The sequence below is a fragment of the Poecile atricapillus genome, chromosome 2 (assembly GCF_030490865.1).
Source record: "Poecile atricapillus isolate bPoeAtr1 chromosome 2, bPoeAtr1.hap1, whole genome shotgun sequence".
NCBI classification, from domain to species: Eukaryota; Metazoa; Chordata; class Aves; order Passeriformes; family Paridae; genus Poecile; species Poecile atricapillus.
This window is the reverse complement of record NC_081250.1, coordinates 77,589,929-77,800,641: the sequence shown is the minus strand read 5'-3', so window position 1 is coordinate 77,800,641 and position 210,713 is coordinate 77,589,929. Positions and strand designations below refer to the sequence as shown.

Sequence of the window (210,713 nt, the reverse complement as noted above, 5' to 3'; positions counted from 1 at the left end):
TTTCCCATGTATTCATAAGTAATGACAGCAGTCCTTTTTTCATACAACAGGTGTGTTGTTCCCTTTGCATGATTACTTGCTTATCAGGATGCATTGTTCTTGAGCTGGAGGAAGTGATCCTTGAATATTGACCAGCTCTCTTGAACCCCTTCTTCCCTGCAAAGCCTGTTTCTATGGGATTTTTCCAAGAAGATCCCTGAAGTGGCTAAAGTTAGCTCTTCTGAAGCCCATGGCTGTAATCTTACTTGCTGCCTCGCTTCCTCCTCACCTGTTACTGAACCCCACGATCTCATGGGCAGTACAGGCAAGGCTGCACCCAACCTTCACATTGCCGGCAAGGCTTTCCCTGTTTGCTTATGAATCGAGTAGCACACCATTCCTTGTGGGATTCTCCACTATCTGTGGCAGGAAGTTGTCATCAGTGCTTTCCAGGACCCCCCTGGCTTGTTCATGCCTTGCTGTGTAGCTTTCCAGCAGATGTCAGGGTGGTTGAAGTCCCCCACATGAATGCGCCTGTGACTTTGAGACTGCTCTAATTGCCTGTGGAAGACCTAACCCACTTCATCCTCCTGGTCAGGCACCTTGGAGCATCAGCCTTATTTGCCTGCCCTTTTATCCTGACTTGCTCATAATCCACCCCAAGCTCCAAGCATTGCCTCACAGAGAGAGCAACTCCACCACCATGCCTTCCTGGTCTGTCTCTCCTAAACAGTTGTGAAGCCCTTCATGGCAACATTCTGCTGTGGGAACTCTCCCTCCACATCTCTGTAATTGCAGTGAGGTTGGTTGTCAAGTGGTTGTGGCTTTGTCAGCTTATGCTTAATTCAGGTGTCCCCTCTTAAGCCTCCTTTTACTACTAGATTGGTTACTATAGTTCGCAACTTTCCTAAACCTCTGGCAAGTCTTGGTCTGTCCCTGTTCTTGTCACATTTATTGTTGGTCAGCTGGTAATTATCAGGAGTGTGATTCCTGTCTGCCCAAGGAGATACGTGTGGGTGTCAGGGAGCAAAGGAAAAATGAATTTTTATGCAAGAAAAAGGAAATAACACCTGGGCTAATCTCCTCTTGAGCTCATCAGAAACACTGTTCCCATTAACTTGGGCTGTCTGATGGGCTCTTGCTTTTTAACAAACACCCTTAGAAATTTTTTTTTCTTCCCTGAATAACAACCCAAGTGGAACAATGTTTTTGTTAAGAAACTTTCAAAGAAATTACTGACCTGAATTGCTGCCAGGATGAAAAATGACTATGACTTGAGCCAGCTCTCTTGCAACCCTATAAACATCAGTCCTAAGTGAGACCCCGTGAACTCTCCAGGACCAGAGTGGGCTGCAATCATCAGCCTCCTTCTGAGGAGGATGAGGAGGGAGGAGGAGGCCCCTTCTGAGTGAGGACTCTCAGGGCCAGTGGACTCTAAAATTTGCAATACTTGGAGCCACTGAAAGACCTTGAGTGATACCCCCAGTGGTTGAGGTTCAACCCTTCTCCCCTTGAAAGGATGCAAAGGCATCCAACATGAGCTGAACTCAAGGGGAATTTTTCACAGGTACATACTCCTTTAGGTCTGTGTGGGTGCAAGTGTGAACATACCATAGAAAATTTACTATGAATATTGGTCCTTTAGATTCTTAAATATGTTAGATTAACAAGTTAGGCCCATGAGTTACTGTCATTCTTGTAGTAAATTCTGTAGACTCTTTTGTTAAAGAACTAGGCTATCAATTAAGTGCTGTTAAGTTTAAGTGTGGTTTAAACCTTTAGGCTAAACCACTGGTCATTTCTGGGACTAAGTTTGGCAATGGGGTCCACCCTGAACCTTGTAACTCAATAGGTGGGTCTCCCTCATTCCTTTTTATTCTTAACCTTTCCCATTCTTCCTCTTTTTCCATCCCCAGACTCCATGTAAGTTACTTTTGGTAGATTTTAGATTTAGATTGATTGATTTTATATTTTAGTCCAATTTTTCTGTGTGCTTTAACCCTCTAGTAAACAGTAGGGCAAACCTTTGAACAAATTTTGTCATGCTTTCACTTTAGTATCAAACCTGCTTTTGCTGGTTTTTAGCTGGTGATTCTTTGAGCGACCTGAGACAGTTGTTTGTGACAGGTGGAGAACAAAAAAATGAGAAGACTCCCTCCCTGTTCCCTCTCCTACCCCAGCTTCTTGATAAAGACCAGGTAAATCCATACTACAGGTGGAACGACTCGGTATATAGTTCACTTCCTTGGATCGCTGCTGCCCTCTTCTGCTGTCTTCCCATGGCTGTCGTGGCACGGGGAGTTTTTGTATTGCACCAGAGGCCTTGTGTCTGTTGTGATGTAATGAGAGGTTGTGGAGTGAAATGCAGTGACTTTCTAGGGCTAAGCTGCACAAAGAATAAGTTTTATTCAGGGCAGTGCTGTCATATGTGGTTGGTACGCTTTTGTACTTACTTCACAGAGTCGTAAATGATGTCGAGGGCATGTGCTGTGAGGAAGAGTCTGTCAGCATTGAAAAAGCAGACACTGTTCTGGCCGTGTTTCTGTAAAATGGTCTTGGGCCAACATGACTGGCAGCACTGTAGTGTGCCTGTGTTGGGCATTTGAGCTGCTGCAGACCTGTGAGTACATGTAATGCCTCAGAAATGTGGGACTTGAAACCTTGCTTTCTGATGCAGCACTTCTGGGGTGAAGCAATTTCCTCTGCATAGCTTCTGTAATTAAGTTTATTAAGAATTCTGGCACCCTGACAAATGGTCGTATTGTATTTTGAGGCACAGGGCAAGTGCTAGACAGAAGCCTGAAGATGTAGGAGGGATTGAGGCATGGCCAGCTAAGTCCAGGGGAGAGCCACAAAGATGATTAAAGGGATGGAGCACCTCTTTTATGAAGACAGGCTGGGAGAGTTATGGTTGTTCTACCTGGTAAAGGTCCCAGGGAGGCTTTAGAGCAGCCTTCCAGTACCTAAAGGGGACTACAAGAGAGCTGGATCAGGAGTTTTTCTAAAGGCATGTAGAGCAATGGGGAATTTCTTTGAGAGAGGATAGGTTTACATTAGATATTAGAAATTCTTTACTGTGGTAAGGCTCTGGCACAGGCTGCCCAGAGAAGTGGTGCATGCCCCATATTTGGAAATGGCCAAAGCCAGACAGGATGGAGCCCTGGGCAACCTGGGCTAGTGGAAGGTGTCCCTGCCCACAGCAAAGGGACTGGAATTAAATGATCTTTAAGGTCCCTCCCAACACAAACCATTCTGCAATTTTGTGATTTAAGGGCATACTAAGATGAAGCTATACAATTTTGTTTCCATTGCAGCTGACACTATTCGCAGGCCTGACTGCATGGTTTCTGCCCAGCCTTGTGCTCTTGCAGGGCACCTGGCTGGTAGGTTCCTGGGCTCTCCTCAGTGTGGCTGTATTCCACCAGGTGCAGTCCAAGGCTGTGGGAACCCAATGTGTGCTCCCAGAGGGTTTTTGACAGTGTTGGTGTAATCACCTGGGGTAACCACCATCTTACAGAGGGGAATAAGTGGCAGTTCCATAACTGGGGTCAATTCCAAGTGCATGGACCGTCATTCCACTTCCAGACTCAGGTGTGTCTATTATGCTATGTTTATTTTGAAAATACGTGCATTTGTTGAGTATTGATAATTATGAATTTTTTCTCTTTGCCTCAGTAACAGTTATTGGACTAAGATAAGCATGGCAGATTGATCGACTTGGCATGAATGAAGAGAAACTCTTAATTACAGTGATGTAGTGACAGCAATTCTGTGTACTGACCAAGAGCAAACATCCCACCCAATGGCTGAGAGAATCCAGAAGCCAGTCAGCAGGCAAATGAATCAGGTAGTGGTGTCTGCTTCTCAAGACTGTGATGCTGTGTACAAGAGTATCATCTTGTGTATTCCTGGGTTGTTAACCAATTACTGGTTATGATGATGTACAGGGACTTCTCTGAGCATGTTTACACACAGGCAAAATTGAACTTTTTTTGCTGTGCTGGCTGAAATGTATAAATTATGCCATTCCAAGGATGCCTTTCTAGGAGCAGCTGAATTCTTTCTAAATAACTTTCATATGGGAAAAATTTTTAAAAAAATAAAAAAAATAAAGTCAGTCTCAGATACTCTGTGTATGTATACTGAAGTTATAGTTTCTTTCATTCTTCTTGTCTTCCTTAAATTAACTTCACCTTTTCTGGGAGGGTGAGGATATGAAATTAGTAGTGTGATTTAGCAAGCCTTTAGGGACTGAGGGGTGGTGTCACAAATGGAGTGACTAGAAGTATCTGGCAGTGGGAAGAAGGTGGAGGATTTCTCAGATCAAGCCTTGTAGTCTACAAAGGCTGTGTACAGTTTGAGGGCAGTGCATGCTGCACTGCCATGATGTGGCTGGCTAATAAAAACAAGCCATCTTTCATCAGGGCTACATAAACAGCAAAAGCTTCACTTGCACATTCCCTGTGGCATGGAATTGCTCAGCAGTCCTTCCCTCTATGTTGTGTAAAGACACTTGGCGTGGACAAGGGTACCTGTCCTAGAACAACACACAGCACAGGCACCTTTCCAAGCAAAAGCGCACACAGACATGTGTAGCTTGTGCTGTAGGCTTGTCTCCTGAGAAGACAGGAAATTAGGCTTTTGTTGCAAGTCTGACTCAGTAGGAAATAGAAACAGAGCACATTAGACATATTTTCTTTATTGCTGGACTTTTTTTTCCCCAGTAAGTAGGCATGATTCCTTAAAGGCTGAGGTTTTTAAAAACAGTAAGGTTTTTCAGGTTTCTTTTTTTTCTTTTTTCTTTTTTTTTTTTTTTTTTTGCTGTGGACAAAAAGATACCTTTGAACAAAGTTTTGCCTTATATTACAGTATTTCTGTACAAAAATAAAAGTCCAAAATCAAATTATTATTAGCTGATATTCCCCAATTTATTTACAGGGTACTGTCAAGAACCTTCATCAGGCAACCAGGTAAAATAAAGAACTCTGTATTAAAGCAGTTGCATTGTATAACGTTGCCTTCTCTAGTCAACCCTGAAGGGCTCTGGCCTTTGGCAGTTGGTCTGGGTTGAAGAGTCCAGCCAGAAGTATAAAACAGTGATATCTTTCAAAGAAAAAATTAATATTAAAAACTTCAGCTGACATTATGGAGAATTGAACTGATAACTGTATTTCCATATTAAGGTAATCTATAAATATTCTCAGCTACATCTCTCTTTATCATACAGCAGATACAGAATGCAGACTTCTGCTACTTATATGGTAATACATATTTGCAAAAGTAAAATCAATGTATGAAAATTTTGGAATTTACTTGTTAATAAAACTGCTTATAAAGTAACCATACAATTGTAACAACTATAACTCTGAACTATTAAAATGTACAGAAAGACTGTTTACACCATTGCACATACTTATTCCCTTTGCTTCAAAAGACTTGTGAAATACAGAATAAAATTTGTCAAATTTTACTGACAGCTCACATATGCATGCACAATGTGCACATCCATGGAAGCAAGGGGAAACAAAGTGTTGGCATCCATCAGGAAAGCTGCCAGCAGCGCTCCAAAAAAATATACCTTGCTCTTCTTCCCTCCCCCTTCCCACCTGTGTACAGGCCAGTAGATTAGTGCAGAATGGATGAATATAACTTTGTTTTCAGTGTTCTGAAAGGACAAAGGAAATCCTCTTGACTTTTATCAGCAATTTTAGGTCAATACAAGTTAGGCTTAATATTGTAAGGCACTTATTACTGCTTGTATTGCAGTGGATCGAGTCTTAAGGCATTTGTTACATCAACTGAAGGTAATAATGCTTTCAAAAGTTTTGAATGAGCCAGCAGTTCTGGTATATGACTATTTCAGCTGATCTTCCCCTGCCTCCCTGTGGTCTTTCTAAAACATTGTTTGAAGATATTTTCTGTTGAAACTCTGGTTCTTGGTTAGCTTGTCAACAAAGGTGATCAATGTCCCCAGGTTGTTCTGAGGCCAAGGAGTGATATATTCCATTTAGGGCACAGTAGAAGTGGTTTTGTTTTCACCTGGAGCTGCCCTGACTTCCATGACTACTCACGGATCGAGAGGTGCTGTAGCGTTTTTTCACGATCATGCTGATGTAAGCTTTCATCAGCTTTGCAATGTCGACCACCTGCCAAGAGTATGAACAGCACAGTTCTTAGTAAGATACAGTATTGAATGAACTTCTTTGGACACAAACAATAGAAAACTGTCAAGCTTTCAACAAAACCCTTTTGCAGCTAAACTAATAAAATTACTCAGCGCTTCTATCCATGTTATTCTGTCTTTCCTTTAGCTTCACAGGGATCTTGAACAAATCTCTAACATTTGCAGCCATTACTTGAATTACTAAGTGGCCTGGCTATCAGAACAGGAAGACCACAATAACGGAACTACCTTGCACTTACCTCGCTAGTTTCAAAAAGCAGTTCTCTTTCATCCACCACGATCTTGTAGGTGTTGGCAAGCGGAGCACCAAATGACAAGATATGTTCATACTGGAACACCTCCAGAGGCCTGCCTTCCCCACGCTTGTAGACAGAAACTGCGTCAGCACTGACTCCAAGCCACAGCTCCTGTGGGAATCCCCCTTCTTTACACTAGAGAAAAAAATGTAAATTAACAGCAAGGGGAACAGTGGGAGACACACAACTTACTGTTGATGTTTTTGTCTGATGTCTGATGTTTTAACCATTTGTTAAAAAGCATATTGCTTGTCCCTCTTTAAATGTAGCTTTTTATACGTCTTATACTTGTTTGCAACCTGTCAGAATAGCATTCTGTCCCTCTACAGTTAACTGGTGGATTTAAATAGCCACAGTGCTTGCCAGTGGGAGCAAGCTTTTAATAGCTCAAAGTTTATTACATCAGCTTTCTGAGCATTGTGATACTGTATTTATGGTTTCACTGCTCTGGAAGGAAATCATCACCTATACAGTGTAAGCTGTAGTTTGAATGTTCATATGGTCTTACCTCAACATCAAAGAGTGTTGAACCATAGCCAGGCCATTCCTTAATCAAAGCCATGTACTTTGCCATGGCCTGCTCCTGATTCATCCTCTGAAGTTTTTTCCATTTGTCAATAATACTTGTCCTGGAAGCTGAGATTTCCTCTTTGACCCACATGTCTAACATCTGATCCTCCTCAACCTTCTGTTTGCTGACAGAGCCACTGCGGAAACTTCTCCGCAGTGTTCCTTCAAGAAAGCTGGCTCGTTTCTTCTCGGCCTTCTCTGATGCAGTAAATGTTTTGGTCGACTGTGTAATCCTAGACTTCAGCTTTTGCAAGGGATAGACTTCCTCCAGTTCTGGTATGGTAGTGTGCACAGTGTAATCTCCCTGAAGGTACTGAAGACGCAAAGCTGCAAGGACCTGGAGGGTTTCCTCAGGAGCAGGATAATGTCCTTTAATCACTGCTTCATGAGCCTATCAAGGGGAAAAAGGGTACTTTTTTATAAAGCAGCATTTGAAAGAAGTATGAGAAACAAGGGGAGTAGATTTACTTCCAGGCAAACTTAAGTGGGATAAGACTCAGTTTACCAGAAGAATGGCAAAGCAACTGAGGAACCTGCTAAATGGGAATTACTTTTACCAGGACAGCTTTTAGTGAGCTCCCATATCTAAGAGTAACTGAACTATGAAAAAAGAAAATAAGATTTAAAGGGAAAAAAACCCAGGATTTGAACATCTGATTGAGGAAAAGCCATCTATGTTCAAGGGCATTAGGAAGAAACGGCTCTCCAGTTTTGTTTACTGCTTTCAATAACCTGGCTGTGAAAACTGATGCTTCCAACTAAGCAAGCCAAGCTCTACAACAGCTTTGTAATTTTGCTAAGGGGAAACAGTACATCCTATTGCCCAGAGCCTTTAGCCAACAATAAACAGTTCTGGACTGAACTACAGTAGTAGACTCTGGAAGGAGACTTTTGGTAGACTTGTGATGTAATATGGTCCCTTAAAACATAAACTGAACAAAGAAGAAATATTCTATTACAGGGAAGATGTAGACGGGGAAAACCCTTTATATGTATGAAAATTGCGGTATGTCAATTCATTATCACATCCATCATCTTGCTCATCAACAGAATGTCAGTGTCTTGGTGTTGAAAAGAGAAATCTTAACCCTACACAGAGATCTTTATCTGTGTTGAGTGCTCACTGAAAGAAGCTGACTACTGGAACAATTTTTAATCATTTGCAATATAGTAGAAGTATAAGAGAAGATCAATCAACAGTAATAAATGCCATCTGTGAATTTCTGAGTAACTACAGGGACTGATATAACATTTAATTTTCATTAGAAATCAATTTAACTTATTTTATGTTTTGCAGTGTAGCCTCATTCTGAGATCAGCATGTTCACTAAGTGGGTTTGTGTTCATCATAGCTGTCTTTCTGTTACTGCTGAGACTGGACTATTATACTATGAACCAATCAGTACCTATGAAACAATCAGTTTTTTAAAAGATAAAAGGCTATTGCTCAATTATTTCTGTACAGCTGCCAGCAGGAGTCTCTTAATAATTAATTTCTTGCCAGTTACACTTTTTTCCACTTTATTTCTTACAATTTCTTCAGAAAATTATTTAAGAAGACGAAAATTAAAAGCAAGTATTACTCTTTTTATGCAGATTAAATCCAGTTATCCATTTTTTTACCACTATACAGAAAGCAACTGACAAGTAATGCAGAAGTAAGAAACATAACACTAGAGAAATCATATGTGCTTCATTTATGTCAGATTAGGCCTATTTTGACCAATGAAACACTTCCTTTGCTTTTGGTGCTTGAGTAGTCATGCATTTAGTTGAACAGAAGCAAAATCAAAGCTCTCTCTGTGCTGCCTAGATGTCTTGCTTTTTTTTCCTCCTCTTAAAAGTGCCTCAAAACAGAAACTTTGTTCTTTACCTGCTCAAACATAAAGGCAAATTCCACACTATCTTTTGGGACGTTTTCGGTGTCCAGGAAGCAGTAGAGCTTGAAGTAGAACTTCCAGTGCATCTCCCCAGCTTCAGCAGTGGCAGCAAGCCTGCATCATTGTGTTAAGAGGGAGAGAGATCAGATATGTGAAATTAAACTCTTTCCTAAATTGCCACCTGTGGAATCAAAGCAAGGCATCAGCTGAACTTAGCTTTATGTGTGTCTGTTGTTAGAGTCTGCAACCAAATCAAGGACAAATGTTGACTCAATTCTCAAGTCAACAGTTTCTAACCATATTCTCTTAATAAATGTTGATTTTTAGGTATGTCTAAAGGTGTTAATAAAAGCAACATTATTAAGTCCTGTTATAGAACTGCACAACACTTAAAACATTTCTTTTTCCCCTGTTTTTATGTGAATAAAGAGGGCTGATTGCTATGCATTAAAAGTAAAGATGACAAATGTATTTAGGCTTGTATTACGTTTTCTTACTACAGTGCTATGGGTGGTTTCAATTTTACTGCTAAGAGAAATTTTGTGAGCTATACTGTGGTGACTTCCATGTGAAGTTAGATAACAGTCAGAATGGCAGTGACTGCCTTGAGGTCAGTTGTCACAGCCACATTGACAGTAATGGTGGAAAAATTTGTAGTAGTGGAAAAGAAAATGTGGAAATAGTGATGAGAAATATTACTTAACTGGTGTCAGGACAAAGGAAAACCAACACAAGTGGATAGGTGGTTGTTAAGTCTTTTAAGAAAACTAAAAAAGAAATCCTTTTGTTCTAGACATGGCCAATGTGTAGTTCAGCTGCATCATTGCAAACAAGCAAGTCAAAGAGAAAATTCAGCATTACTGACATTGGAAATTTATTTAATTGCTATTTATTATAGTGAAGAGAGAAGGAGAGGTACACTCACTTTTCAAACTTTGCCAAGACATCAGCTACAATGGTTCTGCTTTCAATTGCTTTATCAGTAGTTCCATTGTACTCAAACAAAGCAAACATATTTCTGCTATCCTCCATGGCCAAGCCACGAATTAACTTTTCAACCACCTAATGAAAAACAGCACATGAAAAAAACACAGCATGGAAAAACAGTACCACAGAGTAAGACACTTGGAAAAAAATTAGAGCTAGGTTTTACATTAGGCTAAAAATGTTATTAACTTATCCTCCTCAGCATTATTAATTATCAAATTCCACTGTAATTTTTACTCTTTCAGAATAGATATGTGCTATCTCTTGGCCACATATAGCCCTCTATATTTCACCAATTCAGCAAGAGTCTTCCAGTTTTGTGAAGAAGCTTGTCTACTAAATGTCTACTAAAGTTTCTCCAGTAATGCTCTCTGCCTAATTGTTTAGTCTTCCTGTAAGAAGGAACTACAGTTGGGTAATCCTCTGCAGCACAAAGTCAGTTTTTATGGCAGGGATTTCTCCAGAACATACTGTAGGGAGGGACAGCACTGTAAGCCTTTCCTTCCTGGAGACTGGCAGAGACCCCAGTGCTTCCGAAGTGTAACACTGCCTGGGACTGGCATGTAAAGGGACACACTGATTTTGTTCCAAAGACATTCTGTCACCACTTCTCACCTCTCCAGCTGTAGTGTGTGAGTTGATTGTAATCTTACAGGAGCCCCCACCATGGCAATAAACTGTGGATGTCATCTCCTGCCTGCCAATCAATGCTTCTATTTCATCTCGTGATGGCACAAACTCTCTGCATTTGGTTTTCCTCAGAGATTCGTAAGTAAAAAGTGCGTATTTCTCCATTTCAGTTCCTGGAAACTGGTCACGAACCCTGTGAGACAAAGCTTATTACTTTAAGCTGCCAGGCCGTGAAGTTTGCTTATTTGAGAATTTTTTCCCACTGAGAGTATTTCTGTATCCAGAAATCCACTATTTAATTCACATGCTCCAAGTACAGACAAAGCTTTTAAATTATTGAGTTTGTTAGTGGACTAACTTTCCTAATAACACACTCTGCATTCCTTCATTGCATCACAACAAGAGGAACTCCACATTCTGGTTAATGTGGAACTGTCAACAGCGATTTATTATTATTTAATGTTCACTAATACTTTAAAATCAGATTTGCAATCATAGGTTTGTACCACAAATACATCTTTAATTATGACACTGTTCTTTTACATGCATGATGCATATCTTATAAAATTAAGGTAAACAGATGAAGAATTTTTAACAGGTTGGTTTGGACAGTTGAGAATGGCACATGGGGATATGGGCTGAAAGTCATTTAAGTTTATACAGTTACCAGAAGTGGCCCTATTGCCAACATTAACAAACTGTGGATTCAACTCTGTGGCATTTTGCTTGATTCTTCAAGAGTGTGTAATTCCATCCAGACCAACTCACACACGTTTCCTATAACATTTTCTTTTTAGATTCACTGTTTGGCATGTCACATAGGCTAAGTGAATACATCTTTAAGTCTCACTTCTCGATATCTAAACACTGTTACAAGATGTGGTGCTTTAGTAGATCAAAGGTTCTCACCTTTTGAGATGAAACTTGAGATATTTGAGGATGCTGCGACTGGGCAGAAATGTGCAACTCATGCAGGTAAGTATTTGCCAACTATAGAGGTTCCCCACGCTCCCAGGGTTAGGCACTTTATTGGTTTGCTTGATGAGCTGACAGTAGAGCTCATCTCGGAGAGGTCGTAAATCATGTCCTGTTTGGAGGATACCTTGGATTATAGGGATGGGATCAGACATAGACTCCAGCTGCTGTAAAGAATTAAATATCTTGATGGCTTCATCCTGAAGAGTTGTGTAGCCTTTGTCTTTCAACACTATGAAAGAAATATTAGGAGAAATGTGCGTAGACTGAGATATGAAAGAAACAGCATTTAATGTGGAAATTGCTTAATGCTACTCTATGACCCTTGTTATGCAGGATACTAGAATCTATATTTTCCATTTCAAATGTATGATTCAAACTCATTTTATGAGCTAATTTTCTATTGAGATTTGTTCCAAATTTAATAACTGAAAAGGTGTATTTTGATTGATTGTTTTTTGTGATGGAGAGTTTTTCTCTCAGAGCAAGTCACACTGCTGAAGTTCCATATCACACTCCACAGTAACCTTCTATCCTCCTCCCAAGGATGAACCTTGTGTAATATCTTGTTTAATATGCAGTTGCAAACTAAGATAACCAAATCCTTTTTAAGGACACCAAGTTCACAATCATCAATAGCTCTGAACCATTCATTCAAAAGAGACTTCTAAATTAGTGTTTGAATCAAGAAGATTAAAAGAGATGATTACACTAATTTCAGGACTAAACAAAGCATTACTTTTTAAAACCATGTACCATCATAAATGTTATTTCCCATAAATAAGGCTTCCTATCCCATCTGATAAAACATACACCTGTCAATTGGAAGCTGTGGCTGTTGCACCTTCCCACATGGGGTAGGAAGCAACAATAATATGAGGAGAATATGATTCAAGGAGACTGAGTGAATCAGGTTAAGTTGCTTACTTCAGTGCAAGACTTTCCAAACTCAGTCTTCTTAGCTGTATTGCTGACAGCAATAGCAACCTTCCCTTCTGTAACACTCTTGCAGGAACACCGCAAGCATGTGGCTCTATGCAAGGCAAACTGCTATTCTCAAGAGAGAACAGGGAAACTTGTCTATTTGTATTAACAACATGTATTTTGCCACCATTACTTCATTTTAGACTTAAAAATTCCATCCTCTGGTTTAGTCTTTCATAAGGAAAAGTAGCTCTATTATTGGAAAACTTACAGTTTAGATTGATGTCCCCATATGGCAGTGGTAGTAAAGGTGAGTGCAATGGATGATGAGTGTAACGGAGAATAGGATTCCTCTTATAAATCTGTTCAACGACATCAGCATTTAGGCAGTTTTCCTATTGGGGTAAGAAAAAAACAGGATTTGGGGTCCAGCTTTAAAAATAATGTAATGCTTTGTGCCCTTAGGTTGGTTGTAATAACTGAGCAATCAGTGTTACCAACAGTATTTGGTGCGAAATCCAGTTGTGAATGCTGTGGCTGCCATGGCATGCTGTGGGTTATGAATGCTCAGTACCTGCTAACCTCAGGCCTTGGATAGGCTCACTTTATTTGTGCAGTAAAAAAACCAAACTACAGCAGAGCTGCAGGACACCAAAATGAAGTATCATAACAATTTTTGAAGTGTGTTTTCATTTTATATTAATTTTACTCCAATAATTCATAATGGGAAATATGACATCTGTATTCAGGTTTAATTTAAAAGTATTTCTCCAGCATAACTAATTGGCCTTTCAGTTAAAAACTGCACCAGCTACCAAACAAAATAGTCCAAAGTGCTGCTGTAAAGCTGGTGCACCCACTCTGACATCCAAATACTGCTCTTACTGTTCTTCTTAGGCCAAATTTGACAGATACACGTCTGACAACTGTCTTCTATCAGTCCTGAATTCCATATATTTCTCCTGCTACGAAGAATACCATTCATAATCTTGGAACCGAGAACTTAATGCCTCTTTTCCATGAGGGAAGAGGTGTTTTCTCTAAGGGAAAAGATCAGTAGCAGTTCTCCCCTCTTGCCTATTTCTTTGGTCTCTTGTGAAATCATCATCCTCTCTCATAAATGCACATTAGCAAAAATCTCCAGAAGGACATTCTCTGGCTGTGCATGCACTGTCTCCAATGAGATTATAAAACAGTAAGCAAAAATTAAACATTTTTCTCATCACACAGAGATATGAGATGCTTAGCCCATGCTACCATAAAAAATGAAAAGGACCATAATGACAAAAAAAAAAAAGTCAGAAGAACAGTTTAGTCCAAATCCTGGTGTGTTGCTCACTGTGGACTGAGCCAAACATGTCAGCTAACTCATGAATCTGCACAATGCGCTCTATTGCCAGGTGTAGCCACGTCTGTCAAGTTACACAAACCAGTAAAACTTGTTACTGTTTTAATGGAAAAAAGTTATCCCTCTTGCCCTCCAAGCTGCACTTCAAAGTTTGCTCTTCTGCTATTTAGACAGAAATTCCTTTATCAGGTCAGAGAATACATTCAGATTTCACAATTTTAGTCCATGTCACTGTATAATTAAAACATAATTTTCTGCCTTATTACCCAATATAACAAAGCCAATAAAGATTTAAGGAACCATTCTTTCTCACCCCATGCCATCCTACTTGTGCCTACCTTAATATCCTGAATAAGCTGCTGAGTTGGAGTATCAATGGGTGCCTTTGTGTCAATCACATTCTGGATGGCACTTGACCAGCGGGTTGCCTCATTAAGCAATTTCGTATAGAGACGGTAACAGTGCTTGCGTCCATACACGGTCACATTCCAGTAACCTGGCACAACAGCAAAACTGGTCATCAGACAAGCAGACACCCACTGCTGCATCCCGGACCATGCTGGCAGCCTTTCAGCAACTAAAGTTGTGCGAGTTACTAAATATCATAATAAACATACTGTGGTATTAAAGGGGATTTTCTCCTGTAAAGAAACCTAGGAGTACCCTCAGACTACAACTATGCATCATACAGCCCCCTGTTTTACCCAGTAATCTTAGTAAAAATCACTGTAAGACAACACTGTTAAATATTGTGAAATACTCTTAGGTCCTTGTAGCTTGGGGGTCCTACTTCTTCAGTCCTGTCTGTAACAGGAAAATCTGAGACAGATTTGCTTTGTACACGAGAGTCTTTCATAGTCCGTGGCACATGTACAAACAGGCATAAAGCACAAACTACCTCCTCTGTCTTTAATTTTCCATCAGTGAAGTGGAAACTAGGAAAGGAAGAGCATTTCAGTTCAAATTCTCTCTCTGCATCATTGTATAAGCTTTTTCTGAAACACATTCAGTAAAAGGAAATGTGTTTCATCTTTCTCTAGTGAAAGCCTCTTTGAAGTGTCAGTGACCCTGATGAGATGACAGGACTGTCAACAGTTGCTTCTCATTTGCAAACAGACGCTTCCGAGTTGAAAACCAGTTCTGAAAGTGCACAGTGGAGCTGACTCAGGTGTAGTATTTGTAGGTTACCACAAACTGGACTCCAGCTCTGCATCTCCCTATACCTGCTCCAATACTGGCCCTCATAGTTCCTCAGCACATAAAATAATGTACAAGGAGAGTGCTACCCATGTCTTTCCCCAGGTCTTTGACGTGTAAGCACAAGTGTTCACACTAACTTGGCAGCAGTGTCAGTCTGTGAAAATTTGAATGTTGGTGAGAAAAAATTTTACTCCTCCATACATCACCTTTGTTTTTCATCCAGTAATTCCCTGTAGAACACTTCAGTGACATGGGAACTGATTTGTTCATGGAACTGCACCCATAATAATCCATTTAAATATTCTTATGCATTGTTTTAAATATAATAGTATGTCATTACTAGCTAGAAAGACAGAAGGCATACTTGAACAAGAGCAAACAATTACCCGTCTCTTTGAAGATTTTTTCATCAGGTGGGACCACTGAGCAGAGGCTGTTCAGGACCAGTGTACCCAATTTCAAAGCATTTTTCTCTGAACTCTTGTAGTAGTCCAAAGAATTGTGTGTCAAAACAAACCAACGTTTCTTTAGTTTTAATGAGGACATCTTTGGGTTGTTCTTTACTTCCTTGTGTAGCCACCCTATTAAGGACACAATTTGAATCACATTTCTTTTTCTTGAGCAGAGTTAGAAAAAGGTAGGTTGCAAAAAGTTAGATGTATATTTTCAACAACAACAAAAATATTGTGTGAATTGATAAGTTCATGTATGAAACAACATCAAGTAAAATTCTCAAACAATGAAATTATAAAGAATATGAATACCTTTCAATTTTGATGTTTCACTAGAAGAATTAACTCATCAACTTACGAAAACACTTTTGTCATCATTCCAATGTTTTCTTACATAGCACAGCAAGAATATAATTTCAGAATATAATTAATTTTAATGTATTAATTTGTGAGTAAAGTCCTCCACACAAAGATGAGGCTGCAACACTAATCATGTTGGCATATTACCCACATTGTATTGTGGGAACAATCTCTTCAAAGCATAACAGATGTTATTTTCTTTTTACTGCCCCACTCAGTTCTTACCCCTCACAATGAATTCTTGTCCCTCCACTCTAGTGTCCCCCTTTGACCTCTGGAGCAGGGTTATCCAGTGATGCATCTCTTCAGGAGTGTCAGCATTACAGTGAAGAACACGATTAGCAGTGATGATCACAAATGAATTTGGTCTATGAAAATAAACATTGAAACAGCCTTTATAACCAGCATACATACTGTTTATCTCACCCCCCCATAACCATAAAAACTGTTTATTGTTCACATTTTCTATCCAGACAAATACCATCCACCTTTAATGCATTATTAGTTATCACTTAAAGAAAAAAATACTAAGCATTTGAAAAGACTCAGTTATGTTACACTCACACCAAAATGCAAGGGGGATGGTGGGGAAGTTTACATTAGAGTGCCATATCTCAAAACAAATCTGTGGTGAGAAAAACTTCCAAACTTTAATCAGCTTTGCATGTGAATCAGAACTGTTTCAGGGTCAGATCTATTCAGAGTGTCTGCTTCAGTTGGTAGCTACATTAGCTAAAACAAGCAACAGTATACAAAGGTCTATAGTAGAGCAGCCTGTGAACATGGATTCTTTTATTTTTAATGCAGTGCAACCCAATTCACAGAGAATACAATCTATTTTTAATGAGAGCCTGGCTTCTACCCAATCCAGGATTCACTGAAGCATGAAGAACAAGCCAAGAGAAGTGTGCTGATGCTCTCTGGATCCTTAGCCTACAATGCTTGCTTCAACCCTTTACCATTCCTTTTTTCATCTGGAACAAACTCCCAAAACATAACATAGATTCCCCCAAAAAGAGAAAAAAATCTATGTGAAAAATGGTAACAAGACAAATGCTTAAATTATTGCATTAATTTAATGCAGGAGAAACAATAATTTAAAACTGTGAAAGCTCTGGACATTTGTGTTGTATTGTTTAGGAAGCCTGGGCTTGTAAACTCACTGTTACTTCTGGTATCAGTGTTTTGGCAGGCCACTAATTTAGCACCAGTTGTTTTACACATGTACACAAAGAAGAGAAACTGGAGTGAGCCCCTACAGTTCAAGTAACACCTCACATCCTGTAACTCTACAAACCAGTCATAGTCTGAACCCAGATTACTTTTTATTTCCCTAAACACCATTAGTTCTTCAAGAACTAAGAACAACCTGACATTTTTGTGGTTTTTATGCTGCACTGTATTCTTTGTTATAAGACATTTTTATTCTGGGGAAATAACTTTCATTCCTGAAGAATACAACACTCATGAAGGAGAATCTGAACAGAAAAACAAATTAAATTTTCTGCCTAGTACATTACTAAGGAACTGAAAATCAGCTGGTTGTTTTTTTTTTTCAGGAGCATTAGTTGTGTAAATGAAAGAAATGTCTAATCTTCCAGTTTTGGATCAGTTTAGGAGCTGAAGAGTTCAGGCATGAAGCAGTGTCATGAAAATTATTGAAGCCCCCCCAAAATACACGATCATTCCTATTCCAAGTTTTAACATGTGGTGTTTAGTGCTATGAAAAGGGAGGCAATAATGAAATCATTTTAATACATGGTTGGCCAGTAAAATATAAAGACTAAAGCATAAAGTGTCTGATTTTGGCTAGAGATAGGAGAAAAAGAAAGTCACCAGGCATGGTTCTGACTTACCTGTCTGGATTGTCAGCAGCACAGACAGAATCAATTAGTCCTACGTCGAGTGTTCCCTATAAACAAATAGCCAACCAGAAAATGAGGAAGACATTCACTATTACATTACTCACAGTACTCTTCTGAGCAACAGGAGAAAGAAGCAGCAGCTTTGATCAAACAAAATGAACTGCAGGTTTGGGCATCAGTTTTTCATAACCATTAAAACTGCTCAGGGGAAAACTAAGAGACTTGGATGAATAGATCCAGTAAAAGATCATTTGTAGTTAGGATGGAGGCAGCTCAAAAACTGCTCTTTTCTATGCTTCCAAACATGCTTGAATTTTTCACTGAAAACTGCCATCCCAATAAAAAGGCATCCACTCAAAACAAACTTCTAAAGCCATTAAGCAGAAGTTTTTGTTTTCTTTGCTTGATACTAGGTTCCAAATGTATTCTACTAATTATCAGTGGATGTTGTACAGAATGGTAAATGCAGGATCAGAGAAATCTCAAATTTTTAAACTTGGGGTTTTTAATTTACTCATTAAGAGTATCTTTGCAAAATTTCAAAATCAAGCATACACTGTGATGTGACAGGGAAGTGGATCACAAAAAAAAACCACCCCCAAAACCAGCAGTCATTTTTCATCAAGGTGAATGATGGGAGAGGAATCACAAGTTACACTCCTTGTACAGCTACAGGACCAAGGACATGGAAGTTCTAGCCAGTGTCACAGCTACCACCAGAGTAGGTTGTGACTCTCAGAAGTTGTGGCCACCACAATGCCCCTGTTTCTAAAAAAATTTGGTTTGAAAAGTTCCTCAGATTTACTTACCACAGCATTCTGTGGATTTGCCTGCTCATCATGCATCTCCCGGATCTCCTGCTCTGTGGATGCATGGACTTGACTCAGTACACTGAACCACTGGCTGGGGAGAGAAAGGCAGCAGTGTAAGTAAAATTTTGGCTCTGCACAAGCCTTCTGTCACCTTTGTTCTGCAGAGATCTAGCAGGTTCTGCAGGTTTCTGAAATTGCTTAAGATTCCTTTTGTCAACAGGCATAAAAGTAGCAAGGCTTTATGTCAGTTCAAGTAACACTGGGTGCAAGCAAGCCCCTCCAGATCTCCCATCCAAGCTTGTGTCATACCCTTCCTCATGACAAAAAGTACCTTGTACACTAAGTGGCATCTCTGCCTTAAGCCCACTGAAACATCTGAGTGCTTGGAGAGTCTTTGTAACAGATTCCACATGCTTCGTCTGGAATAAAATACATTGCCAGCTACACACAAAGCCTTTAATGGGAACCCCAAACTTCAGATTATAAATTGTGCTGCACTGATAGCGTGACTGGTAGTAATTTCTTACAGTGATACTTCTGCAGAGACCACCCAAGTCCATTGAGTTCTCTGCAGAAGCACAACTGTGTAGAAGCACAAAAACCCCCAAGAAAATACCTCTACAATTTTTGTTCCCTATGGAGCACTGAAAAATCCAGCTGCTGGAAGTATGAGCAAATTTGTGCCACTCCACTGGCGCTGTATAGATCCACAACAGGAAAAGTGGCAGGGAGGTTTCCAGTGGTTCAGGCCCTAGTCCTGAGCAGCAATTGCAGATGGATTTTATTCCAACCACACCTTCGGCTTCTGGGAAACCTCTATCCTTCTGGCACTTGTATATGATAAAGCTCAACTGCTCTAAGGAATCCCACTGAAATCTAAGGGCAGAGCTTGGCCTGTTCAACAGGTTCCTGAATGCCATTCTTTAAGATATGAATTTGCCATTCTAATGAAAACCACCTGGGGCCAAGTTTTCAAAGGGCTAAAAAGTCCAGCCTTTAAAACAGACTCCTCACTTTCCTGCAGAGACTCCCCTGCCACCATGGAGTTGAGGAAACACTCAACCTACTGCAAAATTATTGGACTTAAATATGAAGTTATCTTTTCTGTAATCACTTTTAGTCACAGAATTTTTGCCCAGGACACTGAAGAGCTGCCTCATTAACTCCAGCATTCAGAAACCAACTGTTCCCTCAAAATGTATAATTCTGGAAACTGAACTGCTAAAATAGCTTGAGAAAAACTGTGTAGGCTGTCAAACAGTACTATCACTGCCATATCCTAAATTCTTTTTATTGGCTCATGCTTTTATTAGAAACAGTGCTAGCAATGAAGAAAAACAAAGACTGAGAGTGCCAGACCATAAAGCAGATGAGAACATATTTAGTTCTGATTTGGTTTTTAAGACTCAGAGACACCCACAGAGAAGTTCTATTTAACACTTTGCTGGATGTAAGGCAATGCCACAAAAAACAGCAGAGAAGCTGTCATCTAGAGAGGAGGAACCACCAGCAGAAGAAAAGCTGAAACTGAAGTAAAGAAACTGAAGAAAACTAAGCCCCACCTACCAAAATATTCCTACAAATTAAATTCAGCTTCCCTTTCTGGGCTCAGGAATTGCAAATGTATTTAAAGTGAAACTTCTATTTCAATACAAAAGACTTCATAGCACTGTATATACATCTAGTGATAATTTATGGGTGGATTTTAAAGAACAATTCAGAGTTTTCCTGATTTCATTTAATCTTTGTGTAAACAGTGAAAAAGAAATGAATCATGGCGCTTTGCAAAAGACAAAGGCAGACTTTATTTTTGCTTTCTTCCCTCTCAGGACCTCCTTTGTTTTTCAGCTAAGTCCCAGAGCACAGAAATGGGGAAAAAGGTTAGGGATTTGAAAGGAACAAGCCCTCAGCAGTGGCTGCCCACTGAAGCATTACTTCTTCAATAATAGTAATTCCTCTTCTGGAGACTTGTGCCATGTTTTTCTTAGTTTTGTACTTAATTTGAACAAAGAGCAACCTCAGATCCTGATCTAGTCCAGGTACAAAATATTTTTTCAATAGCAGATGTGGACCAAACACAGCCTGATGTTCACTTTTCACAATGTTTGACTTATGCCCATCTGCAATCCTTACACATCTTCCTCATTTAGTCTTCTGGGATGAGTGAGAAAAAAGAAACAGGAAATACACTGATAAAAGGTAATTCAATCTGGATGGTTGTTGTTCCTATTGTACACAGCAAGAGTGTATAGTGTCTTCTCCATCTTTAAGAATGAAATGAAGGAGATGCATGGCAACAGACAAGTCTGTGTGCTGGTAATTGCTTATTGGCCCCTAGGGCACATACACAAGTCAGGTAGAAGAAACTTTAGCTAAGCCTTCATTTTAAAATATGCTTACATCCCAAAATAATCTTAACAGTAACTGCTAGAAAGCTCCTAAATTATTTCAAGAATAACTTTAAGGATACCTAAAAAAATGAGGATGGATTTTGCATTGCTACATCTACATCTGTACTCAGGGTCCTGTGATATAGGAAGGCATTCTACTTTTGCAAAGAACAGAATATGGAAGAACTTTTGAGGCTTCTGCACAAAGTAGCTCAAGTGATGTTGACAAAGGCACGCTGTATTCTGGCCTTGGGGCAGCAAGGCAATGGCTAATAAGCTCTGATTACTAAGTTAACTTTATTTAAATGCTTGATTTTTATAGGCAAGCATATTATTATCTTGCATGAACTGTAGCATGGGTTGTTTTTTTTTTTTAAATGCTCTACAACTGATCTGACAAGTCAGACTTGCTTCTCACCTACCTGCCTCCCCCATGGTTAGATATGGATCCTTTAGCAACAAAAGTAAGACCCTTTTAAAATATGCAGAAAGGGAAGCACTCTCTTACACACTCCTCTTACATGAACACACTTTTGCTCTAAAATACAATGCATTATAACTTCTATCTGAAAAAATTTCAGGTTCTGCTTAAACATACAGATCCCACCCTTAAGAACAAAGTGCTTCATTTCAGGCAGACAGACTACAGGGTCTCAAATAGTAATTTGATCAATGCATCTAAACACAGCAGGCTAATCCACAAGCCAGCATCAGTGGCTAATGACTGCTTGTCTACAGACAAATTGTATTTCAGAAAGTTCCTAGTAACACAAGGGTAGCAGCCAAATTCCAGGCAAATTTTTATTGGCCATCTGACTCTTCCCAGTAATTGTCTGCCACAAAGTTTTCTCCTTAGCAAGCCCTTCAAAAAGTGTGTTAAATGCAATGTGTTTAACAGAGCCTGATTACTTTGTGACGGTGGTCAAACAAATTAGTGACAAGCCAAAGTCAGAATGGCATAGAAGTTAAAAAGGAAATGAAAAGGAAAAGAAGATAGGCCTGATGATTTTCATACCTTGCATCCTCAGGAGATTCAGCAATTAAGTGGTAGGTTCTATCACTCATTATTAGATCAATACCATTTTCTTTGCCTGTATTATCAACAATCTCTCTGAAAAAAAGGGAAACATCAAGATTGAGCATTACAGATTAACAACATTTTGAAAATTCTGTTCTGCTGAGAAGCTCACAAACTACTGATACTGAAAACAACAGCAGTCAGTCTTCATCAGGTCCATTTGCAAAACTCACAAAATGATTTATCAGATCCAGTATTAGTTTGCCAAACGACAGCTGTGTTTTCTGCCTACATAGTACAAATATTCAAACTACTATGAATGTCACTATACCAAAGTGACCATTGTGTTACCATTTTACCAAGATCTAAAGAAAAAGCAAAGCATTATCAAACTCCAAGAGAGGAAAAGATAACTGAGTTAAGAAATGGATGTATTTCTGAACTGACTGCATAACCAAATGATGTTTGGAATCCTAAAAAGAAAGCTGTTGAAGATTGAAAACTGAAAACAAACAAAACCTGGATTAGTGATTCTGTGTGGTTGTGAGTCAGCATAAAGACAATTCCAAGCAAGACTTCTGGAAAAAGCTGAGCACTCATCTGCTGAAAAATTACATATTTTTAATTTTTAGCTTGGACATCTAAGTACTGATAAAAAAACAACTGTGAAGATTTTAGCAATAATTAAAGTATGACATTAGATTTCACTGTAACTTAAGAAATGAACTTATTTTACTTTTTGCTGTTTTGCTGTATTTCTCTGAAGCTTAAGTGGCTATATTTCCTTATCAGCTATACTATTCTTATAAATCTCAGTCCTATAAATAATGTATACAAGCTCTGCATATCTGACTCATGAGGATGATCTATCTGTTATCAATACAAAAAGCTATAATTTTGTACTGTTTGATTCCTTCATTCTCGGTAACAGTGTCTAATAGAATACCTCCCTGTTCTGTATTTTGAGTGAATCAGCCTGAGATTTTTTCAATTGAACAGGTTCCCTAATAGAGAGTGGTGAAATATGTGGGTTGCACTATAGATTAGGAATGCACTTGGTAAATATTAACATTATCTAGAAAAGCTATTGTTTATTTCTTATGAAACACAGTTCTTTAAATGCATGTACCCTTTCTTTTAGCTAATTTATACACAAACAGTCATTGATTGAACCTACAGTGCAATCGAGGTTCAGTAACTTTTGTCTGACAATTTTAAAGGTACGTGCTGCAGAGAACGTCTATAGGGCACAACCAATGAAACACTGAGGTAACAACAACAAAAAAGAATGATTTATTGACTATATTAGAAAATTATGCTAAATAAATGCTCTGGTACATGAGACAGAGTCAAATCTAGTTTTAACAAAAAAAATATGGTAGGTTCTTCAGCTTCTATTCAGAGATTTACTTGACTGCCAACAGCCCATTGGTTTTTTAGAAGCAAGTCAGGATTCTCACTGAAACTCTTTTCTGTCCTACTTGAAATCAGGCTTAAGCCAGGACGGCCAAAGAAAAGATTAATCATAGATTTCAATTTAGTTTAAGGTCTCTGTTAAAGTAACAAACAAATTGGATAGCTGCAGATTACAAGACACAGAGTGGAACTGAGTGTTACTAACCATTTCTGGTTCTCTCTACTTTGGATGAAAGCTTAGGTACACTTTATAGAGAAAAGAGAAAACTAATGTTAGCACACTAATTTTTAAATTAGGTAGATAATCCTAAATTGTTTAGAATGAAAAATACCATCCAGTAGAAAATTTCTTTTCTGCATGCTTCAGGAAGTGTAAAATTCTTAGGCTTAAGGAACTTCAGTTAACAAGGCATAAGTTATTAGGTTTAGTATTATTTGTTGTTTTTTTTTTTAATGAATATATGCATTTTAAAGACTTTTCTACACTACCACAATTATTTAAAGCATGAAAAAGAAAATCTAAATACATACAGAAGATTCAGCTTTGACCCATGCAAACTTCAATATACTCGGGGACTATTAATTCCACCTCCTTCATTCTGGGTTTGCCTGCAGCTACAGACTTGGCAACATGCCCCAAATTGCCTTGGAAATCATTACAGACAAAGTAGGGGCTCTAGTCTGGGAGAAAGCATAGATGGGTTCATTACAGCAGCATTTTTCTGAAGTATTTGGCACTGGCTTAGCTCTGGAGCACTCTCTAGACTTAAGAGAGAGCCAACTAAGGACAACACTTGCTTTCACTAACTTCACCACACACCCTCCTGCTTGCATTCACACAGTTTGTAGGCAGGGCACTCTGCTTTCCCAGACTGAGCTCCAAGTACTACTTAGAAGGAACCATGGCTAACATAAAACCATGTAAACCTACTTGGCAGTTCGGACATCCATGGCACCCTTCAGCTTTTCTTCACTGTCATTTTCAAAGTACATCAACCTGGACTGTCTGAGAACAAACCATCTTTTCTTCCAGTTCCTTCTGGAAAGTGTAGATGATCCACCCCCCTTTTTGTGAAGCCAACCCTGCTTAAGTGCTTCCTGTTTAGAACGAAACCACAGGAAGGTCTCATCTTTCAGGACACACCAGCGTCGCTTCCATGTGTTGATTAAGCCACCTGGCAAGAGAGACAAATGTGGGTTTATATGCAGTTAAAACAAACAACTATATCATAAAATAGATGCTGTGAACAGTACCAAAATTGGAAGGTGCTGATGAACAACACTGCAGTTAAACTGAGTGTCTGCTGTAAGCCACAAAGGCCACCAATATTATTGTCAATCTAAATTATAAATTACCAATTATAAATTTTAGTAAGTCTCTGTATTACAAAAATATAAGTAACGTACATATAATTTCATGTACATATACATAACATACCTATAATTATAAATTACTGAAAAGTCTTGCTGCACATGAGAATCTGATCTTTAAGACAGGTTTCAATGTATTTCAATGATAATCTAAAAAAAAATAGTGTTAAGCTCTTTCTTCTTTCCAGGTTATTAGGTAACATTGTTTAATACAAAACCACAAAACTCGACTGTGTTTAGAGTAGGAAATAAACCAGTGTGAGCTCAGTCACACCAAAGTGTGGCCACAGAGCAGGCAATGCACCCTGCACTGGAGTTACATCACAGTCATAAAAACCTTAACCAAACCAACATGCTCTTGTCATCCCACAAAAACTGACTGCTAGCTCTGTCAGAAAGTAAAAGCCATGCTACTGTCAACTGCATTATTTTCCACACAAACGTTGTGGTGTGTACACTCATCACTGCTCCTATACCTAAATATGGTATACTACAGTCATGAAATCATACAAGGATTCAGCTAGATAACAATTTGCTAAAAGTTATCAGAAGATAAACCCAAGAATTTTAATCAGAGAACTCCTGTGTATATTCTTTCAGAGTCTCTCACATCCCTTTGCTACATGTAACCTTCTTCATGTCTTCCAGATCCAAGGTGAAATTTGACTAAGGTCAGTAATATTGGTCTGCAATGTAGAATGTTGTCTATGCTACAAGGTTTTGAGAGCAGGAATCAGCTTTCCTCAAAATTTGGTATAATTTATTGGTGAGTTATTTTACTGTACACTGAATATTTCATTGTTTGCGAGCCAGCAAACATGTAAGATGAAACAGAGGCAACCCAAAATATTGATCTTTTTCTGCAGAGGGAAACACGTTGCTAGATGTAAGCCACTGCACGTAACTTAACTTGAGAACAGCTCAAATTAAATAAAATCACCCTTTGTAAAGTAAGAAAATAGCTTAACTCTACAGGAATTGGAGTGTAATAAACAACAAATATTTCTGGTTATTTTATGTATTTAGAAAATTGATTCATCCAGTACCTTTCATGTACAGAAAACTGTGAAAGTAGGGCAGGCTGACACAGCTATAGACTGAATCCCTCCGGTAGGAAAGTTCATCATCTGTATCAAACCTGGAATCAAAATCTTCTTCACTGTCTTCAAACTACACAAGAAAGGAAAGAAAGGTCATAATATCTCATGAAAGAGTTTTGATCAAGTCATTTTAGAGGACTCTAGCTAAAGCATTTTGTCATGTATTGGAAGGACATGATTCCTCATTGGTTTTCATCCAGCTAACAAAGGAAGGAGTACATCGTAGTAAATTGCAGCTTAAACTGATTACACAACAAATCTGTGTAGAAGCTTTGTAGGTGCTCAGGAAGAGCAAGCTCCCTTTGCAAGAGTATGGTCAGGGTAATTACCTTGTTCTACTTGCCCCTGTCACTGAAGTGCTGTGGGGAAGAGTTTAAAAAAGTACTGAGAAAGAAACATTGCACAAGGTGTTGCACTAGCTGTCCCTCACCCTAGAAAGTCAGAATTTCTGTTCTGTGTCTGACACACATCCAGAGTCATGCACCAGAGGAAGGCATCCTCAACAGAGACACTGAAAGTGTTTTTTTCTCAGGCAAGAACTGTCAACTTATACCAACAACAGCTCTTGGACTGCTTATCACTGCCTCAAATGTAGATATTATATCATTAAAGTTTTCATTCTAAACAAGTGAGTGTTCCTGAAATACCTTTTGACTTTCCCAATCAGACAGTCTCACAGAAACACTGGGTGGTAGAGGAAATTATGTTCTTTCAAAAGTATTTGTAGAAGGATATCCCACAGTATACTCAGTAAACAGCACTGAAAATTTTCTCTGCAGAATGTGTCTGCCTCAAAAATTTAAACATTTTCCATTGCGTGAACTTTACTCTTCAAATAACCTCAGATTATACCCAGTATGTCAGGGACTTCTGCAAGCATTTATTCTTCAATACTCTTGCAATTTGCACACATAACAAAATTTGGCTTTCCTGAAATCAATTCCCCAACATGCTACCCGGTATCCCAACTCCAAACACACGCACAGAGAACTTCACTGTGCACTGAGCTCCTCACCAAGTAACACACAGTGCTGCATTAAAGTGCTTAAAACCATATCTCTGCAGATAGCAAACAGCATCTGAGCTGCCTCTGACTCTAATGCACTCAACTCAGTAACATCTAGATGGCAACAGACCACTATTTCCATAGGTGCCCTGAGCAAATCAAGCTACACAATGTTTTCTAAAAACAGCTACAGTGAGTCTACAGCTGCACAGCAGGGAAAAAAAATAATCAGAAAGCATCTATCACTTATTAGACAATAAAAACATTGCTACTTACGGAAGACTGAGCTCCCTCAGAGCTGAACCGGTATGCTCCAGAGCTATTGTACGTCCCCACTGAACACCGGTAGTCTGGTGACCACTGGCTACTGTGCGAGTTAGAGAAGGTCACACTGCTGCCAGAAGTGATAGCACCGTCTTCATAATCGTCCTGGTCGTAATCATAGTCTCCGTCGGGAGAAATGACTTCCCCAGAATCTGGGGGTCTGCAGGATACATTTTCTGGCATGCAGTACGTGGATTCGCCGCTTGAAGAGTTGTGGAGACTCACTGTGTCATGGCCAGGAGGTAAGACCATGGTGTCACTGGCAGCAGGAATTGTCGGCACCACGGTATCATTCATGTAAGGATCTTCTTCTGAGGAATCATCGCTTGTTCTGATGCCACTGGTCCTTTGATCAGAATGGCCATGCTCACTTGGGTTGGGTGAATCTTTAAATGCATCATCATCGGCTTCAAAGCCCTCATCTACCTCCTCCTCAGGATATGGCTGGCTGAAGTTAAAATTGGGCTTTTCACTGCAGGCATTTCCAGTCTGTTCAGCCAGCTCAGCAGGATACCCACTGCCCACAGAGAGAGACCTCTCAATGTTTCGGACACATTCATCAATCTCATCGAAGTTCAGAGATTCCAGGAACTCCTGGGCTGCTCGACAGGCTTCATCCTCAAGCCGCCGGAGCTCCTCATCTCGACGCTGCTGCAGCCTCTGTAATGAAGCCTCTGTCAAGGACAGCTCCTGCTGCTTCTTCACACGCTGCAGGTCTTCGATTTCTTTTTCCAGACGCAGGATTTCTTCCACCTGCCTGCTTTCTTTCTGCTTCTCCACCTCCTGCTTCAGCTCTGCCTCCTTCTGAGCTTTCTGAATGGCAGCCAGTTCCTGCTTCTTTCTCTCTTCTTCGGCCTGTATATAAGTAAAATAAAACAAAATAAAATCAAGTTAGGCCCCTAAATGGAAGCTTCTTTTTTAAAATTTATTTCTAAAGCTCCGCCATGCTTATTCATTTAAAAAGAGCCCTATCTTCATATCAGCAAGAAATGCAAAGGAAAGAAAAAGATAAAAATTAAAGCATTATTACATTTGCTCAGAGACAGCTGAGCAGAGGAAGTCCAAGTATGTGCACAAAATTCAGTCTTTGCCGGAAATTAAATGAAGCATCAGGTGAAATAAATTTCCATGCAAACTATATTGAGTTTCCTTTGGCTTTATCTGCCAGCTCCTGTAATTAGTTTAGTTTTAATGCTACAGGTACCTTTTATTTTTTTAATTGCTGGGTTGAGATACTCAAATAAACAGATGGCTGAAAGCATTAAGAATATAATTTACCTGCTGGGCAAGACGCTCTGCTTCTTGCCTTTGTCTTTCCCTAAAAGTGAGTGAAGAAAAAAAGTTGGTCAATCAAGCTCCACATAAGCTCATCACATTCCTTTGCTATGGCAATAGCTCAGGTTACAGAGATCATCTGCCACCTGGAAAGGACAGCCAAAAATAAGATCACAACAAATGTTTGTGAATATGAAACTACCATGATAGCTGTATGAGTCTTTTAGCAAAAGCAGCAAAGGTTTCCAAAGTCAATTGTTCAAGAATAGCCTGAAATAAAGGTTTTCAGACCAACACCTAATATGGCACAGGCAGGAGAGTGATGTAAGCCAGAGACTGCACCTTTCTTCCTCCTCTTTTCTTCTTTCCTCCTCTTGTCTTCGCTTCTCCTCCAGTCGCTCCTTGTAAAGACGCCGAGCAAGCTGGCCTCGCCGCTGCTTCTGAAGGACTGTGGCTGCTTTCTTCAGGCACAAGAACTTCTTCCTCCCACTGAATGCTCTGTAGTTCTTCTGTATCACAACCACATAGTAGAGAACCTTCCTGTACCGCTTTCTGGGCAGAGAAAAAAAGAAGAAAATTTGTAATGAAACAGTTGTGAGGGATCTTGCCGTGGTGACCTGCAATAGTGAGCTCATGATAGTTCTAGCTCTGTGATAGCTCCCCCACTGTTTGCATTCTTCTCCCTTTGAGAAGCAAGATTCTCTCATTTCTTGACAGCACCATGTGTGTCTTCACTAAGGAAATACACATGTTCTTACATGTTCTTATGTCCCTGCCAAGGAGATGCTTAAAAAGACAGTTCTGTGTGTGTGCACACATGCAGAGAAAGAATATATACAGTCATCCCACAGCTCTGAAAAGAAAGACCATGCATAGCAGGATAGCTGGCATTAAAAAGGAGTTATTGTTTTTAAGTAACACACTGGTCAGAATATAAGAACAGGACTAATAAGCACATGAAAAGAAATTGCCTAATTATGCAAACAAGCTTCCTTAAACTGTCCTCAACTGACTTGTAGAAAAAGCAGAGAAATAAATAGATGGCATGAACAACTCCACCTAACACATAATGCATGAAGCCAGGTAAACAAGTCAAACATTAATCAGTAACATAATGTCTTGGTTCTCCATGAACCAGGTGGATTAGTTTTATTTTCCTTCTGTTTTCTTACCATGAAGAAGCAAAGATAAAACAGGATTTCAGCTGGGAGACTGGGGCAGCCCCATTAGTTGCCACTCAACTAGAGCTCCTACCACGGCTCCAATGCCATGATACAATCATATGGATACTGGCTGACCTTCGAATTTCTGTATTGTCCTATTTGTTATATTAAAACAATTCAAACTTGGCTTTATTCATGGGTATTTTCAGCTGCTTTTTTCAAAAGCTACTTACAGGATTTGAATGCCTGGCCCCTAGGGAAAGTTGAGAATTGTGCCAGAAGGATTTAACTTGAAAACTCATCCATTTATTTCAAATCCGTACTACTAATGTTCTCATGTAGTCACTTACCGGGCTGCATAACCTAAGATGTGCGCTCGGATGATCATTGCTGCCTTGGTGACTTCCACTTCTCGCTGTTTCTCCAACTTGTGTTCTAAGGACTCCCGGAGAAACACCTACATAAGAAAACTTCTGGCTTAAGAAATTTTGGTGAACATCCTATTTAAGAGAGAGCCAGACCAGTCCAAGTAGCAAGCCTCAGCTTTGAATTCAGAGAAGAGTACTATTTCCTCAGTAGAAAAGAGAAAAACAAAATGTAGTCCCCTTAAATGAAAACACCTGCAGATGATCCTCTAACTTTGGATTTCAGTGGGAAGGGTCAGATTACTCTATTGTATCTTTTAACTAGGAGCAGTTTTTTTCCAAATGTAATGTAATTACTGGATTCATCCAATAGCCTTTCCTACAGGCCAAAGAAGCTGCAGGACTTTGCATGAACTTTCTAATCAGAGGGGCAGAAATACCACCCCAATAATTTACTTTTTTCACAGGCACATCAGGCTCCACAACCCCTTACAAGGCTTGCTGCTTCCAAAGACATTGCTACAGGACAGCAGAAGTAGGCACAAAATGAAAGGGCCTTCATGTTCACATCGACTCAACTGTGTTTTCCTGCTGTTACATGGAGAGAGCCGCTGGGGCCAGACAGCCCACCACAGCCAGCCACCCTCCCACACACACAACACTTCCCAGGCTCTCTTCCAAGCACTAACCTGGATCATTCACCTGCGTGCCTAGTGTCTCAGAGGCAGCTGACACATGGCTTTGACATAAACTGTGCTAACAGACTATTTTGCCTTAAATAAAGAAAACTGCTTCTCCAGTCAAGCAGGGGCATGGGGGAGGCAGCTTCCCTCTTGCACCTGCCTTGACATCTGCTCTTTACCACACACTCACACAGTGGTGAGCTATCTGCTGTCAGCGCTTTTTCCAGCTCTTCTCAACTTTTCTTTTTTAAAGGCCAAGTATCCTGGTGTCAGCTATAGGTGACAACAGCCTGGCATGCTGCTGCCTAACACATGGGCAGCTGGAAATAGCAAGTTCAGTGACACTTTGATTATGTGGGATGAGAGCCAGGATGCACACCACAACGTGGGGATGAGGAAAGCTCCTGGACAGGGTGGGCTCTTCTAAATGAGGATGGCTGCAAAAACATCTAAAAGCAGGAATGCATCTTTGATGTGCTGGGTGTTTTCTCTTGATGTGAAAAAAACCCCAAAAACCCAACCCAAAAATCCCTCACTCCCTCCCCCCAGAAAAACCAAACCCAAAACCCAATGGACTTTTGGGGGTGTTCACATGCAAAAGCAGCTGTTTTTATCTCTGCAGTTTTGTGAAAAAAGTCATCATCAAAGCCAAAGCAGGACTCTCAAGGAGAGGCACAGTTCTGAGTTTTGAACAAAACTATAAAGGGACTTTCTAGTACAAATTACCCAAGAAACAGGAATGGAAAGTCCCAAAGAAAGTCTTGAAGTCCCAACATCAGAGCTGCACTGGACAGCTCTTTCTGTATGAAGTTTTCCCTCACAGAAAAAGCCTTTTCTTTCACTCAGTGCCCAGTCTTTCTTTGCTCTACACACAGCCTTTCAAAAACACAACAAAATTCTTCTGAAAAGCATTCAGCTACTTCTGGAACAAAAATGGATGGTAAGCAGATGTTTAGCTCAGGCTAATGCCTTTTCCTGACCAGGTGCATTGCAACTTGAGATGTAAATGACAAGGAAAAAAATCACACTGAAGCCAAATCATCACAATATCATTACTATCCCTTTAAAATAACATAGGGGCAGGATAGTGCCTCATGCCATGTTCAGTCTGAAAGCAGTGTCCTCTTGTGCTCTGCTCCTGTTTATGCCGTCTTACAAATGCACAGGCAGCTCCTGGGGGAGGATGAGCCCTGGCCACCGAAAGGGAAGTTACAACAGAGCTCTGGCTCCTGCCAAGGTCCTGATGAGCAGCTGATGAAAACAATTTCTGATAAACATGTGTCTCTAAGACACCAAAGCACTCTCCAGGATCCATGCATAAATACTGTTAACATCTGAAATAGGATGGGATGCACAGCCCAGGTCTGCAGCCGAATGCTACCACTGTGCTATTTGTAAGCCATTGGCTACAAAAATAGGATGGAAGATGATATTAAGGGCCATCAGAGTATTTCAGATTATTTCTTCTTTCTTACAGTAACTGTAAGATGATTAAAACAACTCTCAGAATGCAAATCTAGGAGTCCTTAAGCATACAGAGGAAGAGAAGAAACCCTTCCAAACCATTCCAAACCAGTTGTGGGGAGAAGAGGGGGAAGGAAAGAGTATTTCCTACAGAAATTAATCAGATTTTACAAAATATATTTGCTACATTATGGCACTGAAAAGGATTTTTAAAAATTTTTAATATTTAGGAAATCTCAAATGCTGAAATGGGGAATCTTCTCCTGAGTCTGCAATGCTTTCACATCACGTGCTGAAATCCAAGAGCACAAATCACAAGCTGTTGTCTACAATCAAATTTGCAAAATGAGCACATACAAACACCTGGATTGTTATATTTCTCAAATTAAAATTGATTCATTAATTTATTCTAAAATAATTTGACATTTTTTCTTTCAAGAAAAAGAATGTGGGCAAAGTTCAGGTTGTCTGGTAGAAGACATATCAAGGTCTAATGTACTGCTAGAAAAGACGCAGACTAGGATGGCAAACACACTTGGAACTCAGTTCTGCCATGTGAGCACTGGCTAAAACTCTCCTCCTGATTTCTGCCACTGAAGAGGTATTGGTTAGGTTGGTTTACTAGTATTAGTGGGGCTCCCTGCAGAACAAAAGTGTTACCCCACATGTTCCATACTTCTAAAAATGAAAAAATCTAAATTTTAAGTTCTGACCCTCACCAGTGCTACCACCTGTGAGAAGTGACAGAGAATTGAGGCGGACTCTTTCTCCATGACTGAAATCATAGAGTTCCTAAGTGCCTTAGCAAATTCCTCAGCACAACCATTAATTGCTGGTTTAAGAGTTTCAAGAGCACCAACAAGCATGTGCAACTTCTTTAAAGGCCAGAAGTAATTACCATTAGAACTACATCTCTGCAGCTGTGCAGTCTAAATCCTGTCCCCTCAGTTTTGTACATGGACCAGCACCACAATATGCACAGTCAGCTTATTTTACCTTATTTTTCCCAAGCTGCCATTCAGTACTTGTGTTGTCATACAGACGAAGTAAGACGGCACATTTCTCATTTAAATCTTCAGGGAGAGTTAAGTTTCTCATGAGGACTTTATACCTGGCAACCAAAAAGTATTTATTGCTTCATTTAAGAGATAAAGTTCTATTTTGGCCATATGATTCTTTTTACTTTTGTTCCTCAACATGGTACCCGTGACTTACACTTGCAGTCCACAAGTCAGTGTGTTTACCTTTTATAAAAGTCTTGAAAGGGCCTCCGGACTGGGAAACCAGCCCTCCGAATCCTGACCGTCTCCAACATCCCAGAATAGCGCAGCTGGTTAAGCACCACTGTCTGATCAAACTGGTCTGGCATCTGAAATGAGCAGGTTCAAAACAAAAATTTTAATAGCAATGGTTAGAGATGTGGGGGAAATAAAGAAGGGCAAATTGTATGAATCTGGAATGCACAAAGCCTAATAACTGGCTACACAATGTCTTAAAGGATATTAGCAGTTCTGAGCATATAAAAATATTTACAGAATGGAAATCACAGTGTAATGACAGAATATAATTTCCATAGACAGAGCATTTACAGCCATTTAATCTAATCAACTGTCTCTTTCCATTTCATGTGTATTTGTAGGCTATTGCTGTGTAGGCAGAAACAAAAGAGAGAAGCACAGGCAGCTAATAGGTCAACAGCTATAAGCTTGACTATTTTGCTTCTTCAGCAATTGAATTTAAAGTCCCTGTAGAGGATCCCAACTGTTGAAGACACACAAATACAAGCCATATGGATTTAATAAAAAACAAAACCAGAAGGATGTAAAATATTCAATTTTTAGTGTATTGACAATTATTTGCTATGGATAGGAAGAAAAGTTTCCCAGTGGTACCTCATGTCTTAAATAAGATGTATTTGAAAGACTTTCTATTTATTGCTATTCTGAACAGTAGAAATATTCTCTTATGTAAACAGACCACCCCCTACACCTGCTTATGTGAAGTAAGCTTCCCTTAGTTTGCTTGCAGTTCTTTCAGAATTGTTTTCCCGTCAGAAAACAGATAACCCCACAGCCATTCAGTTATGAAAACCTGTGAATACTGATCAGTATGGTTCTGCCACTGGGAGCCTCAGGAATGTTCTCATCCCATCTGAGAACCCCCGAGTCACCTGTGTTTTCATCATGGTTTGAGGTAACCCAGACAGAGCCATGCAAAGCTGCTCAAGACAGCACTAATTGCTGCCTTGCAAAACATGGCCAACCCCCATAAGGAAATGCCACCACATGTAAACACATCATTTAATTCATCAGCGTGAATTATCACCATCCACTTTAATCTATCCGCTGACCCTCCTCCACAGCCACTTGCAGAGCTGGAGCACTGTGTTCAGTATTTTGCAAGTTCAGGAGGTGGGATCTCACAGATAGAGTCAATGGTTCACATAAAGACCTGAAGTTCTTCAGCTGACAGAAATGATAGCAAGATCAAGCCCTGGGAAGCAGTTAATCAGACGACTGTCTTGGTATTTATTAACTGGCTTTAATAATGTCTTTTGTTCAACCTAACAAACAAATCACTCCCACAGATTTTAACTTGACAAATAAATTAAAATTAACAAATAAATTACACCCCCAAACTTTAACTTTTTATACAAAGTATCTTCAGGAAAGCACAGGCTCAAAAGTTCATTTTAACTATCTACTATAACCCTTTCCATCAGTGCCTTTATTCATGAACAAAATGCTGTGTGCTAGTGGGAGCACCAGAGGGAGAAAACTTCTCTGTGAAAGATGAGAACAAACTCATCTTCCTCAACAGTATATTTCATTTGGATTTTGCCACCACGAGTAAAATCTCTGTATTTCAGTGAACACGCAGCATGAGTGCTTTCAGTGAGGGTATTCATACTGTTGTGGCTGGTATTGCCAGCAGGGCTTCCTGTATGTGCCCACTGTATGGCATCCAAGTGTCAGGGAACCAGCCTGGCAAAGCTCCCCCTGTATGTCCACGGCTGCCTCTTTCTGTGCAGGTGGCTGATGATGCCTGATGGGAAAGGCAGGGAATGGACACAGATGTACACACAGAAATTGTAAAGGAAAAGCTTTCACCCTGTGTAACTCAAGGCTGATGGTTGACACAAACAGACACAGCTTTTTTTTCTTTAATGCTAGAACCACTTTTAGTCATTTTATACTACCCAAACTTGGTGGCTCAAAAGGTGACATTTTTCTCAAGACTTGCAAACACAACAGTATTTTCCGTGTGCTGAAGTGGGCAGGAAGATGCCTGGATGGGAGTGGGGATACACCACAGCAAGGCAAAACGCTGATGACATGACAGATGTCTCTATCCCCGGGCAGCCTCTCCCTCTGCAAGGGAGCAGCTCCTGCTTTGAGAGACAGATGGCTGCTGTACAACCTAACCCTTTTGTTGCCACCTCCAGGCACTTAGCAAGCCAAAAGTCAGCACCACACCTGGCTTGAAAGCTCATGTTACTGTTTAAAAAAAACAACTTGTGTCACAAAGGAAGAAGAAACATTTTGGCAACATTTTCCCTACAACTGCAGAAGTTTGAAACGGCCCTGCTCTGTCACCAGAAGGTGGAAATGTCACACAGATACCTAACTTCAAACGCCTGCATTCTTTAAAAAAAGCATTAAACATTGCAAGAGATGTTAGCATGCTATAAACATAGGACAACATGGAGACCATTGCAACTTTCATCAACCACTTTAAATGCCTACTCCATCACTTTACATTACTCGCTATTTTTAATTACCCAGACACATGAGACATTAAATTTAAGGGTCAAATCCTCCTGGCATATCATTGGAATTGCATCTGCAGCAAGGTGCTTTGAGTAAACTGAGGGTTGGTGATAAGAGATACGCGTGACTCATCTCTTATGCTTTTCAATATGAAATACTAAAAGATTACCACCATGCCCCCCCCCTCCCTCCCCCCCCACTGCAGGGATAACCCTAAGCATAACTTCCAGCAGGACTCCTCACAATTAAAGAAATAAATTGTGTGTGCCTTTATTGAACCAGAGTGCAAGGACTGCACATATCCCACTACTGAACTGCAGACACTCCCCAGACAGAGTGACAGCCATCTCCACTTGAACACGGCTTGGTGCACCAATGAGTTAAACTTGCAATAGTATCAAATCTCCATTCAAAGGGTTACCTGTGCAGCTGATGATCAGCTTTCCCTCTTTACTGCTGTTCCTTCAGACTTCCTATTGTAGGTAAGCAAGCTAACTTTCCAATTGATACCAAAGTAATACATGACAGGACTCAGCTCTGGGGTCTGCTGAGTTTCTAGCAGTATTGCTGTTAAAAGCTTGACTCACAAATGAAAACTTTGGAAGCAATTGTATTCTCTAGGAAAACTTCATATAGACAATAGAGTCATGACTGACTTTAAAATAGTACATCTTCCACAGTAAAAATTTGAGGTCATTCCTAAAACTCAGACTCCAGCAAAGTAAGATAAAATTTACAAAAGAGAAGGCAACAGAAAAGGAAGTCAACAGATAGCTTCCAAAATTGTTTCTGAGATGCAATCAACCAAATTTTCAATAGATTTTTCACTTTTATCATGGAATGGCAGCGCTGAACCACTCCAGCACACAAAATCATCGGACAATAGCTAGAATCACATCAGTCAAGTCATATTAAGGCACTGAGCAATATCAATGTGAAATTAATAACTACAAGCCAAGTCTGTTCCACATGATAAGGGTGCTTTTATTTTGTGGGGCAGACACAACTTGTAATTCACGATTTCTTGGATCCAAAAGTCTCCACTGAATTTGCACCAGACAGCACCAAAGCCAAGACTTGAATATGACCTGGAGTCTCAACTGGCGAGACTTTGGTTCCTTAAGCTGCTAAATGCTTGCTCTGATCTGTAGTGAATCTCCCAAAGGGCAAAGCTTCTGCCTGAAATCACAATTAGAAGCAGCCATTAGGACAGACATCTAACACCTACGCAGAATTTTAATTATATATTTTTTCAGATTACAGCCTGACTGAGCATTAAGAAAAAACACCAATCCCTTGCTTTGGACAGTACTCTTAGTGAAGACCCTAAGGTGTGAATAACAGAGAGAACACAACACTTTCGTTCGTTCTGTGCATCATTTGCACAGAAATCAATCATCTGCTGAAACACAGAGCATACCTGACTTCCCCCTGTGGAAATCCTTCTTCCTCCCTGAACTCCTGGCTGCCTCACCAGAGCACAGACACAATAATGGCGAATGACAGCAGCATCACGGACTTTAGGTAGGCAGGAGGGAGCTCATGGAGAGACTGGCAAGAGGGATAGGGGTGAGAGGAGAGAGGGAAAAGATCCCACTCCCTTGGTTCTAGATTTCTCTGTAAGAACTCGAGCAGAATTATGTCAGCTTTACTACTGTGTCTTAAAATTGTTGATTTTCCCGATTTAAGGAAGTCTTTTGTGGAAGATACACCCAGAGAAAGATGAAACAGATAAGATGTAAAAAAGTAATTTTAAAAATTTAAACACCAATAACTTTTTTTAATATCTTAGTTTCTTTAAATCTGCTCTTTTACTCCTAAAATGAAATCCTGGCAGTTTTACTCTATAGAAAACCATCAGAAATTTAAAAGAGGTCACTCTTTCTCTGCTTTATAGGGGTTTTGGAACTAGTTTTCACATACAAACGTGTATATTTTGTCAGAACTAGCAAGACTTACAAAGGCAGATGTTTCTGAAATGGTCCCCATCATCTTCTGATTTCATTTAACAGCTCCATGAGTCAAAGCAAACACCAGGCTTTCCTTACAAACAAGTTTGAAAAATATGACTGACTTAATTTCTAATATTTATAATCTAGCTGAACTGATATGAAGAATCCTGCATGCCCATTGCTTGCCTTTTTTAAACCAAATGATGCTCAGTGATTCTCATCCAAATGTACTGCTTGGCAGCCTTTATTGGTGTCAAGGATTAAAGCCAATAACCTGAAAGAAGTGAAATGGAAATGCCCTCCCCTGCAATAGGAAAATGCTCTGTGACGTCAGGACAGGCAGGGATAAAGCCTGTCAAACCTGGAGATTGCAGCTGCACTGCTGTGTGTGTCATCCCCCTATCTCCAACAAATCATTTCACCCTCCTGCTTTTCTAGCCATCATTTCTTCAGTCATTTGCACTACTAGCTTTGATGACAACATATTATTCAACAGATTTTCAACCTCAGAATGTATGTGTTTCCAGCACAAGGAGCAGTAAAACCTGAGCATGTCCTGCCCAAGGACCTGGAGCATCAGGCTCCCCTCATCTAAAAGCCTGTTCCAAAGGAAGAAACCCTCCATGTTTTTCTCTAGCATGCTATCAGCTCTAACTGGAACAGATTTGAGTTGAAACACAGAAAAGTCTGATGCCTGCTTTGTTTTGGAAGGCATTCTCTTACTGTCCCAGAGTACTTGTGTCCAGATAAACACCATAAAAATATAGGACAATAGAAACAAAGAACACGCCACAGCTATTATTTATTTAGGATTTCTACTGTACGGCACTGGCAAGTCAAGGAAGATTTGAATAAACCTGACATAACAGTAAGTGTTTTACATGTCCAAAGTTGTTCTGGCCTTTTTCCACACACCCACCCCAAAAATCCATAAAAAGCCTTTTAAAATTACTAACACTGGTTAGTGTTAGTGCTGGTGGCAACTTGCTAGAAAAAGAACATGAGTATATTGCAACAATCCTTGTGCCTCATAAAAGTTCCACTGTGAACTCCACGCCAGATTTCACTGTAAGCTCAGTAATGACATGTTGGCTCTTTTTACAGTCTCTACAGGTCTGAACGTGACAGCACTGCATTTACCAGCAGCAATCATTTACACCATTAGCTGATCACTTCAACTCCTACTACTGCATCTGACCTGCATCACTCATCTTCCAGCCCTAAGTATTTCAGATAAGAGACAGACTGCAAAATTAGCCACTCTCATGCCACAGGTTAGAGTTTCCTGTGCTAAAAATAGAACTGCATAGAAGGAACACTGTAATCCTAGAGGTCTTCTACTCTACCAAAACAGTCAAAGCAGGAGACTCAATAAATGAATGTGAAAATGCCTTTGTATTTATATTCAGCCTGTCACCCAGCTTACTTTACAAGCAAGGGTATCCCAAGGACATTTTTAAGACTGCAGCCCATTTAAGGGCTATGAGGCTCTAAAATGCTACATTTGCTACATTGGTACACTGACTATTTGCACTGGTGTTTAAAGATTTCAGCTAGGTCAAGACACTATTGAATTAGATCCATCCACAAAGATGCTGTGGTCATTTTTCAGGTCCTGCCTGACTATATTTAGCAAAGAGAAGAGCTGAAAGTAGCTGCTTTGTTGGGGAAAAGATGCTTAAGTGATTCTGACTGGCTTGCTGAGATTTCCATGCTTTCATCAACAACAATAAAATCACAATTGCAGGGCTATTTAATATACTTTTTATTAGTAATTGTCCCTGTACTCTTGCATTTCAATCTTTCTGTTTGGTTTGTATGGACTAAAAGCTACCCTTCAGTACAACAGCCTCCTTGTGAACCTTCCTTTTTAAAGGTATCCATAATTTCTTCTAAGGAAGCCAGGATTTTCTACCTTTCTCATATAGGCCCAGAGGAATGCTAGCTGCTCAGAATGACTTATTTCTTACACACCAGTTACAATTTCATGGAATAGTAATGGATTGTTAAAGGCACAGGCTTAAACAATAGAGATACCAAAGTTTTCTAAGGGCATATTTAGAGCTCTGTAAGCGATTGCCTAAACTTTCAGCTGAAGGGAGCCCTTGTTGTTTGAATACATTATTCAGGGCCTCCATTGAAATGCACAGCGTGTCCCACGGGCTGTTTGTCCCAGAACTGCAGGACCATCCATGTGAGACAGGCAATTAAAAGCATTTGGGAAACAGGGATTTAAGGTTTGAGACTTGCTGGCAGGGTCTCAGCACACTGACAGAAGGTGTGACTCGCAGCACGGACCCCAGCTGGAACTTTTCATGGACCCTCCTTTCCACCTGTGTGCAATCCATTGCCATTTCATCTGAGGTCATCCTTACTAAAGCCTCCAGTCCCTACAGACTAAACCCCAATCTGGCCTCATTCTCCCCACATTGTGAGTAGTCAGCAGGCTTCTTCTGAAGAAAATCAATCAGACTGCCTGAGCCACAGACCAACCATGAGGAAACATGCTGTGAGGTACTAATTGCAGGGACAGCTATCCTTCCTTACCAACCCCATGTCAAAACAACAAGCACCAACATCTCCACTGTTCATTACAGGTTAAGAACTCTTGCACACACCTCTCCACATCTGCTGAGGCCGCATACAGACCAGCTGCAGGGAGAAACCCTGACCCTCCATATCACCAAATAACTTCTACAGACTGAGACCTCACCCTTTTTCTTTTGGGTGGGTTTGTTTTGGGTTTTGTTTATTTGTGTTTGTTTGTTTTTGTTTTAATTTTTCCACTATACTGTCACTCTTCCATGACAGACTTTTTATCAATACAGGGCTTTTTTTGTTATTTGACAATTTACTGGCATGTTGGGATCTAAATACATTACTAAATGCTTAAAAGCAGTAAAATACGTTTTACCATGGTCCCTTTAACATTATTTCTTCAGATAATGGTGCTTGGTATCAAGCATTTATTCCCAAAAGATACAAAGTTTCATTGCGGAATAGAACACTAGGGTGAAAATGCTTGAGAGAACATGCTCAAGATGAATTTCCTCTTGCACAGCCAAAGCCTGACATGGCTGTAAAACCTTGTAGCAATCTGTGTAAGAAACTAATCCAGTGTGTTTCTAGTACCTGGCATACTGGTTACAACAAGTCATCTTGAAACCCTCCAACAAGCCAGTTCTCACTGATATGCTAACACAAGATCACTTCAGCACTACATCCTCAAAAGGTATTGCAGATGACTTTGATCCACATTATCACAATTTTCTTTGCTTTCCCTAGTGACACAAACCTCTTTGCAGACTACAGCTGCATGCAGGGGAAGAGAGGATAAAGCATTATCACCTCCTTTACTGCAGGTTAAGTGAAAGGGAGGAGGTGGAAGAACCTCACTTCCACCTTGTGGGTGGAGGGCACTAACAATTCCATTCCACAGGGGGACATAACTCACATAGAGCACAAGAAGAGTAGAAGAGCATTCTGAATTCAAATCTGACTTTATTCCTAGCTTCAGTCCTGGGCATCCAACTTCTGCTTCTGTAGATCTCATCATATGCTATCTTCTTTAGGAGCTCATGCCCAAATGCCATTTACATCTTGATAGTCTTCTATTTTGAGACATTGCTTTAAAGAGAATACTTAAAATTCGCTGCTATTTCAATTCAGTGATTTATGAGCAAACCTGTGCTGCTCAGCTGTGTGACACAACAATCATGAATCACGCCTCTGTAAACTACAAGATTTAGAATAATAAAAGTGTTGGTTGGTTTTAGTTGATTTAAATGTGGAGTGTTCCTGCCTGTTGTAAGGCCCCAAGGACCAGCAACTTCATTGCTATAAAAATTAAAATCAAATTCAAGAAACGTTAACCAGCACTTGATCATGTCTCTTTTCAATACTGAGGGCACCAGCAGTTTCTCCAGTGCATTTAGCCCCTGCACACACTTCACTCTCTCCATATAAGATGCCTACAAAGCACAAGGCTGACGTAATGCTCAGACTTGCTGCTCCGTGCTTTCTCAAGCAAGGAAGCATTTCAGAGCCATTCCTCTTCTGAAAGAAAAAGTATGTAATTTTATAAAATTTTCTCTTAAGTAGCCCTTTCTCTTCCCCTTCCTATACCGAGCCTGTTGTTCGAAAGCCTTAATGGGAAATCAGCCAGGCAAATGAGGAGTGCCACAAAATATTCAGCCGAGCAGCTTTGTGTTGCTAGGACACGGGAGGTCGGGCAGCACTGAAAGGGCAGATTATTCCCACCCCAGCACAGGGCGCCATTCACAGTGGGCTCTGGACTCTGCTGCCCAGCCCTCCCGGAGCATCCCTGCCTCCCAGCTCCCTGCCCTGGCCCTCACCACAGTGCCCAGCACACAAGTCCCTCTGCACAGAGGGCTGCACATGGCTCTGGCTGATTTGGATCATTTCCAAAGTCTCGTTTCAACCTGAAGGAGCCCAGAGTACTGGGGTGGCTGCTCCAGAGCTGGGCTCCAGCAGACTTGCAGTGTAAACTACACTCCAGTGGTCTGGAGCTCTCCTTTAAGTATCAGGAGCCGGTAACACTGCATTTAAGACCACTTTTAAGTCTACAGAGGGGAAATTCAAATTTACAGAAGAGATGGAGATCCCTGTAACCAGCACAGATGCCTACCTAGCTGACAGCAAGTATTTTGTGATGGCTCACATGAATGGCCCAGCTCAATCCCATGTAACTGGTGTGTTAATTACTACTACATCTTGTATCTCAGTACATCTCAGAAAGTGTCAGTCTAATTTTGGCATTTTTCTTATAATTTGGTCCTCTGAGCTGCTATTCTCGTATTCCTATACATTTTTACATTATATACTCAGGAATTGCTTTGCAGATCTGCAACTGATTAGACAAAAGACAAGATTAGTGAAATGCTTGTGTGTGTGTGAGTGTGTGTGTGTATGCATTTGCAGGGCAGGAGCAGAAAAAGAAGGCAGTTGTTCATTCTTGTGTAAATTAATTTCACAGAAAAAGGCAATAAATATGTTCTCCTTGGAAAGCTTTGTTAAAACACAACAGTCCTATCCCATCCCTCTCACTGAGAGCTGGAGAGTCTCCTCCTTCAGTTGTTTGATGTTTCTGAGAACTACATCAAAATCAAATTAGGTATTTCTGGTAATTCTGAAATTTCCAGCGCAAGTCAAACAAAAAGCCCCTTTACTGATTTCTTCATATTTTATATAAACATGAAATGGAGGAGCTGTGTGGATCACAGCTCTCTGTGCTCCCCAGAGGCCACACATAGGTGTCAATACCACCTTGGGCCAGAACAGCAAGAAGCTTCTCTGTCTTCTACATTGACAGTAATTGCATTCAGTAGAGAAAAAAAAACCCACCACTGTCACCACATTGCAACAGGTTATGCATTGACAAGCATCAATATGACTTTTTTTGTTCCAATTCCTGTACAACTGTGAAGTAAGAGTTAACTATAGAGTAACTCTAAACTTTGCTTTATTAGCATGGTCCAGGATTTTCCAAAATGAATAGTAATAAACCTCCTTAACATCAATATGGTTATCAAAGTAACTATTAACTGATTTATCTACACATACATATCTAAAGAGTGAAAGAATGAATTATAATAAATGGTAACAGTATATCAAGATCTAACTAATTTAACATTTAACTGCCTCTGAGCGACTTAATTGTGATGCCATTGCTCATCTCCTCCAAGGCTGCAGAATTCACAGCCATAGATGCTGGTCAACAGCCCTTTGTTTCAGCAAGGTTTAGTTCCATCGTTATTTAGTTACAGGAACCACACATTTGGTTGACTCTATCCATTTTTAAGATGATTATGTGGAGAAAACTCCTGCCCTTACTTATGGCCTTACAATCTGTTGTGTCATGTTCAATATGCCTCTTCTTACCCTAGAAGTGGACTTTTTTCTATCCCTCTTCTGTATCTTCTTATGGTGCAAACAGACTGTTGAGACCCCACGACTGGTTAAGTGCATTTTCACTGCTGCCTTATCAGAACTCTTTCTCCAGAAACTGGCCAGCTGCATGGAACACACACGACTGGAAGCAAGGGATGTAACAAGTCTTGTCTTCTCTGTGCAGGTGATTTGTGACTTTAGGCTGGGCACGCATGTAAGGGCGCTGCACAAAAGTCTCTCCCCTTCACAACCGCGTGACAAGAGGCATTGTGGCTCCAGGTGCTCTGTTACATGCTGGCCAAAGCAGCATCAAACCAGTAATAACTTAAGCAAAGCATTTACATGTGTGCTTAGAGCTCATTGAGGCCAATGAGATGTACATGCCCTGTAAGAACCAGGCTGATTTGAGATGTGCTATGTTGTGCATGCCAGGAGTCACAGGGAAATGCAATTTTAGATGGCTGAACAGCCATTTCTTCCCTGAGAAATTCCTAGGCTGGCTTAAGTATAGAACCCAATATAACCCTTAATGTTTGACTCAGAAGGGGACACTTAAGATAAAATCAGCTTTCCTAAAAGCAATTTTGCTTGACATGTGAATAGTTTGCCTACATTAAAAAGTTCCTTGAAGCTAATTTAAGTGCTACACCCCTTGAAATAAAAATCCTCATTTCTCCCTTTGAAATACTACTTTTAATTGATGAAGCTGGTCACTATTTCTTTTTGGCTAAATAGGAAGCATGCACAAATGGTGTGTTTGGCAAGCTGCAGATGGACATACTCATCTTCATCATGCTGAATCTGGGACAGCCCTTCATTTTAGAAAGCCAGTATCACAGATGATTTGGCATTTATCTGTCTTTCTAAAAGTGGATGTCTATCCTCAACCCATCTTCATTATCACTTTTTCACTAATAAATGTTTGGAAACCCCTCCAAAGCACCTATTTGCCACACACTTAGGAGATTTCTAGACCTATAGAGAGTGAGTTTCAAAAATGCCATGATTGATTACATCATGTAAACAGTGGAAACAGAATATAGCACTATGAGTTTGGTGACAAACTTGCCTTCTCTATACTAGGTATTGTATAATGCTCACGGGTGTGTGCCATAATCCAAGGTGGCTGCCAAAGCAAAAAACCTGCCAGTGTCCCAAATTATTTACATGGTGCAATGGGCTTCCTGCCAACCAGCAACTTCACAGACCTGAACTGTGTGTGCTCACCTGGTGCTTGGGACCAAGCAACAAAACAAATACAGCCCACAAAGCCTGAGGAATCATGCTGCTATCAGCTCCCCAGAAAAGCTCCTTTAAGCAGCACCAGCTGCCCAGCTCTGTGTTGCCTGAATAGGTAATACACATCAGGAATGTGGAGAGGAGACAAACCAATGAGAGCAACCTCAAACCTCATCATGCATCTGTCAAAAACTTCCTGTAGGTTAGACTGACCACCCTTGCAGCTCTGATGATGTCCTGAAACACAGACTTTACAGCTACTACATTCCACTTCATACAACTGAAACCACAACCTGACTTCTAATAACTGTTAAGAATGGACCTGCCTTGCTACTGAGGTTTATAAGCTGCCTAAACCCACCAGAAATGGTAAATTCTGAGTGTAAGACAACAAAGATTAAATGCTTTGATGTGCTTTCAGTAAGCATTTTGTGTTTAATGTTTCATCTGATGAGGTGGCACCAGATGTTCTGAAGTGTACTTAGTCCTTACAAATGCATCATAGAAAGCTTTCCCCTGAAGTCTTTGCTGCATCCTGTGACTAAATGAAGAAAACTCATATATGTATGTACATAGACAGATACAGTCAAAGAGAAAAAGGCTTAGTAACTGATCCAAGTTCTACTCCTAAACATTAACTTCTGCTCTTCACACAGAATTTGTGTTCTGAGGGTAGCTTTGACAAAGATCCGTGAATAGCTGGGACAGCAATATAACTTTCAGTAATCTGCTTGTTGTGCTATAACTACTGTTGTTAAGCTTCCATTTATGTTACAGGTTGTAAATATATATTTTTTTAATATATATTTGCCAACAAATGAGAAACCAAATAAATCTTATCTTTTTTGAAACTAAGATTTAGAAAAGAAATACTAAATACATATCATCAACGTGTATACAACAAAACCAGATACATTTTGATCTACTACCACTGCTACCACTTGTGGTTTAAAAGGACATATTTTAACATCAGTGAGAGAAGAACAACTACAAGTTATGGCAACACTGTTTCCTGGTCCCAAAGGCACTTTATCAGATCATATACCCTCCATCTAGATTTGCAAGGCAAATCTAGGGCTGCACTTCTTGAGACCAGAATAAAACTCCCATAGACTTCAATGATGCAGGATCAAACCCATTCCTTTCATAACAGGTTCTCTCAAGCAATTTTATCCTAATTTTCTACCCTGTGGCTGAATTCTAATGTTTGCAGAGACAAGCACTTTAAATGGGAAAGCAAGGCACAAAGTGCAGATCCCAGAAGCAAAGGCAAGCAGTGGGGAACAGCATTATTTTACCTGCTGTGTTAGAGGGTTATTTCATTGGGGGTAGAAGGAAGAGCTGGCACAGCAAAGAAGGTCAAAATATATCAACTGCTATGCTGTCTTTTCCATTACTACAGCAAATTTTTTTTTTTTTTCCCCAGGTATATTCCCTTTCCTGCACTTCTATGGCAAAAAATTACTGTTTCAAGTGTGCCCCATCAAAGTTTCTCCAGTAAAACTACAAAATTAAATTAGACTTCTGGGTCCTGAAGATACCTTGCTTGACTCCCCCCACCCCGAACACACTAGTTCCCAGTATTGCTTTCTTATCATGCAGTCAATGCAAAAATACATGCCTTATGCCTTAATAAATGGCAGGAATACCATAATCCTTAACTTACATAGCTGTTTTTCCTGAATCTACACTTATAGACTGATCAACAGAAAAGATCTTTCTCCAGAAAGTAGCCCATCACAACACAGTTCTTCCCCTCTCTGCACACACAGCTCTACTTCTGTCGACTTTTTCCCAGCTCTGCAAACAATCACCCCTTTAACTTCCAAACAAAGTGTGATTTATTAAAGCAGACTGCTTGGCAACAAAGCTCTCCTGGTGTTTGAAAATATGATTAGACCAGTAAATTTAGTTCTTTTTTCATAAACTTGATTCTGCGTGCATTTACCCTCTTTAAAAGAAAATACAAGCACAGAAACATTTCCACTACAGTTTGCTCAGGCAAACTCCAATCACTTTCTATTCTTTTTCGACAAGTTCACTGCAGCATCAAGTATGCAAGATTAAAATAATTTCAAAACCTGCATGAATTAAACCCCTTACCTTTTAGGACGTTTTTCCCCTTCAGCGTTCGTCCATTGTGAAAAACTGAACCTTTAGCATTTGCAGCTATGCACACACACAGAACAGAGCTTTCTTCAGCTCACTGGTATTTCAAGTCTTTCATGTGATATCTTTGGCTGTACTTGCTTAATTCATTCCTGCTGCTACTCAAAGGAAGTCAAGCCTAGCGAGGGCTGGCTCTACAGCAATCACTGAAGATATTCCTGACTAACAGGACACGAGAGCTAATCTCACCTTATAGGCAGCAAGAATGTAAATATGTTTCACAGCCAACAAATTCCTAAACCTTAAGAGATAAAATGCACAATATGCCGTAAGACACAGCTTAGAAATGAAGAGACTTGTGAACTTTAGATTTTTTGCCTAAGAACAATGCTCTGTACCCCAGCGATGCTTTTGGAACTCTAGGGATGTCTTTTTATCATGGACTGTGCATGCTCCCTTGGAGTAGTTACCATGAGAACATAGCAAACAGGACTTGAATGTAAATTGCCATTTAGAGATGGGGGGACTTTTGTTTTTTTTTGTAGTAGTTAAAGAAAAAAACTTCCAGAGCTTGATGAAGTACACAGTTTTTCAATGCATACATTTGCATGACAATGTTTGCAATTCAAATGCTTGGGAGTTCGCACAAGAAGGAAGAAAAGCCAAGTTCTTTGCCGGTATTTATAAAAAGCGAACACTTCAGGCTTGGGATCAGTAGTTGCAGTTCCACTATTGCCTATTTATGCCACATACAAAGGAATTCATAATCCACAAAAAAAGCCATCAGGTGGCACAACATGTAAGAATTATTGTAGTGCCTGAAGTAGGCAGTAAGATCCTATGCTGCTGGCAGATCAATTGCTGAAGCAGTCAAAATCTTTCTCACTTCTAGGTATTGCACTGAACTACACAGCAAGCATTGCACATTAAAAATACCCCATGCCTGGGCATTTGATTTTTCCACAGGACTGTTCTGGTACTTTGCCATCTGGGCCACCCTCACCCAAGTCCCTCCGGAAGTAGCAATTGCTCCCCACGTGTCCCTCCATCCTGCTCACATACTGCCACGGTTTCTATCCAAGATCCAGAAATTGCTTGTGGACAGAGTCCTACCAAATGGTACGTGCTGCAAAACATGCAAAACTCTTGTTTGCCTGCTCTGCCTGGAGTTGTGTGCAACCTTTACAGCAGAGTGTCTGCTCCCTTGCCTGCAGCAGCCCATCTCAGCTCTCTGTCCCTAGCCTTAAACAGTTCAGTTTCAAACACCTTAACCACAGTCACTGAAAGACAAACCCTAATAGACTTAGAAAAGGAATACCTCATCAGTCCTGCTTAGCAAACAACAAACCTTGATGAAGAAGAAGAACATGCCTTGTCTGGGTGACTGCCTGGAAAGTGGAATGACCTACTTCAGCCAAGCAATCTGGGACACTCTGAGATGGGGACAAAGGAACAACCAAGTGGCTCGCAGGCAGCATAACCAGGAGGCTGCACTACAGCAGTGATGGGAGTGATCTTTCAGAGAGGACACTGAAAAGAGGAAAGCCTTACAGTTAGCATGAAACACCTTCTTCTTTCAGACAGGGATTCAGCTTCACATGTAACATTACTGCCAGCACTCTTAGAGCAGGAGTGAGTGCTTTCCTCACACCCACTCTCCTTATCACTTTTACCTAAGGAATGAGTCTTCCAGCGCCTGACCTAATTACTCAAATGATGTGTCAGAAAATGATGCAGCTGGGGCACACTCCACAAGTCTTGATTTGAAGCTATGTAATTCTGCAAATCCCAAGGCGACAAGATCCAGGTAGCTGAATTAAGTTGGCCAGGCATGACAGCACATCTTCCGACTGCGCCTTCCTGGTTATGAATAATAAAGCCTTATGAACTGGTTGAATGGTAAGGAGGATAAACAGTTTGCAATCAGCCCCATGCACTTGTTGACCTGTGAGATCAGGCTAACATGCTACATTTTTGGGAAACGGTTGCTCCCCTCCCAAATGATGAGCCTGAGCAGCAGATCCCTGAGTCTGACCCAAGCTGCCTGAGATGAGCAGTGTGTGCTCAGAGCTGGTGGCTCTGCTGCCTCCAGAAGCAATGAGAGCAGTAATTGGCAGCCAGAAAGCCTTCTTAAACCAAGTATTTATTGAGAACAACTGAGATTAAAGAGAGATTTAAAAAAAAAAATCAGTAAGGATCTCTAATATATGAGCTGCTTATACATCTCTAACATATGAGCTGTAAATTAATACTGCTAGACCTTAACTTTCTGCAGATAGCCCCACACACATCCAGCAGCTCCACCTGGGCTATATTATCTATTTCCTCTACTTTCAAAGTATGACAGAGTAACTATTAATGTGATCAGGCTATCTATTACCTTTTTCTTATGGACAGCAAGTCAAATTTACCCTGTAATCTGCTAAGCTCTCAGTACCAGACACCACTGCAGCTTTGCTGCAGAAGAGCTACCCCAGGGCTTGGCAACTGACTAAACCATAGAGACACTTCCATTTAGGGCCTAATACTTTTTAGCTTTTTTAGATGCTGGGCTCAGCATCTTTAAAAACCCACAAAGGCATCTGCTCCCCTGTAAGGAGACCCAGAGTCTGCTGAATGTTACTGTATAAAGAAAATGCTTGGTACACAACTCCAGTAGGATGGACATAGAAGTTTGGAACTAAACCACCTTATTAAGGATAATTCTTTTAAAATAAAGACTTCTGAAATTAAAGTTATCCAGATGCTCAGAAATCCTGTGCTTCAGGTACAGTAGAATACCCTTGAAGCTCAGAGTTTCTCTCCCTGAATCTTTCAAGGTTATGTGTTTGTGCTCTTCCCAATGCAGTACCATTAGACTTGCAGTCCTGTTATGCATATTTCTAAAAAAAAACCACAAAAAAACTCCCTAGAAGGCAAACTGAGTAATTCATACAGTCATGTCTCAATATGACAATACTGCAATTCCAGCTTGACAACCAGCTCACCTACTGCATTCCCTGCACTTGTACCTGCTCCACACCCTGCATATAATCACCCTTGCAGATGGGGTCAAGCTTTGCTATCACTGTTCCTTTCCACTGCATTCCTGAGCTGTACTTCTACCTGGTGTTTAGGCTGGTATCATGCTATACTTATATTTGAAATGATTCAGGGCTATTTTAAGAACACAACTTTCATTCAGGCGCCAAGCAAAATAGGTTTGTATCTTATTTCATATTAGAGGACAAACTGCTTGCTATTCCAGGGTGTCTCATGGCCATTAATGACCTATGCCTCAAAGTACACTGCAGGTGCCAACAGCCATACCTTGATCCCTTCAAATGGCTCTGTCCCAGAAGCAATGTTAACAAACTTATTGCCTTGATACTAATTTTCCCAGAATGTATATGGAGCACGATAGGAATCTAAGAAGAAGTAGATCTCACAGAATTTATTACAGACTTTTTTCTACCAGTCTTCCTTTGAACTGCTAAGGTATTACCAGCCTAATTTTTCCTGATGCTCCCTGTAACCCCTACCCCCCAGTAGGTTTACAATACAGGTTTAATTTTGTCTCACTTATTTACCTGACCTAATTAAATTTTAAGATTAAAAGAAAGTTAATGTAGAAATCTGAAGAGGAACAGAATTGTCCCTTTAGAGACGACAAGGTCTGACAGAAGACAGCTTTTATCTTGATAGTGACAAGACCATCACTGCAACAGAGGAATGAGACAGACAATAAATGAGCAGACAAGGACATGAGTAGAGACCCTGCAATCCTGTTGCCTTGTGGCACACACCAACACAAGTTTCCTGTAAAAACAATTTAAAAAATGAATTTTTTGTGTACATCAAATACTTCATGTGAACTATAATTGAGGATTTTGTCTATCAGGACCAAACTGGCCTTAGATCTGTAATGAAAGAGAAGTACATGCAACTATCTATGTGCAAGAGAGAACAGCCACGTCTGAACCTGCTGAAGTCTCAAGAACAGGGGATAATAAAAACAAGGTGTAATAACTGAAGTTTTGAGAGACCAGCACAGCTGAGAGAGACAGCACATCTGCTCCTGCAGATGCTGGAGGTGGGGCCACTCACTATGATTATACCAGCATAGTGCCACTGGAGATTATGCCAATATATTTTCAAGAAATAGCCTAAATGGAAAAGGGAAAAGCACTTTGAAAGCACTTGAACCAAGCTGCCCAAGGCTGGCTGCTTCTGGGCAACAGGAAAACTTCTGCCTCTGAAACAGCCTGAATAGGAAGTTTAGATCTTAAATTTACTCTGATCGGTCTCTTGAATAGCACCAAGGCTTAGCAACTTTATTAATAGCAGCAAGCTGGAAGAAACATTCAGCTGATGATTGTAGCAATGGCTGCAGCTTCTTCTAAAAAGACAGTCCTTTTTTTGTTGTTGGTTTGGTTTTGTTGTTGGGTTTTTTTTGTGGTGATGTTTGCTTTTTAATTTGAGGTACATGAAGAAAAGGAGACAGAGATCAGAAAAGGCAAGGTTACAGGGAGAAATCATTATCAAACAGAACAGGAGACAGAAAAAGAAATATGAAACCAAGAAACAGAAAGATGTGCTAAAGTTCAAAGGGATGAAATGATACATAGTTCTGCCAGCTGCAGTGAAGATAAGGGGAGCTGAGGAGAAAGACACTTCATTAGCAGAAAACACTCATTAAACATACCAAGTGGAAAAGTTTCCATGTTATGGATAGTTCAGAACAGACTGGAAATTGTGAAAACAGACACCCTGATTGTTCTGGGGTCTCCCAAAGATTAATGGGTCCACTGTCCTTCTGTCTGAGGCCTGCCTGCCGAAATGTCTTGTGACAAAAGGTCATACTCCATGCGCTCCCTTTAGGAAATTGCACTAATGAGTGTAGAACCTGCTTTCATATGTAAATGTTCAGTGGTTTACTGCTTATGCTGGATTGTTTTTGCTTGCCAGTGCAACATATTTAAAAATGGAACTTTTGAAAAATTAAAACAATGAAATAATGACTGTAAATTATCACATCTGCTACCAAAATGAATATGCTTCAATATCTAGAACAGCAGAGAAATCTGCTTTCCAAAGGCTTGAATTTGACTTGTATTTGCTTAACTTCATTCACCTACAGAATTCAAACACACTCCTTGAGTTCCCCCAGCCCTGCCCCTCCAGTTACAAAGGATGTTCATCAATAGGTGTGTCCCCTATTTGTACCCAGTTACAGAGAGGAGCAAGTAGATGGAGAGGCTTTGCTCCCAATAACACAATTTCAGCTCTCCTTGACAAATCTCTCTGGTCCAGCTCCCCTTTAATGCTGTGTATTTCAAAAAAGCAGTAAAACACCCCTTTCTTCCACATAGGTATTTGGCAAGCACAGTTTCTGTACCTTCCGAGTGACATCATTCCATATCACTGTGACTGCAGATGAAAAACACAGAGGAAAATTATCAGTGAAGACCTTTACTTTCTTTTGATCCAAGTTTACTCCACTTCAGTAGCTCATCTGAATCTTTCAAGCAGTTTTTTTCTAACCAGCCCTGCACTGTGAGTCACCACTGTGGTGATCCCTGGAAGTCCAATCACAGCTCCTGTGTCTCTGAGCCATGCTGGTTCACAGCTGTGCAAACTGAGTCACCTTATTTTCCTTTGTCTAACTGAAAAGAAGCAACATGTTGTATGGGAGGATAAACTACAAACCACTCAATGGGATTGGCATCTACAGAACCCAACAAAGGTACAGAGCAGGCAAACACTGTTTTTGTCCCTGCTCCAGTACCTGCATTGATGCAGAAGGAGAGACGCCAACAATGTCACAAGGTCAGCACTAAAAATCACTGTGTTTGTTCAACATGGAGTGGGGGACAGAGAGCAGAGTACAGCAGGCAAAACTTCCAACAGTGAATCCCAAAACTGCATTTTGGTAACACTTGCCTGAATGAAGAATGCCATCGACAAACATTATATATGGCTTTCCTTCTCATTTTCATTCTTTTACTGAGTCAGCTACAATAGTGAAGCTCTGTGATATCTGACTCTCGTTCTTCAAACAGTATTTCTTATTTGGTAAAGCCATTGATTCAAGTTAAACTTGCAATCAAAAAAAAGGCAAGTGGAAAACAAGTACAATCATTTTTGCATAAGATTTCAGTAAGATTTTATATGTACATTGAAATGGATTGTCTATAAAAAATTCCCAATCTGTTCCTGCATGCAATCCTGCAGTTAGAGGTGGTTCCCAGCGACTGTCTCAAGCTTCTTCTCCTTGCACAGCTGCTAATTCTGTGAGAACTGTGTTTTAGTTGTAGTAAAATATATGCACAGTAAAATATATAATGCACACCAAACTTCTCAGGGATGAAGCTTTTTAGTGTGAAAAGACTGGAAGAACAAGGAACATAGGAGTGGGAACTCAGTGTTTTCCTTGCTATGGAAATGCAACAAGTGCCTGGTTCTTGCATTAATCACAGCAAATCCTTGTTACTTTGCTGCTGTGGGGATGAGCCTTATTAGTCAGGTATGGAAGGACAGATAAGGAAAACCTGTGAGTTTGCTTCCAAAATCCTTCTATATAAGGGTCATGGGACTTCTAGACAGAAACAGGATCAGGGAAGCAAACATGCTTTTCAAAACTGCCTTCCTTCTGTGATCAAGGATTTGGCTAAAGACACAAGCTCAGAAATCCCAGCTACTCTCCAGGGCTCTGTCATCCTCATGGGCTCAGTTGCCTGGTGGCTTCACACCTCAGAGCACCAAACACCTCAGGACACAAAAAGTTGTTCTTATTTGCTTCCAGGCTGCTCCCTCTTGCTAAGGTGCCCAAAATCTGCATGTCATTTGGCACATCACAAATCGCAGCACAAAAGCAGAGCAAACAGTCAGCAGCTGAAAACATGTAAAGTCAAGGATATACTGTCCAGATAGCACTAAAACCTACAATGAAATCCACACATTTGTTATGTTAGTATCCTGATTAACTAGACAGTCCAGAAAGCTGGACCATGTAAATAAGGATTTATAGTAAAGTCACCAGTCTCTGAGTTGCCATGTGAAAACCATAAATCAGATTCACTAGCACCTCTGCCTGTTGTATTTTTGACAAAAGCAGACCATGCCTGAATAACAGCCTATCATGCCCAAAACAGAACCAGGCTAACAATATTAATTTCAATGACTACTGTACCATTACCACTTCATTTCTAGAGAGCCCTCCAACTTATTTAGGCAAATTTTGACACTGCCTTTCATTATCCATAACTCAAAAGACAAATTTATATAATAAGTCTTAGTCTCCAAACTTGTTTTAAGGACAAAACTCTGAAACAAAACAAAACATCCAGCACATACAGTTTTAGGTATTTTCATAAATTGAAAGACTAAGAGTCTGCTAAGAGTCTGAAAATAGTCATTCACACCAGTTTTTCTATACACATTTGAATCACTGCCTCTAGTGAATTAAAACAAACTTTGTGATTTTGATATTTTCTCCCTAAAAAGGCTCTCTCGGAGTTGCCACACAGGAAGTGCAACCTTCTACCTTCTGTTTATAACCTTTCTTAGAGCCAGTCATTTATCAGAGTTGTGAGAAATGACTATTAAATAGGTGCATAGGCCATGTGCAAAAAAAAAAATCAAAAAATAAAAAGCCCTTCCCAGTGCCTTCCCCTTGCAGAGCTTTCTACAAAATCAGTGAAGAATTCTACCCTCTGCTTCACACAGTGGTAAATAACTGTCAGGAAGCAAAAGATTAGGCCTGAGATGTACAGAAAAGATGGATATCGTTTAAAATCTTACCTTCTGCACGTTGGGTTTGATGCACCGAACAAAGAAAGGGTTTGAAGAACTCAGTGTTGCCATTAAAGAATGAAGGGATTCCTGGAACACAGGCAGAGAGAAGACAGTACTTCACAAGCTGGATTTTTGTACAAGCAACATAACCCCGGACAAGAGTCCTGAAGCTCAGCACTGCAGACAGCATCTAACTGCAACACCTAGTGGTGCACATCAGAAGTTACTGCACCGTGGAAGCTCTTGCTTCCAAACAGACAGGGACAATATGTGTGTGTGCACTTCTTCCACTGGCTCTTCTGATCACTAGCATCACCATTTTACAATGAACAAGATTCACAGATTGATATGAAGAAAACTGTTCATAAGGAAACACCAAATTGTTGCTTCAGGGATCTTTCAAATGACTGCTTAAGACTTAGGATCCACATTCCCAAACAAGATAAACTTGAGCAAGTTAAAATGAAGGATAAAGGGTCTTTGGCAAAATCCACCAACTCAGATTTACTCTATTTATTTCAACCACCCCAAACCCACTCATTTTCCATTTTCCCTGAAGAAAACAGGTTTTTTACTAGCTTTGGAACTCTGAATGATCCAATGCACATTAGATTATCAGTTGTCTGAACCTCAGCCTGGAGATAAAAATCACAAAATCCCTCAGTCCTTTTATGATTATTACTTTAATTACACATCCGCCCCTTTCCTGCCTGAGCCATCATTCCATATCTTATTCCAACTTGCCTCATTCTGTATCATTAAGTATGATGAACCTTTTTAAACTGAAGTCTTGCATTTACTTTGCAGAGATACAAATGATTGTACAAGAGAGGTGCTCAGGCTCTGAAGAGCCCACGAAGTTAGCAATGGTAAACTTACACCCCTCAAAGGTGGCACTTTGTGCCAGGCAGCAGAGAGAATACAGAGCAGGCTGCCAAGGAGGCAGAAAGCGCACATTTTAAAGGAGCAACACTGTGTGTCATGCCATATGTCTTGGAGCAAAACTGTCAATGTCAGTCTGTTATAACAAATTCTTGCTTTAATCTGCAGACCAAGCACTTACTTGGTGATTGAACATGCAGTGATAAAGGCAGCAGGCAGAGTTATGGCTGTGCACGAGAGCTGGACCAAGGCAAAGTGAGCAAACAGCAAAATAACTGGGAACATAAATGGTAGTTCTTGGTTTGCTTGCCTTTGCCAGCCTATGGACCATGGAGTTGGGCAGCAAATATTAAACAGAACATACAAAGATGAAAATCTTTGTGTAAAGACAAATATTTACAGCTTTAAAAAGTAAAGGCTTCACTCATATTAAACCCGTGTGAACATTGCATCTGTGGACAATTCATCCTGGGCTCCCACTTAAAGATTGGAAAAGATGGTCAGTCTGAACAAAAATTATCTAAACTGTTTTCACTTTCACCTGTGGTTCAGCACAGCGCTGCAAGCCTCTAAGTTGCTGTCAGGTGATGAGCTAATCTGGAGCTTGCCCTGCTGTTGTCGAAGTCAACAGGCTGAAACAGATGGTATCTAAACTCTGCTATTCTGCATGCACCCCCAAGGCCTGCATTAGGCAGGTCATCAAATGAAAAGAGTCAACCAATTTATCATGGGAATAAAACTGTGAAGGCAAAGTTCTTATCTTCGGCTGAAATAAGATGAAGTAATCCCTGTAAGGCTTTAAAATGTGTGAAAACCACCTAATTCTAACCAACCTAATTCTATTCCAACCTAATTCTCTGGGGAAGGCATGGTGTGAAGGTCAACCTCTTTTGAAGTAGCCCAGCTGGTTAATGGTCAGTTACTGCAGAATTAGATAAGAGGCAATAATGTTTTGATTTCATGTTTTATCACCCTTATGTTTTCCAGGGTCCCTGAGAGAGAACAGAAGGAATACTACACATTGTTCTGCCTTGTCAAATGGGTGAAAAAATATGGTCTGCTTTTGTAAGGTTAACATCTAAAAGGTCTACTTCGCACATATACAAATGACCAAGTGGAAACAGTACCTTCTGCTACCCCACAGAACCAGCAAGTAACACCATCTCATAACAAAAAATGGATACTTCTAAGATGAGTTATGGCAGCACAAAGCAAGCTGTCCCAAAAATACAACATCAGCTGTACTCAGTGTTTTTTTATAAAAGACACTGTGTGTGCCCCAGCATACACTCCTTGCTGTTCTGTCCAACACTTAGCAAAAGTTTATTAGGATAAAATCTGCCCTTAAGGGGTTTGAGTCTGCTCTTTTTAAAAAAAAAGTGAATGAACTCTGCAAATGTATATTAATTCAAATAAAATGAAAGGCAACTAATCCAGACTTGTACTCATGCAATTTAGGAGATGTTTCATGCCAATCTTTCCCTTTTAAATAATTTGCAGATAGACTTTATGCTAGATTTCAATTTGATGCCATTTTTGATGAGAGGCTATAAAGCCTCATAAAAAGGTGTTTAACAAAAATGCATTCCAAACTTTAGGTTAAAGTAAGGCAACACCTTAATAAGGTATTTATTCAGCACTTATTTTTCTAACCATATAGGCACTGCTGTAAGGCTTTGTGGAATTTTGTGGCTGGACTTAGATTATAAAGACAAACCAGGACAAGAGAGACCAACTTCACAGATAAGCTTTAAGATAAGAACAAGCAAGTGGGGAATGCAACGGGAGTTTTGTGGGGCTGGTGTGATGGGAAGGTCAGTGTCTACTTGAAGCTAGCCAGGACAGTCAATCGATTAACTAGCAAGGGCAGTGTCATAGAAGAGGCAGCAATGTTTTCATCCTCAGGTTTTGCCTTTTTCAATCTGCACCTGTTCTTTATGGACCAGGGTCTGTCTATCACTGATTAGCTACAGAGCAGAGATGACACATTAACTAACCTTGAACTGGAGACTGACAGTGGGTTTTCTGTGCTTGCTTCCACATTTCAGAGTGTCCTGATTGTTGCGACTTGAAACATGTTCAAATAGGTCATAGATGAAATCAAGACTGAAATAGAAAAGGAAAACAGTGTTTCTATAGTGTATCTTAACAGACTGTGAGGTTCACCACTGTAGAATGCAAAGAAAGCACTGTGTCTTAGCAAGAAGCTCCTCCATCAAAAACATACTTATTGATTTTCTCCACAATCTTTAATAAACAATAGATTTTGCCTTTGCAGAATTTATCCAGGGGAGAAAAAAGCAAAAAAACAAAACAAAACAAGGGGGTTCTTTCTTCTCCACTCCAAACACATCATTATGGAAATGAAGTGTGAAGTCCTAGAGGCTTTACTGCATTTTACTCCACTCATTCAACCAAAACTCCAGCTGACTGCAACTGGAATTGTACCTAACAAAGACTAAAAAACAAGACTTCCAGCTTGGTTATGCATGTAATACAAAACAGCCATTCATGCATGCCTCACTTTCAGATAACAACTGTGCATGCTGTTTTCTACCCTATTGGTTGAGTACTCTCCTTTTAGCATTTCTACAGAAACACAGACATTTTAATTCAAGCTCCACACAAATGATGGTGCAAAACCAAAACCAGGCCCAGACAAGTTTAACTCATTTGTTCTTTTCACCTAGATACTTTAACTGACAGATGTCATATCAGAAATGTCATAAATCCAGAACAAATAACGTAATTGCTTAATAACCGTTTCCCCAGCACAGAAGGACTTATGGGATTCACGAACAAGCAACTTGCACAGCAAGGCAGGATGACTGGATGGGATAGGGGAGGGCAGCAGATGAGACAGCAATACCCAGGCTCAGCTCCCTCCTCTTCTGCCATTCCTCTGTGTGTCCTGGAGTCTCAACCAAACACCTAGGAAAAGGGATGTGGTACCACCACAGCTCACAAGGGTACCATTATAAGGACCCTAAGACCTTACACAGCAGAATGACATCAGACATGCAGGTACCAGAGGCATCCAAGCTCAGACTTTCAGTCAGATCAATCTTAACAGAATTTCTCCCTTTGAAGCAATTACTATACAGTAATTGCTTCAAAGGAAGAACTTCCATTAGATTTGCACTGCGGTAGTCTCCGACAGCAAGTGTCCAACCAATTAGGGAATGCCAGAAATACAAACATGAAGTAAAAAAACACATGCGTGCTGCCTATAAAGCACTCTGAAACAGTCAAAAACCACAACCACCTTCTAGCATCCTTACTCATTACAGAGCAGCAAGTTAGTTCTCTAGGAACCCCCTGGACTGAACAGCAACAATAGTACAATGTGGGTAAAGCCAACTTTGTCAGAAGCGATTACCAGCAACTTACAGACAACTTGCTTACAGACAACTCTGATATGCTCATTTCTGTGATACGATATGCTCATCTCTGTTTCATCTATACTCATTTCAGGTCTGCTGCTATGCAACATCTAAATCTACTCAAACCCCAGCAGGATTAGGTGTTCAGTCCTGGCAGAATTAGTTTATACTAATTAGTTTATAATTTTTTTTTGTCCTTTACAAAAATCACAGAAACTTACCTGCTTTCACGCAACAAGTTCAGGAGATCATCTCTAAAAGTATCTCTGTTCTTCTCCAAGATCCCCCTGACATCATACTGGACCTAGAAGGAAACAGAGCTGGTTCAAACAACAAGCCAAACAGGCACCTCTCACAAGAGTTGTGCTGTAAAAAGTGCTGAGGGAACAGAGTGCTTTAGTTAATTTTGAGCAGCCTTGGGGGAAAATTAAGCTAATGAAAGTTCTGCTTGGAATAATTTCAGCAAATAAAGAAATTACCTCCCCAGCGTAGTGCTTCACTCCAAAGTTGTGAACAGCAACCCTTGGTTTTACATAAAAAGGATTGTTCTAATTGGATGGGGAAAAAAAAGAGAAAAATATTTAGAGGGGGTTGTCACATTATCCTCTCAACCCATACCTAAACAGACCATTGTCTTTCAGTAAACTCCCTGGAAGATTAGTGCTCCAAAAGCAAACAAGCAACTCATGGTAATAGGATTTGTTAGTCTGGGCTGCTTCAAATGCAGTAATAACATATTTATAGCACATAAAAAGGCATTATACTAAACCTGAACCCCATCTGGCAGAATCATCTACAAAAGGCACTTTGAGAGAGAAGGCTCTGTCTCAAACTGGCAGTTATGAAGATTGGTGTATATGCTTGCATCCCAGAAATTGTGTAAAATAATTCCAGTATCACAAATAAAGGTAACACTAATTTGGACAGAGGAAACAGCAAGCTTTCAGTAAATGACATGAAGGTGAATGCTTTATTACATCAAGGGAAATGGAAGATCAGAATAATCTGAGCTACTGCAGGTTGACAGAGCTCTCATTAAGAGTAGAATTTGACTTATTCACCACAACAGAAACCTTTAAGTCAACAGCACCAAGGATATGTTCTTCCAGTAACCAACTCAGCCTTGACAGCAAAGTATATAGATTGCCATGGAAGTAGGATCACCTCCAAAAAAAAGCCTCTAGAACTATGCACCCATATGTTTGAACCATTAATTTCTACCAAAGCAAAGAGATTCTACATAATTTGCACAGAAAATATCAGCAAAACATCACATACAGCATGCTGGGCATTCAACTTCTCCAGTAAGGTGGAGTCAGTAGCTTGAGGAAAATGGCTCTCCTCATTGATGAGTGCCAATAGTCCCAGTTTCTAGAACAGCAAGAGGCAGAAGATGCATTAGTGCACGGATAGACACAGCTGTTGTCCCCAGTTTGGAAAAATCACAAAGTGGGCAAAATAAAGAAAAACAACCTACTGGAAGATTCAGTTCTTCTGATGTGGGCAGTTTTTAGATATATACAGTGACATTGCCGCAGAGTACAACCCCAGCCTCCAAGATGTCAAATGATCAGGAGTCCAAGGAGTTTTTGTAAAACAGCCTTGCAAAAAAGTTTCTTCCATATAATTATCCACCCCAGCTGTTGAACCAATGCAAACTTTTAGCACCCACAGTGCCCAGGGGCAGAGCAAAAGATACAGTTTAACTTCACCCTGCATGAAGCACAACCTCCCTTTCCTTTACATATGCCTCTGTGTAATTTCCTTTGATGTTTCCTACTTCTCATGCTAGAAGAGGTGGTAAACAAAGCAAGCTACCCCTCAGCTAATTAACATGTCCAGCAAACTCCAGGTTGATACAGCCTCTCAGAAAAACATGGTTCCCCAGGTGCACATCTTAATAAGCCACTTTCCAAGGTCTCAGAGCAGCTCCTGAAAAGCCACAGTGCCCTGACTGCAGTCACGTCCTGCCAGCTGGATCCCCTGCCCGCTGCCACTCGCTTCCGTGCTTGTCTGAACTCTTGCAGGCACACACCACCCTGCCACGGAGATAAGCTCACACAGCCTGCCTGTACTGATGGCAAGAGTGAGCAAGAATCAAATGATTCTTTTTAATCATCGCCAAATATTGCTTTTGTGTGTAATCAATCACACATGGAGAAAAGTTGCTGCAAGGAAAAGAGCTCACAGTACAATCCTTAATACAGCCATACATAAAAATAATCTGATTAAAAGTTTAGACATGCAAGATCCACCATGTTCTTTTTATTGACAAATGTTTCAAAGACATATTACCACAGAATAAAAAACTAAAAATAGGTAACAGTATCAAATTCTTTCTTACCTTTTCAATAAGATCCAAACACTCTCCATTGTCTGTCCAGTCAATATCCTCCCAAATTAGTCCTTCCCTAAGGAAAATAAAGTGGGCATTTTTACTGAAATTATTTTAGTTCTCGAAACAGGAGAAGCTGCTGTATTTATCTTGAAAACTACAGCAAAATCAGCTTGCTTTTATAAAATACACAGCTCCAGATAGAGACTTTCAAGGGAAAGTAAGTTAGCTGTGAACTGACTTCAAGTGAATATGATATCGTAAAATTACTTCAAATTTCTCCTCTCTCTCTTACCTGCTGTATTCCAATTGCTCCAAGGAAAAGATGTGCTTGTTGAAATACTCCTGAAGCTTTTCATTTGCATAGTTAATATTAAACTGCTCAAAACGGTTTACCTAAAGAGACAAGACATTTTCAAAAATGCAAACACTTGAAATATTTTACTTTGCAAACAAGGGAATGGGTTAGGTAACAACGTGATTAAAAATCAAGTTCCAGAGAAGATGACAAAAACATGTAAAGCAATAAAGCATAAATATAAGACAATCCATTTGAATAAGCCTTTGAAACCTACCTCAAAATTTTCAAATCCAAATATGTCCAAAATTCCAATAGTCTTGAAGTCTTCCTTGCTCCTGATTCTGCTATTGATTTTCTTAATGACCCATGCAAAACACTGAGAATAAAGTGCCATTGCCATAGAATCTCTGCTGTCTATTGCCTGTGTTAAAGAGGGAATACACAAGACATCAACCACCCTGTGACAGAACTGACCAGACACTGCTGATCAGTGTCCTTAGCACAGCACAAAACAATGTATAATGCAAGCAGCTTCATTCCTATGTAGTTTGGCAGCAACTGGATTAACATTTACAAGGCACCATGATTCAAGCTTTAACAGTTTAACTTAAAACAGCTATATACCTATATGGCTTTAAAATTACATTTCAGGGCTAAAGCATTCAAAAAACTAGGAAATTATAAACTTCAGGTGTGGAGGAAGGAAAGAGAAGTGTAGGAAACAATACCTTAATTCCCCCTTTTCCAGAGGGAAACATAATTTTATACATACCTATTTCTAATTCTCTTCTTGTAAATTATTGTTGGAGTCTGAAATACAGACTGTGTGCCCTTGTTTTTAATGTTTAGTGCTGAGATCCAAGAAAACACTGAATTTCATATAACATGAAATTCATGAGCATGTTTTCATAGTGATACATGAAAACAAATTATAAAGTTAGATAAGAAAGGTAGGTGTGTAGATTAAAAAGTTTCTTAAATCACTGGGTGAAAAAGTAGTTTAGAGAACAGGAGACAAGATGGAGGATTTAGGGTGTTGTCCCTTGTCCCTCCTTCTTTCCTCTTCATGTTCTTCTCCTAGAGGTTTTTGGGTAATAGTTAGCAATTGGATAGAAAATGCCGCAGTGCATCACAGAGGTGATGGGTCATTGGGTCATTAAGAAAAATAATATACGTGTCTAATGTTAATTGGATAAAAATAAGTATAAAGATAAAAGAACTGCGTAGTTCAGGGCCATTTTGTGTATCAGACATGAAGTGTGCCACAAGGCCTTGTTTGTACCATCAGAAGAAAGAAATGTACCAAATTGCAAAGATTAACCTTGTAACCAGCCTGGAGAGACCTGTTAAGTTTTGTAAGGATCCTTCAATAAACACAAGAAACAAGATTCTAACGAGCTCGAGAGTTTACTTCAAATAATGAGAATTGAGATAAGTGGAACTCCCCACGAGGGAGGATCCCAGAAGAATTCAGCCCAGAGAAGGCTGGGAGACTAGAGAAAACCTGTATGTACAGGGAATTCAGCCCAGAGGAGGCTGGGGGATTATAGAAAGCTGTATTTACAGAGAATTGAGCCCAAAGAAGGCCGGGAGACTAAAGAAAAGATATATCCACAGAGAATTGAGCCCAAAGGAGGCAAAGAAAAGAGAGACAGAGGTAACAATTATAAATATATTTCTCCTGAAAATTTTGAAAAAACACCCCCCTGACACAAGTGTCCATAGTGAAAAAAATATCAGCCTACATGTTTAAAATTTGAAAAAAATGGGAAGTAATCAGGATTCATAAGAATAACAAGAGACAAGCTATAAGCCCTGGCCAGAATAATAGAATGGGATCTAAAGAGATTATACCCTTCCCAAAAAAACTAGGTAGTACTTTTGATTACAAAATTCTGATGCATGAGCTAAGCTTCTGTTCTTGAGTGATCAGTGATTTCTCTGGACTTGAAGACTAAGACATCTTTCAAAGACCCTAAAAATATGTCAAAATTGAGGCGCCTTTACCTGTTGTATACTAAGAGGTGTTAGGATTTCTTCTCCCCTGAGTATCATTGACCTCTGAGTCAATGCTTCTGTTAGCTGTGTGGAGTCCAAGCCCAGTAACTCAGCAGATCTACCCAGGGCTGGCAAAGGAGAAAGACAAATACAAATATGTCCTTAAATATATGAAACCAGGAGACCAATTCAGTTTTCTACCATTATTATTATTATTTCTACTACTACTACCACCACAATTTAAGATGCTCCTAAAATGACAGGGATTAGAGATGAAAACACAACTAAAAATTCAAGGATACTGTTTTGCTGCTCATTAAATGGCATAATTATTACAACTGAAGGAAATTAGCCGTAGAAATACATCACAAGTAAGTCACAAATATTTATTTTCCTCTTAATATTCACATGTCAAGAATTCAATCTACTGCTTGCCCTAACACATTTTTCCAGATACAAACAGTAATTGACTCTTTGTCCACATGAATGTAGACATGAATGTTTCTGCTTTGCTTGGGATAATGAGGATAAACCAGTGAAATTTTTCTTCCATGCATACTTTAATTTTCAGTTTTTCTTCAATGTGGTATATAAAGCAGTACATAATGCTACTCTCTAATGCCACATTTAAACAAACATTTAAAATGCCCATCAGCTCAATCTTTAGATACACCAGCACATTCTTTCAGATATGTAATTGAAACATTGAAAGCTCTGAAAAAAAGATACTTTCAGTGGAATTCTTGGTTAGGGAATGTATTTGAGCACTTATGTTTTATCAACTTGAGAATTCTTTGAAGAAAGAACTGGATTCAAATAAATTTCACTACTGTTAATGGAACAAATATGTGCCCAAGATCTTCCCATATTAAGACCTAGCATCCAGCAGCAGATTACTTTGCTTTATCTGTCAAACCCCATCCTTCCAAAGTAACATTTTAATAAACATTTACAGATGTTAAAAAGCAGTAAAACCCCTTCATTGCTTGTCCTTGCTATGTTGAGATATACTAACAATGAATAAGGCTTTCAGAACCCCAAGAAACATTCAGACTCAGATGCACAGCCTTCTCACCTGTTTTAAAGGACACCTGTGCCCCACCAGCAGTGATGAACTCAACGTTTCCCAGATGCAAGATGCCAGCCAAAAGTCTCAGAACTTCTCGTACTTCCTCCCTGCTGAACTCCATCACTTCCATTGCAGTCTGGAATGACAGGTGAACTTCTTCCGTAACGCGCACACAAACTCAAAACTGGGAGGCCTTAGTAAAGCAACTCAGGACTAAAAGACTCGAGTCCATTCCTTTGGGTTTCATCCCAAACTGAATACACTCTAAGGCATCACTGGGACATCTTGGAATATGTAGCATCATTCTGCCCTTAAGAAATTTCATTTTGATGCTGTAATGATGCTGTACTTTGCTTTCAGATTCATCATTAAAATTGTATAAATATTGGAATGACCCACTGAGTTGTGCACCAGATACAATTATTCTTATTTGAATTATTAACTGATTACCTCCTGAATTTTTTTACCAAAATTTTCCTATTGGCCATGTAGGTAACAAGGCATGGGGTAGGAAACATAGCAGCATCTAAGATTTGATCATTTTTGTGCCCAAACATGCACCTTACCAGTGTGGTCTGACAACTTCCAGTAAAACTGAGTAAGAAAGGTATCTATATAAAAAGTGCCAAATTTATGAATAAACAATATGGCAACAATCAAGGCTCAACTACATAAACAAGGAGAAGACCAAATAGCAAATATTAAAAGAAACACTAAAACAAGAGGCACATATGCTTCCCTTCAACACAGAAGGGGTAATTGTATGCCTCTTGAAATGATAGAACTTCCCAAATTCTGGTGTAATATGAGCCTGTCTGATCTGAACCAGATCACAGTTTTGTATCCTTACAGTCAGACTCATCATGTTATAGTCACTGCAGGTGTTCGACAGATGACACATTTTATCTTTTATAAGTCATCCCTTACAAATGGGAAAGCCTCAGACTCATCCCCCAGTTCAAAGCAGGTTGGAAATAATGGTTGAAGGTTTAATTTGTAAAGAACTTTCACAGCAAAAGGGCAGCAGCACTACAAGTTCATCTCCATGCTCAATGTGCTGCCCCTCTCTGTCTCCTACAAAAAAGTTCCCCTTAAGTAACATTTCCAAGACTTACACTGCAGTAAAAACAGGCAAAGGACATGACTGTAACGGGAAAAGACAGGTGAGGATGAGCTGAGGGGGTTTCTGCTCACTTCCTGCTCTGGGAATGCAGTCTGGCAGCCCCTTCTCCTAGCCTGCCCATGCTGCAGGCAGCAGGCAAACATCACCTGCCCAGCTGATTTCATGGGCTGCCTATCCTGGGACAACTAGCATAAATTAAACGTCATGGTAATCAGCTTCAGCATGTGGCTATAATATAGGTAAATTACCAACGTTTCCAACACTTCCTTCTGCCATGCAAGATGAGGGATTTTTACACAGAAAAAAAATCTGCTGAATCCACTACACATTAGTTCATCAGTTTGGAAAAAAGATTAAGATAGCTAAGCAAGAACAGTTTGGTGAAGGGCATAAAGCCAAATGTTTCATCTGATTTTTAAAATCTAGCACACATCACCTCAGTGCTACAATACTCAATTAGCGTGGTCAGTATGGACTAACTGCTGTAGATGTAAGATATAAAGCCATTCAGAGATTCCATCTGGACCCATTTTTTTAATCTGTGCTTATGTTTTCATAACTCTTTTGTGTAAGTTACTCCACACAACAAGTGGATTTCCCAGCTGCAACTTAAAGAGTCACAGGTGCTCTGCTCCCTGTGTGCTGCACTGCAGACTCCACTCAGTAGATGCCACATGATTTGGGCAAAGCTTTCAGACTGAAAAACAGTGAGATACATATATATAATATAAAACAATGCAGGGAAAAGCAAAGGCATGTAAAAATCTTACTGACTTCCCAACAAGTATTCTTTTCATTTCAAAACATTAAGCATTTTACTAAATTACAGAACACTTTGAAACAAAAGTGTAAAAATTAAATACTGGGAGAAAGATAAAGGCATGCTCAAAATGACAGTGAAGCATTTTGAGAAAATTTAAGTCCCTTTAAGATTAATTCCAAAATGAGAGAGCTGCACATGGAGGAAAGCACAAGAAGGCTTTGTACCCTGCTCTGTCAATGGGCCCCACGCACCTGAACTTCCAGCAATTTTTAAGGCAAAAGAACAAGGGAAGCAACTCACAATGACTTCCTTGAAAGAATCTTTGTCACTGATTGTCTTATCCACTATACATCCAGACTGGTTCAGGTAGTGGTAGTTCTCAGGTACAGATAAGTAAAAAGCATCTAATGAGAGAAAAGAGGGTAAGTGAAAAAGAAATACCTAAACAAAAGTACTCCACAAGTTACTACGTTGGAGTTAAACTGTTCGCAATTAATTTGCTCAGAAATTATGACAATGCACAAGACAAGGTTTTATATTAAAATCAGACTGGGGGTTATTTTGCTGGCTTTTGTTTTATTTAGCTGCATAATAGAGTTAACTCTACTTTTTACCATGCAAAGACAGCAGGCCCACAGGGAGATGCTGAGGCAATTTTAGGCAATTTTGCACATATACAATTGGCATTTCTTTTGTTCAGTGGATTTATTCTTTATGGGAAAGGATTAGAACAACCAGAATTATTTATCTTTGTTGCTGTGGAGTTCTTTAGTACCAGCAAAAATATTCAGTTTGAACACAATGAGGCATGTTTGTCCCCAAGTAATTTTCCCATGGCCACAGCAGAAGCAGGGAGGAACACTACTGTCAGCTCAGTGACATACTTCAGCTAAGCATGTTCCTTTATCAACTTGAGCTCAAATTCACACTCCCTGAATCACAACTGAATAAATAACCTATTTCTCAGCTTGGGTTAGTGGGTTTCTGCAGTTAAATTCTCCACTGCTGTCACCACTGCTGACTGCTAGCAGAAAACCACTACAGTTGTGTGACTTGTTCTTTGCCACTCACCTTTCTCTCTCTCTTCTATCCCTGCCAGCAGAGCATAGAATATATGATAATTTCTTTCCCCAGGGTTTTGTCTTACTACACGATTCTGTCAAAGTAAAAAATAGTTTCCACTTAAGTGATCATTTTTAAAGACAATTTTTTTTATCCACAGTTTCAGACAAAAGTTAAATCAAACACAATTAACTGAGCAAAAGCAAACATCAACTTACTTTTTCCAATAAATCTGGAGCCAGCAAGAAAAGCTTCAGTCAAGGAATAAAGTAAAAATCAATTAATGAATCAGCTTTTGATAATCTTCCTTCTTTTATTTGAGGCAATAGGAAGACTATCATGGTCTTGTTTTACAAGCTAAGCCAGTTTCATACAATACACCTACAATAACATAAACAAAGTAGCAATAATGATAATATTGTAGCAGTTCTAGTATCATTGTATCAGCATCTCTTCCATCCCATTAAAACTGGACTTGGCAGATGCTGCATTTTAAATGACTTCTGTTTTCCTTTGCATTTTCCCCCCTAAAGCTTGGAAACAAGCTCAAAAATTATTTTTTTTCCACTGAAAAAGCAGTTTATGTTTAAAACAGCAGGTAGGATCCCCTTGGAATATACCTCATCCCCAGGCCTCTGGTGGAGCTGGATTATAGCCTGATTTTGTCAAATGCAGGACAAATCTGAGGATTTAACCCACCAAGACTCACACTACAGAAATTGAGTACCTCTGCTCTTTCAAGTACTTGTCCAGAGAAGTAAGCAGCTTATCTTTGGATACAGTAATGAGGGAACTGGCTGACAACTCAAGATGTTCCCGAGGACTCCTGAGGCTGTTTTAGCTCATTACATGGGAAATGCACACAAGCCATGTCACGCTAGCGGAAGCAATACAAAGTGCTGCTCCTCCAAGAGTACATACACCCCACACTGCCACAAATACATGTGTGCATGAATTTGGTGTTGCTGCTTCCCCTTCCAACCTACATCAGCTCAGTTTAACTGCATAAATTTCAGGACGAGGTGAAAGGACAAACAAAGGCAAGCCAGTTCTCCCTCAGTCCTCCATCAAGGAGGTACATGGGTGCTTCCCACAAACAGGGGTCAAATCACCAAACGAGGATACAATCCATAATTCTTCCTCCCTGAATGTTTCCTTTCTGACAGATGTTCAGCTGAATAAACTTCCCAAAGCGACTTGAGTTGTTGTTGTAAACAGTCTTTGCATTGCCAAAAGCTTCCATAATTGGACTGTGAAGACAGAGAACGACAGGAGTGTTAACATGTGACCAGCATGCCAACAGCTTCACATGAGGCTGGTGAAAGGAACAGCAGTTTGACAAGCTCCCCTCTGACACTCCCCTCAGCAGCAGCCTACATCCCAGCATTACCATCCATTTAGCAATGGGCATCTCGGTTGCCTAGCAGAAGATGCAAGTATTCATGCAACAGGAAGATAAATTATACTGAACTGCTCTGCATCTGCAGAGTAGTAGCTGCTACTTGCTACTTCCTTTGTAATCACTCAAAAGATGCACACAATTCTCACTGCAGTACTCAAATGACAGAAATAAGAAATCTCAGCACATGCAAATTGCTAGACAGATGTAAGGAGTCCTTGTCCTATGGAAATTAAAAAAAACCAAACTACATCAAGATACAGCGCATACAGCAGAGATGAAGTTAGATAAACTAAAGTAATAGCATCTCAAATTGCCTTTGTTTTTAAATAGTTTAGAACTGTGTCATTTCATGTGAACACCAAGATTTATTTTTTGCTTGCATAGATTGTGTCCAATTTATCTGATGCATTCACTCATCTGTCTTATCAGTTCTCCTTATCCTCCCTTCCCTCAGCATGCTTTTACCACTTGAGTGCTCTATCCTCACCATGCTGTATCTTGTTCTACTGTATCCTCAGGCTACACAAACTGAACCAAAGGTTTCTCCCTCCTATCACCCATTTCCCTTACTCCGATTATCTGAATTCAGCTGCAAATGCAAGCTACCATTAAAGCTTCATCCATTTCAAAACTCTGCATATTTTTGCTTCACTAAGAGATACCACTGTGCTCACAACTCTCTAGAGCAGCCAGGTAATTTTGTTTAATGGAGTATTTCCCTTTGTCCAGTATACATTTTACTGTTCAGTAAACATACACACATTTGATTACATTGCAGGCTCTTATTTCAATGTCCAAGGTTATGTCTTCTGAAAAAATTACCCATATACTGAAAGATCCAATACCTGCTCTCAAGAATAGCTTGCTCCACACAGGAGCTCTTCTCTCTGGAGGACATCTCCAGTGAATGTTGGCTCATTGCAGACAAGAACTTGAGAATCAGCTTAGTGCTCTCCGTCTTACCAGCACCACTTTCGCCACTGAAAGAAGAGAAGGAAATGGTTTGCACAGTCCCAGTGGCCAGTGAAGAAGCCCTCTGGCTGGCCACCCACCCAAACTCTACATTCCTGGAGGTCAGGAGGACTGGGGTGATTAGAAGTGATGGTCAAATGGAGCCAGAACACCCCATTAAACTTCCTGAATATGACATCCAGGGAAAAAAACAAGCTGTCCTTAAGCTTCATACCACTGCTCAGATAGCATTTCAAGGCACTGACTTCATATGTATATACACCTAGGAGGCAATGAAGAGCTCTCTGAAGGCAAACAATTATCCAACACTTCCCATCATCATGTTAAAACAAAGTCACAACAAAGGAATGGCAATGGACCAAACTAAGAATTAAGATGGGAAAGTTTGGGATACATTGCAGCAATCTAGTTAATGAAGGAGCCCTGCTGTGAGGAGGAGGAAGTTAGAGACACCAATGCACATTCTAACACATAAAGGCTACTCGTACAATTAATACTAAAATTCTTAGCAAGCTACATACTCTTTAAACAAACTTTTTATATACCTATTGAAACAAACCAGAAGCATGTGAGTTCAAAATATACAATTTCCATCTCTCATTACCACTGGAGGTATAAAACCTCTCATCACCACCCACAGGAGAACAAAGCTATTTGATAATACTAAATTGATATTTTAAAAACAAACTGTTAACAAGCAGCCCTGCTGATACAAACAGAAGGCAAAATACTCAGTTTCTCTTCAAAACTAACACTCTAAAAATGGGAAAGTTTAGCTTTGGCTCATTTCCCCAGTACCCTTTCCCTCCAATTATATAGCCTAAATACACACTGTGAGCCATTAAAAAATATAACTTGTGTGTAAAATTTGTCTCATTTGCTCACTCTTCATCTACAGTCATAGATTGTATCCTAAGATGTGGCCTAGCTCCTAATTAAACTGTACCTCATTCCAGTTTATTCCCGAAGAAAGAGGGTACATTTTGGTCTTACTTCACCTTTTCCATTGTAGCAAGCAGGAATTCTGCCAGTGACTTTGATGGAGCACAACTGTGGAGCAAGCTTAGATAAATTGACAGTCTTTTGTTGTGCCATTGCAGAGTAATGACCCCACTGATTTTAGCTTACAACATAGTATAATGATGCTTTCTAGTAAAAAATAAAGAAGAAAGGTACACCCAAAAAACCAGCATGACATTTTCCTGCAAATGAATATCAACAATAAAATTAGGGAAGAGACATTCAGAAAACATAATGAGACATCTTCATAACTGCCAATATGTTCCAGTAAGTGTGATTCATCCATTATATTTATACCACATCAAAGAAATTCTGTAGTGTTTTTAATGTAATTTTACCCTTGATGTCTGGCCTTTTCAGATTTTGTCCTGGGGTGACTTTATGATGTTTGTGCCCCAAACTGTCTGCTCTGTTTATGCTGAATATTGAGTTCTGCACCCTTAAGACTGGCTCGGAGAGCAAGGGGAGGAAAGAAGAAGCCTCAGTTTGTGTTCAGAAAGAGCCCTCACTGCCCCACATCCTGCTCCTGGACTGTGTTGTCTGCAGCATGGACAGACAGCAGGACAGAGATCTCCTCTGCTTTTAGTTAGTTCTTAGCTGGCTGAGGCAGAGAAGTTCCCTGGACTGTTTTTTTCCTTTTTTCTTGGAACTGGTCAGCCCTGCTCTGGACTGAACACCCAGCCAAACCCCGGGAGCTCACGCCTGTGGCCCACTGGGGCCTGGGCCTTGGCACTATCCAGTGCAGGAGGGACTGATAAGAGACTGAGTGAGCTGAGCTACACCCCATGAAAAGGACTTTCTGGATTTGCTATCTCTTCAGAACAGCAAGAAGTTTTATTTTTTAATATTATTAATTTTTATGCTTGAAAATAATTTTTTTTTTAAACTTTGCTTGTTAGATGAACAGGTTTTTTCCATTTTTCTCCAAGGAAATACTTTCCCAAACCAGTTGGGGAAATGGCCATTTGAATCTCCTTTCTAGAGGAACCCCTTTGGAAGTTTCCTCCAAAATTTGCCCTAAACCAGGACAGTACTCCTTCCCTTTCTCTTTGCAGGCCCTCACTCACTCATCTCTTCTGCCCAAGAAGCAAATACTTGGTATTCCTGCATTCAATACTCACCATAAAAAAAAACATTTCTACTGGTAGTTTTGAGAGCTTCACAAACCCTTGCATTATTCTTGTCTAGTGCAATAAATCATCATGTGATACATACCTCTTCCTGCCTAATTCTCTCCCTCTGAGCCATGCATATAGCTCAATAGCAGGCACAAGGTGACATCACCACTTTCACTGATACCATCCTTCCTCTGCCCCCACTCACTGTCCCTTGATCTGGAGAATCCGCAGTTCTGTGGAAGCTGAAAGTTACCCCACCGTAACTGAGAGCCATTCTACAAGTGAGATATTCTAAGCCAATGGAAAAATATCTCCTGCACCTCTCTCTGGTATAGCAGGTGTTATGCAAAATTACATGCTCTTGTTTTTTTCTTAGAAGAGGAGAGACTCAGAACTGGTTCGGTTCTGAACCTGCCCAGTGTCCTATTCTGATAGTTGCCAGTTGGAGATGCCCGCGGAAGATATATGATTATATCCCTTCTGTGTTCTTCCAGCTTCCAGTTATTTGCTGTTCAGAGGTTTCCTGATCTAAACCTGGCTTTTATGTCTTGTAACCCTCAGTGTACTTATCTTCTTTGAGTTTCTAGCCATACTCCCTTAAAAAGCAAATGGTCTTGTTGTTTTCAGATTGACCTCCTATTAGCTTGATACCTCTCAGGTCTCATGGTGGAAGGAGAAACCAATAATTCATCCTGGTGCTCTTTCTGCTGTGCATGACTTGATGGTTAGTGCCCCAACTTCAAGGTGCCTGTCTCCATTAGCTATTTCCCATGTTATACTTTTTTATTACTTTTTAAAATTTTCCTCTTGGAAACACCTTCAGCTCCACAAAATCTAAAGGATGCGTTGACACAATGTTCTCTACGCATTTAGTAGTAACCACTCCATTCTATTCACTTTTACCATTACATGAGATCAGTCTTTCAGAGTCCTTAAAAAGTTTGTGCCTACAAGGTCAATAAAGGGGTGAATTATTTAGAGCAACCTTTCCAGAACCTTTCCAGCCCATGAGTTTAAGTGCTCAGCTTGTTCCACATCACTACATTCAGGACTGTGAACATATTAAGTCTGACAGCAGACCAGAAGGCCTCCACTCAGAAGATTTTTAGACTTTCTCCATGTCTCTCACTTGTTCTATGCAGGGCTGAGGGCACAGCAGCCTGGACTTGTGACCACCACAGTGTAAAAAGGGGTCACTGAGAGTGACTCCTCATTCTGAAGGACATAACACTAAATCATTTCCCTGTTCTGTCTGGGAAAGAGACAGAACAGTCTGCAATAGGTGCTAATTGCTGGCACACCAAGGCACTGCTCCATGAGCACCTCTGGAACCCCTAACCCAGCTCCCAAGGGCCAAATGACCAGAAGCCCCACATGGGGAAAGAGTCCAGGAAGGTCAAAGGGTGAGACATGAACTGAGACATGTAGCCAGCACATGCCTTGACCCTACCTCCTCTTGGAATTTCTATCAGCGGAACACTGCTGGAACCAGGAGTGGTAGCTACACTTGTCCTTTTCTGTGTCTTTTCTGCCTTCTTATCTTTCTCTTTCTTCCTCTAATTCCCTCTTCTCAGAGCTCTGAGTAACTTAAAATTGGATGAGCTTAGAGTTTGCAAAGTTAAAGGGTGAGGTTAATGCTTTGAGAAGTGTTTTATGTTGATGGAATGCTGCTCTAAACCTTTGAAAAAGTTCTCTGATTTTCTAAAGTTGCCAGTCTTTTGTTGTTTTGACCCCTTGAGAATATCTTGTCAGTATTTCTCCCATGCGTCTGAGTGTGAACAACCGTAAATCCTTTTGAGAGTCTCGTCAAGTGAGGTTTTTGGGGCCCTACAGTCTGCTGCCTTTATAACCCCAAGACAGACAAAAACAGGTCCCTTCAGCAAATATACTTCATCAAATGCACATCTGAACTTTGGTGTGCCAGTCTCACAAGGACATCACACCCATCACAGGTCTGGGTCTCATATAAAGGGTTTGGTTTGTATTGATTTTCAAGCTGAAAAACAACAACACGAAGTTTCAGGCCATCAGATAATAACAGAGAGAACAAATTATTAGCAAACAGTGATTTCCCACTCATGGCACTGACTTGATTGTCATACAGAGCAATGTTTTGGGAGTGCTCTGATCAACTGCGATTTTCTTTGAGGAAAGAGCATGCGTTTGCTTCTGCACAGACTAGATCACCTTACACAGAGCAGCAAAGAAACCCCAAACCAAACCAAACCTAAAGATATTTTCCTATTCTTGTAATAAAGGCATGGAGGTTTGAACTTGGTCTCAATTTGTGAACTTCTTTTAATCATGAGGAAGCTCAGCCCCTTTCCTACACCAGAACAAGCTGTTTGGCTATTGCTCAAATTAGATGGACTTCCTTCATGTTCCTGAGGCACCCAGCTGAAAAATCAGAAGATAGAAGACATTTTTAACAAAGTGGACTTTTTCCCCTCCTGTTTTAAATGAAACTGGGCCCTGCAGTAATGGTTCAGACCAACAACAAACTGAGAATTCATTGATGCAGATGTTTATGTCTACAGAAAAACTCTAGCTTTTTAGCCCGTGAGAGTTAAAACACCATTTCACAACTATGTAAACACACCAGTCGTGTACAGCTTCTTCAGTGTGCCATTCTGTTGACATTTTAGGCTGCAAAGTCCTTTTTAAGCAGCATTATCGTGAATTAATGACTGTTACACACACCAGTAAATAAGCATTTTGGGTGATCCGATTTATCATCTCTTCTGTATTTCCTTCCTGTTCACGTCTGACCTGGATGGTCATATTGGAAAAAATGGTCGCACGTTTAAATTATATTCTGATTTTTTCTAATTTGTGTTCTGCAATTCACCCTCTCACCCTACCCCAGCAAGAAAAATATCCCAATATTAATATTTCAAACCACTATAAGCTTTTTCACAGGTTTTTGAACCCAAAGCATGAAGAAAGCAGCTCCAAACCAAAGCTGAGCTAACTCTGGGGGCCAGCAGAGGGCACTTCAAGTCCAGAGGATCATCAGCATTCCCAGCCCCTTCCTTTGTGGGGCTGTTACAATTTGCTGCTGAGGCCAGGAGCAGCTCAAACTGCCTATCAGAAATGTGAGACCTACCCGAGTAATTCCCTCATTTTAACTACTGTGTTTTCAAGATACAAGAGAATTTATCTCTTTATCATCTCTCACATTAAATGCAAGATCAGAATATTTGTCTGAATTCAAACACTAAAGAGCCTCACTTGGCTACTTTCTTTTTCAAATGCTAGTAGTAACCAAGAAAGTTACAGTGACAGTACAGTGACTTAATGCAACATCTAATTCCAAGCCGGTAAAAGATGCAGAAATGACCAGGATGCTGAATTTGCCAAGCACACTCTTCTACCTCCACTTCCTATGCTCTAAACTAGGTATGTGACAACAGGGACTTTCCTAAACTGTAGGAAGGCCATGGAAACCTTCAGTAATTTTATAAAATCCTATTCCAAGTCCTTCACAGAGCAGATAATGCTCTTTTAGGAAAGCAGATTGGGCATTCAATTTTTTTTTTTAATCTGAATTGCATGTTTCCTCAATTTCTGTAGTAACAAGATACCCTTATACCATCTGAAACACAGAACTTACACAAATCACTATTTCAATCCATGACCACAGCAAACACTTTTAAAAGGGATTCCTAATACAAAACTTCTCCATATTATGGCTTATCTGTACCAAAGCACATGGTTTACAGAGCACAGAGTGCTGAAGGCTCCCCTGGAACATCACAGACTTCTGCTTATGTCCATTTTAGGACATAACCTCCCTTCCTCTTGGCAGCTTGTGAGGAACTGGAATGAAAGGTAAAATACTGAGGCTAGTACAAAATGACAAAAATACCAATGGCCACCAGAAATTGTTTTGGTCCCTAAATTTGTGTAAACAGGCTGTTCACAAGTAACTGCCTGGCAATAAAAAACAAACTCATGACTTGAGGCTACCTATCATCACATGACAAAGATCTCCATAAATTTAATTTTTGCTTGGACTCTTACCTGAACTCATCTTTATATGTACAGAAGTATGTATTAAGCAATAAGAAGGATAAATACAGTTAATGAAAGCTAAAAAAACACATTTCAGCTTTGTGTCATTGCAAAGCAGAACCTGCCTAGAGGCAAAGGCAGGTAGGCACTGTGACCTGAGAGCCTGCAGAAAGTTGCAAGCAGGCCTGGCTATGATGCAGCTAATCCACATTTCTAACAGCAGCTTGGGTGCTGAACTACATACACCAAATCCCCCTCTTATCCATGAAGCCTTGCAACCTGGGCCATAATCTGAAATGTCAGTAGAAACTGCCTATTGCAAAAGGCGCTGCTCTCACTCTGTCCCACCATCTGCCCCATGCTCTAGTCAGTCCCAGCACCACAAGGGCTCCTTGGGAGGTCAGGAGACAGCCAAAATCATGTCAGCTTGTGCCTGAAGAGCTCTACACATGTAACCTCATGGTGCAGGAAGGTGACAGCAAGTAGGCCTAATCACACAAATGTTGTGAAGGCAAGGGAGGAGAGGGAGGGGAAACACAAGGTCTCTTACCCCCCTGAGCATCACCCCCTGCCCGGAGCCCGGTAGCTGATGTGATGCTGCAGTGACCTGCTCCTCCCTATCTGGTGGGCCAGACTTTGGTTTCCCTGCCTGTGTGTGAGCCAACACAGCTGAGCTGTCAGGCTGGGGAATGGGAAAAGAGCTGGCTGCATTTTCAGCTCTTCTGGAGCCAGAAGGAAGGAGGAGCTGAAAGCAGTGAAAAGCTATTGAAATGCCAACTGCTCCATAACGCACACTCGGCCAGAGCCAGATCCTGAATACCAGCGACACAGTGGTTCAAACGGGAAGCTATTAAATCACCATTAAATTAAAGCACAACAAGATTAAGTAAGGAAGATTAATCAGGCAGAATTAAGTGGCTGAAATGTGGAGGGGTTTCTCTTTTGCTATTCTTATTTACTGCATATCTCAAGAACTGGTAGGTTAACTTTTTCTTTTTCTCTCCATACAGAATCAGGGTCTAGTAGTGACAAACTACTGCACAGAGATGTTTAAACTGGTGGAAAAACACTTAGGGTAACATTTGATGTGTGAAGACCAAAAAAATGCACAAAAATAGAGTATATTCTTTTTACTAAATATAATTGTAAGATGCATTAAAAAAACTAATGTTTTGTTAGAGGTGCACAGAATGACACAAAACAATTTCAGAACTCTCTTGAAACTGTGCTGTTTTATAAGTCTGCTTTCTTTCAGAGTTCTCCTCATGTGGCCAGCAGCCATGCTCCCACATCCCCTTGAAGGGCTCCCCATCAGGGGTACCCAAAGCAGCAGCAGCAGCAGCAGCCAGCACTCACCTGATGAGGATACACTGGTTGTCGTGGCGCTTCCAGAGGCAGCGGTAGCACTCGTTGGCCACAGCGAAGATGTGGGGCGTGATCTCTCCCATGTGGTGCTTGCTGTATCGCTCCATAGCGGCGCAGTCATACAGTCCCGGGATGCTCTTGTAGGGGTTCACGGAGGCAACTATCGAACCAATGTAGGTCTGCAAGCACACAGCACCCCCCAGAGCTGTTACCATGTATGGGGTGGAACAGATTAACGCTCTTCTCAAATGATAGAAAAAAAATACATGTTTGCAAAACCGTAACAATCCTTTGGATAAAAGTGGCCACTAATTTTCCCTGATTTCTTCCTTTCAAGAAAAGCAACAAAAGGGTGAAAGTTGTTCCCACCTCTGTCATGTTCTTAGGCTTACCCCACCTATAACACTGAGCTTATTGACTACAAATCCCTGCCTTAATGCTGCTTACAGCTGCATGGTAATGCCTATCAGCACTGGCCTACAGCTGCCTCTCATGTGTCCTTAGAGACTTGCTGAAACCCAAGTAACTCAGCCCAAAGTAACAGTGGAAAAGTCTGTATTTCCATGTAGAGAATCCAAGTCCTTCTCTGCCACTCACTTTTAAAACAGAAGTATCAGGCATTATGGTAGACACTAGAACCATTATATTTAGAATAGCAGGCTCTAAGAAAAATGTGTGAAGCGGCAGATGCTCCAAAAACACTGACTTTCTGCCACATTTTTAATATTAGTTGGATGCAGAACAGCAGCTGGCAAGTCATTAATTTCTATCCCACTGCAATTAGAGAGCACATCAGTTAAAACCACCCAGGTAGCAGCTTATGCCCATTCCCATTGCCTTAACTCATTAGGCTGTGGTAACCTGATCATCTGCAACAGTCTGTTCACAATGCTGTTCAATTTCTCTCTCACCCTCTATCCACTTCAATATATTTTTCTAATAAAATCACATTAAATGAGGTAGGAGATAACATTAAGCATGCTATCTCCAGAGTTTCTGGGGCATGTGAAATTAATTAACACAGTGTATGGCATGTGCAGTGTTACTGCTGCAATACCAATTTCATTTTGTTAAACACCCTTCATGCGGTGAAGCTGACACCTGGCTTCAACAGCCCAGCTCTGGACTGGTGAAGACCCAGGCTGGGCAGCCTCCAGCCCTGTAACACAGCCCCGCGTACAGATGCCTCACCAGCAGTCAACCCTCTCATCGCTGACAGGAACCAGCTGTGGAGCTGACAGCAGGACTGGGGCTCTCTTCATCTCCACAGCACCCTAACCAGAGGTGGATGGATAAGGGGAGCAGCATCTTGCAAACCACCGAAAGGCAGCCCCACGTGCTCCTCCTGCAGCCTCCTTCTCCAAGACAGGGCATTCACTAAGACAAAGGGACCATCAGTTCCCAAATACTTTCCTTTCCCCTCTGTCTCTTTTGCAGCGTTTGCAGCCCGCAGCATCTACCTGCCTCCCTCTTTTTCTCCTTAATTAACATGCAATTATCGCTGTGTATCAGCTCTCCTTTCTCACTGTTACCCTGCTGCTAAAGTCCCCATTATCCACCTGTTCACCCTCCATCAGGCCCGACACAAATTGCAGCTTTGAGCTCTTGCTAAGGGAACTGCAGTGGTGTCCTTGAAATCATGACAATTGTATTAGAAGTAAGGAGAATATCCCTCCGCACTGTATCTCTAGTACCTTTTACAGAGAGGTGAATTTTCAATGTGTTTTATAACACCACCCCTCCCACTCCCACCCCATGCTGTGCAAGAGCTCAGAAGATTTCATCTAGAGGAGAGATACCATTTCAACATGAGATCGTATCGCAGGGCAATTACAGCATAGAGACAACAGCTTAATTTCCTAGGATCATCCCCTCTTGGATTTTTAAATAAGTAATAAGTAACAAGGAAGGCTCTGAAAACAAACTTCCTCTGTTTGATACATATTTTAGCACAAATTGCACATGGAAAAAATTTAAGAGACTTCTTTTTCTAATTACATGACTGCAGTACAAGTATGACAAATAAAAGAGGCTACTACAGATCTTCCTCTTTCCCTTATTAAAGTCTGGCTGAAGTCTTTGGAAAAGAGTAACTTGAGGCATGCCATCACAACAGATGCCATGGCAAAGATGAAGATACAAAAATCCCCATGAAACATGATACCATCTAACTTCATAAGTAAATAATCACTCTATAGCTTCTGCAAGATTCAGTACCTGACAGAAAAATAACCCCACAATAAAGCACTGGCAAAACTGCATCACCACAGTCTACACATTGTGACTTTTCTTGCTTCTGTGCTAAACAGTAAATACTAGAAGAAGTGACAGCAGTTCACTTCTGCATACACTCATTTAAAATGGGGCAGTCTTTCACATGACTTAAGCGCAGTTTTTTTTTTTAAAGTGACAGAAAGACTTCCAGAATATTAGTCATAACTGTGAATTATAAAAGTTTATTAAATAAAGTGAGCTGGATTCATTGCCTTGTAATTCAATAAGCTATAATAGAAAAATGGGTGGTGTATTATGGCAATAAAAGAAACCCAGTGAACTGCAGAAACGATACTGATGAAAACAATTTCTAAATCACCTCATGGAGTAATGCTTAGGACATGTCACTGTTTAAAAAAATTCCTTCTCTCTTTTTCTTTCATCAAAAACGTGAAGAACCACAACCTCTACTGATAAAGGTTCCAGTCTTCTGGTGCTTTACGTATGTACTACCTGCAAAGTCAGGACAAGTTAAATGCATGCACAAACTGCCACCGAATTATAATGGCATGTGACAGAACAAACTCAGGACTTCAAAATACGATTTCCTCATCCCAAGGCACAATCAGGAAAAAAGTATCTTCTTCACAGACACAGTGTATCACATTTATCACCTACCAGATGTCACAGTCCAACCCAGGGGTAGCTACAACCAGCTTAGTCTGCACAGACTAAGATGTTGGCTGGCACAAGCAAAACTTCTGCCTTTACCCAAGGTAGTTCAGCAAACTATCAATGGGCTGAAGCAGCACTGTTATTAAAAAATATTCAATTATTTTAGAAGTTCACACTGAAAGACAAATCTTCCAGAAGTCTTTGTAAATTGCCTCTGGGATACTCAACTGCAGCAAGATCTGCTGCTGCAAGCATCATGTCCTACATCACTTCCAGGCTTATTACTTATCCCATCCAGTACCTATCATAAGGTCTTACTAGTAGCAGTATTTTATAAGCAGTAGATAATAGACTCTACCCTGGCAGCTCTAAGAGCCACAAAATTAGGGATCTGGGGGAGGGGGATACATGTAGTCCCATGAAGAATGCTCCCAATTTCACAGAATCACAGAATGGCCTGGGTTGGAAGGAGAGCAAAGATCATGTAGTTCCAACACCTCTGTCATGGGCAGGAACACCTTCCACTAGAGCAGATTTCTCAATGTCCCATCCAATGTGGCCTTTAACACTTCCAGAGATGGGGCATCCACAGCTTCTCCAAGCAGACAGTTCCAGTGTCCCCACCCTCATAACAACAATGAATTTCTTCCTAATATCTAGCATAAACATACTCTCCTTCAGTGTGAAGCCATTCCCTCTTGTCCTGTCAGTACATGCCCCTGTAAAAAGTCCCTCTCAATCTTTCTTGTAGGCTCCTCCACTTGCCCTTCCTTGGGGATGCTGAGCAGCCACACAACACAACCCCTTTCCCGCAGGGCAGACCTTCTGGTTTGGCAAATACAAGCATCTTAGCAGCAGGTTAAACCAGTGCAAAAATACACAAAAAATGAAGGACTGCTCAGTGGATGTGTGTTTTCTCCTGAACACAATTTCTGCACCAGCCATCATCATATAACAAATTAAGTGGGTTAGCAGTCAAAAGCAGGATCTCTAAATACTGTATTATGGCAACATCACAAAGCAGGTGAAATTTCAGAAAAGGTATTTTCACACAAGAATTACACTTCCACTTTTCTCGTAAGACAGTTATCTAAATTTTTGTTTTGTTCTTTGTAGTTTCTAATCTTATTCTAGAAGACAATAATTATTTATTTTAATGAAAGCAATCCAAAGAAATTATGAATAGGATAAATACTGCCAGAGCACTAGCAAGCAGACAGGAGAGTTCTGAAGATTTCCAGTTGAAATAGTTTGAGAGTTTTTTCAGTGATATACTGTGAGAACTTGCGTTAGAAGTGACCCCTCAAATCCATGGCAATGAACAGGACAGTTTACCATTCTCTGTTATATGACTGACTCAACGCTCCAGACAGAACCAGACACAAACTCCTGAACTACTTTGGTACAGACTAATCCAGCAACAACATGTTATCAGATCACTGCTGATGTATTTATTTAAACCAAAGAATAAATTAAGGTTGGGTTACTCAGCCTGAATCCCAGTGCAGCACTTTGATTACTGTATTAGAGGTTGGGTTCCTTTTGCACTTTCAAACTTTTCCTGGAATTTTACATTGTTAATTCATCTCCTAAAACAATTTCACTCACAAGCCACAGACGCTTCTGCTCGCCCTTTCAGCAAAAAGGAAAAACAAGATTGTTTGCTGATCCTCTACAAGGACTTTAAAAATTAGAAGTTCCAATCCTATCTTCTCAGCTAGACATTGAGTAAGGCTAGACAAAATGAAAGATGTACAGCTCACAAAGACTGCTGATACCCACAGAAATACTCTAGCAAAACTATATTTAGTCAGAGTAGTCCTGTCCATCATGAGACTGTGTTTGTTGTTTTTTTAATAGACACAATCAATTTATTATAGTTTGATGCCAAAAAATCTAAATGACATACAAGATTTTATTGATCCAAATACACTTTAGTGTATTTTACACTTAGAATTACAAGGAAAAAGTTTGCAGTGTATGAACAAAATACAGTTTGAAATGTCTTACTTTCCCATGTAGGAAAGGCTTTCAGACTAAAAGACAAAAAAGTAGAGTAAGGAATTTCCCCCTCAATTATTTTTTCAGATTCTCTATGATGAAAAAGCAATGAAAAAGAAAACTGTCCTAATGGAAGACCATTATAAAACATGGGCTATAAAACAAACATACTGAATACACCAGAGCCACCCTGCTTTTCATCTTTTGCCCTTCACTGATGCTTTTTAGAATTTTGGGGTATATCTTTTCAGGTTTGTTCCATATCCAGCAACCATACAACTTCTGCTTCTTCCCTTTTACGTCAAAACTTCTCCAGAATAACTTTTCTGTTTCTGAGGATCCTTGATGATATCTGTGTTCTACCCAAGTTTGTTTTTCCCATGTAAGGTCATTAAATTTATTCTACACTGCTTCTCTCATGACCTTTCACCCTCTACCCCAAGATGTCCCTCTGTACTTCACATCTGACACATCCCACATCTGTACTTCTAGCATCTGAGACATCCCAGTCTTCCTGCTTTCATAAATAAATAAATAAAAAGGAAGCAGGAAAGGACACACACTTCTTTGAGGCTTTCCATATCTCATGCTACAGGGAAAGTGGGAAAGAGAAGGCAAAAGCAGACTGGAGGGGTCTGCTGAAGCACATCATGCACTACTCCTGAACTAAATCTTTGATCAACAATCTCAACAGAAATGAAAACGGCTTGCGCTATAAAAACAGGCATGAGAAGACTGCATTACTCTATTTCTTTCTATCATTGTGTTTCTTTACTACCTCCAAAAATCAAAATATTCTTCACAGTTTGGAAGAGACGCTGGAATAGATCAAATACAGATGTTAAGATGTTTTGTTACAGATACATACATTAATATTGAGAAAAAGGACTTTGTCCAACTCTCTTAAGAGCACTTTTGAGACTCTGTTTTAGAACATGAAAAATATATGTTATTACAGAAAGAACAGCATGTTTACTGATGCCTCAAAAAATATGTTTCTGAATAATTTTTGAACAACTCCTGATTTTCCTGGAGTCCCTTAAGGATCTGATTCTTTGTCTGAAAAGTAATTTTTTTTTTTTTATGGGGTATTGGTATCAACCTGCCAATTTTTTCCACAAGTATTACTTTCTGGGCTTACCCTTAATATACAGGAAACTTCAAATTAAACTGCAGTACAACTGGGTCACCACAAAGCTACTTCTATGTTACTTTTATAAAAAGCATGGGAAAAGATTTTTATCACCATACAACCTCTGCATCACACTTTTAAATCATCACAGCTACAAGAATATTACCAAATAACAAAACCAGTGCTTTCACAGAACATGCAGTGGCAGGCAACTTTTAAAAGACCACAAAATAGCCATCAAACTTCATTACGTTTTCAACACCAAATTTTAAGGTGTCAGGATGAAAAATCTGGGAACAGAAGAGTTTGCTCCATAATGCAGATATGGCCTTTGTGGTTCAGAGCTCTCAGGTGAAAGGATTGATGGTAATCAGTGATGAGTTTATTCTGTGGCAAAGACACCCAAACATCTACCACATACACATCAGCAGAAAAAGGAGAAAGATGGCTGGGACACATTTTGGTGTGCTTTTTAGGGGAGGCAGAAGAAGGGGTGAAGGTATGCCATAAAGAGGATGTAATTAACGCCCTCATTCATGGCAGGACCTCAATTTATCCTCACTGTGGTAAGTATACCCTGTCTTTTAGCTAGTCCCATGCTAATTTCAGTGGGACAGAATCCAGTTGTCTCATATCTGAAGCAAAGCTTCTTTCTTAAAAACCATAATTAAAGTGAAGTACTAAACTACAATTTTAATTTTTTTTAAAACTACATGTTTTAGATGTTTTTAACCAATCAAACAATTTCTAAGATGGAAATGCCATACTCTATAATCATCTTTACATGCTCGGGCTCCTGCAGTCCTCACCATGGTGACTCATGGTGAACTTCGAACAGCCCAAATTCACATCAGCTTTGCTTTTCTGTGTATCTGTGTTCCTAGTCAATGCACTCAACATTATGACCCCTAAACTGTCCTTTTTTCTTCTTAAGGTCGGTTGTAGGACTGATTGCAGAATGAGCTGTTTGTAAATACACAGGTCACACTACAAATAAAAGAGTTAGCACCCATAGGAGGGGACCTTTAGAAGGGAACCAGAACATGACATGGAATGTCACTAGAAAGATCAGCTACCTATAGCCAAGATGCACCTTCTACATGTTCTCCTTGTAGCTGTTTTTGGAAAGTGTTTTCTCACACAGCTCAACAGCACTTTCCAATGATGTCCTCCAGTCCATGATGGAAACTGCAGCAGCCTCTCCTACCAACCACTTCCCGATGGCCTTTTCTCCTTCTGTGCTGAGCACAGATTGGATCTAAGGCATAACAGACCAAGGCCTTTTCAAAGCCAGGCTTTATGCTTGATTCCACCAGAACAGTTCCCATGCAGATTTTGGAATAGTTTTGGATTATTTTACAATGTAATTTCAGATGATCACAGCCAACTGTTGGGCAACAGGACACCCTCTTAGATGACTGGATTGACCCTTCAATCCAGCTAATGTGATTTAAGCTTCCCTTGGTGCAACAGTATTAAGCAATGTCCTGTTCCCAAGCCTCTCCAAGGGCAAAGGCTGCGCTATCTCTTCAGCAAAAAAGTTGGACTTTGTAACCCAGCTACCTTAACTTCTACACTAAAAAATCCTTCCAGTCCCTACAGCTTCAATCTCGCACATTCATTGTGCCTCTGTCCTAGGACAGTTAAATTTAACTGTCTAGGTCTGTTTCTTAAGGGTTAAAAACTGGGTTTGGTTGCCTTAGTTGCCAATGTAAATATCCAAAACTGCCTGGAGACAGACACCTTTCTGCTTCCACAGAAGGCTCAGACATGGTGAAGACCTCTCCACCTGGTTAAGAGATACATTCAATGCTTAATCTCATCTTCTTTTTCTCTTAATTTTCTCCTACTGGACAGATTATTCCATTACTCCAGGAAACACTACAAGTGTTATCCTCAATCCACAAAAAAATCCAATCCAGTTAGGAAGTATGAAACCAGTATAAAGAAAGGTTGATAAAAGAGCACTGTTACAGCCAAAGGTAAAAACCCATCAGCAGATAATAACACATATCAGACAGATATTTTTCCTTCTTAAAGATATTCACAGGTTCCTGGCACGTTTTCTCCTATATAAAAAGCACCGACTCTCCTTGTTTTTACTGTACTTTTTTGCTGACTAATACAATGCAATCTCTGCCATGCAGCAGTCCTATCTACTGGGTCAGAATAATGGTCTTTTGTACAGTTTTCATATAAACAGTTACTGAAGAATTTATCTTTTCACCATTGCCAAGCAGATAGAGGCAGTGACCTCCTGAACACAAACACGATTGATCAGAACAAGACATTGATTTTTGTTATTTTCATGGGCTGCAATACATGTGAAGTTAAGTTTGCACATGAGACTGTAGCAATCTGTGTGCACAATTTTAACCAGGCGAGCTCTAGCTCAAATCAGAAAAGGCCTCACAAAAAGCAGAGAAACCATGGCTTATCACTCCATTTCAAATGGCCTGTGGCCACATGCTAGTTCTTCCTCCTGCTTTGTTATTGCACAACGCTCCAATGAGTCTTTCAAAACTGTCTGAAGGTCTAATTTACCCTCCAGCAAGGAAAAGAAAAAAATGGTCTTCTTCCTTCCTATACATTTGTATTGGAGAGATAAAGGGGCTTTTCAGAGAAAATAGAGACAAAGGAAACCAAAATGCTGGTAAAATGATGAACCAAAGAGCAATGTCTCTCAAACATTGGTGAAATATTTTTACATAAAGCTTTGTAGATCTGTTTAATTCTGCCTGCAAGAATATCCAGATTCACATAACTTCTGTAGCTCTTTAATATTTGAAGATATCTTCTATAGAAAGAGCTTTTTTAGAAGGAAAGCAGGAAGAGCAGGAATTACTCTTTAACAGAGGATGAAAAGAGAAAGCATAGCTGAAATCTAACTCTATGCCAGATAGTTAGCTGGATGGCACCGAACTGCTGCCAAATAGCCGTCATTTGAGAAATCAGGACTGAGATGGCAAATGGAATTAACTGTCAAAAATCTGCTAAATGGAACTTTTGGATTCCATCTGCTTTTAAAAGGAGAGACTGACAAACATCAAAGGGAAAAAACCTGAAACTGTTTGTGAGAAAGGGACCATTTCTCTTCAAATAAAAATAACAGCCTGGCTATGAATCAATAATCCATTTACACAGATAAACAATAGCTACAAAAGTAAGTTAATTCACTCCCAACTTAAATGGGTTGTTTGCAGCCTTTCTAGTATCAAACTGCTGGAATATGTGTATAAGAGAGTTGGACAGTGCAGCACAAGCAGTAATTTTTGTGCAGCTCACTTTACAGTAAAAGTCTATCTCATATAAAGAAAACATGCTGCGACAGGTAATCACCCTAAATTGTGGAACCCAAATTCCTGTCTTCCGTTCAATAACTTTGCTGGACTAGGAACAACAGACCTTACAGAAAGGAGCCATAGCTTACCTCCAAGTGAGGCAACAGCATGTGCAGAAGCATTCACCAAAATTTTGCAAAAGCTCTGACTAAACAGCAGTAAGCTGCTGTTGGCATTTGTGCAAATGGTAGATAATTTTTTCTTTTGATTCTGCATGTTGGTCTGCTTTCTGTTCTTGGCTCATAGAGTTAGCAGTGACATGCAATAAAGGTATGGAGAAAACAACATGAATATTTGCCTTCAAATCTGGGATGACATTAGCAATATATACCATCACCAATGACAAAATCTGCACATCATGACAGATTTCTACTTTACAGTTTTCTATATGAAATTACCAAATATATCAAATATAGCTCAGAAGTTTAGAAGTTATCAAATATAGCTTAGAGCTTTTGTATTACAAATAGAAAACTCATGGAAGTCAACAGAAATTGACCTTGTTGCCAGTCCATCTATTATTCCCCAATCAACCAACTAACCAACAGAGAAAAAAAATACTGCTACAGAGCAGAATAGAAAGAGCAAGCTTTCATGTTTTAATGAACCATTGACCTCTTCACCCTCTGCATCTCACTAAAGCAGCACACTGATGCTAGCAGGTAAGCTCCTTCTCACTGCAGTGTTTACACCCAGCAGGTTACCAGCAACACCTAATGTGCTGCAAACCGTAATATAAATTTATGTGTTGGCATAGGCACTGTGCACGTGTAGCCACTGCACACACCACGAAGTGTTTGTGTAGCTGTGGCATACACAGCAGTGTACTCAGTGACACACACCTTTCATTTCTTTTAATGGTATCACATTGATCACACCACCTCAGGCTGAAACACTTCCAGAGATCTGAAAATATGCACCTTTAAAATCCCCAGTATTTTCAGTTGAGGACTTTGGAGGACAAAGTTTAGACAAGTACTCTTTATTGTTGTTGTTATTATAACTATTAGCTGTTCCACAAGTCATGCAGAATGGAGAAAGTCAGAAGCAAGGTCGGTTAACCAACTGATGGCATTTGTTTACTTCTCATATCATTACAGATATGTTTCTCCATTAACACATACCAAAAAAAACCTCCAACAAATAAAAAATAATGATAATTTGCCTGTGGTAGACAATTGTTGATCTATATAACTGACCAGCCTTTAGAAATAACAATTGCTGGTAATAAATTTCACTAGATTTCCAATTAAAAGCCTGCTGTGTTTTTATAGATCTTTGTCTGCTGCTCTCTAGTAACAGATGTGAAGTGGAAGCTGTAATTAATGCTTGGAGACAGGAACTCACTTTGAAACGCATTTTGAAAACATTATCTGATGTGTGCAAGCATAACATTCTAATTATGGAGGTGAGCAGCTATGTATAGACATTTGTCATGCATTCTTAGCAACAGCATTCTCCGCTCTCCAAACTTCCATGGAAAGAGCTGGTGGCAAGAATTTTCCCCATCTTCTCAGTAGCACAGGAAGGCATGAAAAACACTGATTGATCAGCACACTTTTAAGATTTCTTTACTGTAAAAGCAGAGCAATTAAATAAACAGCAGTTTCCTCAGTGACCACAGAGCAGAACCTGCAAAGTGGTTACCTGGGACTGCTCTACAGCACTGGATGCCTCTGGAGAGGAACCGTACAACCACAGCTGGATTGCAGATGACACCAGGATAAATGTAGTTCTAGGGGCTAGTGATATTGTCCTAGGGACATGTACTCTATTTATATATACATCTTATGGTACTAATTAATGACACAGTTTCTGTGTACCATTGTCTGGGTTTTTTAAGTCTACGGCCCACATTTATAACAAGGCACACATCAGGCCAAAGACCAAGGCTGTTGAGCTGTCCAGGATGTTGTAGGGGTCCATGATATACATTCTTTTTAGGTTCATTTTCTGCATGGAGTGTGTCCAACTTTTTCCATTTAAGAAACCAGTCATGAGGTTTTGTCTTTATTAGTAAACACTTTAAGACTATGGTTTAGTGGTATTTATCAAAGGCGGGCCTTGAAGACATTGGAGGTCCCTTCTAACCTCAGTGATTCTATGATTCTATTAGCTTCTACAGATCTTCCTTTGCTCCTTTGCCTTCACCTACAACTCGTGTCCGTGTTAGAGGACATCTGAGCAGGAGTGCTATCAAAGTGCATGAATTATGTCTGTCTGCATTACATCAACCATGACTTTAGTATGCCCTGCTATTTTCTCACTGTTGCATGCAGCAATATCCATTTCCTGCTGACCATCATAGAACAGTACAGAGCAACTGCACTGGATCCAAAAGGAGTTTTACTGTACTTGGAAAAAAACTCAAATATGCAAAAATCCCGAAAAACAAGTCACAGAGAGCAACTGACCTAGATACTAAAGTGTCTGTGTCTGCAAACTGAATTTGAAAAAAGCCCTGTGGTGATTATTGATTAATACTGCACAAACATCAACTAGTTGCCTCTGGGAGCCCTGATGACTTCGAGGGAGATAAATTATCTAATTACAGCAAGCTTAACAAACTACAAGTGAACATGCTGCTTAAGTAAATAAACACTAATAGATATAAAAATCAATGCATAAATAACTGAAAATACCTTTTAAGAATGGACAGAACTGAGCACTCTGTACAACGCAGTGGCTAGGAGCTCTACAACAACCTTGTCAGGGAAGAGACAACTTTTCTAAAAAAAAAAAAAAATTCTATTTTTTTAGTTTTCTTCTTTTTTAGTTTTCTAAACTAAAAAAGTTTAACACCTTTTTAAAAAAGCAGATAAATGTTGCTTTTTCATCCAAGTTATTCTGTGTTTGTTGCTTCAGCTGAAGAGAGAAGGAAAGCTAGCCATGAAAACTGAGCTCCTAATTACCATCATCCTCCCTCTGATGTGGATGTGGCTGGTACAGCACTACATGTCGACGTGGCTGGTACAGAACTTTTCATACATATGCACACAAACATAACAGATGGTTATAATTATATGGCGGGCAAGCTGCAGTCCTAATTTGAGAGTGAGTAAAAATAGGTTGTGTTGTCCCTCACCCTTCCTGGCCACCACACCCAACTGTTGGACACTCTGGAGGTCACTCTCCCCACCACTGGGGGAGGGTGACTGAGGTACCACCACACTGCAGCCCAAGCAGAATGCTGCTCAGGGCATGGTGCACATCCTTCACCTAAACAAGACAGGCACACGGTAAATCATCACCACTTCAAAAAGGAATGTGCCAACCCAGCATTTCTTAATTTAATTCAAAAGGAAAAAGCTAATCAAAAGTGTTCTGAAACTTGTTTATTTCTCGGACTCGTGCAAATGAGGGTGGATATGACACTGAAAGCCTCTGCACTGACCTGCAAAATATATACTGCAGTTATTTCCAACCTGTCTCTCCCCTCAGGAAAAGCTGTTCTCTCATCCTCTGCTCTACTCTTCCAAAATTTGCTCATCTGCATCAATAACCAACCACTGGCAGAGATAAGACAATTACAACTCATCCCAGAGCCAGCCCAAACACCATAATTTGTGCAATTCGTAGCATAATCCATGCCATGGAGTTTATGGCATTCTCTCCAAGGCTGAGCCAGTCTGCCCCGTAGTGTGTACTTAACTAAAAGTAAACCAGAATCAACAGCTTGGGAACAATTTGCCTTTGAATGTCCACAAGAGCGGCTGCTATGGCATTTTGGGCCTCTCCATGTGCCCTGTGACGGCCTCGCTTCAGAGGTGACCAAAAACCCCAAGTGCCTTCATAAAAGGCTCTGTTTTCAAACATGGGTACCTTCCATTTTTAGTACTAGTGTTTATCTTTTCATATTTTGCCACATACCAGTCTAGGATGCAAGCTAATCTAAGTATTCAAAGATGAGCATTAAACCTTGTACGCTTATGTCCACAGCTGGATCACCTATTGTTGTTCCCAATAGGAACAAAATGGGATATGAAGTAGCAATGAAAACCCATGCACTATATGATCACTGCCATCCTAAATTTTGTCCTTTCCTGGACAACAAACGTGGTGATAGTACAGAACCAAACTTTCAGATAAATGCAGTATTAATAACAAAGCCTGAAAAAAAATACCAGACAGTACCAGCCTGCCTGGAAGAATCAAGAAAGGACTTGTATATTCTATGTTTCTCACAGGCCAAAAAGGGAAAGCACACACTCTTTTATGGAAATTCACATGAAACGTATCACAAGATATTAACAGACTTGACACTGATACAAAAAGATGGTTGCACATAGAAAAGAACATTTTGTCATTCAGCTTCTCACAAACAGCACAGATTCAGCTGAGAGCCTCAACTCATTATGATCAGAGACAGGCATCATTCACACTGTGAACATTATCTGTAATCTAAGTCAATATTCTTCCCTCCCCAGGAGATACCAGGAAATATAGAAAATCCTCTGCTGACCCTTTATAGCTGCAGTTGTTGGCAGCAGCAAATAAAGTCACTGACATGTTTAACAAAACTTGGCATCCATAGCAAATAACTTTGTAGTATGAATTAGGAAGCAGTGAAAAGTTAAGGAACATGGGTATGAGTATGTGAGACAAAAATGTTAAGAAGTAACGGAAGATTAAACTGAGCTCAAATACCTGAAGATATTTAAATGCTCATTGATGGAGAAACAGCTCTTCAAATACAGAAAAACACAGAAGTTAACAATGGAAGATCTGCATAAATGTCTTTCTGAGAAAGAAACGGTTTAATTTTCCCTTTAATTGTTTCTTCTGTACTTTAGAAATTATATATACTTTACACTACAATTAAGTATATTGCACTTGATATATTTTTTATGTGTGTGTGAACAAGCAAGCCCCAAAACTTTAATCCCAACTAAGTGTATTCTTTGTTAAGGTAAAAAGGTGCTTCCTGGTCTCAATGCCATTGAGAAAACTAACAAAAAAGCTGGCATACTCAAGAACCACACTAATATATTTGTAATACTACAAGCATAGAACTCTAAAAATTACAGCATACACCTTTGCATATCTCTTCCCCCTACTCAGGATGTGGACAAAGAGGTGCATGGAACTGAGGTAAAAAGGGATCTGTAAGCTAAAAACCAGAACACAGCAACTATATGGTGGTTTTTTTCCAGGGATGGCAGGAAATCTTTCCATGGCATGTTCAGCCCCTAAAAGCCCCCAGGGGAGAATGGTACATGCCTTCTCAGTTTATCCCTAATCCACCAGGGGCAGATACAGCCAAGGTGATGAGGCAGACACAAGAGACAATGGGTGAACTACAATGATGAAGCAATTCCTGGTCAAGGAAGAAAGCAAATGTGTAATCTGGAAAGTTTTGATTGCTCCTGGCATAAACTCTAATGGCTTTTACTGTCCTGTACTAGAACTAGTTTTGTCCCAGAGCAGAATGACTGAGCAAGTTTGAATGAGCAGCTGCAAAGTAACCTTCAACAAAGATAAGCTTAATGCATCTTCAGGTTTTTTATTTGTTTGTTTTAACATTAAATATTAAAATATCATTGAATTGCTCAATACAGTGAAGAAATTTTGCCTTAAAATGACAGACCTCCTTTTGCAATGACAGCACCCCCTTCTAAAATATATGCTCCTATGTTTATGAACTTTCATGAAAATACTCAAGATATTCGATCAGCTTTTTGGGATACTTTTGTTCCTGAAGACCTTTCCTGCTAAACCACTACTATTGCTGCAGTAGGAGTGGGGTACCAATGAGGTTGGAGAAAAGAAGCTGCCTCTATAGTCAGGTCCTGGTTCCACATACACAGAGAGGCTTTCATATGTATTTCAGAACACAATTATTTTTTTTTCCAAACACCTTTTCAATCATTTCTCAGACGGATTCAAAAGAATAAGCAGTTAAATTAGCAAAACTGAAGGAACAATGCACAGTCAGTAGCAACTGCAGATCTGTCATCATTAACGGCACACAAACCTGTTTGTCTGGAAACGTACACCGCACTAAGCACTAAGGATCAGAACACACTAAACTTGCCTTGACAAGCTAAGAAAGAAGCTAGGACATGTCTCTTCAGAACAAGGCTGTTCTATGTCTCATCCAAAGAATCATACTCATACCCTCATGGTTTTCTAGAAGGGGGCATATTCTCTGTGTGAGTGCACATCATGAAACAATTTTTTTAAAATTTTGACTCAAGCTGAGTACCATATGCTAACCTAACAATACTGAAGGAAAACTAAACTTTCATCAAGTACATGTTTTTTCCTCGCAGATGCAGGACTGTTCATTTATGCTACTCAGGTTTTTTTGCTGATTTTTCTGAAAGATAAAACAGTACATTTGTTTTGAGAAAAAAAATATACATAAAGACTCATGCAAAGAGAATTGTCTCAGTATTGAGGATTCCCCATGCTAGCCACTTTTAAGGTAATTTGTAATATTACTTTTATTGTGCCCTTATTGAATATTACTTTATTGTGCCCTTTTTTGCTTTTTATCACATCTTAAATGCAGGGAAACTTTATTTTTTCATGTAGATATGTTAATATTTAAAAATAAGAACCCAAACTCAGTAGATGAAGTTTGAAATAAAGCATATATATGGTCAAATCAAGAGCCCAGACATGTGATGAAACAAAGATTGTGTTCTGCAATTATTAGTAAAAAAACCCAAACCAAAATGGCCAACCACTGAAAAACCAAAAAGTGTAATTTTGCCCTGTAGCAGCTGCTAATATTCCTTTTTATTTGCTAATATTTGCTAATATGCTAATATTCCTTTCCCTTTGTATCTTTTTCATGATTAGTGCAGTTCCAGACTCAGGAAAGATTTGTACCTAGTTAGTTCAAGAGTAATGAAAATATTGAAGGAGCAGGTAAATCTAATCATAAAAATCTTCATTACGTAGTTAAGAAAAGGAATTCTGTGCAGACTAATTCCTAGTTTGGGAAACTGATAAACAGCTGTCTGTTCTCATAGACCCCAAACTCCAACTATCTTTAACAGCACAAATGCTCAGCTTGACAATAATATGCTTCTTTCATAATAGCCTTTCTACTACAATACAAGAGGGGAAGCTGATCAGAATTGGATCTTGGCCTAACAGGATCTCAAATGGCAGTGAAAAAGTTCCACCACATCCTCTCTGGTGACATACACAGCACGTGTTGCTGGGGCAGAGAGTCTAATGGAGAAGAGGAAAATGAGAGTCCTTTACACAACCCTGTCACTGAAAGTGCAGAAGTGAAGATGTGGCATCCCGCTTCTCCAGATTTCCAAGGGATTGTGTGTCCAGCCTGAGCTACCTTCTCCTTCCCTCATCGTGGGTGAGAAGTCACTATATGAGGCATGCTTCAGCTCTATGTGGATACACAAGGAACTGGAAAGCATTTGGAGAGGAGATAGCACAGAACAGCAAAACACACACAGAACTGAAACATTCAAAAACATTCCCTCTGGATATTTTTCTTAATTTTTAGTAAAAACTTACATAGATTTTATCTTGCTGATATCGCTGGAATAAGTTGTGCATAATGGAGCCTTCATGGAGATCTACAAGTGCTGCCATGTCTTCCACGCTCTCTGTACTTGTATGATGCATAGGCGTTACTTTTTGGTGTGTGATCGTGCTTTGTTTATAAGTGAATACCTGAAAGAGGGGAAACAAAAACAATATTAATCAGAGCACGTATTCAGAAACTCTTGTCTGAGAATGGAGCTTTCATACCCGTTCATATCCGCTATCCAGGTTATCAGTGTGCAGACTTGCAAAATACAATAGCCTGGCAGGGATACCTTCCTCTAAAGCTTCTCTGACACCGACTGAAGCCCCAAGTACCTACATGGGTCATTAGAAACTAGAACATACTGACAGTGCACCAAGGACTGTAAGGTATTTTCCTGTTTAAGGGCAAATGCAATCTTTCTTCACACTGGATTACTGCTAGACTTTATCAAGAGAAAAATAAACCAAGCAATAACCATTCTCAAAAATACAAAACCAACCAAACATTAAACCATCTCTTACAGTAAACCCCATTTACACTCAAATTGCTCTGGGAGGAAACATTTGACTGTGCAAAACAGAAAATTAAAATTAATGCTCTAATAGGCTTCAAGTGTTCATATGTTTGATCTGAAATCCACTTAAATGTTTCCATTCAACTCTCCAGTCAGGAAACAGTCATTACTCCTAATGTGAGTAGCATTCTAAGTTCTGTGCGCAACAGGTATTTAGAAATGAATAAGCCAACAGATCTCTTAATTGACTTTTGGGACTAGTTTCTGAAGCCAGTTCTTAACAAACGGTAAAAGCTCTAAAAAGAATTTAAATACTTGGTTGGAAAACATTTCTATATATCTTCTGTAAAACTATCACAAATATGCAAGAAGATGTAGACGTCCTCAATATAGTTAAACTTTTATGAATGCTAATAACATCAATAAAGAGTACAAAACAATTGATTTTGAAATCAGCATCCCATTTCCTGCAAAATTTACATCTTGGCACCTCATCCTTATAGACATATACCCACATTCACACAGCCAACGCTTCTCAGGCAATAGTTGTCCCTGCTAATGGTGCCATTTCAGTGTTAAAAAGTCAAAGCATGGACAAATGCAAATACTTTGTGGAAATACTAATGTGGAACATTAGTAAAAACCCAAACCCTTCCAAAATCCTTTAAAATAATATTTATGATGCCAGCAGAAGCAGAGCCCTAACTGTCAGCCAAGCACCAGCGAGCACTGCGGGAATGCTGCTGCAGGCTGGGGGTCATGCTGTGCCTGAGGGGCCACCTCTGTGCAGAAGGAGGAAACCTCCCAGAGGTTTTTCACCATAAAACCTTGTGTATGTTCCTGGTAATGAAAGACTGAACAAGTGACATTGTAGGAGGCCATCCAGACAAACAGTGATGTCGTCTGTCCTGCGGAGACAAGTGAGAAAGAGAGGCTGAAGAAGCAAAAGGCTGAAGGCAGATCAAACACCAAAGCTCTGTACTTGGATATCCTAACAGCTGACAGGGGAATACAGCCTGAAGACATTTCTTCATTAAAGTAGTATCCTAAACACAACAAATGTTGCCACAGGCCATCACACCATTACAGTTGTCACTTGCACCAGCACAAAGTATACTGAGGAAAGGCTGGAGAAGAAAGGAGATCTCAGAAAAAAAATTCTGATAGGAGCTGGGAGGCATCACAGACATCAACGGGGTATGTGAGCAAAATGTGAAGGTTCCAACAGGTTCAGAGCATCCTAGGTACAATCCCTGACTGAGGGAAAAAGACAGACATGGAGAGATCAGAGCCTTATTTTGTGGTGAATAACCATAAAGACAACAGGACAAGGATTTGTACTGGGCAGAGGGACCCTGCAAAGATGGAGAAAGCAGCCACTTGTAGGTGCATGTGGTCCAGACAGAACATCTAATACACAGAATGAATGTGAAGAGCATCAACTGATAGCAAAACTTTTGGGGCTGAAAACTATGTTAGCAGTCCAAGACTAAACACACAAACTGTAAGTGAAATTAGAGGCAGTTACATCTCAAAAGTTATAAACTGCAGTTCCTAGTCAGAAGAACCATAAAGGAAAACTCAAAGGTCATACTGTAGAACAGAAATACCACAAGCTGAAGGATTTGGGAGTAAAAGGGATCTAAGGAGAAAAAATCCTAGAAAAGTAAACAACTTAACAGAGGCTATGTATCATCCCGGATACAGAAAAACAGATTCAGTGAGAGAATTAGGAAACCAAAAGGGGATGACACATATCCTGTGAGTGGATCTCATGTGAACATGGAAAGAAAGCAATGTATCACTTCTAGGAAGATAACCTCCATATCTGTGATGTCTATCCTTTGATGAGTGATTCACAGGCTAGTAGGGTAGGCAGAGCAACCCATACATCACTCAGCAGGTTAATTAATACGAAGAATTCACAGACAAACACCAAGAGAAACAACACGACAAATCAGTTGCATGTGACAGCACCACAGAAGACGGCCTCTGCAGATTCATCCTTCCCACTCAAACTCACTGTTTTCTCTTCTTCAGTCTAGTTGTTCTAATACTTCTATCTCTGCCACACACTGCCTTCTTGTTTGGGTGAGGAAATTGTTCTGTGAGTTGATTCAGAAATAGGACTGTGCACCACTCAGCTAGAAAACACACCAACTTCTAATAACGGCTGCCACCCAAATAAGAAAGGAGGAGGAAGAGCTCTTCCTGAAAACTGTTTAAAAGGAACTGAAAAGTTCCTTTATTTTAATTTTTGCCAGAACCATGCATCCCTCAGATTTCTGAAACCCACTGTAACACTTGATCAAAATCATCTAAACAAGACCGAAGTCATGAGACAGAGCTGTAGGATCACATGTGTAGACCGCATCTCCTTAAAACAGGCTTTTTGCAGCCCTGCTGCTCAAGCTCTGAAAGGTCTGCTTTGTTTTATTTCATCTTGAATCATGCCTTTATTAGGATAAGGATGTGGAAAACCTGCCTTGAACTTTATCATTACTAACTAGAAGACCATGTTATGAAACATCACAGCACTTGAAATCCTCAGGAAATAGAAACCCAGAGCCACTCTGCAGGGTCAGCATAAAGAACAGGAAGATGACCAAGTTGGCTCCTGAACTTCCAGAGGACCCTGTTGGCAGAGTGCAGGAACATCCATCCTCTAAGACCCTCCCTCCCAGCCTGGGAGGTCAAGTGAAATATGCAGGAAACTAGAATGAGATTTAAGACAAGCCTAAATGAGAATTCAGCGAAAACTTCTTTCCTTTCTAGATATAAATGGTTCAAGATAACAAACATGCTGAATACATGGAAAACCCTAAATTAAACCTTAAAGGGACAGCATGCAAAATAAGAACTCTCAATGTTATTCTGGAAATGAAAATTAGAGCTTGAGATAGGATGGACCAATGCAAAGAGCAACAACAAAAAGAACAAGCTTAAGAAATAGAAAACAAAACAGCAAACTCAACCTAACAACAGTTATTTCACTAACAAAGTGCAGTTCACTGAGAAAGGAGAACTTTCCCTTCAAAACTGCCCTGCTGTCCCTAACACAGTTTACTAGTGCTGTGATGAACATGCCAAAAAGGGACTCAAATGAAGAAGTGGTCTAAAAAGCCAGAGGACAAATGCCATTCTGCACAATTAATCTGGCATGTGGGGAAAAGAAAAAGGCGTCTCTCAAGCCTTCCATTTAAGAGAAATACCACAAAACAGTGCAAAAATAATTTTCTGCATTGAAAAAATACCCCTAAACTCAAGATCTAATGGAAATTATATTTTAACGAAAGACGTAATTTGTAATACAATTTATAATATTATTATTATTATTTATTAAGTACGGGCAAAGTATGTCAAAGTAGGCTTTCAGCAACAGGAGTACACATGCTTTCTCTCTTGTGGTACCATTTTGTGACACAATGCCAAATTTAAAAAATCCCTGCTTGAATCAGATCATTAAATGGCATCAAGAGATTTCACAACAGCTGAGTCAAGTGAGTTTAAGAGAATGCTGAATTAAGCGCTTATGTGCATCAAAAAACCCCCACAATCTCCACTTCTTGCAAAAGCTACAAGTCACACTCGGGATTTCCAGCCTGCATGAAGCCCATACACAACTGAATCTCTCAGGGCATTTTTCACAAGGAGGAGAGGTTTTGGTTTGGTGCTGATGACCCATATTGGATGGGAGGAAGGCACAAGGCACTCCAAAAGTTTCCTGATCAACAAGTTGGTATTTGAATTACAACCCTCATTGTTTTAGTGAGATTTTTCTTTAAAAGCAGAAGTAGGCTCATATGCACTTTGGAAGCCCTGCCATGAGCTAGATCATTACTGAAACTGCTCTCTGAAAATGTGCAAGGTCACCTACTGAAGAGTTCCCATATTGCAAGCATTTTAACACAACCCCTTCCACACAGTGACCCATTACCCACCACATGGGCAGCAACTGCGCCAGCTGGTCATCTGCCATAGCCTTGCCATTGACAACACGTGCTGAATGTGGTACTGCCTGACTGATGCCACGTACTGCCTGCTTGGGCATGGTCATGCAGCTTAACATGTCCCTGTTGTCAGTCTTGTTCCAATAAATCAAAAGGGATATGCACATGGAGCAACCAACTCTCTCTCAGTTGTTCCTTCCTGAACAAGAATCTTTTCTATCAACCTTAGGTGTTCTCTATAAACTACAGGGCCTTATAGAAGATAATCCTGATAGCCAAACATATAAAACAGAAATATTAAGGTTTTGTCGCACACTCAATTTAAATTAAGTTTCTCAAATCCTTATAACCAGAAGGATAATGTAAAATAGGGTAAACACAAAATTCAGTAGGACAGGAAAAGTGAAAACAAAGAGCTACTGTACAGAAATAATCTGAGAGACAGGTTTACAAAGTAAAAATATACAAGCAAACAACCACAATTTTTTCAGTAAATCCTGTGATACTAGAAAACCAGCTGCTATATCATCTGGGCAATCCACAAGCACCAGAAAGCAAAACTAATTGACTCAAAAACGTAAAGCCCACAGCCTTCCTGCTGCTGTCCCATGGACTGCCCTATGTGAACCCTTCACAGTGTTAATCCCAATGCCTACTGTGATGTCCATGAAAATCCATGACTCAAGAGCAGCTCCAGAGGACTTGGCTCGTATGTTCATGGCATCAGTGCCCTCTGTTTTCCGAGGCATCTTTTTGCCTGTTGTCACTGACCCCACAGCAGAGATGAACATAGCCCAGCAAAACACACAGGACAGTAGAGAGAAACATCCATTTAAAAATATGAGTTCTTTTTTCATTCCCTACTGTTGGGCTGAACTGAGGATCATCATTTGTGTTTCCCCCGTGTTTAGAAGTTAAAAGAATGCAATAAATCTTACAAAATGTCTTTATAGTTGAGTCCAAGCAGAAAAAGGAGGCCATTACAAGCTGTGGAATGCAGCGTTCCAGAGAGAAAAATAAATCATGACAATGCCAAGGACCCAGAGATTAAAAACAAAAATAAAAACACAGTTTTTTATCCTTTTTTCCTGGAGAGATCTCCTGTCTAATTAGATACTTAAAATACAGGATAAGGATGCTCTCTTATAAATCAAAAGTAATCAAATCAAATGTGAACCAGAAGAACTACTGACAAAGTAAATTTCTACAGTTAAGCATTACAAGACTGCAATCCAAGTAATGTTTTTGTCTAGTAATTTACTATTTTTCTGTAACAGTTGATCTTAGACACCCACTGTGCTGTTCCAAAAAAACCTTTCAGACCACAAGATGTACCAGGGCCCAAGGTTTGCTTTGATATAGTGCAATTTAATCTCTATCAAAGTAACTAGAAAACTCCACAACTAAGTTTTTTACCTATGAAACTATGGAGGAAAATGAAATCATTTTATGTAAAATATTTGTTGATGTCAGGAGAAAATTATTACCAATCTGCTATGTGTGACTTCTGGCCTTTTTTCATGCAACTATCCCATAGACACATCAACTGAGAATCAGCCTATTTCCCACCTGTTTTGTAAAATTCTTTGTCTTTTGTGCCGTGAAGCATTGCATTCCCTGGCCTGCCTTACCTGTTGGATGTTAAACTTTATCTTTAAAGGAAAATGTCTAAATGACCACTTTGCACATCACTGTACCTATCCAATCAGTTGAGTAACACAGCTTGTAAATTGTGGTAATCCTACATCTTATCCTTACCCTCTGCTCACTTTGGTTCCTGCCATTTTTAGTCTTTGTTCTTTGTCCTATCAATCAACCCCCTTCCAGACCCTTCCTCTCACTTCATATCACTTCTCAGACTCCTTGGGGCCTGGGCCATCTGTGTCAGTAGCTGCTCTCAGGCTGAAGCGCTGGGAGCCTGCCCTGAAGCCTTCCTCACCCTCTCCCCAGCCTCCAGCAGTGACTGCACCAGCAATGACTTGCAGCACCTCCCCGAATGGCTTTCCTACTACAACTTTCAGATTCTCACACCCACGCAGAATATCCCTTCCTGCTCCCAAGCTCCACAGTGAGGGAAGCATGCTGCCAGGATGATAACCCTGGTCCGTTCCATGGCAGAGCTTAGCAACCCACTAAATTGTGCCTCTTTGTTGCTCCTCTACGTGCTGACCACCGTCAACAATCTTGTCTGATTAACACTTCCCACGTAATGCCTATTCCACAAGAGGTATTTCAAGTTTACTTCACTCTCTGAACCATTTCCGTTCATAGACAACCTCTGCCATCAAGCTGGAACAAGCTTCTGATTACAGGTTCAGCACTTAAGACCCTTCAATTGTGCTTCCCTACACAGACAATTAAGAAATTTAATTTGAACTAAACACATCCATTTTACCTAGATTACACTATTGTAAGCCAAGCCTTTAGGCAGTCCATATAATTCTTACAAGGAAAAAACAAAAAGGTGCATCTTTAACTCTCTTTCCAAGTGACTTTGCACAATTTACAGCACCTGCAGACACCACAAAGCTCAAAGTTTAAGAAGCCCACCAATAAATGCTGTGACTGCAGTACTACAGAAAATGTGCAACATCCCTCACATGTCACCAGCACATTCTTCACCATGCAAAAGTGCTCCTTCCTGTTTGTGAACAAAGAAGTGAGAGAATTGCAGCTGCCCAAGCTTTCCCACAATGCTGGACCAAGTGAAGCAGTCCAAGGGCAGGACACAGGAGATGTATCCCAGCATGTGTCTCGAGCTCCCTGACAGATAGCCAGTCAGCAGCAAAGTCTGACCAGCTCTGGACACACAGAAACCCAGGGAGGAGGCTCTGACCTACACAGCACTGCTAGAGAAGGCAGAGAGCAGACCCTATCTTGTAGCAGAGAAACAGAAGGGCTGGGCCCATGTTCCCCATGGGTTCTATCTCCATCTGTCTTGGGACACGCCACCAAGGGCACTCTCAAATCAGTGTTACTGTAAGGAGCAACCAGTAAACAGATGGAATGACAATCACTCCTTTTGCTTTTGGTGCACATCACCTCAGCTAGCTCAGAGGACAAGGGGGTGAAAACTGATGGCCTCCACAGAAGGAAGACCAGAACACTAAAAACTCTCACCCTTTATCCATCATTTTCCACACAGTGGAAAAGCACTTCTGTGGACAATGCCAGGCACTGAAAGCATTAGCTTTCCTCTCAACATTACTTACTGTTCAAGTGAAACTTTCAGTTTCAAATTTGTATTTATTCTGTGATTCATAGGAATAAACAATGACTATTTGCAATTGAATGAACAAAGCCGAATTTGAATAATATGCCCCACTATCAAGAAGTGGAACAACTATGGTCAATAAGCAGCCTACAAATTATACCAGCTTTTTTGAGATGCAAAGCAATTAATCTCAATAAGTCTTTTTTCTAAGAACAAAATAAAAAAGGAAAAAGCCCTGCAGATAGCTGACTGGACTGTCTCCAAGACTAAAACAGGAGCAGCCTGTGTGCACTCCACAGCAGTGAAATCAGAGGCACTACAGGAGCTGGAGCTCTAAAGGAACATTCCTGCAGAGCAAGCCTTGTCCCAAATGAAGGCTCACCAGAGTAAGGTGATACTCCAGTCATGCTCTCTGGGATTCCAAACAAAACCCAGGCAATGCCATTGTGATTCTTTTGGCCTCATCCCTCTACATTCTTCTCCACCCAACACTTTACATGAACTGACCCTGCCTGAGCTGCCGGTGTATCCCCCATGGCCTGTGGATGCCATTGGTGCCCAAACCCTGTAGGAATTGTCCCACCTGCATGAAGTCATGCACAGGGGGACCAGGAGATACCTGGGGAGCTGCTGCCAGGCACAGCTGCCTGGTAGGAATTTCCCATCAGGAAAGTTTCTGGCACTTATCACCACTGTATTACTGCCAAAATCAAGGAGGTTCTGCCACAACACCATCTGTAATGGATGAAAGGTCCTTGCATCAAGCCAGCGCAAGCTGGTCCCCCCACACAGGGGGACCACTGGGGCTGGGGTGCTCCTCCCCCTGCAAGGCTGCTGCTGCAGTGGGCTGGGAGGGAATAAAAAGAAAACAGACCCACAAGAAAGGTTTTTGCATGGAAATGAATGGTGTTCACGGCAAATTTCCATGTGCTCAGACAATTTAGGGCTTAGGTCTCCTTCATCCCTCCCACCAGACAGCAACCAGCCGCTCAGCTCTGGTCAGATGCAGTCAGACACCCAAGGTTTTGCTCCAGCTCATGGCTTGCTCACCTGGTGCTGGCTGGGTGTCAGGAGCTGGCAGACCTGCAGGAGCACCCCAGCAGGCTCCAGTGCCAGGGCCACCCTCATGCCAGCTATGAGACAACCAACATGGCCAGGAGCCAGGCTGGATAAGAGCCAGCACAGACTGCACTTGGCTGCTGGCAGCATGATCCAGTGCACTCCCACAGCAATGCACCAGTCAGGGAGGACTGCAAGGTCTTACAAGCCTCAACTACCTCCATCCTGAAAGACACCACCCACAGAGGCTCGAGAAGTAACCTCCCAGACCCAATGCACTCACTCCTTCTTCTCCTGCAGGTCTTACACCACTGGCAACAGAGCAAAGTATGCTTCTCCTCCAGGGCTTTCCAGCACAAACTCCACCTCTGTGTTCCTCTTGCAAAACTTCCCGTATTTCCAGTCATTTCTCCCCGCCTCCACCACATCTCTGCCTCTTGCCATTATGGTACCTTCTCCTGCCCATCACCACCCCACAGGGAGATATGTCCCTTTGGAACCACCCTGTCCCAGCTGTCAAGGCAAGAACTTGCTTTCCAACCCACAAATGCATTTCATTTTGAATTCAAAGTGTCCCAGTCCCTGAATCACTGGCAGAGGTGCACCTCAGTCCAGCTGTCAGTCAACTGGTTCCCTGTCTGCCCACTCCCAAGGGAGGACCCAAATGTCACGTGAAACACAAAAGGGCTGTCAGACAACAAATTTATGCTCTACTTGAAACCTGATTTACTTGAGGATGCAACATTATGTGAGACACCCCAAATACATTGGGGCAATAAAATAATACAGAGCAAGAATAGGATACTGGCAGGCATTAGTCATGAATCTAGTGCTGAGGGCAAAAAAACTCTCTGCACTGACTATTTTTAAAGCTGTTAGTGAATTAAAGATATGACAACTTGCATATGTATAGAGAAAGTCCAAAAATATGCAGTCTCAGTCTTCAGATGTCCTGACGACTTTTAACTATAAAACTCTCCATTTATGTTTTCCTCATTTTTTTTTAATTTGTCCAAATCTTGGCTTGATTTTTGATAGTGTAAGTACTGCAAGCCTTACAGCAAAAATATTTGATTGCACTCAGCTTTTTAATCAAACAAGCATTTGTTCACAATAGTAATGTGCCTGCTCCTATAGGACCTTCATGCCTTAATTTAAAGAAACACCTTTTAGATCTTTATGTATTGACATGTTTCCAGAGAAGCAGAATAGACAAGAGACATTGACATGAGAGTGAACTGGTGGAGCATGAAATTACCTTTGAGGGATTAATTTTCAAGTTCTTTTGAACACACTCCAGTGAAATTTAGATAAGGGTCTACTCTCATATTTGCTTGCTAAAGAAAAAAAAAACCCACAACATAGTTTTAGGGTTATTTTTGCTTTTATGTTGCAAGAATAAAAAAATCTAAATGAGAGATTATACAAAGCTCTGTATGAATTTGCAGAGATCATAGATCATAGACTATCTCAAGTTGAGAGGGACGCTTAAACATCATGGAGTCCAGCCCCTGCTCCTTGCAGAACTACCTAAAACTAAACCATGTGACTAACAGCATTGCCCAAGATGTTCCTTGAACTCTGTCAGGCTTGCTGCCATGACCCTGAGAAGCCTGTTCAAGTGCCCAACCCTCTGGGTGAATATTCTACCCCCAATATCTAGCCTAACCCCTCACACACACACTTCATGTAATTTCTGCTTGTCAAAGCCTAAGTCCAAATTGAAGCATAAATTATTTGTTTTAGAAGACAGAAAAACCCTTTTATATTTATTTTAAAAGTTAACTTTTAATATTTTTTTTCTACAATATTACAAAATGGCATTTCTGCAGTATCCCTAATTGCCTTGTAAGGACAAAACAACCTCTCCCCCTTACTGGCACACCACACTCCTGTCCACACCCCTGGCACTACTTACTGCTGCTGAAGCCCAGAAAATAGGAACTGGGTACAACTATGGCATGAACATCAGCCCCTCACTCACGCTTTTCTCATCTTTAAAGGATCAGAGGGGCTTTTCATTAAGCTAGCATTTACTACCTGCTGTTCTTTCAGGTTGCCTGCGGTGAGAGGTTTTGACACAGCTGTAGTGCTAGGAAGACAGCCAAAGGCATATTTTATCTACAGCTCAAAGCAGTCCTTCAAACGAGGTAAGCATCTACTCAACTTCCCCCAAAACTTGCAGGTGTACAATGGTAACTTACACTGTGGGGAGGAGAGAAAGGGCAAGAGGTGGAAAAGGGAAGCCCTGAATACAGTAAGCTCCTAAGAACGTCTGTCCATGAAAACAAACATGACATGATGAGCCTAACACACAACGGAGAATGCTCAAAGCAGAATTATGGGCAGGTGACCATGAAACATTGTGCCTTTTCCCCAAAACTAAGTGCACAGTACAGTTTCTATAGCAGCCTAGTCAACAAAGTTGACTTTTCAAAGCCACTTCAAACCTTTACCATCCATGCTGATCTGAAAACAATTCATCAGGCTTTCAGGAAAATGCTGTCTAAGGAGAAAAAGCAAGGCCACTCCCTCTGTCACTACAGCCATTAATTCAGCTGAACAGCAACTGGGAATTTTTCCAGTTCTGACCTCAGATAATGGAAGATGCCCTTAAACAACCGCAGGAGGAAGTGACCTCTTCTTACTTATGTGCCTGGTTCTGACATGCAGAGGTAATTGTAATTATACTGTAAGCAGCGACAGACCAGCTCTCAGCAGGTGTCCAAAGCTGCCTTTTAACCTACCCAAGTTAGTGCTGGGTCCCACAACAGCATAGTTTCCCCTGCCTGAGAAGGGACCCTAAATATCAACAAATTATTTTTTGCTAGCATGGAAGCACTGTCAAATAAAAAAAAAAATAAGTGGAGGTGGTTTATCCACACCCAGAATTAGCCAGTGCCATTCATAACCATTCCTGGGGCAGCACTATCTTGGGAGTGAAGAGGCTTTAGCCCTGTCTCACAGTCTAGGCTGGAATTGAATCTCAGCTGGCTTCACACAGCACAAGTACAGCTTCCTCCTACCCTTGTGTGTTAACCAGGATCCCAGCACGTGTGGTCCAGAGGCACACAACAGTCCATGTATCGAACTAGCCTGGGTCTAGGAAGGGATAGATTATTCACTCAGCTTTCCTGCTGATCTTCCTGGGCCCTGCAGTGAAGCTCCCCACAATCCGCAGCAGTGCCAAAAGGGCTAAGGGGCCATGGCAGAAAGCTTCATGCAGCAGGCACGGATTTACTGGCTTTGCCAGAGATAAAGAGAAGATCAGCTTTAGCTCTGCACCCCAGTGAGCCCCTCTTCTCAGGTTCTCAGACACTGAACCTCAACAGCCTGGTCCACAGTGCTGTTTCTGTGGCTAGCAACCTGCCAGCGTCCGATTACTGCAGGGATGGCTGCCCAAGTCTGCAACAATATGCAATAATCCCTCCTAAGAGGCAATGCTCTCACATACCCTGCTAGCAGGACCGTGACAAAAGACTCTGTCTGCAGAGGGAAGGAGCAAGTGACCCTGCCTCCCTACCAGCAGATAACCACGGGTCACTGCAGAGGGCAGGGGGTCCCTCTGCTCCTACCGCTGCTCAGGCGACTTGGCAAAAATAGTAACTGACAGGTGAAAGGTGGGAGAAAGGAGGAGGAAGTTGGAATAATTCTGAATTTCTGTACAGTAAGCAACAACTTGGGCTCTTCTTAATAATACATTCTGATGAGCTAACTAATCAAGGAGATGTCAGCATCAAAAATTATCATAAACATTATTTTCAAAAAAGCACTAAGTTTATTTTACAGTTCTATGGAGCATATTCTGCCCTTGGAGTCTTACTTTTCTCCAGGACCAGCATGCTTAGACAACAGCAGCAGTCTCCAGCAGATGACCACTGACAGCTCCTGGAGAAGCACTGTGGGTCAACGAGCATTGCTAACTGGTCAGCCAGCATGTCGCAGTAGGGCTTTGTTTCGCCCTCTTCAACCAGGAATTCCTCCTAAGAAGTTACCTTTGCCAGCTGTGCCACACAGCAAAGCTAAAGCTTCAAGGCTCTCAGGGCTCTCATGTTTGCATGCTATCCTCACAACAAGGTGCCCACAACATGTTAGGCTGAGCTGCCCTAGTGAACCTCAACAGTGTTCAGCAAGGAAATCTGAAACTTCCCAAACCCGCGTCATGGGGACTCACTCTCCATCCCCCCCGCCCTTCCCAGCACTGTTATAGCTGCAGCAAGAGGAGAGTCTGCTGCCAGGAAGAACAAAACAGGTTTGGACAAGCATGAAACCAAGCTGCACATATCTTAAGACAGCAGCCAAGGTACTTAAGCCTTTCTCATTACAAATGTGAAACCCAGATCCACACCCCAAGAGCCCAACTGGCCCCTGTCATCCTGAGATCCCTCAGACCCACATGCAGCTGGAGTTGGAGGGTTCCTACAGGCACATGCCAGCCTTTGCTGAGTCAGAGGGGTCAGAATGCCCCTGACAGGTCATTTATGATATTTTCATCTACATTTAGGGGGGAACATCACCTGACTGAAGTTGCCCAGGCCTCCCCTGCACAACAAGTGCTCTGATTTAAGATCAACAAAATCAGCATGTTTGTTCTATCAGCACAATAGTTCAATCATGAAACCACAGTGAAGAGAGATGAAAGTAGTAGAGTAAAAAAAAATTTAAAAAGGCAACACATTCATTAAAAAAATATATAAACCCTACTGTATCTTGTTTTGAAAAGGCGCAGAAATAAGGGAAAGGGCATAAATGCATATTTATCCTCTAGTTCAAAATCTTTAAAAAGGAGATGTAAAGAAGAGAACTTGCTTATTTACAAGCAGCACAGTCTCCTTCTAACTTGTACTGAAGTTGCACAGCGCACTTCTGGGCTGCTCCAGGAGCATTACTCAGACAGATTATACAGTGAGGTACCAATTACTTAGGCTCTCTCAAATGCATACTAGTAAATTTGATTATTACTCAAATAAAGCATATATTGTTAGGAATGCCAGAGTGGGCTCTTTCTTTGACTGAAACATTTTTAGGAAAAGACCCTACCTCTTTGCTATAAAGTTTTACAGTGTCTAGTACAAAGACTGCTTGGAGATTTTTTTAAGTACAAAAATGAAAACACTTCTAAATTTTAATATGTCTAGTTTTGGGAAAAACAATATTACATTATTTTGCTTAGTAATATTACAAGGAGCATGAAAAAATATACCAGGCCCAGGAGCCCAAGAATTCACAGAACCGCTTAAAAGACCTTTTCTTCTTTCCATCTTAAGAGTCTCTACAAGTTTCTCTTTCTTACATCCTTAGAGATAATATTGCATATAATACTGTTCATTTTCTGTTATTGTCCAGATGAGAATCTCCTTTCATTGCACTTGGGAAAAGCTTGTGGATGTTAAATACAAAATCTTATTTTTTTTAAAATAAAGGAATGATAGAAAGTTTGAATATAGGTTGTCTTGGTCACAGTCCTGTGTTAGGCTTCCTTGAAGAAAAGGACAAGTGGCACTGCTAGAACTTGGTGAGGAGACAGGAGTGCCAATTGTTCATTGCAGGGCACAAATCCATAGATACAGGCAGATGGAGTGGTTGAGAGATGCAATACTTTGCAAAACCATGTCATAAGTCTTATTGCATGGCACAGATATTGCTTTATGTCTGAGAACATGCACTATATACATATAAGGGAAAGAAGTTGCTCTTGGCCGTAAAAATTTGAGAGACTGTTCTATATGTTACTCGTATAAAATCTGCATATAAACTGGCTGATTTGTGTTTGAACTATAAAACTCTTGCCTTGCAAGAAGCAAAAGGGCAATCTGAACACACATGAAGGTGGCTCTCCTTATTAAAAGGTGTGTACGATTTTATTTTCCATTTTATTTGCCTGTGCTTACATTTGAAAACCACAGTTGAAACAGGTACTAGATAGCATGTATGTGTATGCTGGAGAAGCCAAATTGCAACTGGTTCCCAGGATACCAGCAAAGAGCAATTCACACCACTGTTTTTTCCACCCCAAATAAGGACAGTACTACTTCAGTAGTTGTGTCAGAATTATGGGGACAGACAACAAAGATGCCTTATATTCAGAGAATTACTTGGTAGCTTTACACATAACCGTAATGTTTATAGCTCTGGAAAGAAAAACCCAAACTGTTGCTGCAAAGAAAAATAAACCAGTACTTTTCTGTCTTTGTAAGGATACTGCTGTTTGTTTTTGAATTTATTTTTACAAACCTCAAGCACATGAAGCTGTAAAAGCTGCAGTTTATATTCTTTAAAATTAGGGTTAGCCAGAAGTCCAACAGGACATACTGTGAGATTACCTTAATATATTACTAAAAACTAATTAGAACAGACAGATTAAAATTGGACCACCTTTTCTGATTGCTTGCATTGGAAGAAAGGTTGTGAGAGAGATACATGGACATGGCAATCTCATATACTAGTGAATAGTGTTGCCCTCTACTTACCTTCCCAGCCTACTCTCAGTACCCAAAGAAGTATATTTTACTGTGTTTTCTGATAAATACACATCTTAGAATCCAGCTTTAGAGATCCTTACTAGAGACAAAAGGCTGCCTTTTCAATGTTCTCTTCCCCTAAAGCTGTGACTCCTCTCAGCTCCCAAGACAGGTCATAGATACACAATCTCCCTGTAAGGACACAAAGCAGTTGCTCTTTTTGTAACAGACACTTTCAGTACATAGGCCTGAATGTGAAACAGGCTTGGAGAACAGGGAATGAAGCTGCATATCCAGCCAGGACAGAGCTAACCTGATGGCACATAAGCTCAGGCAGGTATGAGTCCTAATGCCCTGCACTGACAGACACTGGGAATTGTATGGGCTGTCTGGCTTTTTACATCACAGTCCCTATCTCTCTAAATGCTACTTATTCACCACAAACTTCCAATAGTCTGCAAAGTTCCCTATGTTGCTCATTATGGTTTTTGGTGGCATGCAAGATGAGCAATTACTTTAACTTTTCCCATTTTCTCGTTTTTTTTCTCCTTATTAGAAAGAAGGCAAGTTCTGCTGCAAAGGGATACAGAAGGAGAAAAGGCAGAGTTGGTCTAAGTGGTTTTTTCCATGTAACTTACAGGCTGATGGGTATACTTGCCTGAACCTACTGTAGTACAGCATACAAGTTTAACCCTGAAAAATCCTCCTACAGAACAAACAGCATCAGATTAGAAGACAAAGGATGCATTAAAGAACCATTTAATTTCACTACCTGGAGCCTGAGCTAATGCCACTTTTCCCAGAGAGTACTGACCAAACATGATTCAAGCAATGGCAGTGCTGGGTTAACAGTTGCACTCAATGATCTTTGTGGTCTTTTCTAACCAAAATAATTCTATTATTTTATTATTTTTCTTGTCTATTCCATCTTACCTGTGTATGTTTCAGAAATGAGTCCTAGGCTTATGCTTTCTGGTTAAATCCAGTGACTTAGTTCCACAAATAAGCTCTCTCCTGTTTTGACAATGCCATGATATTTTGCAAATGGCTTCATCCTGGCAGATTAAATCAGAAGTTTCTAGAAACAAGAGCATGTTTCAATCCTACAGCCAAAGATTATGAAGCTAAAGAGACCATTATGATATTTTGATGTGAGCAGCTGTGTAACATAGAAAAACCTAGACATACCTAAATTTAGTTTCTATTTAGTAAAGTCTGAGCCCTGAAATATTGCAAATCTCTTTCCTTCCCCCTAAAGTATCTTGCATTCACTACCATCCATTTTGATATTGATTTTTGCTATTCACGATACTAACTTAGTTTAGCAGAGGAAACTTCTCTACAGGCATTTCTTGTGCAAGATTAATGGCTCCCAACTCTTGCCTATCCGATTTTTAAAGCCTGAATTTAGTGTTGTTCTGTGTGATATCCAACTTAAACTGTCCACATCCAAGTGCCATGAAGCCCAGGGTCCAATCATGTGCCATCACATTTTACATCATGAAGGGAAATCCACTCTCAGTGGTGTGGAAAGTAAAGACCACAGGACAGACACATCTGGGCAGCTCCACAAAGGTGGGACAGAGGTACTACCTGACACCCAAGTTCAAGTGTGGTTGTAGTTCTGCTTAATATAAAGACAATCATGGAAACACAGCCTCAGCAAGAAAGAAAGATATTTCATGAAGCAACAAATGAGCCAAGTGCATCTGTAGACACAGCAGGGCAAGACTGGTTTCCACTGCACCACCATATACAGCACAGCTGGACTCTAGAGAAGACACTATGTCTTGTCAAATGCCAAGTGCTCTGGACTGAAGGCCAGACTAGGGCTTTTGAGTAACTGTCTATGCTTGCCACACTTAGAACACAGAGATGAGGAAGGGGGAAAAAGTGCATTCCATTAGTACGACTTCAAGTAGAAATCTTTACACCAGAATCTACACACACTTTTTTGTTAGCATACACTCTGACAAACAAGACACAGCTAACAAGGCAAAGCCCACAGAGACTTCCAACAATAAGTTACATCCACAGAGGCACCAGTCACCCAACACTTCATTTAGTTCAAGATAGGTAGGTAAAATAATTTACTTTTTTTCCCCTAGTATGGTTTAAAAATTAAACTTAAATTAAAATTTAAAACTTAAGTCATTCTTACGAGATTCCTGCATTGTAAAGAATATAAAATTACTGCTATATTGGAAGTTCTCAATTCTGGGCTTCACTCATCTGAAAAACTTAAGTCAAACCAACAAATTTGCTGATACTATCCTTGGATATCCTTGGCTCCTTGGAAGCTTTGCAGATTCAACAGAAAATATACAATCTTGTGCTTCTCTGCAAAAATACTGCTATGCTGTGGGAAGAAAAAACAATCCACAGGAGCGTACCTAGAGTATGACCATTTGCAAAAACTGCATAGGCATAAATGTGAGTTTCCAAAGCACCAAATTAAGTTTCTTTGTGGCTGAAATTTTCAAGGAAGAAATGGCTTGAAAAGTCTCCAAGTCAGGTGCTGGAAGTTGAGCACCAAATCTTAGTATCAAATACTCAACAGCTGCTGGGAAGAAATTTAGCATGCCTAAAAGCAAGCTATACAGGTTCCTACCACTATCTAAATTAGAGCACCTGATTTCAATTATCATTTCTTATAGGGTCTGATTTAACTGATCTGACCAAGACCAAAATAGATCCCCTTATCAGATGTTGCACAAAAAGACAGAACCTCCACCCTACCACGAGACTGTCCAAAAACACTGCTTCACATTCCCAGGCAGGGAAGCAGTACTTGCAGCCCAGGGACTGGCAGAGGAAGACTGTTGGCAATAGGAAGGTTTAACCTGCACTATCAGGATGCACTTCTGGAGGGGACAAGCCAAAGAGAGCACATGCCAGGCACACAACTCATCAAAGGGATTAAGTCAATAACAAAGTTGAAGCAGCACTCATTTTGATCCCCTCCATCTGCTCCTGCAAGGTAACTCAAACACCCAGATATGCAGGGCTGCCAACAGAGAGCAAGCAATCACTGGTCTCCACAGACATTCACTTCTCGTCACCAGAGGCTTCTCCCGTTAAGACAGGTCTACACCAGATCCTGCTGATGCATCCCATGAGTCACAGATATGAGGTTTTCCTAGCAGAGGCCCTTGACCTCACCATGATTACACTGGTGGGGCTTTTTCAGTGAATTTTCTTTTGCTCATGGGGCTACTGGGGTTACTTGTTCCAGGGTTAGCAGGCTGTCCGCACAGTCGGGGAAGTGCTAGCACATCTGCCAAAATGTTTTTCCAGGCCCCTTGGGGCACAGTAAAATCCAATTAAAACATGCACAGAAGCAATAAAACTCAAAAATTATTCCCTTGGTGCCGTGGGTTCCAGCAGTCCAAAGGTCTTTCCCTCTACTATAGTGCCAGCAACTTGGAATCAAACCCCTTCCAGCAGAGCTGCATCAGCTATTTCTGAAATCACTTGACCCTTTTCCATGTGCTTCTGAGACACAAACCATGTTGACTGGCCTGGGGTCCTTGGACATAAAGGAAATTTTTCTGACCAGTTGCAAAAAAACTGAGAACAGCTTTGCCCCCAGAAAATCAGCACTTCATTGCAAGCATGTCTTTCCTCTCATACAACTGCTCCACTACAGTGGAAGCACTCTGCTACATCAGCTGAAGTTACAGTGGTGGCAGTGCCCAAACAGAGGTTTTTATTTTAACTTTGCACAACCCACTTTTTATAAAGAAAAAGTGCTGGGAAGAAAAGGAAAGGTGAAAGATAATCTCATTTCTAAACAGTGGTGTGAAATGTGAGTTGGCATGCAAAGCCTTGTCAAGTCAGTTATCTCTGAAAGGTGTTTTGAACCAATGGAGGGACATCCCCTTGGAGCACAGCACTACAGGCAGATGCTTTGAATGGGATACTGACCACAGTAAACAGAGACTCCATAATTCAAGTTATCGAGCCTGACAAAATATGCCATGTAGAAAGGGCACAGGACATGCTCCCAAAACACAAAGGAGTTTTAAATGCTAGTAAGACACTACCATCTTGTCTAAAGATCTCAGAAGATGACACTGCTGAGACAAGTTCAGGCAAGCACTCCCGCTAGATTGCTGGGCAAAGAAGTGCATGCAGATCAGCAACCAGTAAATGTTTACTTCCAGTGGGAAGAGGCTGCCAGGAGTGAAGATTCTGGTTACTCCATCGACCACACACTGTGCTCACATCAGATAGAGAGCTTTCACCCCGCTGGATGCTCACCTCACCAACCTCAGGCTACACCCACCCTGCAGGGATGGCAATAGGATGTATGGTTAAACCCAACACACACATGTGAAAATCAGTGCAGGTACTGCCCAGAGAACTGCTGCACACATGGCTGCTAAACTTACAGGGAGCTGAAAAGTGTCATATTTGTTAGTATTTTCTACTAAGAAAAATGCTTATGTTTCCATGGTTACAGACCTGTTTCAGACTATTTATAACAGAAAAGTTGCAATTCTTCTCAAACGAAATAGAAAAACAAAGAGCACTGTATGAGGGTGGTTTGGGCTTGCTTTTCTTTTTGACCCACAGACCTATGTTCAAACACAAACCATAAAGTGAGTAACAGGCCTTTTAATACTAAATTTATACACCCAGAAACTAAGTTTTCCATGAGCTCAGAGACCAAAACTCAGACACTTACCATTACCATGTAGCTCAATACACTTGTAACAGATGCAAGATCCTTTAAAAGAAAGTTCAAACTCCATTTGTATTCCAACAGCAAGAGCTGGCTTTTCTTCCAAGCCTCTTCACAAACCTCTTGTTCAATAATGAGCTTTCAAAACTATTGTAAAATTCATTGCTCCCTTTATACTCATCTCATTATCCTGGCCTCTTGCTGTGCTTGTTCCTTTTAATGGATGGAGCAAGTATTAGCTTGATTTCCTACCACACATCAAGTTTTCAGCTGAGGTTAGTAATATACATCTCTAACAAATGATAAGATCTCTATTAATTTACTATTAAATGCATAAAGCTGGAGATCTTTTTTTTTCCTTGCATCTAACAGATAGTGAGAGCACATCTTACTTTCCTGACATGCTCTAACTTTTGCACGCAGACACAAGTGATAAGTGGAATTCAAATCAAGGCCAAAGCTCAGTTATCATAAAAGAATTGAATTGAATATATCCATTTGCATCCATATGTAGAAGACAAAATATAAAAGCACAAAGAAGTGCCCCAGGAATACTGCAGTCAGTATACAACAAAAGAAAGTTTTAAAATCTGGAGTTGGCCACAGCACATTTTGAAGAGAAAATTAAATAAAACCACATACCTGTTCAAAATACAGCTTATTGAGAAAGTAAAGAAAATAATCTAAACCAAAACAGTTTAAAAAATAATTGCATTGCTACATTTTCCAGATTTTATTCATAAGGCCTTGCACATTCAGACACAGATAGCCAACAGTAAATTCAGATGAAGCGGCATAAAGGAAGGAAGTTGGAATTAATGCTGACAAATCATGGAAGTGCCACCATTCTGGGTGACTCCAAACTCAGCAGACATGTCAGAACACTGCAGCAAGATGCTCTACTGCTGAAAAACCTGTGCTGACACAGACACTAATTGTTTTTTCAGTGGTAGGCTCATAATTGTTTTCTGTCTAATAGAAATGCAGATCACTTCTTAAGTTTCATAACTGGAAATTAGCAAATAGCATTCACAAACTCACCTCAGTCACCAAACATCCTGTGGTGCCCTTGGCTAAAGGCAACAGACAGAATCTGCCACCTGTATAAGTGCTGGAAAAAGTTAAAATCACAAGTACAAAAAGCCTGGAGAGAGCTCTAAACCTAAGGAACCTCTGTCTTGCAAGTCCAGGGCAGCAAGAGCCAGCTCCTCTGATGACATGAGTGGCCATGTTCCTGTAAAGGAAAATGCCAGGGAGGCACTTGCTCCTTATAAGTACAGCTGCTGCAGGGGCTGGCTGCAGGAGCCCCAGCCATTCTCACTGCTGCAGCTCACCCTACCAGACTGCAACACATGCCAGCCTAAACCTTCCATGAGTTTTCCAATGGCTTTGGCACAACAAGTTTGTCACTTTTGCTGTTATGCCCTACTTGGTACAGTGGTGTAACAAATGGATGAGGATCTTCACATGTTACTGCTCTGCAACAAAGATAAAACAGCAGTAGCTGATGCACACATCAACTTGTATTAAATTTGTGGGTTTAAGCACTCAAACCTTTTCAAAGAGTGAAAAAGAATCACCACAATAATTTCCAGAATTCCCCGCTACTGCAAGGGCAAGTCTGAGCCTATCAGCACCGATCAAGTTCATTTTAAATAAGCATAATAGCCCCCACAAAATTTGCTCATTGAAATTTACTGAGGGGCTAAGTTTGGTTCATTTTCTGCATTAATTTGCAAAGCCAGAGCTGTGTGCTGGAACTTTTAAATGAAGTGCTGGAGTCAGCAGGACCCGAGCTTCTACCCAACCACTGATTCATTGTCTGACCTTGAAGAAGTCCCTCACCTCATCATAAATCTGCCAGCCCAGCTGTGAAACTGGATGAAAGCAGGACTACCCCACAAAATGCATGCTGCAACTCGTTTGGCCTTCTGTTAAATAAACATAACGCCCCCTCAAAACAAACCAAACCAACTAAACAATGTGCTTTTTTCTGTATACAAAGCACTTTGTACTGTACAAAAAATGGAGTGCTTTACCAAGTGGGAGGGAAATGGATGTAAATATTTACACATGTACTGCAAAGAGCTGTTACTCACTCTAGGGATGCGCATGCATGCTGGTAGCTGTATAATTCAAGAGCTACATCAGAATAGTGTGGGTGCCTTCACTTGACAGAAATAACATGCTAGTCTCCAGAAAGCATGCACTATGCCAAGGAGGGTAAGGAAAAAACTGACGTTGAGGGGACAGTTCCTGCCAGATTGGAAACCAAATTAGCTTCAAATAAAACAGATTAATCAAAGCTACAAGTGCTCAGAGCTTAATTACAGGAGTAGATGAAGTAGCATCCAGAATTTTTGTTCTACTTTTCCATCATCTCACAAACTCTTCCAAAAGGCAAGAGTATTTTGGGCCAGTAAGTAAGTCTGGAAATACAGAGACTATTTCTCCTTATGCAATTTGTGCTCAATTGCCCCTTATGCCTGCCAAGAAGAAAAGTTAATGGTAAGATTGTGAGGAGAAGGGTCACCTCAGCCAGCAACTCACCTGCTTCCATTGTGTCCTGCTGCAAATGCAGGACCTGCTACTTAACATCCCTCCATATTTGAGCTACTGTGGAGGTGACAGGACACTGTCTTCAGAGTAACACCCCTATTAGTGTATTTAGGTCACTGACACATAATCCCAAATGCAAATCAAACAGAGGTAAAACCTATGCTGTGTAAGGGAAAGAGACTGACTGGATTCCCTTTCACACGGCAAAGTCTGGTGCCATTAATTCATGGGTCCTAACAGCTCAAGATTGCGCTTACTAGTGTTGAAAAAACCTGGAACCAGGTTCCAACAGCTTCCTTATATGTTAATTTCATCTTCCATTATAAAAATTAGTCTGTCTCTTTAGAAATTTCTCAACAAAAGAAAATTGGCTACTGTTTACCATTGCTATCACTTCAAAGGTGAGTTTGCTTTACAAGCATCAGCGTGCTTTTCCCTATTTTGCTATTCAATTGCACACTTCTAATAAGACATTTCTTTCCAATTCCATACATACTAGAGGAAGCACTGCTTGTAACTGCAGCCACATGTGATAGGGTGCTTAGTATTTACATAGCGTCCACACTAAAACAGATAAGTGCATCACATTGTACACAAGTTAGAAGTTATGCAAAAACTGCAGGACTCGAGCAGCTTCCACAGCTCTGAATCTCTGTGGTGTCTGAATCTTTGTCAACTTCAAGCTGCCTAATCTGCTCTAAGGACATAATGTACAGTACACTGTTTGTTCAGCTTGTGGAGAGTCAGATTTAAGGATTTCATATTCAAACAGCACTGACTCAAGTAGCAATGTTCAAGGACTTTTCAAAGTGCATCTGTAGAGCTTATCAATATCACAAGTTGAATACTGCTCTACCTGACTTTGTTTTCTTTAGCCAAGGCCTCAGGTTTTGCTTTAATCTAGCATCAGCGTGACGCTATAACTGAAAAATCAAGCCTTTACTTAGAAAACTTTTGTAGGCTACTACTGTCCACTATTTTTTCTAGATATGGACCTGCACGTGATGCAGAGTAGACACAATCTAAGTCCATTGCTTTTAGGAAACAGCACATGTGTGTGTGTGTGTATATATATATATATATATATATATATAATCTGTGTGAACACCTACACACACATTTCCTCATTTCATCATCTATACAAAATATGTACACATGACAATACTTTCCAGAAGAGCTGTATCAGCCTGTTAGGGACATTAAGACGCTGCACTACACTGCAATAGCTCTGCTCGTTTCTGAAATGTTAACAAATGCTTTTGATACGTACACTGTCAGCATGCTTGGGATTAACTGAGATCAGCAACCAATTTGGAGTAATTGAATATTCACAGCAGCGTCTGGTCTGATCTGGACTGTTAACACAGTCACACACAGGGAATGTAGGGCAAGCATTTTTAAAAATACCCAGAAAAACAACCCAGAAGAAAACCAAGGTTACTGTTTAAGAAAAAATGGATCCCCAGCAGCCTTATGCTTCTTAGCCTCCTGTTCACCTTCTGCGCAGTCTTTGGTGGCTGCAGCCGGTACCCACATCAAGGGTTTTGTTCATGCACAAACTCAGTGCAGTGATCACATTCTTCCTAGAAATACATGCTCATGTGCTGGACTTACCAAGCCTTTGTCACGCTCCCTTTGCTTTCCTGATCACGCAGTAATACTGCCCTCTCTTACCCCTGCACTGAGGACACGTGAAAAACATTAACATATCTCAAATGCCTAGCAGACCTTGAAGTATCCTTGTCAGAACTCTACATTTCCTGACAGAAGCTCTCTGTAATTGCATTTAAGCCAGTAATGATGCACTGATAACGCCAATGAAGTCTGACCATCAGATTTCAATGTACATTAAATGCCTGCCTGAAAGCTGCATTAATAATGGAACAGATTTATTATTTACTTCTAATTAGAACTCCTTGCTGATGCTCATGAAAAAACACACTTTCAAGAGAGAAATAATCAGCAGTAAAATACATGCAATTATTTTCATTATAGGCTTGTGTCACTTCTACCTATTAAGATTGCTCCCTTCCCAAATCTGTTTCCCATTTCTGCCACATGTGGAAAGCTTTGGACAAAGTATTCAGCGGCAGGTACACATCTTAGGAGTAATGCATGCTTTTTCAAAGTAGCTGATTTTATCATCATAGTGAAAACAGTACTTTTGTGTCATTCAGGCCTACAAAAACTCCTGTGATTTGATACACGAACATTCCACCAGGCAGCTCTTTGGAGAGGCAATGGAACAATTGTTTCCAAGAGGCAAGATTTTATCTTTCCTGTAAAAGTCATCAGTGCTACAACGTTACAAACCACTGGAGAAAAATCACAGAGCAAGCCTTCAGTAGAGCCTCAGACATTTAGCAGCTGAACACCTTGGGAAAGGCCTCCTGCTCTTGGCATGCTCCAGGTGCTGCTGAGCGAGACCTCCCGGAGCTTCCCTCGGCAGCTCCCACACACTGCTGCTACTCGTGCTGTCCCTGACCCAAGCCTGAGAACGGAGTCACCCGATCCTTGTGCTCCTCGAGAGCCCAAGGAGGCTACGTGAGGCTTCGTGCTTGGCTGAGGTTTGCTGGGTTTACAGTGAGGTCCCCATGCTGCTGGCCATCCCCCAGCCGGACAGCCTGCCCTGTGCCCTGCTCCTGTGCCCTGTGCCCTGTGCCCTGCTCCTGTGCCCTGTGCCCCGGTCCTGTGCCCTGGTCCTGTGCCCCGGTCCTGTGCCATGCTCCTGCACTGTGGGACCCGTGGGCCGGACAGAAAAACCGGGAACTAGGCTGCAGGCATCAATGGGCAGGATGAATGATGAATGGGAACTGAATCTGAAGCAGAATCTTGGATAGACCAAACAAGTAAAAGCACAGGAGCCCATGCATGGAAGACAGAACAAAGGGCAGGTAGGAGGTACGAAAAAATCACCTCAAACAAACGGAAAAGTGACAAAGTACTGGGCTGCTTTGAGGAAGAACCCTTTACTTCTACCCTCATATAGACTCATCCTTGTAACTCCAGAACATCCAGAAGCTGCTTAGAGACGACTGATATTGCTCCCCCTGGTACAGGTCGCTCTCCTTTTCTGTGTGCCACAACCACCTAACTGCAAAGGGGCAGCACAGTGCTTTTTCTACGGTGCAAAAAGAGCATTTCTGAACTCTCCAGGGTATGCAGGGGTTTTCTCCATGTACATTTTGTGACTGTCCTTGATTAAGTCAGCTTGGGTAGATAAATCTCCTTAAATCTCCTTAAATTGTCTCTCAGCTTCACCATGTGTATGCTAAACAGGACCTGGCTTGTTCTACAAAATAAAGAGTGCTGGATGAGGAGGAGGCACATGACCTACACTAACATTTTCTTCCCCTGGTTTAGCATAAATAAAAGCACCAGTATGAAAGAGCGCTTAAAGTTCCTTTTGCAGCTAACATTGAAAGAGTTTATTATCATGCTGCAGAAATGCTTTAGGGGAAATCTTGCTCCGATAGTGTTCTCATGAGAACACTTGACGTTTTCAAACAAGTCACTTCAAAATGTTCAAGAATACAAATGTCATGAGGCTCCCAAAGGTGCAATGACATATCTTATCACAAAGGGAAGCTCCCGTGTTGCCTGCTAAAAGAACCTGAAGCTCTGCAATAAGTACTTCATCTTTCAAACGGTATTTCAAGCATCAAGCTTTGAAAGAGATCTGACATTGAAACACCAGTCTGGCTGCTCAAATTTAGTTTGTTTAAAGTTAGCTTGTATAGTGAAGGGTACCCGAAGCTGCAGAAGATTCCCCTTTGTTTCTGCATTTCTCTGGTACACAGAGGTAACATAGATTTCAGGAACTACTTGAGTGACCACAGGACAGGGCAAAGATCAAATGAGCTTTCCATCTACAGAACCAGCACCATGCAGCCAGAGGCACTGAAGCCTTCCCCAGAGGAGCTGCCAGTGGATAAAGTCTCCTTTCCTACCAGATGTACCACCCCACCTCACCACCCTTGCTGTCCAGCCCATGGGCTGGGATCACCAGCACACCTAATGCAGTACCCCACACACCTGCCCAATGGCTACACTTTTTTATATTTTTTATGACTTGAAACAGCAATGAAAAAAGAGATTTTTCACAGCTCACACCCTTAAGCGCAGTCCTCAGTCCCTGATGGAGAAGTGAGGCAGGGATGGGACATGGCTCTGCCAAAACAGTGGCTCCCAGAGGGCTGATTGTAAAGGAGAGAGAGATGGTGGCCTCTGCTCGCCACTATCAACTTTTTTAAATGGTGCTTGCACATGAACTAACATTTTCTCAGCAGCCATCATTGTGTAAAATCTTGTCCAGAATTATCCAGTCATTTGACTTTTAATTAAAAAAAAATAAAATAATATGAAAATAAAGACAAGTCTATATAATAAAAAATAGGACACTCTAGGCCACTTGTGTTTTGCTCAAATCACCCTCTCCAAGTGAAAATGTCAGCATCCACCCACCATTTATCTGCAGTGTAAGGAACAAAGCCTCACCAGAGCAAAACTGAGCAATGCCCTGTTGCAAAGTATCCCTACACGTAATTGTGGTTAACCTAAACCATATGTTCCTAAAAACATCAACAATGTTAAACAATGAGACCAGCCTCACATCCAAGGGAATTTAGGAACAGGGGAACAACCAAAGTGACAAGCTTGTTCATCACAGAGCTACAGATTCGTTGTTGTCGTTGTTTCTTGGCATGATGCTGCCTGAATTCCTTCCCATGTTTTGTGAACAGCTGAACTGTGTTCTCTTACAAAAGAAATTAATATGGTAGCCTGTGTACATCTGCTTTAATCTTAAAACAAAGCAGTTTTGCTATCTTTAGTACAAGCATAATAAAGGCACCAAAAAAAGACAGATGGTTTGGATTTTCTGTGCAGAAAGCAGGACAGAAGACTGACATCTCAACTGTTTACGTAACCACAACCCATTACGTGGCCACAGCAAACCAGGGGGGATGCAGAAAGTACCTCTTTGTCAGCATCTCAGATGCCAACTGCTTTCAGTCAGGTCCTATTAAAACATTAAAACAACTCTGCTCACAGATAAATGCTGTCGTTCATACAGATTTAATTTATATTGTTAGGAAAACACTTAACAACAGCCACACTAATGCCAAACAAATTAATTTCAGTGAAGCTAGAGCAAACACTACTGTCATGTTTAGGCAGCACAGAACAAAACCCTTGAAAATCTAACATTAAAGGAGTTATTTATGGTCATTGCTTAGCCCTCCTGCCCCCATCATTTGTGCATTAGAAGTCTCCTGACTGCTCACTTGCAAACTCCCTGACTTCTGACCAAAACTGGCCACGCACTGATAGACCGAAAGTTCAATTTGCAGGGATAATACAATCTCCCTGGTCTGGCAGTTGGGATGGGTTTGGGGTTTAGTTTTTAGGTTTCTATTTTGTTTTGCTGTGGTGTTTTCTTTACAATTCAGCCTTTCTTCTAAAATATCTCACTTCAGGATTAAAACTTTTCCCTTCCTGAAATCAATCAAATTGATAGTGGTTTTGGCAGAAAGGCAAGTAACAGGAAAAAAGTAAGAACAGAACATGTGCAACATATCCAAGAAGTAATTCATAACTTGCTCTGTTTTATGTAATAGATACATAGTTCAGGGGAAAGTACACAAAAAAGAGGCTTTTCCTTATTACCCTTTAACAAATATTCAGAGAATGGCAGTCATGTAAAAATATCACCCTTGATATAAAGGGATAAAAAGACAAGCTGAATTAGCTCCTGGATTAGGGGCAGAAAAATGTTCTCTGATACAGATATTGTGTAATTAAATGCCTTTTTAATATTTAATATGTTAGAGAATTTAAGAGACCCAAATTACAGATTTTTCCAATTAGCAAGTACTTTAAAAGAAGACGGCACACATGGAAAAAGCCCGAAACACTTGTTCAATTTCTGAGTGCTTCCACTTGAACCAGTGCTCAAACACCATACTGAAAAGTAACGCTTGGGGTTTAGAAGTAGCATTTCCATTAAGACAAATGTTTGCTGCAGTTGCATTAAGCCCTTACCAGGCACGGGGAGGCTTTTGTGCATTGCAGTTACACTCCATTTAATGCTTCAGAGGAGAGCTGGGGTGGCACGGCTCAGTGGGCCTGTGAGACATGTGGGCTTGCAGGGCACGTGCAGCCACGGCGCTGCTTCACTGGCCCCTTTCTGCAAAGAGTACGGGTGAGCAGGGCACAGCCAGCCCTCCTCGCAGATCCTTCTAGGAGATGCCCCACAGGCTGGGGTACCCCTGGGACAGCCAAGTGCACTCATGCAAGGCAAGGAGGCCAGACTCCCCGTGGATGCTCCCGGAGGAAGCTGCCGGCTCACATCTGTCACAAACTCTGTTTGCAGGCGCGCCAACAGATGCTTGCAGCGAGAGTCGCTGAACTTTGACATCCAACATAAAGATGTAAACACTTCTCCACAGAAGATAAATCCTGAGTACTAAAAGGCGCTCTGGCTGACTTCTGGCCCTTCCCAACCCCACACCATCCGCCAAACTCAAAACTCCCACACGTATCCCTTAAAAACAACAATAAAAAAGACCCCCCCTCCCCAAAAAAAGACCCAACAAAAAAACCCTCAAGAAATTAAAATACTAATAGTCACAGCACCAAGATTTTTTAAGTATGTTAATCAGTAAAATTATTACAAGTAAGCCAAATATAACTAAGAGAACTAACTGGAGAATAAAATGAACTTTACAATGTTTAGACAGATGGAATCTGATTTCCTGCTGTAAAGCCGCTGAATTTGGCATTGACCCTGAGCCCCAAAGGCAGGAGATCTGCTGCCCAAAACACACATGAGCTACCCAATGTCCAGAGTCAGTAGTCACTACCCTTCATATGCACCATTAAATTAAATAGCATGGAAGTTTTCATAAAAAAGGTTTGCAAAAAGGGATGGATTCATTTAATGCTAAAAGCAGCCAAGACCAAAGCCTACTGCATATATTTGTGTATTTTCTTAAGAGGCTGTATATACAAGGGAGCTCACAAAGGACTGCTTTAAAATGCTCCCTTGTAAACGTGCATTTGAAGGGTAAAAGATACTGAATTCAGGGAAATGTCCAGAAAAACACTGTTTGGAAATATTTTCGTGCCTTCATGCAGAAGAGCTAGAAGCAAGCATGACACTTTTCAATGCTAGCTAAAAAAATCCCTGTCCAGAAGGATTTACTTCTCTGATGCCTGATCCTATGAACTATGGATGCAGCCAAACACAGCATTTACTGATAAACAGTCCTACTGACTTCAGTAACTTAAGCCAAGTAACTTCAGTGGTGTTATTCATGCCCTGTGAATATGAACGGAAGACTCTTGTTTAAAAGGGCTCCTCACAACAGCAAAGGCTAGCACAAGAGTCCCAAGTAAGGGTGAGAAAGGACACAAGGCGAAGAAAAGAGTCCTTATGAGAAATGCTTAGCCATTACCTGCAGGTTTGGGGCTTTCTTCTTAATTTTAAAACAAAAGTGAGGAAAACATGAGCTCTCCTGATATAGCCACACAATAACTTCAACGTAATCCTATTGCTAACTCAAAAGTCAAACAAAAGGATCCCCTTTGCCCCCCACCCCCACCAAACTGACCAAAACAGAAAGAACAAACCCCAAACCTCAGACTAAGCCCAGGTCTACAACTTCTGAACTAGGTCACGATAAGAAACTCCCCCAGCCTTCAACCCAGAAAGAAAAAAAAGAAAAAGTGAAAACCTCCATGGAAAACATACTTGAGCTGTGTTTAACAAGGAACATCTGTAGCCTTCCAATTCCTGAGATGCAGAAATGCCGCAGAAGAGCCACAGTAAGTTGAACACACAGGAAAAAATACTTTTGTTGCTGCCCAAACCATTTACAAGTGCCTCTGATTTGAAACTAAGAATACCAAGCTCTACTATGTTTGCTGACATAACACCATGCTGTGAAGGACTTCTTTGTGAAGAAAATTCACTGAAAGCTGGTTTAACTGACAAAGTCTTTACTGGTGAAATATGACATCTGTTTTTAAAGAGCGTACATATTTTGGATATTATCACTCAGCTGCTTCTATTTATAACATTTGATGTAAAAGTTTCTCTCAGTCAGCTAAGTGAGTATGCAATTAAGTATCCTGAAATTTTAGTGTCAGATGGAGGACAGTTTGCATCAACTGATACAACTTTTATTTTTTCCTGTATGAGTTTGTTCAGATAAGATTTCCCCTACACACACACACATTAGTTATATCGTACATATACATTTCTTCCCTTGCAACGGAATGGATGTTATCAAAAATGTGTGTTCTTAGGTGGTATTCTGGAAGTCCTCAACTCTCCAAGGCTTCAACATAGTGCTACTTGCACCAACAGCCATGAATGCATTAAAACATAAAAGAAAGAAAGAGTCCTTTGATACTGACTATATATTTTTTTGCATTACTTTTATATATATTTGGATGTACAAATGGAAGAAAAAGTAGTGAGTCCTATTTAGGAGACTAGAAAAATGTTCTTGAAATCAATGCCATGCAACATAACATGGTTCTTCTGAAAGAATTCACTCCCCCCAAGCTTTTTTGTTTGCTATCTGTGCTTTCACTGCAGACAGTTTCACGTGTGTCTGTACAAGTCAGGAGCACAACACAGTCCTCTTTTATCTGAAATAAAGTTCACAGTATTCAGAAAAAAGAAAGAAAAAAGAGAGAAATTGGAAAGAGGTTTTTCCTCAATGGATCCACGGATTACTTAACATACACAAGGAAGTAATTTCAAACAAAACATAGAATGACAGCAGGGCTTTTAGGATTTTATTTAAACATTCACTTGAGTACTTTATAAGCTCACACAACTTCATTAAAAATACAATTAGACAATGAGGAAATGTCTGCTTTACTGTAAATAAAACCTTTAAAGAAGAAATAATTTACACCCTAAAAATAGATGAAATGAAAATATTCTCAAACATAAAAAAAAAAAAAGCAGTAACTGTATTGTCTATATCATCTTATATATGAATATGTATACAAACACAGAAAGAAAGATTAGGATGTACTTTTTTAATTCTAAGTGTTCATAGACTTCACTGACATCCTTAATATATTCATAGTAAGTATGAATATACTGTATCAATAGAGTATAGTTATAGACATGGTGTTTCCAAAACATCTAGGACAGAGCCCTTCACCAGCTCTCTGCACACTAGTGGAACAAAATACCAAACAACACAACCAACCCACCCACCAGCTAGCAAAACAGCATCTTCTCTTCTGGAAAGCACGAGGTTTGTGCTTATGAAGGGAAATATATTTACAATATGAATTGTCTGCGCATCGTAGCTTTTCCAGTCCCTGCAGACTCTCTGTTTTGAAGGCCAGCCTGCAGGAAGCTTTGGAGAGCTACTCCAGAGCCAGCTGCAGCCCAGCATCATAAACACATGCTAAGAGGGAGTTCACACCTTTCATCTCCCACTCCTTTATCTTGTCCCAGGGTGCTGAAATACAGGCCTGAGGTACTCTTCCCCTCCTTGTATTTAATGAGGCTTTCATCTAGCCCCATACAATGCCACACAATGCCACATTTTTCTTCTTCTCTTAAAGAATATTTCATAGCTATTTGCCCAGGGAAATCCAAACTTACAATGTGATATTCTCAATTTTCGTACACCATATCACATCTATCAGATATTCCTCACAGACTACCAAATCAGCTAGTTTTACAACCATCTCACACAGAGATGATATCTCACAACAGCAGATGACAGTATCACAGTTACTATATTATTATTACTATATACTATTAACTATAATTAGCAAACAAACTATTTAACTGTAACACTCAGGCAATAAATACAAGAACACTCGAGGAGGAATTATAGCACCATGTAATAAACAAGAAATTGCTATGCAGCTTGTTAAAGTATCATTATAAAATGCTACCTACACACTGAGTAGGATTCCCTATAACCACTCCTTCAGCACATAACTCTATGCTGCTACAGGTTTTTGTGGAAAATTAATTTCCACCACTCACAAAAGAACAGAAAGAAGAAACTAAGAAGTAATGTACTGTGCTACAAAATTTTAATAATTTTTCAAACTGACTTTGGCAAAGACTTGAAGTCTAGACTTAGAAAAGTAAAATCCAAAACCAACTCCAGCAACACACCTCCCCAGTCCCACTGCCCTGCTACTGTCTTCAGAAGACATGCAAAATGCTCAGTGGAAAGGTGAGAAGTGCAAAGTCTAGTAGAAGCTACTGAATCGAGAAGATGAATAACAATGCTGTGCTTTGATAAGGTCCCAACGCTTTCATCAGTTTGTCATTAGACTTGAACATGAGCTCCAGCTGTCAAAACGATGTCGGAATCAATACACCAACTATGCTTCAAAAAGCATCATCACCCCATATTTCTGCAACCTCACCCCTTGCTTCCCCTCTCTGGTTCTTCAAGGTGATATCAAGCGTTATAGGAATTGCCAAAAAGTCAGAGGTAATAGTCAAGCATTATCTTGCTTTCGTTTCACCTGCTTGCAACCTTCTGTAGCCCATAGGTAACCAAACAGCAAGGGCAGGATGGTCTAAAAGCACATCAGGAAAAGCAATGGAAGACAAGATATTAATTGACCAATGTCAGCTGGCACAGTCCTTTTACACATGAAGTCCACTCCTGAAACCACAAGCCCTGGAAATCATTAAGGTTATCAAATGCAGTGAATTTCTACTATGACTTTGGCTGTGCAGCTGCCAGCTCAGACCCACTGAGGAGGTAGAATGCCACATGACAGGTCTGAAGGCAGACCCCTAGGTCTTTCCATTCTGCAACACCTGGTTTTAACACATGCACACCAAAAAAAAAGGAGGCTATTTTTTGCCCAGTCATGTTTATAACACCAGGGTTTTCTAAGCAAATTTAATCAATTGGATGAGATCACAGTAAAGACTTGAGACTTTTTCCATGTTATTTGAAATTTCAACTTGCATTATGGACACCATGGAAAGGCAGCAACATCACACACAACATGTACACAGAACACCATTAACAAGCAACTTACCTGCTGGTGGATGTCAGCACTAGTTCTGCCATTCTTTTCTAAGGCACCGAAGCAAGCTGTCCCTATTACAGGGGCATCTGCGGTTCCCTTAAGTATAAGGATTTTGCAGCTCAAAACACTTCTAAAAGTCAAGCTCTTTATGGCTGCACATCCGGTTACAAAATCCTGTGAAAACTACAGGTAGTCTCCCATGTAAACACGTGGGTAACTGGAAAGGGCTGGTGTTTAAGACGAAAGATATGTTTATGTCACTCTATTAGGAACGGCGAGAAGAATGACACAGACTCTCTTGTGGAGTCGAACTGGAGAATTTCTCCCAGTTAATTGCCTCAGATCTTTTTTGTAGACCGATACGTGAAAGTACAGAAAAGAAAACTTTTATTGGTTAGTAAACTAACACATCACTATCATTGGTCAGTGGGATACACCACCCCTCGACCTTCTCTTGCAAGAAAACAAGAAACTGGCAAACAGCACCTGCAAGGCTGTTTTCTATCTCTGAGGATTGTTTTAATTCCTCCTTATGATTTTCCAGGCCACTTTCTCAGGCAAGACTGAGAAAGTTATGTGGCCTGCTATTCCACAGGCACTATGCTGTCTGCTTCAGAGTTAGCATCCATATGTTTAAGATAACATTTCCTGCAGGATGTGAGCGTAATACACACAGCAGCCTTTCTACGCTGCAGCTCAAATGTAATGGTGATGCTTTAACGTGATGGAGTCTTCTTATTTTAGTTTGAAAAAGCCAACAGAGGAGACACTTTCAGCCTTTCCACCTAACTGGAGTTCAAATTTCAGTAAGAAAAGCCAAAATATACAACATCCCAAATCTGAGAATTTTAAAGGTTTTACATGCAACCCACAATGAACACACCAGTACATAGGTGGCTTTCTTGTTTCTCTGAGAGGAGGCCTTCTATCTAGTGGTAGTTGTTCACATGGTGTTCTCAGTCTAATTTTGTGGATGTCCTCCCTTACACCTTGTGTGTCTGGGTCACCAATAACTTGGTGCAAGAGAAAAGGATGATGGAATTACAGAATGCCTTGGATAGGAGAGACATGTAAAGGTCATCTAGTCCAACCCCCCTGCCGCAAGGGGGAATACCTTCCAATACACCAAGTTGCTCAAAACCCCATTTAACCTGACCTTGAAGAATTTCAGGTATACACAACTTCTCTGGGCAGTATGTTCCAGTGTCTCACAACCCTCAAAATAAATAATTTATTCCTTAATCTCATCTAAATCTACCCTTTTAGTTTAAAACAACTACCCCTTGTCCTACTGCAACAGGGGTCCTACTAAAAGATTTGTCCCCAGCTTTCTTGTAGGCCCCCTTTTGGTACTGGAAGGTGCTATAAGACCCCCCTGGGGCCTTCTCCATGCCTCAAGTTTCTCAGCCTGATCTGATAAGAGAGGCATTTCATCCCTTGATCATTTCCATGGCCTTCCTTCATGATTCCAACAGGCTAATGACCTTTCTGTGCTGGGGGTCTCAGAACTGGATACAGCACTCCAGATGAGGCCTCACGAGAGTGGAGGAGAGGGGCAGAATTCCCTCCCTTGACCTACTAGCAATGCTGTTTTTGATACAACCTGATACAGCTGGTTTCCTAGGCTGTCCACACACTGCCAGCTCATGTCCAGCTTTTCATCCACCAGCACCCTGCAATCCCTCTTGGCAGGGCTGTTCTTAATCAGTCTGTATGGATACCAGAGGATGCCCCAACCCAAATGCATGAAACTTGTACTTGACCTCATAGAACTTCATGAAGTATATGCATGTGCCCAATTCTCAAGCTTATCCAGGTCTCTCTGGATGGCATTCCATCCTTCAGGCTTGTCAGCTGCAGCACTCAGCTTGGTGTCATCTAAAAACATGCTGAGGCTGTGCTCTATCCCACTGCCAGTGCCACCGATGAAGGCATTAAACAGTTCAGGTCCCAGTCCAGAACCCCAAGGGACATCCTTGTCACCAATTCAGCTCTTGATCACCACTGTCTGGATGCAACCATCCAAACAATTCCTCATCCACCAAAGAGTTCATCCATCCAATCCATATCTCTCCAATTTAGGGGGAAGGATGTTGTGGGGTTCTGTGTCAAAGGCTTTAGAGAACTCCAGACAGATGACATGCACAGCTCTTCCCTTCCTCACTGATGTAGTCGCTCCATCATTTTCATCCCACAGTGCCAGCACAGCAGCAATTTAATCACGAGTACATTACATCTTGCCCATCAAAAGCTACTCCGCAATTCTGTCTGGTTCCTTTCCTGCCTGGGGAAAGGCATGCAAAGAAAGCAAGGGTTCCCTGCCTCTGAAAGACATGCTTTTATTTTTTTGGCCATGTGCCAGCCCCAACTTTCTGTTACTGTAAGGGAAGGTTGGACCAGATGACCACTGTGGGCTCTTCCAACCTGACCCATTCTGTGATTCTATGAAAGCTTATTTTCTACGGAGTTGTGAAAAAGACAAAACATAGAGGAACAGTGCCCATACCTGACCATAATCTGTCCTGAATACGACAACTCCTTCTGCACAGGAATGAACAGTGCTGGGATAATGCTGATTATTTTCTCGCAGCCAGACCCGAGACCCCTGCAATAAAAAAAAAAAAAAAAAAAAAGAGTTATGGTTGGCATAACAAAAAGCTGAAAAAAGAATTCTACTCACTATTTTTCTCTGGAAATACCTCTCAAGGAATAGGAAAGAAAGAGAAAGCAAAATCCAAATAAGCAAGCAAAAGAAAATAAAATAAATTTTTAGCAAGTATTTGTTGGTATCTGCTCAATCAGTAAACACAAGAGAAATACACTAAAGTGCCTTTTTTTTTTTTTTTTTTTTTTTACAAGTTCCTAAATGCCGGCAATAGCAGCTGGAGCCAATCCTCTAAGTCATGTGCCTCATGCTAGCACATGTAAAATTACAGAACAGTGTTTGAATTTACACACAGTTTAGAAGATCTGCTCCAAAGCCAGCTGGCTCCCTACCTGTTTATTTTCAACCTCAGTCAGACACTCCCACCACTTCTGTTTTTCACCTTTTTTCTAAACTACTTCCCTTTATATGGTTCTCCTCTCTTGGCTGCACAACAATGCAGAGGATTAAAAAAAAAAAAAAAAAAAAGAGCAACTAGTAGCAAGTAAGGTTACAAAGAACTGATATTTGCTATGGAGGCATAGGAGACACCTAAGTCAGTCTAGTAGAGCAGGTAGTACCTGGCCAGTAGATGCAGCATTAAGGAAACAGAAATATCTAGCACTCAGAACTAGGGAGAAAGACCACAAGCCATCCCATAAGTGATAGCCACTTGAGTTGCTCCTGCACAGGAGAAGACTTTTGTATGAAAACACTGATTAGCAGTGACCCACGGCCTGACTTCCAACCCAAACTATACTCCCATTCTCTTCAAACATCTGGCTCCATATCAGGGCAACAGCATTTTAGTGGCTTTCAGAGAACAGAGATTTTTTTTTCACCAGAACAATCAAATACCCTCCTAAAGAAAAAGTAAAGGAGTGGTAGAAAAGTGCTGGGATATACCCTAACAATCATAAGGTTTGGGTGTACATTAACAGAAAAAAAACAAAATAATTTTGTATGCTAGCATCCAAAGGCTGTCCTTGCCTGAATTTTGACACAGAGAAACCAGACATAAAGTCTTTTTAAGGTGGAGGGGGTGCAGTCCTGATTAATAATCAAGACAAATACAGATTTTTATTCTGTTGCCTATTTAAGGTGAGTAGCCCATGAGCTTACCAAGGACTTTGGTCACATTACAAGTTACATATGCTTTTAGATAATGTTGAATAAACATTATTCTTCTTTCTATGATGTGACAATATCAGCACTGAGACAAAATAGTACTCATGGAGAATTAAAAAACTCTTGCTGTTTGGTTTCTGTAAATGGTAAGAGTTCACCTGGACGCTGAGGACAAGGTAAGAGAATCCCCCTCTTTATTTTGCCGCTGCATCTTTTCACACCCTGCTTTCCATTTTCAATGCCGCAAATGCCTGTGGAGCATTTGCCCTTTTACTTCCAAAACCTGGAGAAAGATAGTTTCTAGGTATACAGCAATTCTCAAGCAGTTCAAATGCAAGGTTTATCAACTCAAAAGTGCAGGGTTAGGGCAGACGAAGCAGAAAGGAGAGCGCCAGTACCTGAGGTGGCCAGCAGGGAGCAGGGGACTGGGAAACAATGGGGAGATGGCTCCCCAGAAGTGGTGAAAGCAGTAGATAAGACTTGAATGTGAAATTCAAAATCCAGTAACAGCAGTTAGAACACTTCCACCCACTCTCCTGGGTCTACATCAGACTTTGGTCATCAGAAAACCCAGGGCACTGCTCTGTTTTTATTCACTTGAACATCATGAATATCCCCATACTGGTCCAAGGGTAGGTACCTCTCACCCTGCACTTCCCAGAGGAGGGCAGGCTGATGTGAGGACACTGCTCTTGGGCTTCCTCTGCTAGCTCCACACCAGAGCCAGCAAACAGAAATATCCTGTGTCCCTGAGGTACAGACACAGGAGTGATGACAACTTTGAAAGCTACATATTTCATACTAAGGAATATCTACCACAGCTACCATGTAGAGACAAAGGGTTAATGGAGGTGCTGCCATCAGCTCACTGTCCCCAAGAGTGCCCAAGTGTGAAAACCTGAGGCTTGCACCTTCCCATCAAGCCCTGTGGGGCTGGGTGATGCAGAGCCCACTTAATTCACTGTGGAATGGGTCTAAAGCACATATGCATGAGTGCCGAGCAAGGGAGACGATGTGATGATGCACCCATGCTGCACCATGCCATACAATGAAGGCAAGGTGAGGTGAGCTGAGCTTTGCCTGGGATTTCTGCATGTCCTCGGCCACCTCACTTTATTCCTGCATCACAGAAGGCTGAAATAGACCTCTGGAGAGCCTCCAGCCCAGGGGCTCAGTACAACTCACAGAGCTCTCTGTCACTCCCACAGTAGCAAGTGTTTCCTGATGTTCAGTGTGAGACTCCTGTGTTTCAGCCTGTGCCCACTGCCTCTGAACCTGTCACTGAGCATCACCAAGAAGAGCCTGGCTCCCTCCTCTTTTATCTTCCCTCCAGGTATTTACATATACTGGTGAAATTCCCCCCGAGCCTTCTCCAGGCTTAAGAATTCTAGCTCTCTCAGCTTGTAGTCCTAGGGGAGAGAGACCCTTCATGATCTTTCTGGTCCTTTGTTAGACCCTATCCAGTTAATACATGTCTCTCCTGCACTGGGGAGTGCACAACTGGACACAGCACTCCAGCTCACAGCTCACCAGCACTGACCAGAGGGGTAGGATAACCTCCTTCAACTTGCAGGCAACACTTTACTAACACATTCAACAGTAATGTCTATAGAAACCTCACAAGATGAGATACTCCTGACATAACACAGGCCACCAGAAGAAAGAATCCTCAGCTCATTAAACCATCCCACTCAATCAGACAACCACTGTTCCACGTTTGAATATTTTGCTGTTTTTAGTGGGATTATTATGGCATAAAATGAAAGGACTACAAGGTTGTCCAGGTCCCAGAAATCTTTATTTCACTGGTCTTTTCTGCCTTGACCTAGCAACCCCATAGGAGCAAGGCACAACAAAGTTTCCTGTCACAATCAGGCTCTGGAGACCTGATGGCTTGAGGGGCAGATGCATATACTACTGTCAACACAAGCAGCAAAAAGCAAAAAGAATTTGGTTCCAGCCTACCCCCACCCCCCAGGAAATACTTTTGCCAGCCTGCTGCCAGGCACTAAAGGTCTGTCCTGGTCAGGCTCCACCATCTCCTTCTACGTGAGCTCAATCCACCTAAAAAAAAGGGAAAAAAAAACCCTATCTGCCAAAATACAGTCGAGTTCTTCAAGTGTTTCACGACAACAAAACCCCTGTTATTCCACTGATGTATTATTTGCCATCATCTCAAAAGCTCAAGTAACGTGAAGTTTATGCTTTCAAGAGCAGTAAGAAGCTTGTAAACATTAAGCTGCAACAAAATTCGCCAAAACCTCAGCATTCAAAATAGCCTCTCAGAAGGAGGAGAATGTTTTCCATCTTGAAATTAAATAATTAATGCTGCAAAGTTTTTTTTCTGGCTATGAAGGGGAAAAAAGGGGCCTGCACAGAAGCCTTCACTTGGTTGGGCTGGTGCTATAATAAGCCTTTTAAAGCAGGGAAAGGGGTTGATTTAAACAAATGTACATTGTTAGGGGTCAATAGCTGCTATTCAATGGAGGCTGGAACAATGCAGCTCACAAAGCCAAAGGCATCTGGAATGCAAATACAACACGCTCCCTGGCAAGGTAGCTCTACAATGAAGTGTCTGTCCATGGGCCTTCCCCTCTGGGTGGGGGCAAAACAAGAAAGTCTTGGAAAGAGATACCTTGTAAACTAAGCAAGCTACGGACATTGATGCAGCTGCCATCTCTCTGCAGCGTATTAGCCAGGCACTGGTGACAAAATCTTCACCAGTGCTTAATTTATGGACAAGACTTGACATAGAGGACCCACCTGAGGAAGGAATGCACAATCCTCTCAATGCACATCATGGCTACAATGGCACCAACCTCTTTCACAGGGAGAAGCCTGGTGTCTTGGGTTATTCCAGAACTCCCCGACAAGCCAGCCTTCTGTGGTAAGAGGGCAAAGAAAGACACAGAGCACTAACTACAGCCCAGTACTTTTTATTTCCATGAAGTAAGGTTGTAAAAATACTTGGAATAGCGTTTGTAGAAGAACAGCCGTATGCCATCATTTCCGTAACAAATAAATTTCTCCGGACTGCAAAACTGAAAGGAAATAGCTTTGCAAATCTCACAGCTGCACGACCACCTGGAGAAGTCCTGAGTCCTTCCACCTCAAAGATTTTGGTGCTGAAAATACAAACACTACTTCTTGTCTTCCTCGGCATTCTGTTCTTGGAGATGACAAAAACACATTTTTTTTTACTTTCCATTGGATACATATGCTGAAAATCACAAAATTAATGAAGCACTTTATCTCAATTAAGTAAAATGGTGAAGCATTCATTGCAAAACTCTAATTACAAGTTAGATTTTATATGCATCAATGCTGTATGATGAATAAAATAACTGCACATTAATTACATTTTATATATATATATCGTATATATGTCTATATATAGAAAAGCAGATAATGGATAACAACTGTGTTCTCATCTTAGTGCAAATGCTACTCTGTCACACCTTATCATGTGAAATCCAGCCAACGTATCAATGCAGTTGATTCAAAACAGTGAAAACTGTTTTAAATTAAGAGCTATGACTGTAGGTAATGCTGCATCTGCATTCAAAATACACGTCACTATTGAGGCTTGGCAAAGTGAAAGGAACAATAGTCAATATGCATTTAGAGAACCTTTTGTTTATGTACATCAGTAGCTTGGCTCCACATACAAAGACTGAGAGACAGGAAGAGATGTTATTAACTAGGTCAAGCAGGACCTAGCTTTTTAATGCAAAAGATAACCAAAACCACATTTATCTTCATTCTTTCTCTTTCCTAAGTCACAAACTGATGACAGTTAAGGGAGAGCCATAAAAACAGAGAAGTCATTAAGAAAAAGACCACAACTTTGCTAATTTCATATTAATAGTCAGTTCTTGTTCTGAAAACTCACCCTTCCCTATTGGCTTTGGCTACTGAAAACAGTTAAATAAAGGTACCCAAAAGCATATTAAGTGCCTGGCCAGATTACTCTGTGGAAAGTTCACTGGAAGCTGAATATCCCTCACTGACTTGAATTCACATATGAACCATTCAGCCTCTTGAGCAGAAAACCAGACCTGTTCTTCCATATTTAACTCCAGGGAAACAATCAGTAATGACCGTATGTCTGATGTATTGCTCTTTAATTCAGAATGTTGGTCTCCTTTGCACTGCCTGGCTTTCCTGGTGCTGTTTTCCATCAAGAAAAGGCTTCCAGAAGAGCTGGTCATCAGTGGCGGCTGAATGTGGGAACCACTGTAAAGGTCTGTGCTTACTACTTTCACATGATGTACAAAAGAGAAATAAATGAACACTCTAGAAATTGCTCCAAGACAGTGCCACCAATAGGCTCCACTTCTTGACAGCCAGGCTTCCCCTCTCTGCCAACAGTCAGGAATCAGCAGTGTTTATTCAGGGATGATAGGGTGGAAAGGGATGGACAGAGTTACAGAGAAGGACTAGTTGAACTCTGTACATAGTCAGAGAAAGCACAACTTTGTAAGTTTATTTGAAAATGCAAACTCAACTTCATGAATTGATTATCTATGTAAATCAAGGCATAAACTTAATCCAGCTTAATGGGTAAAATTACTTTTCAAACCCTTACAGCAGTACTCACAGTTTCCTCAGAAAACACTCGGGTAAGATACTAACACCGTCCTCTCAATAAATTTAGTTCTGTCTCTTAAATGATACTATTTTCTTTCCTGTCTTAAAGCAGAACAAAGCCATGAAGAAGTTTCCATGGGATATAAGACCAGTTCAGGGGGAGTTAGTTTCCTGCAGAGCAAAATGTCCTTGAAAATAAGATGTTTCTGTCGTCTGTCAATCCCCCACATCAGATCAAAGCACCAGCTCTCCTGCTCCTGAGGTCTGCGCAACAGCTGCTGATTAACCTTGAACAGGCTCCATCTCCTGTTTCAGTAACTGGAGATAGCACAGAGGTAGTGATGGTATACTCCTTTAAAAACATGAAACTGGATTAAAACATATATTATTACTGACTTGAAAGGGAACCAGAATAAATTTGTACCTTCCTCAGCCCTTTGAAGGCACCAGCACTTCTTGTAAGACCACTGCCTCATATAAGATAGTATGTTCCACATAAACTTAAAAAAACCCCAACAAATAACAGCACAAGAATTTTTATCTTCCAATTATGCCCAACACAAACAGCACATAGACAATACTGCCAATATATGCAGGTGGACAAGCCTGTTCCTCCTCATCTTCTGCTGTTGAGAGTGAAGACACTCATCACTACTAGACCTCATTCAAAAGCCAAAAGGCAATTCCATCAAAAAGCAATTGCACTTCTCTGCTAGAGCTTCTGAAGATGTGGTTGTCAGCTCTTGAGGACAACAGATATCTGCATGACTAGGAAGCAGCAACTTTATCACACACTCAAAAGCAAACCCAGCAAGAAGACACCATCAAGTCTTTTTGGAAGAGTTACTGGTATTGGTACAGTCTGAATTATGACTTTCATGAGAGATTTCAGCAAACCTGTTTTGACAAGTTTTGCAAAATACCTTTTTTCGCTTTCAGGACTGCCTAACCCATACCCCAGGATCATGGCTGCGAAAACATGACAGTGCAGGAGCCATTACCAATTGTGGTCAAGTTAGACAGGCTGCTAGCAGACAACAGCTTGTTGTCATGCGTGCAAACATAAGGTAAAGAAATAACAGTTTCTGTGCAGTGGAGACAATGGCACCTCTAATTAATTCTGAAATTAAAAATCATTGCTCCAAGTACTACTTGGTAACTGACCACAAACAAAACTGGAAAAATGAAGAAGGGAAACATACAGCAATTTTTATCTATCTACTGGACCTACAGTTTCAAGTCCCACTTTACATCATCGAGTATCACAGACTTGCCTGACTTATTGCACTGCCTCCACCACTCTCACCTTAGTTTGGAAGGAGGAGGCAGGATTTTAATCTGTTGAAACTCAGTAAGGAAGATAAGTAATTCAAAAAGAAAACACGTGGGTGAGGAGAAAGAAGAGATAGCTACTGATGACAGCAGTGAGATGTAGGGAGCACATGGGCAAAAGAGCTTGGGGCCACTGTATATCTTTCCTACAGGGTCTACATCGGGGCAGGGAGTAGCAATGGCCAGGCAAATGACAGACATCCTGGTGTATTCACGGTCATCTTAAAATAGCATGTAATTCTCTCCCCTTATTTGAGCTCTTGAAGAGGAATATACAATAGACTCAAATCCTCCCTTAAAATTTATCCTGAGAATCAAACAAGCCCTAACTCTGCATCCACAGAATTCAATAGGAGTTGCAGTTCTGTCTTTGATGACAGCACAGTTTTGTCAAGCACTCATATTTTTCCAGAAACTCATTTTTTAATTAATTGCAGTCATGACCACAAATGCAAAAACACATGAACAAAACAACAGCAACAAAAAAACCCTAACAATAAAGCCAAACACAAAAATTCCAACAGGTGTTTTAAGGAACACAGAACCAAGGAATGACAGCGTGCAGGAAAGCACCAGGGGAAGAGACACCCCACTAAGAATCGCTCACCAAAGCCTACAGCAATGCAGCCAGCAGGAGTTGTCCCAGCATGACTGCCCAAACAAGACAATTTCAATCACCACTAGCTTTGCTTGCATACTTTTTGCCACATCATCTAAGTCAGGTCTTACACTGCTGTGCAGCTCTACCAGTAACTCAGGGAAAAGGAGAACAGCCTGCCAAAATGCCAAAATGCCTGGGCTCAGTCCTCAGTCCAAAAGCTGCCAGCTTGGCAATGTTTTCCTATGCTACATGACATATAAACACACATCAAGTGGGGAGAGGGATTTTTAAACCCACATGTGTGAGAAGTCATACTAACACTCTCTACTCTGGTCATTGCCTGCTTAAGCTGCCCTCTTGGGACTGGGGTTTCAAAGACCAATGAGGAAAAGCAATGGTAGAAATTTCTTCACTACCCTCTTTGTTGGAGCTCAGCCTCACTGCTTTGCTCTTCTTCAGAAACTTTACCCTTAAAAACTTAAAAGTCATCTGCCGCAGGTCGTTAATAGTCTCAAAACCACTTTTCACAAGTTTTGCAAAGCACCCAAGCAATTTTTTCACCTTTCTCTTGCCTCTCCTGTCTGGACACAAAGCAAAGGCCAGGCAAGACAACTCACGAGCAGCAGCCATAGGGCATGGGAGAGACCAACCATTCCGAATCAAGATTTAGTTTGAGACTGAACTTAAGAGATGTTTCTCATTGACTGTCTGTAAAGCCTAAGGAGAGTCATGTTTCCAAAATGTGAACTTCTGCTTGCAAATGTACATATTCAGTCTCATTTCAAAGCATTTGTTGAGGAGGAACATATTAATTGAGTACTTCAAAGCTGATTAAGTGGAACAAGACATTAATTTTGGCACATTTGGTCTGAAGAGAAGCATTTTCCATTTTCTTTCATGAGACATTAGACTTTTCATTAGGTTCATTAGTCAAGTACTGTTCAGTTCTTAAGGTTGTTCTCTATGTACCTGATACAATGCCAGTGATGCACCTAAAAGCAACCAGGAGGAACTGCATTTAGCAAGGTAGGGACTATTCCTGCCTTCTAGGAAGCTCAGCATTGCCTTTTTCCTTTTTTTCCCTGCCAAAGAAGCAGGCAATTCCAGGAAAGCATAATTTTACTCAAGTGGGATTCTGGTGTGAGAAAACTAATCCATATTAAGCAGTAGACTGTGCAAGGTAACAAGCATATTTAAAAATTATTCCCAAGAATAATACTACAGCTTTCACTTTTCAATTTACTAGCACTGAAATACAAAAGGTTCCACTTTAGTTTTATATTCCATATTGTCAGTTTTCATGACCCTTTTACAGGTCTGAAAACATTAGAGGTATTTTTTTGTATTTTGTTTATGTCTCCCTGAGTAAAAAGTACCAGTTTAAACATGAACAATTTTTGTGCGTTGAAGTAGGGATGGGCAAGCAAGCACAGTATTTCCAGACTTAATTGTTACGAAAAACAGCTATAAGGTCAGAGACAAAAGACAAAAACAAACTGACCGATCCGGCTCACATTCTTTGTAATTAGTTTGGAGTATTTTTCCCCCTCTGTTCTTCCAAGCTCCATATTTGCTTGAAATGAAAACTCAGGATTTTGTAGAGGCACAGGTCACACTTTGGTGCCATAAGACTCAGCAAGACTTTATTCCAAGACTAAGAAAGTAAGTGTGAAAAGAAGTGAGAAAATAGAATAATGCACTACAGTTCTTTCATTGTTTTACAAATCAAAATGCTGATTACTGAAAATAGAATTTTAGATGTCAGGTCATAAGTTCTTTTGCTAAGTTGTATTGATCCCCTCACATTGAATTTACAATTGATGATTCAGTATGCTTCATTTCACTTGGCAGCTTTGCTTTCACAATGTGATTGCTACGTATCTCTCCTGCCACAGGGACACAAATATTAGAAGTATGTATTTTATACTGAACTATTTCTTTACTTGGCTAATTCATGCTTCAGTTTGGGTGTGTTTTTTTGTGGTTTTTTTGGTGGGGTTTTTTTGTGTGTATTTTTGTTTGGTTTGGTTTGTTTTTTGGGTTTTTTTTTGGCGGGGGCTTTTTTTTTTTTTTTATTTCTTTTTCCTTAAATCAAATTTTGGCAAGCTATATGGGGTTTGCCCTACAAACACCAGAAATCTTTGCTAACTTTGCTTACCTATGATGTCCTTTAGATATCCATAGGACCCTGCATATAGGTAAACTTCTATAGAATACGGATACAGATGAAAAACCATTGGTAAATTAGGATCTGTTGCACCTCTGCAGTAGTCTTTTCAACTAGCATTTCAGCCTTGCCTTTCTGAAGCCCATCTGACCAGTCTGACCCCTTGCTGAGGAACAAATTCCAGCTACCCTTTGACCACAAGCAGTTGAAAGGTTTGGGCTGCTGAGACCTTATCAGTTGGAGCTCAGGTCCTCCATTCCCACAAGCCACAGTGACTCACTGAACAGCTTCTACCAGCAGCCCCTGTTCCATCCTGTTTATATGCTCTGCTAAAACTCAAGGGCAATATCCTGGATTTGGGACAAGCACCTCTTCACAACACCAGCTCCAATAGAAGGGACACCTGGACAGCCCAGCAGCCTGCCCCACACACGTGTGGTCCCTCAGGGTGGGCACAAGGCAGTGCACCATAGCTCAAAGGCAGGAATGGGAGCCCAGGGAATCCTGCCGTGGATTAAACACATCATGTCTACATCCAGCCAGAAAAGCATGGATTTCTGGCCTGCCGAAAGTGGGTAGCAGCAGCACTGAGGAGCATTTGGGAAGTTTGGGCAGATGTTATCAAGCCTTGGGCAGATGTTATCAGGCTTGCAGGATCATACAGAACGGGTCCAACATATATTATGAAACCACTTGAGATGGTAGGGAACCAGTACTACATTTCTACAACCTAATCATCCTTAAAAATTAAATAAATAAAAATACTAAAAATCCAGGTGGTAAGGAGGAGAGTAATCATACTCCTCTATGTCTGAAGCCCACCTGTGCTGCCTGGCTTCTAGAAGCAGGTTTGGAAAACAGGATCACACCTCTTACAGAGCATAGAAGTCCCAGCAAATGGCAGGCAACAGTGTCCTTTCATGATCTCCCTGCTTCCCTTTTGCAATTCAGATGAAAGCTGAATGAGCCGACACTGCCACTAAAGTCCTAAGTTGGAAGGCTAATGTTAGCAACTTCCCACACTAATTTGTACACTGCAAACCACAATAATCACTGAGCAACTCCAAATTGCCTGTCTGGAGATCACCTGATTAAAACACAACCAATTAAGCAAAACGTAATGGCACGCTTTATCATTAGAGGGCAGAGCACTGGCTTACTCCGATGCACCCGAGGCAGAAAGGCTGGCAAACACAACGGATGCTTACCGGGAGAATCGGGGATGCAGAGGTACACTGCTGTGCTTGCTGAGCACTGCCTGAGCTCAGCCTGGCTCCTCACACAGAACATGCCTCACCAGCTCACTGTGGGAAAGGTTCTGTAACTCAGAAGGACATGTGCCCTTTTTATGGTGCTTAATATCTGATACCTTTTGCCCTCTGATTTTCTGAAGCTCACTGCCTTCCATGCAGCAATGAAATGCACATCTTAAAAAACAAAAGCAAGCAGGCAACAGTGCCTTAATTAAATCCCAGCAGTGTATGAAAGCATTCATAACACACTAATTAATGGGTACTGCACTTCTACACAGAAAAGATTCTTTTCTGGAGAGTCTTCAGTCAACAGAACAGAACTAACTACCTAAGTAAAAGAGTAATCTCGTCTGTTTTTATAAGAGAGGGAGTGGTGGGAAAAGAGTTGAAGGGTGATCATCAGTTATACTCCCCAGCACACCTGTGAAGAGACAGGGGAAAAAAAAATTATTCCACTTTCCATTTATTCTAGAATTAATTCACATTTCCAGGTTCTGAAATAAAGGATAGTAAGAGGAGTATTGCACCTGTCTACAGTCCTGAGGAGTGTCTTTTCTTTCATTTGCCTGTATCATCTTTTTTTTTTTTTTTTTCCTACAGACCCCGATAAATATTTTGGGATGCCTGGGAGGAAACACTCCCTGAGATTTGGTGGACACTTCTCTTGGGCCTGAGCAGACAGGAGAATTGCTAGCTCTTCCCATTCCCTCCTCTCCAATGATTACCTTCTTCTCCTCCTTTTCAGATCAGAAACTTGGAAAAGACCCCCAACAAATTTTAGAACTCAGCCACAAACAAAGATGTAAAACACATATGATTTGATCACTGTTGTAATTCAATGTATTTCAATTTTCTCTTGAAATATGAAGAAAATGTGTCAAACCGCAAACAATAGAAGCCTATTATCTAAGTAACTTGTCATTCAATTCAAAATTCATTGTTCATATATAATTTATAAACAGGATCTAACCTACCAACCATAAAACAAACACAAAGGTGTCAGTAAACATGAAACAGCTTATTATGAGTTACTTCTCAAACCTGCAATCATATGTTTCTAAAGAAAACTAAATTGCAACAGGCAGTTGAAAACACCTAATTCACTTTGCCAACACACAGGACAAGGAAAATTAGGTGGCAGTAGAGGAGGAGAAATTTAATCCCAGCCTGGTCTCCTCAGCTGTTGCACAGTATGAGCAGAAGACTGACAATCAGGGCTAAGTAACCTCCGCTTTCCCAGAGGCAATGTGACACCAAAGCAGCTGCACAGGTGGCATTTCACACCACTGTAATACAGGCAGAAGGCACAACTTAATATAGAAGAGAGTTTGGGATCAATATAGAAGGAAGATACAGCAGTAAAGTTTATATAGTGGGTAAAGTTAGAAATCCATTAAGTTCAGTTTACTGCATGCACTTTGAACACTTTTACATTTTGTCAACTTTAAAATTCTCTCAGAAACAAGGTGATGCTTTGCAATGCTCCCCACTGCAAAGCCTGGTCACTGCTGATGAATACCAATGGTATGCAGCACTTGTAAGGTAAAAAGGCAGCCTGAAACACTGCATTCATTATATTCAGCTGCCCAAGGTCACAACCCTCTGAAAAGCAATCTCCTGCTTTTTGCTTATTCCACTTCTCCCTGATCAGATACGTTTCCTCGCAGTAATGCTACCCTTTTTAGGGTATCTGTTTAGATTCTTTTGCACTTGTGCAACTATAAAATGAAACATCTACAGGGCAAGTCAGCGGAGTCATTATGGCAAGTCATTATTCCTTTTACTGGCATTTTTCCTACATATTACATTAAAAAAAAGTTACTCCTTTGAAGTTCATTCACTACTGAACTGTCAGAAGGGAACACCTTTAGTAGGAAACACAGAAACAGAATATGTGTCTTATATGAGCAAACCTTCTCTCCTTCTGTCACAGAAACTTGTACATCATAAGCTGGACAGAACCCTGTAATTGCATATTGTTCCATCCCAGATCTCTAGATAAACCCCCAAGGCAGTCAGACAAAGCAGCTCACAGGTTCCTTGGATGTGCAGTGACACATCTTTCCTCATGGCTTCCAGCACCTTTCCAAAGAAGCTTAAAATCCGCACTCCACCTTTCAACAGAAAGGTGTGTCACGTTTCCTCATTTGCAGGCACACCTAGAGACTTGACGCATTCCCATTCTGCATCCTTCTTTCCATGACAAGGACAGACATCTACTGTATGACTCCAGTATTCAATTTTTTTTTTTCTTTCTTCAATGTATATTTACAAGAGCTGGTAATTGTCAAAAGAAAAAATTACTACCTCAACCTAGTACTTAGGGAGGACCAGGAAAAGCAAAAACACAGAGAAGTTGCCTCTGTAATTTTTTTTTTTTTTTTGCACACATGCGTGTTTTACTGTACAACAGGTTGTTGGAGATTTAATCCAAAACTAAACCACAAAGCAATTAAAAGAGCTTAACCAAACAGAAGTGTTTTAAAGCATTAACCCCTGACAAAATAGGCATTTAACTCAGAGATAACCAGGAGTAAGGAAATACATCTGGGTTCAAACTCTCTTCTAGGTTGCTATGTCCAGTGTGCAAGAGCATTATTAAACCAGGGCTGAAGACCTACATGCATGTCAGTAGGCAAAGGACCTCCTCAGACAAATGATTTTGACCATACACTGTACATACATACATACATACTTGCATACATACTGTAATCTTCCAGAGATGCACCATTCATATATCAAGGTGGGAACCCCTTGCACCCCTTCCCATTAGCCAAGGGGGTTAAGCTCAAGCAAGCAGTGAAGCATTGCTGCATCAGAGAGGCAGAATTTTTTCCCCCCATTTCTCCAGGATCAGGTCTGAAATAAGATCATACTCTTTACTAAATGACATGACCTACTTGGGTCAAGATCCCAAACTCAGCCAGGGAGGAGATGCCGTTCCCTTCACACAAACACCTGCCAGCTGTGACTGACAGTCACGTTTTCCCCAGCCTGGAAGAGCCCGCAAGTGCCAGCTGTGGAGAGCTGTGCTTCCCCATACTAGAAAAACTGATGTGAGCCCAGAGGAAGGACTGGCAAGAACCCAGCTGCTTTGAGACAGAGATATATGGGACAAAGGAAGGCCACAAAGATGACTGGAGGTATGGAGCAACTCTCCTACGAAGACAGAGACTTGGAGTTGTTTAGGCTAGAGAAGAGAAGGCTCCAGGAAGACCTTTTTATGGTCTTCCAGTACCTCAAGTGGGCCTACAAGAAAGCTGGAGAAAGACTTTTTGAGAGAGCATGTAGTGTAAGCACAAGGAGGAATGGCTTTAAACTGAGAGAGGGCATGTTTACATTAAATATAAGGAAAAAATTCTTTACTGTGAGGTTGCCCAGAGAACCTGGATGTGTTCAAAGTACAGCTTGGATGGGACTTCAAGCAACCTGGTCTAGTGGAAGGTGTCCCTGCTCAGGGAAAGGGAGGGCACATGCAGAGGAGGGTTGGAACTAAATGTTTTTTAAGGTCCATTCCAACCTAGACAATTCTATGACTCTATGATATTCAAAACTGAAAATCAGCAGACTTTTAGGCTGGTGAAAGTAATGAAAAGACAGAAGAGATGTAGGGAGTGTGACACATTATTTGCATATGAAGCAGAAGTATCTCTGTGATGAGATCAGCATGTACCAACAGGATCAAGCTGCTAGCAAGAGCTAGCAATACAATAGCCAAGAGCAAGCTCCTCTTTCCATTCTACACATCTTGTCTTCAAGAAGTAGTCATATTTCAGTACACATCATCCAAGACCTCAGACTACCCACAGACTAACATAAAATCACCAAATCATTTAGGTTGGGAAAGATGTCTAAGATCATTGATCACTCAAACACATCTCATATGTGTCATGTCTACACATATTTTAAGTACCTCCAGGTATGGTAATTCCATCACTTCCCTTGGCATCCTGATCCAAAACGCGACAACACTCTTGACAAAAAATTTTTGCTCATATCCAATCTAGACAGTCCCTGGTGCAAGAATTCTTGTCTCACCATTTGTTACTTGTGCGGAGAGACAACCCCACCCAGCTACCACCTCTTTACAGGTATTTGTAGAGACACTGCTGTTAACAGATAGACAACACACACAGATCATAAAGCAACTTTAAGTGTGACAAAAGCATAGTTTTCTCCTACAAGGTAGCTGTTCCAGTAGATTTACACATCCCTGCTCTGCATCTCCCAGCTTCCTCCCTCACCCTGCCACACAAAAGGTATGCTGGAAGCTATGAGTCAACACACTGGACAGCAGGTTCTCACAAGCAACCCTCATTGACCCTAAAACCCAGGGTAAAAACCTTGCCTTTTCCCTTCAGTTACCTCTGAAAGTGTGTCTACTCAGCAGCATGAATGCTTACATGGAAATTCATTTTACTTTGCAATGAATTACATCAACCAACTCCTCTGTAAATGTCAGCCCAGACAATTCTATAAACACCTACTCCCCACAGAGTGGTGCAGTTCCCCAGTCTGTCAGACCTGGGAGGGCTTTGCAAGCCTTCCATCACAAGGATGATGCTTTAAATTGTCTATAAAGAAGATGACTGCACAATAACTTCAAGTCAAACCATCAGTATGCCTACATTAAAAAGCAAATGCAGCACTCAAAATGCAGCATTACTGATTCTTCCCTGCCCAGAGAGGTGCTTATTCTTAAACTAAAAACAAAAATTAAAAAACAAAACAAAACAGAAAACCCCACAAACAAACAAACCCAAAGCCCTAAAAGCAGAAGTAAACAAAACACAAAGAAAATGGACTTCATAGCAGGCCTGCAGAAGCTCAAACTAGGAATTTTCCATGGCTGCTTCACACAGTGCTATAAAAACATATTTAATTGTACGTGCTTATAATCAGATTTTTATGGTACAAAAGAATGCAAGTATAAACAAATATAAATGCCTTCCTCTGCCTATACCCAGCCAGTATATGTTACTACTTTTCATGCTAATAATAAAGTCACTCCTTATATCACTGTGCTGTCAATAAAAAAAAAAACAAAACAAAACAAAAAAAAAACCCAAAAAAATCAACAGCTATTTGTTCTGTTCAGGTGGTAGTTTTTGTCTTGTTTTGTTGGGACTTTTTAAGAACACTTAGATAAAATAAAATGACCTAAAGACAAACTTTCCCACAAATGCTGAAGCGTGGAATTGTGCAAAGAGAAGCATTTTTGGCTAATTAGTGTAGAACAGAAGAGGATTCAGGAAAACCTCCTTAGTCAGAAAGAGCACGTGCTTCATTTCAGCTGATATGAATGTGACACAAACCGAAGAATGAATGATTGCTTCTTCAGCCCAGACCTCCTCTGGGAAAAATGCTCCAACTTGGTCACCCAGAGGGGTACTCATCTCCACTGAATTACTTTCAGAAATGTAATTTCAAGAAAAAGTGAATGTTTTCAAGCATGTTACTAATTATTCATACTGCTTTAGCCAAAATTGTCTTTTTACTCTTCAAGAAACAAATACAGCAGTCTGCTATCACTAATCTCAGAGGCAAAACAACTGAGAAGCATCTTGCTTGTGATTACCAAAACACCCAGCCTCACAAGACTGTTTTGCTCAAGCTGGTCACTCTTCAGCACCCCTGAGCTCTAGGAAGAAGGAAACACGAAAAGCTGCTTAGGCTTTACTCCAAATAGATGTTGCAGTAGCAATGCGTTCTTACACTGCCACCTCTGTATTAGCTTCCTGCAAGCTTTTACTTGGCTGGTCAAAAAGACTTGGCTTTAAAAATAACCAATTTTCTTTTCAAAGAAGTCATAAATCATCATCTCAAAGTGGAGCAATAACTTTCTGCTTACCGCACATTCTACCTCTAATCCACCATGCAGCATATGAAATACTTCATTCTGCAGGCAGGAACAGAGATTTCCTCACCTCTAAGGAAATTAATTTTGATTCTTCAGAGCTCCATACCATTTTCATGTGTGCAGTGGAAAATATTGCAAGCCGCAGGGACTATGTGCTTGCTGCTCCTCCTCCAAGCAAGTTACCCAGAACTTGGCCCCATGCTTAGCACAGGCAGCAGATCTGGTTTTATTTGCATGAGTGCAAACTCCCAGGGAGGGCAAGAGCCTTATTTATACACTACACCTCTCCACCCAGGGAAAGGGAAAAACATATTAGAAAGGGAAAATGCTGTGGTAACTGGACAATCATGACAAAAGCAGAGTGAAGCTTTTGTTGAGGGCTGCAGCACTTTGGCACGTGCAGCAACGCAGTTTAAATCATTCAAATTCCATGACAGTCGCTTCCCCACATTGCTTGTGAGCCACTCTTCCTACAATTTCACTGTTGTTCCAAGTACCAACTTGTCTTTATTTTGAATAAATTACTATAATTTTATCATAAATCTAGCTGCTTACTCGTAAGATGAGCACAGCTCAATTCTGGCAGTGTGTTTATCACTGAACATAGATCTTTTGAAGAGAGCACTGACGAGACATTGTTTTGGTCATGTTTTCAGCTCCCTTTCATCTTCAGAGAGACACAAGAGCATTTTTTTATACACAAATGTGACCTTCAGAACTTCTGTGTATATTTTCAGATACACACATGGTTTCATGATGTTATGGAGGTTAAATCCACACCTCATGTTCACATAAGCAAGATCCCATTTGTACAGGAGAACTACAGCATGAATCTAGGGCCATAGCTACTATGAACCGACACTTGCTCCATTTTTATTCCTCCAGATGACATTAAGACCCACCTCAAACATATCCAGCTTCCAAAGGTAATACACCATTTCAGTCAACTTGCAAGAAGCTTGTTTGGGGTTTTTTAGCCTAGTATGCTGTACAAGTCTTTCCCTCAGATAAAACTGTATCCATTTATTTTTTGTTGAAAAATTATTTATGGTTATATTTACAGAAATAAATGGTGTGAATCATGCCATGGTTCTTCTCTTGCAAAATAAAAAGCTTCCAGCAGAAATTTTCCCCAGCAAGTTGACTCTTGAATACTCAAGACTGAGCATGGGCTGGTGATGGATCACCCCGAGTGCACACACACACATCCACACCCGCTGTTCCTGAGGCAGCTGCATGAGTAACACGGGCCGTGATGTGCCACAGGTGTGGAGCACTGCTTGCCCTGTAAAATACAGTTACTGCTTTGCACAATGATGTATAATGTCACATGTAACTTCTTCCTGTTCATTTAGAGGACAGAGCAATGTGCAATTCTTCTTTAAGTCTGTTTCCTACACCACCAGCTTGGGACTTTCTGTTCCTAACAGCAGCTCTCATGATACCATCTGGTGCCTGAAAGACAAAGGCTAATGTGTAATTACCCCTATCCAGCCCTGAGGCGATTCTGTTGCATTGGCAGAGGTAGGAAGAATATGGCACCTGCTCCTTTACTCTCAACTTCATACACTGCTCTCCTTCCTTTCCAATAATTTAAAGGAACCATCACTGACCTTCGCCTACTGTGTGCCAATATAGCAGCAGTCTTTCAAATACAGTAGTCTCTTAAGGACAGTTTCCTAAAAACCAAAACAAATCTCCTGTGGATCTTGTGGGTCAGTTTTGAACATCTTCTCTACAAAAGGTACCAGGGGTAAATACTCTTCCCTCAATACATGCCACGTTCTGTAAGGAGACAGCTTAGTGGCTTCATTAAAATAAATTAAGTAGAAATAAAAAATGGATTTCTGTCTTTCCAAGGACATGTCTGTAATAAAAGCAGCTCTATGGTCAATGTACAAATCAATGTAACAATGATCCTGAGATGGGTTAAAAAGCAGTGGCAAGTTAGAGAAGTAATCTGCTAACAAAGCCACATCTGTGTGAAGAGCACAGAGACATGATTGTGGCAGAGGCTTCCCTGCCCTTGCCCCTGACAGGATGGACATGGCTGCGGAGGCCATGCTGGGCTGTGCCTCCCGCTGCTGCCCACCTGGGAGCTACAGCAGCAATGCAGAGGGGCCCTTCAGTGTGCACTGCAGTGACAGCAGATTTGCAGATGCTGTGCTTGCACCATGGTCACTGCTACTTCAGTATAACCTGTACCAAGATCAGCAGTAGTTACCTCCTGGATTTTAATAATTTTTTCCTGGTTACTGTTAAGTGGATTTTTGGGAATTTCTCGAGTCCCGATAGATGCAGCGTTCAGAGTCACAGACTGCTTTATGCTGGAAGGGACCTTTAAAGATCATCTAGTTCAACCTTCCCTGTCACACTTAGGGACATGTTTCCCCACAGCAGGCTTGGATGGTGATGTGCAAGAAGCCAAGCTGACTTGCACTCCGCTAGAAATGAAAAATAGGAGATATTTCAGAAAATGCTTAATTTTAAACATATTATAACTCTGATCTTACTCAGGTGGAACTGTGCCCAATATTCATCCTGGGATTACCATGTCTTTACTTATTTTAAGTAGAATAACATCAGGAGCTAAATTTCCATGGAAAAAATTACACAACCTGGTACAACGCAGGTCAAGGCGCCAAATTTTAGAAACCCAAGCCTCAACACTAACTCCCACTGCTTGTTTTGGGTTTATTATCTTTAGACATGATCACATAGCTTAGCTATAGATCACCAAAACCCTAAAACTCTTCTGTGCCTTTAAACCTACCCACCAACAAGCCTTTGCTTATCCAGCAACTTCCTGCTCCTGCCCAGTCAGAAACCACTATTGCAGCCACTTGTTTGGGAACTGCCAACATCTGCTGATAAGAGAAGCAAAACTCACTAACTGGGAACAGTTTGCTCACCTGCATCCCCCGTGGCTCAGGAGCGACCTTTATAACAGCCCCATCAGCCTTGGAAGAGCTGCTGGGCAAAATGCACACAGGGACCTGGGAGTCACAACAATTAGGACACTCAGTGCTAAGCTATGGACTCAGAAAAAGCCCAAGAGCACTGCATCTTTATTATTATTTTCCAAAGAAGCCCAACAAATGTAACATGTCCACAAACACACTTGGTATTAAAGGGGAAAGAGAACATGACACGTGTCACTGCTAAGTCAGCAAGGCAGAAGAAATCTAGCTCTGAAGACGAACGTTCTAGTTCTGCACCACTAAGTCAAAGAGAGGTTAATTATTACTCAGCTATTCAGGCAAACCCCAGAACCCGTCACTTAATTGGGCGAAAATACAGCTAAGCATAGAAGGGACTTGCTTCTTAAACAAAGACTTTTAAACTGAAAGTGTAATTTGTGGTTTCAGCACTGTACACAGTGCAATAAAGACACAGAAAGACCCAGACTGTACTTGGTGCCCTTCTAAATAAGGTTAATCCCAACACCTGGAGCCTAGGAAAACCAGCCGTCTGTCTGAAGTGGTTCCCAAACCCAGCAGGGAGCCCCTGGAGTCTTCAAGACAATGCCAGGGTCCCCAGGGCAGTCTCAGTGCATTGCTACTTCAGGCTGATTTGTTGCATCCTCCTCACTCGCTGGTGTCGCCAAGGGAGAAAATCAGTCTGCTCCTTCATGAGGTTGCAAACCATGTTTTTTTTTTCATGAGACAAGACCAATGGACCCATGGCTACACATTAGCTACTCCCTACATCATTTCCATATTGCTCACATGATCACAGAGATGGGTTAAAAACAAAATTCAGAGTTTTATCAGAACTGTAAATGTACCAACTGAACAGACACTGCACTGCAGGGAATAAAACTTATTAGAAGTGAAATGATTCATAAACACATGTATTTATTTCATACTGGGGCCAAACAGCTTTCGTCACTTATCCAAGTACATTTGAAAAGCTTTCTTTGAGCAGAAAACAGCCCAAGTGGAGCTATTTTTAAAGCCATCTAAAAAACGGCAGGGCATGACATACCTTACTTTTTACCACACGGTAAAGATGAAAAACTGGAACGACTTCTGTCTTTTATCTGTCAGAGGGCCTAAATGAGTAACTTTATTTATAGCCACTAATGGCTACTATTTCAGACCTTATTTTTTCTCCTCAACAAACCACCTTTCCATCAGGGAATTTAAGCTTTCAGCAATTCAGACATTTATGTTATTCTTGCTCAGTATGGCTTTTGAGCTGTGAACAAGCTTCCCAGGTCACTGAGAAAAAAAAAAACAAACAAACACCTTTTTTTTTTTTACTGCTTCAGTTAATTCCAACTACAAAAGTCAGAAAGAGGGAAAAGATACACAAACTAATAAAATTTTTTTGCTTCTAAATAACCTTGAAGCAGTTCTTTGCCATACATTTCCTCCTGTGCAGTCACAGCAGCTGTGCAAATAATTTACTTAAATTTAAGAAATGGAAAATAATACATGCAATATACAATAATCATAGGTAACATCAGCATTACCAAGAAACAACAGGTTAACAGAAGGCACAAATATCCTGTTTAGATTCTCTTCCCCCACGCCTTTCCTCTTAATTAGTACACAGGGAAAGGAAGGAACAGCACAGCATCGTGGCTGGAGTACAATAAAATATCAGCAAGTTAAATAAATATACACACCCACAAAGGAACCAGCACCTCATACCTTTGAGCTTACTGACACAACCTTTTCTTTTTCAAAGCACACACAAAGAGTATCCTTACTTGCCGGTGGTCTCAGACTCTTCCACAAGTGAAGATGTAAAGAGCAAACATCCCAATGGTCTCAGGTACAGACTATCTCCAGCAGCCTCAGCAGCAAAGCACTTGCCAAGTGATAGAGAACTCTTGAAATTTTTCTCTTTTCTAACATTTACAAAGATCTGATAAAAATCCAGCTCTTTCCTGAAAAACAAGTGGTAATACCACAACGGGGCTTCTGGAGAGAAAGAGACACTTGCTGACTATTAGTTCCACTGGCAGAGTGTCTGGAACAAAATGAGTGGAAAAGATGATCACACAGAAACAAAAAGTAGGAACTTCAGCATCAATAAAACTGCAAAGAGAAGATTTTATTACAATAATTTCTGCCACCCATGAAGGACTACTAACAAATGCCAAAGTACTATTTTTTTCAACATGTTACAGCAGCTTTCTTTAGAAAAAAACACAGATTTCTCCAATATGCCTATACCAAACTATCTAGAAGCACATCATTCATTCCCCAATATCACTAAAAAAAAAAGATATTAAAAAAGACTACTATAAAATGCAAGGCTTTCCAAAAGTTTGGCGTTATAATGGAAGGAGTTGTTGACTCTCTCACAGGAAGAGAGGCCCTGCAGAGAGACCTAGAGAAATCAGAGGCTGGGTAATCACCAACCATATGAAGTTCAACAAGCTATAGTGGTGGATTCTGCACCTGGGATGGGGCAGCCCTGAATGTATGTGCAGACTGGGGAATGAGATGCTGGAGAGCAGCAGTGTGGGAAGGGACCTGGGGGCCTTGGTTGATGGAAAGCTGGATATGAGCCAGTAGTGCCCTGGCAGTCAGGAGGATGCCCATGTCCTGGGGGGCATCAGGCACAGCATGGCCAGCCAGGCAAGGGAGGGGATTGTCCTGCTCTGCTCTGAGCTGGGGCAGCCTGAATCTTGAGTCCTGTGTGCAGTTTTGAGTGCCACAATATAAGAAAGGTATAAAGCCATCAAGAAGCATCCAAAGGAGGTCCACAAAGATGGTGAAGAATCTGGAGAGGAAGCCATATGAGGGAAGCTGTACAAGCTGAGGTAACTTGGTCTGTTCAGCCTGGATAAGAGGAGAGTAAAGGGAGACCTCATCACTGTCTACAACTTCCTTCTGAGGGAAAGCAGAGGGGAAGACTCTTCTCTCTGGTGCCCAGTGACAGGATCCGAGGGAATGACATGGAACTGTGTCAGGGGAAGTCTAGGTTGGATATCAGGAAGAAGTTCTTCACCCAGAGGGTTACTGGGCATTAGAACAGGCTCCCCAGGGAAATGTTCACAGCACCAAGCTTGACACAGATCAAGAAGCATTTGGACAACGCTTTCAGGCACATGGTGTGATTCTTGGGGTGTCTTGTGCAGGGCCAGGAGCTGGACTTCAATGATTCTTGCAGATCTCTTCCAGTTTAAGATATTCAATGGTTCTATAATGCCAAAGACCCAACCAGCAAACACACACTCAAAACCTACAGCTAGGAAAACTCCTAGTTAGAGGACAGCAACAGAAGATTATTCTACAAATTTGAAAGGAACTACAAAGCAAAAAAAAAAAAAGCTTAATTCATGCATTTTAAAGTGGTAGCTATGAGATATTGTATCCAACAAGATGCCCCCTTGGAGGAGCCATCCTACTAAAGTATTTGCTCCTGCTCAGAGCCTTATGCTAGCTTCTCTCCTTCAACCCCCAGGAGTCCCTGGGGCCATCCCAGCAGCAGTGTGACCCATGATCTGTTGCTGAAGGTGTCTGGGCCTTTGCTGCCTTTCTTGTCCCTTCAATTTAGCCACTGATTTATGTGCAGCCACTCTTCTTGCCTAATGTCTACCTGCAGAGTGGGAGGCACATCCCTGTGCTCTTGGACAGTCACAGCTCATATTGCTTACCAAAACTGCTGATGCCGCCTTCCAGCAGGAAAAGAAAAAAATCCCAGGAAAACAGAAAAGCTCTTGTGGCCCCTCTGACTGCATAAAGCAACTGTGCACTTTTCAAATCAAATATTTCCAAGCAATATAAGGAAGTGTTTTTGTAAGTGGCACACAAGTTCAAGAAATCAAAATTCAGAATTACAGCCTTTATTTCTTGAGTCCAGAAGCACCTGGAACACGGTAACTGCTGAATCCCTGTCTGAAGGAAAAGGATTCTAAGACTCAGTGTTCCCCTTTTTCACTCAGTAAGGACTGCTGAGAACACGCCACCAGCAAAGGACCACTCATAAGAAAATGCACAGATTTCCATATTGCTTTCTGTCCTCCACCAAGTACAAGTAAGGTGGCATCTCCACCTTAACTGCATAGCACAAAGGTACCCTACTGACAAAGGTGTAACTACACAGTAAAAGTTTAATACAACTATTTCATCACATTGCAATTAAGTTTATTCACGGGCTTCTGTACAAAAAAAATCTGGGGTATTAACGACTGCACCAGAGTCCTAATAATTTAAAGTATTGGATCACCAAGGCAAAATGATGGCAGAAATAGTGTGATAGAAGCAGAAATTGGGAGTAGAGACTCTTAAAACTAACACAAAACAGAGAATCTGCCTTTTGCTTTTAGTGCTGTGAAAATGCCAAAATCCCATCTACCACCTGTTAAAACTTCTCAAATTTGATGTGCAAATTCTTAGAAATGTTATCGCAAAGAGGAAAAAAGGGGCTGCTGCACAAATTACATTTTCTGTAATAATAGATTTGCTGTGTATATTTATACCTTGAAATAGCTTATCAAGTATCACATGGCAGAATCCAACTGGAGTTTCAAGAACAAAGGGTGCACTTCATGGGACACTCCTCCTGGTACACGGTCTGAAAGGCAGCAGGAAATGCCACCCTTCAAAGCCCTGCTGTAAATGCTGCTCTTATTTTCTTCTGGGGAATATACTAATTGATTGGACACACCAAACAAACCTATTCATTGTACCCATCACCAGAAAGCTGTAATGAGGGGATAAACCCTAATCACAAACCCAGTCTATATTTAATAAGGGGAAGAGATCCAAGAAGATGATCAGCAAAGCAAGAAGTCTGACCTACAGAATGAGCATGTACTCCTCGTCCTGACGTGAACTCCAGGAGAACTCCAGTGTGACTCCTGACGTGATTCGTGTCCCGCCAGCTTGGCTCCTTTCTGAAGCAAATAAAAATATAACCTAACCGAGACACAAAGCTGGGTTTGATCCACTAAAATGGTCAAATAGAAATGATGTCCACTCACTCTGTAATCAGATGCGTACATTAAACAAAAGGATTTGACTTCTCCTCAAGATAAACAACTTCATAAGAAAAACAATCTCATTCTCTTAACAAATATGTTTAACTTAATCTGAGAAAACATTTTAATGTCACTCTAAACAACAGCAACTAAAATAAGAACAAATAATCCATATCCGACTATGCTATAAACATGAATATTTTTTATAAAACAAGGAATAAACTTCTTTTATCTCCCATCCCCAAACTCAGGGCCAGTTTGGCTGAATCCAAAAGAGAAGGCATAAGAACCTTTCAGAGAAATCCTGCACTTCTCTCAGCAAGATAAACAGGCACATGCAGCACACAACACTAAAACCACACAAGGCTTTGCCAGTAGCACCACTTTCACAGTTCACAATCATTTCAAGAACTACAGAAATGTTTTCTCCAGATGCTGGAAAGTTAATCGAAAGTAGTTTTCTAAAGCCTTCTGGAAGTCTGCAAGAGAAAGAGGGCCAAGGGATTTGGGGTGTTAACTCTGATGACAACTTTAAGTAGTACTCTGCTTTGTAATTCCAGCTGACAGCTGGTATTCAGCAACCCTTGAGCCTCAGGTCTCTACTTGAGGTTGTGCTACAGGCACCACAATCAATTCTGACTTTGAACCCATGATAGCAGACTTAGGCAGCAAGGTGCCACTCTGCCAGCATTTACTATGCCAAGAAGTTAAGAACAGAGAACACAACCCAGAAGACCCTCAATACTTTTAATGCTAATCCCAGTATAAAGCCAGATTTGCCATGAAAAAATGCCCTCAGGTAAGCCTGCTCAGAATGTGAATACAGTTTTTGCCCCCCAGGGGAAACAGCAACAACCAAACACTTTCCTCTGCTAAGGCGTCCTTACAGCAACCCCCTTAAGGGCATTCTCCAAAACAAAAAAGACTTGTATTAACACACTCTTGTATCACTGACCTATAATAAAGAATTATGAATAGTTTCCCAAGAATATATAGGAAAAGGCAATACTAATACATCAAAGGGCAGTTAATATTTTATTTCCTGAGTCCCCCAACACAGCCCTTTACCCTGTGCATGCCACCAGCCAGGATCCCATGTGAAGGCACAGCTTGGTCCCTGAAATCTGCTGCTGAGCTACCCTCTCCTTCTTCCTCCTTCCCTAATTTGGAACAAATCAGAACCAAACTCACCAAAAATATCACAGAAACATTTAATCTATCTAAGAAATCAAGAACACTGATTTCTTGAACATTCACCTTAGCTTAATATTAAGTCAAAAACCTAGCGAGGCTTGCTGCAAGATGAAGACAATATACTCTCAAAGAAAAGGAAGTCTGATACCATAAATCAGGTCTGGTATGAGAAAGTGTCCATCCAGTCACAATGTCCATGGAACAAGACATGGTATAATATTTGCCAGACATCCTTACATTGGCTGACCTGGCTGAGGATATCAGGACCAAGCATAAATGATATTTGAACCTGCCTTAGATGACAGTATTTATCACTGGCTTTGCAGAAATGTGTCTAGAAGTGGACAGTATATTCTCTCCCACCATCGTCCTTCTTCTTGCAGGAAGATTTAGAAATACAAGAAATTTTTACACATTTTTTCTCTCTTAATGAATATTTCCCAGCATATTTTCCCAACATAATGTTCATATTTTCCACATAGCAAAGCTGTAGTTTATTCTTCAGCATGGATATAGTTTACTTCACAAGAGAGATCTGGAGCATAGTCAATATCAGTTCCCATTCTGAACCAAACTTTGAAAAGTTCTGTTTTTATAAGAATGGAGTGTTTGAGCTACTTAACAGACTTCTTAAGAAAAGTATAATCCACTTAATCTTTCTTAATCGGAGGCTGTCCAGGACAAAGTTGCATTACAGTAAATACAGCCAATGGGTTATGCTCACATTTCAAACATGGGACATCTTGGAAAATCCTAAATAATTAGAGAAAAGAAAAAGCCACCATATAAAATTTGAACCAATAATACCTAAACCCAGTAATTTACCATTAGGTATGGTCCCAACACCAAATCATAGTCATTTATGTCTCACTAATGGTTAAAAATGTCACATAATGATAAATATCAGGAAAAACCAAGAGAAACAAGAACGCCTATGCCATGACCCTCTGATACAAGCCTGAAGTCATAATCAGTCTAGGAAGTTTTGAGGTCACATCCCAAAATTTGTAAAGTTGTCACAATTAGTGACTTAAGGCTGATAACTCTTTTTTTCCCCTGCCTCAGCAAAAGTCTTAATTCAGAGTGATTTTTACCTCCTGCCCTTCTACCCGTACTCCACCCAAAACTATGTTCCTGGCTCTCACCACATGTGAAGATGGTGATTCACTGAGGAAAAATACTGACCCTGCAGCCAAAAAGGTTGGTGAGATCAAACTACCCAGAGGACACGCTTCCCTTCAGAACTGCCACTGCACTACAGTCAACCCTCTGGATGCTCTAGGGGTGGAACTGCTGCTCCTGCTCCTGGCTGAAGGCTGCTGCACCTTCCACTGGATCTGCACCCATCCAAGAGACACTAAAAGAAGTTTTTGGGGTTTTTTTTTGCTAGAAGTTTTTTTTTAAAGTATCACCAATATAAACAATCCATATTGAAAGAAAAAAAAAAGGAGACACATTATTCATTTGCTAGGGGCTGGTTAGCACAGTGTATATAGATATTCACACATGTGCTCCAGCACGTAGAGCCAGGGACCTATCAGCTTTTCTTCAGCTATTTTCCACTATTTTCTAAAGTTAAAAAACATATTCATGAGACTATATTGGTATTACCATGCTGAAGACAAAGATTCAGCTGAAATCACCAGAGTGGGAGCCTACCGTGGTACAACCATACATAATATTGATAACGGGCCCCAAACTTTTCCTTCTATCTTTTGAGGCACACTGGGGCAACAAGAGCACTGAAAAGTTGCAAGGTTTCTCAGATTACTCATGGGACCAGTGCACTGAACTCCCCCCATGTCACTGAAAGCTCAAGCTACCCTTCCTTTTTACTTCCCTCTCTCACCCAAAGTTGTCCTCTCCTGCCATCACAGAATCATGGAAAAAAAAAAAAAGGAATATTTCTGATAAATGCCCATACCACCTGGCCTCAAAAGTAAGTTGAGACTAGCCATGCTTTCAAACACTATTCCCTTTTACCAGCCAGCAGGCTGTGTGACAGCTCTGCAACAAAACAAAACAAAAAAACAAAACTAAAGAGATTCACAACCGTCAATATCACCCATACACACTACTCACAAAATGAAAACATCTATAAAGAAGAATATCTTGTTAGAGAAAAATAGCTTACAAAGTGCTAACACAAACTACAATTAGGAAAAAGATGAAAAAAAAAAATTAACATTTCAGTGAGGTATCACCATAATGTAAAAAACCCCCAGACTCAGAAGCAGCCAAGTCTTCTGTAATAGTGGGTTTCACAGCTTTTCTTTGGTTGGAGACTGACTGAACATACCAAAGAACCCACAGGCAGACCCCGCAGAATGTAGACACTCTATTGCCAACTTCAAAACCTATGTATTTTGCAGCTTTAAGAGAATTCTTGTGTGAATTTACAATGTGTTCAGTGCCAGGGGGGTTTCTAGGCTTCAGCCCAGTGATGACAATGTTTCAGTTGTACAAATTTGTCTTATGAAAGGCACATGTGAAGTATCTGTGGTGGGCAGTAACCATTACACGATACTGATGAGCTGAATGTGATTTCCAGCTTGGAGAGAAAAAACTGAAAAAAAACTTTATCTTTCTGACTTGATAAGGTAGTGCTAAGCCCCCTTTGAATCTTCTATTCAAAACACAGTGCTCTCTAATTAACCTAAAAATAACTGTAGATAAAACAATCATCAGCTTCCAAAAAAACCTAAATATGAGAAGTCACAGCTCAGAAACTTCAGAGAACACAGCCAATGTCAACAGCCAAAAGAGCCACTATTTCTGCTTGGCATGGCATTGGTGCTCAAAAGGTCTCCAGAAACACCTTTATGCCATCACTCCTGGGATGATGGCTGTGCCCTACCAGTTTAAAGGACGACTTTGCTGATGTAAGCTACACAGCTTATACCAATACCAAAAGCTGGAACATCAGACCCATGCATGTGTTATCAACAAAACACTTACAAATGAAAACTGGGGAGACTTTAAAGGTCATCCCAAATGCATACACTGTGCTGCACAGCACAGCCAGAACCCATGTATATAGATCCAAGTATTTATTTGCATCACCAGGTTTTCTCTTTAAGTGAATAACCTTGGTGGTGCCAAAGCCATCTGTCTGCAGGAGGTGATGAGGCCTCAAAGGACTCAGTGCTGTGAGGCTGCAATCTGCCAAATGTTGTAACAAGGGAGCATCAAGGAAAAACTTGCTGCAGGCTGCATAACTGAATTAAGAGCTTCCACATTCAAACACATACCTCCACTGACACCTTCCTGAAGCTAAATTTTTGTCCCCTATCCTTCCCACACCAGGCGGTTCAACACTTGCTCCCTCAGAATACAAGCTGGGAGCCTTCTCCTTCAAACAGGGTACACAGGCAAGTATGTGCAATTGTGAAGGGCAGAAATGAAGGAAACCATCCTGAACTTGAAGCACCAGTGGTAGTGCTACAAATAAAAGCACGGTAGACACAGAGTATCTGCTGTGCCTCAAAGGACACAGGGAGGGTACCCCACAGTTCCAAATAAACTCCTGTGCTGTGTTGGAGAAACATCAGCAGGACCTCTATGATAGTGATGCTTTTATAGTGATCTCCTTCAACATCATCTACCCAGACATGCTACACAGAAGGCAGGACACACAGTTGTGTCCTGTCTCCCTTCTCCTCAGTTTCCACAGTTGCAAGGGTGGGGGGAATCCTTTAAGGCTGGCAACAGCTAAATCCAAACAACCCCTGCAGCCACCCCTATGCACACCATGCTGCAAGTTAGCTCCCCAGGAGCTGAGCACCAGCTTGGAGGACAGGTTTGGACAAGATGACCTACAGAAGTTTCTCCCAACCTCTGACTTTTCTGACCAGGCAATGTGACACACAAATACCACACTTCTTCTGCGACAAGGACATCAACCACTGTTCAGTGCAACATCCTGTATGTATTGGTCAAAGCAACTACCACGTAAGGGGAAGAAGATAAACCTGACTTCTGAATCCTCTTCCCCTGCTGCTCTGATAAGCCCTGCTTGGGAACTTTAGATGCTGAAGAGGCAGTTTGAGCTCCCCTCTCCTTGTCTTTTGCCTCATTTGGAAATTACTTTCTTCCTTCCCTCATGGCATACATCCCCTTTTAGCAGGGATGCATTCTCTCTGGAAAAAAGTCTGACCTCAGCTACCACAGGAGCCTGTTCCCTTGAGAGTACTTTGGTTGATGGTAAAACATATGGGAACAATTTTTTCAGGGTGTTTTAAGCAATGCAGCCAAATGGCTCTATTGCATATACCCATACAGGATTTCTATAGGTTCTAATACTTTAGATAAGCAAATATGACTCCAAAAACAAACAAACAAAAAAAAATTAAAAAATTCTACCTCCAACTTTCCTTCAAAGACCGTAAGGCAGCATAGACCAATCAACAGCCTTTAAAACAGCCTCAGAAAACACTTCATCTCTGTATTTAGAATGCAACTTTGTTATTATGTTAATATCTTTCAGCAAACAAAGCATGTTGGGGAGTAAGTTACAGGACAAACTTTTCTAGCCTAATTCTTTACTTAGAGCCATGTGGGTTTTTTTTTTAAATTGGTTGAGCTAGAAAATTGGGACAGGGATGGAAATCAAGGCTTCCCAGGAGACAAGTACAACCACTTGTTGTCCTTTAACAGTAAGAGCTAAGAATACTAAGAAAGAGTAAAGAAAGGAAACTGGGCAGAAAGATGGAGAAGTCAAAGAACTGCTAAGTCACAAATGATGGCAGCATCAGATGATTGGCAGGAGCCAGGCATTATCCCACACCTCACTTAAGGCAGCAAGTCCCAACAGGAGTACTTCCCATGCGATGTACCTCCTGCTCTCTGGACGCGTCTCACTCAGTTGCCTCCTTCGGTTCCAGTAAGCATCACCCTACTCTGAGGCATGTTATATTTAGCATCTAACTACGGAAAATATGGGAGAAATAATAATGCAGGGTTGTGGCTTTTTCCTATTAACACCTTTAAGCTGTACAATATTTTCTGCAACAGCCAGACTGAAGACACTTCTGCCTCCAGTGTGGTGAATAGGAGCTTATTGGTAGTGCTGAGAAACTACTCCTCTGAAGTACCAGTATTTACCCTTTCCCCTATCATCTTTTCTCCCAAAATATAGTCATATCAGCAGGCTTACATGGCTGACAAGGGAGAGCACAGCACATTGGGCTTTTCACCTGTGCCTTTCATTCAGCTTCCTCCTTCTTCCTCACACTATAACTTATTTTAACGAGAACAGTAATTCCCTTAGATAAGTCAGCAAATATTTTTGTAAAGAGCAGCTGCAGGATGTCTGCCTCACGCAAATTAAATTACCTAGTGGCTCAATCCAGTGCCTTCAACAGACATTCTTCTGTGGTAGTTGGGTCAGAGTCAGTGCATTTCTGCTATTGTGCCTCATGCTCCCTTATTTTCCATTTACATATGCTCTGCTCCAGAGCGAGGGAAGGAAAATGTTTATACTTGTGGGTGGGACGTTGGATGCAGATTAAAGTCAAGGTGTTATATTTACTGATCTTTTAAAGTAATATCAACATGTTGAAAGGGAGTCAAAGTTCTTAAGAAAGATCAAAGTCCACATGAAGCAACCACAGATTAACATAAATATATGCTGAAATACTAACACAGACTGGCAAAATTTACTTGTATTTTCCCTGGAGCAAATAATTTTGCCTAATAGGGGAGCCAAAACCATGAAAACTCTTCTTCACCTTTATGTAGGGCACACTGCAGTACTTTGTATTGGGGCGAATGACTCTTCAGACTAATTTTGCAAGGCTAGGTTAATACTACCATATTGCTCATGGCTTACAAGCTTTTGAAAGGTGAGGGCTACATCCTCTGAAGGAAAAAAAAAAAAAAAAGGCGCAGTATTACTACTTAACTCAGACTTCATCAAAGCTAATCCTGCATTTCTTCCTTCTTATTGCACTTGACAGAACTTTTGTTGTCTAACAAATGAAAAGCCAACAAGCAATAAAGTGTATGACCTTCTTTTATTTGACTAATTACTATTTCGGTAAACAGATCACCTATTTTTCTTGTGGAAGCATCAACAGCAGCACCAAGAACACGAGGGACGTTGTTTCATGAGGGCAAAGGACAGTTTTGCAGATTAATCACAGCCCTGTAAAACAGATGCCTGGCCTGTATTTACAACCCTGACAGTGCAACTGCTTCGGCTAGAGGTGCAATTAAAGCAAGCGTGCAGGCAGTCACCAGAAGTCAGAACCCAGTCACGGGCTTTGCCAGCAAACTACAGGCACAATACACACAGAGAAGACACTGATCCTGCGCACTCTATGTTCATAAGGCTGTGTCGACACCAGGCGGGATAAACTGATCCATTAAAATATCGTTGTACAGAAATCAGCTAGCTTGGACCAGAAGAGGACCCAGGGTCCGAGTTTCATCAAATATCGTGAGTCAAAGCACCTTCGATTTGGTTTCCTCACCCGACATACTGAAGTTGTCAAGTTCCACAAAACCACGGTAAAGCTCAAAGGACTTTCAGGACTTCAGCCGTTGCACTTCGTATAAAAGATTTCGTCTGTAGTTAATAACATACACCCAACAAACAAACCTCTAAAAAAGGGAGCCCAGCGGCAGCCCTGCCTCTGAAACCTCCATCGTTTGAAGCCTCTCGTGCTGCCCGTGCAGGGCGGACAAAGCGCGCTCCCGGCTTTCACACAGGGAGCCCCCCGAGGAGGGACTCCCCCTTCCCTCCCACCCCGCCACGGTTTCGGAGGCAGCAGGCAGCGGGGCAGGGTCCGCCGCTGGGCGCGGGGCTGGGGGCAAAGCCGGGCACCGCAGCCTCCAATGAGCCCCGGTTAGCGCCGAGCGCCCGCCCGGCTGCGGACAGCCCGCCGCAGCACCGCTCCAGCCCGGCGGCTCCGAGTTCCGCCCCGACCACAGCCACAGAGGCCGGGAATTCGGGGGGCGCAGCTCCCTCACTTCCTCCCTCCCTCTCCGCCTGCCTCCCGCTCCCCGGGCGCTGCTCCTGTGAACACCCTGCAAACCGAACTACTCGAGGGAACGAACACTTTCCGTGAGCCTGCCGCCGCTTTCCTGCCGGTATCCTGCCCCACAAAAGCGACTCCACGTTGGAGAAGGAGGAGGATCCCACCGGCCCGCGCTCACCTCCGCCAAGAAGTTGTCCATGGTGGCCCCTCGGCCCGCCCGCGGGTGCGCAGCGCCGGGCACCAGCCGCGCACCATGTGCCGCTCTCGTCCGGCCCGGCCCGGCCCGGCACGGCTCGCCCCACCGAGCCGCCTCAGCCGCCGCGCCGCTCCATCGCGCCCCAGCGCCGGCACCAGCCCGCAGCCTTTGTCCGCCCGCCCCCTCAGCGCCGCTCGGCCGGGCGGTCCCGGCAGCGCATAGCCGCCGCGGGGAGCCGGCAGCGGGGCTGACGCGCAGGAGGAGGAGGAGGACAAGGAAAGCTCCCGCCGCCGCACACTGCTGCCCGGGGCCGCCCCGTCCCGTCCAGGAGGGGCAGGAGCAGAGGCGGAGCCGGGACCGCGCCGCTCCCTGCGCCGAGCTCAGCCGCGCCCCCGCCCCGCCCCGGCCGGAGTGCGGGCAGCGCCCCCGGGCTCCCCGCTAGTCCCGTGTCCTCCCGTGTCCTCCCGTGTCGCTGCTGCCCCCGGTACGCCGTCCCCGGAGTCCTGGGGACGCACCTAGGGCTGCTCGGGGCGCGGAAAGCCGCGCTGGAATGCGGAGTGAAAGGAGCGTGGGCGCTGCTGGAAGGGGAGCGGAGGCTCGACCCGGTTTGGGGGCAGCTCCGCTCCCGTGCTCGACAGCACAGAGCCGTGCAAAGCTCCGCCATCCGGCCAGAGGTGCTGCCCGAGGTGGTTAAAGAATACCTACCTGCAGGGTTCTGCTGAGAACGGGCAGCCCTTAGGTAAATGTGTAGCAAACTTGTGTACGAACTCTCCACGTTCGTGTTCCTTTGCTGAACACATCTTGCAGCAGCCATTCGCTGAGACCACTGCAAATGAAAATAGCCCTCCTTTATATAGTTTTCCAGTCCTTTACGTTTCTGCAAAGCAGATTTATAATGTTCAGGGTTTGGAGACATATCTTGTTCATAATTTTGTGCTGATCCTGTAGTAACTAACAGCCCAAGAAATGCAGCAAAGGAGAATCAAATCTTGCAGATACTGGCCTATTTCTTTCACACTGCAGGAAGAAATGTTCCAAAAAAAAAAATCACAGCCACAAAGAAAGAAAATACAGTATTCTGCTTTTCTGTCACAGGCAGAACCCTAGTATTGGCTTGGGAGCTTGAGCATGTGAGCAGAGTTATGGGAAACCTAGAAACCAGCCTTTGATAGTAGAAATAATCATGAGTCTGCAACTCTCATTTTTTAAGGTGTCATGGCCAACATATAGAGCATAAGTGCCACTTATAAAGGCAAGTTTAAGAATACATACATTACACATGGAAAAACTTTCTAGTTTCACCTTTGTGCCAAAAAAAAAAAAAATCTGAAAAAAGAGGAGAGCAGGTAAAAGGTGTTTGGCTTTGAGATAGGTCACGTCCAAAATAGTGTTGTGTTGGTCTTGGAGATTCACACAGTGACATCCATGAAAACTAATGTGCCGTCAAGGTTAGAAACTGGGAGAAACCAACACAAGAGGGACTTCCTTCCAAACAATTACCTCTTAGAGCCTATATGGGGGCTGTGGCTACCTGTCCCATCACACAAAAACAAGGTGGGGGGAAGTTTTCCGGCAGAGAGCAACTGCTTTGGACATAGCCAGCTCCTAGAGACCTGCAGCTCTCTCCAGCTCACCTTCCCATGGCCAGTGACAGTGGCTGCTGGCAGAAAAAGCAGAAATGTTTCCCAGCTTGCTGGTAGCACAGTACAAAATCCCCTGGGCAGCATCCCTGTTGCAGCTTGCCAAGGCCAGCTGGGAGACATCCTGCTGGACACCCTGCAGAATCCTGGGAGCTGCTGGGGAATCATTTCTCTTGTCATCCCCCTAATCTCTACTCCTGGGTAAACAGGTTGTACCTTCCTACAGTTGCTCTGAAGCTCAAGATTTACAAAGGATTTCATCTGAATTCACCTGTATACGTGGTATCAGCTCACACAGAAGTTAGACTAAATCATTACTTTGCTGTAGATTCTAAGGTATAAATTCCAGTGTGGGAGCTCCGTAACTCTATTCCAAACTACTGCACTTCCAAAGTTACTCTGGGGAAACAGGGTTTTTTTCCACAATCACTATGCCAGAAAGCTTCCCGTCTCATACAAGCCTTAGTTTGGCAAAGGCTGAGTCAGATTGAAGGTATTTGTTAAATTATTTTGACTTCTGATTGAATACTTTGTTTGACACCATGTTACTGGAATGTAGCACGCATGTACTCAGGTCTGTGAAACACAACTGGTGTAGGAATTCATGAAAACTTTGAAGCAGTTATCCAATAAAAGCAGCCTGTGTTTTTTTAAATGAGAATTCAGTAAATTACAAGAACACATTACCAATAGAACAGGACCAGTTTTATGCAGCCTAAAAATATATTGCAGAAAGAATGAGTATTCTCTTGTGGTGGGGAAGCATTACAAAAGAGTTGTTAAACTCCTAAGACTTTGTTAAGATTTAGAACAGCTGTAAAGTTGCATAAAGGATCTAGGAAAAGAGGTCTGGGGAGCAGAGGGGAACAGTCATTCCAACAAGCTTCTTCCTTTTCTCCTTCCATGTCTTTTTGTGTCTGTTCTGCTCACAGTTTGTAAGCACTAGCATCTGTGGAATCATAGGAAAGGGGGTTTGAAACATGGCGTTTCCTTTTCCCGCTCTGAAAATGACCCCAAACTAGTCTCTTACTCATTTTATGCAATTGTTTTGGAATTTGGAAAACCCCACAGACACAGTGTACAAAGCTCCATGAACATCTGGAGATTTGGCCAGTTCTGCACAGCTCCGATTTTCTTTTAATCGAGAAATTCCTTCACTGATTGTGTGCCTAAGGTAAATTACTTCCTTTTGAAGCTGCTCCCATGCATGCTGGCTCAGATTTCAGCTCAAGTGAGGACCAGGAATGGACCAAAAGCTCAGTTCCACCTCCCTGGTGACACATCTCACAGGCTGTGAAGATTTTACCCCCTTGTGTAGGTGGTTGGTTGTGAGGTATCTGGTCCTTGGGTCCCTTTCCTGGCTTCAGCCTCTCTCTTACTCCATGCAGCACAGCTCTGGCATTTGCTAGGTTGCTCTCAGATGGTCTGTTAGGCCATATTAGTATCCCGCAGTTACATTTGCTGCATCACATGGGCCAGGACTCATCTTCACCCAGTCTTTCTGACCGTTTTTCCTTTTTTTCCCAGTAGTTGCTAAAGTCCATATCTGACCAAAGTGTCTGACAAAATCAGACATCTCTTCCTTCCTTAGATCCCAAAGTATTCTTAGCAGCTGGAGCTTTTGTGAAACCCTGGGCTTTTAAAACAGATTTAAATTACTCCTGTCTCTATCACCAGCTCTATCTCATTGCAGATTTCCATTTCTGGTCCAGAGGCAAAACCAACTTAGTGACTAAAGCCCAGTTATCTATAAATAATTTGCTTCACCTGAGCTGTATTTATTCACAGGGAATTTCCACACAACAGATTTGTGGGGACTTTTTTAAAGATTTATTGCATATATGATAAAGTTTGTAGGCACGATTGCATCCCAAGAAACTGTTAACCCATTCACAACTTTGAGCACATTTGGTCAAATTCGATATGCCCCTTTTTAAAAGTGACCTTTCCCCCAGTTTCTGTCTATGAAAGCCATCAGGGCCACATGAGGCTTGGTGGGTCCCAGGGCTGGGAGAGTTGGGGGCACACTGGGTGGGTGATGGCAGAGGCATCAGGGCCCGTCCCACCACCCCAGCCAAGGGCACTGGGCCATGGGGAGGTAGGGGGAGCCCTTGGGAGTGGGCAGGGATGATCAGGACTGGCGGTGCCCTCAGGGTTGTAAAAGTAAATGTATTTGAAACCAAACAGATTGGGCTGTAGCAAGTCCTTGTCTTCACTCCATCTGATTGTCCATGGCGATGGTTTCTAAGCAATTCACAAATCCTGCTTTCTTTTCAATAAGCGAAGACTTGTTCTGTTGCCCCAACCTTAACACAAGATCTGTGGGGGGCATCTTTATGCTAAAAGCTTTATATTCAATGATTTTTTGGAAAGGCTGCTGAATTTTCATTGCATGCATATGATACTTTTCTCTTTCTTACCTTATCTCATTTTAGTTGCCTTTTTTCCACAAAAAAGATCGTTGGTATCGTTGAACTGAGTGATTTTACCTTTTGCATGCCTGACAGGTATATTGCATAAAAAGCTTTTTTCACTCTCTGGAGGAGTTGTCTTTACCTTACTGACAGCACTGAAGTAGGTTATCTGCCTTACCCACAGCACTACTGTCCCTTCTGTGGATTGATTTCGGTCAAATAATTAAATGATATATTCAGTTAATTCAATCTTATTGATTAAAAGGAGCCTAAATTAACATTCTCTACTCAACAAAATGAGGCAGTGTGTTTCTTTGTTCACGGCTCAAGGCCTCATTTTGTCCAGTGTTATCTGTTAAATCTGCTCTCAGATTGTTCCCCCTGGTGTCATTATCCACAGCACACATCATTTTTGAGTGGGCTTGCTTATGGTCTGTATTTCTGATGACAATTTCTGTTTCATTAAACTTACTCCACAAGATAAGTTTTATCCCAACCCTGGGGCTGCTATTGCACTTTTCAGCTCGTGTCATGTTTTAGCTAACCAACTTTTGTAGACAAGATATTGGGCATTGACAAATGTTTCTGTAATGAGTGACAGCGTACAGGGAGGCTGTTGGCGCAGACCACAATTTTTTACCACTCTAGTTTTGAGGAATGCCCATTTCTTATTTGGGAGGTACAGATCCAAAACTGTTACCATGGAGCTGGATTGTCATATGACAGAACATTTAGGACTACCAGCTTAGGGTCTGGTGAAGGCCACTAAGTATGTGTGGTTATACTCAGTTTCTGAGCAGAACCTCCACCTGGGAGATTCAAAGTTTTAATTTCCACATAAGAAAATGTTCTCTATTACAAGACTTCAATATATGATTTCACAGACTCCAGAGTTTTTTTCCAATGTCACAGAGCCCCCTCCTCGTTCAACATCTGTCAGTACACATATGAACAGAGAGCTGTCTAACTCTTCATGTTTTACCCATTTCCTGAATTCTACTCATTTTGCAGAGGCTTTCTCTTCAATGCTTATAACCCTTTGTCTGCCCCTTCCCTCCATCCTTTGTATCATGAAGTGACCTGCTTCCTTCTGGGTCTCTCAGGCAGCACCACTTCTCGTGGTGGCAGCCTATTCCCTGTGTGCAGCTCAGCACTGGTATTCTGAGCTTCACTGACTCTTCATCTCATTTAAGATTGCTGCTGCACTTAGCTGTCACCAGAACCTTTTAATCCAGTTGGTCTCCTCTTACAATCTTACTTGCAACCTATTCATTTAAATTCTGTTTTTCAGCTTGGAAAATAGTTTCTGCAGAAGATACCAACAGAGACAGCTGTGTTGTACAAGAGCATTGGTTTATCATATAAAGATACCCACTGGAAGAAAAACAGTGGAATGAAAGACAAAAAAAACTATCAAAAAAGTTTAGAATCAGTTAAGAGATAAAGGTAAAAGTAAAACATAAAAAAAACCAAAAATAAATGAAAGTTTTTCTCATCTTCTGCATTAGATTGTGAACATATTTTCTTTGCCTTCACTCAGGAAGCCCGTATGGAAACGAGTGTGTAAAGGCAACTTGTAGTTGCAAACCCTGAAGTCACAGTTTATGACATGTTCATTTATCAGTTAGTCAGACCTGCACAAAACATCTCAGCACCTCTCTGGAGGTCACTGCCCACAGAGTAGGGCCCAGAAGGGATCCCACGAGGGCACCTTTTGCTGCCTCAGTGCCATGTAAGCCAGATTAGTTCAAAACACTCCCCCTAGCAGTTTAAACTAGGTCATCCTTCTTCTGCTGAGGCAAACAAGCAACACCCACACTTTCCTTGCCACTGGCAGTACTATGGAAGGAAAAACCTCCAGTAAAAGGGCATCAAAGCCCAGCAAGGGCCAGTCATACCTTGAGCAATTGGCACTGTTCAACCAGCAAATATAAGTCAAAGGCTGTCTTCTCACTTGTGGTGTCAAGCCAGTTTAAACCATGCCCATGCTCTCTCCCCACCATTTATTACTTCCTCAGCTGTGACATGAAGGGTAAGTCTGCCTGAGTACTGTGGCTTGGCACCTTATGAATTATTTTACAGGTATCTCCCATTTCTCATGCTTGGATTCCTGTTGGGGAGCAGTTCCAGAGTGTGCCCTCTGTGGAAAATTAAGCTAAAAGATGTGCTCTATAAACAGTCTTGGTAAATAAGAATCAGGGTATAAGACCAGATTAGTGCTTGTCTGAAATGCAGCCCCTGAAGTGCACCTAGGATGGGCAATGGGTCCCCAGCGTGATATTTCACTCTACAGATGTGCTCTTATTTTCCTGCACTCCTTACCTGTGTTGCATAACTGTTTTTTCTCTGTGGATTGATTCAGCAAATGGGGGATGGAAAACTGATCCAAACTTTTCTTTTGGTTTGGGTTCTCTTCTTGTGTTGGTTTTCTTAAAACAAAAACTTGTCAAAGTTTTGATTCTAATTAATTACCTGAGAAGGTTCAGATAAATACCTTGCAAACAAATATTGCTGCAACGTGGAGAAGTACAGGAACAAGGGTGTTCTACATTGCTGCTAGCATTTGTTCCTTGGACCAGGTCACAGCTTCAAAGAGCCAGGAGGAACAACCTTCACAGTCTCTTCTGCTTCGGAGAAAGTTAACCATTTTGCATATTTAAGGCTTTATCAGCCTGACGTACAACTGATATTTTCCATCAGTGCTGTTCTGTTAAAAGTTTCTTCCCATGTGTCTGCTATGGTAAGAAATATTCTTCCCCTTTGCCCCTAGATTCCTTCCTGTGTTTGAAATCAAGAAATCCCATCATAGCACAGGAGAGCTAAATATTCATTTCAAAGTGGACAGAGTTTCCCACAAAGTCTGTGAGGGCCTAAATAACACCACAGTCTTTGTGAGACACTCAGAATACTGAGAACCTATACATTATGAAGGAGAATATTCTTTAGAAGTTTGTTAAAAACAGTATTAGTGATACAAAAATGAAAAATGATGACCATATCTTTTCATAATTACATTTACAACTTAACAAATCTTGTCTGAAATGATCTCAAAACCTTGTCTGGTATTGCACTGACGTGGTAGGTTCAATTTTGGTGGTTAAGTTTTTGCCCAAATACATTGTTTACTTTAATATATTATTGTGCATAATTTTAGGATGTGTTTAAGTCTCAATCAAACTACAACTATATAGGTTTGCCTATTTACTGAATGCATTCAAGTGAATAAACATGCCATTTCTTTGTTATAATCAAAAGCAAAGTTCCTGGCTTACATCAGTCTGTTGTCCCAGAATAGAATCAAAGGCTGCTGAGGTAGCTTAGGTCCCTATTTAGAAATAGGAAAACCTTTGTTTTGTTTACACAGACACTGAGCATCCCAGTGTGAGATGTTAGAGGAAGCTGGGGGTTAGAAAGCCCAGTGCTAGCTACATTCTTGGCATGCAGTCTGCCTGTAGCAGTATTTGGTGTTTCTGTTTATTTGCCACATATGAGAATTAGTAGACTGGAAAGACATGGTAGGCATGTTTAGTACCAGGCTGGTTAAAGGATATGTGAGACTTCATTTTCTGTTTCCCTTGATTCTTATCCCAGCTGTTTTACCATTTATCAGTCCCCTAACACCCATAAACCTGTAGCAAAACAATTCTTTTCTTAGTCAGTGAATTACAGGATTTGCACAGGATGCAGCAGCAAGCTGTAAACAAAAAATGAAGTAGAAAACAATTCCATAAATACAGTTGTTAACAATTGAATAACAAACACAGTAGCAAACATGGTATTTTTCAACAACCTGACAGTATCAAGCCTTCTAATTCCAATGGGCATTCAGCTGGAAACTGGGAAATAACTTACATTTGGATCTTTGCAAATTCTTTCTTGCAACAGCAAACACCTGCGTGTATGCACTACCAGAACTTTGCTCCTTTTTGTCTTTTCTTCCCAGTTGCTGCAAATAGGATATGGTAGAATATATTGACCAGTGAACCCTTTTCCCCTGCTTCCCTCCCACAACTGGTTCAGAATTCCACAACTGGAAAGATTTCTTGTCTTTGTGGGCAGAAGTTTGAGTACAACAGCGTGGTGTATGTGGGATCTGCCCTTCATTTATATTGGTAAATTCTTCCATTGGAAAACTACTGAATCTTTGCTAGAGGTTTGGGGTTTTTTTTGCTCAAAAGCATTCTAAGCCCTTTTAGAAGCTCTGCAACACAGCTAACCCCTTCTGCATCTAGCACAAATTCTCCTTCAAGTTTAAAGACATCAAAAGCAAGCGTTAATACCTTCAGAGAGGAAAACTAAACCAATGTATTTGTGGGACAATCCCAGCAGAATCAAATCAGAGGGAGGGAAATAATTTGGAGGGTGAGCAGAGTAGTTCCATTCCTCCCAGTCTCTAAAAACTGCAGAAGAGCAAGCCCTTGCTCTGTGCACAGGTAAAACTCTGCAGACAATGCTCTTCTACTGAAGACTAATCTGGCAGAAGGACTCTGCCTAGGCTGGAGGGAGAATATTTAAATTCCAATCTAGACTAAATTTCTCGGTGGCAACAAAACTGAAGGATATTTTGTCCTGACTAAATATAAAAATGACTGGCTAAATTCAGGGCAGCCTTTGCTACTGACTGATTTGAATAAGCTTTGCTAGTTGAAAGAGACCAGTGGATCAACTTTGTAGGTGCATTTAGTGAATCAACTTTTCCCTAGAAGCATTGGGAGAAGGTTTCCTCTTATCTTTAGAAAAATAGGTGAATATCTACTCAGGGAAGAACTCAACATTAAAAAATAAACATCAGAAGATAGAGCTGAGTTTTGTTAAGAACCAAATGTGTGCTAAATTAGGGTTGTATGCTTTGCCTTTTATTAATGGCATCCTCAAAGGATACTGACTCACTGGATGACTGAAGTTCTTGTGGCTTGGGACCCATCCTGAGCCACTCATCCTAGAGCTAGTGAAGCTCTTCCCTTCTCTTAATGTAAGGAAGCTTCCAGATTCAATAGTCATGTGCTTCAATACCAAGAAATGGGGGCAGAAAACCACTCAAGTAAGGCTCTCTAAAATGAAACAAGTTACCATCTTGTGAGGTGATCCAGCTACTGGTGAGATTTTCTAACAGGGAACGATCAGGATTTCATCAGCCTTTGAGTACTGTTCTTTTACCACTCAGTCAGAGCAGTGATTGGTTTTGCAAGTCACCCATTCACCCTCTCCCAGCAAGGAGGGCTTTGCCAGCTATGGACATAGACAGACCACAACTGTGGTCTGAGGAAAAGAGTTAAAGGAACCAGCCAGGTTGATTTGTTCTCATCCATTTTGGCTGCCTTCAGAACATTTCTGTGATGAAAATTCCTTTGTCTTCTCTTTGCACAACTCTACACACTTTCAGTGGTTCTTCTGTTGTTCCTGGAAAGTGATAGGTGAGAGGGCTGCACATGTCTGAATCAGCACTGTTTTTATTCTTAGGTGTTTTAGCCTGATTAGAAATTCCTCTCTTCCTATTACTCAGGTGTCAGGATTACTGCTGTAGAAAACATCTGCTTTTAGGGAAAAGAGATAAATAATTCAAATATCATACTGGAAGTGACCCTCTTCTACCACAATAGAGATGTTTTCCAGGACCTTCTAGCAGTCATAATCATTGTGATGTCTCTACTCTGTGATGCTGGCACTGTTGAAGGGAGTAGCAATTGTAAGGGCTGTTTTACCTTCATGCTGCACTAAACCCATGGCATGTAAGAAATGGACCTTCCCAGTGGTAAGAGGATAAAGGATTATCATTGTCAGTATATTTTAGTCAGAATAGTAGAATTGTCATTGTATATTTTCCTAACACTTCGCCTGACTGCAGAAAGGTAGCAATCCATAACTATTCCTACAGAAAAAGTATATATATTTAATTTTACCGTTAATTATTTTTAGTAGTCTATGTGTTTTATAGAAGCACCCAAACTGAGGAAGTTTTAAAATCAACTAAGTTTCCATACTTAGATGTAAAGTGCTAATGCAGTTTGAAAAGTCTGAGCAGGGTTCTGTTGAGCAAGTTAGTTATGCATGCAGTGAAAAGATGCCTTCAAGGTGCTCACAAAGCTAGGAACTTGCTGAAGCATTCCTAGGGTTTTCTCATTCCTCTTTTATTCACCTCTGCCTGTTTCTGTTGCTACCAGGTACCTTTTGTTTCCAAATCATTGCCATGTGAGTGGATTTTTAGAATGCCGGGAGCTCTGGCTGAGGCACAGAGTCCCGTGCATGAGTGGCAGCAGTCACATGTCAGGGTTGCCATGATGTCTCAGCTGCCTGAAGAAGAGCTTGTGCTTCAGCTGTCACTGAACTGCACCAAGGGACAGCACTCTTCATAAAGTGGTCTTTAAAACACACAGCTCCTTTTCAGCCATAAAACCCGGGAACATGAAGTGATGTGTGAGCTATTTTAAATGTTAATTTTCAAATCCTTCCTGTTTCAAACACTGAAAGTTGATAACAATGCTGATGAAATATGCCCAGTGTTATTTTTATCTAATTGCAAGTTACTCCCATGGTCTATTGGAAATGTGCTGGGATTTACAGACAACATTCAAGTAGTTGGACTGTGCTCTGAACAGTGATGCAGTGAGAAAGCAGCTCCAGATTCAGTGGAGTCAATGCTGCTCAGGCCTCAATCTGCAGCTGCCCATCACCACAGGCTGGTGCATGGACAGGTCAAATCTGTAAATCTTCCACCTGTGGCTAAGCCATGCCAGAGCTCTGTGCTGCAAACTGTAAGGAGGAAGAGGAATCCTTCCCCTGAAGAGGTCCAGTGGGTATTCTGGTGTTCTTCTGCACTTGTCTGAGCTCTGAGAGCTGTACCTCACCTGTGCAGTTTGGCAGTGTGGTGCTACTACAAAGCATGATGTAGTGTTGAAACAGCAAGGGACTGGATCAGTCTGTCAGAACACAAATTTGATGTGAGACTTCCCAGTTCATACACATCAAGATTTCTAATTAAGATGTCTCTACTGCTTTAAAACTGTCACTCAGAATGGGTTTCTTTTTGGCTTTGGGGGAGTGGGAGATTTTTTTTCTGAGTGACCTTAACTTACCCAGGCTACACAATGGATGGCATGATCAGGACAGTCACAGTGACCACTTCTTGCTCTGTAGTCCTCCCCCAACATCTTTTGTCCAAAATACATCGGATCCATTCATGAGGTTTTCTTCTTCCAGTCTTACACTATTCCTAAAAAATTCACAAAGGCAGAATTGAAATTCCAAAAAATAATGCAGGCAGGAAACAGAATGGAGGCTGAAGCGTTCCCATCTAGAGAAAGAGCCAACAAAGAGAATATTGTTTTCATTTTGTAGAAGTTTATTGTCAAATTACTTTGACCTCAGCTTTAGACTTATCTATATGTTTCTCAGTAGTAAAATTTGAAATGCTGACTGAATGGCATCAGTGCTCCTGGTACAGTAATCTCATGACATCTTTTGTGGTCAGTCTTTATGCTCACCATGATAAAACAGCAGCCAAAAAGGGCACATTATGTCTAATTGCCCTCACTCAAACTTGGATGCTATGCAATGGACAAATAAAAATCAGCAAACGTTTTCTTGACTCAGCTGCTGGCAGTTTCCAGCTTTTGAAATATTTCAAAATAAAAGTATTTATGAAGCTTTTTCAGTTAACCAGATGCAATCCAGCTTCTAAATATAATCCTGTTTTTGCCTGGAAGCCTGCCACGAAGGGTCAGCACCAGTACTGAATATTCCTGATAGCAGCACATAAGCACATAGGTAGCTAGTGAAGCAGCTGGTGTCTCTTCAGCTGCGCTAAAGCTGTGCTTGGCTGGGAACATCACAATCTACAGGGATGGCAATGAGAGTGAGGTCTGCAGGCATGAATAGGTCATCCAATTAGTGACAGACAAATAACATCAGATATTTAAAGCCTGCAAGTGAAGACTTTATATAAAACCAGCAAACAATCTCTGTTTCTGCAGAAGTAGTGTGTAATGAAGAAGGCACTGCCAATATGGGAATTCTGAAACAGCCCTTAAACATTGACGTCTCAAAACTGGTACCACCATACTCTTACCTAGTGGTTTGAAATTCAAATAATTCTGAAGGTAAACTATGTTTTGAAAGATCTTCAAAAATCACTAGTTTTAGGAACTTTAGTTATACAGTGATGGAAAATCTGCACTTCAGAGCTGGTTCCTGGGCTGCAAGTTATGCAATGAGAATGGGGGGTTTGGTCTCTGAATACATATAATCGTCTAATTTTATTGAAACAGAGTGGTGATGAGGTACATTATGGGCCTAGTTTTTTTTTTTTTCATTTCTCTCCTTTTCCCTGATGAAAAATCCATTCAGTTAAAGAAGTTAAAGAAGTCAGAAGAATAAAAGACAGAAAGAAATAGGATTCAATTTATTGAAGATAAAACTGAGATTGGGAGAAATACCCCTGTATAGAGAAGTTGCAAGATGAACCTCTTATAAAATTCTGTGGGAGTTCATAGTCATGTGACATATCTAATGGGAATTTCCTGGGGGATGGGGCAGAATGGACATAGCTCTTTCCATAGGACAGCTTGACAGATAAGCTATCAGATTTTCATTACAGAGAAGAGCTTTTTTTTTTCATTTCTTCTGGATGAATTATAGTAGTTATTAGGGTAAATAAAGTACACCATCGAGTCCAGGGAAGATGACAAGAGATACAGCAAACAAGCTGTTATTGATCTGTCTCAAGGACAATGAAATACCCACTGACCCATTCCCAGATCAGATATTTACTGCTTTCCTTATTGCTAGATGACAGCTAGCTTTATGTTGTATATGAATATTCTAGTTTGCTGGAATACATATGCTGTGGTTCAGAATCTTATGGTGCACAGATGAAGTGCAACAATATATGCAGTGGGATGAACAGACAGAGATCTGAAAAAAAATTGAAGATTGTCTTTTCTAACACAAATGGTATTTGTAAAAGATACTCGCCATCAAAGGAATACACTGGGCTTGGATGTTTACATGTGCATCTAACATCTAAATACAAGTTTTCATCTTCCTCATATATTATTAAAATTAATGGATGCCAGTACCTTGTCCAATTATAAGCAATACCTTGTCCAGTTATAAGCAATGTAAAGATTTTTACTTTAAATTTTTAATTTATGTTATCATTGTTTATGGTATCATTGAAAGCCTTTGACAGATTGATATAATGCATCAATTACAACCAGTTGTGAATTATCAGACTGCAGTTCTATCAAAAGCTTCAAGTAATGCCATAAACCACGGGAGAGAAGCCTGATTCACTGAAATCCCAGTGGAAATACAGATCTGTAACTTCATCTTATTTGCAATTTTACATACAAATTCTACGTGAGGAAATACTCATGCGTATACACCTCCTTGCCTAGATACACTTCTCTCCTCCTGCTTCATCATTCCCTTGTTTCTGTGACTCCTCACATCCATGGGCATGTTGCTTTGTGTGGCACCTACAGGTACCTGTCTCAGCTGCAATTTTAAGGCTCATGAGTCCTAATCTCTGTCTATTCTACTTTGCATGAACACTGGACTTTCCTCTGTGGACAAGTCAGCAAAAGCAAATATGGGACAATTCATGATGCACACAAGTCTACAGTCTAGTGAATGGGCTTAATCCATCAATGAAAGTGTCTGTGCTAACCTCCTGGTGGAAAAATGATGTATCTGGGGTGTGGTATAATCCCCATCCTGATGCAAATTCTTGGGATGCACCATGAGTCTGTGCCGCCTTGGTCATCAAAACCCAGGGAGAAAAGATTTTCACCTTCTTTAAAGGAGTAGGCAAACACGGTGTTCATAATTGTATCTATTTTGATGATCTACTGTCCATGTTCCTGCCCAGTTTGTACTGCATGGCACAGCACAGAAAGGAATTTTACCTCTCTGTGAGGATATATCAGTCTGGCAGGTCACCTGCATTATGGCTGTGACATTTACATCCAGTCTGTCCACAGTTCTGTTGCTTGTGTTTGACAAGTGCAGACATGTGGTTCATTCCAGGTCTAAGACTGAATTAAAAGATATTTAATAGTAAAGTCAGAGGACCTGGAAACCAGAGAAAGAACCTCTTCCATGCACTGATAGGTGCAGCCAAGTGCCAGCGAGTCACCAGGGCTCCAGGACCCACACTGCCAGCCACTCAAATGGTTTCAAAGCACAATGCACCAAGCCCTTGTCACTGGGACTCAGTCATGTCACTTAATGCCTGCCCACACTTTATTGAAGTGTTATCAAATAAAAATATATGGTTTACATAATTTACACCTGGATGAACTACACCTCACCTTATCTTCCCCAGTGCTCACAGTTCAAGGAATTGTAGTTTTCTGAAAACATTGCACATCAGGTAATATTGAAAAACGTTGCAGATCAGGTAATATTGAAAAAGTTAAATAAATCTCATAGGTAGCAAGGGTTAAATAAACCTAATAGCTAGCAAATAAAACCCAGAATTCAGAGCTGCAAAAGGCCAGGACTTGCAGAATTTGCCACTAGAAAGCAAATTGTACAGGTGCAGAAATATGACAGCTGTGTGTGATCATAGCCAAGGATCAAATTAAAATTGTTCTTGAAATTCCCTTGTAATTAGTGCAGGGACACCGCACATCATCAAAGTCTGTGCTTGTGAGTCCAGGATTTCACAGTGAAATAATGCTCATGACACTGGCTATGTGTGGTGTCATTAGCAGTAATTAGGCAGTGGGGAAAATCCCTGCAGACCAGAAGGACCCCATTTGGAGGTTTGATGTGGAAAAGTATTTTAAAAAAACCTGCAGACTTCCATTTTAAAATGGAAGCTACATCTACTTGGTTTTCACCTTCCATAGTAAGCACTTATGGAGGCTATAAACATTTATAAAACAAATGGCTTGTTGGATGTATCACCTTAGTCAAAGTGGATTAACCAGGCTTAGATCATTTCCTCATACTGATGGTGCACCACCTTCACCACCAGCTTATCTGCAGATGATTTTTTAGAAGAAAGAACATAAACAGGCAGGATGGTACAACCTAATTTCTGTCTATTAGTTCCTTTGAAGTGTAATTGGTCAGGAGAAAACAAATCAATAAAAAAAAGCCATATTCATTTTTAATATTTGATTTTTTCAGAGTAAACATAGATTTGGTGTTGAACACATGAACAATCCCATTTATATAAATAGAAAATTTTAAAATTAATCATGGTCAAATTTTTGTTGAACATTTGCAACAATGAAAACATTTTTATTTTTTAAGATTCAGGGGTTTTGAAGATTTAAGTTTTTTGAAAGAATGTTGTTGATGTCTGATATACAAAACCAAGACTTCTTATTAAAATAACCACCTAAGCTCAAATCAGAAAATGCAATAAAAAAACTCCTATCAAAATGGTTGTTATAGGGACTTTATTTTTTCTTTAATACAATGCTAATCCTATTAATTCAAGAGAAAAATATTGGGAAAAATTGTGGAAACTGCATCTGCCAAGAAGGATCAAGCACTGACATAGACAAGGCAAACCCCGTTGAGAGTGGCCAGTGTGCCAGGACACTGTGCTAAATGCAAATTACGGTAACATTTTAAAATGTGCATGTTGGGAAAATAATCTGTAAACTTTCCTCTAATTTACTGACTTCAAGAGCTGCAAAGTTGTCTAAAATATACACGAATGGCAAAAACAATCTTCAGGTCATCATAAAAATTTGTGTTGAAAGTCATTTAAAATGCTCATTGTGTACAGCTGTATTCTTCAATTTGCTATGACACTGAAGGGATTTATGCCCATGTTAAATGTCACACGTTGTTCTAATATAATTTACAACATGCCTAATTGAGTATAGTACATGCATTTTTATCAAGATCAGAGACCTACTATGCTTTTTTGAACTGCCTAACCTTAACAGTGTATCCACACCACTAAAATGAAACATGCCTATGTCACATGGGATACATACACCTGAATTCTGAACGCAAGTTTGTCAGTGATTTTCCTCTTGACCTTGGGCAACTCACTAAAAAGTCTACTGGCCCCCTGCCAGGCGCACTTGACTCCTGTGAGGCTTAGTAAACTTGTGAAAGGATTAGGCCTTCAATGCTGTGTCACTGCATTCATTTACATATTTGGATCCTCAAAGGAAAGATTACCTTGTACGCAAAGGTGTCTCTGACCAACCTGTAAGACCTAAAATTTTAGCAGATACTCTTTTCCTTCAACTCATCCTAAGAACCAAAAGACGGAGAAAAACAACTTCCTTCACTGACAGGCCCTAATTCTTTATTGAATCGGCTTGACAGACCAAGTTTCCCCAGGCAGCTGTTTTCTGCGGCACCAGCCCCTCATCTGTGCTGAGAACAGCTGTGGAACTGCTGCATGGAAAAAGAGCAGAATTATCTTTGGGACCTCTCACTTTAGGACATAGTTCTGTTTGCAGTTTTGAAGTCCTGGAGCTTACGTACATACAGATGCCATATCAAAATGAACAAACAACCATTCTGCAGGGCAAAGCACTGAGCAGAGAGGAAATGCCTTGAAGTAACCTCAGCAACCTCAATTTTCTTCATTTGTGCAGGCTTTAATTTTGTCATCACATGGTAACGATTCTCCTTCGGCAGACTTCTCTGCCAGATGTTTAGAGCAGCACCAGCAACCACCAAATTTAGGGTATTTAGGTGGTCTGTGCTGTAAAAATAACAAAAAGCAATGGTAAAAGCTACATGGAAATTTTCTAATCTTTCATCTTGAACAAAAAACACTGAAGTTCCTATGTGCACAGTTTTCTTTTGTACAAAAAGTGGGGAAAACTGAGGGAAAGGAAGTACAAAAAACTGCACGTAAAGTCTATCTTACATAGAAATTATACTTCTCAGATGCTGATGAGAGTTTATCCAATTCTTCAGTACATGTAAAACCAGATATGTTGCAAGAAGTTCAGTTCAGATCGCTATCAAGGTCAGTTTCTCAAGGTTTCCTGGCCATCAAATTTATTTCTCAAACAAACTTTTTTTTTACATAAATGGGAAAAAAATCATTATATTAAAATTTTATTTTCAGTACACCATAAAATATTTTTCAATACAAAACATTTTCAAAGATCAAATTTCTTATAAAGTCCCTTTTAGGAGAAGCTTTCCCTCTAACTCTCACAAATGTGAAGACAAAAGAGTAACAGTAACTGTTACACTGCTTAGATAGTGGCTGTTTATAGCAAAGACAGTGGCTGATTTTGTAATTTTATAGAGAGACCCCAGTTGGAAGTGCAGTAAGATTGTTATCCCCACCCCCACTGGATTAGCTATACTAGGATATTGTGCTGAGGAGACTGGCAAATGTGGTTTTCTCCTGTACTAAAACCATAAAAAAGATTCCTCTCCTCTCTAGCAAGTGAAGCTAGTAATCAGACTAAGAAGAGCTTCTAGGACAATTGAGGAGAATCTGCATTAACATTTATGAAATATTAGGTAGGAAAGGTCAAATTAACTATCAATTTACTATAAATATTTCCACATGAAATTACAGCAGTGAAGATGGTACAGAGTTAAAATACAGATTACACTTACTGCTTTAATTGCAGCATTTACTGCATGCTGACTGGGTAATCAAACACCCTATTATTTATTCGTGAACACAAGGGCTCTACATGTGTCAAATTCACTATTTTTCAGTTATAGGTGGACCAAAGTTCTAAAGCAGAAATCAGTGTTTATCTCAAAAGGCAGGTGGAGACTGTGATCTGTTACTGTTGAAGAAAAGTGAAAGGATTGCATTTGAAAAATATGTCTAGGGTTTCCTCTGTAGAAAGTAAGTATAAAAGTACACAAGCAACAGTAATAAGGAAAAATGAAAAGATGAAGTAATAATAAACCAGCATGAAACCAATTTAATAACCTTGCAAGCTGATGTGTAGCTACTGCAGCATCTGGAAAATTCCTCTGAAAAACGAGGCAAGCAGATCATGGGCATCCATTAATAACCTCTCCTATCTCTTATTTCTTCTGGTGTCACTTGTCTCTTACAACTGCCAATACTTCTGGTACTTCTTGCTAAGAGGAAAGAGGATGCTAGAGGATTGGCATTAAGCAGAAAAAATCAACCAGCCGTCAGCTTGTACCCAAAGTCACCTGAGAGCTCAGCTACCCTACTTCTGAGGTCTGCTCAGGAAGATGTAGAGTGTTGGATCCAGCTGAGTCAATTCATGTCCAGTAACAGGATGAGGTTGGGGGAAGTTGAGCATCTTCTGCTCCCCCGTCCACCCCAGCTCTTCTCACAGGCACTGGTGAGCAACAGAGGTCCTGCTTTGGCAATGTGAAAAACAACGCACATTTGGGACAAAGGCACAACCAAGGCACGGTGTAACCAAAAGGTTTAAAACAGAGATTCACTTCAATCATTCTGTTCAGCAGATTAGAAACTTACAAGAAGTTTTAAAATTTTTATTTGGACAAATTGTTTTTTCTAAATTATTCACTAAGGAAAAAAAATGTAAGGTATTTAATTATATTTTCAGTCCAGAATAAAGTATTGTTGGAAATGAGGAAGGCATGCCAGAAGAATGAACAGTTTGGTGGTTAAGGCAACTCATATGCTGTGTGAGATAATAAAGTTCAGAGCCCACTTGAAATTAGGGAATGTGATTTTCTTGCTATTAATTTAATTGTTTTCTTATTCATGCCAGGAGCAAATTTAAATTCAATCTTGGGAGGTCAAAATTCACTTTGTGTTCTTGCAAATTCTCTGAATTATTTATAGTGCATAATTTTCGTAAAAAACACTAGGAAAAAAAGCTGGTTTGGGGGGTGGGGATAATCTACATTTATATTAGCTAACCAACTCTGGACTTGACCTGCTTGGAAATAGATAAATTCAAAATCATGGGAGATTATTTCCTAACAATTAATAATCCTGCCTACATTTTTCTAGGGCTATAAGGGCTTGAATAATATTCACCAGATACCAAATGGCAAAGAAGAACATGGAAAAGCGAGTTACACTCACCATCAAATTTACATCCATATGCATAACCAGCCATTTGTGTTTCTGCATTCTTCTGATTTCCCCATGAGAATGCAGTAATCCTGCTATTCCCATTCAGGTAAACACATTTTTTTCTTTATTGTGAAAATAGCAACAGGATTTGACTCATGGGGAAATATAACTGCAAAAATAAAACTATAACAATGATATTTTATGCATGATATCATTAATGTCTTAATATTTTGATAAATGGTTTTGACAGATCTTCCATCTCCCCTGCTCTTTCACCTTCTTGATCTGAGCTTGTTCTCTAGGTCAGCAGTTGAAGTCATCAAGATTTTGCAGTCTCCATTATCCTTGGTGTTACAGTTGCTTGTTGCAGGTGTCATACCCCTTGTATTTCCTAAACCCTTGTCCAAATTTAAATTAAGGCTTAATGGTAATATAAGGCACATTTATTGGTTTACAACTAACATACTGGAGTACTGCTTGTAAAAATAAGGTGATTTTCGGTGGTAAGATACATGTATCTCATCATTTTTCAGGGCAGCTTTGCTACAAATCCTCCCTAAAATCGACTAGGATTTTAAATTAGTGTAACACAATGGCTTGAAGGCAGGAATTGAAAGAGCCAGCACTCATCCCCATTTCCACAAGCCCCGCTGGCAACACCAGGAATTAAATGCCAGTGGTGACCCATCGAGCTCATGTCTGTGAGCAGCTCACTAAATACCTGCCTGTGCACACTGCAGGAATGCACTCTGAACTGTGGGAAACTGCGAGCTCATCCCTGGGGCTCTTTGTCTGGGATAATTTACATGGACTTCCCTGGTTCCTAGCATCAGTTCACTTATCTCAACATCTCTAGCCATATATCTGGAAAAAAAAAAATCCCTTTTATTCAAAATAATTTTAATTCAAAACCCTTTTAATCCAAAACCAAGTTTGGAATAAGCTTGGCTTGTGAGAGCTGATGCATTCAAAGAGATTTAGAATTTTTATTTTCAGTTTGTAGAACATACTGAAACCCATTCATATGCACAGTTAACTGGAACTTTATAGCAATTTTGGAAATAAAGTCCTCATGGATAAGAACCTACAGAGTCCAATGTTTAGAATTTTCCATGGTATCTTTTATGCGAGGATTTCAAGGCCCTTTCTAATACTAAATGTGCTTTAACACTCCACATGTTATTTCCTTTTTAAGGAAAAAGTGACACACAAAGGGGTTTAGTAGTTTGGCAAAAAGGGACATGTAACCCAGGCATCCTGGACTCATGCCTTAGTCAGAGAACAATTCTATTTGGATTAGGTATTCAGCCTGCCCTGTTAAAATTATCTAATTAATGGGATTATATTATGAGAGACTTAATATTCCAGCAAGACCTGTAAAATGTGTTAAAATGGGTATAGTTTCTAATACTTGGAAAAGTGTCTGGATTGTGATACCATATGAAAGAGAGTACATTCATCACCTACCAATACTTTGCCATTCATTAAAAAAATTGTTTTTTTTGTAAATAGTGAACAGATGAATAATAACTAAAAAGAAAAAGCACAAATGTTAGTCAACAGGGAACCAAAAGCGTTCAGTGAATCCATCTCCCGAAATTAGAGCTGTCATAACAATGTATTTTTTAAAAAGATAAGTTGAATTTTCAAATATGCACATGCCAGATAAATGAATATTAATACAAATTAGAGATTTATAATAATAGAGATTTACAGCAATGATGCACATGCAAGTTTAGTGATTGAGTGAACAGAAAGTTCACTCAAAAATTAGAATATCATTTAAAAAACCAAGTAGCAAATCCATTCTATAAAATAGGAAAGGTTTTCTTATGTAAATTCAGAGTCTAATTTTCAAATAAGATTTGAAGGCAGTAGCAAGTCAAAATATAGCTTAGCAATGTCTAGGAAGGTATCTCTTCTTTTACTGGTTTATTAATAATGTAAAACTATCCTGAGCTACACAAAATATTATTATTCTGATAAGGTAAATAAACATCACTGATAATACTGATTATTCTGTCTTGCATAAAGTAATTTATTAAGAGATTAACAACTGAACTAGCTCTGACTTCTCCCTCTGGAAAACCTTTCTGTTTCTTAGTTTTCTTTGGCAGTGACTTTCTAGACATTTTATTATCTTTTGGCATAAGTGAAATTATTCTGAACATAACCTTCCTACAATTACTTTTCACATATAACAAGTTGTTATCATATTGTTTTCTGATCTCCATACTATCATATCCTTCTCTTAAGGTTATACTGTGCTATTTCCTATATTTCCTTGTGCTGGGTACACCGTACAGGAAAGTGATACAGTAAAAGATGGAAAGCTACCGGTGTGATCCTCTGATGGTTCTCCCTGTCAGCAGGTCTAGGACTATCACATCTCTTCCTCTTAAGATCTTCCTATTCTCAGCTGGCCTTGTGAGTCAGGCTATTTTATACAACACCATTGTTGACACACAATATAGATGATGGGGAATTCTCCAACCAAACTGACAGAAGACACCAATGATTAAGAAAAGGTTGTGGGAATATGTTAATATCGATGGAAATTTAATTTGGGGAGACTTCTGATCCAAATTATACACATTAAAATAGCTGATAGGCCAGGCTGAGGTTTAAATTACTCCTTGGTCTGATTCAGCTCCACAACACAGACACCAGACTACAGGTGAATGCTGAGCAGATTTCCCAGTCTCTGCCATTGGAATGGTCCACTTCTCATAGTTTTCATCATGCTCTGTGGAGCAAGGACCTGAACCTTAGTTTCCGCTGCCCCAGGTTACAGACCTCATGGCTGGGCTTTCCAAAATATTTAATGATTAACACGGAAAAGATTCAAAGGGAGAAATAAAAATATCCTACCCAATCCACCCTTTCCAAGAACAGTCACCCTGTGGGGTAACATATTCTGGCATAAATGAGGACACCGGAACAAGGAGTTACCCTAAGTGGCCTAGAGGATCACCCGGACACATTAGGGATTCTGAGACAACTTCCTTCATCATCTTGGTGGATTTTAAACAGTTTTTAACACACAAATTAGTGTGGTATAGGTAAAACATTCCCACCCAGTTCTAGCCCTGTGGCTATATGGAGTCACACCAAAAGCTCATCTGGCTCCCATGCCTCTGAACCTGGGCAAACATAAAGTTAGCTTAAAATCTTTTCCTGCACTGAGACTACTATGAATTGGTTCTGAACCTTTATAGGTTCTCTTCCGCATCTGTAGAAGAAACTGTTCAGGTAATATTTAAACTATATGTTTAACTTTATGCTGTTTTTTTCGCCCACCTCTGCATTTGTATAGGAATAATTCCCATGAGTTCTAATGTCAGATACAATCCTGCTGTCCTAGACAATGATGCCGTGAAAAGATGGTCCCAGCCTGAAGAACTTCCTCCCTCACATACCTATTCTGATACTTAGGACATCATTTATGTTTTGGAGTTTGGTTTTGGCTTCTTTTTTTGAGGATTTTTTTAACTGGATAAGCTGGGAGACAGTGGAAAATCAGCTACTGGCCAAAACCACACACTTTCTGCAGGTTTGGAAGACTTTTGTGTGGAAATCTGGGCAGGAAGTAACTTATTTGGGAACAGTAATAGCTCTGCAGGTTTCCTATTCAGCTGTTGCACAGGTGGACCTTGAAGGAATTTCCTTTTAGAAATTAAATAAAACCATATGGTAGTATCTACATGCACTAAAGAACTTGAATATAAACACAGCATCCTGACTTACTTTTTATTTAGAACAGATGGTCTTTATAAAGGGAACACAAAGGAAGCACTTAAGATGGGAGATACGCAGTACAAAACAGGTGAGTCAGAAGAAGTTTCAGTCCAGTCTTGTTTTGCAAATTAAATCTCTTACTGGATAAAAAGGCTACTCTCATTCTCAACAGAACAGTACTAAAAATAATATTAGGGGACTTGTTTCCAGCCCTATGTACACGTGTCAAACAATGACTGTTTTTATTCAGGAAACATGAAAGACAGGACTTGCAATGAGGATGCAAATCATAATTGAAGTGCACTTGGCAAAGAGCTGCAGAGGTTGAAGGAAATATGCATCATGTCCATTGAGGCTGGATCTGCTCCATACTGTTAGTCACACAATTCTGCATGAACTGCTGCTGTAAATCATCAAAGGATAGGGGATGTTAACCTCCTGCAACAGTAGCTGAGGATGGGAGGATGGTTAAGTCTACATCATTAACCAACACATTACAAATTCATCGCTTAACAGAGCTGTGGCAATAAATCAGTGATTTTTTTTTTTTAAGATCATCATCTCTTCTAACATTAGCATTCTAAATGTCAAAGCACTCTCCTTTTTTTGTTCTTTTTTTTTTAAGCAACCCAGAAGGGATTACTGTATTTCTGGTGCAGAACAACGGGTCCAGTGGTCTATCTTCTACTTCGTGTAATACTGTTGAATTAATGTCTGACCTTGCCTTGGGACACAGTGCCATGAAACAGTTATTTTGTATTTAAAAGGAACTAAAGCTTCCATGCATCTCACAGTAATTGTCAGTTCTACCTTATTATGAGAAAAAAAGTTATACTTTTTTGTTGCAGTACATGCAGATATTTTATACTTCATTATGTTGAAGTCAAAACCACAAACACATGTTGCCCAATGCTAAAAGAGAATCAGAAAACATTTCAACAGACCAGTTTTTAATGGTGCCTTTGCAAAGATACTTTTACTTTGTAATTTTTCTTCTGCAGCAGATGTTGCAACAACTAATGAAAGCTTGTTCATTGATATAATCCAGCTTTGTATCAGGCAAATCAAACTATTAATCAAAAATATTCATTTGATCCTCAAAATCCAGGTGATGAGCTTATCTTTCAAGAACTGAATAATAATTCAGACTCTTCTTTTACCCTCCTACTCATCACATTTTTTTTTTTTTAAGTTTTCCAGGTATTTTTTCTGTAGCACAAAGACATGCAATACTTAATTTTAAAATATATTATATTCTTTCATTTCTAGTGTTGTCTTTAAAAAGCACCTGTCACTTTGCCTATCCTTGATATTAAAACAGGATTAACCAAATGTTAGTACTATAAGCTCTGTGACCCTAAGAATTTAAGTTTCACTCAGGAAAGAGTCATGTGCTAAAAACTTGTGTGCCAGATGCCAGCAAGTGAACATATAGTTATCCAGTCCTAAAGGACTTCTTCATCTATGTATATTATTGAGATTAAAGGGTTAAGATTTGTTTTTATAATTCAGAATATAGAAACAATTTGTTAATTTTCTATCTTTGCGGCCATGAAATCAAGAATCCTGCTTAGCAGTGAGCCCACATCTCGTTTGGCCTTTTTTTCCTCATGTGGAGGCTAAAGCTTTGTCAGGTCTTTGATGGTCTTACCAGTTCCAGCTGAGCTTTGGCTTTCTTAACTCCATCTCTGCATGCCTGGGCAATATTTCTAAAGCCCTGTTTTGTAGCTTGGCCCCATTTCTGATTCCTGTATGTGGCCATTTTGCAGCAGGGCTGTGTCATGAATCACAGAATCATTTTGTTTGGAAAAGACCTTTAAGATCAGCCAGTGCAACTGTTAACCCAGCGCTGCCAAGCCCACCACTAAACCATGTCCCCAAGTGCAACACCTACATCTTTTAAATTCCTTCACATATGGTGACTCCAAAATTTCCCTAGGCAGTCTGCTCCAGTGCTTGGTATCACTGTGTAAGCAGAGAGGAGAAAACAAGGAAAGGATAGCAGTATTTTTCAAGTAAGGTCAATGTCATGAAAAGAGATGTGAGAAAATTTGGGTCAGCATCAGTAAGTGAAAGGACAACAATCTGAGAAGTGAATTTTAGTACTGACTGGTAGCAAAGTTTACACTACTCATATCTGCCTCATGGTCCTGCAAGGGCGAGATATACAAGAATAATCATTCCAGCACGTACTTTGCATTCTTACGCTACCACAGCTCTACTTCCTCCACAAACCACCTGCTGAGCTAGTTTTGGAAAACAAGAGCTTTCCCCCTCTAATGTTCAAGCTGAAACCCAGCTATCTCTGTCCTACAGGGCAGGAGACTGCCCTCGTCCCTATCCTATGCAGCTTCCACAGCCAGACTCCTGCTTACAGCTTTGTAAATCATGGCAGGAAGGGCAGCTGGCTGCCACTTGTGCTTCAAGGACAACGTGATGTCAGTCTCTGATGACAGACTAGTGGTGCAAAGCTATTGGCAGAGCAGTCAGATGGGCAAGGGACAGGGCAAATAGAGCCAGAGAGATACAACTCTCTTTAAACTGGGAGTGCAACCTCACCTGGTTATCCTCTCTCAAAAAGAGCACTACACAACTGGAAGGCTTAAAAATATTTCATGGAGTGAATGTTAAGACTATTTAAGACTATTAGGGCAACATGACCAAAAAGTATTTATAATGAAGTTTTGCAGAAGGTAGATAAAAGGTTCATATTGTATCTGATTTCCTTTACTATGGGAAATGAGAAATGTCTGACAAGATGTTCTTCTATTATATTTGACCAGGATCTGCAGGAAATCCATATTTGTGATTTTTATGCCTTTAAGCTAATGCAAGACATGGACTGAGGAAACTGGAATTTTGTACAAAAGCTCTCCTAGGGCATGGAAGTGCATGATGGAGTTTGGCATGCATATCCTAGAAGCAGTCTCCAGAAGAGGAAGCAGTGCTTATGGGTCAGAGCATTTCTGTGCTTGAGGTCCAAGAAACTTCATGTACAAGAGACAGTCTTGCTTTGCTTCCTCTCAGTGCCACTCCAGAGGAGTTGCTTTGCTCCCTCAGCTGCTTCACTGCATCGTGTGGATACTCCATCTGCTCAAGCTTTTTTATGGCTCCTTACACCATACCTCAGTACCTGGTGATGATATTGACCCTGTGTTCAGTATTAGTGGACTCGACACACACCAGTTTTACACTTGGAATTGTTCAACTCAAAAATCAAAGAGGGTATCTTCACTGGGATTACTGCTACAGCCTCCTATGATAGCCTGGGTAAGAGGAGCTACAAGATGTGACACTTGAACAGTCATCCAAGTAATGGAACAGCTGATGTGCTCTCTGCCTGGTGTGGTCCTACACTGCTGTGCTACTCACACGCCACACCAACCAGCTTATAGGTAGTTCAGTCAGGTCTACTTTATACTGCCTTCACAGAAGTGGCTTCAACAGAGACAGCCTGTCACAAAGGAGCCCTGAGAAGGCATAAATGATTCGTGCTGTTCCTTCTACTATTCAAGTTTTGAATAAGAACTTTACATGATCAGGGCTGATGGAACAAAATACTTTTTTTTGTAAAACAAACTTTTACAGGCCAAGAGGCACACGGTCAGCATTTGGAGTTAGTGGTTTATGGTCTTCCCAATAATTGTCTGATATAAATGACATTTGAGTAAACTTTCCTATCAAAAAGGCAACTCACCGACTTACCAGCTCAACAGCTGGTAAATGATTTATAGGATCTGTATCCAGTAACTAGGGGATAAAAAAATGCTGGAGTATATTCTGCTCTTAATAGTGTCAAAAGTAATACAATATCTAAAATACTTCTTGTCAGTTTTAGTAAAACAAATGCTCTAGTGAGTAATTTTAACCTTAACTTCCTAATGCAAGCACAAATTACAGTTTATAGGAGCTTCACAAAATGTAACTGTTTTACAAAGTACATGACTAAGAACACACTTCCCTCACCCTCAGGTGATGATGTACTTTGACTTCTAAAAGGCTTCACTGGAAAAACTAAAAAATTTGCCATCATTAGTTCCAATATGAAACTTGACTAAATATGATTTATCAATGTTGGAAAGGACCAAGTCATACAGAGACATAACTATAGGGAAGCACTGATTCTTCTTTTACTTCCAGGTTATTTTGTAAATAAATGTCTTCCTTGACCTCCCTTACTTCAGGTTTGGAGGTAAGGTTCATATACATATTTAATTTAGCATTATGAAAGTCCTTAGAAAATACCTGTACTTCAGAAGTAAAAATCAGATAAGACTACTGGTAAAAAAAAAGCCTAAACTGTTGTGGAAAATTTGTAAAAACCACTCAGAATATTTATTTAGGCTAATAACAAAACACTGGTATTAGAATTATTGTTGGGCTATGCAACAGAATTTATTCTAATAGTGAAAATTTGACTTTAGACAGCAGTGTTAATACATGGCAACAGTTAAAAAAAGTTCCTTGTTGGAATTTATGAACTAGATTAAGACTGATGACACAAAAATCATAAGCACTGGAAGAAGCTGCTAAGGGTGAAAAAAAAGGGGTCAGACAAACAAGTAAAGGTCAGAGGGATAAAAAAAGATGAGCTCTGTGTTTGCTTATTTGCAGCAAGGTTAAGAGCCACAAATGCTGTGATGAAGATGATAGAGAGCTCACAAAAGAAAAGACTTCCAAGATGCAGTGGCCAGAGATGAAGTTCTCAGAGGTGAAGTTCACACCACAGATTAGGTACAAGCTTGAAAGTAAGTTTGCCTCTTTATACTGTTTACACAGAGGGATAGTTTTCCTTTCAAAATGCTATGTTTTATGTTACAGTTTACATAAATTACCACGGTGGATGGAAATTGCTTGTTGATAAAATTGCATGGCCTCTGCTGAGCAGATAACATAGAAAACAATAAATCCTGACTAGATAAAGTCCAGTCTTGCTTACCAGGTTTAATCCATACAGGCCTGCTTGAGTCTCTTCCCATTCTTTACATCCACCTCTTTAAAACTACACATGGCAAAGGAGAAATTTTCAGATACCAATTCAAGAGGCTACACTACACTACAAGATTGTTTGGGGGAGAGACAATTTCTGTCATTTCATTTTGCACCTATCAGATGGGCAGCAGCTCTATTCAAAATGTCTGGTACAGTGGCACCCCCACTGTGAACTATGTAAATAGAAACATTCCTATGATGCAGAGTTTATTTCTTTATCATAAGAAAATGAAAATATTTAATTTCTTCTAGAATTATATAGGCAGTAATTCCCAAGACTTATTCACTCTCACATGGCAAAAGAGAACCAAAATCCATTTTTTTTAGCAAACAATATTACTTTTATGTATGTGAGTTTTAGGAGGGAAAACTTACCACTTTTAAAAAATAAAGTTTTAAAATAGTATATGTTGACAGACTTCTATTAATGTTTTCCTTCCTCAAGCTTTGCAACTGATAGAAAATGGGGTCCCCAAGGAGAAAAGCAGAGGCTGACCCTCCTGCCAGCTAGACAGCTGCAAGCAGGAGAGCAGGCTCATAGCTCCAGGCTGCCTGGTGCACTGTAGGGATCTCTGGCCAGAAAACCAGGATATATTATCTGTGAGATGTAGGGAACATGGGACTCCTTTAGAAATGACTGCTCTCTATGGAAAATCTTTCTTAGTCAGTGAAACACAACTTGCCTTAGGTATGTTTTGCTCATCAACAGGTACATTCCACTTCCTAACAAACAAGTTCAACACAAGAACCTCCTGTTGTTGGTCAAAGCATGGTGGGCAGCCCTGAGGGAGTGCTGCTGAACCCAAACTGGGAGTCTGGGGCAGTGTTACTTGGGGAATGGAAAGCATGAGGACAAGGACAAAGACAAGGAACCAGAGATACTTTTCAAAGCAAGACACCAAGTATAGTAACATAAAGGAAAATGGTGAAACAAGTGAAAAGAATGAGGGTAAAGAAACAGATGAGACTTAGGCTATCCAGGCTGGATGGGACTTTGAGCAATTTGGTATAGCAAAAGATGTGCTAGTCCATGGCTGTAACTAAATGATCTTTAGGGTCCAGTCTGACACAAAACATTGTGTTTTCATTTAAAACAAAATTTTATCATTCTATCATTGTCCCACTACCATGTATAACCTCTCTATAAAGTGAGCCATTCATCCAATGTGATACCAAAAAAACATTGGCAGAAGCAGAAGATAAATAGAAATTCCAAATCCCCCAATGATTGTGAAAACTATACTTTCTTTAGTTTTCCTTTTTGATATCAAGCCTTTATTTTTACTTTTTTTTAACAGGGACTACATTTCTCTTCCATGGATTGACAAAAGAAGCCAGTCTTTACTATGCTTGCTATCAGAATTTCTGCACAAATCTTATTTAATTTATTTAAAAAATCTTATTTAGTCTTACTTAATTGCTCATGACACAACAGTTAAACAGTCACCTTTAAGGAAATTCTTCTGTTTTACAGTTTCACAGTGCCTGTGATCTCAGGATTTAAGGCCAGGTGGAAAGTACAGAGAAGAAAAGTTCTATAGCCCTGGAAAAAAAAGAGGTTAAACAATGTGACCATTTAATGAGTCATCTAAATTAATTTTTGCCTATGCTCTTTGCAGTTATTTATGACAAATTCCAGAAATTCAACACAGGAAGAATGAAAAAAGAAGATGGCATTGTGTTTTACCTCTGGCTAGAGTTAAACTGGGCTTTTAACTGTGGTAACCCAATCTTTTATTTCTTCACTGGTCTGAGGACGCAGTTTCACAAGTGAAATTTCTCTCCCATTACTTGCAAGTGATACCTTTGCAATGCAGAACCACCAAAATGGGACTGCTACCCCCTGGTAATTACTATTTTCGAAATAGTATTCTCTCGTCTTTTAATATTATATGTTTCTTACAAAAAATGAGTAGCAAAATGGAAAATATGTCAAGGCTAATGAAGTTCTTCCACTTTTACAGGTGAAAAAGTACAGTATTTTCCCCTCATTTATACACAAATTTGGAAAACTGCTTTGTCAGAAGAATGATAGACTTATTGTTGTTATCTATCCACAAAATAAGAAATTATCTCCTGCTGATTTCAAATTAATGGCAGAAGGAAGAAAAGTACCAAAGTAAGAACACTTTGCAATCATGCAGTATAAGTCAAAAATATGTTGAGAAAAGAAGGCATATATATATATATCGTGAGAGAGAGAGAACTTACAGAATGTCAGCTGCTATGGGTGCCCCCTTTTTCTCCAGCCACATGTTCCCAGTTCCCTTCCTGCACAAACTTATGCCAGTTTGGTCTGGCAGTAAGAAAGTCTGCTGTAAAAAGAGAATAAATTTTTACCAGGTTGGCATTTGAAAGGCTTCACACCCTAGACCCTTCTTTACCAAGAATTCACCTAATCAATATTGTCAGTGGGTGGGATTGTAGGGGACTGTAGGTAATTTCAATAAATTTGGGCTGCCTTGGGGCTGTGGCTAATATGCCAACCATATGGGACAGTATTTCAACTGTATACTGTTCTCCATTTGATTCTGTGTTGGGTTTTGCTTTGCACCAGCATTTATTTTCCTCTGATGGTGTCAAATGCCATTTATCATAAAAGTTTATGGAGGAGAGTAACAAACATGTTAAATACAGTTTTCTTCTCACAGCTCACTACAATGGCATGTTATCATGCAGCAAGAAACACAGTATCGAGCAGCACCCGGTTCATTTTGATTGTATTGTGATCCTGAAGCAGTTTGGCCAACAATGCTGTTATAAAATGTATTTAACTTTTGTAGAAAAAGCCTCAGGCTTCCATTGAAGCTTTTCCTTCCTTAATACAGCAGTCACAATCCTAATAACTCTAAGTAACATAGCCCTTGAGTTCCCACAAAGAAACTATTTCAGAGCATTTGCTGATCTGCTGTAGAAAAACATAGCATGAAACCAATGATAAATGGAATTGTTTTACATTACATGTGTGCTTATTGTTTCATAGCATAATGTCCGGAGAGGAAATAACTCTGGCAGAATCCACTGTGAGATATTTTTCATTGCAGGTCTGTGAAGGGACACACAAAGGATAAGAAAATTGCATTATAAGGCAATTTGTTGAGGATAATGAAGAGAAATGTCTAGCTGAAAGATGTTATGAGGTTTACTAAGTCATAAAATAGCAGATGAAATTCAGATGAATTTAGAGTAATGCTAAGTTTATACACCCATTACTATAAGATCTGAAATCAATGTTTCCATGCAGTAACAAGATCTAGGAGTTATGCTTCCCCAAAAAACTTTGACTCAGTGTCCAATAGCAAACACAAAACCAACCACATTTTAGGAAATTCTAAGTAAGGAATGAAGAACAAGGCAGAAAATGTCATGCCAGTATATAAAATCCTATGTTGAAATACTCCTGCTAAATGTACCCCAACATGTAAAATACTTCATACAGATCAATTATCATTCAAAACATTGGCAGGAGAACTGGAAGAGATGTAGAGAAAGGAAAACACATGGAGCAGTTTCCATATAAGAAATTGCCTAAGGGCAGATCTAGATATCTAAGGAAGGTATCCCTTATGCCTTATTATCTTCTTTCTCTGTTGGCTTCTGTCATAAGCAAGATATTAGATGGACTATGAAAAAAGACATAGACATAGAAATGTCTAGTATGAAGCAGTGTTGTTTCTCCTTATGTTCTTAATCAAATCCTGAATCAAATAAAGCTGTCTGTCACCATGCTGTTGATCCAATTTCACCTGTGATTGGAGAATGATGGTGATTTTGGCAACAATAAGCACTGTGCAAGGGTTAAATAATGAGTACCATTTCTATTTTGGACTACTAAGCACATTTGACTCTTTCAAACCCTAAGCAACCTTGACCACAATAAATCATATTGCCTGAATGATTCTCTAGTTTTAAGACTATCCTTCATAAAACACAGATTACATTTGTTTTAGGGCAGATCAATCATTCAAGTCTCCCAACAGGTGAGGTTTATCACAACGATATATTTTATCCTTCTAGAGTAATCCCAGTGGAAAGCCTACATGCTCATTGAGAATCTAATACAGACCAATTTCCTTTCTCATAACCTCTCTTCAACAATGGCAATAAACAGATGCCAATGAAGAGTAAATACAGGGCATGAAACTTATCTCAAATACTCTCCTAACCACCACATAGTTTTAGATTGACACAGTCTAGATCTAACATGATTTGTCAACCTAAAAACCTAAACAGATTTTTTTTTTTTTTCAAGTTGTTCTTTTCATCGCACACAAAATTTAAGTATCCACAGCATTCTTTGGAAAGGAGTTCCTCAAGTCTGCCATCAACTGTGCCAAAACCCGCCTTCTTCTATTTGGTTTGGATTCAACTCCTGCTAGACGCCTGCCATACACTGCAAAATACAGCAAGCTCACAGTCTTTACCATTATGTCTATACAATGCATGATTCTGAAGACATCTATCACATCACCTTATAAACCCTTTATTTTTCAAATTGGGAAACTCTACACTGGCTATAGTTCTGGCATGTACTCAATCCTCCTTGCTTATCTTCTTTGAAAAGATTTTCCAGTTTTAGTGAATTACTCTTTTTTTTTTTTTTTGCAGCCTACCTTGAATACAATATAAAGTTTCGAGCACCACAATATAAAAAAGACATTAACTTAAGAGAATGTCTAAAGGAGGGCAATGAAGGTAGTGAAGGGCAAGCCATATGAGGAATGGCTGAGGTCACTTGGTCTGTTCAACCTGGAGGAGACTGAGGGAGCATCTCATTGCTGCCTGCAACTTCCTAATGTGGGGAAGAGAAGGGGCAGGCACCAATTTCTTCACTCACATAACCAGTGACAGACAGGAGGAAAAAACATGAAGCTGAGTCAAGGGAGTAATTAAGTTAGATATTAGGAAGAGATTTTTCACCCAGAGGGTGGTTGGACACTGGAACAGGCTCTCCAGGGAAGTGTTCACAGCACCAGCCTGACAGAGCTCAAAAAGTGTTTGGACAACACTCTCAAACCCATGGTATGACTCTTGGAGTGTCCTCAGAGCCAGGACTTAAGACTTAATTATCCTGATGAGTCCCTTCCAACTCAGCATATTCTGTAATTTTATGTATTTTTTTGGTTTTTGTTTGGTTTTGTGGGGTTTTTCTGTTGTTGTTGTTTTTTTTTTTTTAATTTTTATATTTTTTGTTTTGGTTTGGTTTTTTTTGGGTTTTTTTATGTTAAGGGAGGCAGAACTGCATTCAGTATTAATGCTGAGGGTGAACAATGCATTTATGTATGCAAAATAATGCAACTGACTTTCCCTTCATTCCTTTTTAAATAATTTTTTGAACTCTATTGGATAGACATTGAATTGTATATTTTCCATTTAATTGCTATTCATAATCCAAAGGCTTCACTCCTGAATGTCACTGGTCAGTGCAGAATCCATTGTACAAGAAGGAATTCTTCCACCTTACCTTTACCTGCATCGAGTTTCATCTACATTCTATTGTCCAGTCACTAGTTTCAGAAAGTTCTGCTCTTCTTCTTCATTGTTGTCTTCATCCTTGTTATCAGAAAGAACACAAATCCTCTGTAAATCCTTTCACTTCCTACTCAATGTCTTCCTTGTCTTCTCCTTCCCCTGTCATTTATTTAGCACAGATTTGAGCATGCACACCCACAGACTTTGGTGAAGGCTGTAATTAACATTTTCCTTCATCCCTTGCATCCCATCTCATAGCTGATCCATATCTTACCCCATGGTTCTTTAGATTCCCAAGAGCTTTTGAAGGAAACTGACTTGACTAACTATGAATCAGCCATCTTCCCCACACGAATCAGATATATTCACATGTCCATCAATTAAATTATTTCTCAGAGTTTTACTAACTTGTTTGGTTTAAATCTTGTACTACAGATGTATGGTTTCCTTCCTTCTCCCTGGAACTTGTTTTAAAGACTGATATAATATCTGCCATCATTCCAGTCATCATGTACCAAAATAGTTTTAAATGAAGTGGCTACACATTACCACTGTCAATTCAACAATTTCATCCCTGACTTCTCTGAAAGCCCAGGCATAAACACTGTCCATCATTAGCTAGTATTTCATCATCAATGTGTCCTTGACCTCTCCAGCCACCTAAATGAGACATACTGTCTGAGGAACACCTTCTCTCTCCAAAGGGATCTAACAGGGATCTCCAATTTAGTTCACAATGAAAGCTTATGTAAGGAATGTATTTGGCTTCTCAGCAGTGTTCTTGCCCTCTTCAATGCCATGAGCACTCTTTGGCTCTGCAGCCTCTCTAGTATGCTTCCTGCTCTTCATATGTCTGCAAGAAAATTTAATATTCATTTGATCCTTTTAGCTCATTGTTCCTTGAGCTGTGTTCTGACATGCACTATTGCATTTATACAATTAATCTGCCAGAGTTTGAAATCCTTTGTCTTTTCCTCGTTTGGATACAATTCCATCTTTTTCAAAGATGCCTTCTTATTCTAATAATCTACTTATTGTTTTGATTAGACATGCTTGCTTCCTTTTCACCCTTATTTAAGCCTTCTTAACAGGTGGTGCACTGCTGGGTTTCCAGTGTGCAGTTCTACACTAATGTCATTTTCCCGCAAAGATTTACTTACTTTAGGTTCAATTTAACAAATTCTTAATTTTCACGTATTTACCCTTTTGGAAGTTGTGTACCTCTCGGGTAGTGATGGTGGGGGTTGAATCCATTCTCTGTAGGGATGCTGAATTTGAATTTAGAACTTATATGCACACCCATTAAACATTGCACACTGGTTGTGTGTAAGGAGGGATAGGATAAGAATGACAGTTCAGGACTTACTGGGTTTAAAAGGAGTAATTTCTCTTGGTGTCTCAAAGCTGCTTAAAAATTGGTAAAGTGATTAAGAACCACTCAAGGATTTTGTCCTAATGAAAGTCAGAGGTACCAAAAACTTTGTAGCAGGCATTCAACAATGGGTAATATTAGCAATATTAGCAGGCTTCAAGAATAATTTATATAGCTAAGAGTAGTGTCCTTTTGTCATTTTTAAACTATTAATCAGCAATTTCCATTTTATTAACTTTAATATGTTAAACATTTTATTTGGTGTATGTCAACCATACACAGCTTTAATACATTGTTTTAATTAGTTAAAAGACAGGGAGCCACTAAAAATACACAATAATCAGTGAGAAAGCTGAGGCATTAAGCATTCTTTAGCTGATTTTTAAGCTGGTACTTTACTAAATCCCTACAAGCTCTTTAGATCTTTTGATATGCCTGCAGAACATAGTAGTTTGAAAACATCAAATTAACTTTTGAAAGAGATATTTAATGAGATAAATTTACTTTTTTTATGAATGACTTTCCTTTTTTAAAGCTGAATCCTCTCAGGAAAACACAGCACTTCCAGTTTATTTCAAGCAGATAATGTCTTCTTGTGGTTCAATTCAAGATATTATTCAGTAAAGAAATTTGGCTCAGATTTGTGTTACAGAGTAAGAAGTCAGTAGTCCTCTAAAAATACTTGCAGTGCCTCCAAAATGTATTATTAATACTCCTCAATATATTGAACAAACCCCTGAGAGTAATGGAAAGTGATATAATGTAAGCCAAAACCATGAAGACAGTGTGGGGGGAAAGAAAGTCATACTATGCTCTATTTAAATAGTATGATAATGCAAATTACATACAGTTAACTTAAACAGTACAGATAACTATTTCTGGCACAGTTAACGAGAGTTTGATTTTTAATTCTTAATATTTTCACAGGCAGAATTTTTCAAGCCCTTTTCCAGATCTTATAAAAGACAATTGTAGCAATGCCTATCAACAGAGCTGGATTTTTAATACCATGGCACAGACCTCTATCACTTGAGGAAACCATAGTAATAATTGCAGTAATCACAGTGGACTGCTCCTCTCAGGCAGATAACTGGAGGAGACACATGTGACTTTTGCTGAGCATTTTCAGATAGTTGAGTCTAATCCCTTCTAGTTCCTCACAGTCCCTATTGCCTACTTTCTTTTATCCTACTTCTCCAGACCTTTTCTGTTGCTGTCTGTCCACATCCTCACCACTCCTTGTCCTTTTGTTTACTATCCTCTCTGATCCCTGTTGATACCCCATATTATCTTCTTTATTCCTCTCCCCTTAATCTTCTCCAATTTACTGAATTTCTATCAACAAAACCATGTCTTTTTCTGTGGTATTGGCCATAGAGACAACTTCAATATCTAAGTTGATGCTCAAAACACTCTTCTCCTTAGGCAAGTATCCCAAGGAATTTCAAACTCAATTGCATTTGACAAATAGAAGTATTTGGCAAACAGGAGCTTACATAAAACCCTAGCTACCTGGCTACTGTCTGTAGCAGTTAACTGATTCTTTGATGGAGTCAGAAGAGCCTGTAACAAACAACATGCTCTAAATTTAGCTTGGGATCCAATCATTAAAAATGAAATCTAGGGGTTAACCCTCCCCTTCATTTCCATATCTGCAGCCTGGCTCTGCCTTCACCCAGTGATGTCTGTGCAACGCATCGGCTTCTGTGGAAAAAATGGTAATTTCATACTTTTTTCTTAAAATCTCAAAAGGCAAGGACAAACTGGGGCACCCTGCAGGCACACATCCACTTGTATATGCTTCTATTTTCATACAAACCCCTTCCCAAACCCAAAGATGATGAATGGTAATTGTATACATGGATAAGAAACCCCATAATTCCTGATTATTAGTCTGAATTGAGCACTGCATGATATTGAACAGTCGAAACCATCATGGGCACCCTCTACTCTGCGCAGCATGAATGACCCAGGCTAGCGCTTTCTTGGGAAAAAATAGTTTGAGAACAAACATGTGACCAATCACATTATCACCCCTTGTTAATTTCTTTCACAACCTCTGGCAACCTGAACATTTTAAATTCTTTTCTAGTGACATCTGTATTCATGCATCTAACTCAGATTAAAACCCACAGCAACAACACTACCCCTGCGTAGGGAAGCATCACTGTCAGCCCTGTTCCTGTACTCACCAAAACCCACTGCCTTTTGCAGTCCCGCTATCAGCTCTTTCCTATTGATCCAATTTGCATGACCAGTTAACAAAGGATATCCCACAGCCACCTGTAAACCCTGCAGCTTCTAGTTTCCAGCTGAAAACAGTCCTGCTCACTCATTATTTCCCTGCTCTTTCCATACAAACTCCTAATGCCTGTCAAACATCCCATTTCTGTCATTTGGGAGTTGGCTTAAAGCTGCAGGACAAAAAAAACCCACAGATGGGAGAGGTTTCCTTGGAGTTACACACACTCTGCCTAGGCTGAGCAGCACAGCCAGCTTAAAGCATCTTACACAACATGGAGAGGAAAATTAACATATAACACTGACCAACATGCTTAATTTAGAAGTTTTAATTGGGTCAGGATTTTAAACTGTCAGCTGTTTTTTAGTTGAAACATATTTTTCAGACTCACTTTAATTAATATTTAAGTGAAGTGTTTTCTTCAGCACTTGCCATGAATACCAGCTGTAAACTAAGACAACTTATTTGGAACAAAAATGCAGACTGTGCAAATCCACAAATTTGACCAATATATGCAAGATCAAAATAACTATGCTGAAGACCACAGGAACTGTTCAAATCAAAAGGGGGTATTTATACTGGTTTAAATTCATGCTTAACTTTGGATGTTGAACTTCTCTGGGTAGCCTTTGCATTTTGAAAGTACTGCAGATAAGAACATCAAAGCTAACAAACCTGAATGGGAAAAGACATTTTATAGACTGGTCTGAGGTACTTGTCAGCAAACTTAATTTAGCATAATATTCAACTGTGCCCCAGATAGAAGCACTTGAAGTATGTTACAGCTCCATTCCCCAACTCTTACAGACATGCCTACATGCCTACTTCATCAGTCATACACCAGAAACTATAGCTCTTTTGTCTTCTATGGGGCACTTCTCTGAGGCTGACGGAGGTCATAAAAGTAACAATGATAGGCAAACAAAGGGAAAAGATGTTTTTCCTTTAGGGAAAGGCAGATTCAGGGCTTTAGTTCTGAGCTGGGAGTTTGTTGGGAAAAGGGAAAAGAAATGTGGGAACAACACTTATTACAATACAGTCAGTTTGACTAAGCAGATTTAGTGACATTCCCTATTCTCCATAAAGGCATGAACATATGCAACCCTAAGAAAATATTCCAAATTGTAAGTGCTATGAATTATGTTCAAAGTTCTCCATGACAGATCTACACCTGACTCACTATATTTGGAATAATGATTGTCCTGTATAACACTCAACAGCTTTTCTCTTGGGGTATACAATGGAAGACTTTCTCCAGTCTTCTACTTCTACTACCACACTTATCACTTAATGATTTACAAAACTGGTTAATAGGACGTTTTGAAAGTACCCAAATTCTTATCTATGCCTGGAATAAAAGTTTCCTTAAATATAGGTGTGGGGATGCTCTTTAAACACTTAAATGCCTCACTCAAATAAATACTTAAATTTAGCAATTTTTCCACTGTTCTGTTCAAGAAAAGGAGAGTATTCAAGCAACTGGCCAAACCAGACACTGAAAACATAGAGGGTATTCTGCCTCAGCAGCTGACTACCTTTTGCTGCTATTTCTGACCCCAGTTCCTGTCTGTCTTCCTTTGCTCCTTTCATAAGCCCATTTCCATATGGGTTAATCATTCTTCAGGCCTAGTCACCATTATTCCATTATGTTTCACTGTCTTTGGGCTATGTTAGCATTGGAAGGTCCAGAGGCTCTTTCATGGTAATGAGTTACAGATGTGCCTCTGCTTTTCAGGCTGTCCTGTGTTCCCTCTCTGTCCTGAGGTAGTAAGACAGAAATTTATGCTCTTTACTTGACACGGTGTGAAATACACTTTAGGACAACAGTCCTAATTCCCGTTCAGATCTGGAATTGGAAAACCTTTCTACTGCTGGGAAGATTTGAAGAATAAAATCATCTCCCAGCAAACTTTAGACATATTCTTTCCTATAAAGATGGTTATGTGTCACTTTTTGGATGTAAATTCCTTGCATAATTCCTTGCATAAATGTCATCATCTAAACAAGATAAACTGTATCTGGAGAAGCAGAACACACACTGCTTATCTCAGTGAAACAGGGGCAGCTTTGTATTCATGAAAGTGACCATCAGAAAGGGTGCTTTTCCCTTATTATTTAGTCTAACAACTGAAGGAAGCAAACGACCAGGCTATTTTAATTTTTATTTTTAAAGTACCTCTTACACAGATTGTGACGGGAGCATTTTGTGAAAGACACTCTCACATCTTTGTTGAAATCAGGTCTAGTCAGGGAAGGAAGCTTTTGCTTCCTTTTGCTGCTGATTAAGAGTCTAGGGCTTAAAGGGCAATTCCAGACAAGGAAGGAGATCTTTATCACTGCCCTTGGAACAGTTCCCCTTGTTGTGCTGATTTTCTCCCACTTTTAACCACAATTTACAGCTGTAAAACATATCTCAGAGAATGGTACCAGCATATCAGCGGTTCCATGAAGATGCTAGATCATTCAGCATTGTTATGTTTTCAATACTTATAAATGTTTCTAATAATATTACTTGGTTTCAATCAGTAAACAGTTCTTAAGAACTACCACAGCTGTTTTCTGAGCAGCTAAAGTAGATCAGCTTGTAAGAAAGCAGCACAGGACAGTACTCTAAAAAATACCATGTGGGCAGAAGCCATCTGGTGACTATTACATGTCACCTTCTTCTCTTAGATTATTCACCTAGGGTCTGGTCGAACCAATCTTTTACATTGTAAACCAGGAGAAGAGCTTAGGATCAACAGTAAGCATTCAGATATAACACATCTCTTTGAACAATCAGTAAAGCTGATGCCAACCATGTGCTCCCATCATGATCAAAGCAGACCACCTTAGGGGAAACACGTCAGATCTAGGGAGGTTATTCTATGCTTAATCTGTTGCTGGAGGAGCGGGGCATAGCTGGTCTACTGTGTACACTTTTGGGAACCCACATACACTTCAAGAGAGATGTTAAAATTTTGAGAGGGTCTATGAAGTGTTTGTCAAAGATGGCCAGGGACATAAGTCACATGAGCTTCAAGGATAACTTGAGGGAGATGTGCTTTATTGTCTGGCAAAGAGGAATTGAGTAGCAGACTATAACTACACAAAGAGATCCACCACAGAATTACAGAATCGATTAGGTTGGAAAAGATCTTTGAGACCATTGAATCCAACCTATGACCTAACACCACCATGTTAACGAGACCATGGCTTTAAGTGCCCTATTCAGTCTTTCCTTAAACACCTCCAGGGACTCCACCACCTCTCTGGGAAGCCCATTCCAATATCTAATCACACCTTCTGTGAAGAATTGCTTCCTGATGTCCAACCTAAACCTCCCCGGGTGCAGCTTAAGACTGCGTCCTCTCATCCTGTCAGTTGTTGCCTAGGAGAAGATGCCAACCCTCACCTTGCTAGAGCCTCCTTTCAGGGAGTTGTAGAGAGTTACAAGGTCTCCCCTGAGCCTCTTATTTGCTAGGCTAAACAAACCCTGCTCCTCACTGGACATGTGCTCCAGACTCTTCACCAGCTCTGTCGCCCTTCTCTGCTCTAGGACTTCAATGTCCTTCCAAATTGAGAGGCCCAGACTGGACACAGAACTCAAGGTGTGACCTCACCAGTGCCAAGTACAGGGGGACAGTCACTGCCCTGCTCCTGCTGGCCACACCATTGCTGATACAGGCCAGGATGCCCTTGGCCTTCTGGGCCAAATGGGCATAGCTGGATCATGTTCAACTGCTGTCACCAGTACCCCCAGGTCCTTTACAACTGGGAAGCTTTCCAGCCATTCTTCCCCAGCCTGTAGCACTGCTTGGGGTGGTTGTGGCCAAAATGTAGGACTTGGCACTTTGCCTTGTTAGACAGTTAGACAGTTCCAAGCCTTCCATAGCTTCTAAGTTTCCCCACAGTATAGTAGTGTAGTATAAATGCTAGTTGATACCTCTTAAATTGTCTGCACTATACTTTAAAGCTTTGAAGAAAAGATTCCTTCCAGCTACTGTTTTTTTGGACTTGTATAGTTTGAGAGTGATTGCCATGATTGCCATGCCAGAACATAGGCATTTGAGATTCTTATTGAAGCAATGTTCTTGGCAGAGCTCCAATATTTAAATTTGTTTGTCTTACAGTGACTGGCAGGCTGCAGTATGACTCTTGGTGTCTCACCAATTTGCCACAAATACTACTGAGGGACTTGTAGCAGTGCCCATGCTTCTGGCCGTAAATATTTTTGTTGGTCTGTGATACAAAAGAACCTAATTTAGACCAAGAAACATTAGACAGGGCATTGTTCTTCATTGAAAAGTTTTCTAAGTCTTAGAAGCACATGAACAAAACATTCCTGGGAGGATGAGTGTATCTCAGTGTAGAAGGAAGAAACAACTCAGGAACAACCGGGGGCCATGTTCAGTCTGCTGCCTGTACTAATGAGGTCAAGAATCATAACTTTTGCTTTTGGGCTACTATGTGAAATTATCAAAGCCAATGCATATGTTATTACCAAAGCTGAAAACTTCATAACCCTTACATTTTTTATAATTCATCTTATTTAAACCTACATGGATGCACTTTCCAACAGTTCACAATATTGCCTATGTTCACCTGCCACATCAAAACAGAAGAGCCCTCTGCATTGTGGTTTGGAAGCATGAAACCAGACACAGGGAATTAAGACCTTGCCACATCTCATTGTTGACCATTTTTCCAGAAGCACACAAAAATGTAGATGTTACAAAACCAAATTCATCTAGACTCTGACACTCTGAGACTGGCTTCTAGCGCACAATATTGAATTTATTTGAACTCCCTAGAGTGTAGCATGCTTGACTTCCTGGTGCAAATAAATGTTCATCCAAGGTTAAAATATAGCCATGTTTAACAGAAATGTCCTGAATATAATAGAGTGCCAGTGAAAATGAAGCCTGCCTCATCTTGTGGAACTTAGTAACTTGTAGTTACTTTCCTTTATTTTCCAAAATTCCTGACAAGTCGCTCTTTCAAATGTAGGATTGGAACCTGTGTTAATATAAGGTTCTTGTTGGTTCAAGTGTTTGGAGGACAGTGCTTGTCTCTGCTGGCCATCAGCTAAAACTGTGATTATCAGGTTTGCACAACTGCCAGTTCTAGGGTAGTCAAAAAAACTCTCAGATATCCCCAGAACCAGACACCAACATATTGATGTTTGTTCTTCCACCAACCCCTAGTGCATGTCAGAGAAAAAAAGCTCTTTATATTACAGAAGGGCTAGGAACAACTGACAGCAGGCCTGGCTAGCTGGGAATATGACAACTGAAAACACCAATGCCTGTTCTTAATTTTTCAGCAGGTGAAACATTGGTTGTTAAATTGAGGACAGGTGACAAACTCTAGAATTTAAACATACCTTACAGCAATAAGACAGCATGTTTAATGGGAGCTGAGTAGCAGCTATCTATCTCAGCCACTACTCCAACTGGTGTTCAGGAGGAGATTTATTTCCCCAGTATAACTCCACTTTGACTGAGTTTTCTAAATCCTTTTTGTTCTCTTTCCCAGCACTAACACCAAATTTGGTATGAAATATTTTGCTAATAAGCTATCAGCATTTCTTAACACAGCACCCAAGAGAAGGTATGTATTAAAAGCTCATCCTCTTCTTCCAGGTTACAACTAACTTCCAGATTTGACATCACCATTTTTACCTCTGATGTCTTCTAGCTGGTTTTGTGTTAAAACATAATTTGCTTCCAAGGATAGTAACAGCTTCAACATCTTTGTCCAAATCCTCTATCGTAATTATATAAAATAATAGTATTTAGCATTCACTTTTTAGGCATGAACAGTTGGGGCATTTTTTCTCTTCAGCATAAGATATGAATGAGTGTGTTATGGCTCTTTTTCTCAATGACATAAATTCAGCACTTCCTTTTATTATGTGCTAATTTTATTTCTTTCTAAAGGCTTTAAAAAAATTGCTAAACTACAGACAACTTAAATCACAACTTTCAGCTTGCATTTTATGAAAGAGAAAAGCAATTGATTAGTTCATGACTGCAAAAGTTAATTTGGTTTAAGAGCTATGAAACTTACTTACTTACTTCAGATTCTCTAACCAGTATTTATTTCCCTTTTATCAACTGCCATTAGGGCTACAACACTGCAAAAAGCATAATGAGAAAGATCGAAAAAAAGAAAACATCACTATTTACAAGGTAACATAGATAAAGCTTATGCAAAGCACCCTAATGATCCATGAGCTTGGTGCCTAGCCAATTTTAACTTTATTCCTGAAAACTGGATTATTGTCTAAGATTTTGGTTTCATTCAAAAGCAAAACTTGGGTATAAATTCCAACTCAGTTCAAGATTTCTTGGATCTATGCTTAGCCTGGGACTATAATATCAGTGAATGGTATGTTAATTTAGGAGATCTAAAAGGAAAAGAAAAATCTAGGATGCCTTAGGTAAAAATTGCATGGCACTGGAAGAAAGGAGGGGAGTGAAAAGCTTAAGTAATGTTTAGACCACTAGTTTCATTTTGCAATAGGACTAATATAGCTTGCAGTGATGAAGGTACAATTGCAAAATTCAAGCAAGTAAGTGATAGATTCATAGGTTCTCTTTATCCCTACTGCAGGCAAACAGTTATCCAAAGAGGATATCAAGTGGCTGCTGGAAGCCTGGAAGGTGTTTTCTAGGGCTGTTTATATTGGACTGCGCAGTGATGAAAACTATTTCTGTGTTAGTATTGTAGGGGAAGCTATCCTGCTAAAGCCAAAATTAGAGATCTTGCATACTTTGGAAAAAAAACAACAACAAAAAAAGGTCAAGGCAGAGTCCTCTGCCCTGACAATCCTGCTGCTGTGTGAATTAACACATCAAGTAACCTCTTACAAAATGAAAATAGTTTTGGTGAGAGGAAAAATATTTTACAGTCTTGAGGAGTGTACAATTCACCTCTTTGCTCACATTATTTTGAAGTGGTAAATTTCTGAAAATCCAAACATTTTTACCCATTATGTGTAGATTTAAGAGGGCACAGAATGATGACTGTAGTTATCCTGAACAGGACAAGAAACTCCCCTCAGCTGTATTGCTTGCTCTTTGCTAGTTCTGATCTTACTCTAGAAGTGAATGGGTATTGCCCCCTGGCTTCGTTGCTTGTTTCTTGGTTTTCTTGTCTTATGAAAGTAATGAGATATTAGGACCCAGAAAAGGAAGAGGACACCTACTGCTAGCTGTTGCAGAGGGCCTTAGGGATCAGTGGGGCTGTGAGCACTAATGGAGTCTGATTGCCTACAGGTGAGCTCCAAGTCCTGTCAGCTCTGAGAATTTCTTCTGGGTGAGGTTCCCAATACCTAGTAAGGAAACAACAACAACAAAAAAATTGTAGTAGTTATTCGAGTACAAACTTTTGAGACACACTTTTTTTATGAAGCTTACAGTAATTATTGTAGATGTTTTAATCTGTGGTAAATTTGACTGGAATATTTCAAAGACTTGGATGGTGAATAGGGCCACAATAGACTGAAGACAGTGTAATCATCTGTGGCTTAGTCTCTCAGGGAATTAAACAGGACTCACTTTCGGGAGGTGAGGAAATAAATTATCACTGTTGAGTTGGACAGTCTTTGTAGGCTTGAGCTGATAGAATGACAGAAAGCACAGGGTGATAGTTTGTGACTTGTCATGTTGGCAATCTTTTGGTTTCATCGACCTACCTTTATCTGATTTCCAGAACTTCAGAAAGACTCCTGAAAATGAGACAAACAAAAAAAGAGCTCTCCCTCCCCCAAGAACTTTGACACATAAAATATTTTCATAAAATAAGCCAAAACCTATCTGGTTTTGCAAAGTTATGTGGTTATCTGGTAAAATTATCTGGTGTTTGTCGATAACAGAAGTTGAAAATTATTTGGCCTTATAAAAGCATACATACCATCTGCCCAGTGCTTTAAACAACTGACCATGGCTGATATTCTGTAATACTGTCCTAAACCAGATTTTTTTCCCCCACTGATTCAGTTTTGATGTAATTGATATTTTATGATTTTTTTTTCTATACTAAATAGGTTGGATGGAAATATATCTCATCTTGCTGTTAGAAGTACTGTCTTTTCCTTAGTAGATAAGTATATCCAGAGGAGCAGAGCTTGGTGTGTGTATGTATATAATCTAAGAGAAGCAAATTATGCTCCTTAGTTAAACACCATAGTTCAAAATAAAGTTAATTGATATAGATTATAATTAAAATATTTTCAGGCTAGATATTTTTTCCAAGAAAATTTTGAACTACACTAAATTCCAGTTGTCCTCATTTAGCCAAAATAATAAATAACACTTTACACAGATTTTCATGCCTATATTTATGGCAGAGACAAATGGTGTTTGTCGGAAAATAACTTTGTTTGCAAGATAATTTTCAACCTGCTTCTGGTTTTGCATTCTCAGATCTCTCAGCCAAATGGACTCATATATAAATGACTGAACTTCCATGTACCGTTATTTCTGTTGACCTAGTTTAGTCACTTCATACTGTTGATCAGCAGTAATCTCTGGGAAGCAATATTTTATTTTGCCCATCACATACTATATCAAGCAGCAGACTTCTAATATGCAAGAATAATAGTATAAAAGGTATAAAAGACCATCTGAGGTCTTGTTAGAAGCTCAGGTAAACTTCACTATGATATGCCACAACACATCCCCATCCTACAAAGAATTATGGGTTCCCTTCAAAAACCGTCATTATAAACTAAGGTGGAGGTCCATGGTATTTTCTGTCAGAATGGTGCAGCTAAGCCCAAAGAAAGCCTGGTAATGGCTTTAAGGATATGGCTGTGCTCATGAGTAAGTGATCAGATGATCAAGAAAGCTCTGCAGAAAGTAAGCTTGAGGAGGAAATGAAGATGTAAATGTGTCATGGAAGAAAAGCAGGGGCTGAAGATATTTTTCCTCTACATTTTCACTGGAAGTATAATAAGCAACTGTACAGGAACTAAGCTAATGCTAAAGATATAATTCAAAGCACAACAGAGACAACAGGAGCCTTGCCATCACCTTAAGAGGAAAGGAAACCTACTTAAGTAATACACAAACCAGTTTGAATTTTCCCTGATGCTTACATTTCATCACTATTTTTCTGCCTAAGATGTTTGAAGTTTTAAAACTTTTCCAATTCCCTCTTGGCAAACACTTTGTCATGTTCTGTGTGGTTGGTTCCAACCAAAGTTTACAACTTTAATGTCCATGAAAAGACTGTTCTCATGGTATTTCCTCCCAAGCCAAAAATCACATATTACTGAAAATCTTGCAAGAAACCCAAATCTTTCAAGATTCCTAACCTAATTGGACTTGGATAAAGTCAACAGACCAACTTCTAATGGTCTTCACTCCCACAGTTTGTCAGCATCCTACAGCTACCCCAACCCAACAGCTGGGATTTATTTTCTTCACTGTTTTTGCTAAGCAGAGAATTTATTGAGTTTTTTTAATATCCATCTGCAACCATGGCTGCAGACATTTTTGTGTTCTCTGCCACGTCATTATCCCAAATTCATGGCTATGAGCTGAGATTATGTGCTGAGAGGCATGGGCTATCATGGTTAGGCCACATTAATGATTTCTTTATTCTTAGATAAACTAGCAGCAAGTTAGTGCTGTGAAAAAATGCTCCAGATTGCAAGAAACAATTCATTTTTTATTTTTAAAACTAATCTTCTGTGTCTCCATAGAAGAATCAATTTTTAGCTAGTTGTCTGTCTTTTAGGTGGATGCTAGAGGTAAGTAAATTTGTAGGACACAAACCAGTAGACCAAACCATGGTTCTCTACAGTCGCATCCTACTAGAAAAGCCCAACCACATCTCCTTAGGGCTACTCTGAAAATGTATTATAATATTTATTCTTGTAGCAGAAGTCCTTGGAAAACACTGCTAAAGGTCAGCCTGAGGCTGCTCTTCTCCTTGAGCTGTTTCACAGTTTGGTGAAAAAGTTCCCTTGGCCACATTGATTAGTAGATACAGCTGAAATAATCATCTGCAGGAGAACT

At 40.5% G+C, this 210,713-nt stretch overlaps 1 protein-coding gene across 1 annotated transcript; it reads right to left on the bottom strand.

Annotated features, from left to right (window-relative positions):
* Positions 1 to 4,760: 4,760 nt before the first annotated feature.
* MYO10 (myosin X) lies at positions 4,761 to 164,111 on the bottom strand. The gene is made up of 41 exons (XM_058831435.1): positions 163,827 to 164,111; positions 130,464 to 130,562; positions 94,455 to 94,613; positions 77,592 to 77,779; positions 69,957 to 70,091; positions 68,835 to 68,959; positions 67,928 to 67,941; positions 67,719 to 67,803; positions 66,948 to 67,051; positions 64,768 to 64,897; positions 63,702 to 63,820; positions 61,969 to 62,115; positions 61,689 to 61,789; positions 61,403 to 61,469; positions 60,337 to 60,429; positions 59,538 to 59,606; positions 59,280 to 59,362; positions 57,673 to 57,781; positions 54,800 to 54,880; positions 33,282 to 33,406; positions 33,034 to 33,148; positions 29,876 to 29,982; positions 28,705 to 28,914; positions 28,366 to 28,405; positions 27,040 to 27,942; positions 25,704 to 25,827; positions 24,218 to 24,461; positions 21,868 to 21,963; positions 18,460 to 18,553; positions 17,642 to 17,697; positions 16,011 to 16,153; positions 15,360 to 15,554; positions 14,112 to 14,269; positions 12,697 to 12,820; positions 11,436 to 11,733; positions 10,512 to 10,719; positions 9,835 to 9,971; positions 8,903 to 9,023; positions 6,968 to 7,420; positions 6,403 to 6,594; positions 4,761 to 6,125 (listed from the first exon to the last, which is right to left on the bottom strand). Exons 1-41 carry the CDS (start codon positions 163,845 to 163,847, stop codon positions 6,015 to 6,017), a joined length of 6,183 nt encoding a protein of 2,060 aa, XP_058687418.1. The 5' UTR covers positions 163,848 to 164,111; the 3' UTR covers positions 4,761 to 6,014.
* Positions 164,112 to 210,713: the final 46,602 nt, after the last annotated feature.

Excerpts from the sequence above, each read along its gene's own strand:
- MYO10 (XM_058831435.1), bottom strand. The coding sequence starts at position 163,847 with ATGGACAACTTCTTGGCGGAG. Across the intron at positions 60,430-61,402 it reads GTTTGGATCTTATTGAAAAG|AAACTGGGACTATTGGCACT; the intron begins GTAAGAAAGAAT and ends TTGCTGTTCTAG. Across the intron at positions 25,828-27,039 it reads CTGAGGGAGCTCAGTCTTCC|TTTGAAGACAGTGAAGAAGA; the intron begins GTAAGTAGCAAT and ends TTTCTTGTGTAG.